Genomic DNA, 271,972 nt, shown 5'->3' with positions numbered 1-271,972 from the left:
GTATAGTATGTCATTTTTCTGACATTTTCGACGTCATAGTATAGTATGTCTTTTTTTTGGACATTTTCGACGTCATACTATAGTATGTCATTTTTTTGGACATTTTCGACGTCATGCTATAGTATGTCATTTTCTTTACATTTTCGACGTCATGCTATAGTATGTCATTTTGTTGGACATTTTCGACGTCATACTATTATAGCATGTCATTTTTTGGACATTTTTGACGTCATAGTATAGTATGTCATTTTTTGGACATTTTTGACGTCATAGTATACTATGTCATTTTTTGGACATTTTCTACGTCATGCTATAGTATGTCATGTTTTGGACATTTTCGACGTCATGCTATAGTATGTCATTTTTTTGGACATTTTCGACGTCATACTATTATAGCATGTCATTTTTTGGACATTTTTGACGTCATAGTATACTATGTCATTTTTTGGACATTTTCTACGTCATGCTATAGTATGTCATGTTTTGGACATTTTCGACGTCATAGTATAGTATGTCATTTTTTGGACATTTTCGACATCATAGTATAGTATGTCATTTTTTGACATTTTCGACGTCATAGTATAGTATGTCATTTTTTTTTGACATTTTCGACGTCATAGTATAGTATGTCTTTTTTTTGACATTTTCGACGTCATAGTATAGAATGTCATTTTTTGGACATTTTTGACGTCATAGTATACTATGTCATTTTTTGGACATTTTCTACGTCATGCTATAGTATGTCATGTTTTGGACATTTTCGACGTCATGCTATAGTATGTCATTTTTTTGGACATTTTCGACGTCATACTATTATAGCATGTCATTTTTTGGACATTTTTGACGTCATAGTATACTATGTCATTTTTTGGACATTTTCTACGTCATGCTATAGTATGTCATGTTTTGGACATTTTCGACGTCATAGTATAGTATGTCATTTTTTGGACATTTTCGACATCATAGTATAGTATGTCATTTTTTTGACATTTTCGACGTCATAGTATAGTATGTCATTTTTTTTTACATTTTCGACGTCATAGTATAGTATGTCTTTTTTTGACATTTTCGACGTCATAGTATAGAATGTCATTTTTTGGACATTTTCAACGTCATAGTATAGTATGTCATTTTTTGGACATTTTCGACATCATAGTATAGTATGTCATTTTTTTGGACATTTTCGACGTCATAGTATAGTATGTCATTTTTTGGACATTTTCAACGTCATAGTATAGTATGTCATTTTTTTGGACATTTTCGACGTCATAGTATAGTATGTCATGTTTGGACATTTTCGACGTCATAGTATAGTATGTCATTTTTTTGGATATTTTCGACGTCATAGTATAGTATGTCATTTTTTGTATATTTTCGACGTCATAGTACAGTATGTTATTTTTTGGACATTTTCGACGTCATAGTATAGTGTGTCATTTCTTAGACATTTTCGACATCATAGTATAGTATGTCATTTCTTAGACATTTTCGACATCATAGTATAGTATGTCATTTTATGGACATTTTCGACGTCATACTATTATAGCATGTCATTTTTTGGACATTTTTGACGTCATAATATAGTATGTCATTTTTTGGACATTTTTGACGTCATAGTATACTATGTCATTTTTTGGACATTTTCTACGTCATGCTATAGTATGTCATGTTTTGGACATTTTCGACGTCATAGTATAGTATGTCATTTTTTGGACATTTTCGACATCATAGTATAGTATGTCATTTTTCTGACATTTTCGACGTCATAGTATAGTATGTCTTTTTTTTGGACATTTTCGACGTCATACAATAGTATGTCATTTTTTTGGACATTTTCGACGTCATGCTATAGTATGTCATTTTCTTTACATTTTCGACGTCATGCTATAGTATGTCATTTTTTGGACATTTTCGACGTCATACTATTATAGCATGTCATTTTTTGGACATTTTTGACGTCATAGTATAGTATGTCATTTTTTGGACATTTTCGAAGTCATAGTATAGTATGTCATTTTTTGGACATTTTCTACGTCATACTATAGTATGTCATTTTATGGACATTTTCTACGTCATACTATAGTATGTCATTTTATGGACATTTTCGACGTCATAGTATAGTATGTCATTTTTTTGACATTTTCGACGTCATAGTATAGTATGTCATTTTTTTGACATTTTCGACGTCATAGTATAGAATGTCATTTTTTGGACATTTTCGACGTCATAGTATAGTATGTCATGTTTTGGACATTTTCGACGTCATAGTATAGTATGTCATTTTTTGGACATTTTCGACGTCATGCTATAGTATGTTATTTTTTTGGACATTTTCGACGTCATAGTATAGTATGTCATGTTTTGGACATTTTCGACGTCATAGTATAGTATGTCATGTTTTGTACATTTTCGACGTCATAGTATAGTATGTCATTTTTTGGATATTTTCTACGTCATAGTACAGTATGTCATTTTTTGGATATTTTCGACGTCATAGTACAGTATGTCATTTTTTTGGACATTTTCGACGTCATACTATTATAGCATGTCATTTTTTGGACATTTTCGACGTCATAGTATAGTATGTTATTTTTTTGGACATTTTCGACGTCATAGTATAGTATGTCATTTCTTAGACATTTTCGACATCATAGTATAGTATGTCATTTTTTGGACATTTTCGACGTCATAGTATAGTATGTCATTTTATGGACATTTTCGACGTCATAGTATAGTATGTCATGTTTTGGACATTTTCGACGTCATAGTATAGTATGTCATGTTTTGGACATTTTCGACGTCATAGTATAGTATGTCATGTTTTGGACATTTTCGACGTCATACTATTATAGCATGTCATTTTTTGGACATTTTCGACGTCATAGTATAGTATGTTATTTTTTTGGACATTTTCGACGTCATAGTATAGTATGTCTTTTTTTTGACATTTTCGACGTCATAGTATAGAATGTCATTTTTTGGACATTTTCGACGTCATAGTATAGTATGTCATTTTTTTGGACATTTTCGACGTCATAGTATAGTATGTCATGTTTTGGACATTTTCGACGTCATAGTATAGTATGTCATGTTTTGGACATTTTCGACGTCATAGTATAGTATGTCATTTTTTGGATATTTTCGACGTCATAGTATAGTATGTCATTTTTTGTATATTTTCGACGTCATAGTACAGTATGTCATTTTTTGGATATTTTCGACGTCATAGTATAGTATGTCATGTTTTGGACATGTTCGACGTCATGCTATAGTATGTCATTTTTTTGGACATTTTCGACGTCATACTATTATAGCATGTCATTTTTTGGACATTTTCGACGTCATAGTATAGTATGTTATTTTTTTGGACATTTTCGACGTCATAGTATAGTATGTCATTTCTTAGACATTTTCGACATCATAGTATAGTATGTCATTTCTTAGACATTTTCGACATCATAGTATAGTATGTCATTTTATGGACATTTTCGACGTCATACTATTATAGCATGTCATTTTTTGGACATTTTTGACGTCATAATATAGTATGTCATTTTTTGGACATTTTTGACGTCATAGTATACTATGTCATGTTTTGGACATGTTCGACGTCATGCTATAGTATGTCATTTTTTTGGACATTTTCGACGTCATACTATTATAGCATGTCATTTTTTGGACATTTTCGACGTCATAGTATAGTATGTTATTTTTTTGGACATTTTCGACGTCATAGTATAGTGTGTCATTTCTTAGACATTTTCGACATCATAGTATAGTATGTCATTTCTTAGACATTTTCGACATCATAGTATAGTATGTCATTTTATGGACATTTTCGACGTCATACTATTATAGCATGTCATTTTTTGGACATTTTTGACGTCATAATATAGTATGTCATTTTTTGGACATTTTTGACGTCATAGTATACTATGTCATTTTTTGGACATTTTCTACGTCATGCTATAGTATGTCATGTTTTGGACATTTTCGACGTCATAGTATAGTATGTCATTTTTTGGACATTTTCGACATCATAGTATAGTATGTCATTTTTCTGACATTTTCGACGTCATAGTATAGTATGTCTTTTTTTTGGACATTTTCGACGTCATACAATAGTATGTCATTTTTTTGGACATTTTCGACGTCATGCTATAGTATGTCATTTTCTTTACATTTTCGACGTCATGCTATAGTATGTCATTTTTTGGACATTTTCGACGTCATACTATTATAGCATGTCATTTTTTGGACATTTTTGACGTCATAGTATAGTATGTCATTTTTTGGACATTTTCGAAGTCATAGTATAGTATGTCATTTTTTGGACATTTTCTACGTCATACTATAGTATGTCATTTTATGGACATTTTCTACGTCATACTATAGTATGTCATTTTATGGACATTTTCGACGTCATAGTATAGTATGTCATTTTTTTGACATTTTCGACGTCATAGTATAGTATGTCATTTTTTGACATTTTCGACGTCATAGTATAGAATGTCATTTTTTGGACATTTTCAACGTCATAGTATAGTATGTCATGTTTTGGACATTTTCGACGTCATAGTATAGTATGTCATTTTTTTGGACATTTTCGACGTCATGCTATTGTATGTTATTTTTTTGGACATTTTCGACGTCATAGTATAGTATGTCATGTTTTGGACATTTTCGACGTCATAGTATAGTATGTCATGTTTTGGACATTTTCGACGTCATAGTATAGTATGTCATTTTTTGGATATTTTCTACGTCATAGTACAGTATGTCATTTTTTGGATATTTTCGACGTCATAGTACAGTATGTCATTTTTTTGGACATTTTCGACGTCATACTATTATAGCATGTCATTTTTTGGACATTTTCGACGTCATAGTATAGTATGTTATTTTTTTGGACATTTTCGACGTCATAGTATAGTATGTCATTTCTTAGACATTTTCGACATCATAGTATAGTATGTCATTTTTTGGACATTTTCGACGTCATAGTATAGTATGTCATTTTATGGACATTTTCGACGTCATAGTATAGTATGTCATTTCTTAGACATTTTCGACATCATAGTATAGTATGTCATTTTTCTGACATTTTCGACGTCATAGTATAGTATGTCATTTTTCTGACATTTTCGACGTCATACTATAGCATGTCATTTTTTGGACATTTTTGACGTCATAGTATACTATGTCATTTTTTGGACATTTTCTACGTCATAGTATAGTATGTCATGTTTTGGACATTTTCGACATCATGCTATAGTATGTCATTTTTTTGGACATTTTCGACGTCATACAATAGTATAGCATGTATAGCATGTATAGCAATAGTATAGCAAATAGCATGTCATTTTTTGGACATTTTTGACGTCATAGTATAGTATGTCATTTATAGGACATTTTCGACGTCATAGTATAGTATGTCATTTTTTTGACATTTTCGACGTCATAGTATAGTATGTCATTTTTTTGACATTTTCGACGTCATAGTATAGTATGTCATTTTTTTGATATTTTCGACGTCATAGTATAGTATGTCATTTTTTTGGACATTTTCGACGTCATGCTATAGTATGTCATTTTTTTTACATTTTCGACGTCATGCTATAGTATGTCATTTTTTGGACATTTTCGACGTCATAGTATACAAAACTGACACATGCTGTACTATGATGTCAAAAATGACACATGCTCTACTATGACATCAAAAACCGACAAAAGTGAGACAGCTACACTATGACGTCAAAAAAGGACAAAATTAACACATGCTATCCTATGACGTCAAAAACCGACAAAATTGACACATGCTACACTATGACGTCAAAACTGTACAACAGTGACACAAAATGACACTTAGTAGTATACTATGACGTCAAATAACGACAAAAATGACACATGCTATACTATGACGTCAAAAACCGACAAAAATGACATGCTATACTATGACGTCAAAAATCTACAGAAATGGAGCCTTGGCGAAAATTCAAACTGGGAGACTCGACCAGCTTCACCACATCATCTAATCACTACGCCCGACCGCAGCCAATCCGGACCGGAGCTTCACGCCGCTCCAGCCAATCGTCGTCCAAAGACGCCTTCAAAAGTCCAAGCTACCCTGGGGTCTTCCTGCTCGTCAGCCGTGCTTCGACCCACCTCCTCCCCTTCTCCACCTTCACCATGAGGGTCGTCCTCCAGGATCCCTTGTGCTCTTCCTCTCCAAGCTCCGCTCCACCACCAGTTTCGGTCCCGGGGGGAAGACTATCCCGAGCTCGCCGAGCAGACCGCCTGCTCACGGCGATCCTCGGCTCACGGTCTTCTGCCGGGTCCGAGCGCCAAAGAAATTGTACCATTAAATCTTTTTAACTGCTATTTTCTTCTCTGTGTGAGTCTCTCCAGATTGAAATGACACATGCTATACTATGACGTCAAAACTCTACAAAAATGACACATGCTATACTATGACGTCAAAAATGTACAAAAATGACACATGCTATACTATGACGTCAAAAATCTACAAAAATGACACATGCTATACTATGACATCAAAAACGACACATGCTATACTATGACGTCAAAAACGACACATGCTATACTATGACGTCAAAAATCTACAAAAATGACACATGCTATACTATGACGTCAAAAAACGACAAAAATGACACATGCTATACTATGACGTCAAAAACGACAAAAATGACACATGCTATACTATGACGTCAAAAACGACACATGTATGACGTCAAAAATGTACAAAAATGACACTTGCTATACTATGACATCAAAAATCTACAAAAATAACACATGCTATACTATGGCGTCAAAAAACGACAAAAATGACACATGCTATACTATGACGTCAAAAATGTACAAAATGACACATGCTATACTATGACGTCAAAAATGACACATGCTATACTATGACATCAAAAATCTACAAAAATGACACATGCTATACTATGACGTCAAAAACGACACATGTATGACGTCAAAAATCTACAAAAATGACACATGCTATACTATGACGTCAAAAACGACACATGTATGACGTCAAAAATGTACAAAAATGACACATGCTACACTATGACATCAAAAATCTACAAAAATAACACATGCTATACTATGACGTCAAAAACGACAAAAATGACACATGCTATACTATGACGTCAAAAATCTACAAAAATGACACATGCTCTACTATGGCGTCAAAAATCTATAAAAATGACACATGCTACACTATGACGTCAAAAACGACAAAAATGACACATGCTACACTATGACGACAAAAATGACACATTCTATACTATGGCGTCAAAAATGTACAACAGTGACACATGCTATACTATGACGTCAAAAACGACAAAAATGACACATGCTATACTATGACGTCAAAAACGACAAAAATGACACATGCTATACTATGACGACAAAAATGACACATTCTATACTATGGCGTCAAAAATGTACAACAGTGACACAAAATGACACATGCTAACTATGGCGTCAAAAAACGACAAAAATCACATGCTATACTATGGCGTCAAAAAACGACAAAAACGACACATGCTATACTATGACGTCAAAAACGACACATGTATGATGTCAAAAATGTACAAAAATGACACATGCTACACTATGACATCAAAAATCTACAAAAATGACACATGCTATACTATGACGTCAAAAACCGACAAAATTGACACATGCTCTACTATGGCGTCAAAAATGTACAACAGTGACACAAAATAACACTTAATAGTATACTATGACATCAAATCACGATAAAATTGACACATGCTATACTATGACGTCAAAAAACGACAAAAATGACACATGCTATACTATGACATCAAAAATCTACAAAAAAGACACATGCTATACTATGACGTCAAAAAACGACAAAAATCACATGCTATACTATGACGTCAAAAAACGACAAAAATGACACATGCTATACTATGACGTCAAAAACCGACAAAATTGACACATGCTATACTATGGCGTCAAAAATGTACAAAATGACACATGCTATACTATGGCGTCAAAAAACGACAAAAATGACACATACTATACTATGACGTCAAAAAACGACAAAAATGACACATGCTATACTATGGCGTCAAAAATGTACAAAAATGACACTTGCTTTACTATGGCGTCAAAAATGTACAAAAATGACATATGCTATACTATGGCGTCAAAAAACGACAAAAATGACACATGCTATACTATGACGTCAAAAAACGACAAAAATGACACATGCTATACTATGGCGTCAAAAAACGACAAAAATGACACATGCTATACTATGACGTCAAAAAACGACAAAAATGACACATGCTATACTATGACGTCAAAAACCGACAAAATTGACACATGCTATACTATGGCGTCAAAAATGTACAAAAATGACACTTGCTATACTATGGCGTCAAAAATGTACAAAAATGACACATGCTATACTATGGCGTCAAAAATGTACAAAAATGACACATGCTATACTATGACATCAAAAATCTACAAAAATAACACTTGCTATACTATGGCGTCAAAAATCTACAAAAATGACACATGCTATACTATGACGTCAAAAAACGACAAAAATGACACATGCTCTACTATGACATCAAAAATCTACAAAAATAACACGTGCTATACTATGACGTCAAAAAACGACAAAAATGACACATGCTCTACTATGACGTCAAAAAACGACAAAAATGACACATGCTCTACTATGACATCAAAAATCTACAAAAATAACACATGCTATACTATGACGTCAAAAAACGACAAAAATGACACATGCTATACTATGACATCAAAAATCTACAAAAATAACACATGCTATACTATGACGTCAAAAAACGACAAAAATGACACATGCTATACTATGACATCAAAAATCTACAAAAATAACACATGCTATACTATGACGTCAAAAAACGACAAAAATGACACATGCTCTACTATGGCGTCAAAAATGTACAAAAATGACACATGCTATACTATGACATCAAAAATGTACAAAAATAACACTTGCTATACTATGGCGTCAAAAATGTACAAAAATGACACTTGCTATACTATGACGTCAAAAATCTACAAAAATGACACATGCTATACTATGGCGTCAAAAAACGACAAAAATGACACATGCTATACTATGACGTCAAAAAACGACAAAAATGACACATGCTATACTATGACGTCAAAAACGACACATGTATGACGTCAAAAATGTACAAAAATGACACATGCTACACTATGACATCAAAAATCTACAAAAATAACACATGCTATACTATGACGTCAAAAAACGACAAAAATGACACATGCTATACTATGACGTCAAAAACGACAAAAATGACACATGCTATACTATGACGTCAAAAATGTACAAAATGACACATGCTATACTATGACGTCAAAAATGACACATGCTATACTATGACGTCAAAAATCTACAAAAATGACACATGCTATACTATGACGTCAAAAACGACACATGTATGACGTCAAAAATGTACAAAAATGACACATGCTACACTATGGCGTCAAAAATGTACAAAAATGACACATGCTATACTATGGCGTCAAAAATGTACAAAAATGACACATGCTATACTATGACGTCAAAAACCGACAAAAATGACACATGCTATACTATGGCGTCAAAAATGTACAAAAATGACACATGCTATACTATGACGTCAAAAACCGACAAAAATGACACATGCTATACTATGGCGTCAAAAATGTACAAAAATGACACATGCTATACTATGACGTCAAAAACGACAAAAATGACACATGCTATACTATGACGTCAAAAACGACACATGTATGACGTCAAAAATGTACAAAAATGACACATGCTACACTATGACATCAAAAATCTACAAAAATAACACATGCTATACTATGACGTCAAAAAACGACAAAAATGACACATGCTATACTATGACGTCAAAAACGACAAAAATGACACATGCTATACTATGACGTCAAAAACGACAAAAATGACACATGCTACACTATGACATCAAAAATCTACAAAAATAACACATGCTATACTATGACGTCAAAAATGTACAAAATGACACATGCTATACTATGACGTCAAAAATGACACATGCTATACTATGACGTCAAAAATCTACAAAAATGACACATGCTATACTATGACGTCAAAAAACGACAAAAATGACACATGCTATACTATGACGTCAAAAATGTACAAAATGACACATGCTATACTATGACGTCAAAAATGACACATGCTATACTATGACGTCAAAAATCTACAAAAATGACACATGCTATACTATGACGTCAAAAACGACACATGTATGACGTCAAAAATGTACAAAAATGACACATGCTACACTATGACATCAAAAATCTACAAAAATAACACATGCTATACTATGACGTCAAAAATCTACAAAAATGACACATGCTATACTATGACGTCAAAAACGACACATGTATGACGTCAAAAATGTACAAAATGACACATGCTATACTATGACGTCAAAAATGACACATGCTATACTATGACGTCAAAAATCTACAAAAATGACACATGCTATACTATGACGTCAAAAAACGACAAAAATGACACATGCTATACTATGACGTCAAAAATGTACAAAATGACACATGCTATACTATGACGTCAAAAATGACACATGCTATACTATGACGTCAAAAATCTACAAAAATGACACATGCTATACTATGACGTCAAAAACGACACATGTATGACGTCAAAAATGTACAAAAATGACACATGCTACACTATGACATCAAAAATCTACAAAAATAACACATGCTATACTATGACGTCAAAAACGACAAAAATGACACATGCTATACTATGACGTCAAAAATGTACAAAAATGACACATGCTACACTATGACATCAAAAATCTACAAAAATAACACATGCTATACTATGACGTCAAAAAACGACAAAAATGACACATGCTATACTATGACGTCAAAAACGGCAAAAATGACACATGCTATACTATGACGTCAAAAATCTACAAAAATGACACATGCTATACTATGACGTCAAAAATCTACAAAAATGACACATGCTATACTATGACGTCAAAAATGACACATGCTATACTATGACGTCAAAAATGTACAAAAATGACACATGCTACACTATGACATCAAAAATCTACAAAAATAACACATGCTATACTATGACGTCAAAAATCTACAAAAATGACACATGCTATACTATGACGTCAAAAACGACAAAAATGACACATGCTATACTATGACGTCAAAAATGTACAAAAATGACACATGCTACACTATGACATCAAAAAACGACAAAAATGACATATGCTATACTATGACGTCAAAAATGTACAAAAATGACACATGCTATACTATGACATCAAAAATCTACAAAAATAACACATGCTATACTATGACGTCAAAAACGACAAAAATGACACATGCTATACTATGACGTCAAAAATGTACAAAAATGACACATGCTACACTATGACATCAAAAATCTACAAAAATAACACATGCTATACTATGACGTCAAAAAACGACAAAAATGACACATGCTATACTATGACGTCAAAAATCTACAAAAATGACACATGCTATACTATGACGTCAAAAATGACACATGCTATACTATGACGTCAAAAATCTACAAAAATGACACATGCTCTACTATGACGTCAAAAACGACACATGTATGACGTCAAAAATGTACAAAAATGACACATGCTACACTATGACATCAAAAATCTACAAAAATAACACATGCTATACTATGACGTCAAAAACGACAAAAATGACACATGCTACACTATGACGTCAAAAACGACAAAAATGACACATGCTATACTATGACATCAAAAATCTACAAAAATAACACATGCTATACTATGACGTCAAAAATGTACAAAAATGACACATGCTATACTATGACATCAAAAATCTACAAAAATGACACATGCTCTACTATGACGTCAAAAACGACACATGTATGACGTCAAAAATGTACAAAAATGACACATGCTACACTATGACATCAAAAATCTACAAAAATAACACATGCTATACTATGACGTCAAAAACGACAAAAATGACACATGCTATACTATGACGTCAAAAATGTACAAAAATGACACATGCTACACTATGACGTCAAAAATCTACAAAAATGACACATGCTATACTATGACGTCAAAAACGACAAAAATGACACATGCTACACTATGACGTCAAAAATCTACAAAAATGACACATGCTATACTATGGTGTCAAAAATGACACATGCTATACTATGACGTCAAAAATCTACAAAAATGACACATGCTACACTATGACATCAAAAATCTACAAAAATAACACATGCTATACTATGGCGTCAAAAATGACACATGCTATACTATGACGTCAAAAATCTACAAAAATGACACATGCTACACTATGACATCAAAAATCTACAAAAATGACACATGCTATACTATGACGTCAAAAATCTACAAAAATGACACATGCTATACTATGACGTCAGAAATGACACATGCTATACTATGACGTCAAAAATCTACAAAAATGACACATGCTATACTATGACGTCAAAAATCTACAAAAATGACACATGCTACACTATGACATCAAAAATCTACAAAAATAACACATGCTATACTATGGCGTCAAAAATGACACATGCTATACTATGACGTCAAAAATCTACAAAAATGACACATGCTCTACTATGACGTCAAAAACGACACATGTATGACGTCAAAAATGTACAAAAATGACACATGCTACACTATGACATCAAAAATCTACAAAAATAACACATGCTATACTATGACGTCAAAAACGACAAAAATGACACATGCTCTACTATGGCGTCAAAAATCTATAAAAATGACACATGCTATACTATGACGTCAAAAATGACACATGCTCTACTATGGCGTCAAAAATCTATAAAAATGACACATGCTATACTATGACGTCAAAAATGACACATGCTATACTATGACGTCAAAAACGACACATGTATGACGTCAAAAATGTACAAAAATGACACATGCTACACTATGACATCAAAAATGACACATGCTATACTATGACGTCAAAAATGACACATGCTATACTATGACGTCAAAAATCTACAAAAATGACACATGCTATACTATGACGTCAAAAAACGACAAAAATGACACATGCTATACTATGACGTCAAAAATGTACAAAATGACACATGCTATACTATGACGTCAAAAATGACACATGCTACACTATGACATCAAAAATCTACAAAAATAACACATGCTATACTATGACGTCAAAAATGTACAAAAATTACACATGCTACACTATGACATCAAAAATCTACAAAAATAACACATGCTATACTATGACGTCAAAAAACGACAAAAATGACACATGCTATACTATGACGTCAAAAATCTACAAAAATGACACATGCTATACTATGACGTCAAAAACGACACATGTATGACGTCAAAAATGTACAAAAATGACACATGCTACACTATGACATCAAAAATCTACAAAAATAACACATGCTATACTATGACGTCAAAAAACGACAAAAATGACACATGCTATACTATGACGTCAAAAACGACAAAAATGACACATGCTATACTATGACGTCAAAAACGACAAAAATGACACATGCTACACTATGACATCAAAAATCTACAAAAATAACACATGCTATACTATGACGTCAAAAATGTACAAAATGACACATGCTATACTATGACGTCAAAAATGACACATGCTATACTATGACGTCAAAAATCTACAAAAATGACACATGCTATACTATGACGTCAAAAAACGACAAAAATGACATATGCTATACTATGACATCAAAAATCTACAAAAATAACACATGCTATACTATGACGTCAAAAACGACAAAAATGACACATGCTATAACGTCAAAAATGTACAAAAATGACACATGCTACACTATGACATCAAAAATCTACAAAAATAACACATGCTATACTATGACGTCAAAAAACGACAAAAATGACACATGCTATACTATGACGTCAAAAATCTACAAAAATGACACATGCTATACTATGACGTCAAAAATGACACATGCTATACTATGACGTCAAAAATCTACAAAAATAACACATGCTATACTATGACGTCAAAAACGACAAAAATGACACATGCGATACTATGACGTCAAAAATGTACAAAAATGACACATGCTACACTATGACATCAAAAATCTACAAAAATAACACATGCTACACTATGACATCAAAAATCTACAAAAATAACACATGCTATACTATGACGTCAAAAAACGTCAAAAATGACACATGCTATACTATGACGTCAAAAATCTACAAAAATGACACATGCTATACTATGGCGTCAAAAATGACACATGCTATACTATGACGTCAAAAATCTACAAAAATGACACATGCTATACTATGACGTCAAAAATGACACATGCTATACTATGACGTCAAAAATCTACAAAAATGACACATGCTCTACTATGACGTCAAAAACGACACATGTATGACGTCAAAAATGTACAAAAATGACACATGCTACACTATGACATCAAAAATCTACAAAAATAACACATGCTATACTATGACGTCAAAAACGGCAAAAATGACACATGCTCTACTATGGCGTCAAAAATCTATAAAAATGACACATGCTATACTATGACGTCAAAAACGACACATGTATGACGTCAAAAATGTACAAAAATGACACATGCTACACTATGACATCAAAAATCTACAAAAATAACACATGCTATACTATGACGTCAAAAACGACAAAAATGACACATGCTATACTATGACGTCAAAAATGTACAAAAATGACACATGCTACACTATGACATCAAAAATCTACAAAAATAACACATGCTATACTATGACGTCAAAAAACGACAAAAATGACACATGCTATACTATGGCGTCAAAAATGACACATGCTATACTATGACGTCAAAAATCTACAAAAATGACACATGCTATACTATGACGTCAAAAATGACACATGCTATACTATGACGTCAAAAATCTACAAAAATGACACATGCTCTACTATGACGTCAAAAACGACACATGCTATACTATGACGTCAAAAATGTACAAAAATGACACATGCTACACTATGACATCAAAAATCTACAAAAATAACACATGCTATACTATGACGTCAAAAACGACAAAAATGACACATGCTCTACTATGGCGTCAAAAATCTATAAAAATGACACATGCTACACTATGACGTCAAAAACGACAAAAATGACACATGCTACACTATGACGTCAAAAACGACAAAAATGACACATGCTACACTATGACGTCAAAAACGACAAAAATGACACATGCTACACTATGACGACAAAAATGACACATGCTACACTATGACGTCAAAAACGACAAAAATGACACATGCTATAGACGTCAAAAACGACAAAAATGACACATGCTACACTATGACATCAAAAATCTACAAAAATAACACATGCTATACTATGACGTCAAAAATGTACAAAATGACACATGCTATACTATGACTTCAAAAATGACACATGCTATACTATCACGTCAAAAATCTACAAAAATGACACATGCTATACTATGACGTCAAAAAACGACAAAAATGACACATGCTATACTATGACGTCAAAAATGTACAAAATGACACATGCTATACTATGACGTCAAAAATGACACATGCTATACTATGACGTCAAAAATCTACAAAAATGACACATGCTATACTATGACGTCAAAAACGACACATGTATGACGTCAAAAATGTACAAAAATGACACAAGCTACACTATGACATCAAAAATCTACAAAAATAACACATGCTATACTATGACGTCAAAAACGACAAAAATGACACATGCTATACTATGACGTCAAAAATGTACAAAAATGACACATGCTACACTATGACATCAAAAATCTACAAAAATAACACATGCTATACTATGACGTCAAAAAACGACAAAAATGACACATGCTATACTATGACGTCAAAAATCTACAAAAATGACACATGCTATACTATGACGTCAAAAACGACACATGTATGACGTCAAAAATGTACAAAATGACACATGCTATACTATGACGTCAAAAATGACACATGCTATACTATGACGTCAAAAATCTACAAAAATGACACATGCTATACTATGACGTCAAAAAACGACAAAAATGACACATGCTATACTATGACGTCAAAAATGTACAAAATGACACATGCTATACTATGACGTCAAAAATGACACATGCTATACTATGACGTCAAAAATCTACAAAAATGACACATGCTATACTATGACGTCAAAAACGACACATGTATGACGTCAAAAATGTACAAAAATGACACATGCTATACTATGGCGTCAAAAACGACAAAAATGACACATGCTATACTATGACGTCAAAAATGTACAAAAATGACACATGCTACACTATGACATCAAAAATCTACAAAAATAACACATGCTATACTATGACGTCAAAAACGACAAAAATGACACATGCTATACTATGACGTCAAAAATGTACAAAAATGACACATGCTACACTATGACATCAAAAATCTACAAAAATAACACATGCTATACTATGACGTCAAAAAACGACAAAAATGACACATGCTATACTATGACGTCAAAAACGACACATGTATGACGTCAAAAATGTACAAAAATGACACATGCAACACTATGACATCAAAAATCTACAAAAATAACACATGCTATACTATGACGTCAAAAACGACAAAAATGACACATGCTATACTATGACGTCAAAAATGTACAAAAATGACACATGCTACACTATGACATCAAAAATCTACAAAAATAACACATGCTATACCATGACGTCAAAAAACGACAAAAATGACACATGCTATACTATGACGTCAAAAACGACAAAAATGACACATGCTATACTATGACGTCAAAAATCTACAAAAATGACACATGCTATACTATGACGTCAAAAATCTACAAAAATGACACATGCTATACTATGACGTCAAAAACGACACATGTATGACGTCAAAAATGTACAAAAATGACACATGCTATACTATGACGTCAAAAATCTACAAAAATAACACATGCTATACTATGACGTCAAAAACGACAAAAATGACACATGCTATACTATGACGTCAAAAATGTACAAAAATGACACATGCTACACTATGACATCAAAAATCTACAAAAATAACACATGCTATACTATGACGTCAAAAAACGACAAAAATGACACATGCTATACTATGACGTCAAAAACGACAAAAATGACACATGCTATACTATGACGTCAAAAATCTACAAAAATGACACATGCTATACTATGACGTCAAAAATCTACAAAAATGACACATGCTATACTATGACGTCAAAAATGACACATGCTATACTATGACGTCAAAAATCTACAAAAATGACACATGCTATACTATGACGTCAAAAACGACAAAAATGACACATGCTATACTATGACGTCAAAAATGTACAAAAATGACACATGCTACACTATGACATCAAAAAACGACAAAAATGACATATGCTATACTATGACGTCAAAAATGTACAAAAATGACACATGCTATACTATGACGTCAAAAAACGACAAAAATGACATATGCTATACTATGACATCAAAAATCTACAAAAATAACACATGCTATACTATGACGTCAAAAACGACAAAAATGACACATGCTATACTATGACGTCAAAAATGTACAAAAATGACACATGCTACACTATGACATCAAAAATCTACAAAAATAACACATGCTATACTATGACGTCAAAAAACGACAAAAATGACACATGCTATACTATGGCGTCAAAAATGACACATGCTATACTATGACGTCAAAAAACGACAAAAATGACACATGCTATACTATGGCGTCAAAAATGACACATGCTATACTATGACGTCAAAAATCTACAAAAATGACACATGCTATACTATGACGTCAAAAATGACACATGCTATACTATGACGTCAAAAATCTACAAAAATGACACATGCTCTACTATGACGTCAAAAACGACACATGTATGACGTCAAAAATGTACAAAAATGACACATGCTACACTATGACATCAAAAATCTACAAAAATAACACATGCTATACTATGACGTCAAAAACGACAAAAATGACACATGCTCTACTATGGCGTCAAAAATCTATAAAAATGACACATGCTACACTATGACGTCAAAAACGACAAAAATGACACATGCTACACTATGACGTCAAAAACGACAAAAATGACACATGCTATACTATGACGTCAAAAACGACACATGTATGACGTCAAAAATGTACAAAAATGACACATGCTACACTATGACATCAAAAATCTACAAAAATAACACATGCTATACTATGACGTCAAAAACGACAAAAATGACACATGCTATACTATGACGTCAAAAATGTACAAAAATGACACATGCTACACTATGACGTCAAAAATCTACAAAAATGACACATGCTATACTATGACCTCAAAAACGACAAAAATGACACATGCTACACTATGACGTCAAAAATCTACAAAAATGACACATGCTATACTATGACGTCAAAAATGTACAAAAATGACACATGCTACACTATGACATCAAAAATCTACAAAAATGACACATGCTATACTATGACGTCAAAAAACGACAAAAATGACACATGCTATACTATGACGTCAAAAATCTACAAAAATGACACATGCTATACTATGACGTCAAAAACGACAAAAATGACACATGCTATACTATGACGTCAAAAATCTACAAAAATGACACATGCTATACTATGACGTCAAAAATCTACAAAAATGACACATGCTATACTATGACGTCAAAAAACGACAAAAATAACACATGCTATACTATGACGTCAAAAACGACAAAAATGACACATGCTATACTATGACGTCAAAAATGTACAAAAATGACACATGCTACACTATGACATCAAAAATCTACAAAAATAACACATGCTATACTATGGCGTCAAAAATGACACATGCTATACTATGACGTCAAAAATCTACAAAAATGACACATGCTATACTATGACGTCAAAAATGACACATGCTATACTATGACGTCAAAAATCTACAAAAATGACACATGCTCTACTATGACGTCAAAAACGACACATGTATGACGTCAAAAATGTACAAAAATGACACATGCTACACTATGACATCAAAAATCTACAAAAATAACACATGCTATACTATGACGTCAAAAACGACAAAAATGACACATGCTCTACTATGGCGTCAAAAATCTATAAAAATGACACATGCTACACTATGACGTCAAAAATGTACAAAAATGACACATGCTATACTATGACATCAAAAATCTACAAAAATAACACTTGCTATACTATGGCGTCAAAAATCTACAAAAATGACACATGCTATACTATGACGTCAAAAAACGACAAAAATGACACATGCTATACTATGACATCAAAAATCTACAAAAATAACACTTGCTATACTATGGCGTCAAAAATCTACAAAAATGACACATGCTATACTATGACGTCAAAAAACGACAAAAATGACACATGCTCTACTATGACATCAAAAATCTACAAAAATAACACATGCTATTCTATGACGTCAAAAAACGACAAAAATGACACATGCTATACTATGACATCAAAAATCTACAAAAATAACACATGCTATACTATGACGTCAAAAAACGACAAAAATGACACATGCTATACTATGACATCAAAAATCTACAAAAATAACACATGCTATACTATGACGTCAAAAAACGACAAAAATGACACATGCTCTACTATGGCGTCAAAAATGTACAAAATGACACATGCTATACTATGGCGTCAAAAATGTACAAAAATGACACATGCTATACTATGACATCAAAAATGTACAAAAATAACACTTGCTATACTATGGCGTCAAAAATGTACAAAAATGACACTTGCTATACTATGACGTCAAAAATCTACAAAAATGACACATGCTATACTATGGCGTCAAAAAACGACAAAAATGACACATGCTATACTATGACGTCAAAAACGACAAAAATGACACATGCTATACTATGACGTCAAAAATGTACAAAATGACACATGCTATACTATGACGTCAAAAATGACACATGCTATACTATGACGTCAAAAATCTACAAAAATGACACATGCTATACTATGACGTCAAAAACGACACATGTATGACGTCAAAAATGTACAAAAATGACACATGCTACACTATGGCGTCAAAAATGTACAAAAATGACACATGCTATACTATGGCGTCAAAAATGTACAAAAATGACACATGCTATACTATGACGTCAAAAACCGACAAAAATGACACATGCTATACTATGGCTTCAAAAATGTACAAAAATGACACATGCTATACTATGACGTCAAAAACGACAAAAATGACACATGCTATACTATGACGTCAAAAACGACACATGTATGACGTCAAAAATGTACAAAAATGACACATGCTACACTATGACATCAAAAATCTACAAAAATAACACATGCTATACTATGACGTCAAAAAACGACAAAAATGACACATGCTATACTATGACGTCAAAAACGACAAAAATGACACATGCTATACTATGACGTCAAAAACGACAAAAATGACACATGCTACACTATGACATCAAAAATCTACAAAAATAACACATGCTATACTATGACGTCAAAAATGTACAAAATGACACATGCTATACTATGACGTCAAAAATGACACATGCTATACTATGACGTCAAAAATCTACAAAAATGACACATGCTATACTATGACGTCAAAAATGTACAAAATGACACATGCTATACTATGACGTCAAAAATGACACATGCTATACTATGACGTCAAAAATCTACAAAAATGACACATGCTATACTATGACGTCAAAAACGACACATGTATGACGTCAAAAATGTACAAAAATGACACATGCTACACTATGACATCAAAAATGACACATGCTATACTATGACGTCAAAAATGACACATGCTATACTATGACGTCAAAAATGACACATGCTATACTATGACGTCAAAAATGTACAAAAATGACACATGCTATACTATGACGTCAAAAATCTACAAAAATGACACATGCTATACTATGACGTCAAAAAACGACAAAAATGACACATGCTATACTATGACGTCAAAAATGTACAAAATGACACATGCTATACTATGACGTCAAAAATGACACATGCTACACTATGACATCAAAAATCTACAAAAATAACACATGCTATACTATGACGTCAAAAACGACAAAAATGACACATGCTATACTATGACGTCAAAAATGTACAAAAATGACACATGCTACACTATGACATCAAAAATCTACAAAAATAACACATGCTATACTATGACGTCAAAAAACGAAAAAAATGACACATGCTATACTATGACGTCAAAAATCTACAAAAATGACACATGCTATACTATGACGTCAAAAACGACACATGTATGACGTCAAAAATGTACAAAAATGACACATGCTACACTATGACATCAAAAATCTACAAAAATAACACATGCTATACTATGACGTCAAAAACGACAAAAATGACACATGCTATACTATGACGTCAAAAATGTACAAAAATGACACATGCTACACTATGACATCAAAAATCTACAAAAATAACACATGCTATACTATGACGTCAAAAAACGACAAAAATGACACATGCTATACTATGACGTCAAAAACGACAAAAATGACACATGCTATACTATGACGTCAAAAATCTACAAAAATGACACATGCTATACTATGACGTCAAAAATCTACAAAAATGACACATGCTATACTATGACGTCAAAAAACGACAAAAATGACATATGCTATACTATGACATCAAAAATCTACAAAAATAACACATGCTATACTATGACGTCAAAAACGACAAAAATGACACATGCTACACTATGACATCAAAAATCTACAAAAATAACACATGCTATACTATGACGTCAAAAATGTACAAAAATGACACATGCTACACTATGACATCAAAAATCTACAAAAATAACACATGCTATACTATGACGTCAAAAAACGACAAAAATGACACATGCTATACTATGACGTCAAAAATCTACAAAAATGACACTTGCTATACTATGGCGTCAAAAATGACACATGCTATACTATGACGTCAAAAATCTACAAAAATGACACATGCTATACTATGACGTCAAAAATGACACATGCTATACTATGACGTCAAAAATCTACAAAAATGACACATGCTCTACTATGACGTCAAAAACGACACATGTATGACGTCAAAAATGTACAAAAATGACACATGCTACACTATGACATCAAAAATCTACAAAAATAACACATGCTATACTATGACGTCAAAAACGACAAAAATGACACATGCTATACTATGACGTCAAAAATGTACAAAAATGACACATGCTACACTATGACATCAAAAATCTACAAAAATAACACATGCTATACTATGACGTCAAAAAACGACAAAAATGACACATGCTATACTATGACGTCAAAAACGACAAAAATGACATGCTATACTATGACGTCAAAAATCTACAAAAATGACACATGCTATACTATGACGTCAAAAATCTACAAAAATGACACATGCTATACTATGACGTCAAAAATGACACATGCTATACTATGACGTCAAAAATCTACAAAAATGACACATGCTATACTATGACGTCAAAAAACGACAAAAATAACACATGCTATACTATGACGTCAAAAACGACAAAAATGACACATGCTATACTATGACGTCAAAAAACGACAAAAATAACACATGCTATACTATGACGTCAAAAACGTCAAAAATGACACATGCTATACTATGACGTCAAAAATCTACAAAAATGACACATGCTATACTATGACGTCAAAAATGTACAAAAATGACACATGCTACACTATGACATCAAAAATCTACAAAAATAACACATGCTATACTATGACGTCAAAAAACGACAAAAATGACACATGCTATACTATGGCGTCAAAAATGACACATGCTATACTATGACGTCAAAAATCTACAAAAATGACACATGCTATACTATGACGTCAAAAACGACAAAAATGACACATGCTACACTATGACGACAAAAATGACACATGCTACACTATGACGTCAAAAACGACAAAAATGACACATGCTATACTATGACGTCAAAAACTGACAAAAATGACACATGCTACACTATGACGACAAAAATGACACATTCTATACTATGGCGTCAAAAATGTACAACAGTGACACATGCTATACTATGACGTCAAAAATGACACATGCTACACTATGACGTCAAAAACTGACAAAAATGACACATGCTACACTATGACGACAAAAATGACACATGCTACACTATGACGTCAAAAACGACAAAAATGACACATGCTATACTATGACGTCAAAAACTGACAAAAATGACACATTCTACACTATGACGTCAAAAAACGACAAAAATCACATGCTATACTATGACGTCAAAAAACGACAAAAATGACACATGCTATACTATGGCGTCAAAAATGTACAAAATGACACATGCTATACTATGGCGTCAAAAATCTACAAAAATAACACATGCTATACTATGACGTCAAAAACCGACAAAATTGACACATGCTATACTATGGCGTCAAAAATGTACAAAATGACACATGCTATACTATGGCGTCAAAAAATGACAAAAATGACACATGCTATACTATGGCGTCAAAAATGTACAAAAATGACACTTGCTATACTATGGCGTCAAAAATGTACAAAAATGACACATGCTATACTATGGCGTCAAAAAACGACAAAAATGACACATGCTATACTATGACGTCAAAAAACGACAAAAATGACACATGCTATACTATGGCGTCAAAAAACGACAAAAATGACACATGCTATACTATGGCGTCAAAAAACGACAAAAATGACACATGCTATACTATGACGTCAAAAATCTACAAAAATGACACATGCTATACTATGACGTCAAAAATGTACAAAAATGACACATGCTACACTATGGCGTCAAAAATGTACAAAAATGACACATGCTATACTATGACGTCAAAAACGACACATGTATGACGTCAAAAATGTACAAAAATGACACATGCTATACTATGACGTCAAAAATCTACAAAAATGACACATGCTATACTATGACGTCAAAAACGACACATGTATGACGTCAAAAATGTACAAAAATGACACATGCTACACTATGGCGTCAAAAATGTACAAAAATGACACATGCTATACTATGGCGTCAAAAATGTACAAAAATGACACATGCTATACTATGGCGTCAAAAATGTACAAAATTGACACATGCTATACTATGACGTCAAAAACGACACATGTATGACGTCAAAAATGTACAAAAATGACACATGCTACACTATGACATCAAAAATCTACAAAAATAACACATGCTATACTATGACGTCAAAAAACGACAAAAATGACACATGCTATACTATGACGTCAAAAACGACAAAAATGACACATGCTACACTATGACATCAAAATCTACAAAAATAACACATGCTATACTATGACGTCAAAAACGACACATGTATGACGTCAAAAATGTACAAAAATGACACATGCTACACTATGGCGTCAAAAATGTACAAAAATGACACATGCTATACTATGACGTCAAAAATGTACAAAATGACACATGCTATACTATGACGTCAAAAATCTACAAAAATGACACATGCTATACTATGACGTCAAAAATGACACATGCTATACTATGACGTCAAAAATCTACAAAAATGACACATGCTACACTATGACATCAAAAATCTACAAAAATAACACATGCTATACTATGACGTCAAAAACGACAAAAATGACACATGCTACACTATGACATCAAAAATCTACAAAAATAACACATGCTATACTATGACGTCAAAAATGTACAAAATGACACATGCTATACTATGACGTCAAAAATGACACATGCTATACTATGACGTCAAAAAACGACAAAAATGACACATGCTATACTATGACGTCAAAAATGTACAAAATGACACATGCTATACTATGACGTCAAAAATGACACATGCTATACTATGACGTCAAAAATCTACAAAAATGACACATGCTATACTATGACGTCAAAAACGACACATGTATGACGTCAAAAATGTACAAAAATAACACATGCTATACTATGACGTCAAAAAACGACAAAAATGACACATGCTATACTATGACGTCAAAAATGTACAAAAATGACACATGCTACACTATGACATCAAAAATCTACAAAAATAACACATGCTATACTATGACGTCAAAAAACGACAAAAATGACACATGCTATACTATGACGTCAAAAACGACAAAAATGACACATGCTATACTATGACGTCAAAAATCTACAAAAATGACACATGCTATACTATGACGTCAAAAATCTACAAAAATGACACATGCTATACTATGACGTCAAAAAACGACAAAAATGACATATGCTATACTATGACATCAAAAATCTACAAAAATAACACATGCTATACTATGACGTCAAAAACGACAAAAATGACACATGCTACACTATGACATCAAAAATCTACAAAAATAACACATGCTATACTATGACGTCAAAAATGTACAAAAATGACACATGCTACACTATGACATCAAAAATCTACAAAAATAACACATGCTATACTATGACGTCAAAAAACGACAAAAATGACACATGCTATACTATGACGTCAAAAATCTACAAAAATGACACTTGCTATACTATGGCGTCAAAAATGACACATGCTATACTATGACGTCAAAAATCTACAAAAATGACACATGCTATACTATGACGTCAAAAATGACACATGCTATACTATGACGTCAAAAATCTACAAAAATGACACATGCTCTACTATGACGTCAAAAACGACACATGTATGACGTCAAAAATGTACAAAAATGACACATGCTACACTATGACATCAAAAATCTACAAAAATAACACATGCTATACTATGACGTCAAAAACGACAAAAATGACACATGCTATACTATGACGTCAAAAATGTACAAAAATGACACATGCTACACTATGACATCAAAAATCTACAAAAATAACACATGCTATACTATGACGTCAAAAAACGACAAAAATGACACATGCTATACTATGGCGTCAAAAAACGACAAAAATGACACATGCTATACTATGGCGTCAAAAAACGACAAAAATGACACATGCTATACTATGACGTCAAAAATCTACAAAAATGACACATGCTATACTATGACGTCAAAAATGTACAAAAATGACACATGCTACACTATGGCGTCAAAAATGTACAAAAATGACACATGCTATACTATGACGTCAAAAACGACACATGTATGACGTCAAAAATGTACAAAAATGACACATGCTACACTATGACATCAAAAATCTACAAAAATAACACATGCTATACTATGACGTCAAAAACGACAAAAATGACACATGCTATACTATGACGTCAAAAATGTACAAAAATGACACATGCTACACTATGACATCAAAAATCTACAAAAATGACACATGCTATACTATGACGTCAAAAAACGACAAAAATGACACATGCTATACTATGGCGTCAAAAAACGACAAAAATGACACATGCTATACTATGGCGTCAAAAAACGACAAAAATGACACATGCTATACTATGACGTCAAAAATCTACAAAAATGACACATGCTATACTATGACGTCAAAAATGTACAAAAATGACACATGCTACACTATGGCGTCAAAAATGTACAAAAATGACACATGCTATACTATGACGTCAAAAACGACACATGTATGACGTCAAAAATGTACAAAAATGACACATGCTATACTATGACGTCAAAAATCTACAAAAATGACACATGCTATACTATGACGTCAAAAACGACACATGTATGACGTCAAAAATGTACAAAAATGACACATGCTACACTATGGCGTCAAAAATGTACAAAAATGACACATGCTATACTATGGCGTCAAAAATGTACAAAAATGACACATGCTATACTATGGCGTCAAAAATGTACAAAATTGACACATGCTATACTATGACGTCAAAAACGACACATGTATGACGTCAAAAATGTACAAAAATGACACATGCTACACTATGACATCAAAAATCTACAAAAATAACACATGCTATACTATGACGTCAAAAAACGACAAAAATGACACATGCTATACTATGACGTCAAAAACGACAAAAATGACACATGCTACACTATGACATCAAAAATCTACAAAAATAACACATGCTATACTATGACGTCAAAAACGACACATGTATGACGTCAAAAATGTACAAAAATGACACATGCTACACTATGACATCAAAAATCTACAAAAATAACACATGCTATACTATGACGTCAAAAACGACAAAAATGACACATGCTATACTATGACGTCAAAAATGTACAAAAATAACACATGCTATACTATGACGTCAAAAATGTACAAAAATGACACATGCTACACTATGACATCAAAAATCTACAAAAATAACACATGCTATACTATGACGTCAAAAAACGACAAAAATGACACATGCTATACTATGACGTCAAAAATCTACAAAAATGACACTTGCTATACTATGGCGTCAAAAATGACACATGCTATACTATGACATCAAAAATCTACAAAAATAACACATGCTATACTATGACGTCAAAAAACGACAAAAATGACACATGCTACACTATGACATCAAAAATCTACAAAAATAACACATGCTATACTATGACGTCAAAAAACGACAAAAATGACACATGCTATACTATGACGTCAAAAATCTACAAAAATAACACATGCTATACTATGACGTCAAAAAACGACAAAATTGACACATGCTATACTATGACGTCAAAAATCTACAAAAATGACACTTGCTATACTATGACGTCAAAAATCTACAAAAATGACACATGCTATACTATGACGTCAAAAATGACACATGCTATACTATGACGTCAAAAATCTACAAAAATGACACATGCTCTACTATGACGTCAAAAACGACACATGTATGACGTCAAAAATGTACAAAAATGACACATGCTACACTATGACATCAAAAATCTACAAAAATAACACATGCTATACTATGACGTCAAAAACGACAAAAATGACACATGCTATACTATGACGTCAAAAATGTACAAAAATGACACATGCTACACTATGACATCAAAAATCTACAAAAATAACACATGCTATACTATGACGTCAAAAAACGACAAAAATGACACATGCTATACTATGGCGTCAAAAAACGACAAAAATGACACATGCTATACTATGGCGTCAAAAAACGACAAAAATGACACATGCTATACTATGACGTCAAAAATCTACAAAAATGACACATGCTATACTATGACGTCAAAAATGTACAAAAATGACACATGCTACACTATGGCGTCAAAAATGTACAAAAATGACACATGCTATACTATGACGTCAAAAACGACACATGTATGACGTCAAAAATGTACAAAAATGACACATGCTACACTATGACATCAAAAATCTACAAAAATAACACATGCTATACTATGACGTCAAAAACGACAAAAATGACACATGCTATACTATGACGTCAAAAATGTACAAAAATGACACATGCTACACTATGACATCAAAAATCTACAAAAATGACACATGCTATACTATGACGTCAAAAAACGACAAAAATGACACATGCTATACTATGGCGTCAAAAAACGACAAAAATGACACATGCTATACTATGGCGTCAAAAAACGACAAAAATGACACATGCTATACTATGACGTCAAAAATCTACAAAAATGACACATGCTATACTATGACGTCAAAAATGTACAAAAATGACACATGCTACACTATGGCGTCAAAAATGTACAAAAATGACACATGCTATACTATGACGTCAAAAACGACACATGTATGACGTCAAAAATGTACAAAAATGACACATGCTATACTATGACGTCAAAAATCTACAAAAATGACACATGCTATACTATGACGTCAAAAACGACACATGTATGACGTCAAAAATGTACAAAAATGACACATGCTACACTATGGCGTCAAAAATGTACAAAAATGACACATGCTATACTATGGCGTCAAAAATGTACAAAAATGACACATGCTATACTATGGCGTCAAAAATGTACAAAATTGACACATGCTATACTATGACGTCAAAAACGACACATGTATGACGTCAAAAATGTACAAAAATGACACATGCTACACTATGACATCAAAAATCTACAAAAATAACACATGCTATACTATGACGTCAAAAAACGACAAAAATGACACATGCTATACTATGACGTCAAAAACGACAAAAATGACACATGCTACACTATGACATCAAAAATCTACAAAAATAACACATGCTATACTATGACGTCAAAAACGACACATGTATGACGTCAAAAATGTACAAAAATGACACATGCTACACTATGGCGTCAAAAATGTACAAAAATGACACATGCTATACTATGACGTCAAAAATGTACAAAATGACACATGCTATACTATGACGTCAAAAATCTACAAAAATGACACATGCTATACTATGACGTCAAAAATGACACATGCTATACTATGACGTCAAAAATCTACAAAAATGACACATGCTACACTATGACATCAAAAATCTACAAAAATAACACATGCTATACTATGACGTCAAAAAACGACAAAAATGACACATGCTATACTATGACGTCAAAAACGACAAAAATGACACATGCTACACTATGACATCAAAAATCTACAAAAATAACACATGCTATACTATGACGTCAAAAATGTACAAAATGACACATGCTATACTATGACGTCAAAAATGACACATGCTATACTATGACGTCAAAAAACGACAAAAATGACACATGCTATACTATGACGTCAAAAATGTACAAAATGACACATGCTATACTATGACGTCAAAAATGACACATGCTATACTATGACGTCAAAAATCTACAAAAATGACACATGCTATACTATGACGTCAAAAACGACACATGTATGACGTCAAAAATGTACAAAAATAACACATGCTATACTATGACGTCAAAAAACGACAAAAATGACACATGCTATACTATGACGTCAAAAATGTACAAAAATGACACATGCTACACTATGACATCAAAAATCTACAAAAATAACACATGCTATACTATGACGTCAAAAAACGACAAAAATGACACATGCTATACTATGACGTCAAAAACGACAAAAATGACACATGCTATACTATGACGTCAAAAATCTACAAAAATGACACATGCTATACTATGACGTCAAAAATCTACAAAAATGACACATGCTATACTATGACGTCAAAAAACGACAAAAATGACATATGCTATACTATGACATCAAAAATCTACAAAAATAACACATGCTATACTATGACGTCAAAAACGACAAAAATGACACATGCTACACTATGACATCAAAAATCTACAAAAATAACACATGCTATACTATGACGTCAAAAATGTACAAAAATGACACATGCTACACTATGACATCAAAAATCTACAAAAATAACACATGCTATACTATGACGTCAAAAAACGACAAAAATGACACATGCTATACTATGACGTCAAAAATCTACAAAAATGACACTTGCTATACTATGGCGTCAAAAATGACACATGCTATACTATGACGTCAAAAATCTACAAAAATGACACATGCTATACTATGACGTCAAAAATGACACATGCTATACTATGACGTCAAAAATCTACAAAAATGACACATGCTCTACTATGACGTCAAAAACGACACATGTATGACGTCAAAAATGTACAAAAATGACACATGCTACACTATGACATCAAAAATCTACAAAAATAACACATGCTATACTATGACGTCAAAAACGACAAAAATGACACATGCTATACTATGACGTCAAAAATGTACAAAAATGACACATGCTACACTATGACATCAAAAATCTACAAAAATAACACATGCTATACTATGACGTCAAAAAACGACAAAAATGACACATGCTATACTATGACGTCAAAAACGACAAAAATGACACATGCTATACTATGACGTCAAAAATCTACAAAAATGACACATGCTATACTATGACGTCAAAAATCTACAAAAATGACACATGCTATACTATGACGTCAAAAATGACACATGCTATACTATGACGTCAAAAATCTACAAAAATGACACATGCTATACTATGACGTCAAAAAACGACAAAAATAACACATGCTATACTATGACGTCAAAAACGACAAAAATGACACATGCTATACTATGACGTCAAAAATGTACAAAAATGACACATGCTACACTATGACATCAAAAATCTACAAAAATAACACATGCTATACTATGACGTCAAAAAACGACAAAAATGACACATGCTATACTATGGCGTCAAAAATGACACATGCTATACTATGACGTCAAAAATCTACAAAAATGACACATGCTATACTATGACGTCAAAAATGACACATGCTATACTATGACGTCAAAAATCTACAAAAATGACACATGCTCTACTATGACGTCAAAAACGACACATGTATGACGTCAAAAATGTACAAAAATGACACATGCTACACTATGACATCAAAAATCTACAAAAATAACACATGCTATACTATGACGTCAAAAACGACAAAAATGACACATGCTCTACTATGGCGTCAAAAATCTATAAAAATGACACATGCTACACTATGACGTCAAAAACGACAAAAATGACACATGCTACACTATGACGTCAAAAACGACAAAAATGACACATGCTACACTATGACGTCAAAAACGACAAAAATGACACATGCTACACTATGACGACAAAAATGACACATGCTACACTATGACGTCAAAAACGACAAAAATGACACATGCTACACTATGACGACAAAAATGACACATTCTATACTATGGCGTCAAAAATGTACAACAGTGACACATGCTATACTATGACGTCAAAAATGACACATGCTACACTATGACGTCAAAAATGACACATGCTACACTATGACGTCAAAAACTGACAAAAATGACACATGCTACACTATGACGACAAAAATGACACATGCTACACTATGACGTCAAAAACGACAAAAATGACACATGCTATACTATGACGTCAAAAACTGACAAAAATGACACATGCTACACTATGACGTCAAAAAACGACAAAAATCACATGCTATACTATGACGTCAAAAAACGACAAAAATGACACATGCTATACTATGGCGTCAAAAATGTACAAAATGACACATGCTATACTATGGCGTCAAAAATCTACAAAAATAACACATGCTATACTATGACGTCAAAAACCGACAAAATTGACACATGCTATACTATGGCGTCAAAAATGTACAAAATGACACATGCTATACTATGGCGTCAAAAAATGACAAAAATGACACATGCTATACTATGGCGTCAAAAATGTACAAAAATGACACTTGCTATACTATGGCGTCAAAAATGTACAAAAATGACACATGCTATACTATGGCGTCAAAAAACGACAAAAATGACACATGCTATACTATGACGTCAAAAAACGACAAAAATGACACATGCTATACTATGGCGTCAAAAAACGACAAAAATGACACATGCTATACTATGACGTCAAAAATCTACAAAAATGACACATGCTATACTATGACGTCAAAAATGTACAAAAATGACACATGCTATACTATGACGTCAAAAATCTACAAAAATGACACATGCTATACTATGACGTCAAAAACGACACATGTATGACGTCAAAAATGTACAAAAATGACACATGCTACACTATGGCGTCAAAAATGTACAAAAATGACACATGCTATACTATGGCGTCAAAAATGTACAAAAATGACACATGCTATACTATGGCGTCAAAAATGTACAAAATTGACACATGCTATACTATGACGTCAAAAACGACACATGTATGACGTCAAAAATGTACAAAAATGACACATGCTACACTATGACATCAAAAATCTACAAAAATAACACATGCTATACTATGACGTCAAAAAACGACAAAAATGACACATGCTATACTATGACGTCAAAAACGACAAAAATGACACATGCTACACTATGACATCAAAAATCTACAAAAATAACACATGCTATACTATGACGTCAAAAACGACACATGTATGACGTCAAAAATGTACAAAAATGACACATGCTACACTATGGCGTCAAAAATGTACAAAAATGACACATGCTATACTATGACGTCAAAAATGTACAAAATGACACATGCTATACTATGACGTCAAAAATCTACAAAAATGACACATGCTATACTATGACGTCAAAAATGACACATGCTATACTATGACGTCAAAAATCTACAAAAATGACACATGCTACACTATGACATCAAAAATCTACAAAAATAACACATGCTATACTATGACGTCAAAAACGACAAAAATGACACATGCTACACTATGACATCAAAAATCTACAAAAATAACACATGCTATACTATGACGTCAAAAATGTACAAAATGACACATGCTATACTATGACGTCAAAAATGACACATGCTATACTATGACGTCAAAAAACGACAAAAATGACACATGCTATACTATGACGTCAAAAATGTACAAAATGACACATGCTATACTATGACGTCAAAAATGACACATGCTATACTATGACGTCAAAAATCTACAAAAATGACACATGCTATACTATGACGTCAAAAACGACACATGTATGACGTCAAAAATGTACAAAAATGACACATGCTACACTATGACATCAAAAATCTACAAAAATAACACATGCTATACTATGACGTCAAAAACGACAAAAATGACACATGCTATACTATGACGTCAAAAATGTACAAAAATGACACATGCTATACTATGACGTGAAAAACGACAAAAATGACACATGCTCTACTATGGCGTCAAAAATCTATAAAAATGACACATGCTACACTATGACGTCAAAAATGTACAAAAATGACACATGCTACACTATGACATCAAAAATCTACAAAAATAACACATGCTATACTATGACGTCAAAAACGACAAAAATGACACATGCTACACTATGACGTCAAAAACTGACAAAAATGACACATGCTACACTATGACGACAAAAATGACACATTCTATACTATGGCGTCAAAAATGTACAACAGTGACACATGCTATACTATGACGTCAAAAATGACACATGCTACACTATGACGTCAAAAACGACAGAAATGACACATGCTACACTATGACGACAAAAATGACACATGCTACACTATGACGTCAAAAACGACAAAAATGACACATGCTACACTATGACGTGAAAAACTGACAAAAATGACACATGCTACACTATGACGTCAAAAACGACAAAAATGACACATGCTATACTATGACGTCAAAAACTGACAAAAATGACACATGCTATACTATGGCGTCAAAAACTGACAAAAATGACACATGCTATACTATGACGTCAAAAATGACACATGCTATACTATGGCGTCAAAAATGTACAAAATGACACATGCTATACTATGGCGTCAAAAACTGACAAAAATGACACATGCTATACTATGACGTCAAAAATGACACATGCTATACTATGACGTCAAAAACTGACAAAAATGACACATGCTACACTATGACGACAAAAATGACACATGCTACACTATGACGTCAAAAACGACAAAAATGACACATGCTATACTATGACGTCAAAAACTGACAAAAATGACACATGCTACACTATGACGACAAAAATGACACATTCTATACTATGGCGTCAAAAATGTACAACAGTGACACATGCTATACTATGACGTCAAAAATGACACATGCTACACTATGACGTCAAAAACGACAGAAATGACACATGCTACACTATGACGACAAAAATGACACATGCTACACTATGACGTCAAAAACGACAAAAATGACACATGCTACACTATGACGTGAAAAACTGACAAAAATGACACATGCTACACTATGACGTCAAAAACGACAAAAATGACACATGCTATACTATGACGTCAAAAACTGACAAAAATGACACATGCTATACTATGGCGTCAAAAACTGACAAAAATGACACATGCTATACTATGACGTCAAAAATGACACATGCTATACTATGGCGTCAAAAATGTACAAAATGACACATGCTATACTATGGCGTCAAAAACTGACAAAAATGACACATGCTATACTATGACGTCAAAAATGACACATGCTATACTATGACGTCAAAAACTGACAAAAATGACACATGCTACACTATGACGACAAAAATGACACATGCTACACTATGACGTCAAAAACGACAAAAATGACACATGCTATACTATGACGTCAAAAACTGACAAAAATGACACATGCTACACTATGACGACAAAAATGACACATTCTATACTATGACGTCAAAAAACGACAAAAATCACATGCTATACTATGACGTCAAAAAACGACAAAAATGACACATGCTATACTATGGCGTCAAAAATGTACAAAATGACACATGCTATACTATGGCGTCAAAAAACGACAAAAATGACACATGCTATACTATGGCGTCAAAAATGTACAAAAATGACACTTGCTATACTATGGCGTCAAAAATGTACAAAAATGACACATGCTATACTATGGCGTCAAAAAACGACAAAAATGACACATGCTATACTATGACGTCAAAAACGACACATGTATGACGTCAAAAATGTACAAAAATGACACTTGCTATACTATGGCGTCAAAAATGTACAAAAATGACACATGCTATACTATGACGTCAAAAACCGACAAAAATGACACATGCTATACTATGACATCAAAAATCTACAAAAATAACACATGCTATACTATGACGTCAAAAAATGACAAAAATGACACATGCTGTACTATGGCGTCAAAAATGTACAAAAATGACACATGCTATACTATGACGTCAAAAAATGACAAAAATAACACATGCTATACTATGACGTCAAAAAATGACAAAAATGACACATGCTCTACTATGGCGTCAAAAATCTATAAAAATGACACATGCTATACTATGACGTCAAAAACTGACAAAAATGACACATGCTACACTATGACGACAAAAATGACACATGCTATACTATGACGTCAAAAACGACAAAAATGACACATGCTACACTATGACATCAAAAATGTACAAAAATGACACATGCTACACTATGACGTCAAAAACTGACAAAAATGACACATGCTACACTATGACGACAAAAATGACACATGCTACACTATGACGTCAAAAACGACAAAAATGACACATGCTATACTATGACGTCAAAAACTGACAAAAATGACACATGCTACACTATGACGACAAAAATGACACATGCTACACTATGACGTCAAAAACGACAAAAATGACACATGCTATACTATGACGTCAAAAACTGACAAAAATGACACATGCTACACTATGACGACAAAAATGACACATTCTATACTATGACGTCAAAAAACGACAAAAATGACACATGCTATACTTTGGCGTCAAAAATGTACAAAATGACACATGCTATACTATGGCGTCAAAAAACGACAAAAATGACACATGCTATACTATGGCGTCAGAAATGTACAAAAATGACACTTGCTATACTATGGCGTCAAAAATGTACAAAAATGACACATGCTATACTATGGCGTCAAAAAACGACAAAAATGACACATGCTATACTATGACGTCAAAAACGACACATGTATGACGTCAAAAATGTACAAAAATGACACTTGCTATACTATGGCGTCAAAAATGTACAAAAATGACACATGCTATACTATGACGTCAAAAACCGACAAAAATGACACATGCTATACTATGGCGTCAAAAATGTACAAAATAACACATGCTATACTATGACATCAAAAATCTACAAAAATAACACATGCTATACTATGACGTCAAAAAACGACAAAAATGACACATGCTATACTATGGCGTCAAAAATGTACAAAATGACACATGCTATACTATGGCGTCAAAAAACGACAAAAATGACACATGCTATACTATGGCGTCAGAAATGTACAAAAATGACACATGCTATACTATGGCGTCAAAAATCTATAAAAATGACACATGCTATACTATGACGTCAAAAACGACAAAAATGACACATGCTATACTATGACGTGAAAAATCTACAAAAATGACACATGCTATACTATGACGTGAAAAATGTACAAAAATGACACATGCTATACTATGACGTCAAAAACGACACATGTATGACGTCAAAAATGTACAAAAATAACACATGCTATACTATGACATCAAAAATGTAAAAAAAAGACACATGCTATACTATGGCGTCAAAAATACATTAGTTGCAAATAAACAAATGATTAAATTTATTTTCACAGTAATAAAATAAACATTTTACTGGCTAAAATAACAGCATTCCTTTAATGAACACTTGATTATTTGCAGCAAAGGATTGAAGCATGTCTGCTCAGATTATCATCTCTGCGTTGGGCTGATCTGGTGATTTATTGTGTTCTTTTGGATTAACATTCAATAATTTCATTATCAAAAGGAGTTCAATTGTTTTGTAGGCTAAAACTGTTGCGCTTGGAGTTTTGGGTCAAACTTATTTTGAAGGTTTTTTCCCATCTTGTTTTGTATAGTTTTGGTGTAATTACAGTTCTGAACTTGTTGTTCTTTTAGTAAATGACCTTTTTTTGAGTCTCCAGTTACCGATTAGTCGATTACAAAATTTGTTATTTCAATAACCAATGAATCACAATTAATTCAATTGATTGTTTCAGCCCTAGTTTAAAGTCTACTACATGAAACGCCAGAGTGACCAGAGTTCCCTCATCAGTGCTTCCCCTCCCCCACCTGTTGCCTACCCTAAATATAAAGTGTCATTAGAGGACAAAAAAAGGGAAGGACTCCTTATTGAATCGTTGTACCAGTAACTATTTAAGGTTTTCCAGTAAAAACGCTGAGTGGGTCCAGGTGTTACCTTACAGCCACAAGCCGCCAGCGCCGGCGCCAGCACCAGGCTCACTTTGTCCCCCACGCCTCCCGTCGAGTGTTTGTCCACCATCAGCCTCTTCCAGTCGTCCGGCCACCTCATCACCTCCCCAGATGCCATCATCCCCCGGGTCAGCGTGCGAATCTCCGCGGCCACCATCCCTCGCTGCCAGATCGCCATCAGCATGGCCCCTTAAGGCAGAGGCAGAAATGAAAGCCGCTCGGCTTCAGTTTGGCTCTGAATCGAGCCGTTCCTACCGATCTGGCAGTCCTGCATCCGTCTGGTTGTTACAGACTCGATGAAGAATTTGATCTCCTCATCGGTCAGCTGACCTCCGTCCCTCTTCTTCCTGATCAGATCTACGATGGACGGCATGGCGACCTGGAGAAACACGAATATTCAGCTAGAATATTTACGCTTGGATGTGTTTATTGAGGCAACACCAACTTTTTATTGAGTTTTAATTGGGGCTGAATGATCAAAGAATGACATTATAACATAATAAAAACCTTGAAAAATTTAATTTTACACTATTCCCTAATATTACAAAGTAGATGAGCTAAAATAATGTTTTCCATTTGTCAGATTGTAGTATTGTTTTGAAGTGAAGTTTATTAGTATAGTACATGTCAGCAACACGACAATTTAAATTGTTTTACATGATGAAAACATAGATAAAGAGAAGTTATAATCCAGAATTAATATATTTTCTAGTTATATTGGATCAAATTCAGCTCTAAATAAATGGTGTTTTTAGCCTTGATTTAAAGGAACTCAGTGTTTTGGTTGTTTTGCAGTTTTCTGGTCGTTTGTTTCAAATTAGAGGAGCATAAAAACTGAAAGCTTATTCTCCATTTTTGGTCATTTATTTAATCTCTTTTGGTGATTAAATAAATTATTTTTTAACTGAATTGAATAGAAAAAATACTTAAATTTAGTTGGTACTACTACATAAAAAACAACCTAGTTTTTGTGTCTAAAATGCAGATTTGCCTAGTTTGAGGCTCTTTAACTCAAAAATGAATAAACTTTATCATTTAAGTGCTTGTTAAAAAGTCACACAGACGTTGTTGTTGCACAACCCGCCCTCTCTCTCTCTACTTCCTCTTCTGAGAGGGGAGATGTGCTACCAGCTCTCCGTCTAACGGGTTAATTGAGTTTCCTAAATCTGCCGGGATTTACCCTGTCCAGAACTGAAGTAAACTCTGTTTAAGCTGGCATCGAGAAACAATTCGCCTGGTTTTCTGACGGCCTACATCCAGGTGTCCCACCCTTCTTCCCTCTGTGAATTAGCCAGACTGAGCAGCCTGCAGCCAACTAGTTTCACAGAGCACACCTGTTAACGGTCGCTCCTTCTCTATTTTACAACTTGCATTTGTTATTGAACCAGGTAGGTTTTAGTGACTCAGCGAGTCCCAAGGATGATGTTTTAAATATGGGCTACCAGCAACCTAAAAACATTTTTCACTTCTTCCTCTCCAGAATCAAACATCATAGCTATTTTACAACCATCAAAGAACTTTAAGGTGACTCATTAACTGAATGTCCACAACATCTTTTAGATTTTCTTTATGCTAAATATTTTATTAGTAAGGCATTTTTGCAAGGGTCAGTACAGCTTAATTCAGTAGCAGAAATAATCAAATAAGTAAAATCAGTCATCTAGTCTATCTTTCCCTACTGCTGACACTGAGAACTAAAAAAGGGAACCTTTGAGAGAGACGGACGGAGTTTGGCGTTTCGAACCCCAGACCTGGCTTGATGATGATGAAGATGTTGCAGCAGGAGGAAGATGTTGATCGACGAAGGCAGGATCTCTGTAGGTCTGATGAGTTTCTTCTCCGCATGGATGGTGAGGTCACACAGGACTTGGTGCTGGCAGGAAGAGTCTGAAGCTCCTTTCATCTTGTCTCACAATCTTCCGGGTCCGTTGAGATGTAGACGCGCTGACCTCATGGAAGGAAGGCACCAGTTCTTCTTCTTTGTTCTTTGTCTTTCCCTTTATCTTCTTCTTTGTCTTTGGGGTCTGAACCCAGCCGATGAGAGAAGTGCGATTTGAAGCCACAGGTTGTAGGGCTGACGGGTTGGTCCCCATGGCCGGACAGTCTTCGGCTCCGTGGCCCCGGCTCTTCTTCAGCTGCAGAGTTCTTTGTCCATCTGGATCTCGGCTCGAAGCTGCCTGGAGGATCCAACCAAAGGTTCCTCTTTTGGTGCGTTTGCATTGGCTAGCACTGATGCTGTGTTTATTTCATTGACTGTCTGATCAGACAGATGATCTCATATCCATCACTGTCTTACAGACATTATGTCCTGCTGTCTGTGCTAATGTCTCAGGGTTGCTCAACCTCCTACATCCATTACCTGCACAACCTTTTCTTTGAAAAGTTTAAGTTGTTCAACAATCTGTTTCTAAATAAAGCGTTGATCATCTCTGCTCTCCTGTTAGTTCCCCTTTTTCTCTTAACCTTTCACCTTTCACCTACCATCTACCTCCAACACATCAGTGATGTTTAATTGCAGTTACACCTTTTTACACCATTTCAAGTTCAATGTCAAAATCACATTTATAAATTATTTAGCTTCTCTGATTTAGCATTCATTTATAATTTTATGATAACCATAACTTATTAGTTACTCTTATTATAATCTTAATTTGAGTTATTACAGATGTTTCCTGAGAATATAATCCATGATTCTAATTATTTGATACCAAAGTTTTTTACTTATTTTACTTGTATTTCCACAAATGTAAGTGTAAGTATTCTTACAAGTAAACCAATATTAATATAAGTATTTTACTTTGAATCATATCTAATTACTCAAAATGTTTAGACTTTATTCTTTAAAACTTTCATGCTTTGAAATAAGGAATAGTCTCAACTGTTTTTATAAATCTTCCTCTTTTTCCAGGAAACCTGCTCCTCCTGTTCCATGTCTCTCTCTGTCTGACTATAATTTCTTATGATTAGATAGAAAAAAGAAATACAATTAAAGCAAAGTTTGCAGGAAACAAAAACAACACACACAACCAGATTGATCTTATTGAAGTTTAAGTCTACTGTTGGGTCTTGATGTCACTTGTGTGATAAATTTTAAAGGTAACTTTATGTATTGTTACTGTTAAACTAAATTCTCCAGCATGGAGAAGTGGGATGATCTCGGGTTTTCTTGACAACGATAAATCATTTAACTGAAAATCTGCTACAAATAAGCAGATTTTCTGCCAGTTTATTGTCTCCTCAGCAGTAACAACTTTTTATTTTACGACTAATCTTCAGCATCATTAACCAACCAATAAAATCTGCTTTAAATTGAGAAATAAATTATTTAAATGTAGCTCTTAGCTGGTCATAAAAGTCAGTGAGTGAGGCGTCGCGCAGCAGATGGATCCTACCTGTTCTGCAGTCGAAGTGGCGTTGACCTGTTGGCAGAATGACCCACCTGCAGGTCGGGGCGCCGTCAGCCAATCAGACAGCAGGGGGAGGAGCCAATCGGTTTACAGGAAACTCCTGGGTCAAGTTGAAGTTCATGTTGTGGTTATCTCGGTTTTGTTTGCAGACTGTCGTGTACCTTCATGTCAGGATATGCAGTTTGGAGAAATACCAAACTAACTCGCTTTAAAAACAACGAATAACAAGAAGTTCATACAGAAAACTTCATTAATCTGACCAGAATATTTAAGATTTTACAGAAAACTTCATTAATCTGACCAGAATATTTAAGATTTTACAGAAAACTTCATTAATCTGACCAGAATATTTAAAATATTACTGCAACTCTGATAATTAATACCATCAGGAGTTTCTTGTTCTGTTTTATTCAACTTTTCTGTCCCAGGATTTTCTTAAGTATATACAGAAGAAGAAAGAAAAGTAAAATTAATCCATAATTTTAAAGGTAAAAGGCAATTTTACTTTTTAAAGCACATTTTCAGCAACAAGGCAATACAAAGTGCTTTACAAGAGTTAAAAGAAAATGCAAACAAAATAAACCAAAGGAAAGAAAAAGAATCTAATGTTGATCTAAACTGGGTGCTCCTGTTCAGGGTTGGTAGAAAAGTATCCTCTGGTCTGATTCCTTTTCTAGGTTGCAACTATAGGAGTCTCTCTGCATAATAATCTAAAAATATATCTAGTATAATATTGGTCTAAATAGTGAGTACAGTTTCTAAAAATATAAGCTAAAGAGTGACTAAACTAGAGTCTCTGGATTCCAAGTTTGTTCTAATTCCTTTCTGGGTTAAAAGTGAGTACTCCACAGTTTCTAACAAAATAAAATAAGAAAGAGGAAAGGACACATTAGAGCAAATGGCAACATTCAGACAAAACACAGGTATGAGTGAAGGGGGTGACATCAGGGGCCATGAAACTACGTTGCTCAGAAGTCTGATAAGATGTTATTATCAAGGCATGTCCTTGGGAGCGCTCAGCTCCACAGCTGCATGGATAACAGGAGGTGGGAAGGAGCGTTATGTTTACATATCTTCAAGGAGATTGGAGACATGCAGCCCTTCCAAATTCAGATACAGAATGTGTTAGGTCGGGTTGATTATGAATTTCAATCTTCCCTAAAGTCTCTCCGATACATCTCAGTTCCCAATTATCCAAATTAGTTTGGTCGTTCCACTGAGCCGAAACTAGCAACTTCTCCCAGAACGATTCCATCCTGTTAGTGAGTTTTGAGTCCTCAGCAAGACTCGGATCTAACTCTGTCCCCACTCTGTCCACTAGTTCAACCAAATCCGTCACAAATCTGTCGATAAGCCAGCCAAGCTCCAAACAGCAGAAATCCTGTTATCATGAATAAATCCAGGGTGAATCCCGCTGGGTGTGTCCCTGCAGGGCAAGAGGCTCTCCTGTGCCCAGTCTTCTCATCGAGAAAATTTGAGCAATTGCATTGCTGAACTGCTTTCAACAAATAAAAATGAAAAAGCAATCAATAAAAAAAGAGGTAAAATTATGAAAAAATTGTCCTGCTTCAGAAATGATTTACCATGACCAGCAGAGTTAGTCTAAAGTAATTATTTAACTTAATGTAGGGAAGTTGTGCTGGCTTTAATGAGCCTATAATAACCTTCCTAAAGAAAAGAAACTGATTATTGATTGATTATTTGGGTCAGTTTCCTCTGTAAAGTCGGACCTTTTAATTGTTTTCAGGAATTTGCATCAAACAAATAGAAAAATAACTTTTTTACTTCATTTTTGAAATAGTTTCAACATTTGTATGACATTTTTGTCTATCACCCCATATTTTATCAGAAAAGTATAAATTATAAATATAGATTTTATTTTAATATAATAATTCAAGAATATGCAAAAGAAAATGCTCAGTTTGCATGAAATTACTGCTAGTAACTAAAGGTTAAATAAAGTATATAAATCCATGAAAAATGCCACTAACAACTAGATAATCTATTAGCATTAGCATCCGTCACCAGAATTCACGCTTATTGGGTCTTATTTTGAAAGAATCAGACAGGAAGCCAGCGCTCAGTTTGTAATAAATGACGGTTTATTATAAAGATTACAATCTGTCAAAGAGCTCATCAGCTGTCATTGTATGCTCTCCGGAGCTTAGAAAAGAGAAAAACTGCACGTACACGCACGCCACTCACTCCAGAAGAAACCACAGACATACTGTAAAAAGAGGAAGCTAGAGAGGAAGAGGAGGAGGAGGAGGAAGGATTTACACGCAGGTTCAGAGAGTCGGGATCTCAGCCGGTCAGCAGGAAGCAGAAGAGTTTTCCTGATCGTTATTCCGTCTTTTTCCAGATTTGTCCTGGTTTTCATAACTAGCTGCTGATCTGTTAGCGATCCCTGTTTTAGTTTAGCCTCACTCTGCAGCGCCCCCTGCTGTGAAAATCTCCAAAATAACCAGTTATAAACAACTCATAAAAGCACATATACTGTAGTATAGATGAGCGGAAACCAGGAAACTTTATAATTCATGAATTAAAACGGATTAACATGGTGGATAATAAAAATAAACTGAAGCAGTTTCAGTTTTGCCTCAATTTGTTCAGGTTTTCAGCTTCACGTCTCAGATTGGATATATTGTTGGTTTTTTAAAGTCACTTTTTATACATAATTTTTGGTTCATTTTAGCTTTCAAACTATTAACTAGATCATAATTAATTCACTAATTCATATTTATATTTTGTTTGGTAAAAGCAAAATTAAAAGTATTTTCCACCTCATTCTGCAACAGAAATATTAAATTATGTTTTTCCACAAACAAAAATATATATATATATTTCCTCGCCTTAATTATTAGCTGAAAATGAATTTATCAGCGCCCTCTAGTGGCTGAAAGTTGTAAAAACGATTTGAAAACAATGTTTTGCATTTATGGGTTTCCTGTTTTAGTATTGGATTTAAACTTTAAAAAACTTTACAACATTTTGACGCGTTTCCTGTCATGTTTCTGAATCACAGCGAGGCTGAAAAACAATTTAAATTAAATATTTATTGGTGTTTTGTAACGTTCTAATTTTTACCTGCTGGACCAGAACTTGACCTCTGACCTGTCCAGTGTTTTTTTTCACCAACAGCTACTCTAACAGATATTATAAAGGCTTTACTCTAATATAATATTTTGCTAATAGACTGTACATTCTGCATTTCAGGGGTTTCTATAAAATATTGGCTTTGTACAACTTTGGGATCATGATTGTAGCTCGGCAGAAGGACTGAGACGTGTTGTCATGGTAACAGGCACTGAGCATTGATTGTGATTCGGGGGGGTTGATCCATATGGGGGGTGAGGGTTACAAGAAGTTTTAACTGGGGCCTCGGTTCCCACCAAACTGGTTCCAGTTCAGATTCAAAGACTAAAACCTGCAGGATGTTCCTGGACTTCCTGATGTGTAAAATCTGAGACGCTCACTGAAAACTTTCCAACATAGTGCTGCGTTCACAATTATCGTCTGTTTTCACTGGATTTACAAGCTTTCGCCTGTTTGGGAAAAGATTTTAAAAGATATTAATTCCACGCATCCTTAAAAAGTCTTAAATTAATTTAGAGTAAAGAAAGTTGATCTTAAATTTTATTGTGTCTTTACCATTTAATTTTGTATGTAGTTTTGTTTTATATTTTGTTCTTGATGGACTTCTCTATCTAGCAAACGTTTGAGTTGCGCACAAAGATCTTCAGCGGTTTAGCTAAGATACTCTTGGTAGCAAGCTAGCTAGCAATTTTTGGGTCCATCATTAGTAGTTTGCTGGATGTTTGTTTTTGCTACTGGCTCATTTTAAGTATGATATATTTATTCCCTACATTCGTTGTTTTTTCTGTCTTAAATTTTATTCAAGTTGGCATTTAAAAAGGTCTTAAAAAGTCTTAAATTAGATTTCCTGACACCAGCAGATAACCTGTGTTTTATGGAACATAACAACTGACAGCTCATTATTCGTGCATCTATTGTTGATTTATACCAACAATATTCTGGTGGCACACGGGTGTAATTACACTGCAAACCTCATAATATAGGGAATTAATGATTTGTGTGGGGAAATATTGCCTTGAAGCCATTTTACTGGCTTAGTTTTGGATTTTTACTATATCAAAATCTAAATATTTTGCTAGTTTTATACTAAAATAGGATTTCAGTAAATAAAACATATTTAACGGTTATGATATAATAGCTATCTAAGCTAGGGGCTAATAATACAGTTTAATTTGGTATGGTTTTATTTAATTTGCTTCAGCTAAAAGATTGAATATATTAACTTAAAATTAGGGCAGCACTAAAGAAACGGCTAGGATTTACTTAATATTTGGAGATTGGCAATCAATTGATACTTAAACAAGAAACCAATCATATCCACTGATCTTAGATCCAGTTGATATATTTAATGATTTTTCAGACAAAAGACATTTTTGCATCGGCTTTTTTTTGGCCAGGCTTTTTTAAAAATTGGTTATCGGCCAGAAACTGCAGTCGGTGCACCATTATTTAAAATAAGTTGGAATTTGTCATAATTTGTGGGTGTTACATTTAAATACTAATGGTCCAAATTATAATTTTTTTATTTAATTTTCCACTTTCTAACAAAAAAAATGCTCAAAAAATAAACCAAATTTCAGAAAAATTATCTTTTTTCTCATGATGGCCCCAGAAGCTGTTCAACATTTTAGTAGTTTTGGTTTTCTTGGTCGTTTCAATGGATGTGTGGATGACCTGAATCAGGAGATGAGCTTAAAGGAACTACCACTGGGGCCAGTTTGGTGTTTTTAGAAAGACGTACTGTTTCTTTAAGAGCTCCTGTTAATCAGGATGGGCCATAAAGTGCAACAAGCATTAATTAGCTAAACATCAGGAACTGAACGACATGTGAAACTAATTAATTTATTAGCTTTATTACAGCAGCTCAGATGTTTCGATGTGAACTGGATCAGAACTTTTAAAACCAGTAATTTAACATTTCACTGCAGCTTTGTGCTGGAATAAGACACTATATATTCGTACTTATATATGTTTTATATACACAATATAATTTATTTAACTATAGCTCTGAACTATTAAATATTCCTTTGGAAGTTGAGTGTATTGGAACGTTTTCAGTGTGGTTCATCAAAGTCTGATAATATATAAATCTAACTGCTGTAAACATGTAGCTGTTTTTTAACTAAGTTCTAGTTAAATTTTCCTCTTTATTGGCACAAAAACTGACCCTGTTCAGGGTTATAAAAACTTACAAACATCTGGATGCGACGGTGTTCCCGTTTGCCTGTTTTTATGTTTGGATTCAACTCCACTTATGGCAGGGAAAGCATCCCGTATATGGCAGGGGAGGAAACTCCTTTTATGGCCTGTTCCCGTGCGACCTTGGTCAGGGCGTTGTGATGGTTTAGTTCCTGGCTGGGATGGGAAGATGCATGAGGAGGAGGAAGGTAGAGTCTGTACAGATGGCTTTGAGCAGATAGCACCGTGTACAGTTAGCCCTCAGAAAGCAGGTAAAACCCTGAAACACACCAACGCCACCACGTCACACTCATCGACAAATCATCATGAACCCCAGAGCCTCCGCCGGGAATTCAACTCATTGTCAAATCATAACTACACATCTGTTTCCAGACGACTAAAAGCTCTGCACGGCATCACCATTATTATTATTGTCATTATTATTACTTATTGATTAATTCTAAATGATCCATTAACATGTGAATTCATGTTTGAAGTAACACAAAACTTTATGAGTGATATTTGAGGGGGGAAAATCACAACAGCCAAAAATAAAATGTCCCAGAACTTTCTGGATCATTTAGATAAACCGGCATGGATTGGCTCATTGATCGGCTCATTGATCAGAACTCTGAGTCCAACTGCAACTTTTACTAAAAACATAAGAAAAGAAACATGTTTATTGTGATTAAACTGATAAAATTCTAACAGCCAAAAGTTAATCTTTATTTGCCTGTTTTGATTGTTTTCTGTTATTCAACATGTTTTGATATGTTTTGATTTTGGTTTAAAGTTTCCATAAAAACAAGTTTGTAAGCCTGAAATTTCCTCAAATTTAAGATTCAAAATGTGTTTTATTTTTTAAGGCAGCAACTAACAATTATTTTCTTAGTTGATTATACTGACAATCAATTAATCATCAGAATAATTGATTATTCTGATGATTAATCGGTTATTCATTTGGCTGAATATCATTGACGTTTACCGATTAATCGTCAAAATAAAGCGATTAATCAGGAAAAAAATACACATTCTTCAGATTATCCACTGAAGCCTTTTTATATAATATTAGAATAAATTATTACATTTCTTTTTTAAAATAAGAAAATAAAGAGTTTATTGCCTAAAATGCAGTAACATAGCTTTACTTTAGTGAATTTGAACCAAACTTCTACTGATGAGTTTTAGTTGAATTTATATTTTTGTGCAGTTTTAGCTTAATTATTGCTGTGAACATGGATTTTCACCAATTGGCCTTTTTGTTTGAGTTTATATTTTCCAGTTAATCAGTTACTAAATTAGTTGCTGATTATTTCTATAATAAATTAATCCAGTTAATTGGTTCAGCCCAAATATTTTAGTTTTAGTGGGAAAAGTGTGGAAAGTTGCTAATGTTTGAATTAAAGAACCACAAACTGGACAAATCTGTATTTTAACCAACTAAAATCAGGATTTTTTCTCCAATTCCTCTGAAATATAATCATGTTTATATTTGTTGTTTATTTTGGATATTTAAAATGTCTTCCAGTGTTAAATGTTCATCACAACTTAATGTTGTTCTTGCATTTTTATGCCATTATTGTCATATTAGTAAAACATGATTATTGATTATGGCAATAACGTCTGGGACAATTTATCGTCTGGGTCGGATCTGTGTTGATCGGACTTTCATGAAAAGATCGGTTAGATGTTGCAATGAGACAAAAACATTGAATTTGGGTCACAGTGTGGACGTGAATTGTTTGCTATGTGAGTTGCAGGTCAGAGGTCAGAGCTGCTGATTAAAGAGCTGATGAGCCGAAATGTTTCTGCGATCTGGCATCAATGAAACCGGGGCGGTTCTGTAATGGCTGAGATAGTGGATTAAAGAGATGGCCCGGGGTCTGACTTGAGGTCAGGGGTCGTGAGGTCAGAGTTCTGGACGCCTAGAGGTGACTGGTTGGAGGCGATGGGTCAAGTGGAGCTGTCCAGTAACTGTCTGAGGGCCCTCTCGATGTTGATGCGGTGGCCCAGTCTGGTGACGCCCAGCTCCACGTAGTCCTCCTTGGTGAGCGCCGGCAGGTGGGAGCCTTCGATCTCGTGCTCCTGGAAGCGCTGGCGGTGTTCGGCCAGGCCCATGCTCTCCAGCCAGTCGCCCACGTCGTACTTATTCCACAGGTTGAGGGGCCGCTGCCTCCAGGGCCGCAGGGCCAGCAGGGGCCCGCTGAGGACCGGGGAGGGGCAGGGCGAGGCGTGAGGCGAGGGCGAAGGCGAGCGGGACCTGGTTCGTGCGCTGGCGCTCCTCATGACGAAACGGACCTCCTTTGGTTCCGACGGCAGGCTGAGACTTGAAGACTTGAGGATGGTCAGACCTCGACCAGAGCTCAGGTCGGGCCGCTCGGAGCAAGGCGCCGGCGAGGAGCCCAGGCCCATGGACCGGTCTGAGGGGGAGGGAGACGGGGACGGACTTCGGCGGGTGACGGGGTAACGACTTCCTGGGCGGACCGTGTAGCTGGCGCCGTATCCTCGCTGGGAGATGGTGTGAAGTTCACCGAGGCTGGAGAACAACCTGCAGGACATCAAACAGGAAGTCACTCAAACAGTTTCCTTATTGGACCATCGGTGACCTTATTGGACCATCGATGACCTTAATGGCCTACTGGTGTCCAAGAAGGATTCCAACTGGTGTGATTATTCTTACTCATGCTTGTAAACTTGTTGCTTCAGAACTGAAGAAACCTTTCAGAGAAATAGTAAAACTTCTTCAGCGTGTTGTTGAAGAATATAAAAAGTGAAGTTATTCAGTGTTTAGTATTGATGTAAAGCTTGATTTACCCTCTGAACCGACTACACTTCTATAAACCCATTTAGGAATACGGTACCAGGCAGTTGAACGTACCTTGCGCCCCCTACAGGAGACCTGCGGCCCGGGTCCAGTGGACTTGGTTCTTCCCCCAGAGAGTGGCTGTCTTTGTTGAGCAGCTGTAGCCGATTGGCCAGGTCCAGTCCCGACCCAGCCCGGCCGCTCAGCTCCAGGGCGGACGCCGACCGGGCCGTCAGGTCCACCGCCGACCCGGAGCTCTGTCCTCCCAGTGCCGCCGGTCGGCCGCCGCCTTCATCAGGGCTGAACCCGCGCCGCTCGTCGTCTCCGCCCCCCCACAGCTTGGACCGCCTCTGGAACAGGTAGCGAGGCTGCCGGCTGCCGCCGCTGGTGGGGGAGGAGCAGAGCGGGGAGGAGGGGGAGGAGGAGGCGGCGGAGGGGAGGAGCTCGCTGTCGGACGACTGCTTTAGCAGCGGGTCGCGCAGCACGGAGCGGCCGCGGCCGATCGGCGACCGCAGGCGGGGCTTCAGAGCCGATGGGGAGGTAGCGGAGGGGGAGGGGGCGGGGTGAGCAGCAGGGGGGGAGGAGGGAGAGGTCGGGGCGGGGGGGGACGCCAGCGTGATGGACGGCGGGAGCGAACTGGGGGACAAGGAGCTGTCATGGAGACGCTCGTCGCCTCCTTCCTCCTCGTCTCCTCGCTTCACCAGGGACTCCGGGCCGCTCTCCCCTCCCCCCTCTCCTCCTCGCCGTGGCAACAGGGACAGGGAGGTGGGGGGAGGCGGGGCAGGGGAGCTGGCAAAGGCGGGGGGCGGAGTCACCAGGCCGATCCTGCGCAGCTCCTCCCTGGTTTCCTCGTCGCTAGAGGACAGCAGGGCAGGTGGGAGCGTCACGGTGTAAGCCCCGCCCTCTTCCTCCGAGCTGCCAACCGTGAGGCTTCGCCGCCGGTCGATCAGCGCCGAGTGGCTCTCATTGGCCAGTGCCGGCAGAGGGGAGGGTCTCCATCGTTCGGGGGAGGGAGCGGCGGGTGACGTCACCCCCCCCTCCGTCTCGGGTCGCTCCACCTGTCCGTCGGGGAACAGCGGCGGCGTGATTCGCTTGTGCCTCAGCTCGGGGCTGGTCTGAGGCGTCGAGTGTTTGGTCCGCTGCTCCGGACTCGTCTGAGGAGAGGTGCGCTTGGATCGAGGCTCGGGGCTGCCCTGTGGGGTGGTGAACGGCGTGCGTTTGTGTCTGGTCTCTGGACTGGCAGCCGGGGTGGGGACGGGCGTGGTGGAGGCGGAGGAGTGTTTGATTCGAGGCTCGGGACTCGGCGTTCGGGCGGTGAGCGCTCGCTCTCTCGCGGCGAGAGCCAGTGCGAGTGGAGACGATGGATCTGAGGAAACAAAACACGGGGAAACGTTTAATCAGGACTGGATTTGAATATCACATATTGGTGAGAAAGCAGAGCTGGATTGTTTTCTGAGCTCCATTTTGTCTGCATCCTGTAATCTGTTTCAGTTGGCCTTTATATTTATGGAGTGCATCAAGGCAGTGTCCTCGGTCCCATTCTGTTTTTGTTTTGTTTTTTATTTGAAGCTCTTCTATGAATCGATGGCAGAGCCACTAAGGAGAACTCCACCTGGTGAAGAACTTGACCATATTTACTATATTAACTAATATAAGTTAAAATTACAAAACCTAAGTAGCAACATTTTTTATGGGTCTTTAAGGATTTTTTGCCTTTGCAAATTGAGTACAGATGTAGTTATATGTTTTCCTGTTGGAGGCGCTATTGTAAAGCAGTTTTGCTGTTTCTTCACTAGCAATAGAAAACATTTTTCCAAACTCGGTTTAAAATATTTTTTACATTGAAAGAACACAAGATCTTACGAAGTGCTTTTGATTCAGTTTCTAGTTCAAATATCTTAGTTTGTTCTTATTTCAAATGTACAAACTAAAGTAAACAACGGACAATACTTGGAGAGGTTTTGCGTTTTTACAGTGCAGTATTTGAACATACGCTAAACCAACATTTCCACGGAAATGCAGTTTTAGGGAACCATCAATGTTTTTTGTAATTATTTTTAATCGAGTTACACAACAAAAATCAAAAATGTTTATCGCTAATCGTTTGAAGAATTCTTATGGCCTGTACTCCATGATTAGCGCCACCTACAGGTCTGGTCGAGTAAAACAAGCATTTTATGTTTTCTGTGTTTCTGTGGGGATGAAAACATTTCTGGAAACGCTTCCATGTGGACAGAGTCTAACGCCGCTCAGCATTAAACGTTAAGGACATGTTTTAAATTTAAAAAGAAATAATAAAAAAATTTTTATTTCTTAATACATATATATGTTTTCCTCAAATCCCTCACACTAAAACTATACGGTCAATCATGGACTGAAACAAGTAGAGCAGGTGTCAAACTCATGGCCTGGGGGCCAAAACCGGCCCACCATAGTTTTTTTTTGTGGCCCTTTAGACTCATAAGTAGAACTTTGAAATTACATCAGTCAAATCAAAGTAGTTTTGATCTGCTGCCAAATGTCAGTTCCTCCAGTTTTTCTGCAAAATCAACAGATTGTTGCAGGTTTTTTTGTTTTATTGTGCATAATTGTGTTGGGAGTTTATTGCAAATTTTCCACAAAAATTGGTAAAAACCTTTGTGTTTAAGTGATGCTAACTCCCACCTGCAAGTGGTGGTACTTCTTACTTTAACGCCGCTGCTGCCTCGCCTTAACTGATGTCAAGTTATAGACTGTGACCGATAAGCGGAAATATCATAAATATTTCTACATTAACTCCACAAAACTGATTACAAAAATGACAAAAACTATGAAATCCTGGAGGAAGTGATAAATGTGAAAAGATGTTAAATATTATTTAATTTACTTATCAAATGCAGAGACTTCTAACATTCTATACCACCGGCCCTTTAAGAACATTCATGACCTTGACGTGACCCAAAATGAAAATGTGTTTGACCTAGAGGTTTCCCCGTCAGAGGGTGGAGGAAGGTGTGCGGAGTCGGTGATGGCGACAGGACCGGCGCCGGAGGCGGAAGCTCGCCCAGGTCGTCCATGGAGTGGCTCTGGGTCAGGAGGGGCGGAGCCTGGCTGTCTGACCCCGCCCCCTCCACCGACAGGAAGAGAGAGGAGCGGCGACCCTGAACCCGGGCGCGCTCGGACAGAACCTGCTGCTGGTACAGCTCGGCTCGGCTCGGGCTCATCAGTCCACCGCCGTCGGGTTTGAACGGATCGTCTTTGATCCCAAGACCTGAAAGGAAAGAAACTGGACTGATTCTGAACAGAGAGGCGGCGCAAACATTTCAGTTTCCTGCTCGGAGGTTTGACCTTTAGGCGACCTCAGGATTCAGAGATGAAGATGTTTAAAGTGATGAGGAAGGACAGAATCACCAAACGTTCACAGTTTGAACAATTTAATGACCACAGAGCAACAGAAAGTATTAGCAGGATACATTTAAGCCAGATTAGAAAACGGCCTATTTAAAACATGTTAGCATAACGGCTCGTTGCATTTTCTGTTCGAACGCCTCACTAAAGTACTCTCACATTTTATCGCATTACAGCCGTAAACTCTGCCGGATTTATGCAACAATTTCTAACCATAAAGAAAAAATAAGCATTATTTTCAGGGATTCCTTCAGAAAACCTGCTTAGCCTGGTGCTAGGGGGCGCTAGAGCACCACCGTGTTTCCAATTAATAACCGGTTAATCCAAATAATAAGCAGATCAGCCCTTCGCTGTTTAGATGCTAAAGGTATTTTTTAGCTGCAGGTGATTCGCTTGCTACAAATGATGCGTTCGCTAAAGGAATGCTGTTATTGCACTTTAGGCAATAAAATGTTTATTTTCTTACATTAAATAAAATTGAGTTGCATATTTTCTCATCTTTTAATGTATTTTTAATATGATATAAAAAGGTTTAAGTGGTTAAATGAAAAATGAGCAGATTGATCCGTGGGAATCATGGTTTTGTTTCTTAACGTCTTCCTGTTGGTTTATCTCTTTAAGAGTTTGTGGGTGTGAATACTTTAGCCAGGCGCCGTGACCTCTGAAGGTCGCGTTTTCTACTCTGGATGACGAACAACACACTGAAGTCAGACAGATGATGACGGGCGATGCTAACCCTGCTCCTCAACAGGAAGTTGTTTCAACAGAGGAGACTTCCTCCTCTGGGGCTTGTTGGGCGCGGCTTGATGTCCCACGTTGGCGTACGGGTTTTCTATCGGTCGTCCCCGGCGACGGGAGAGCGGCGAGTGTCCGAGGGCGGGGCTGGTGCTGTGGATGGACAGTGTGGAGGTCTGCGTGGCGGTGTGGAGCGCGGCGCCGGCGGCGTGTCCGTCGGGCTGCGGCGGTGGTGGCGGCGTGTCCTGCAGGATGATCATGGACCGCGCTTTGCGCTGGCGCTCGGCGTGGGCGTGGCTCCTGGCGTCTGACAGCTCCTGCAGCCGCGGCTCCGCCCCCGGCTTGAAGCTGGAGCGAGTCAGGCCCTCGCCTCGGGCCGGCGGAGGCGGCGGCAGGAAGGACGGCGGCGGGCCGGAGTCGAAGAGGTACAGAGCGGAGGGGGACGGCGGCGGGGGCGGCGCCGTCTGAGGAGGCGGCGGGATGGAGCCGTCCGTCAGAGACGAGCTGCGAGGGAAACGGCTCTCGTGGATCAGAGCCGAGATTCTGTCGTCGTCCGGGGTGCCTGTCGATGTAACCATGGAAACGGGAGCATAAACAGCTGGGAACCGCAGAGAGTGAATTTTCCCCTCCCCCTCCAAATCTAACAAAAATTGTGTCACAAGTTTATGCAGCAAAAAAAAGAATTGTGCTTCTTCAATGTTAGAGATATTTATGAAAATGTTTCCAGAGGTCATGAAAGGTCAACATCAATGTCTTCAAAAGAAAAGCAGCACAATTTAAATTTATTGCTGCTCAAACGTAGATTCGTTGATTGATGCCAAAAAATTTTACATTTTGAAAAAAAAATGAGCAGGGATGTAAGGGTGGTGGTTGACCTCTGACCTCTGGAAACAGTTTTATTAATATCTTTTGAAATAATGGCAGCACAAATTAACATTTTTGCGGAACAAACGTTTGTAGGGCTGTTGTAAACGAATATTTTAGTAATCGAGTAATCTATCGATTATCCCTACGATTAATCGCATAATCAGATAAAAAAAGATAAAATAAAATATTGGTAAATCTAACAGCAGTATTAATATCGCATATCAATATCAGTCCAATTTTTCACATTTGAGCTTCCCTAACAATTACTTCTCTGTAGTCTAGAAAATTAACTTGTAACAATAATAGCTCAGTTTCTAAGTTAACCTGAAGAAAAGTTATACAAAGATTTTAAATTATATTCAGTGTAATAATAAAGAGGCAGGCTATTATTAAAAAATGTTTATACTCCAGGTTTTCGTTCATGTTTTTATCTTCAGTCAGTTTAATAGATGAACTCTCACCTTGCCCAGACATTAATAGCGTTTGTGTTCATGTTAGCGACGGGATTTGACACCTGCATTCGTCACACACAGAAACATCTACCAGGTAAGTAACGTCACGATGCTCTTTGCCACCCACTTGTTGCACCCGGAATGATATGAAATTTATTTTCGGGTATTTTGATGAAAGCTACGCATCTAAAGCACAGCCGCCCCCAGTCTATCCAGTCTATCTATTCAGTCTATCCGCTCACCTTTATAAATAATCCCACCGTTCGCTGAGCCAGCGGCTCCGGGAGGAGAAAAGCTGCCGTACTCCAAGCATCGCTCCCGTCATTTTAAGGATGTTTATTGGTCCCCCAAAAAACGGCAAAAACCCAGACATTATCATGAATCAGTAAAATCCTCCCAGGCTAAACTTAAAAATTGGATGTTATGCTGCTAACTCTTAGCTTTCATCCAGAACTCAGGCGGAAGTGAGAGTGCAAATAAAGTCCCGGCTGGAACACGGTGCCTAAATAATAAAACATAATATAACGAGACTTCGAGGAAGATAAATTTTCCTCGAGGAATTTTAATAATCGAGGGACTCAAATCACTCGATGAATCGTTTCAGTCCTAAACGTTTGACACCATTTTTGGAGAAGGCGGGGAAACGCCACTCAGAGGCGGAGAGTTGACGGGTCTCACCGAAGCTCTTTGTTCTGGACATCCCTCTGGGCAGCGGCATGGTGCTCTTCTCCGGGGCGGAGGGCGGGACCAGACCCTGGCGCTCAAACAGAGACTGCAAACACAACACGCTCTTTAGCTCCCCCACAGGAGAAAACTGGAACTGCTGAATTCACACAGCACGTCTTGATGCTTAAGTCACATATTTAGCTGAAATCAGATTTTTTTGCATGGTTTTTCTCATTGATATATATTACTGGGTTGGACATCACTGATTAGCCGCTGTAGCTAATAACCAACCAGATTTATCCCAGAAAAGTGCGGTGGTAGAGGTGCGATGGCAGTCCTCCAGCAGCCTGCTGTGTTTTTGAGTTAAAAAATGTTTAAAGTTGAAGAAGAAATGATTAATAATATCAAAACCCTAACCATAAAATCTTAAAAAACGCAAACTTGAAAAAAAATAAACAAAAAGTCAAAAAACATTTATCCTTTATCCTGATTTGTCACTTTATTTGCTGACGTTGTTAGCATGTAGATCAGTAAAGACAGAAAGTATTTGGTTTCAGTGAATAATAAAATCTTTAATAAAGTTTAGGCTGGCAGGACCTAAGTATAGCCTGGTGGCCCGCCAGGCTGATAAAACACTGAGGGAATCCCTGAACCAAGGTTATTCGCTCTTTGTTAAAAATACCAAAAGGAGAAAATTATTTTTATTTCTGCGTAGTTCGTTTTATGTCAGTCATGGGAGGTTAAATAGTTCATGATTTTTGTTTGTTTTGGTGTTAGAATCGTTCATCTACACGTAGAGTCGCTAATGGTTTTCCGCTCATCTTACGTTGATCTCTGCCTGCGTGATGCGTCGGCTCGTCGGCCGCTGCTTGACCGTCGCCGCCCTGAAGTCGTCGGTGGGGCGGGCCCTCAGAACCACTTCCTGTTGACCTCCGGCCAGCATCTCATCTAGTTTCTCTGCAGGAGGAGAAAAAGAGCAACAAATTGGAGGACAAACACAAAAAACCCGACGAATGCAACAGAGACGCCACCACAGAGCGACTTATCGGGGCCGCAGAAACAAACATGGCCGACGGCGACTTCCCTATTGTTAAACCGTGAAGTGATTTTCTCAAACGAAAATCTGTTTGAATTTCAGTTCTGACATAATTAGAGCTGTCACAATAAATCATGATAAATTACATTCACTTCTGATTATTAATATTTTTTGAAGGACAATTTTGTTCAGAGAAATTTCATAAACCATTTTATTTATGGTTTTAGTGATTTTATTTATTTAGTGTCCAGACTTACATTTTCTTTGAGAATTAAACTTGCATTATTCTAAACTTCAGCATTGTTGGACCATCTGGTCTGTTGTGGTACTGCAGGTGTGACCTTTGCCCTCTGGCCGTTGTTGCTGGTTCTGTGGTTTTAGCAGTTGAATTTAGATGCATTCAGATGCATTTTTAAAATCTTAATTCTCAGTTTCTGTGCTGCATTTGAGGTCTGATGAAGCACACAGATGTCAGCTGTGCTTTAAAGTAATTTATTTTCCACTACAGTGAGAGAGAGCAACAAATTAAGTGGATAACAGGAAGGTTGGATGGAGCTTTTTGCTTAAGAGTTGTATGGAAAATACTTGATTTAAATTCTGCAGTTTTCTGCAGAATGTATTAATTTTTTGAGCAGAACTGCTTACTTTTTAAATATTATGACAAATGCATCATTGATCCTAAGAAAAAAATGTAATTTTGTTGTAACTTATTTAAAAAGGGGGCAGGAAGGATCTCCTGTAGCAGTCTGTGTTACAGCGAATTTGAAGGAGCCTCTGTTTTTCAATGGTGTAATTGCATTGTATTTATTTTCCTTATTTTGCTTTTATTTGGTGCCAACAGAAAGTTCACAAACACCCAGGAATATTTACTAAAATAAAGACAAAAAATGGGGAACGGCATGTTTTATTAAAATAATGTTTAATTTATTGCCGAACAGCTAAAAAAAAAAAACTGCAGTTCTCAATATATGTGTCAGAACCGTCGGGTCGGTTCTGAATGATTCCTCAGAAATGTTTGGCTGCGGCTCTGAAACGTCACAAACACCAATCAGAGATGCACAGCGTAGCTCCACCTCCAGGTGTTTAAATCTCAGGCTCTGATTGGCTGAGAGGAGGAGAACGCTGTGCATCCCGAACATTAAGACACAGAACCTGACTAGAACCACACTGAGTACCACACAAGTGACTCACCGTAACGGCGCCTCCTGGCTGCAGACAGAGCAAACGCCAGCAATAAAAAACATCAGACTGATCAGTGTGTTTTTAACTCTGAGATGGTTTTTAAACTCTGGTTTAAATAAACGCTGTTTGTTTTTAACTCTGAGTTTCTTACCGATCTCCTCCAGGTCGGCCGTCATGGACTTGGACCGCAGCGTCAGCGACGTGCTTGGGGCTCGCTTCGGAGGGGGCGGGGCTACGAGGTAGGAAACAGGAAGTTACCATGACTTGGTTCAACAAAGCCGGACTTTAACTGTCCCTTAAGTCCAAACGGGTTTTATGTCCTGACAGAAGTTACTGTTAGTTAGATATTTTATTTAGTTTTAAGGTAGCTTTATTTTAAGGTGGAGAGCCAACAGATTGAATTACCGTATTCTCTGGACTATGAGTTGCTTTTTTTTGACTCTTTCCCTGTCTGTGTTTAAAACCCATATAAAAACTTGTTTTTCATTATTTGGCTTTCAACCCATTTTTATTACTTTTAACTGTGAAACTGTCACTTTATAGTGTTTTTGATTCATTATTGTGTGCTTGGCTTTGTGACTTTTTTTGTTTTTTATTAGTGTGCACTGCAAAAATATAAAATCACACAAAGTATTTTTGTCTTGATCTCAGTACAATATCTTACTACACTTGAAAAAAGATAAAACCAACTTACAAGCAGCTTTTCAGTAAGTTTTAAGTTAACATTTCAAAAATATTAATTCCATTGGCAAATTTGTCATAAAAAATAGTTGCCAATGGAACTAGAACTATTTGTCAATATTCAACAATTGTTCACTTCAAAGTTCTCATGTTTTGCAGAAAAGTTACTCAACTATTTTTAAGGGCTAGACAAAAAAACTCTTGGTAAGAATTTGAGTTTTTGCAGTGCGCTTGCAAACGAACCACCCCACCAGCCAATCAGAGTATTCCTTTCATTTGTGTTTTCTACAGTAAAATCCTGAAATATTACCTCAGATAAACAATGTAAGTTTACCTAAATGCTCCCAGCCTGAAGAATTGAAGCATTTTTTTTAATCTTACTGTTTATTTTGTAGTTTCTGATAATTATTCTGATTTGCTGGCTGTGAGAGATTTAAAAATACACATTGATAGTTATTGTTGGTTCAGAAAATGGCAACAAATGAAGTCATGGAAAAGTGACAAGTTGTTGGATAAATCATGTTGGCTTCATCTTAATATCTGAACTGTACCTTTAAGACGAACCTCTGATGTCAAAGTCAGTCACATTAATTTTATGCAGGAGGTTATAAAAGCAAAACTCTGCTGTGTGACCTTAATAACTTCAGGAATTACAGCTTTAATCTGTTTCTGCAGCATAAAACCACCTGCATTTACAAACATTTTACAGAACAAGTGAACGTTGTTGCTGAAAAGCGACGCATCAGCAGCTGCACCTTTCTTCCTGATCAGGTTTGTTTCTGACTTCCTGGAAACCGAGACGACCTTCATCAGCAGGCGACTTCCTCCCTGTCGGATCAGAGAGACGACCTGGCGGTGACCCACCTTCACCACGTCACTGCCGTTCACCTTCACATAGCAGAGGTCAGAGGTCAATCTCAGGAACGGTTTAAATTCGACTGGGGGATCAGCAACCTCTCACCTCTATCAGGAAGTCTCCGGTCCTTAGCCCCGCCCTCCAGGCCACGCCCCCCTGATCCACCGACTCCAGGTACTGCAGAGCAGGAAACGCCGGCGTGGGAGCAAACTCCTCAATGGGCGTCTCAGCTGGATAAAGGTCAAAGGTCAATGAAAACTTTACTTTAGTTACTTTTGTAACTTCAACATTAACTCTATTGTAGAGGAGTTTAATCAACAGCTTTCCAGCATTGACTGGAAACCAGTGCTGCCATGTGATCACGGCTCTGTGGCTGTTATGCAACAACACAACGAGGAGTTTTCCTCTCTAGGTTTCAGATTAAAATATCTGTGTTGGTTTCTCCATCCAAACACCCACCACTCCTCCGTTTCTACCTTTAGCTCCTCGCAGGACGAAGCCGAATCCTTCGCTTTCTCTCTTCTGCAGCACGGCCGTCTTCTCCTCGATCACATAGTCACTGGAACCAGATGCAGATTGGAGAAAACAACTGAGATTATTTGGTAATTCAGATTACTGTCCTGTAAATAAATGATTGCCTCAACTTCGAAGGTCACTTTACAATTTGTTCTTCCATTTTAATTTCAGATGTATTTATAGCCATATAAATATTGACTAGTAAATATTTATATGGTTATGTGGAGCATTTAAAAGCAGGCAGTATCTTTCCTGTTGGAGGGATCGATGCTAACGATCAGAAACCATTTATACTTAAGATTTATACCTCTGGTTTTCTGAGGAAGCTGTCCTGCTGTGTTTAGACTAAAGTTGATTTGAACTTTAGGTTCTGACCAGAACAATAATCATCAGTAAGATGGAAATCAGTGAACACACTGACTGCTCAGAAATACTCCACAGAACCGCAAAGACTCAAAGCAGGCTTTGACCGAGGGTCAAATGTGTGTTAGGTCTGAGTTGGAAAAGACTAACTAGTCAATATTTATGTTTGATGAAAACATGCAGTTCCTGAATCTCACCTGTAGGAGGTGTAATTGTCGTAGGAGCCCACGGTGTAGTGTCTGAAGAGCCGCTTCGTTCGGTCCTCTCTCGTCTCTGAAACACAGACATTACATGTTGGAAGCTGCTGGGAAGGAGATGGGGGCCAGCAGAGGTCAGGGGTCATCGGGTCGTTACCCAGTCGCGGGTCGTATTGTCTCATCTGGACTTCCTCCACGCAGTCGGCAGGAAACCAGCCGGTTCTGCCCTTCACCGTTCCCTCCCAGAAGCCTCCTTCACCGATCGACAGCACTGCAGACACAAACCGGGTGAGAACCGGCCCAGACAATAACTGAGTGACTTTACTTTAGTATTTACTTGTTGAAAACTTATGACTTTCACTGCGCTACATTTCAAAGACAAATATTAACGGCGTAGAGTTTTTGTAGCGGAGTGGTTCTACATGTCAGGTGGTTTCAGCAAGTTACAAAGTTCTGTAGAAACACTCAAAGTATAATTTATACTTTTGAATACTTAAAGTACTTTAACTTCAGTAAAGTTTTGACTCAGCAAAATTTATTTGTGGTAAAAAAGACTAAACAATGAGTATCAATAAATAGTTCCCAAAATTCTGAACAGGAATTGCTGTGCACCACGGAACTGCCATCTTGGTAGGTAAGCGCAGCGTAAAGCATAGCTGAACCATCATGGCTTCCAGACCAACAAAAAGGAAATGTATATCGGGAAATGAAGTTATCCCGATCAATGATAAAATTATTGTTTTGAGATTGTTTACTGTTGCTAAGACAGTCGGTTACAGTTCCTACCAAGATGGCCGTCAGCTACAAAGTTCCTGGAAGTGTTTTGTACTCAAGTACGAGAGTTGAGCACTTTGTCTCCCACTGACCTTTGACCCGCTCGCCCCTGTGCAGCTGGATTTCTCCAGACCCCTGGGGGACGTGGGACCGTGTGGCGATGAAGGTGCGCCCTGGCACGGCGCTGTAGAGCCTCCTCTTCCTCATCTGTGGCGTGTGGGGGGGTGAAGAGGGGGGACTGGTCTCCGCGTGGCCCCCCCCACCGGGGCTGCGGGGCGACACACCAGTGAGAGGCGGTGGCCGGACCGCAGCGTGGTGCGGGTGCAGCGGGGCGTACCTGAGGCGGCGCGGGTGGCGTCTCAGGGAGTGCGTGTGCGAGTCGTGATGCGTCTCCAGGCTCTGGAGGGAGGGGCCGGGCGAGGAGGCGGGGCTTTCCAGGGCGTTGTCGCTGGCAGAGCGAATCAGAGAGCGAGGAGACGACAGGCCGTTCCCGGCAGGGGTTCTGGTGGCGCCGACCCGGCGGCGCTTGGTATAGGACGGGGTTTCTCTGAAGGGAACTACTTGGACACATGAAGACACACAGAGTTCACCTCAGCAGCGGCGCCAGCAGGAAAAACGCCACAGACATTTCATTTTAGATTTTATAAGTAATTATATTTCATATTCGAATTACTTACAATATCACAGTTAATTATATATGTTTTAGCAATTTTATATTGCTTATCATTTGTATTTACTAAAATTAAACTATTCTATGCTATTCTTTTTTTATGTGATGCAAGATTTAATTTTTACAATAAAAAAATATGATTAAAAGTATGTATGCATGTGTGTATATACATATAAATACAGTATATATAAAAATCAGAGTGAATAATTAAGAATATTCATTTAAAATGTTTGGGTTCTCAAATGAAACCAAGTGTAGAGCAGCTGAAAAACCTTCATCATATTAAAACAGCATTAGGCCACTGCAGGTATATTAATAAAATAAAAGAAAAACTTTTATAAAGGAGTAAATTTCCGCCAAAAATTTTGAGAATAATTTGAAATTTTCTACAAAAAACAAAGCAAATCTTAAACTTTTCAAACTCAGAAATTCCCTCATTTTTGCTATAAAATTCTCAAAATTTCAGTTTTTGACAGAAACATACTCTTCTTATTTAGCTTTTTCCTACCTACAAAGTCCCTAACGCGCCGCCATATTGGATTAGATTCTGTTTCACAGCCATAAAAAGGACCAATTCAAACTGTTAATTTTTTTTAAAGCCCAGAATCTGATAAAACTTTTAAACATTTTGTTGCCATTTAGTTCTGCTGAGATGTTAGAAATGTGAAATTAAACCAGAAAGTTTCTTTAAGCAATAATTAATCTGCGTCTGGGTGTTTTTTCCAGCCTGACTGAATTGTGTTTAAACTCACCAACATCAGAAGTTTTGTGGATCTTGATTATTTCAGCCAAATCAAAGTTCCCCGCGATGATCGCCACCTGAACACAGACCAGAGGATTAACAATTAGTGAAGAGATTACATGTTTATTAAAAATAAATCAATTTGGTTTGTCTTTTAGCTAAAATTGATCATTATTAGCCAAGCATTATTTTATCAGTTTGCTTCTATATTTATCTTATCTGCCTGGTTGGGTTTCCTCTTATTCACAGATTTATAAATATATATTTTGTTTTTTTGGAGGGGGTGTAAATTCTGAGAGAAAGAAAGATTTGGGTCGCTTTTATTGAAAAATATATTTTTTTTTAAATAAAAGTTAAAATATACAGTATATATATATTATATTCATTTTCCAATAAAAGTGATTTATGTATGTTTTTCCAAAAATAATGACCTAAACACATATAAATATATGAATCTATATTTTCTGTTTAGTTTTCACCTGAAAGGCCGTCTGGTTGTTGTAGTTCTTTATGTCCTTGTTGGCTCCTCTGAACAGCAGAACCCGGGCGCAGCTGTCCTGCAGAACCGACACCAGACATGTCAATGCGGCCAAGTGACCGGGTCACACACATACCGGCGTGTGTGTGTGTGTTACCTGGTTGTACAAGGCACACAGGTGCAGCGCCGTGTTTCCTGAGGCATTCTGGGAACTCATGTCGGCACCGTAGAACAGCAGGTGCTCCAAGTGCTGCACGTTGCCATAGCGACACGCCTGAACACCAAAAAAAAAAAAACACGCCCACACACAGGGAATCAGAACTGAACAGAACCAGTCATCAGTGGAGCAATGGTGTGTGTGGGTGTGTATGTGTCACCTGGTGGATTTCCTGCCACCCGTTCTCATCAGTGATCCCTGTAACCATGGCAACGAAAACACTTTCAGCGACAAAGTGCTGTTTTTTGTTTTTTTTTTACAGATAAATCATCACTGATAGTGTTTAAGCAGCACAGAGGTCATTCCCTCACACACACACACACACACACACACACACACACACACACACACACACACACAGACACACACACACACCCGCACACTCACCGATGGTGGCGTGGTCCTGCAGCAGCAGCTCGCAGCAGTAGGGGGCGCCGCCCACCATGGCAGAGTGGTAGAGCGGAGTCAGGCCTCTGCTGTCCTTGTAGTCTGGCGACGCGCCGAGGTCCAGCAGCGTCTATGGAGTCAAAGCGTGGGGTCAGAAGTCGGGTCGGGACTGGGCCGGGGGCCGGGCGGGCGGGCGGACTCACCGTCAGGGCGGCGCTGTTCCTGCACAGAACGGCCCGGTGTAGAGCCGTGATGCCATCTCTGGTTCTGAAGTCCAGGTGGGCCCCGCCGCTGCGCAGAACCTTGATGAGCTCACAGCTGTCCTCCAGCTGGACAGCCAGGGTCAAAGGGCATTCTGGGGGGGCGGGGAGAGTGTCGCTGTTAGCAATCAGAACCGAGTCGACCCAACACCGACACAGATCAGAGTTAAACGGCTCAAACAGAAAAAAGCTGAGAATCCAGAGAATTTCTAACATTTTCTAACAAATTTCAAAGTTTGTGTTTAATAATCAAACTAAAATCATAAAATAAAAAAAACTGTATGGAGACAAGTTTTTTTATATTTACATGTAAACATGAATCAGAATAAAAAATTAAGAAAGATTCATTTAGAAAGTGTTAATGTAATGAACTGAAACCAAAGCCTCCAAAAAGTCAGAGAATCAGTTCAGAGACTGAACTGTTCAAATAAGGAATCGGTTCAGTGAATCTGATTTCCGTTCTATTTAAAGCTTTATTTATAACAAGGCGGTGGACAGACAGTCCGGCTCACCTCCGCTGTCCGAGTCGTGGAAGTTCGGGTCCAGGCCTTTCTCCAACCATTTGGCCACTTTCTCTGCATTCTTCTGGTGAACATGTTCCATGAATCGCTTCAGATTGGCCTGAAACATCAAAACATTCGGTTTGAACAGTCACCATGGCAACAAACGCAGCCAGAAGTCACTGTCCGAGCCGTTTGCTACCTTAGTGTGAAGCTTTGCCAGCTGTTTGTCATCAACGTAGCTCTGAGTGTAAACTCGTCTCTTATAGCGAAACTGAAACAGAGAGAGCACAGATCATGAAACCAGAGTTATTTAACGGATCCTCGTTAAGCAGCAGAACCAGACGTGTTAACGAGGTCAACGAGACAAACACAGGAGCTGCTAAGGAAACTGATGCTCAGAGAAACACAACGAGGAGAACTGGGAACTGAACTGAGTTTTTTCCCCAGAGGTTCACTGAATTGTTTGAGACGCTAATGAAAAATTTCTGACATTTTAAATCTGAGAACAATCGAAACGCTGCTTTCAAGCAGAAACGTTTGACCCCAGAAAGTATTGGTAGTTTTAGCTTCACCATAATTCCCCGTTTGAATTTTTTGTTATTTTGTTGTGTTGTTTTCTTTTAAAATTACAATTTTATTCTCGTTATATTATGACTTTATTTTATTAATTGAAAAAAAAATCTTAGCTTGATTCTAACGTTGTGTCGTAGAGTTTACATGAATTCAAAGTGCAAATAAACAGAATCTGTAAAACAAAATGGCTGCCCTGTGGGTGATGAACTATGGAGACCCAGTGAATGCATTGGTGGGAAAAAAAAATCCTGATTTTCCAAAAATTAAATCTTCAAAAACAAAAAATTTGATTGATCGCCGAGTCACAGGAAATATGTTACATCTTTAAAACCAGCTGTTCTTTAGCAGTAAATGAGTCTGAATGAGGCAAAAATCTAGTAAATATTCAGAAAGTTGTAACAATTACAAAAATACATTTGCTTAATTGAAACACACCAATTAAAAAATAAAAAATCATGTTTTTTGTTAAAGTTTTTGCTTTAGGATTATTTGGTTTTTCAGCCGAAGCAAAATGCTTTTTTCACGTCACAACAACAGATGGATTTTACTACTGGTGAAAACGTAGAAGAAGACAACAGGAAGTGGTCGTCTTCCTGATTTGTAGGTTTTTTGTTGTTTTCTCTCAATGTGCAGCTGCACATTTCACACAGTTTATAAAACCTTGTAATTGTAACGCATTGAGTTCATAGCGCTTCAATAAAATGGCCGACTACAATTTCCCTAAAACACCACATTAGATTCTCCCAAGTATAAGGAGCTTGTCGCTGAATAAGCCCGACGTCTCTTCAATCAATCAACCAGTCATCAATCAATCAATCAATCAAGGTTATTTGTGTATCACATTTCAGGAACAAGGCGTTTCAAAGTGTTTTACATCATAAAAACACAAAAATAATGTCATAAAAATAACATACAGTTGACAATTGGGGAAACCACATTATTACATTTTGATGAGTGCTATCATTAATACATGTGGAATATTTTGGTCAATGTTTAACTTATTATGGTTCAAAAGCAAATCAAAACTTGGTTTAACTCTTGATTTAAATTCTGATTAGATGAATTATATTTGAATCTGTGGCTGCTTTTATTTTAGTGACTTATCACATGAACAAGCTTCTTCGCGTGTGATTTAATTTAATTTCACATTTAAGGGAAACGTTGGTGATGGTAAGTCTGGTTTACCTCCAGATACGGGATGGGAGTGATGTTGGGCAGAGGATACTCCTTCAGCAGGCGCTCCTCGTCCAGAAACTTTCCGGCTCGGCCGTTGAACGCCGGCTGGAAGAGACCATAGTTCAAAACATCCGACAGAGACTGAGTCAACGTCACCAGAACCCTCTGCTTACTGGTCCAAACTGGTAACTCTGGGTCCAACCGCAAACACTTCTGAGAGAGCCGGAGCCAGAGAGACAGACAGACAGGGGGGGACGGACAGAGAAAGAGACAGGACGGACACACAGACAGGTTTGTGTTGTGTTTCATGATCCACGCTTCGGTCCGCGCTGGCGCCCTGTGCGCGCGTTACCGTCTGCTGCAGGTCCGGGATCCCGATTCGGACCACGACGCTGTTTCCAGAGGGCGGGTCCTCCCCGTCGTCGTCCCTGGCGACAGCAGAGCCTGTTGGGTTGCCGTTAGTAACCGCCTGTTGCCGCGGGCGATCATGTTTGGTGTCAGCGGTCGGACTCAGAGGCATGTGGCTGGAGGTCAGAGGAAAAACTTTATTTATTTATTTACAGTTTGAAATGAACATGTCACATGTTGACAAAAAATATAAATGAAAAGGTATTGGAATTTTAAAGACCAAACTAAAAAAAAATTAAATAAATACCATAAATACAAATTAACAAAATCAGGTGAAATAAACATTTTTCCAAATAAGTTTTGGAAAAATGGAAAAACAAAAACTCTTTGCTGAATTTCTGGTTAAAATATGTTTGTTTCTTATTTAGTGGGTAAGGAATCTAGACATTTTCCTCAAAAGTAGAAAGTAGTGTAGTAAAAATACTCCTAAAAGTAAATTTTTTCCAAAAAGTTACTCAAGTAAATGTAACCAATTACTGCCCAACTCTGACTAAACCATAAGAAACTAAACAATCAACCATCCTTCTACATCTTTAAACACAAATTAGAAAATTTGCAAATGTAAATATAATAATACATAAAAAGATATCTTTCAGAAATTATAAAGCAATTTACTGACTCAATATATTTGATAGTTTGTTTTAAAAGTGACAGTTGATTTACTCTCTTTGGTTTCTTCAGACAGATTTGTTCCATAAAACAGAAATACAACTTTCCATTTGTTTACTTCTGAAAAAAAAATCCAATCATCTCAAATGATTAACACAAAATATTTTAATAGTCTACCAAGTTGTGAAATTTCATTAATTTTAAGTAAAAACTTTACCTAAAATAACTTGCCTAATATTAAAATGTTTCATTTATTTCATCAACCAGGGTAAAAAAAAGCCCTGTTGTGAAGCCGTTCTGATTCCAACATAAATTAATGATGAATCACAATAAAATAGTTTTATATTCAATATGTGGAGACAGACATGACTCTGAAATCCTCCCACAGATATTTTGCACCTCATCTGGTCCAAGGCGGCAGGAACCTCCAGTCTGACCTCCGGACGTCGCATCACTTCCTGTTTTTCACACAGTTACAGTTTAAGCGGCGTCGCTTAAACTGGCCAGAAACATTTCCATTTATACGAGTTTAAATAACCTGACTAGGGCAGAAACAATTAATCTGATGAAATGATCAATCGTTAACTGGAATATACCGACTGTAAAAAATAAAATTTCCTGACAGAACAATACACTCAGAGCAAAAACTGAGCCTAAAATATTTAAATTTTACATATAAGATGAAAAAAAATCTTCTTGTCTATTAATATAGACAGGCAGTTTCATTAATATAGGCAGTTTTAATTTCTATTAAAAAAAAGCTTTTGATAGTTTGCTATCAAAATTAGCTTCAAAACTAAAAACAGGACTTTTTATCTAAATATTTAGTTTGCTAGCTAAATCATTCTCTTCCAAACTAAATAATTTTCTTCCAAATATTCAGTTGATAGTAAAAATTTTTACCCAAAAGTATATACTTAGATTTCTAGCTAAAAATATTTAGTTTGAAAACTATTTAGGTCTCAATGAAATATTCAACTTCAAACTAAATATTTAGCTTCAAAAATACATATTTAGCTTTATAGCTAAATAATTAGCTTCCAAATTAGCTAAATATTTAGTTTGAAAACTACACTTTCACTAGCTAAATCATTAGCCTCTACACAAAATATTTAACCTGTTAGCTAAATATTTTGCTTGCTTATTAAAATTTTGTTTGAAACTGTGACATTCATAAATGAATCAATAACATGGTTTAAAAAATGCTGATGTTCAAAAATGAGTTGCCTTTTTTTTTAAAATCATGTAACAAGCTGAATAACTGCAAAATTGTTGCTGTTAATTTTTTGCAGTGCAAACAGCACTCCATAGCTTCCAGATGATCCTGATGAAATAAATGCTGAGCAGGGAACTCAGATTGATGCAGAAGTTGGAGCTACCCTTCAGCTACTTTGTAATTTGCTAATAAAAGCTAATTTGCTGCAGGTTTCCTTTGACGACAGAGTTTGGAGCCGCTGCAGTCGATGATGTTCCAACGAAAACATCCCGTCTTTTAATTATCGTTTTCTATTAATCTCCACTGCTGGTAATTGCTAGCTTGCGCGGCGGCGATGCCGGCGGAGTCAGAAGTTTGTTTGGGGCTCCATCACAGCCGGGGATGAAAGCGAGGCAGACGGGGAGGCGAGGCGCGAGTTGTGAGTTGTCATAGAAACTGGATTAGCAGGGAATCCTGTGCTAACCTCTCTGTCACCATATGTGTGTGTCTGTGTGTGTATGTGTTAAAAACTCCTGATCTACATGCTCACTGTTGCCATGGCAACACGGTTGAACAATTTCTCAGTACCTGCTGACTCGCTCTCTCTCTCTCTGTCGACCCACTAAACTGCCTTCTTGTCACAGCAGGATCAGCCAGATGTGAACAAATTCATCAGCAGTTATCAATTTCCAATATCAGATCAATATCAAAGGTTCTTAACAATGTGAATAAAGTTTTTAAGCAATTTGTTTTGGCTGCATTTACCCAGAATGCCCTGCGACGTAGTCCACTTCCTGCTTTAAGTCAGAGTAAAAACTTTTCAGCGCAACGAATCGTCCCAGTGAGGCAGCCATGTTTACAGATGAAGGCCATTAATGGATCGTATCCAGGGGCGAAGCAATAATTATGAGTGAAGGGGGACGTGTCCCCCCTCATATCTGAAAAATATTTGTTTTGACCTCACCACATTTACAGTAAAATATTACCACCTTCAGCACTATTTTTATTACTTTGTCAAAGAATCCATTCCTGATACAACAGTAAAACTTCACTTCAGGTCTTTTACCTTTCAGTACACAAATAACTTCATCAAATAAAGGGACAAGTTAGGAAAAAAAAAAAAAAAGTTGGAAACTTTGTGGACAGAAGGGAAATGCTGTCATTTACATTGTGACAGAGTCCTAGCTAGCACAGATGTCACACCTTCTGTTATAGTGTCACCTACCTGAGACTGATGTGAGCGCATATATCTATGTGAACAAAGAACAATATGTGTCCTGTAGCTCTATGTCTGTGCTTGCAACTAAATGAGTCTCACTACCGGTCAGGCCTTTTTCATCCAATTATATCAAAAAATGGCACTAAGCATTGTCAAACAAACCAAACCCTTTAAAAAACCTGTTCCCATACTCGCCTGTGGGGGCGCTGCACCAAGAACTATTGAAGGAAACGACACAAAACCATCAAAACGACACTAAGCGCAACATCAGATTTGAGCAGTTTTACGATTTCCCTTTCGTCTTTGATAAAAAACTACGATCCATTTTTCCCTCTAGCGCTGGACTAGTACATTTGTTTTGGTTGTATTTATCCAGAATGCCCTGCGCTGTAGTTCACTTCCTGCCGATGACCGCTAGGCGTTCACATATGCATTCAAACCGCGCCGGAGTTCACTTCAACCGAACCGAGACTGAGACTCACTAGTTCACTTTTTTCAGAGTCGTTGCTCTTGTGGACGTTGGATTTAGTTTTTTACATTCTCCTTTAGTAACTTTTCATTTTAAGATTAAAATAAGTGATGAAAGTTGGATGAAATAATCTTCCTCTGGAGTTCTTTCAGCTCTTCAATCAGCTTTAATCCTTATAGAAAAGAACAATAAACAGTGTGTAGCTGAGACTTGGAACTGTTTCTATTTGAGTTTTATCCCTTTAATAAATAATAAATCTGAAAACAAGGAATCTTTTCTTAACTCTTATCAAATGAAGAGAAATCTCTGCATCCAGTTTTCTTTAAACTCTGTGAGATTGACCTTTACCCGAAACGAAGTGGTCTTTTCTGGGTCGTTTATCTCCACGCCCCGTTTTGTGAACTTCTTCCCAACATCCTCAGGAAACCGAGTCGTGCAGTTTGGGGATCAGAAGACAGAGTTTGCATTTTCCTGAGATGAAATATCAGCCGGCTCCGTGACCCCGGCAGCTCTTTAACTCATAATGATGATTGAAATTTGCAATAAAAGCCAAATCCCCAAACACATTTCAAGATGATTTTCAAAGCCTGCAGAAATGAGGCGAGGGGAACCGAGCAGCTAACTGGAGTCACTAATGACCTCAACATCATTTCTTTCATCCCAACAGCTTCTGACATAAAGATGTCAATACTGCACTGGTTTTACCTAAAAATATAAAAATCTCAGCTTTTTAGAAAGTTTTTGTAAAACTAAATGACTAGTACTTGTAACCACTTGTAACATTTTTTCTCTTAATGTCAGTTTCTGATTAAATTTGATAAAAGCTAATCCTAAACTTCTAGAAACGCATTTCAGATATCAGAACAGATAAACTGGAAGAATGAAAGGAGTTGGTTAAGGACAACAAAACAAGCGGGGATGAACTCCAATCAGATTATTTGTGATTAATCAATTATAAAAATAATCATCAGCTAATTTAGTAACCGATTAGTCGTGAATTGAAGTATACAGACTCAAAAAAAGTACATTTTCTGAAAGAATGAGGCATTCAGAGCAGTAACTAAGGCAAAGCTGTACAAAACATTTACATTTAAAATAAAAAAGAACATCTTTGTACGTAAATATGTTCAACCCAGAACTCTTGGAGTGATAGTTTTAGCTTCACCTGGTTCGAATTCTGCAAAAAAAAAAAAAAAAAAATCACATTTTGCTTTCCAATTATCATTCAATTATTCCAGAAATAACCAACAGATCAGCAGAAAGGCCTGAGCTTTTCACAGGTTGATGCTAGAAGGATTTTTAGCTGCAGATGCAACAAATGATCAAGTGTTCACTAAAGGAAAGCCGTTTAGACAATAAAACATAAATTTGAATGTGTTTATTAACATATTAATGTTTCAAAAAAAGGTGTAAGTGGTTAAGCAGAATGTAGCAAACTTTTTATGTGATTAATCAATTAATTGTCAAAATAACTGATTACTAAAATAATCCCTAGCTGCAGCTGTGTCTATATGCATGATGTTGTAGATGTTGTTATTACACTGTGGGGGGGAAATCAGCTGAAATAAGTTGTTAAATTGCCAAAAATAATGCAATTTATGATCACAACTTTATAATAATTCTTGGATATTAAGTTTACGAAAGTGTACAATCAATTCCTCCAATTTTAGCCTTTCTTTAAAATAGAAAGACATAAATTATGTTTTCTTCAAATATAAAAGTCTGCAGTTTCAGATATTCAATAGGAGGGATTTCTAATTTTGATCCTCATGACGTAAATTTGAGGTGATCATCAACTATTGGTTAAAAAAAAAAAAAGACGATAAAAGCTTTTTGTTTTGCAAAATGTTTTGGTTCTGCAGTGAAAACATCCTTTGGAGTTTCTGCCATCTGATTGGCTGGTTAACATTCATGTAAATTAACAAAAATAATCCATCTGTTGCTTATTCTGACGATAAATCGATTAATTGTATATTTAAAAAAATGTAACATTCAAAAGATATTTCATTTAGCCACTTAAACATTTTTATACAACGTTAGAAATACATTAAAATATGCAAAAAATTAAAATCCTTTATGAAATAAGAGAAACATTTTGTTGCCTAAAATGCAATAACAGCATTCCTTTAGTAAATATGAACAAAGTGAAGCAAAACACCACTGGAGAAGTTTTGGTTAAACATAGATACAGACAAAAGTGTTGGTTTTTTTTTTATCTTAAATTCAAAATGTATATATTTTTGTACAGATTTAGCATATGCTGACTTTTTTTTAGCAATTTGCCTTTTTTGAGTTTATACTCCAGTTAATGATTAATCATTTAGTAAATTTGTTTGCGTTAATCACGATTAATCTGATTAATTGTTTCAGCAGAAAGTTTCTCCTTTCAGATATTCCAGCTGTCAGTTCTGGTGTTCATTTCAGTTTCCCTACGATAAACACTGGAAGAGGAAGCCATTCCAAAGCTTTGTTCTGCTGTTTTTGTTCTGAAGTATCACAGAACCCGTGTTTACGTCCATTCTGTCCACCTCCAGCCTCAACAATTTTCTCTTTAATCATTTCAGAGCTGAAGGGTTTGATTTTCAGCCTCCACTTCTCAAAGTGCTTCACATCCTCCAATCAGTGGCTGTGAATCATCTGCTGGCATTTATAAAACCCTTCCTCCTCCTCCTCCTCGGATGCTCGATCGGACCTGCAGCGGTCCAGTCAGGCATCACTGCAGCTCAGACAGATGATGGTTCCTTTTGTTTAGACAGCAGCCCCCTGACTGCCCACTGTCCAACAGAAAGCATTTGTTGTTTCCTCTTTGTGTTTATCTTCACCTGTTTTCACCATGTTGAACTGAGTCACTGCTGACTCAAAACAAATCAACACAAACAGGTGAATAAAAACAAAAGCATCCAATGAAATCCAGTTTTTCACTGGCAGCTTCACCTGAAAGGAGCTTTGTGACAGCTGTTCAAACAGAGATCTGAGTCAGACTCCTGCTCACCAGAAAGGTGAACCAACGATTAATTCAGATTATGCTTCATCTGGTAGCATAATCGTATCTGGTAGCAACTTTATGTATCTCTGTGGATCAGGAGAACCCAGAAAAACCTTAAAGCCTCCGGATGGAGAGCTGAAAATAAAAGGAAATTAGATTTAAGATGGGAAATAACAGCCAGAATCTGTGATTAGCTAATCATCAATAGCCTCTAGAAAAACATCAGCAATTATCTTAGAATAGCAACCGCCTCTGTAATGGTGCAGCATATTACTGTAGAAATTTTTCAAACGTGAAAACAAGCATAAAAGTTTGTTTGCTCACCATTCAAATCTTATGTGACTGACATTTTTCATACCTGAGCCTTTTAAAGCCATTATTAGCATCAAATGTTCATTTTCACAACTTGTATAAGGTTTATACCACATCTGTTTTTGACTATTGGTCGTCATGTTCATACAACATATTATTACTTTAATGTCACATTAAAGTAATAATATGTTGCATTTCACAGGCTTAATGATTAGCATTAGCTTCAGCTAATATTTTATATGGTTAGCGGTTTGGCAATTAATATTCTTGTTTAGCCGATTAGTGGTTAGTGAACCAACTATTTGGTTAGCTGTAATATCTACTGCTTGTTTTAGTACAAACAGATATTCTCCATTACAACTTTGGCAGCCATTTTGAAAAATGGCCACCATGAAAAGAAGATTAAGAAAATATGTATAATATGTATGATTTTACACCAAACACATTCATCTAATTGCTTACGTTAGTGCAAACAGAAATTCTCCATTATGACCATAATGGCTGCCAGATAAGGGAAACAAGATCAAGATCATCTTCAAATATGGCCACCATCTTTTTACAAATATTGTCAGAGTAACATTTGTTGTTTCTGTCCACTTGAGGTAAAGTTTAAAACTTTTTGACAAAAAGGATCTAGAGTCAGCACACAGGTTCAGTAATTACAGCTGGAAGCTAGCAACCTGAACCTTCAGAGCCACATAAAGACGGTTACAAAGTCGGCCTTCTATTACATTAAGAGTTTTCTGTTGCTGCATCAACCTTTCAGACCTCTCAGGTCTTCCGGTTCCAGAACCAGAATCAAACATGGAGAAGCAGCATTCAGCTTCTATGCACCACAAATCTAGAACTAACTTCCAGAAAACTACAAAAGTGCTGAAACACTGAGTTCCTTCAAATCTAGACTAAAACCCTGGTTAGAGCTGCCTTTGATTAGAGGTAACTAGAACATTTATAAACATATTTGCTGATGATTTTTTATGATGTCTTGACAAAATGTAATGTTTAATTCTTGTTTCAAAGCTCCGTGAACTGCCTTGTTGTTGAAATGTGCTTTACAAATAAACTTGATGCAAATGATTTTAAAAACGTGATGCAAATATTTAACGGCATCACGTAAAAGCTCTCTTTTTTATTGCAATGGTAAAATCTAAATTAATGGGAGAAATTCTAGTATGTTTTGTTACATTTTTATAGATATTTTGTGGAAATTGTATTTGTAGCTTTTTGTTTTCAGGACTGAATGATGTAAATCCTCAGAGCTGCTGAATTTTAACCAACAGAAGCTGAAAGAGGAAGAAGCGCAGCTTCTCTTCTCCTGTTTCTTCTATTTTCTGCTCTCATTAGCTCTTCTATTCAAGCCCTTTCCTGCAGGCTTCAGACCCAGTCGATGGTTTCAGCGTTTTATGCAGAAGCTGCAGCTTCTTTCATCCTTATTCCTGCTGCTGTAACTGTGAATGGGTCCTCCAGGTACCACTCAGTGGGAGCAGAAGCACAGCGGTTCTTTCCCTGCACTCATCTCTGCAGAGCGCTTCGTTACATAATGTCTCCTCAGACCTTCACCGTTCTTTCGGGAGAGAGCGGATCCAGGAATTTTCAGAGCTTCAGATGGTCGTTCTGGGAATGAAAGGTGAAATTCTTTGAGGATTAGATCAGCGGGAGGCTCGGTCCTGAAATAACTCGGGGTCGCCATTGATCATTTCCAGCTTTTGTCCTGGGCAGAGCCGCTGTCCTCCCACACAGCCTGAACAATGCAGCAGCTACGCTCTACAGCTGGATGTGGCTCTGCGGGGCTGAGAGGATGTTTTAACTGTCTGTCACACAGTTTGGAGGAATAAAAGTCAAAAATATGATAGCAGATCACTTCCTTTTGTTTTATAATAATTCAAACCTCAAGTTCCTGTCTATATCCTGCTGCCAAAATCCCAAATTTGTCTTAAAATTGTACATATCAGCCAGAAGAATCCTCCAAATGAGGAAACAAGCATAAAAGTTACTGGTTTTCAAAATGGCTGCTTTTTTAAAGCAACTATTGACATGAAATGTTACTTTCACAACTTTTCATGTTATGTCACATCATATGTTTTTAACTTTGGTCATCATATTCAGACAACTTTAGAGTAATAATATGTACCATTTCAAAGACTGAGCAACAGTAGTCTTAATGGTTAGAGTTAGCTTCAGCTAACTATTTGGTTAGCTGTGCCAACTACTAGTAATATCTACTGTTTATTTTAGTGCAAACAGATATTCTCCATTACAACCATGGTGGCCATTTTTTAAAAATGGCTGCTCATATCTTCTTCAGAGGTTTCAAGCATGGAAACACCCTTAATTCATAAGCAACCTAATAAAACGTGTTATAAATAAGTTCCAGTAAATTCAAGCTTTCCAAACCCAGAACTAAATAATCGTCATTTGTCTTCGATCATTCGTTGCACACAATTCAACGTTGGTGTTTGATAAAAGAGAAATCCACCTCCAACTGTTTTCACAGGGTCATAAAACATGACTGGGAGGGCTGACTGTTTCTGTACAGTAAGCGAACCCTTGTAAAGACATTTCCTCTAAGAAGTGTAAGGATTTCTGCCAAGAATAAATGTGAGAAGAAATGTCCCTCCACGTTGCTCTTGTATAATTCAGAGACAGAATGTTCCTCTTCAGTGTGAAGAGAGTCTGTGTTTCCAGCTGACAATCATCACAGTCTGGCAGTTTCACACGTCAAGCAATCAGAATAAAAAAAATAAAAAAAGAATCGGCTTCACAACCTCAAATGCAAATGATGGGTTTTACAGGCTCAGAGTGAACGAGACAAACCCCTTCAGTCTGTGAGCTGCATCTATATTTTCTAGGAGTCTGATTGGCATTAAAGAAACCTTAAAGAAACAATTCAATGTGTGGAATATTCCCAATTTTTGACCTAATATGCTTCCTTGAAAAGGTTAGGATGAGTCTATGGTCTATACAAAACATGTCCATCACATTATCTCCATAAAATAATTATTAAATAATGAGATTTTATTCTGCTCACTTTAGAATGAGTTGTTTTAGGGCCTCCAGTCACTTTAAATCCAATAATTTTCTACTGGCCACGCCCACCAACTGAACGTTTACACTCAGACTTGAAAATAGCTGCAAACTGATGCTTAATTATACAACCGTACATTTTTGAAAAGCAGTAGTGGAGCCTCCTGCACAAACAACAAGAATGTAGCAAGTAGTTTCTGGATGGTAAGTCGACAACAAAACACTTCGTTTTTTCCAGCAGCCATTGTACAGTGCACACTGTGATAAAACCAGCTGACCAAACGTGCTAACGGGCGGAACTCTGCTGGGGTTGCTAAGTAACGGACTGGGCTTTGCTGGAGTTGCTAGGTAACAGGGAAGCGCCTGCTGATCTGAAACATTACATTCAAAAGGCTTTTGAAATGGCTCAATTTTTAGACACTAAAAAACCTCAATTTGTTGTCAAAAATCAGCAATAACAGAAGTACAACACGTACAAAATGTGAATTCTACATAATACGTCTAAAAACATGGTTTTTAGAGCATCATAATAATCGGGGCGTCGTTAAGATTGTTGAAGGGGGAAAATTGGTATGTGAACTAAGTATCACTGATAACAGTTTATATATTTAACTTTTGGTACCTGGAACAAGGATGTGGAAAAACAAACAAGAAAATGTTTTACTCCAGAAACGTATTTCAAAGACTAACCTTTAACAAATGTTAAAGGTTAACAAATGTTAACCTTTAACATTTGTTAACCTTTGCTGGAGTAGCATTTGTAGCTAATGCTACTCCAGAACCTCCTATTTTACTAAGACATAAATAGATAAAGTACATTTTTCTTTGCTTCTTAAAATATGGAAAATACAAGAGAACTTGCCACTCTTGATCAATATTCCTCAGAAATTAATGGCTACAAGGTCATAGTTACTGGCACTAAAGCACGCCATAATTACAGCTGGAGCAATAATTAAGTTTAAAACTGGAACATGACAAACAAAACCAGAACCCAAACATATTCCATCTGCATGCCTGCTCTAACAGAGCTTTCAAATGGGTGAATTATCTCCTCAGCATCTCATTAAGCTCTCTGGAGGCCTGCTAATGCATCAATTATTTGGTAAGGGGGGCTGAAGCAGGTGAACATCAAAAACATGACAAACACCGCAGAGGAATGAGATCGGACACCACTGATCTGGAGCATACAGGAATCTCTCTCTGTACGCTCAGATGCTGAGAAACGTCTAAGAGCTTTCTCCTATTACTGTTAGCAGGACACCAATACTTGTAGCACTGCTCATTTTCTGCTCTAAATAAATGTAAAAGTTCAGTTTGGAGGATTTTCTTTTACTTTTAAATGTTCAATGTGAGATTTTTCAGGTATAAAACATAATTTTATAGTTTTTTTTTTACTGATCTTTACCAGGATTATTAAGTAGCAGCTGTACCTTTTAATCAGTTTACCACAGAAACACTGTGAGTTAACTGCTTTAAGTTGGTGAAGATGAAAGTTTTGTTGTAGTTTGAGCACAGAGAAGGCTATGAAGTATGTTTTACTCTGATAGGTTCATTTCAATGCCGTTTATGACCTAAATGATCCCAGGATAGAGTCATACAGCTCTGGCATAGTTGGCGTTTTTATGCCACTGAAAAGGATTTTCTATTCAGGTGTTTCAAGGTCTGTAACACCGTACCGAACTACGATGAGATGACTAACGCTGCAATTTTATGGTTTTAATAAGCTGAAATGTTTGAAAGCTGCCACATTTATTTACAAGGACAAACAACTACACAATGGTGACTAAATTTAACAATGAAAAGGTAAATAAAAGGAACTAAATTCAAACTAAAAACAAACAAACCAGAAGCTCTGGCTCAAAGAGAAGAGTCTACAGAAACAATTAATTACCAATTTGGGAGAAGGGCACAATTAACCTTAATTAAAAACCTAACAAACAAACAGTAATTGATGAGCTTCCATTTTAGAGCCTCTTGATACCCTGAATTTAGTCCTGTGGAGGAAATTCATGGTCCCTATTATTTGCAAAAGAGGTAAATCAGACTGAATTCTAGCACTTAAGACACAATTAGAATATAGCAATCAAGATTTTCTCCATTTCAAACTGTTGTTTTTTTTACACATATTGAAACAACTGAACAAATATTTGTGATACAGTGAGTAACTACCATGTCTGAGTTTTCTGTGGATCTAAATCTGAAGATATTAAGCATATTTTTAACGTCCACCTAAAGACCTCGGTTTCTGTTCGGTTGAAGTGAACTCAGTTCGAATTCATATGTGAATGCCAAGCGGACTGGCGGCCGCTCCAAAAGCAGGAAATGGACTACAGCGCAGGGCATTCTGGGTAAACACAACTAAAACAAATTTGCTAACCTAGCGCTAGCAGAAGAAATGGGTCCTGGTCTTTTACTGAAGACAAAAGAGAAATAAAATCTGATGCCACTCCATTTTTGTTTACATTTCATGAAGAAGGAAGTTGCACTTAGAGGTTTTTTTTCATTTTCTTCATTGGTTCTTGTTGCAGCGCCCCCACAGGCGAGGAGGGAAACAGGTTGTTCAATTAGTTTGGATTGCTTAGATATAGTACAGTGTGAAAGAAAACAGCAGCAGCAGAAAATGGAACAAATTTAGCAATTTTGGTCCCCAATCAAACCAAATCTACAGGACTATCAGGTGTGAAAACATCCTAAATGACTTGAAGTTGGAAGTTCAATGCCTTATACACAACCTATGAATGGAAAACTAATTATTTGCTGGATTGTTGTGGAAATAGTTTAGACTGCAGCTGGTTTGAGGCATTTAAAGTATGCTGAGGTGAGCTTAATCTTCATCAGTGCAGACAGAATGTCTGCATTGCGTAGCATGACATTATGTAATCTTATTATTCGTCCTTGCTGTGACATTTGAGAAGCTCTTGTGGTAATTTTTCAGTAGTGGTGAATACTTGACAAAGCTTCTGATCAAACTGTTAATGCTACTGTGTCACAAGAACAGAGAGATGCTGGTGATGCATAATTTACTTAAAGCTGCAAATCTTCCTGCTCTACTGAAGCAAGATATGCAACAGTGTGATAAAAGTATAAAATTTACCCTAACAGTTTAAAGTTTATTCTGTTAAAATACCCGCTTTTAAAATAAATTTAAAAAATCATTTTATATCTTTTAGGAGAAATAATAAACAGATTCTTCAGAGCATGTAGATGAAAACCAGTAAGATCCACTCACCTATTGTCAGCAGTCCCATCAAACTTTTCCACAGGACTTTACCAATTTCCACTGATCTCTTCTGGCTTGTTGCGGTTCTCAGATTCTGCCAGGTGTTTCGTTTGGTTCTGGTCCAGTCTGATGATCCAGTTTCCAGCTTCTATTGCCTCTACGTTTTGTTATAAGTGTGGGCGTCGGAAATCTTGAGTTGATGAAGTTAAAATTTCATGAATACTTCTTTAATACTAGATGAAGGAGTTCCTGTGGATGTTGTTGTTCCTCTTGGAGAATAAGGCTTTGGTAACCTTCAAGAGTTTTCTTCTGTATAATAGTTGAGAAGTAACAGGTCTCAGGGTTTCAGATTGTTTTCAGAGAGCTGCCCTGCCCATCCTGTAGAAAGGGAGGAAGAGTGGGAGGATGTGGGTGGGAAGTAATGGAGAGGAAAGCGAGGATATAGAGGAAGGGAGGAGAGGAAGAAGAATTGAAGGGTTAGAATATGAAGGGTCAGTTCAACTGCTAAAAATCTGTTTTTAACAAGTTTTCAAGCTGAGCAGAACTACTTTACTAAATCCTACAGTAGTGCAGGTTTACAATGGGCTTTACTGAAATGTTAGAGTATATATACACATAATTTTAATTATTAAAGCACCAAAGGGAGGTTATAAATTCCCATAAAGAGATGACATGGCCATGCAGTGACAGATGCACAGTAAGACACACAACAAAGAGGTATGACAGAAACAAAAGAAAGAAGAAAGATTTAAAAATGCAACAATTTGTCTCTAAAGACTCAAAACTGCCAAAAGATAAACAATAAAAAACATGAAAAGATCCAGAACAAAAGAGACACAATGGCAATCAAGAGATTCAGACAAATTAACATGGATGGATGGTTGCTTCAAAGAGACAAATAACCACAGAACTACACCAAAACCTATCTGCTAATGGGATCGAGATTATATCCATACACACAATAGGTTTGGTTTTGCAATTAAACATATTGACACACACTTTAACAGATTAAAAAAAAAAGTTTACTTTTAGTTTTATAGATGGACTGTTGTATAGATGGATGAATATTTGAAATCATTAGTGGCTGTCAAGTTAGATAGATTATTCATGTTTGGATGTAGATAAAATGCATGAATTTATTTATTATTGTGCTTAAACATTTTTCTGCTAATGAGACTAGAGATTGAAATTAGGTAGCTGGCTATAATCTTATGTATTTACATGGAACTGTTCTTTAATATAGATTGTCCCATTTTTAAAAACAAACTTGAACTTGCTTGGATGAATGGTAAAAAATAAAGTACATCCAAGTAGCAAAATAGATTTCACAATGTCATTATTAATTAAGAAGTTGCTAAACATTGTAACTATGGCTGCACAAAATGTGAAAATATTGTGATGATTTCCATTGCGATATCTGCCTGTTTTCTTCTTTCCTTTCTTCCTAATCTGTGCTTCCATCACTCCATGACCTTCAGCATTTTGGGTAATGTCATTTCTGTCTGATGTCTGCAACTGCCTAAATATTACACTAGCATGAAAAATACTTATAACATCTAGAATATATTAGTCGTCAATTATTGCACTGAAAAACGTCCTTTGTTATTTAAACTTTGAACAAGTTGATATTGTGATGATGATATATAAGCTAAAACAATCCCAAAACACTAAATATTATGTAAAACCATAATACTTTCTTTTTACCATAATTGTAAATAAGGATGTTTGAAAGTATATTTTAAGCTATTTATGGACAAATGAATGTTGTATTGTGCTTCTAGTTACTTCAGGAACTAAATAAAAAATTGTGAACACATTAGAGTATTCTGGAAACTCCAGAGTTTTTATAAAATCAGTTTGAAAAGAAATCCCAGAAAAATAGAATAATTATTAAGTTGCCAAATTTTCTGATTTTAACGGCTTCATGAGAAATTTTCAGTCACAACAACTTTTACAAATTGGGGCTTTCAATCTGTACTGTGAGGATTGTTTTTTCAGTCGGTGAAATTTAAAAACTTGTTGCTTGGAATCTGCTAATTAGTGACAAACTTCTATAAGGCTGTTATACAGCAGATACAGCTAGAGATATTTATGTCCACTTATGTTGAAGAGTAAATTATGTTTATCTCGTCTTTATCTCTTTTAAGACCATGGAGAAATACAACATTACATATTTACTTCTTATATTACATGAAAGTATTTAACTTTTGATATTTTCAAAACTTTTATGAGAACACAGTATAGAGAAAGGAAATAATAACTGCCTTTGGGAAAGCCTCTTAGCTTATGTTAGCATACTGGCAGGCAGTTGGTTAGTCGCTAATTGCTAACAGCATGCTAACCAGCTGGTCTGTGTGGGTCTGGTTATGAAAGTAAAATGTTTCCACAGCAGCGCAGACAGCAGGAGGACATATTGGAGACAAGAAAACAACTGAAGAAAAAGAACCTACTTGACAATGATTAGAAGTAGTTCCTGTGACTCACACTTCCTATTTCCTGTCTCGGTTGCCAAGGAAACGGATGTTTGGCAGGAAAATCTGGGAAGCTGTACAGCACTGATAACAGATACACTTTGTGAGGGCCCTCACTGTCTAAAACCTGAGTTTGAATCAATAAAAAGCCCTGTGATGAGATGAGGATCTGCTATTGCATATGAAATTACAAGGTCCCCACGACAGGGTTATACAAGTACACACACACGCCAACACACACACTGTTGATGTTTCTAAAATTTTTAATATCTAAATATGACGTCAAATATAATACAAATAATACATGATATACAATGCAAATGAGCAACAGGGTTCCAGATGTGGCTAGCACCGTTAGCCTTCAGAGTTTTCTTCAGATTATTTTAGGCAGCGTTTTTTTCTGCTTCCCAACCTCTTCACTGGAAACCGCCTCCCTCTAACCATTGCCAAGCCTGAACAGGCCATTCTTATATACTCATAAACCAAAAGAACAAACTTCACTCAAAGATGTTGATACAGTAATGACTGGAGTGATCCAAGCCAAGGCTTTCGTTTTTATTGTAACAAAGGCTGACGGCTATTTCTGAAAGACGCCAAGCAAGCCTCTATGTGTGCAACGTCATAAATAATCACAAACAAGCAGAGTATATCAGTTGGCAAAGAAAATCCTGGCTGAGCTACTCCACATTCCTAAGGCCATAAATCTGGAGGTCCAAAAACAACAATTAATTTAGTAAATAGGGTTTCAGTAGATGAGAAATAAAGTAAAAGCATCATCTAAACGAATGAGCAAAAATGTATAGTTTCATCGAACTGTTTCAACTGCAGTGGAAACTTTTCTGTCTTTGTCTCTAACGAGCTAATATGATCAGATTATTAAGTGATCAGACAGTGAAGTTTATTTTCAAATCTAGTGGCGCGGCTCAATTAAAATTTTAAACAAGTTCAAGTAAGGCTTCTTTTTAAAGCAATTCTAAGTCTGTTTACTTTGTTTATTTAGTGTAGCAGATGAACTAAGACAGAAATTCCTGCAATGACTAAAACATATTTTAAGGCCAATTAAAGAAACCTACCATTTATTCTTTTGTTGTGAAAACAACTGTCTGTCTTATAAACTTGGTCTGTGCAAAGATTAGTCTGAATTTATTAATATACAAATAAACACCAGTAATAATAATACAAAATCAATCCAATATTGATGATAAGTAGCACACAATAATCATGATAGTACATTTTAATATCTTTACATGCTAACAGTAAACTGGGCAACAATGGCGTCCAGGGGAAATTTCTGCTTACCAAAAAGAAAAGTCTGTTTCATATTTGCCAAAAACAAATAAAAAATATTTGTTATTTGCCAAATAAAAGTGTAACTTTTTGCCACAAAAGTGTAACATTTTAGAAAGTCTGGCGTAAAACTAACAGCATTTCAGAAAAAGAAAGAACCCACATTGAAACACATTGGTGGTGGTGTGATGCTATGGGCCACTTTGGGACCAGAACAATTTGCAGTAATGAATGGAATCATGTAAGTCATGTAATGGAGTCATGCCCAGTTATTACGCGTAGGGGTTAATTACTTTTTCCACATAGAGACTGGTTGCTCCTGGCAGCTTATTGTTCCCTTTATTAAATTAAATAATATAAAAATGGCTTTCTGTGTTCATTTTGGTATTAAAATTAGTTGGAACAATTATTTGAAATAATTAAGTTCTTTCAAATACCAGAAAAAGAAACTGGATCAGGGAGCTATCAGTCAGACCAAAGAGGCAACCATGGTTCATCACATAAAAATACTTTATTATACAACATTTTGTGTAAAAATGTTTCGCAAAAGTGACTAAAGTAATTTTAAGTTTTGTTAAACCAACAGTCTGTCTCAGCAGTTTGGAAACAGTTAGCTTCTGTTGTGGCTAAATTCTTTCTCTGTGTCTGAGCCAAATGACTGCAGCTGCTTTAACGTCACAATCTAGATACAAAATGTGCTCTCAGTAAATTTTTTCCAAACTAAGTTGTAGGGAAAATAACTTAAGATGGGTGGTAGTGCTTGGCTTTTTAAAAATCTACAAATGCTAAATCTAAGACAATTAAACAGATGAAATATTGATTAAAAGTTTCTTTTCATTTCACTGACTGTATTCATGCATGAAAATGAAACCTGGATTCTTGAGTGTCTCATTCGCAGCAGGAACAAACCTGTGCAGCTGCCGTCAGAACACCAAACATGCATTTCATTGTTACGTGTGAACAGGATGTGTCTCTGTGCTGCCTTGTCCATCACCATGGAAACCAATGGCAGGAGCAGATAATATTTGCTGTATTCTCCCCCATGATAGACACTCTGTCTCGTCAAGTTTCTCACACACAGCCGAGAAGACAGAAACTAAGGAAAATCTGCTCGATTTCCTCAACAATCATGGCGGTGGTGAACGGCGACCCAAACGGTGCGACTTCACAACAATCGAGAACAAACCGACAAACCCGAGTTTACAGGAACGAGGTGTTCTGAAACACAACGCCGATCTCAGTTCATTCCTACAGACAGATACAGTCAATCGCACTAACATTTTCATCCAGATGAATAAACCATCTGCTAACTTCACCTTGACTTTTACATAAAAGAGTTTCCTGGTGGTTTACGCTCAAGGACCAGATTCACTGCATGACTCAGAAATTAGCTGAATTACATCAGAACAGATTGAAACGAGGAACAAATTAACCAACTAACTGACTAAAGTGAGAATAAAACATGCTGACAGAAATCCTTTTGAGGAAAATATAATATTTATATAAAACATGCTAATTTTGACGCGCTAAAAGCCAAAATTGCTCTGAGCATAAAATCTCAAAACAAAGAGGATTTTTTTTTTTTTTTTTGCAATGTGTCAAAAAAAAGAAAAGATTTCTCATAACTAATTGCCTGTAAAAATTATTCAACCTTTTGGATGTTTTACTCTTTAGTTGCTTTTACAAATCAGTCATGATCAACTACTTGACAATTAAAATAGAAAGTCTCTTTGTTTACAAAGTGAAAATTGATTTCTACAATATAATGACAGTTAAATAAAAATATGAAACATAAAATAAGTCACTAAATAGAAAGTCATTCTCTTTAAAGTGATCTGTGTCTCCAGTGATGTTTTTTGGAGAAAATTAATTTTCCAGCAAGACAACGACTGGAAACATGAAGCTACACAGAAATGGTTTAGAGGCTCTGGTGTGGCCTATTCAAAGCCCAGACCTGCTCACAGCTGAATACTAAATACTGACTTTACATTCACTTCACAAATATTTATGCAACCACTTATTTCAGGTGGAATGTTATTGGACTGTCAGACTTCATTTTCACATTAAAGGTTTTTTTTGTACAATTTTTTGTCAAAAAAGTTAAATTTTGATCATCCTGATCGATTTGTAAAACGTCCAAGAGTGTGAATATTTGTTATAGGCCTGTTACATCATGTTGTGCATTTTTTGGATACACAAAACACTCAAAACAACCAGTTTGCCAAAGTGTAATGTCTTCAGACTTTAGAGAATAAATTGTTGCTGTCCAGAAGGAGGTTGATATTGTAATCAAGTAAAAGTAGCGATACTTAAACTTAAAAAAAAAATGTAGCCGTACAAAAAATTGATCAAATAAGAGTAGAAAAGTATTTGGTAAAAAAAAAAAAAAGTCTACTAAAGTACTGAGTAACTATTCAAATTATAAATCATTTAATATTTTAAAAATTACATCAGACGGTCAAAAATATAAAGTTGAGTGGCAATGTTGGTATTTTAAGGACAAAAATGACAATAAGTAACAAAAGCTAGCAAAATCAGGCATAAATAAATTTTCCTAATCCATTTCTTTCAATAGAAAACTTATGAAACTTTAACAGAAGCTGCAGTTGTGTCTGTCTGGTGAATTTCTGGTTAAAACATGTTTTTCATTCAGTGGGTAGAAAACCAAGAAACTACTTAAGTAAGGAATACTTCAAAATAAAGTTACTCGAGTAAAAATACTCCTAAAAGTAATTGTTTTCCAAATAGTTACTCAAGTAGATGTAACTGAGTAAATGTAGGCAGTTACTATCCAACTCTGTTGCTGTCAAACCATAAGCAAGAGTTATAAAACCATTTCTAAATAACCTGAAGTTCATCTAGGATCATTCAGTTAAATCAATGCTTCTGTGTTTGGGTTCAGTTTCTGTTCAATAAATAATAAAGTGGAATTATTCACCCAAGGCTGGAGTTGCTTTAAATCACAGTAAATGCTCAGTTTGACTGTTTTTGATGCATTTTTTTTGTATAAGTCGTAAATTAAATGCCTAAAAAAATCAGTTTTTGAGATGCATAATGTGTTCAAAAATGTTATTTTGAAGCTAGCAGACATCGTTTTAACCCATCGGTTATGAAGCTATGTTTTAGGTTCTGAGATGTTTGTTTATTTAATTTAGTTTTAATGTTTGCCGTTTGTATAAGCGATGAAAGACGACGCAGACAGCATGAACTAGTTTCAGAGCCTTCACAAACTCCCACAGCTCATCGTCTTCCTACAGAATCTAAATTTACATTCCTCCACTTAACATCCAAGTAATGTTTCAAATAAGCATGAAACATTACTCATGGGTCATAAATATCCTGAACTGCCACCAGCTCCTCCCTTATCTGAAATTGTGTGAATCTCCACAGTATTAGAGATTCAAGTTCAGTAAAAAAAAAAAAAAAGGCAGATTTGATGCCACATCGTTACATCATTGAAATTTCTCTTCCAGCAAGTTTTCCCAAAGATTTGCTGAGGACAAAATCACCAGCTGAATTTATTTACACAGTTTTAATCAAGCTGTTTTGTGAAGTGAATGAAATCCTGACCAGATGTCTGATTGCATCAAATTGGGGTTCACAGTTTTCAAAGCAAAATATTAACATTATCTAAAAATATTAAAGACCAGACAGTCTTGCTATCAAACTATGTGAGGATTAGCATCAAAATAGTGGAAAAATTAAGAAATTAAAGCTGTTAGTTTTTATACATTTGGTCTCCTGTATGAAAATATAGTCAGTTTTTCTGTTTGTTTTGGTATTTTGCTGTAAATTCAATCTAAGATAATAAAAAAATGCAATTAAAAGAATAAAGTTGTAAAATACGATAATATTGTCATACAAAAAATAAAGTCATAAAACTGGGAGCATAATATTGACTTACTGTAATTCTTGTATTATTTTGACTATTCTTGTCATATTGTGACTTTATACTCATGTCAACTTTATTCTTGCATTATTTTGACCTTATTCTCAAAATATTATGACTTTATTCTCATTATCAGAACTTCATTCTTATTATTTCAAATTTTTCTTAGTAATACTTCTCTAATACTTTGTCATACTGGTGACATCACGTAAGGTTCAACTTTTTTCCTGTTTACTTTTAATCAAATTTAGTTTTCAATCCTATTAACTTTTATTTTGTAGACTTGCAGAAAATGATTCCAGGAAAACTGGTGACAATTAACAAACATTAACGGATAAAGATGAGCAGGAAAAATCACATTTCATTAATAAAGTCTCTTGGTGATCATTTTAGGAGTCACTGAAGTTAAACTAACTTAAATACACTGCTGGGATGTTTTAGCCTTTTATTGGCTTTACAAATCAACAAAAATGGTTTATTTGGCCAAAAAACAACTTTTAATGCCAAGGGAAAAATGATTTCTACAATTAAATAAAAATATTCATATGATATAAGTGAACTTCTGCATTTATGCAGCCAGCATTTAATCTTGATCTTTAGTTCAGCTCTGGTTGATTCATGTTGGTTGAAATGTTTGTATTGTTAGTTCTCCATTTTAAGCTTTAATTAATTGCTAAAATGTTGTTTTTTTAGTAACTGACCCATTTTTCACAGATTAGAGATGGAAGCTCCAATCTCTGGCCAACTGATGATCTCCGGTTATCCAAAGCAATGAAATGGCCATTTTATTCAGTGTTTGTTTTTCGTCATTTCAGAATCATATTTGGAGAAGTTGGAGTTAAATTTAAATCAGCTGAAAGATTAAAAGTTCAAAAAATTACCAGAAAGACAGAAATTTCTGTTCTGGTTAGAGACAAAATATGGAACCTGGAAAAAAGAAAAATGGCAAAGATGGAAAGATGGGTAAAGCGACGGATAGACGGATGGGTGGATGGATGGATTATTGGTTGGATGAATAAAAAATGGATGGATGGATGGATGGATGGATGGATGGATGGATGGATGGATGGATGGATGGATGGATGGATGGATGGATGGTTTTTTGGGGTAAAACATGTTAATCTTTCTTGGAGCCTCTGAGTTTCTCAACACTGGAATCGGATCTTGCATGTGAAATTGGAGCGACCCAGTTCTGGCCCATCACCAGTTTAGAGCCCAGGACAGAACAGAACCAGCGTCAATCTGGACCCAGAACAACTTCAGATGAAAAATTCATCCCACCAAACAAAACTTCAACTTCGGTAACAATTCTGATTCCAGACGAAACCTCGATCTTTGGCAGCAAGTTTCCAAACTCAACACGAGCAAATTGCCCTCCAGGGCAACAACGGGGGCAACTTCCTGTTCCTGTTTGCTTCTGTTTTATCTGAAGGGGGGCAGATTGCTCCTGTAGATGTCAGTCTGAGATTACAGCCTACACACTCACTGCTGAGGTTATGTAACACACACACACGCACGCACACGGGACAGTGAAGTGATGCTGGAGGAAACAGGAAGAAGAAATAAGAAGGAGAAAAATCAAAAAGAGAAGAAGAAAAAGAAATAATGAAATAAATGATTGGGGAGGAAAACTGGAAAAATGAATGAGGATGGAGGGAAAGGAGAAATGAAGCCCAGAGAGTTTGGATGGAGAACAACAGAAAAAGGTGAAAAGAAACAAAAACTGAAATAAATGAAACAAAAATGAAGAGATGGAGAAAGAAAACTCGCAGACAAGAATAATGAAAATGGAAAAACGTTCAGAAAATGTAGTTTTAAAGTTAGAGAGCGACAGCAGGTGAGTGGCGTACACGCACCTACACGCCCACACACACACACGCACGCGCACACACACAGTGTGAGCGGAAAACATGCAGAAAGCTGCAGAGACTCACCCTGAAGATCAGCGACTAGCTCTCCATGATGGAAAAACTGAACATAAAAAAACAAAACGAGAGATGGAGAGAAGAACCGAGGAGGAGGAGGAGAGAAAGAGGTGATGGAGGATGGAGAAAAGAAGAGGAAGAGGAGGTGGAGTATCCGGAGACGTGGAGGGAGAGAGGAGAAGAAGAAGAAGAAGTGGGAGAGGCAGGACGAGTGGAGGGCTGCTAGGTTCAGCCCACACACTGCCAGCATGACACACACTCTCTGTGGTTCTGCGAGTGTGTGTGCGTGTGTGTGTGTGTGTGCACGTCGTCTCCCACTCCAATGCGTGGGTTAGAAAACACACCTCTCTCTTTCTCTCCCTCTTTTTTTCGCTGTAAGCTGAAGAGAGAGAGAGAGAGAGAGGAGCGGAGGAGCAGTCCCATCACCATGGCAACGGTGCAACTGGGATTCAGGTTCCAGCCAGCATCAGCACCAGAAACACCGGCGCCGGCATCACCATCATCATGAACCTGATCCGAAGATTTATTCGTCCAAAACTCAAAACAAAACGCTTCGGATTCAAAGATTCTTTCAGCTTCCACCAATCGGATCGCACGTGGCCGGAGTCACGTGACTCAGGGGTGTTTTCCACATGTCAACCCCCCCACAACCCCCGTTCTTTCTGCGCTGCAGTGATGAGGCGCCGTACTGTACAACACCTCCATTCATGCCGCTGCCTGCAGCAGCTACAGTGTTCAGACTGAAGGAGCAAAAATTCATCAAAAAGTTAATCTATTCCAGACACTCAGCTCAAAAATCAAGTTGGTACATATATTTATTACACCAAATAAAAACACAAAATCTCAGGAAATCAGAACATCACATAAAACCAATAAAAAATATTTTTAAGGCTGAAATGTTGCCTGAAAAAGTTAAGTGGAAGGAAAAACTGGTAGAAAACAGATAAGAGAACACAGACCCATTTTCAAGGTAAGTTTTCAAACTTTCCACAGTTTACAGACAAAAACAACACAAAAGAACTGAAAAAGGCTGATCAATTCTTTATTTTATATATACATATAGATATTTAATATTAATAAGACATTATTAATAGCTAATAATCAATTTATATATATAATTTATTATATATTTATATTTTATATTTATTAGATATAAAATTATATATATAGATATCTACCTATATATATATATATAATAGATAGATAGATAGATAGATAGATAGATAGATAGATAGATAGATAGATAGATAGATAGATAGATAGATAGATAGATAGATAGATAGATAGATAGATAGATACTGTATATATCTATATATAAATTATTGATTATTAGCTATTAATAATGTCTTGTGAGAGTATTCTACAAAGTTTTATGTTTTGAGATGTTTCTCATACACCCTAAACGTCCAACTGGTCTGAGAACAAAACACTAATTTAACAAAAAATTCCCCAATTTCAATAATTTTGTTTAATATATAAAATGATTAATAAGTCACTGAGCCATTAGGGATAATAAATATTAATAATCCAAACAAATCATGTGAAAGTAAATAACCTTCCTGCTTAAATTAAATGTTAAAAACACAAAATACACAAAAAGTAAAAGAAAATCTCTAAAAAATTTTCTGTTTCGCACTGCAGTACTTTATAACCACTTCATCTAATTTATAATGCAACAAAGCAGGAAATTTATCTTTAATACTGGTTTAAATATCAAAAACATTTCTGTATTTTTACCACAGGAATCTTTATTACTGCTTCACAGAAATCTATTTGGACTTTTAGAGCTAAACTGAAATCTGGAAGTTTGTTTCCGACTGAAATCAGGCTAATAATTAATGGAAATGTTTTGGTGCAGTAGCTAAGAAACGCAAAATATAACCAAAGTAAAAGTTAATGAGGTTTAGAGGCTGAAAAGCAAAACGTTGGACAGAATCCAACTGCAACTGACAGAGAGAGAGAAAAGGAAAGGAGGGAAAACCAGACAGGCGAAAGAAAAACAGTCAAAGATTGAAAGAATGACAAAGAAAAGGACCTAAAAAAATAGAAACAAAGAGAAAGACCAGATGGAAAATCAGAAAGAAAGAAACAGAAAAAGAAAACATCAAAAGAAGTACAAAAAGACAAGAAAACAGAAAGAAAAACAGACAAAAAACTGTCAAAGATGGAAAGAATGACAAAGAAAAAGATAGAAAGAACAGGTGGAAAAGCAGAGAGAAAAAAGGAAGGCAGAAAAAAAGAACAGAAAAAAAGAAAGAAAAATGGACAGAAAAACCAGCCGACAAATGTAAAGACAGAAAGAAAGGAAACCAGACAGAAAAAGAGAAAGAAAAAAGGAAAGAAAGAACGCAGAAAAAAACAGATGGAGAGACAGACAAGAAAAGCAGAAAGAAAGAAAAACAGACAGAAAACTGGACAGAAAGAAAGAAAGTCAAGAAGAAAAAAGAAAAAGACAGAAAGAACTGAGTTTATAGCATTTTGTCTGTGATCAGATATCAGTGATAGATAATATTTGATCAGAGGTTCAATCATAACTCCATGTTGGTAAATAAACTTTGATTTCTGTGCTGGCTGCTGTGATGCCTGTCTGAAACGACAGTTTCTGGATAAAGTGAAGGAAACAGACATCCAGTCAGGCGATCGCTCTGCTGCCGAAGGATCAGACGTTTTGGTGACTCAGCAGTTAAACCTGTAATCTTCAGCTTCCCTCCTCTACTTCTGCCAATATCTTGTGTAGACGAGAACCGACTTAAAATCTGCTTTTGGTGAATAAAGAGCGGGAGCAGATGGAGTTTAAATGTTCTGAATGGGTTCGTCATCCGGTCACATAAGGACGCTCCGCAGCCTCTGCTGCTTCAGACTGCAGCATATTTCTGTGGGATAACATTCCCAATGTGTCAGATTACAGACTGTAATAATGCAGCGAGCCGGCCAAAAACACAACGAGCCACGGTCCAATCACAGCTCAGCCAGGAGTACAACCTGATGATGTCATCGAGGAGGTGGAGCCTGTTTACCGGTCGATTAATCAATTAATTGTATAAAGAAATATCACATTCTACAGATTTTCCTTTCACCACTTAAAAACCTTTTCACACAATATTTGAAATATATTAAATGATTGTAGTAAAGAAAGGATTTGATTCCTTTTTTAAATCAGAAAATAAACATTTTATTGTTTAAATGTACTTTAATTGAACCGGACAAAACTAAAACTAAGTCATACTTACAGAGAGGTGTTTTTATCTTAAATTCAAAATGTATAAATATTTTGTACAGTTTTGGATCAAATTACTGCTCTGAATATTTTATTTTTTTGAGTCTGTATACACCAGCTAAATAATTGATTAGTAAATCAGTTGACAACTATTTCAATAATCAATTAATTACGGTTAATCCAATTAATCGTTTCAGCCCTAATGCAGATCAACACAAATTAGTGCAGAAATTGAGGGAAATTATATGTAATTTTTAATACTTATGAAGATCTGAAAAGTGTGGTGTGCATTTTATAGCCACCTCATGTTATAAACTTATAACTCAATCATCTTCGAACATCTAGAGACAGAACGTTTCATCTCTTCTTCTCTGCAACAGTCTCTAAGGGATGCAAGTCCAGACTTTGACTGGGCCATTTGATAAACCGTCCCATCCAGTCTCTGGTTCTTTGTTCAGGGTGGTTGTCTCCATCCCTGTCTCAGGTTTTCTCCAGTTCCAACAGGTTTTCTTCCAGAATTGTCCTGGATTTAGCTCCATATCCAAAGTTTCACATGTAGCCCAAAAAGTTGCATTTTTGTATCCCTGTGACAATAAAAAAAAATCTTCCATACGTTTACTATGTCCAGGTTTTTCCAACTCAAATACTATTTAAGGACCTTATGAATGTAATTTAAGACACATCTCCAAAGAAATCCAGCCAATTTGGGAATGTTTGGTCTCGGTTTGGCTGAAGTAAATTTTGGCGCGGTTTGAATCCATATGCTAATGAAAGAGAACCAGCGACCCCTCCAAAAGCAGAAGGTGAAGTATACCACAAGGCATTCTGGGTAAATACAATCAAATCAGACATGCTAACCAGTGCTAGCTGGAGAAACGGCTTGCAGTCTTTTACCAAAGACAAAAGAGAAATCCTACAACTGGGAAAATCCGATGACACTACACCTTTATTTGCATTTCGTAAAGGAGGAAGTTACGCTGAGTGTCTTTTTCAGTGGTTCTTGGTGTAGCGCCCTCACAGGTGAGGAGGGGAATATGTTTTCCAAAAGGTTTGGCTGGTTTAACTCAGTGCAGTATGAAAGAGAACCGACTGAAAATGTAACAAATGTTGCTACTTTGTTCCCCAATCAAACCAAATATACATGTGGATTTACAGTAAAGGAGACTGGATACAAATGCAAGCCACACTTCTGAGATTTTTATTTCTAAATAAAAATGGCAACTGTGTACTATTTGAGTTTTATTTCACAATTATCCACTACTTTGTGTTGGTGCATAACAAGAAATCTCAAAATAAAATAAAATTCAGAGGTTATAATGTGGCAAGGCGGAAGGGGTGTGAAAACTTCTGGCTTTTTATACATGCAGTTTTTTCCAGTTGAAACTTTTTCCACCATGTAGGATGGAAAGCTTTGATGATTGTGGAATTACAGCGCCCCCTGTTGGATTGAAGGTAATCAAACAATAACATTTAATTAGTCAATTTAGATTGTGATTAATCCAAAAACCTACACAGATTTTAGTTTGCGTTTACTTTCATACAAAAAACGTCCATTAAAAGCTTCACTTTTAATTATATTTAACCAAATAGTCTATCTATCTGGTTAAATATTCATTTATTGCAGTTCTAGTTTGACTCCGCATCACTTGTTCATGATTTTATGGCACAACAAATCCCCAGCAGGAAGGAAATCATTTTAAATTTCTATTCAGTAGAAATCAAACTGAATATTTATAAACATGACACAAACTGTAAAAAAAAAAAACAGAATGATTTCAGAAACGTTTATTTAGAAAAAGAAATCAGGACATTATATGAATGTTTCCTCCTAGTTTTTACAGATCAGCACACACAAAACTGACATTTTACTGAAACTCTTGGATACTTTGTTCACTGTAATCTGATTACAATGTAACTGTGATGCTTTAAGCCTCTTTTTGTCCCTGCAGTATCAGGTCGATGTACGCTCCGGTCACCAGATGGTCCGCTGAGACACCCAGCTGCTCCATCAGCTCCACAGCCACCTGGGAAACAGGAAGCAAAGCAGGTTTTCATCCTCTGGAAACAGGAAGTGTTGCAGCAAAAATGTGCTGAGATTCATCTAATATTTATTTAAAAAATCTAAATCTCACTCTGGAGATGATTCTGCATGAATAGCAGGAAAGAGAAATAAAAGCAAGACAAATATCTGAACACATTTATAGAAAAGTAAAAATAATTAAATATTTTAGTAATGCTAAAAAATTGGCATATTTTTCATTTAAACACTTAAGCGTTTATACAACATTAGAAATATATTCTACAAATGGTAGAAAACGGTTAGTAGAAAGAAATGTCTTGTTATAAGTAAAACAATCTGCCAATGTTTAGGTACTGACGTGTTTTAATTTCTTTTTAAACAAAAATGTAAAAACATCTAAAATGGCTCCAAATGTAAAAACCCAAATGTTTTGCTCCATTTACCTGCTGTCCTTCATCGACGCTTTGCTGCGGCCGCATCACCACCTGATAAACAGACACATTCCTCCATCAGCAGGTTCACATTCCCATGGCTCTGGGTCGATCTGCACACCTGTCTGAGGCGCACCTGTTCATCTCTGACGCACAGCGTAGTCGCTCAGCACCGCCTCTCACTGTCTCTGCTATAGTTACCGTGGAAACGCTCGCAACGCTTTGATGAAAAAAGGCTTTTCTGATCCAGTAGCAAAATTAGTAGAGTACGCAAAAATTGTACTCAAGTAAGAGAAGCGCTACTTCAACATATTTTTACTCAAGTAAAAGAAATTACTCAAGTAAGAGTAAAAAAGTATTTGGTAAAAAGTATTGAAGAACTGATCAAATTATCAATCATTTAACATTTAAAAAGTACAACATCAGATGGACCAAAATACGAAGTGGAAATGTTGGTATTTTAAGGACAACAGTAATAACAATTCATATGAGCAACAAAAAATAAAATCAGGCAAAATAAATTTTTTCCAAATCAGTTTCTTTCAGTAAAAAACTTATGAAACTTTAACAAAAACTGCAGATGGTTATAAACTTTCTGGTTAAAACATGTTTTACATTCAGCGAAGCCAGAAATTTTACTCAATTACAAGTATTATCATAATAAAATTATTCAAGTAAAAGTGAAAGTACAGCGTAGTAAAAATAATCCTAAATTAACACTTTTCAAAAAAATCACACAAGTAAATGTAATTGAGTAAATGTAACTAGTTACTACCGAACTCTGTTCAGTAGTTTGATTCTTGCAGCTTGAAAACTGATTGGACGGTTTTACTGAGTCGTTGTGTTTTAAATCAGAAGAGTGTGTGTGTGTGTGTGTGTGTGTGTGTGTGTGTGTGTGTGTGTGTGTGTGTGTGTGTGTGTGCGCGTGTGTGTGTGTGTGTGTGTGCTGACCTCCAGCTCCATGAAGTGTCCCAGTCCCTCCACTGTGTCCAGGTGGACTCTTGTCTGACCAATCAGGAACAGCCGCCGCTCCTTCCGGACTTCACCTTTAACTTCGAGCGCTTCCGACAACACAACCTGCAGAGCACATCGTTACCGCCATCATCATCATCATCATCACCATGTTTACGCTGTAAGGGGGCGGAGCTTCACCTTCAGGCTCGGCGGGTCGCTGGTCGGGCTGATGGAGTAGCGAGATAGTTTGGGTCCATCGGTGTCTGGACGCTCGTAGAAGATCAGCTGACCTGATCCGTTCTGAAACAAACAAACTCAGCATTTTTCTCTCTCTTTACACTGCAAAAACTCAAATTCTGACCAAGTATTTTGGTCTTGTTTCTAGACTTCTTTTAGGTCTTGCAAAACTAACTTGCAAATAGCTTTTTAGAACTAAATAATTTCTTATGATGAAAACGTACTAGTTCCACACTGGTCTATAAATCTTACCTAATTTATACACCAAAAATACTTGAAATTATAACTCTTAAATATCATTAAGGAATTATTGACCTAAAACAAGCTCTTATATCTTGCTGAAAAGTTGATTCTAAGTTACTTTTGTCTTATTTCAAGTTTACTAAGATATTTGAACAGAAACTAAACCAAACACAGTAAGATTTTGTGTTTTTGCAGTGTACAGAGCAGTATTTCAGTATTGATCTGTAATTTCCTCCCATTTTTCTTCTAACCTGTTTTAAAACCAGTCTGGGTGCACTGCAGAGATAAACAGATTTTTACCAAGCTACTCTGGTTCTGCTCGTACCATCAAATCCCGCAGCTTCAGTCGTCCTCGGCTGCAGTTGAAGAAAGTATCGTGCTGGTGTATTATCGTGCCCTCTGATTGGCTGAGCTGGGCGGCCATCTTGGCAAACTCTTCTGGGTCGCTCACTTTGGCCTTGATCTCCACGTTGGACAGCATGGCTCTACTGAGCATGTGCAGAACAGACAGAAAATGAAACCTCAGACTCATGCTTATTGCTAACCTGATTCAGAAACGCACCAGTTAATTTTGTCTTTGTCCAGGAGTTTGTAATTGTTAAAAACAATTATTCCATATTTCTCATATGGAAGAATAAGAAGCAATTATTTTATCTTACAACTTGTTGAGCAAATATTCATTAATAATTCATTTAGTGGAGAAAACCAAAATGTTATTGACATTTCAGAAATCTATCAAAACAAAAAACAACTAATATTTGAGTCCGCAGTAATTACAAAACAACTGTATTGTGTCTAAATAAATATCAGCCAAAATCAGGTCAGGAGGGGTAACAACTCCAGGCATTGTGTCTTTCCTTTAAAATGTAGATTTTCTGGGTTTTTAAAACACATTTTCTATGAGATCGAAGCATCTTAAACTGTTTGTTAATTATTTGTATATATATATTCTCAGTAGTATTCCAGAAAGATAAAGAATATTTTTTTTAAATTAGCTAATTTAAGTAAAATTTTGTTGTAATGGAAAAGGAAGAAGTGTAAATGCTACCATCTGCTGGTCTTGAATGAGATTAGGTCGGAACTTGTATACAGTTTTTTTTGACATCTAATTTTCTGATTCTGATACAGCAAAATGTTCAGTCTTGTCTTTCAACACATAAGAAAAAAAATTGCTCAAGGTAGTAAAATACAAATCAAAGAGTCAATTAGTTTTTCAGCTTTGATGCATTAACAAAAAGGGAAAAAAAACATTCAATAAAAAATAATTATAGCATTTATTAGCTAATTGTCTATCAAAGAAAAATTGGCCAATTTTCTGGTCTATTGATTGGTTCATTCTCTATCATTTTAACCAATTCATTCTGAAGCAAGGATGCAGCAATAACTACAACATGCAGAAGTAATGCCAAATTTATCTACATGCATTCGGAGACCATTTTAAGTAAATATCAAACTGCCTTTGCCTGTTGTGACGTCACCCACACAACTGTAAATACCATCATAATTCTACATCCAGTTTGTGCTTTACTTATTTAATTCTGACCAGATTTACTTCGTAACTCAACATAAATATTAAATTTTTACACTGTAAGTACATGTAAATCTGGTCTTTTCAAGTTTATTTCTCCTTTAACGGAACTTCTAATTACAAGACTGTAATTTGTTTCATAGTTTTAGCCTGAAAAATAAAATGTTAAAGCTAAAGTCAATAATTATACATTTATAATATTAAGTAACTAATCTACGATAGATTTATTCATATATCGCACAGGTAGCTGATGAAATAAGAAAGCCAGATTTTCTCACTAAAATACAGCGAAACGTCGAATTTAAAACAAAGATGGCGACCTAACGGTTAGTTTGACGGAGTTATAAAGCAACAGAGAGCACAAAAAGGTTAAATAAACGATGATTTAATGAAAAGGATAGTTTGTTATAAGGTTTTATTCACATTTAGTGTTCCTACCTGCATGTGCTTCCGCAGCTGCTTTCTAGCGTCTAATTAACGCTTGATTTTACCGCGGGATGCTGCCTCCTCCGGCTCGGAGCAGCGGCGCAGACCCGAGATCAGCTCCCTGAGAAACGGAAGGCAGAGGCGAGGCTCCAGAGACGAGACCAAACTGACCGGAGAACAGCGCTGAGGGTGTGACTCGAAATGCGTCAGTCTGCGTCACTTCCTGGAACGGATCGAGTAAAGATAAAAAATACTAAGATGTCTCACTCCTCAAATATTTACAAGCGCTTTTTCTAAAATAAAATGATCAAATTAGGCTCATTAGTTTGGTGTATAAAGTTAATTATTTTTGATTTTATTTGATATTATAAAGTTGTTGATACATATTTTAATCATATTTGTCTCCATCAAAATTAACTAATCCTCCTTATTCCATATAATAATAGGTCTTTTTGTCATCTCGGTAAAATAATTTGAAAACTGCTCTTTGAATTTATGTAGCTACTCATTGTCTAATATTAAATTTAGTTTGATGATCTGGAACATGAAGTTGTGGCATTTTTTAAAAATATATGTGAATTGACACATTTTTTTAGGAACTATATCAACAAGTACTCAAAAATTGTAGAAATCATGGAAAAACTTTTATATTTTTCATCCCTCATACTAGAAAGTGAAACTCATCTATTACATACTGCAAACTTATGGCACACAAAATGAACTATCTAATTTATTTACCCATAAATCCATGTGTCAGAAAATTTGAATATTATTTTGCTATAGTCTATTCATACAAAGTTGAGTGAAAGGGGAAAAGTGTGGTCAAGTCCAAAGTCAACAATCATCCTTACATAATATTTACATGTTGTTTTTTTGAGAAATTGAATTTTGAATTTCTATTTACAGAAACATGACTCTGTTTCAAACTGTCCCAGTCTCTGCTCTTTGGGACCAGAGTGTTTTTTGTTGTTTTGCTCCTCTTAGTAACATGATCTGTGAAGCCTTTTTAACATTCACGAGTCTAATGCGTCATCAGGCACCTTTGCGACCTTTCACCTTTGTTCAACAATTTCCCTGTCAGTATCATTTATTTACTTCTAAAACCAAACCAGAGAATTTGGGCCACTGGAAAAAATAATGGAATTTGAACTCTTTTTTTTTTCTCAGAACTCTGACTTTTTTCTTATAATTGCCAAAAAAAATTCAGAATTCAGAATTTTTTTCTCAGAATTTAAACTTTTTGTCTCTGAATTCTGACCTTTTTTCCCCTCAGAATTATTTTGTCTCTGGTTTTTAGCTATTTTCTCTGAGTTCATTTTCTCAGAATTGATTTTCTTGCAGTGTTCTTTTTATTCTCAACATTCCGAGTTTTTTTCTTAGAATTCTGACTTTTTTTCAGAATTTTGATTTCAAAATTTTTACCTTTGATCTCAGAAGATTAAAGTCAGAATTTTAAGAAAAAAATCTGAATTCTTGTTTTTCTGGAGCCCAATCTTCTTGCATAGAGCTGTAACAAGTGCCAGAAGACAAAACACACAATACGTTGACTAACACAGCTGCTATTCTTCAAATAACCACTAGATGATGGTAAATTCCAACTAGAAAAATGAACAAATTGATGCTAAAAACATATTTTAAACATTTAAAACTTCCTTTAGCAGCTTAAGTAAAGCCACTGCCTCTAACCAGCTGCTTTCATCTATTTTCTGCCACTGACTGTGTTTCTGTTTTTGCACGTTTACCTCCACAGCTGTCTATGCCAACACACACTGCTGAAACATGACCACATTTAGCCCAGTGGCTCATCAATATAACCCACAGTGTGTGTGCTTGTGTGTGTGTGCTGCCTTACATTACTGGGCAACTGGACAGCATCATGATGAAGAGAAACAGGAGCGAGAGAGAAGGGGTTGGGTTGGAGCAAAAACAAATCTGGACAGCAGTTTGATGGAAAGCAGCTCTGAAACGGAACTGAAGATGATTGTTTGGATTAATTTTGCTGCAGTAGTCTTAAGTAAACAGGAAATAAGAGTCATGAGAAGCTAGTGGGAGCGTCAAAGTCCTGAGGATTCAGGTTGCCGTCTCAGGATGACCGTCACTTATTCCAGTAAAGTAGCCAACGCCACCTTCCTGAGTTTCCACCGGCTGCTGCTGCGCTGGAAGGGGAGCATCTACAAGCTGCTGTACCGGGAGTTCATCCTGTTTGCTCTGCTCTACACCGTCCTCAGCCTCGTTTACAGGTCACACACTTCAAAAAACTAATTACACACTTTAAATAGACGAAATAAACTGTCATAAAAGCATAAAAGTAATATTGTGTTTGCATTGTAGCTGCGTCCGTGTTTAACAAGCTTTAGTTAGGGTCCAAAAGTCTCTGTCAAGTTTATTTTGTGGGTCAGATGCTGAAATGTAAAGAAATCTAGAAAAAGTATGAAAATTTCTTGATCCTGTGAAATATCTGGATCATCCTCTGCTGATTGGCTGCAGTATCTCATGCGTTCAAATATTTTACAAAAGAGCTAAACAAATGATCAAAAACGTACTGGTATTCATGAAACTGGTTTAAATTTCTTCATGTCACAATTTGAGTTTTCTGAAAAGTGTGGCATGCATTTGTATTAATGAATAATTACAAAGATTTTGACGCATTAAAAATCTTAATTAATGCAATTAGTTGTTGTTTTTTTAATATACAAAAAGTTCAGGAACTTCTGTATTCATACGTTTCTGGTACGCCAGTAAGTCTGTCGCACAAGTGACATCCACTAGCAGCTGCTTCACTCGGGGCTCATTTTTGCTTCTAAAATCGATCTGATTGGGCGCTCAAAAAAACTATTATTGTGTTCAAGTTGTGCTGACAGAAGTTAGCCTATTGGTGAACCTATTCGGGTCTAAAATAGCATCTCAATGCTAAACATGTAGCAGCAGCACTGACGTCCCCAATGCTAATATTAGCATCCACATTTCTAAAGGAGTTCCGTGAAAGTTCAGAGGTTCCTAAAACACTTTGCACCAATGTGATTTCTAAATATAACAGATTAAACATATTACATGTATTTGATCTTGAGCTCATGTCTATTTATTCAATAATTTAGCAGAAAAATTTGTTTTTTAATTGGAAATGTAGCTAATTTGTGTCAATACATCTTTTGCGATTAATAACAGGCATTGCAATTAATTTGATTAAAAATTTTAATCAAGTGCCTCCACTAATTTGCATTGAAGTCTCTTTTCTGTCTCTTCTATGTTGTTGCATGTCTGTATTATTGACCAATTCATCAACATAGGAGCTTTTCCATCAAGTATTTAATGCCCTGAAAATGACTGAGATTTTATTAGGAAGTGAGAACTTCAAAATCTTCAGATTATTTTGTATTTAAAAAGAGTTTCTCTACAATAAATCAAATAGTTTGCTAAATTTGGTCAGCTACTGAAGAAAAACTGGCAGCACAAACATCCTGCAACAAAACTGTCTTCCTTTGTCTCAGTTATTGTTGTTTTCGCTTTAATTCAACAAACGTTTCTGTTTTTTCCATGATGGCGTCTTCTCCGTCCTGCAGACTCGTCCTCTCAGAGCAGCAGAAGAGATTATTTGAGAAACTTTCCATTTACTGCGACAGATACGCCGAGCAGATCCCCGTCACCTTCGTCCTGGGTATACGTTTGCTTCCCAAAATTAATTTTATAGGGAGTTTTATTAATATGATATTGTATATGTGTTTATAATGTTTGCATTTTCCATCCAGATAGCACTTTTAAAATAAATGAGTTTTTCTTTCTTTCTAAATATTGACAAATATAAGCTATATTTTTGGCTTTCTATGGGTTTTTATGTCCTTTATTAATTTGGTCATTATTATTTTGTATATATGGATTAAATGGGGAAGTAGAAACATCGTGAGTAAATTTTAAGTTAGTAAGACTATTATAAATATTTCTGCTCAAATACGGACATCAATTTCATCTGAGTTGTTGGACATCTTGTTCCGCAAGAATGAAAAAATGGGCACTTTGGCGTAAGAAGCACAAATGTCTGAAATTTACCAGCATGTTTTGTGCTTCCAGAGAAAGCAGAGCCGTGCAGAGACTGATGGGGTTTTGATTGCCTCATTAGCAGAGTACCAATGGAAACAGATCATTAAAGAACACAGAAAACTAAAAGCAGGATTAGTTTTTCCTCGATTTTGTTCAAACTCACTCACTCTGGCACTGTGGATGTAACATGGATGCTTTAACTTTAAATAAGTTAAAGTTTCTCTTAGGTGGTTGCTATAAATTAATAAAAACATGATTAGTATTCTTCCTACTTTAATTTTTTTTTTAATGTGTTCTACTTTTGAGACAGGATGAGGAATCTGAGTATTCTTTGAATTTTTTAGGTTTTTATGTCACTTTGGTGGTAAATCGATGGTGGAATCAGTTCGTTAATCTTCCCTGGACAGACAGACTCATGTTCCTCATCTCCAGGTAAGTAAAGGTGAGCTCACACCACCAACCATGTTTAGTCCTCTTTGATAAATGTCCAGTTCGTTTGTCTATGAGTCTGATTCATTTCGTGAGGCGTGGATGCAAAATTTAACCAAATAAGCTAATTCTGGTCGGTCTACATGCCTCGGTCTGGGCTCAATTCTGGCTTCACTGCAACCAATCGAACCAATGGACGCATTGGCTCGAATGCAAACATTGCAAATTTGTCTGGGTAAATAAAACCAAAACAAACACAAGAAACCAGCGCTAACGGGAGAAATGGCTCCTGGTGTTTTACCAAAAACAAAAGAGAAATCCTCCAACTGCTAACATCTGACGCCGCTCTTTTGTTGTATCCATTTTGTGTAGAAGGAAGTTGCGCTCAGTGTTTTCAGAGGTTTTCAAATCGTTTCCTTCAGCAGTTATTTCACTTCATCGTGTTTGTTTTCTCTGCTTCCTTTAGTTGTGTTCACGGTAAAGATGAATACGGACGCCTTCTCCGACGGACGCTGGTTCGCTACATCAACCTGACATCGCTGCTCATCTTCCGCTCCGTCAGTACGGCCGTCTGCAAGCGATTCCCAACCATCGATCATGTGGTTGAGGCAGGTGTGAAGCAATTTGTTTGGATTATTAATGTTTGAGTCCAAACTCAAAATGGTGAATGACAGATGAAGGGTTGCATCTTTCCTGGTTCTGTCTGTTCCTGATGAGGCATTTGAGATCGGCTCGTTAATGAGCAATTAGAGCAGGACTGTGAGCAACAGATTCAATTAAGAGTTAAAATCTCAGAGGCTCCACAACACAAAGAAAATTCAAATGAGTCGGTTGATTTTACAATAATTACGTTTCGAATCAGAGGTTGATTCTCTTTTCAAAACATCAACATCCAAAGGAGAAAGTTTGGTTAATGCGTCCTTTCATCGGCAGGTTTCATGACTCCTGAGGAGAGGAAGGTGTTTGAGAACGTCCGTTCTCCTCACCTGAAGTACTGGATACCTGTTGTCTGGTTCTCCAACCTGGCATCTAAAGCCCGGCAGGAAGGACGCATCCAAGACAGCATCGACCTGCAGAATATTCTGAACGTGAGATTAACTCTGTCAGAGCGTCGGTTGAGCTTTTGATATCTTTTAATCGCCAATGCCTTAAGGCCATATCCACATAAATATTGATATATAAAGCCAATAGTTCAAAATCCCCAGAAGTTTGTTAAAATTTGACATATATAAAAAGTGAGAAACATCCAAAAATGACCGTTTGATCCAAAATGGCCGACTTTCTGTTAGGTTTAGGGCATACCTCCAAGAGATTTCTTGTCTTGTTTCAAAGGATTCTGCCTATGTACCAAATATCAGCTTTCTATCTCACGCTAGGGGGCGCTGTAGAGCTGTGCCCATTTTTAATTACACAAAGTTATTAAAATGTCACTCAGGGGACAAATTTGGCCAAAACTTTATGAGTTTTAAGCTTCCAGAATGTCACTTCTATTCTGTCAAGAATAATATTTAAAAACATTTGGATTAAAATAGGTTTTGCCTGCGTGTTCTTCATAACAATAATGCTAAATACAATCAATAATTATTTGAATAATTATTTGATGTCTTTTGATCCAATTATTAGTGTGATTTGCAAAAGTAAAACTAGAAAACAGAAATGAATTTACATCTGTTTAAGAGAATCATTCTTGCTAAATCTGCTAGAAACCACAGAACCCAGTACATACACAGATCCATAAAAAAATAATTGGTATAAAGTATTTAATTGTAAATTTTATAATCCTTTAAACTTGCTAAATTCCTAAATAATTCAGCTAAAACTATAAATAAGTGGCTCGAACATGTTACAAAAAAAGCATCTTTTCACTAACGTCTGAAATCAAAAGAAATAAAATGCGTATGAATAATAACTTTCCAATTTGCCCAAATTTACTCTACAAAAAGTACCAACATGCAGAATTAAACGTTTAATGAGTTCTTTGTTTTAAAATAGATATTGATGATTTACCGGGATTTTAAAAACTCTTTCAACATTACATTTGAAAACATTATTTTTGAGATAAAAAGCTCTACTGCAATCACAAACCCATTTATATCCCACGTAGCGACCACAGAAACCAGCAATGTGGGTATAATATGACACTGGGTTTGCTCCAGAGAGACGGATGACGGCGTTTTTCCATTTACTGTATCAGCTTACAAAAATCTGAGGTCTGTAGCTGGTGACAAACAGCTGCTTCCTGTCTGTGCTCAGGAGATGAATCTGTTCAGGACGTGGTGTGCGACTCTTTTCGGCTATGACTGGGTCGGCGTCCCGCTGGTTTATACGCAGGTCAGTCCTGAAAAACGGATGCAGCTCGTGTAATCTCATCAGGGGTAATCACTGTAACCAAATCAGAGCTCTGGGTGGGATGCACTGTTTGTGAAATCCGTCTTTCTGTCTTCAGGTCGTCACTCTTGCTGTCTACACCTTCTTCTTCGCCTGTCTAATTGGTCGGCAGTTCCTCGACCCTACTCAGGGTCACCCCGGCCACGACCTCGACCTTTACGTCCCCATCTTCACCCTGCTGCAGTTTTTTTTCTACTGTGGCTGGCTTAAGGTTTGATAACAATTCCTTAACTACAGGTTGTAAAAATAACCTTGAATCTATAAAGGTAAAGTAAGTGAAAAGTTTTAAAACTAAGAAAACAGAATTAAAATATGCAAGATTTGCTAATCATGCTAAGAAAGTAGTCAGGGTTAGCGCAAAAATTAGTGCGCTAACTCTAAAACACTAATTGTAAACATTTCTTCTGCTAATGCTAACATACTCTAAAATCATATTTAATGAAAGTTAATGTTAAAGAGCAAAATTAAATGACACATGTCCTCAAAGAGGCTCAAATTTTTCATTACATGCCTACCCAAGTTGTTTTCGCTTCAGAAAGTTAGCTTAGCTTACAGCATACTAGTGTAATTGTGCCCACTACTGCTGTACATTAATCTGCACAATAATGTAAAGCTGTTGTGTTGAGATATTTGGCAAATGTCAAAAAAAAGTTTAAATGACCAGATGCTATGGCCTAGGCTTTCATACCTACTTTAATCTAAAGTAAATAGATTAAAAAAGAGATGAAACTAGCCTTGATCTGTCAGTTTTCAGCACCAGAGAAGCCAGAAAACAACCAGAAAAAGTTTGTTATAAGTCTGAATCAAGTGATATTTGTATTTTCTCAGGTAGCAGAGCAACTGATTAACCCATTTGGAGAAGATGATGATGACTTCGAGGCCAACTGGATCATCGACAGAAACCTTCAGGTCAGCAACTTAAAAATAAAATCTTAATAATATCTTAATTATTTTCTGCCCAGTAGGTGGCAAAAGATGGCGGCATTTGTTTTTATTTTACTAATAATGTCTATCAGGGAGAAAGCAATTGGAAGCAGGCTTGATTATTAGCTAATGATGTCGGTGGGTTATTATGGGATGTTAACGGCTCAGAACAATATGTTTATGTTCGCTGTAGCTTTATAATAATGACCACATTAATGTTTCTTCAATTTAACGCTGTATTAAATTACTTTGCCTCATGTAAGAACAAAATAAACGTGACTTACCGCCGACAATTTCTCGCTGCTAAGCTAACGGCTACGTTACAAGACACTTCCTGCTAAGAATATCAAAATAAAAGCGCTTCCAGTTCAGTTCATTCAGATTTCTTTACTTTCTGGAACAATTTGTCTCGTTCATGTTGTAATTTAGAGAATACCAAAATTCAAAATTAATTAACCAAATTTTTTGTTATTCAGCATAAATGCAAATTTTTATTGATGAATCTCAAATCTGACCAGTTTCCCAATATTAATCAACCTTTAGCTGTTTTTTTAAAGGTAAATAAGTTACTAAAATAGAAAAAAATATCTATCAGTAAATATTAAAAGGTATTTATTAAATGTTCATGCAATAATCTAGGCTTTAGAACAAATGGTAGGTTTTGATTGGTAACTAAAGAGCTAAATTGGGGACAGAAAGTTTGTTAAAAAGAACAAAAAGTAAAATGAAAAATTATTTTGAAACGGCAAAAAAAGTTTTAAACTAAAACATAAAAGTTTTGTAACTGAACAAAATTATGCTGAAAATAAAGATTTGAATCTGGAAAAAAAGGATATGACATTTTAAAAAAATTTTCAAAACTAATTTTCAGACTCAAGTTTTATTTCAGTTAAAATTTTTGTCTTTATGGCCCTAATTTAGCTCCATAGTAACCTACTAAGCAACTTAACATCTCAACATTGTCTACAAGACTTAAATGGGAGTTACTTTACTACTACATCCCAGTTTAGTTCTGGTATATTTTCAAACTTTAATCAGTTTTGGGCACAATATTTAAATTAACTCTAAACTAAAAATACATAACAATAGCTATTTATAATAGGACAAACCCATGTTTACAAAGTTATCAAAATAAATTAGATAACTTGGCATTGTCTCTGGATTACTACTTGTTTTGTTTTTTTCATTTTCTTTTTACTTTCTTTGGAAACTTTTGTAACATGCTTTTTTCTGAAATTAATTTTAGAAACTAAACAGAATTTTATTTAATCTGGAACATAAAAACATATGTGCATTGTGAATAATCTTCAGACTTCCTGAAAAGGAGGAAAACGTTTGGTTCAGCTTTGGCTCACCTGTTCCTCCAGGTGTCTCTGCTGGCGGTGGACGAAATGCACATGAACCTTCCTCACATGACCAAAGACGTTTACTGGAACGACAGCGACGCTCGTCCGCCGTACACTCTGGCTGCTGCAGATTACTGCATCCCCTCTTTCCTCGGCTCCACCACCGACATGGGGTCAAATTGACCAACATAACCCTTCGTTCATTATGTTTATACGTTGATTTGGAGAATAAGTGAGTTTATTTTCATCATTTTAACAAGGTTTATATGCATAATTTTTGCAGACTTTCTGACATCCTGCAGCTTGATGAATGTGAGGTTTCAGACTGTCGACCGCAGCAGCAGGAGCCTCTGCTGACTCGACGACAAGAGTCGGTAAAGCTACGCCTTATATTTTATAATATTTTACATCTTCTTAATTATTTTATCCTAATATTAGGAGTGTAGAGAAAATATAAGAACAGGAATGTGACTAAATGTGTGTTTTTCTAATACATTTAAGGCTTAATGGAAAAAAAACAAGCTACAAAAAGAAAAAAACAGAAGAAAATACAATCTTTTATAAATGTAATAAATTTGGGCAGCCTCACATTTATACCCAATTAAATGATAAATAAAATAAAAAATTGGTGGCTAACATCTAGAGAGCATAAATAAACCATCATTAATATTTAGTTTATGATTCTTTAGATTTAAAAACAAGATCGTGTTGGATCTGGAATAATGTACAAAACAATCTAACTACTTTTTTGTTGTTGTTTACTTAAAGCACCAATGCTTTGTTGTTAAGCAGGTAAAAGAACTTCTTCTTTGGTTCTAAAGTCCTTTTGACTCAACAATTTTGGTCCAAAAAAGTTTTAATACCCCTGATCTATGCTTTTCCTTTGCCTACCAAGATGGCGGTTCAGTGGTGAGGATCACTTCCTGTTGAGACTTGTGGGAACTGAAGAATTTCATGTGATTATTGTTTTATTGTTTTCAGGTTCTGGGTCGAGTCCGACGCTTGCTCAGTGTTCAGGAACCTCCTGACCTCCGACATCCTCGACCCATCTTCAAGCGGCACAGCAGCGACGCAACTAGCAGCTTCTTCCTGGACTTCAGGTATCGGCGCCTTAAACACAATCCGGTAGTAATATTCAGATGTTTTTCATGGTTTTAATTTTTCTGGTAAAATTCTGTCAGGGGGAACGCAGGCTCGGCGGACATGGTTCCACCCTGTTCCTTAGCCATCCCTCCATCGTCTCTGGACACCCTGTCCACCTTAAGGGAGGTCAACAGCAACCCGCCGTCACCTGAGAGTTCATCCTCAGTTGTTTTCCCACGGCTGGTTGTCAGCCCGCCATTGTTCTCTGATGCCTGTCACAATGGGGACTCTTTTGGGAAACATCAGAACGGTCTGGATCACTCCCCAACTGAGGAACAACCAAACGTGGAAACTACAAGGTGACCATTGATTCAACTGCTTAGACATCTTCTGGTAATTTCACCAAAGTCTGGCTAATCAAGAAAATCTCACGAATACAACATGAAGTAGGTGAAAAGATTTTGAAAATAAGTGTTTCCTGCCCTCCTCTAAAGAAATCCAAAAACAGGTCAGATGATTGACATCCGTCTGAAGAGGAAAGCCATTACGAAATCCTTCAGACTTTAGGGAACCACAGTAACCGAGTTTTCATTGACCACATAATTACGCCATTTGATATTAAAAAATGTTTCACTTAAGTAAACGTATTTGAGTAAGTTTAGCTAATTACTACCCAACTCTGGAAGGTTTAAATACTTTTTAAAAAAAATACTTGTAGCTCTTGTGTGTTTTATTGCTCCAACTCTTTCTCTCTTCAGTATTTCTAGGACCGACTCCATTTGTTGTTCCCCAACTCAACTTGGACCGAAGGAGTTCCGCTGGACGACGGTCACCGTGAAGAACCGGCCGCCAACCAGGCCGCGGGGCCGGCAGTTCTCCCTGCAGTTCTCCCGGCAGAGCTCCAAGGCGTCGATCCGCAGCCTGCCGAGTCCCAAAGGCCTGGGGCGCCGGAGAAGAGGCCTGGGTCGGCATCAGTCCCGCAGATCGCCCAGTCCGACTGCCAACACGCTCCAACTGCCAGAACCGGATTACGACGGCGAGTTCCAGGGAACAGTGGGGAACGAGGACGATGAGGAGGAAACGGACCAGAACGACGAGTTCAAAGACGCAAAATCTCAGCCGTAAAGTTTGGATTAGAAGAGAGAAAATGGAGAATATTTCGTTCTTTGAAAAATACTGACCTCATTAGGAGAATTTGAGGAAAGGAAAAGAGTATTAAAATACAAGAGATGGCAGAAGTGCAACATTGATGGATGCAAGCCGCCATCAAAAACTGGAGAAGAAGAAGAAAACGAAGACAGCTGGATTCTGGTTGTTTGAGGTGCTAAACGTGGTTTTGATCCAAATCCTGAGCTAAAAACACAGACCTGGCAACTTCCAACAGTTTATTTCAGAGTCAGGAGTTTGAGTTTGGTTGGCCAGTTTGTTGTTATAGGCGGATCTACTGCATTTCTTGCCAATTTTTCTAATTGGGTCTTGATGGTACAAAGGGGTAGTGGAGCCATTTTAGATAGAAAAGAAAGGAGTACATTTCCACCAAAAAAAAATTTTTCTAGAAAAATTTAATTTCAAATTCAAGAAATCTGGATTTTTCTAGAAAGGTTCTCAGGTTAATCTAAAAACGTCCGAGTTTTTTCTCAAACTTTCAACTTTTCAAGATTTTTTTTAGAAACATTCTGAGGTTAATCACAAACGTTGACTTTTTTTCTTGCAAATTTTCAACTTTTCAAACTCCTAAATTTCCATGTTTTTTCTAGAAATGTAAACGTTTTTTACTGGACATTTACTCCTTTTTTTAATCTAAAATGCCCAATGATGGGTTATATTGAAGTTGCACTAAAATTAAATAAAAACACAAAAGTAAACAAGCCAAATGTATTAGAAATTGGTGATCAACACAAAATGAACAAAGCATAAAAGTAAACAATAAAAGAAAAGACAAGCAGGTTTATGGTTTTTAATCTAAATACACATTAGATGACAAGATGGAAGCTAAATTAGCCGCCAACAGCCCAAAATGTCATCCACATGGTCGCCATCTAGTGGTCAAAGGCAAGACTGCAGTCCTCATTATTGTGACTGAGTGGAAAGGGGAGCAAACCTCACAGCTGTAGTGTGAATATAGGTTGTTAAGGAAACTTTAACATAAAAGATAAATGTCCAGATTTATCTTAAAAATAAAACTTCAGCCTGTTTCATGAAGAGGCACAGAAAAAGTTATTATCTCCTCGTGCCAGAGGAAGTACTCATCATTCGGTGGGGTGTCTGGCATGGGCAAGCCCGATCCGGTCCAGTCCTCTGTCGAAGATGCTGTAGTACTCAGTCAGAAATACATCTCCCAGAATCCACAGCGGGCCTTCAGGGGAAATGATGTCAATGGCCTCGAAGCCGCTGAAACACAGATCCTTGTTGCCATACGCCTCCTGACGGCCGCAGGCCAACAAGGAAGAGGATAAAAACTGATGTTCATGACAAATTATCACTTTGTTAAACATGTGATGTTGGAGGCTTAACTTTTTCATTTTACTAAACTCTTGCTTTACGCAGCTTTACGAATTTATTCTGCTTCCATGAAGAAGTACTAAGTGGATTTTTATTCGTTTTTCATAACAGAATAAAGTTGAAATGTTGAGAACAAAATGGAAATAATATCTTTAATAAAAGGCAGAATGTTTAAACTGCAGTTCTTTCCAAACAAGATGTTTCTTTTCTAAAAATATAATTTCTCTGTTCATTTGCACGTAGTAGTTTCAGTTTTTGCTTTTTAAGTTAAACGGTTTTTTCTCTAACAGTTTATTTTCTCATAATGTTGAGCTTTTTCAATATTTTTTACTCATAATTTAAACTTTTTCAATATTTTTTTCCTTATAATTTTAACTTTTAATTTTCTCATTTTAAATTTTTCTCATAATTTTGACTTTTTTCACATATTTTTGTTGTAGTTTTCTCCTTTCTCATAATTTTGTCTTTTTATTAAAATTGTAACTTTTTTCTCATTAAATTTTTTAAAACTCCAACTTTCCTCTCATAATTTTGACATTTTCCCCCATAATTAAATTTTTATGTTGCTTTTTTTCCTTTTTTAATTTTAAACTCTTTCTCATAATTCAAACTTTCTCTTCTAAATCGTACTGTTTCTGTGTTTTTGTCACTCTTAAATGTTTCTAATCATAGAACATATTTTAAGAATTTGAATAAAAACAAAAGACAATTTTCAAAAGCTAATTTTATTTATTAAGGGAAAAACTGTTCAATCCAATTTTTGTCAACAAAGAAAAGCTTGGCAAAAATTGCTTTGTTCTTTTAATTTAATTTGAAAATTGCATTTTATGTCTACTCTTCTTATCTCTGCTTGATATTAACGTCAAAATTTGACAAAAAAGCAAGCAGGAGAAATCATTAAGGTTTAAACACCCAAATAAACATTTAAACAAGCAAACGTCATCAGCAAAGAACATGACAACCAACAACAAGCTGAAGTTTCCGTCAGCAGAGCAGACGGCGCCCTTACCCTCCTAACATAATGCTCTGCTGTCAGCGTGTATTCCTTCCCACCCAGGATGAATGTGACTTGAGGCAAACTGGACAATCGGGCACAATCGATGAGAAACTGAAACAAACAAAACATTTAGCTAAGTTAAATCCATCTTAGAATCTGTGAAAATTTTTTAAAAAAAAATTTGCAAAATGGGTGAAAATTTCATTGTGTAGATGAGAAAAGCTGGAAAAGAAAAGCCTCAAAATATCTGAAACTGTGTTGACCCAAGGGGTTGAATTCAAAGGCATGCCACACTTTCCAGATTTTAATTTGTAAAAATAACCAAAGATCCCAATAGAAAATTTGGAATGAAAAACTTGGAATTTTCTGGGTTTCAAAAGTCAAAAATATATTTGATTTTTGAAACTTAAAAAATTTCAAAGTTGAAAATTTTAGAACTTCTTGGCGACCAAGAAAAAATATTTTTCTTGCAAATTTGGGGGGGGGGTTAGAAAATTTCAAATTACTCTGAAAATTTCAGGGGTTTTTTCTCACAAATATTTGAAATTTCCACATGTCTTCTGGAAAATTTCTGAGATTAATCTGAAAATTTCAAACTTTCTTCATGCAAATTTTTGACTTTTGATACTCAAATTTTAAAGTTGGTTCGGGAAAATATTTTGAGATCAATCTTTAACTTTCTGAGTTTTTTTGTTAATACAGCGTCGTATTATGCCCACGCTGGGTTTCAAGAGCCCCACCTCTCCGACATTTGTGGGCGTGGCTCCAAGCAGCTGCTGCAGACTCAGGATCTCATTGGTCGGTCCCCCAATTAGGGAGGTTCCAGTATCAACGATGGCATGACATCCACGGCTACAGAAGGAGCTCACGCCTTGCACCGCCACGCTGAAACAAGACGGCCATGTTTATTTTCTGCAGCACTTACATTCTTTACTGACACCTAGTGGTAGCAGAGCGTAATGCAGCTTAATTTACCTTTCCATCTTAATCTGCCAGTATCCTTTTGCGGTGACAGGCAGCCAGTTGATTGGTCTGTTGTACATCGCTTCATCTATTCCTCCCAGCAGCAGTTCTCCTTCTGGATTGCTGGTCCTCGTTCTCCTGCAGAAACAGAGAAAAGTTTCAATAAATACGATAAATCGCAAATAAAAACAAAACAAGTGCTTAAAAAAACACCCAGTAGTTAGTTTTATCAATGTTCATGTTTTTTTGGTGTCTGGAAATTGAGTCGTTTCATAAACCTTCGCAATATTAAGTCACAATCTATGGGCACTGCATCGTTACCTAGCAACCCCAGCAGAGTTCCGCCCGTTACCTAGCAACCCAAAGGGAGATCCAGCATATTTGATCAGCTTGTTTAACCGCTGTACAGAGACTGCTGGAAAAAACAAGTGCTTTGTTGTTGACTTACCTTCCAAAAACCACTTTCTGTATTGTTGTTGGGTGTGCAGGAGGCACCACTTCTGCTTTTCAAAGACGTATGGTTGTATAATTGTGCACCAGTTTGCAGATATTTTCACTTAGAAGTGTAAATGTTGAGTTGGGAGGTACTAAGCATCTTTATCTAAAACTGATTTTATGCAAAAATGTAATGATTGTTTTATTTGGCTCATGCATCCTAACTTGTTCATAGTAGGTGACCTTTAAGCCCTGTCATGGTCTTAAAGGTTCCTGGTGTCAAACATACCATAAACCAGAACTCAAGGTAAGACCAATCAAATTATGTACATGTAAATTAATAGAGATTTGTCTAGGAAACCCTTCAATCACTACCTTATTGGTAAGGAAAGCCATCTTCAACCAACCACCCAACGAGCCTTTTGAGGATCTAAGCAGGTGTAAATGTACCTGCTGAGGTAGAAGGAGAATACCGGCTGGTCCACTATCTTCTGCGCCAGCATGTTGTCAAAGACGGGATTTCCCATGATCTCTGCCAATGATTGGTAGGCCAGTCCCAGAACGCCATCAAACTTTGCCGTCACAAAAGCAGAACCTGGTTCGTACACGGATTCGCCAAACTCTTGGTTCAAGATGGTCATTTCCCCGATCTGGAACAAATCACATCCGGAAGAAATGCAGAAAGTTACTCTCCAGGTTGAACAAACATCTCCGCAGGTCAAAACGGACACCTGACCTGCACTGTGTCTCTACCCATTACTCCCATCAGGTGTCCCGATCCGTAGTGGATCCCAAATATCCGTCCGTCATGGTGGAAAGTTGTGGATTCGAAGGCCTTGAAACGTCGGTGCAATGCTGCAAACAGACAGGAATGCTCTCAGACAGGACGCTACAGTGACACACAGACCTTGAACTTCTTATCAGTTTGCAGCAAACTACACCAAAGTCATGCCGTCCTGACCAGAATACATCCCACTAATATTAGAAGATATCCTGGTACAGATTCTTTGGTAGACTGTTGTCTACCAAAGAAGCTCCACGGTGTGTTTCTGATGGCGTACCACAGGCCTGGCTGACGCAGTACGATGACGGGACCCAGAGGTCAGCCGATCCGGTGTCAAAAATCACAGAGAAGTTCTGCGGCGGAGTCCCCACGCTGATTTCACCGTAATACTGAGCCTAGGACACAAAACACCAGAGTTTACTAAGTAAAACCACTGCTACTATGCTAATACTTTGTTTAGCTAATGCTAAAGTGCTACACCAGCACAGTATTTAGCATATGCTAATGCTAAAGTGCTACACCAACATGTTATTTAGTGGAAGCTAATGCTAAAGCAATACATCAACACGGTATTTAGCTTAAGCTAATGCTAAATTGCTACAGCAACATAGCATTTGGTGGAAGCCAACACTAAAGCAATACATCAACATGATACTTAGTTAAGTAAATGCTAACGCAACATGGTATTTAGTGAAAACTAATGTTAAAGCGCAATACCAACAACAGTATTCAGCAGAAGCTAATGCTAACGTGCTACAACAACGCGGTATGTAGCTGGTTCCAACTTTTAATAAAGTTTTTAAATTTAAGCTTTTAATCAAACAATACTTTATTGCCAAACTGTGCAGTTTGAATGCTAAGCACTTAATTGAAATTCAAGCATTTTCAAAAATTTCAAGAAACCCTGCAACAAAGACAATGCTTTGGAGTGAACATCATTTAGTCCTGGACTTTGACTAGGCCATTGTAACGCATGGATAAGCTTTCATTAGGTGTATTGAATTTAGTTTAGCATTGTCGGTTTTCAGGTTCAGAAATATCTCTTTGTTTTGGTCTGTAACATAAAAACTCTAAGCAGTTGCTTCACTTACGTCCATGAAGTTGTAGATCTTCTCACTGGAGCGTCTGAGTCGGAGGGACGGCGTTCCGGGTGGGAAGCACTGAGCGTAGCGGCGGTTAAACATGTCCGGCCTGTGGTCCTTCAAGAAGTTCTCCAGCAGACCCTGAGTTCTCAGCTGAGCACGGATGGAGGGAACCCGCCTCAAGGGAACCCTGAGGTGATAAAACTTTGACTAGATCAGGGGTTCCCAAACCAAAAATATGTAAAGAAACATCAACTTTCTAATGTTTTTTATTCACTATTCAATAATTATTACATCATTTAGCACAAGTGTTGCCTTGTATTATCTGATTTTAGTGGCTCTGTCGCCATGTTATCAGTTAATATTATGACTTTACTACCAAATAATAAATGTTTTCATCAAGATCTCCTTTTTTGATTACAAGAAAATATATTTTATATTAATCAAATGAAATTGTGTTTTATTCATACAGTTCTTATGGCTTTTGTAGCAGAGTTGGTCTTTTTTGTTGTAAACTTTTACATTTATTGCTTACTCAGCTAGCTTGAGAAGCAAAGCAGTTTGATGAATGAATCAGAAATAAAATTTAAATCAATTATTTTATCTTATAATTTATATTGGGGGGGAAAAAGATTGAATAAGATAAAACAAAAAGTATGATAAAATTTTACAGAATTCAATATTTTTTTTAATCAGTGACCCCCTCATCGCCTCCTGAAGCCCCGCAGGGTACTGCGCCCCCCACTTTGAACAACACTGGATCTGATCACTAAAATCTGCATTTTCTGTATAAAATAAAATAAAATAAAGAGATCCCAACACCTTTAGTTTTAGATATTTTAGGGGGAAGTATTAATCTTGATTCACCTCATTTGTAAACTTGTGGCTGAATAAGAAGCTGTTGTTGGTCCTACCTGACCATGGCTGAGCCCGTCCATGTGGACAGCAGCAGGAGCAGCAGCCTCAGCATGTCGGTCCGGGTCGCAGTGACAGACTGATGGGCAGCAGAGGTCCTAAAGGTTTATCAGAGCTACTAGCTGCTCTGATTGGATGTCACAGAACAAGCTGAGCTCCTCCTTCAAACTGAACTCAATCCAGCTAAATATTTCAACACCAAACTTCACTCAGAGATAAAACATCTTTCTTGATCAAAATTAAAAGGTTAAGCAACACTGGCGCTTGTTTTAGGCACCGCTAGCTAAAAAGTTAGCTAAAAGCACTAATCATAAACATTAGTTCTGCTAATGCTAAAGCGCTACACTAACATTGTATTTTGTGGAAACTAATGCTAAAGTAGGAGACTAAACTCTGCCAGCTGAAGGAGGAACAGCTTATCCTGCTCTCTCTGGTCCTCACTGATAACTCTGGCAGCCAGTTATCTTTAAAGTCACAGATTTTATAGTTATATTTACATTATCGACATCATAACTGGATTACTTCAAATCTAAGGACTGGGGGGTTTGCTTACTTTTATTTTTACCTTACATTTCTTTACCTCCAAGTTGAACCAGGACAAAATGCCTCCAGCCGACCCCACGGACATTAGCAGTATTATACAACGACTTCAGTCTATAGAAATGAAGATTCAACAGCTGGAGGTGAACTTTGAAATCAACGCTAACTGTGGAAATGAAACAACTCTTCCTCAAATCAACGGAGAGGTCGTACGCCTCGCACCAAGCAGCTCACCCTGGAACGCTCTGGGTGCCAAGCCGAAACAAACGTCTCACACCGCAGATCTGATGAGGCGACTGACAGGGAGAACCCCTCACCTGGACGAATCAGCGTGGCCGGCTCTGAGCCGAAACCCACCTTCAACCTCAGCACCTGCTCCACCAAAGAAAAACAAACAAGCAGCTGCAACCAAAACGGTTCCACCGACCCGCTCCCAAGGACAGAGCGACCAGCCCGGGCCTCAAAACATTCTGCCTCTGGGAATCCCACTGAAAAACAGATTTTCTGTATTACAGCCTGAGCCTCTGAGTGAAACCTCGCCTTCAAACATCAACAATGAGGCAAGTCCATCACATCCACCCCCCAAAGCTCCAAAGGACAAAGCAACCACCAGGAAAACGAAAGGTATGCCAAGAGTGCTTATTGTTGGAGATGAGGCAGTAAATGGAATCAGTCACGTTTGTAATCCCAAGAAAACGAGAGTGATTTCTTTTCCTGGTGAAAATAAATCTTTTGAGTATCTTGGTATTGAGGTTAAAGGCCACAAACGAACTTTGACACTAACTTTATACAAAACTCCAACAAACGTGAAAAATTTCTTTACTGACTTGAATGAGCTTCTATCTCTTATATGTATTGATTATGATTGTTTAATAATTGTTGGTGATTTCAACATTCATGTTGACAACCCCCAAGACAGAGGGGCAAAAAAGCTCGCTAATATTTTAGAGACTTTTGGTCTAACACAACAAGCAACACACACTCAAGGACACACACTGGACCTGGTTATCAGTAAGGCTGTGAATATTTCCAATGTCTCTGTAACTGATGTCGCCTGTCGCATCACTTCCTGTTATCTTTGAAAGTTCTTTATCTTTTAACCCACTTGGACAAACAGCAACCATCACAAAACGTTCTCTCACTGACAACACAGCAGAAACTTTTCATCAAATCTACTCTTCTTCCTCACCCTTAATCTGTAATGACGTAGATAAGTTGGTGAAAGACTTTCAGTCTAAAGTCTCAGATATTATTGACTCCATTGCCCCAATTAAAGTGAAGGTTGGGTCTGGTAGGAAGAAATCTCCATGGAGAAAACCTATCCAGAAAAATAATTTAGCCAGAGCTAAATGTGTTAACGAATCACTTTCAAAATTAGAAAAGATGCTAAAGCGCTAACTTGCCTCTCCTACTGGCGCATTAGCAGAAATGATCAGCGATGTACATCCACATGGATTTAGGAGAATTTCAGAAAACGGCAGATGCATCCAAAAATTAAATTTGATTTTCCACAAAGTGGAGGTCGACAACATCTCTGGATACGAGTTCTGATTGGACGATTAAATGGTTGAATGTTGAACTTCTTTTGCCTGATAATAAACTGCCAGCCATAACAATTTCTGTCTTTTTTCGTCAGTTAATTTAAAAACATCAAGTAAATCTTTAAGGGACTAGCAGATTAAACTAATCTGTCTCCATTTAAAAAAATTACTTTGCAAAGTAGCAAAAATTAATGAGGGAAAAATGGATCCAGCAGCAACATGTATGGTTCAAACAAGGACAAGCGAAGGAAAATGTACATTTGTGTTTAAGGTGGCAAAATTTGAGTTTTTGATTTGTTTTGGACGATGAAAAAACAATTTTCCTTCAGTAAAACCGGACCGTGTGGTCCTGTTGGTTTTGTAACATTATATTTAAACTTTGAGGTCTTGGTCACTCTGACCTGAAGAGGAATATTGTTGCATCACAGAGAAAACTTCCTGAAGCCTCTGAAACTGGAGTTATGATGGAGAAGAAAACATCATGCTGCACAGATTTTGGTTTGATTGTTTTAAGCACAACAGAAAATAACAGCGCCTTTATTTTTTTAAAAGATTTTTAGTAATCTAGATGTATTTCAAGAATTACTTGAGGTCTAAAGTTCAGGTTTCATTGTGTAAACTGGACCAAACTGCTGGCCTGCAAGTTAAAATTAACTTCTAAATGTTCAGCTGGAATATTTGTTTAGAAACTTTATCAGCTGGACCTATTAGATGTTTAATAGCTGTTACAGTCTATTACACAAGTAAAATAACTCAGAACCTGAAACGATTATTGGAAACTAAGATTTTAGGTCTGTGAAATAAGACAAAGTACTAAAAACAAAGAAAGGGAAAGAAAAGGATGATTTACAGTCAAAAAATGTTTAAAGCCTAAAGCTGAAATTTTGACAAACATTTCAGGAAATGTGCAGCAGATTTTTTAAAACTTACATTTGTGGAAATCAGAATTTAGACACAAAAATAAAAACATCCATTCATTTTTTTGCATTTATTAGTGATGCCCATTCAAATAAATTAGAATATCATCAAAACAAATTAATTCAGAAATGTCTTATCATCTACACCACTGACGAAAACTGACAATTAAGGACGCAAGCAATTAAATTGCCGATTAACTGCGTATTAGATTGAAATTAGTTCCGTTAGATTAACTAATAAAGTCCGCTTAGACCTTCTTTCATTGTTGTAGGTTGGCCGCCATCCAGTAGAGGGCGCCGCTGATCATTCCTACGCGATACAAAATTAAAGATGGCGGCGCAGTTAATCCAGAACGGAAATAAAAATGGTCGAGTCCGGTGGTATGTAAAAGTAACTTAATGCGGTTCTATTAGAAATATAGACACTCATAAAGCTCCTTACATTTCCATATTTTACTTTTCTGCACAGTAACTGAAGAGGTTCCCGTTTTGTTATATTTTATAAATGTCTTAAGTTTAATAATGTCCATTGAGTCAGTATTTAATGCAGCTGACAAAATAATGTTAAAATTAAATGTTTTTTTAAATTCAGTATATTATAAAACATTTAGCTCTTTCTGTCATGGGAAGACATTCATACGAGAAAAGTGAGGTTTTTAAGAAAATGGCCACTTAAAATTGATCGTTAGTCCATAACACAGGAAGATTTGGACACAAAATGTCACTGCTAAGGACCTGGCCACTTAGAGTGCTGCAAACAGAAAGTTGAGTGGAAGGACAAAAAGTAGACATGCAAGTTTAATATTTTAACCATCAACGCGCTGCACCAAAAACATTTCACTCACAAGAGGCAGAAACTTGAGCTTTCGTTTTTATTTTAGTAAACAAAAACAACATCCAAACTTCCTTATCTAAATGTTTGACAGCAAATTGTAGCCAGATATCTGCGGCGCTGCGATGCTAACGGGAAAAAAGAAACCGTCTGGATTACACAGAGGTGATAAATAAATCTCATCCGTCTCCTGTTTGTCGTCTGAATCCTGGTTCAGCAGGGGTGATGGTCGGGGACTCTCTTCCTGCGGGAACAGTCAAAGTAAATTCAGGTGAGGTGAATAAATGGGAGGAAACCGTCTGCAGATTAGTGAGAGTCTCACCTGGGAGCAGCTTTGATGATGTTGTCGACTCTGAGGATCATCTCCGCCGCCTCGGAGGCGCTCAGCAGCATCTGGCGCTTCACCTGGAACGACTCGGTGATTCCCAGAGTCACCATGTCGCCTATCGAGCCTTCGGACATGTCTGCCGCAAAACCAGGAGGCTCACACAAAAACTCAAGGACTTTTCAAGGTAAGATGTCAAACTTTTCCAGCACAATACAAATAAGCTAAAAAAATAAGCGTTTATTACTGTTATTAATTTTTTGTGGTAATATTTCACATATTAGAGCAAGGAAAAGTAAACTAAATTAAATGTTATGTTCTGACTGGTTCAAGATCAAAACACTAATTTAACAAAAACAACCCCCAATTTTAACATTTCAGATATAAAATATAAGATTATCAATAAGTCATAGTTTAAATTATGTCACTGAAAAGAGGAAAAGACAATGTAAATAATAAATATATTTATTTAAAACATTCATATATTTGGTCATACTGTATTAAATCCCATCAGTTTATATTTAAACAAAACAATGTTGTATTGACCAGTATCAGGTTATCAGGTTAGTTTTCTGGCTTTTTCTTAAATAAAAAAAATAAGGGAATTATTCCAAATATAATTTTACAAAAACATAAATAAACAAGCAAACTAACGTTGATTTTTAATTATTTTGAATCGATTTAAAGCTTCCAGGAGTCGAAATTTTGATTTTCTATAAACTTTATTTTTTTCTGCACCTTTAATAAAGAATAATAAACATTTATTAAATTGAAGCAACTTAAATAAATCTTGTTGAACTTACTGCTGAAATTAAATAATTAAACAAAATAAAAAGAAAGTTAGCAAACAAATATTCGATGGTGTTTTTGACAGAAAAATAGAAACAAGCTGCTGGTTCTCTCACCCAGTCCATATGTGGTTTTGTTCTCTTGGTGTGCAGCTCTCAGTTGAGCCACCAGGTCGGCGCTGTCGTATCCGGCGTTGTCTGCGATGATGGTCGGCAGCTAAAGAAGAAAACAGGAAAAAAAGGGAAAGATGTTCAGTTTGTGCAAGTTTTGATGTTAATTTTTAAGAGAACCAAACGCACCATCCTGAGCGCTTTGGCGAATGACTCCATGGCAACCGCTTCCTTTCCTGGCGTCCTATTGGCCAAATCGCTCACCACCTTCGCCATCAGCATCTCAGAGCAGCCTGAAGGGGGCGACAACGAGGGTATGAGGGCAATGAGTGACAGAAGCTCCTCAGTTTCGACTGAATCCCTCGAATTTTAATAAAATCTCATCAAAAAAAGTCCAGATTTTCCTCCAGAAGTTTGAATATATCCAGGAATCTGGACTAATCCTTCAAAAAGCTTAAAATACACAGGATTAATTTTTTAAAAATTTGCCATTGGGTTTCCATAGTTACTACTGGTGCCATCTTGTTTGACAAGCGTGTTTTACAGCTTCTATTTATTTACACTTTGAATTCAGGTATGACAGAATGTTAGAGCCAGGATACTTTTTTTATTACAAGAATAAAGTTATATGACAATATAGTCAAAATAATACAATAAGCAAAATTCTAGTATGTGGCACTAATTATCCATCATACAACTCAGAGAAAAGGTGATTGAAACAAAGATCTATTAAAATTGGAAATCCGTTTTAATCTGAGGTTTTATTTTTAAAAGGCATCTGGGATTTTGTCACTGTACCTCCTCCGTAGACGGTGCGCGGCTCCTTCACAGTCTGAGCCAAAACGCAGAGGGCGTCGTGCAGCGAGCGCTCCGCCTCGTCCAGGATCTGCTGCGTCGCTCCACGCAGGACGACGGTGCAAGCCTCACCTGGGAGGAGGGCCGGGTCAAAGGTTAAACTCTCACTGACTGATATCTACAGCGAAGGTGTCACAAAACGGTAGCTTCAATCTGCATTAAGGTGGTCAAATAACGTCACTGTATGGAACAACAAAAGTGCCCTAAAACATGAAAACCATTTTAATTTTAGGTTTTACGACAGGAATCCCAAAAAAGTCTCCACATAAATTAGTAAAATTTTAAAAACGGCACTAACTGCGTTTAATAATTATATTTAAATCTGAAATATTTATTACGGTTACTTGTCATGCATTTATCATTAAATGTACAATCCAAAAATGTTATTTATACAACAAAAATACGTAAAAATGTAATACTTACTCCAATAGAAACATAATGCTTCAATAAAAATAAACTTTTACTAAGACTAAAGTCTCAAACCACGAATCCAAGTGAAGTTGGAAGATATTTACTTTCTCCAATCAAATGTTTTTTTCTCCCCTGAAAGAGAAATCGTTTCCTTTCTGAAGAGGATTCGTATGTTCGTACCCATGGCAACCCCAGAGAAGTGGAGGAGCATGTCCTCGCCGATCATCACCTCCTCGATCAGCTTGCAGTGACCGAGCTTCACCATCTCCGGGTGGTCGAAGGTGGAGGTGATCTCGCCGCCTGCGGACACGGATCCATCAGAACCGGAGCTCAAAATCCGCCCGGTAACCGCAAATAAATCCATTTACGAACCGTCTGACATGACGGATAATCAGAGGTGAGGATGAAACGTACCTGTGACGAGAGCGAGGCGCTCGACGCCGGCGAAGTCGGCGTGCTCGATGGCCATGACTCCAGCCTGAGCGAACAGCTGCTCTGGGTAGTTATAGATCAGCTGCCTGTGGCAAGAACAGCAACATTAAGTATTTACACCCCTGGCTCTCATGTAAGTGGTTTAGAAATACAAACTTCTGTTATTTTATTAGGACCAATACTGGCTGCTGGACCATAAAACTGCGCAAACTAAATTCAGTAATGGGAAATCACCACTTTTGATAACGATTGTGAACCAGGATTACGTCATTTTCACTTTATTGAAATCAGCGCATTTCCCAAAACTGCAATGGCGACTTTTCTTGCATCAGGCAAGTCGACATTAGCAGAATATTAAAGTTCAGCGCAAATTTGTAATGGAAAGCTACCAGCTGAGTATCTACTGACCAAAAAATGTGCAAACTGGAATAAAGAAACATTGCTTCATGGAAACAGGCGAATTTAGAAAAAACAAACAACAAAAGCTGATTTTTTCAAGCTGAAGATTTTTTGTGTTAGAATGAGGTGGTTTTTCTGTTAAACTGCGATTTAAACAGGTTTTTAAATTCAAAACAACATAAACGTGAAACGACATGCTGCAGTACCTTTGACCTCTATCGCCACCCTGAGCGTTTTTACCTGTTGATGAAGCAGTTGATGCCGTGCTTCAGGATTCGGTCGACTTTCTCCTTCATCTTCTGCTTCTCGGCTAGCTCGATCTCCGCAACCTTCGCCGTGGAGTCAACGCGAACTCTGGAGCCGAAGATCTGCCCGACGTCAGAGCAGAACAACAAATTAGTTCTGATAGATGGAGCGACTAATAACACCCACTTAGACTTTTAGTAGTGTAGTTTGGCCTCCAGCCAGCAGAGGACGCCACAGATCATCCATTAGCGGAGCCAGTTGATACAAAAACAAAGATGGTGGACCCATACCAGAATGGGAAAGAGAAACGGCCAGACAGAGTTCGTTGTGGGGTGTGAAACGAACTTTATGCGGTTCTGTTTTGAAATGTAAACACTTGACAAACTCTAAGCTTGTGAGGCGTAGCGTCAACCTCTCAACCAAACTCAATCATTTTAATTTGCATGATTTATCCTTTTTCTCTTTCTACCAAAAAATTGGATAATAAAAGTCTTTAGTCTGATGTTTTAATCTCAAACTTTTTTTAAAGGACAACTTTGTTTACAGATACTTTATGATTCATTTTATTTGTTGTTTCTGGTCCCAGTGTTAAAATGTTCATTAGAATGTAAAATTTATCGATCTTTGAGAATGTGTTCCTGCGTTATTGTATTACTGGAAAATGGTCTCAAAACCACAATATTATCGCAATAACTTCTGGGACGATTTATCGTCCAGAATAATTTACTATCATGGCAGGCCTACCAGTATTTAACAGCTGACAAAAATATTGATAAAATATAATATACTTTTTAAAAATTCAGCATATCATGACAAATGTTGCCCTTTATGTTAGGAGGACGGTCAGCTTTCTAGAGAAACTGCAGGTTTTTAAGAAAATGGTCGCTTATCAATCGTTAGTCGATACATAAAACCAATCAACTTTAGACCAACTCAAATCGATAATTTTTATCCCTATTGGATATTAATGAGATTGTCTTAGAAAAACAGAGTCTTTAGTCAGAGGTTTCTTCAAATTCGCTGCAACACAGACTGCAGCAGCCACCACCATCTACAAAAACTAAATTTTGAATTAAAATGAGTTGAAACAGGGTTTAATTTGCGTTTAGGATCAGTAAAGTATTTCTGAACTGAATGTTTTAATTGACTTTAGATGTTGTGCGGCGCTGATCTGGAGCGTTTTCTACCTTGATCTTGTCGGTGTCCATGCCGGTGTTGGCGATCAGAATCTTGACGTTCTCCATCCTCTTCGGTTGGTTCACCCCGATCTTCTTGTCCAACAGGAAACCTAAACGGGTTCACCGAAACGTCACAACGAGCCAATCGTACAGCAGAGCCCCCTCCGTCCGCCTGACGTGAGCCTCACCTTCGTCCAGGTAAGAGTCGGTGAGGCTTCCTCCCAGCTTCTTGATGACGTGGATCGCCTCCAGGTTGCCGGAGCCTTTCAGCCTCATGACGGCGTTCACCGCCAGCTTGGAGAAGTGGTCTTTGTGGTGCGTCAGCAGCTTGGACGACAGAGTGGTGCGGGCGATGTTCAGCAGGTCCTCCTGGAAGCGGTCCGGGTCGTTGCTGTGGAGACCAAACAGGACGATCATGGGAAATTTGTTTCATGAGCTACAGGGGTTAAATTAAGTTTGAAGACAACGCTAAATCTATCATGTATTATTGTTGTGAATTTTTTATGGTAGTACAGGGTTTCTGCAGGTCTGACCAACTCAAATTTAAGACTTTAAGACCTTTTCTAAGACCACCATGAATAGAATTTAAAGACATTTTAAAAATTTGATCAGAATTTGAGACTTTTTAAGACCATTATGAAAGAAATTTAACACTTTGCAAGCTTTTTAAGACTTTGACATGTAAAATGTTTAAATTTAAATGTTTTAAATGTTTAAAGACCATTATGAATAGAATTTAAGACTCTTAAAGACCTTTTAAGGTTTTTATCTGAATTTAAGATGTTTAAGACAATTATGAATTGAGTTTAAGATCTATATATCCAGAGAAATGTACAAACTTCGTCCAACCAACTGGTGATAAATTTGCACTAATCCATGATTCATGCAAAAAAAAAAAAAAAAAAAGCAAGCTAGCTACCAATGTATGTTAGCATCTAGTTAGCGGTAGCCTCAACAGGCTTGAGTGACGGAACGAAGTGAAAATATCTGAGTGTGACTCAAATTTTTTCTTGACAGAAATGTCGCAAGAAAAAATAAAAATAAAAATGGAGTGCAAGATTAGACAATGCAAAATTGTGTTTTTCGTCATTAGTGGAATATTTTTATTCAACTGGAAATAAAGTTTTGACTCAAACATATGCAGAAATCAGTTTCCAAACCTTGAAAACACCTGATTGAAATTCAAGCATTCTCAAGGATTTCCAGCGCCTGTGGATGTTTTCTGACCTGTGGTCGGCAGCAGCCTCCCTCAGAGCCTCCCTGGCCGCCTGAGTCGCCTTCCTCCAGCCGGAGATGATGGTCTGAGGGTGGAGCTTCCTGGCAATCAGAAGCTCTGCCTCCTGAACCAGGAAGAGGAAGATTAAGTGGAAGGAAAATCTCAGCTGCCTCCCAGTAGTACTGTATTTACCCTCAGCAGCTCGGCGGCGAGCACAGTGACCGAGGTCGTCCCGTCTCCGACTTCATCGTCCTGAACCTTCGACATGTCTGCAGAGAAATTACAACAGTTTGGCTCAACGTTTCAGGCGCCGCCTCATACAAACAAACAGCTTTTAAAGTTAAAATGTAACCAGCTGGTTAAGTGAAACAATTTCCCAGGTCAGAAGGTCAATAGCAAGTTTTTCATTTAACTCAAAAACAACTTTTATAGTGAAAATAAAAAACTAAGCATGAAGGAGAGAAAAACAGGGGGTGAGTGAAGAGATGGATGGATGGACGAGCATAATGATAGACGGATGGATGTACAGTTGGATGGATGAACAAGCAAACGGATGGTTGGATGGATGGCAGGATGAACAATCATTAACAGAACCAGATGTAAAAGACGAACGAACGAATTAAAAGAATGGAAACAACTTTCAGACGACAGGAAGTGGAATAAAGTTCGGAAACCAAAATAATTTTCACGACACTTAAACAATCAGAAGCTGCTTAACATCAGAAATTCAGAGAAACCCGTTTCTTTAGGAGCAACGTTCGGTTTCCACCCACCAACAAGAACCTTGGCAGCTGGGTTGTCGACGCCGATGGCCTTCAAGATGGTCGCTCCGTCGTTGGTTACCGTCACCATGCCGCCTTTTGCTCCACTGAGCAAAATCTTATCCTGCAAAACAATCAACGCACGTTATTCACCACAGAAAACCGATGGCATATTTATGAATAATAGCTCCAGGTTTTTTAGGCGACTCACCATTCCCTTCGGCCCCAGAGTGCTCTTCACCAGATCGCCAATGGCGATGGCGCCAATGAAAGACGACTGCAGATAAAAAAAAAAACCAAAACAACCAATAAATTATCATTTCACCCATTTATTTAAATGCCAGAGAGTAAAATGATGCTCCAAAATAAACATTTGCTCAAAAAAACCCACCAGTCGTGCAGTTTCTGCTTTTTCTTCATCGGCTCCGTGTTTGAAGATGCTGACCGGGGCCATGGATAGGGACGCCTGAGGAAGAGGAGGCTTTGAATTAACAAATTCACCGCTGATCTTCTTCAGCTCAACATGTAAATTATTTCAGTTTATCAAACGTTATGTGTGAAAACAATAATGTTTAATATAAACACAACAATTCATCAACTGATAACTCAAACTGGTAAATTTTCACCAAATGATGCTACATGTTATTTTTCCTGTTAGAATGAAATTTTGGCCAATAAAAGAAACAATTACCTTATTAACATAACTTTGGGGGGGAAAAATTACTATTTTACCTCTTGGTTATATTGTTAATTTATGACGGATATCTATAAGAAAAATTTACTGTTAATGTTTTCTTTAAATATATAGAAAACTTGAAATAACAAACAAAACCTGTTTAAAATGATGACAAATAAAAATGATTAACATATAAAAGGGACTTTCATACATCATCATGATGACATTGAATAAGCTGATGTTTTGCTGTATTTGAACAATGGAGTAGTTTTCTGAGTTACGTAGCTAATTTTCTCTTTATCTGAATAAGTTTATATGCATTTCTGCTCCTTTTCATTTATGGTTTCTTGTTGTTACATAAACTATTCATATTTATTTAATCGAATTAATGAAATACAAATAAATTGGGATAAAATGCAGTGAAAAACTATTTTTTGATCCTTTAGGGGGCTGCAATTATAGACACGAGGTGTGGCCACAACTTTTATTTTCTGAGTCCATGTGAACGCAACGGCAGCAGCTTAGCCCCGCCCCTCTGGAAACCGCTAGAAGCTTTAACATTAATTAAAAAAAATAACACAAAAGCATAAAACATCATGAACACACAACACCACTAATAAATTATAATAAATTGAGTTGTTTTTATCTCTCTGTCAGCTCATGCTAATCAAGGTCCAGTTCTTTATTCCTGACAGATTTATTTCGCTCATTTGTTCCTGAATGAGCCACAAAAGAGCAGCGCTGAGCTAACTAGCATGCTATAGGCCAACAGGGAAGAACATAACCAACCACACTGAAAATAAGACTAACATATGAACTTAGAGCAATATGTTCGCAGATGTAAACCCGACAGCTTTGCCGCAGTTGAGTGACTATAAAACTTAAAACACAGCCGTTAGCTTTTAGCCGCTAGCGCAACCACACCGCCCCATGTGCCTGCTCTTCACCGGTTTAGCACATCCTGCTAAATTACCGTTCAATTACCTCAAAAACTACGGAAAACAACTCCGGGACCGATTAAAAATCTGCTTAGCGGGCCGTCACTGTGAAAACTCTCATCTTAAGATCTGAAATGAGTTTAAATAAGAAGAAAACTCACCATGTCTGTAATTCAAGGGTGGAAGCAAAGCACGCACACCGAGGAAGGGCTGGACGTGACCGTGACGCAAAGACGTATCTGCGTGATGGTGCGTTCAAGGTACATAACGGAAAAAATCCATCGTACAGCTAATTAGAATTAACATACCTTTTGTGATATTACATGAAATTTAAGAAGATCTTCATACCTTTAAAGATGTTTAAATACTTAGAGTTGACCTACAAATTAAGATACATTTTAATATTATGGAAAAACACTAAACGTCACTGGGATCCACAGGCCTTTTTTCCTAAAACAAACCCGATCAAATTTCCCTTTAACTTCAGTGTGTTGCTAAATTCTCAGTGATTAGGCTAAATAGTTTCAGATCTTGTAGTTCCAGCATGAGGAAACTGAAAATAAGTGACAGTGATGATGAATAAAAGTGGTACGTGTATAAAGTCTTGTGGTAATTTAATTTGAATCCAATCATATTCTTTTTGAGATAATTTAAACATGAGAAGTTTAATTTTTTACATATGTAAATTGCAGAGTACCGACAAATTGTAATGAAGTAAGAGTAGCAATACTTCAACATATTTTTACTCAAGGTATCCGTCCAAGAAATTACTCGAGTAAAAAAGTATGTGGTAAAAAGTTAACTCAAGTACTGAGTATCTGATCAAATTATCATTTAATATTACAAAATCACATAAACACAGACAGTGTAGAAAAAATTACTCAAGTAAATGTAACTAGTTACTTCCCAACTCTGATAAATTGCCAAAATCCAAAAGTGAGTCCAATTCTCCATGGTGGAAAACCACATTTGGTGTTTCCTCTCATCCACTCAAAGGAGCTAAATGATTGAGACACAAGTGAGCTGAAAATGTCACATTTATTTCCTCATGTGGTATTTTAACTTCTGATTTTGCATCATATCTTCCTGCGCCTCCTGCCGTTGTGGCAGGAAGACTGGACCGGGAGGCAGTAGATGTGCATGGGAAACTTCCTGAAGTAGCTGCTCACCCAGGGTCTGCAGGAAATCACAGGAAACTCACTTCATGTAAGTGACTTTTATGAAAATGTATAAAAATTGAAAGCATTGTTGATGCGTGTTCAGCGCTGTGTCTGTAACTACTTGGCCACGCGCTGGCTCAGACTCAGGAAACACAGATTCTGCCACAGTAGTTTGTTTTCCTGCTGACGGATGAATTGAGCTTCCTGCTGCTGCGCAACGTCCAAACGCTGAGACTCCCGCAGCTCTCCTTCAATGTGGGTCAGCTGGGAAACAGCAGCAAGAAAATAAATAAATCCACTCCGTGTAGGTCACCAGATTTCAATATTGGGTTATTATCTACCAAATAAAGGAAAATCAGAATAAATAATTAAAGATAAAACATCAAATGAATATCAAAATCTAATCTCATAATTTTATTCTCACATCATTTCAACTTTATTCTAGTAATATTATGATGTTGTTCTCAAAGTATTTTATTCAATAGAATATTTATTCTCAAATATTTTTATTTGAAAGTGAAAATATGAAATTTAAGAGAACAAAGTTATTCTCAATTTTATGACATTTTACTAGTTACTTTTATGGTTGTATTTGTAATTATTGTTTAAAAAATACAGATCTATCCTGTAAATAAATCTTGGATCTCAATGAGAAAATCTAAAGGTCAAATAAAAAATTAAATATTTATTTAATCTCATATCAAATATTTCCATTTTATTGACATTTACAGTAAATAATTTTCATTCTGACAGTTAAGATTTTTTGTAATTTTTTACGATTAAAACAGAAAAACTTTGTTGATCGCAATTGATTTGTAAAGACAATAAATGGCTAAAATGTTTAAGGGGTGAATACTTTTTAGTGTTTTTAAAGGTTTCAAATGGAGAATTGGTTTGAAATATCCAAATGTTATGATGTTACAATATACAGCATTGTGCAAAAGTTCTGGGTCATGTCTTGACTGTTTATTTATTCCTTCACAGCAGCCTGAAATAAAGTTTTCATCCTTCACTTGTCCAGATTTTCTCTGTCGGCTGAAGGAAAAAGGACAGAAAATCAACAGTTTCCATAAACATCACCTCCTCTAACAGAGTCCTGTTCTTCTCCAGCTTCCTTGGCTGATCATAAACAGCCAGAGGAACAGAGTTGGACCGAAGCCGAACGTCTCGTCTCTCTGTCCTGGTCACACCTGGTTTACCTGTTCCACCTGTCTGCTGCTGCCGATGGGCGATCAAAGGCAGGAAGCCAGTGCTATCAGACCAGGAGAGAAAGAGAGAGAGAGTGATGAGTTCATATTTCACCTCATCGTGTTGTCATCTTGTTGAACAGCATGTGTGTGTGTTGACTGACACTGCTAATAAAACCCAAACACACACAACCGAGTCCTCTCCAGATGTAAACATCAGCAGGAAACAAAAATACATTTTAAAATATTGAATCTGATGGAGCCTGATGCAGAAAAACCTGCAGCATCCTGAGTGTTTTTCTGACATATTTTGACCTTCCAGGACACATAAAGACAGTTACAAAGTCAACCTTCTATCACCTGAAGAACATTTCTGGGATTAAAGGACTAATGTCCCAAGATCTAGAAAAATTGTCTTTAGAGTTTCCTAACTTATCAGTCAAAATATCAAGCTAAGCCTGTTTTGAGTAAAAGGTCACTGGGGATTTGTGGCCCTACTTACTACACCATTAAAATAAAAGTAAAACATTGGTTTTGTCCCTACAATTTTCTATTTTGGATATAAATTTATCATTAAAAATTTTATAGAAAGAGTAACACAAAAAGTATCCATCTGTACCTGTACTGTTTAAACCGTTCCTAAGTTGATCCGAGGGCCACTCGAAACTACTCAACGGACCGCAAATGGCCCCTGGGCCACACATTGGACACCCCTGCTTTAAATCAAGACTAAAAACCATATTTGATATGTATTGATGATTTAAATGAAGGAATTTGACAAAATGTCACGTTCATTTCTTGCTTCATAATTGGTAACTATATTATATTTTATATTATGTGTAAAGCAATTTGAACTGCCTCGTAAAAGCAAATAAAGTTGACTTAAATGGGTCTTTAACGTCAACTTTAACTATGTAGAAAAATTCAAGTAGCATAAACTAACATTAAAAACAGAAATTTTTTTTTTGAGAATTAAAATTTGACAAGTAAAATTTAAAAAAACTGTCAAAACCCTCACTTTTATTTCCACATCAGATGCATTTAAATCAGCTAGGTTGGAGCAGAGACACTCACTCTAATGCAGAGTTTTGTAGTAACTAGTTACTTTAACTTGAGTAACTTTTGTGAAAAAATTACTTCTAGGAGTGTTTTTACTACGCTGTGCTTTGAGTAGTTTTAATATGAAGTATTTCTATTCTTACATGAGTATAATAAAACCCTCTACTCTGATGCACAATAAAACCCAGTTCTCCTAACAGTTTGCCCCAAAATGTCCTACGAAGCAAATATAAAGGTTGATTTGGTCCCCAAAAACAGAAAAACAAACCGAACACGTTTCTGTTTCAGATTTGTTTTCAGATCCATCTGATCAGGGTAATGTATCCCACAGCCGAGATCCGCCGCAGAGTATCACAAACACACACGCTTATCAAATTCATCCGACCCGACCGAGTTTCCGTCGCCGCTTCAGACGGCGGTAGTTCTGCAACACGCCGTTACAAAATCTACCTTCCATTTTCAACGCTTTCTCTCCGTAAACCAGCCGTACAATCCCACAAAACCTCGCTGTGAGACGGTCGGGCGGTCCGATTCGTTTACCTGTGCTCTCTGCTTTCAGATTCCTCCTGGATCTGAGAGAGATGTCTGGCTCCCATCCTGCCCTGAAACAACAAAAACAAGAAACAAACACAAAGGATACAGTGTCAGTTAATTACAGACGGAGACCTGGAGGAGGAGAGAGACTGTTTCACCAGACAACGTTACCGCGGTGACAAGAGACATCTGCCCATCAGTATGGGGGCTGATAGACGATACCAAACACACACACACACACACACACGCACACACACACACACACACACACACACACACACACACACACACACACAAAGACAGCCGAGTGGAGATTAGTTACCTTTATCCTCTTAGGAACGTTACACCTGGTTTTGTCTTCTTTTATGAGGTTTTACTTCACGGCTGGAGCTGAATTACGGTTCTCCACAAACAAATTAATATATAAAAACACAACATTTCTGCAAGCAGAGGCGATGGCAATCAAGAATTTAACAAGATGTGTATTTTTTTATAAAATAAGAATTAATATTTCTGACAAAAAAAAAACACTACTAACTAGAGATTTTGTTTGGCCCTGACCAGATGTCAAGAACGGTACAAATTTGGGCAACAAAAACAAAAATCACATAAAGACCCCAAAACTTGGAAATTGTCTGAAGCCCTTTTTATGTTTTATTGATATACATATTTCATAAAAATGATGTTTTTTGTTGAGCAGGTAAAACAAATAAAATTAAAAAAAAAAACCTGTAGTTTCAATTTGCCAATTTTGATGCCAAAAAGTTCGGACACCGCGATTAAATTAATGTTTGTGCAAACATTAATTTAATCTGAAATAATTAGAAATTAGCGATTAGTACTTAGAAACTAATATCCGTACGTCTGAATTATTAAATTAAATCATAAATATCAGTCATCAATCCAAACATCGCCCATATTTTAATTGGTAATTTTACACAGCAATATTATGACAACAAATATTAACAATAATGAACTGAATATTAAACTAGAAAGTGTGCATTTCCTATGAAAATGCAAGTGTGAACATAGTTAGGTTTGCTGGTACTTACAGGGTCCATTTCTGGTCACGTCCTGTTTCCGTCCAGTAACTCAGCCTTCCTCTCTTCAGACGAGGCGTTTCGCTCTGAGACCTCAGGAGTTTGTGCTGTTCGTCCTCCACCTGAATTAGTCATCAGTCTGCTAGTGAGTAATCAGCTCAGGTAGATGACATCATTAAGAAGGGAAATACTTAATGTGATAAATATTACATTTACAGAAATAATTTTACCCTACACTCCCAGTATGATGGCGTCTTATTTTGATAAAGGAATACTAATAAATTTAATTTATCTTGCAGCATACAGATCTTTAGGTAATTAAGGCCTCATCTTGGATAAAAACAGGTTTTTTGTTGAGACTTCTTTAAAATAAACAAATAAATCAACCTATCAAAAATCTGAGTGGACACAAACATCTAAAGAAATATAAAAATAACAGTAATTACATTATGCTGATTATTTTAATAAGCTATAAGAATAATGAAACAACAAATTTCAAGACCAAAACTCCAAATATGTACGACTGACGGCTAGGAAGGTAACTTCTATAAAAATATTAAATTGATTAAAGGTGACCTATAACTCTGAAAAATGAGCCTTTTCAAAAACTTCCAAAATGTAACATCACAAATCTGTAGGCACTTTCCGTTACCTAGCAACCCCAGCCAGCCAGCCCGTTACCTAGCAACCCCAAACCATTCCAACAGTTTGGTCAGCTAGTTTTACCGCTTTATGTACTTTACAAGTGTTTAAATAAAGAAGTGTTAAACCGTCTTTTATATCCAGCTTATTCTTCACTCCTCTTAGTTGTAAAAATCTTCTGGTTTCTAAAGTCTAAATTAGTTGCAGTTCTGTCAGTAGAGTCAATGTAAAAAGTGAGAAGTCTAAATGGTAAAAAAAAGCTCTCAAACTCTAAAACATCATGCAAAAATGTTAAAAAATTAAAACAACCATGCAAGAACATTTAAAAATATTTTTATTAAAGCAGTTGGGATTCACTCAGCTCATAGAAAAGATTAAGTTAAACACTTTTACATCCATAAATAACTCACGACGTCACTATATCTTTCTTTCAGGTAACCACAGCATTTTTGTATTATTTAGACTCAATCCCATTTCATCCAGTCCACCCAATTGCAAAACTGTGTTGTTGTTTTTTCACATTATCAGAATATTGTAAAAGTTTTGCGCACTTTTGTAATGGAAATAAAGTTGGTGTTTTCTTCGAAAGGTTTTGTGTTGTTTCCTTCAGTAGTTATTGGTGCAGCGCCCCCACAGGCGAGGAGGGAAACAGGTTTTTCAGAGGGTGTGATTTGTTTGACAGTGCAGAGTGAAAGTGAACTGCAGCAGCTGAAAATATAACAAATGTTGCAATCTTGTCACCAATCAAACCAGGTGTGAAAACACACTAAATTTTGTCTCAAATGTCAGTAAAACTTTGCCATAGGTCAAATTATTTCAATCAAGAGGCTTTCAGAAACTAACATCTAACATAAACAGAACAAAACATCCGAGACACCGGCCCAGTAAGACCAGAACCGCCACCACCAACCCAGGTTTACATCAAAATAATCCACAGAATCTGGGTGAGTGAACATTTACAGGCCTGGATATGAAATGGGATTGGGTTTCAGAAGTCCATGTTTGTATTTAATAATTTATAAAGTTGGCATTGTAATTTCAGATTTTTGTTAAAAATATATATTAGTATTTGTGTACTATTTTAGTCTCACAACAACAGAAACATCAACTAATTGAAATATTTTAAATACTTAACAGATTTAAGACATTCGTTTCTTTAAGTAGCCAACAGAAGTGTAAACTACTAACCAGGCATTTCTAATCTCATTTCTAATCCCCTCAGCAAAGATTTCTTCATCTACAAATACAGGCTTTACATAAACAAAGGAAAAACTTTCAAGTGCTTCACTGGGGAAAAAGATACAAAAAGCAGGTTTTTTAATTTATTTTGTTTTAAATTTTTCTGAGTCGAGATCAACAAAGCGAGAAGTGTCCAAAACAGATTTAAAGTGACAAGTTACGTAATCTGAAGAATTGCCTTCCTTTCACAATAAAATGCATTTGCAATTTATAAAAAACAACATTACAACAGTGCAGTAAAAGTTTTCAGGGTGTTTTTGTCAGTACAAGCAGAGATCTGCTAAATGAGATCATTTGTTTTAATTAATTTTCAGGAAGAAGCTAATGTTTATGTCTTTATGCAGCGTCTGTAGAAGTGGAAGTAATAATCTGTAAAGAGCGCCCCCGCGAAGTGGTGGTCAGTACTGCAGTTTGCTTGACCCTGGAGAAACATGCAACAGTTAAAAATAGTTCCATGGTTTAAATAAATGTTTATATAAATTATCCAGGGGATCTTAATGCTTGGAATAAAATTAAAATTTGTCAAATATAGTTAGCTGCTGTTTAAATTAAATGAATGTGCTTAATATTCTGATTCTCTTATAAACTTGTAGATAGCTAGCTATTTGTGATTTGAAATAGAAATAATTTGTTTCTTACAGCTACTGAGGACCGGAAGTGATATGAGCTGTAATGAAGGCGAGCCACATGAAGAGGCCACTCATGTTCCCCCTGCAGAAACAGACAAATTAATCAAATAAGTGAATTATTTTTCAACTCTATCCACTGCATGAAGAATTTTTCAGTTTCTTTTTAATGAAATGTCTGTCAGGACTGTGGGGTTTTTGGGTTTGGTTTTGTTTATCTCTCTTTTTTATGTTCTTCTTAATTTATCTTTTCTGCCATGGTCTACCTCCATCCTTCCTCTGATTCTAGTCAGGTTTATTTCTATGTCTAGTCCTTTTAGTTATTCTAGTTTCTGTGTTCTTAGTTCTTGGTATTAGATCAGTCTTAATTCTTTTACGGTTTCTCCTTATGTCTTTGTCTCTTCCTAGTTTATAAAGTTTTCTCTAGTCTCGGTGTTTCTTCAGTGTTAAGAGTTACTGTATCTCCCGCTCTCTTGTGTTCCCCTGTGCATCTTCCTAGCTTCTCCTCTCCCCTTAGCTGACTCCTGCTCTAACTATTCTCATCTGTTATCAATTAGCTCATCTGCCCTGGTCCATGGTTCTCACTCACTACTGCATTTTTGTAAGCCTCATCATTTTTTAAATTAAATCTTCATCTCCACTTACGAGTTCAGCCTTTTGCTTTTTGGTCTACAACTACCAATAACATGACAAAGTATGAATTTTCTAATTTTCTGTTATTTATTAACCTATTTATAACTGAACAACCTGGACCAAATACATAAAAATCTTTCAGAGAGGGTAAAATCAATTTCTAAAAGGTTTTTTCTATGATTATTAACCGTTTGTACACATGTTTTCCTATTTTTGGTGTAATATTAAAGCTTATTTATACAGAATTGCAATAAAAACTAAAAAATGTACCTGTGTATTTGATGGGTACCTATGTTCAGAGTCATCGACTTCTTTCATTACCGTAGAACAAGGGGTGGACTCATCTACAGCACATAGATGAACCACCAACAATTCATCAGAACTGAAACATAATAAATAACAACATTTCACACAATTAAACAATCTTCAAAGAAAGTAACTTAGTTTATTGTTAACCAGAAATTAGTTAGCAATACACTAACTGATGATGTCCAGCTTAGATAATTTATTATTTAAAACTTTATTCAAAGCAGCTTAGTTTACTATTGGCCAGGGAGCAAAAAAAAGCTACTGCTAGTAAACAACAAAAATATGGTGCTAACTGCTATTAGTTAGCCAATAATAATATAATTATTATTATATTAATAATTAAAATAGTAAGACGTTACATACTGTATAGGGCCTAAATATGAGGGGAGCAATTTTGTCATTATACAGTAAATTTTACCTTGAAATATTGTTCAGACATAGAAATCCAGTATGCTGTCAGCTAGGGAGCAAAAAGACTTCTGCTAGCTAACAGCAACAGTATGATGCTAACTAGCTAACTGTAATTTTGAGTAGTTTCGACAATTTTGGGCAAAATGTTTAATAAACTTCAACTTCATAGAAAGCAGCCACAGTAAAGGCCACAGATCTGATCTGATACCAGGTTTAAAATGATTTATTAGGGGTATTTTTTTATCCTTTGGCAGCAAATTAATAGCAGCTAATTTTACCTTAAGCTACGAAGCAATTATTAGAAATCTGTTGATGCTGACATGTTAATGGCAGCTGAAGTGTGAAAAGGTTTCAAGGGTAAGACTACTTTTGCAATATTCTTAAATCTGTCAAGGAAAAAGTTGAGTTCTTACATGAGAGACGAGGAGTTTCTGCAAAATATTTATGTAAAATGTAGAAATTTGTTTTATTTCCTGTGTTTTGATTCCATCAGTCCTTACTTCATAAGCAGCGTGACTCTCATGTTGACAGGGACAAACTGGCTGATAGGAACTCTAAAAACGTATCTCTCAGGCCTAAATAAAACAAAACAGACAGAAATGTTACTACAGCTAGTCCAAAGAAGCAAATTAAGATTAAATGTTGATTTATCGTTTAATGTTTTATTAATCTACCTACCCACATTCATCCCTCATGCAGTATTTGCCGTCAATCACCTGGTGGTTCTCTTTAATCATGAACGTATGAATGGTTGTGTTTCGCCCTGATGGAGAGGAAATAGTCCATCAATCACATAAAACACAAACATTAAAGCTTATGTTTGCAAAATGATATTGTTCATGGCGTATGAATACTTTTGCAAGCTTCTTTTATTTTGAAAACATGTTTAAATTTAGTTGTCCTTTAAATTAGTGATATGTAATACTCACAGTCTCCAGTAGCTTTCAGGTGATTAATTATTTCTTTTCCTGCTCCTGTTGAACAAAAACACCAGCCTGATTCTGCTCTTTCATGATGCTGTTCATCTGAATAACTCATGCGGTTCTTCTGCGCTGCTGTTACCTGTTATTGTTACGTTTCTGGCTGGATCAGAGGTCGGCCTGATGGAGAAAGTGCTGCCCACTGGAGCCGAAGGGCAGCAGAACACCTCATCGCAGAACAGCAGGTCACAGAAGCTCACGTCAGGAGGCCAGGAACCACGAGGCGTTGTTTTTGAGACACGAATTGTTGCTGAGACTGGAAGTGCAACTTCCTGTTAGCATGTTCACTTTATTTTCTTGCTTTATTTAATAATAGTTTGGGTTTTTTTATTTTAGACCCGTTGCAGCATGACATCATGCGCGCCAGATCCCGCCCCCATCTCTCTGCTGGAGGCTCAAAAAAGCTGCTGGCTGACAATAATTAGCATTGGTTTCAGCTGTCAAGTTGTCAAAATAACACGTTAAATCTTAAATATAAGCTTGGTATATAAAATAAAAAGGGACACAGTGTTTGCTACTAATTGCCAACAGTAGGACAGCTAGATAACAAGGTCAGAAAAAAAGTTTTCATTAAGAAAAAAATAGCAAGGGAGAAGGAAGTAGTACAGTTATGCTAGCTTGACTATGACAACCTTAACATGTAGATCTGCTGTGGGATTAAATGTGTTTCAGTTCAGTTAAAAAATAAAGAAGGCGATCTAAACACCCACTCTGGCAGATCATCAGTAGAGCAGGTGTTTAAATTAGGTAATCAACCAACGCAGTTAGCTTAGCTACTAGCAGAGGTAGCTAATCTGCCACAATGATCACTCATTAATAATCTCAAAATAAACATCAGGCCTGAAAACATAAAACTGTAACGGACTGAATGTTCTGATCTTTGTGTGGGAAATGTTTGAGTGTTTCTGGTGTTAAATCCTGAAACATAAAGTGGCGTTGTCAACGTGTAGCATAGCCGACACAGAGAGAAGAAAAAAGGTGGCTTTATTTTATTCTTCAACGGTTTTCTGTGTTATTTTTCCCTTTGCTGTCAAACTGCACTAAATTAATAATACCGTCATCTCCAGGTTTTATTAACGGGATAATTCTACCACAGCAGAGCAGCGATGGATGGTAAGAATCGTCCTTCTGCCCTCCAGCATTGTGCGCATGCGTGAAACTTCCAGATATAAACAATAACATGCAACAAATCTATAGTTTTATATTTTCTAATAACTAATTTATTTAGTTTTAATTAATGTGTTAACTATTAGCCATTATTAGTTAAATAATGTTTAGTTTTTATTACTTATCGTAGTACGTTTTTATTTCTCATACATTTTGCCTCCTCTGGAGTACCGTAAATTGTCAACAGCTGACATAAACAGTTCTAAAAACTAATGAATATATTCATAAATATAAAAAAGGAGATTAGTGATAGATATTTATTTCCGTTAACGAAAATGTTTCCTCAATTTCAGTTTTGTTAGTTTTATTTAACTACAATAACCTTTTTGCAGACATAAATATGGGCAATGAAGGACTACTAGCAATAATAATATTTGCAATGGTAAGTGTGAACAACAATAAGAAAGTCTAAGCAATAATATTCATGAACGTCGCTTGTAAAAAAAGAAACAAGTTTTGATTTTCTTCTACATCTAAATGTTTGAGATCAATAAATACTTTTAAATATTTCCAGACTGATTTAAGTGTGGCGTTGTAGCGAGAACAGTACCTGTTGTAGGTGATTCTTCTAGTTGGTTCGACGTAGGCGATACAGTGCTGGTGCTAAAGGAAAAAAATAAAATAAAATAAAATAAAGGCAACCACACAACAACAGTATCTGTATGGGAATTGTAAGCTTAAACTTCCTTAATGGAGCAGGAGGATGAATATTATCAAGAGTTATTAATCATCTAAATGTTTTTTTTAGAAATATATTGATGGCTACCTGTTGCTGGGAAGGATCTCAATGTCTACCGCCTTCAGAGTTACCAGGTAGAGAACTGAAACGGAGATTATACTGCACCCAAAAACACACAAAAATCATTTTTACTTATATTTAATTTTTATAGAAAGACAGTCAGTAGCATAACTTTCCTCACCAGATAGCCATAGTGATCAGGAAGGTAAAGACGCTGGCCAGGAAGATTTTATTCTGAAGAAGGTGAACGAGTTTCTGACACCAGACGTTTTTCTGAGTGGTTGCGGTTCTACCCGGGTCTGGGGTTGGTGGCACTGACCCGCTAATGTTGACCTGAGCTTTACTGCTGGAGAACACACAAGAACTTCACCATCTATACACCAGCAAATGTTAAAAACCTTAGTAAATTATTTATTTCAAAAAGTGAAATGCATTAATTAAATGCTAAATAGATTCCTTAAACATGAAGTGACATATCATTCTGTTAGTTCTGTGTGGAGCTAAATTGGGCCCAAAATGTTTTAAAAATTTAACAAAACAAAAAAAAAAAACTGAAAAAAAATTAACAAATAAAAATATTAAATCAAAAGCAATTGAAAAAAATCCAAATAGAAAAAAATTAACTTGAAAAAGATTTGAAACTGAAAAAAAACTTGTAGCATAAAATCAGAGTGGTGGCTGAACTGTGATTCATTACCAAATACGGACTTGGCATGTTCATAAATTAAGAGCTATCTGCATCAAATGAATCTATTCCTGCTCACCGCTCAGAAATTACTCTCATAATGTCCCTTGTCGCTGATTCGCATGAATCTATTTCGCTTTGCTTCAGTGTTTCTGCTAGCTGTAAATCCGATAGATCACTTTGCAGGTATTCCCTGAATGATCTGACCTGGACCTTCCCAACGCTCATAAAGGGCTAGCAGGGGGTTTTCTCTCTCTTTTATTTTAATATAAGAGCATCTTCTCCGTTCCGAAACGTTTCATTAACGGTTCCGTCCGTTCCTTTTCCATATTTTCCGTTACGTTAACAAACGTTGCCGAACGAACCGTTGCTGCTGCTCGGTGCACTTGCCTTCCCGCTCTCTCTCTCTCTCGCGCGCGCGCGCTTCCTTTACCGGAAGTGAAGCTCTTCATTTTCCGAGGGTCAAGCTTTTACTATCGCGCACACCCCCCTGAATGAAGGTTTGAGGCTTTACTGATGAACAGTGAGGTTTATTGGAAATAAATTCTTAGTTTTACCGTAAGAGCAGTATGTACACACACACACACACACACACACACTACAAAACCACGCACTGACAACCGTAACGTTTTTAACTAAAAATATCAGCCATAATCTAAAACCTACACCTTAGTTTCTGTATATATAATAAAACAAATTCACAGTTTTAACCGATCAATGTTAGAAGCAGCCTAATATACAAAGTAAACATACCTTGCGTCTCCATCTAGGGGGCCGCTAAACTGATCCATTTTATCAATACTGTTCCAACTTGTCTTTAGTTCTGTTATCGTTAAGCTACTGTTCTAAAATACACAGCGGAAGTTAACGTGTCAAAATAAAAGCATCAAACCAAAAACCGGAAGTTAACCATAGAGTATTAACAGTATTCATGTCTATGGTATTGACCCTTTGCAACGTTACTCAACCATGACTGACGTCCGAAGTGGGGGACGGGAGAACTGAACAGAGCGACTGAAATTGTTTCCCAAAGTTGTTTTTGCCAGTTTATTCATGGCTTCTATTTGTTCCCGTCGAGCTAATTGGTCTTTGAACGTAGCACACCCGGTTGGGGCTCATAGACGGCGAATTTGACAAAAGTTGGAAACAGCTTAGCTGTTAGAAACCTACTCATGCCTCCTCCCTCCTGAGGTGTTGATCAAATTACCCACTTTGCCTGAATTATGCCACATGATTTATGTCACAGGCATAAAAGGCGTCTCCCCTCTACACCGGAGCAGCATCAACGTACAAAAACCAGATGCTAACCAGACTTTTTCATACATGCTAGGCTACATGACGTTGCGGCATTGTCTCCATGGTTACCAATAGTCAGACTCTTACCTTGTCCTTAATGTAATATTTAATATCTTTCTAATTATATTTACTTAAGTATATCGACGTTAGTATTCTTACCTTGTAAAAAGTGTTCGCTGTAAATCCGTGATTACACCGAGAGCTGTAATTATGATTGACGGCTGCTATCCATCGCCGCCGTATCTTTCCTCGTTAAAATTATAAAATAAAATGACTAGTTTGATTTGCATCCTTGTCCGTTTGTGCAGCCGACCGCGCCGCATCGTATGACCATTTTAAAGTGAAATCAACTAAATATAAGCGATATTAGGTCACAGAAGTCTGTCTTTAGACTAGCTTTAAAGGAGCGCATTGGTTGTTTTGATGTCCGTCATGGCGGAGTGGGCGGAGTTCAGGAGAGCGTGACGTCACGTGCAAATAAAACTAAGTAAAGGCCATAAGGCAGGTATGCCCAAAGTCCGGCCCGAGGGCCAATCACGGCCCGCGGTCAGATTTCATACGGCCCGCAGCTTCGGTTTTATAATGTATTATTTATGGCCCGCCTGCACTGTCAAACAGAATAAATAAATCATAAAACTTGAAACTGTAATTCCTCCTTTCACCAAATGGTGGCAGCATCACTTTAATACTATCAGTCTGCCTCCGTGCAGCGAACCGCTCTCCACTCATTTCTGCCATGGCCACTGCAAAGAAAAGTTGACAGTGAGGGCCGCCGCTTTCAAGAGAGATGGGAATTATAATACTTCTTCACTGAAAATCAAGGCAATTGTGCTTGTCTAATTTGTAATGAGACGGTTGCCTTGTTTAAGGATTTCAACGTAAAGAGACACTACCAGACTAAACATGCTAACACATACAACAAGCTAACAGGAAGTGACCGTGCTGAAAAACTGAAGCAACGCCAAGCTGGACTGGCATCACAACAGCGATTCTTCACGCGGGCCTGTGAGTCAAAAGAAAATACCACCAAAGAAAGCTACGATGTTAATGTTAATAGCTAAACATGGCAAACCTTTTACTGAAGGTACATTTATCAAAACTGTGTTATGAAAATGGTGGAGAACATTTGCCCTGAGAAGAAGCAAGAATTTGCGAATGTTTGCCTGGCAGTAACAGTGTGGCACTGAGAGTTGAGGACATAAAACTGAGTATTTTGAACGGTAAAATCTGTCACTATCAGCAGTGAAAAGCCAAAAAACATTTATGCACGTGGATTTATGGCACTTAATTTTATTAAACTCTTGAGTGAGATTTGGTTATTACTGTTGATGTTATGAACCTGTAGATGTGACAAACTATTACTTTCTGAAAGATATTGTAAATGACGAGCAAAATTCACTTGTTTTAAGATTTAATAATAACAGACAACTTTGCATTACTTATAACTCCTGTTTAAAATGTTCTTGAGGCAAAGATATTTTTAAACTCATGTAAATTTAAGGTATTTCATACAGTTTGTTCAATGTTATCTGACTCTCCAGATATGAAAGAAAAGCAGAATTTGGGTTTTTAGAGTTGTTCTCATCTGCCTGAGTGGCTTATATTTGGTTATTTTGTCATTTGAAAAATAAAGATAATTGTGACAATGAAAATTGTTTTATAACGGTGTGTATCTGCATGAAACTTTTGTAGTTAAAAAATGTCCGAACAAACTATTGGCCCCCGGGCATCTTCACTTTATCAAATCTGGCCCTCTTTGCAAAAAGTTTGGACACCCCTGCCATAAGGTAAAAATGTGATACAGCAAATAGGAAGCTTAGTTTGGGGTTATTTACTAAGATCTTAAACTGAAAACAAAATTAAAAATAAAAAAAATCTGGACAAAATTAAAATTTGAAACTGATATACAATAAATCAAATTTGAAATGGAAAAGAATAAGATTTGAAACTGAAAAAATATGCATCTGAAAAAAATAAAATAAATTGAAACAGAAGTAGGTTAAGATTGGAAACAGATTTTTTTTAAAAAACTTAATTGAAAAAATAAGATTTGAAACTGAAAAAAAATTGTAATTGAACATTTTTTTAACTTTAATCTAAATAAAAAACAGATTTGAAATAAAAAACATTTGAAACAGAATTAAATAGATTGTAAACTGAAAAAAATAAAATAATTTATAAAAAGATGTGAAACTGAAAAAATGCTATTTTCCCCCTCAGTTTCAACCCAGTGGCGCAAAAGGTGGCTATGCAGTGTATGCAACGCATAGGGGCGCTGCACTAGAGGGGGCGCAAAAACGATGTGGGGAATTTATTTTTTATCTAGTCAGCATTTGATGTACTTAACAGCTGTTTGTGTATGAAATGATCAATAACAGAGGAACAGCACTGATTAGGCGCCCCCCTCCCATACAGGCAGCTTGGGCAGCGGTTGAGGCGCGTTTTGTTTTCTTTTAAATTTGTAGTAATGCCTCAACAACAGGGAGCTAAAGATGGGGCGCAGAAAAAACTCCGGGGCCCAAAACAGAAAACGGAAGAGGGGGAAGGATAAAGATGTTGGAGAGACGAAGAAAAGCTTTTCAAAGTGGTTGAAAGACAGAAGATAAGAAATGTCCGTGTATCAACAAGAGACTTGTAAATATTCAGGTTAGCTTAAGCTAGCCTACAATGATGATGTTCGCATCCACCTCAAAAATATGTAGTTGCGGCCCTGTTTCAACCTTTGACCCCGAGGAATCATGACAGCTTTTGGCAGGTGGTTAAAAAATCCCAGGTGTTGCATTCAGGAACAGTGGGAACATTGAAAATGTCTTTAAAACATTACCAATGTTCTCTGATTATGAGATTGTTTTTTAAAAAACAACATGTTTCACCGATATAAGCTGCTTTCCCAACACATAAGCAGCAATTTTTCATGATACAAATATTTTTTTCATGAAAAAAATATGATCCTGACAAATTTACATAGCATTTTCAGTCAGTATTGTGTATTTCCCATGCTGTTAAAGTAGGTCTGAAGTTGGTTCTAGTAATTACTATTCAGATAAGTAATGGTGACGTCTGCTGCAGCTCCAGTTATAGATGGGGTTATCTACTGATATGCAACTGCTGGTTCTGCTTCCAGACATATAGATTATGGTATGTGGTTAGGATAAGAAAACCTCTAAATTATCAGAAGGAAGGTGAAAAGGTGAAAATAATTTCACCTTTTCACCTACAATACTTGACTAAAGCACTCAGTCAGGCTAACAGTCCATAGCAGCATCTAATGAAAGGAAGCATGGCAAAGCGGATCAGGATCAATGTTTTTGTCTAATTTAGATAGAAATCTAAATTAGATGGTTGAAAAGCTGCAGGAGAATCCAGAAAACCTGTCCTTGAACTGCAACGTCCTTCAGTTTCTCTGCAGCCTCGGTTATGCAATAGAGTCATTTTATCAGTTTTTCCACGCTGCTTCACGGTTACAAGTAATCTGACTCTGGACTTAGAACCACAGCTGATCAGAAGTGGACCAAAAAAATACATAAAGTTTTTTATGACTTTGATTTTATTAATTTGCGCCAGTAAAATGTAAACTGTTCAAAGACAGATCAAATATCCAGGTTCAACCTGATTCTGGATCAGGAAGCAGCTCTGTTACTTTGGCATCACCATGTTTTCTGCTGTAATGGTAGATGTGTTATTGAATGGAAAGCCGAAAGTCTCAAAACCCAACATGTTAAGATGTGAAAATTGTAATAACACTGAATTGTGCATTAAATAAATGATTCTATTTGTTAATTTATATAAATGTAAATTATTATGTTTTCCATAAACTACATATTACGATCAATCACAACTTTTAAAAAAGTTGCTTGAAAATATAAAACTTTTATGTATCATTTTGATACACATTTAGACTGGTGTACACACTTAAGCTATTGCACTAATAGCTTAGCTAACATTTTGTTTAGCGGTTTTGCTAACTTTTAAAACATTTAGCAAACTTAACTTCCCCTAAATTTAATTTTCAGGATAAATTCCAGCACACTAATTTACTTGGCTGTTTTGCAAACTTTCAGTTGGGTAAAGTTTGACATCTGTGTTGAAGTTTTATTGAAGTTCTATTCATGCTTTTATTTTGAAGTCTGTCTATGTTACAGTTCTGTTTCCTCTCCTCACGTTCTCTTATTTAAAAAAAACTTTATTAAGCAAGTGGCAAGTGTACAACATACAAATAAATTGATTGCTGTAGAACTAAAGCTTGTGTTTTATACTTCCTGAAACGCAGGTTGTACAGATAGATGTACAACAACACATTTGGCTCAATAGGGGGCGATGTAACACATGTCGTGTCATTTACACATGGTGGGTATCAACATAGCTGAACTAAATGCTTTAACAATAAATTCTGCTAATTATGTTAGTATAGCGCTTTAGCGTTAGCAAGACTATTGTTTATGACTAGCAGCTCTAATTTTTTATTTAGCAGCGCTAACCACAATTTAGACCCTTCAAACATATTGAAAAAAAATCTAATGTAATGTTAAAAGAATAAATTACATTGCATAAATTTTTAGCGTTAACGTTTGTAGGACTACCATTTGAGATTAGCACTTTAGTGTTAGCGCCACTAACTTTTTAGTTAGCAGCGCTCACTAAAGTATAATTTTTAATTTAATTCCCTAAAGGAATTCTATCATTAAGTTATAAATTCAGACATCTAAAATTAAAAGGTGAAGGCTAATCTAGGATGATCTTTTCTTGGCCCAGTCAAAGGTGTCAGCAGGATCCCGTTGATAACTGCCTGTAATCTCGTTCATCTTGTTATTAAACCCCACCCTTAGGATACTTTCTCCTCTCCAGCTACAGATGTAAAGATTAGATAAATGAAGATGAGTACCTGGTGGAGCGCAGACTGCCTGTTAGGCTCTTCAGCTTTGCTAGTCTGCGGTTCCAAACTTCTAGTTCTTGGATACGAGTTTCCAGGTTGTCCGTAAGCTTCGTCAACTGCTGTACAGCTCCCACGTTCTCCATGAAGATCTGCTCCTGTAATGGGAAGAAAGTGATGTTAAGGCTGGATCTGCCAACATGTTGTGAATTTTCTTTATCATTAGTTGTTAAAGGTGACATATTATGCTTCTTAGGATGGCTCTCTTGGCTATATAAAACATGTTTATGAATTTTATTTGCACAAAATAATTGTTATATAATTAGATTTTGGTCAGTTCGGAATGAGCTGTTTTAGGGCGTCTTGTCTCTTTAAATCCAAATAAGCTGCTGCTAGCAACTCAACATTTATGATTGCGCGTGAAAACAGCTGCAAACAGATGCGCAATTATACAACTGCACATCTTTGAAAAGCAGAAGTGAAGCCTCCTGCACAACCAACAAGAATATAGCAAGTGGTTTATGGATGGTAAGTAAACAACTAAACACTTGTATCTTCCAGCAGCCATTGTATAGCACACACAGCGGTAAAAAAAGCTGACCAAACATGCTGGAACTCAGGAACTCTGCCGGGTTGCTAGGTAACGGCGCAATGTGACTTAACAATTAGGAGGGTTTTAAAACGGCTCATTTTCCAGACACCAAAAATCAAACACACATTGCCAAAACAATGGCTGAACTGTTTTTAGAGATCCAAATGGAAGTGTAAAAATGCGCAAAAAGTGAATTTTACATAATAGGTCCCCTTTAAGAATTGCACATTTGAATACAGATGATAAATGTAAAGATACCTTATCAACCATGAGGAAATTTTGTATCACTTCTCCATCTGAGCAGACGACGTCACCGACGTCCATGACCGCCGATGGAAGCAGCTCCTGTACCTCCTGAGCGATCACTCCTGAAATGTCACATGATTTTAATAAATATGAAATATTTAACCCTTTAGAAGCCACAGTGTACCAGTTCTAGCTGTGAATACCATCACCTGTCTGATGGGTGTGATCTATTCCCATGTTGGAGGCAAACTCTGGTGTGTAGTCAAATTCAACTATCCTCATCTGATTGATTCTCTTAAGCAGTTGCTCAGAATCAACCTAAAAGACAAAATTATTTCACTGAACGCACAGAAACTCTGTGGGAACTGAAGAAGCCCGGCTTGTTTTGTCCTACCTCCTGTACGTTCTGCTTGGCTCGGTTGTCAGACGGTTGCATGATGGCACCCATCACTTTAGCATTTCCACACACCACCAGGGCTTCATCTGGGGAGTCGGTGTTGATACCGACCCGACCGTGACAGACCGCGGCGTCCGGCGCTGACCCATGCTGCCACAAGGTGTCGCTGTCCGTCTCAAACTGGCCTGGATTGGACGCCTTGAGGCGTTGGACAACATCAGTTTAATTCAACAGTCACAGGTAAGGCTGGGTGATAAGTGAACTTCATAGATTAACAGAATTTTTGGATTTTGAGGATTTAGTTGTAGGAAAATCTGGATTTTTTCACATTATTGCACTCTTTGGGCTTCCATAGTTCAGAGAGCACGCCCAGGGCGGCCATCTTGTTTTGCAGCTTATATCTTTTTACACTTTGAGTTCAACTCAACTCTATGAAGGAATATTAGGACCACGCTACCATTTTTTATTTTCAATTATAAGAATAAAGTCATAATATTACCAGAATAAAGTTGTAATATCTTCATTTTTTGTTTAAACTAGGTTTTTCTTGTAGCTTTTAGAGACTTTTCTGGTAAAGTTGCATCTTTATTCTGCTAATACTATGACTATATTCTCGTAATTAAACAGAAATTCTTATAGCGTGACCTTGACACTTATGTACAATTCACAGGAGGGATAATTGAAATAAAAGCCATTTTCTGTAAATTCTTCTTATTTGCAATTACTGTTTCAAAACAAAGCAAGAAAAAAAACTAATAACATTGGAAATTTGACCTGGTATGAAAATAATCTGAGATTTTATTTTTAAGCCATATCTCTCAGCCCTACTTGCAGGATTGATTATTTAAATATTGGTATACAGAAAGTGGTTTTACCCTAACAATGATCTTCTCTGACACCACGCCAGTCAGAAGAAAAGTCTCGTCTTTGACGGCAGCATAAAGGCCAACCACCATCTGAAAGTACCTGCACACATTCACACAGTTAGTATTTATTTCCACTACCGCTCATTGTTTCCTGAGTGTGCCTGCTGTCATACCTCTGATCAGGGTTGGGTTTGCCTTTCTTCCTCATGTTGTTGGCCGTTGTCTCGCTAAAGTGCAGTCGACCAAGAGTTACTGTGGTTATTTTGCCACTAGGTAAACTCACCCTGGATGATGACAGAGACATGTTTTAACACATAATTTTTTAAGGTTTTCTGCTTTTAATTCTACAGAAATTGTATTCAAAAAGTCAAGACACAGAGAGATGTATATAAAAAGAAGCTCTACACTCATCAAGCTATTGCTATCTTGGTTAGCCTGCTAGCCGCTATAAAATTTTAGCTCAAATGAAGCTAAAATTTGAAAATGGCTTTTTATAATTTACTATTTTTATTTAAAACTAGTCCTGCTAGTTTTAACACTTTGGCTTCCAAAACAGCTAGCTGTTATGCTAGGTAGAGTACATTTACTTTTGCAATTTAAAGAAAACATGAAGACCAGGTTGAAGTTTTAATTATTTGTACACCAAACAGAGGACATGTTTGGGATAAACCAAATGCAGCATTCAAGAAATAGAACCTCAATTCGACCGTTTAGCTATTTTACCATTTAGTTAGCAAAACAGCCAGCTGCTATGCTAGCTATAATTAGCATAACTGTTATAATTACTCTAGATGAGTCACAACTCAGATTTTATAGCAGAAAGTGAGAAGAAGGACAAACTTTTCACAGGTTAAAGACTACAAATGTGTAGCTGTGAATGTGAAAAGTAAACATTTACTCTTCAGATTGGCTGATTGGCTTATGAAGATTAATGTAGTTTGAATCCAAACCTGACGGGGTGGAAGGGCTTCTTGCTGCGGTCAGGTTGAGACTGCTCTATTGTCACCTCATGGCTGGGTGTTTCAAGCTACAAAAAATACAGTTTTGATTTGTATTTCTGAGTACTGGAAGGAGACAGTGTAATTTCTTGAAAAAAAGATGCTGTGAACCTTAATCCCAAACACTTTAATCTGGAAGTGGTCGATTTTCTGCAGACCGCTGGGTGTTCTGACATAATGCGGCTCTGCAGCCACACCGATGTGAACTGTGACCTGGAAGTGATTCTTCTTCTGGCACACAAAGGCTTCATCAGCTGGAGAATAGTTAAAGCCTTTATCTGTATCAATATGGTACTCAGGAGGCGCCCTAAAAGAGACAAAATAACAAATCATCTGTTGATTTGGTGCAACTTCCACCACATTATGGGTTGCCATTTGTATAGTTAAGTTACTCAACCAAAAATTAACAGCAATAACTTGGATTATTTAGCCTACAATGAGAGAAAAAATGGGTGTTCATTTTTCATAAGTCATAATGTTACTCATTCATTCATTTATAAATGTAAGTTTCACACTATATATTTAGTTAACTATATATAGTTGGAGCTATAAGTAAACATTTAGTTCCAACTACATAGTAGCTTACAACCTCCATAAATACTAAGTGAGCAGGCAAACTATTTAGCTTTAAGCTAAATATTTAGCTAACAAAAATTTTAGCTAACTAAATATTTAGCTCCAACTTCTGTATTTAGTTAGCAAACTAACTATGTAGCTCCAAACTAAATAATTATATCTTAAAGGTGAAGATTTAGGTAGTGAACTAAATATTTAACTCCAACCTAAATATTTAGTTTGCAAACTAAGTATTTAGCTCCATAAATAGTTAGTGAGCACGCTAACTAGCTCCACACTAAATATTTAGCTCTGAGCTAGCTAAATATTTAGCTTACCAACAAAATATTTAGCGCCAAACTAAATACTTAGTTAGCAAGCTATATATATCAGAAACTAAATATTTAGTTATCTCTGAGCTAGCTAAATATTTAAACAAACCTAATTTTGCTTCCAGCATTTAGCTTGTTACCTAAAATATTTAGTTGGTAGATAAATATTTAACTTTCTAACTAAATATTTAGTTTGTAGCTAAATAATTAGCTACAATTTTTGACTGAGTAACTTCATGCCCCTCATGTCCTCAACCAATCCTAATTAGACCCTCTGGTTTTACTTACAGTGTTTGGTAGCTGGTGTTGCATAAAGTGCTCCAGTGTTCCCGCCTGTAGTGTTCCCATCTGAGCAACTGGGAGGAACTCTGACCCGGTCCAACTAAAGTATTTTCAGCGCCAGTGTTATGAGTCCCGTCCCTTTCACAACTGGCAGCATCAACTGCTGCAAATGATTCCTCAGACTCAGATCTCCTTCTCTTTTTACTGTCCTGGGAACTGATGAAAAATTAAATACAATTTTGTAAAGATTTAAACTCACAATAATGCCCCGTTTAAATGCAAAATATGAGCCAGTTTAGTTTTACCTTTACATTTACTATCTAAGTTTTATTAAAGCGCTGTAGAGTCAAACTAAAAATAAATCCATCAATAAAAAGAGACAACAGATCAACAATCTGATAAGAAGTAATATATTATGTAAAAGATCAAACCAATTACACGTCTTGGATTGAACTCTAATCATGAAATAGTCAAATTTTATCCACTGAACGTCATCAAGTTCATCAAAAGTCGCCTAAACTGAACCATGCTGACATCTAATCCAGGATTATAACAGGACACTGTTGTTTTAATCCAGTTTTTAACTGAGGGTGTGGCGTTCCTGTTGGTAAACCATTCACCTCCTCATCTGTGATGAGTCACTGTAACTCATCTTAGTCTAATCTAATGACAAAATTTTACAACACTGCGGAATTTTTTTAACCTAGAATACTATCATAAACAGTGGGCTGATGACAACCTACTTTACTTTCAACTCGACTGAATGCCCTTCATAGATAAACTCAAATCAAACAAGACTTAAAAAAGCAGAGTGTGAACTTGTTGCAATGATTTGCACAAAATTATACTTAGATAATGAGATTTTAGCCTGCTCAGTTCTTTCAGAATGAGCTGGTTTTGGGCGTCTTGTCACTTTAAATCAAAATAAGCTGCTGCTTTACTCAACGTTTACACTCGCACGTGAAAATGGCTGCAAGCAGATACACAATTATACAACCGTACATTTTTGAAAAGCAGAAGTAGAGCCTCCTGCACAACCAACAAGAACCCAGCAAGTTGTTTCTGGTTGGTAAGTCAACAACAAAACTCTTGCCTTTTCCAGCAGCCATTGTACAGCGCATACAGCGAGAACACCAGCCAATCAAACAGTTTTAAAGGGGATCTTGAGTATTCCCCCACAAATCCACACACAGCCATATTTAAAAACCAAAGGTTTGCTTACCAGGTATGCGATGTGGAGACTGAACCCAACACACAGTGCGAAGATGACACAGGGAGGTTTTGGACCAGACCTTGGTCAGTCATGGCGGAGATGTAGGTACTAGTTGGAGGTAAGGGTGGGGAAGGAGGTGTGGGTGGAGTGTAACCTTGCAAAATACTTCCTGAATTCAAGTAGTGTTCAGGTGGGTGGTTGGTGTCCTGATGAACCGGTAGAATATGCGGATCAGGTGGAGTCCTAGACTTTACACAAGAGTCTGTGAGGCCCAAACCACAGAGCTGGTTGTGGGTCAGAAAGTCAGAGTGGGGTGTGCCGCCGCCATCTTTTAACCGACAGGAAGTGGGTTGAATGAGTCGGTCAGAGTCGAGGGGAGTTGAGCCTCGATTCTTAAAGTGGCAGTACGTTGCTGGTTGAAACGCCTCTGGACGGTTGGACCAACAGGACCGTTCATATCCGAGATCTGCCAACAGGAGAAAACACAACATGCATGAAAAATATAAAAACAACAAAAGCCTTTATAACATGTAGATTAATGTATAACTGTGTATTTTTATACTATTCTAACAATTTTTCTGATGATTAATCAATTAATCAGATAAAAAATTGGCACATTCTGTATGTTTCATTTAACCACTTAAGTGTATTTAATAAAACATAAAGAAATAAACAATAAACTTAAAATAAGAAAATAAACATTTTATTACCTAAAATTAATAAATTAATCTGTTGATTATTGTTTCTATTCAGTGATTAATAACTGGATAGAAAAAGGTGCTTAAAGGGAGAGTTTTTACTTGAGTAATGGACATTTACAGATTTATATATTTTTTTTCTTAAATGTAAACTGTATAGGTTTTTATGCAGTTTTGGATTAATTACTACTCTGAATGCGTTGCTCTTTCGCCAAATTAAATTTATTTTGAGTTTTTATACTGATCCAGTCTGCCTCATTCAAAAGGCGGACTGGACCAGTACAAAAACACAAAACCTTACAAAACATTTTTGGTTCAGTTTCTAGTGCAGATGTCTTAGTACATTTGAAATAAGCCAATACTAACTTAAAAGTAACTTTCCAGCAAGATATAGGAACTTGTTTTAAGTAAATAATTCCTTCATATTGATATTGAAAAAGTGAAATTATTTTTTTTAATCAATATTAAGAAATTATTTACTTAGAACAAGCTCCTATATCTTGCTGAAAAGTTACTTAAAAGTTAGTTTTGTCTTATTTCATGCATACTTAGACATCTGCACTAGAAATTAGACCAAAAATTGCTTAAGATTTTGCGTTTTTGCAGTGTGTTGAAAACTACCTGGTATCTGTGGAGGAGAACAGGCCTCCGAGTCAGGAGGAGACTCAGGAAGCATGCTGGAAAATAAAACAAAAACAACCGGGTATCAGTAATCGTTGTTCCGTCCTACACGGAGCCGTCTCCGTCAGCAATCTTCACTTATCTGACAACCAACTGGGTCAGTGTTAAATTATGGATGTTACATAACAGAGTTTGTGCTCAGATACGACACTGAAGCAGAAAGTTTCCCACATTAAAACTAATTCTCATTGTACTGTAGCTACAACAGGCTGATTCTCACCAAGTAAAAACTAACCAAGAACATGGCTGCAAGAATTTCTGAGTATTCTTGGTTACCAAATAACTCAGTGAACACAATAATTAAACTATTTTGTAATCTATAGTCTTATTTACAGTTAATCCTTTAAGTGTTTTATTGGTGCCTGAATGAGCCTTGAGCATTTCTTTAAATGATTAAATGATCTTTCTCGGAAACTTACAAGTTGCTGGGGTCCATGTCGTTGCTGAGGTATTGCTCCAGGATGCTGGTGTCGACAGCAACAGAGCTGTCCAACACACTACTGACGTCCTGACCTGAAAAAGTGCACAATATGGTGGATCAGGACTCACACAGAGTGAAAGGAAACTAATATACATAACTCTATGATCACAGTTGGTAATTACTGTCACATAATTAGATTTTGTTTCGTCATTCTTCTCAATAAAATCAATTAGGGATTCACCAATATGAACATTTGGGCCAATAATAATAAAGGATATTACATATATTTCCATACTCCTTCAACAACACCACTGACATGCTGACAATCCTGCACTGGATCACTATCACCAACCATGTTTCATAAATATTTTTATTGCATTAGAAAAGGCTGATAGAAATGGTAAAATTTGAAAAAACTTCCTTGGTTTCATAAAGAAAGTGGTTTTTGGTTAAAGCGCTAAAAGGGAGATGGAAACACAAAGCAGTGAACCGTCTCATCCACTGTAGGATCTGTGCCTTACCAGAGGTAAGTCCTGGTTTATTCGCTCCAATCCAGCAGTTGGAAACACATCTAATTCACATTTTCTCTTTTGCAACATTACAAAAGTTGACTTCGAACTTTTGTCAAAAAAGCCCAAAGACCAGAAACACTAAATGCTAAACGGTGGAAACAAACAGCGGTTATTGATATTGGCTCAGTTTTGCTACATGAACAGATGCAGATACGTTAATATGTTGAGTGCTGACATAATATATGGTGCATTTATAAAAGAACCCGTTCAATCTCCTCCAAACTTTATTGGGGACCACCTACCAGGACTTTCCTAAACCTTCCAGGATCCTCAGACCTCTTCTTCTTTCTCTCCAAGCATGCCATTATTTATATACACAACCACTATGAGGAATTAAGACACTCCTTCATTACCTTGTGCGACATTATGAATAATCTGTTAAACCTTCTGGAATACCCACAAAACCTGAGCTAGACATTATCTGACCTCCACTATTTTAACTTCTACAAAATCACATTTTGACCTACCTGTTTACCTCCCAAGAGTCTGCTAACCCAACCTACAGAACCAGATCAACACAATGAAGATGGTTGCCACAGCTTTCTTTTGGTGACCAACATCTGCAGCATCCAGCGATCTGATACATATTCAGTCTAACTTCTTTTGCCAGACTTAACAAGAGTCTAAAACCTTCCAATGTTTGCTATACCAGTCCTGGAGAGGTACTATCCTGCAATGTTTAGAGGAATCCCTTCTCCAACACACCTGAGTCAAATGAATGTCTTGTTATTAGGTCGATACTTATGAGGAGGGATGCAGGATAGTATCTCTCAAGGAGTAGACTTGGAAACTCCTGGTATAAAACATCTCAATTACAATTTTAGTTCATTTCCATAAAGAACCAAGACTGTTTATCGCTACCCTGTTAGACAGACCCTCGAATGTCTTTGGAAATTCTTAAGAAACAAATAAACTTCTTAAAAAAAAACCCAAGAGTTTTCTTAACGTGCTGGAAACCCGTTTTAGTCTAAGGAGTCAAAGTCTCTCCAAACTAATTTAAAATCTTAAAACCAGTCCCACACACTCTTTGAGATCACATCACCTTTACAATGACCAACACAAGCTTCCTGAAGATTTCATGAACCTTTTAAGAGCGTAAAAAGTAGGAAGACCTGATTTTCCTATAAGATCACCAACCGAGCATTAAGAGTCACCTGCACATCTCTCAAACCTCTTCTAAACCACCTCTCTCTTTGGCACTTAATGATATGTTGCATCTTTGAGATGTTTGAACCAACCTTACTTAAATTGAAAGGTCATTGGCAGACTAAGTTCTGCTTACAATTTTAACCATATTCAGTGCAGTTTTCGTTACACCTCAAAAGCCTCAAAAATGTTACGAGAGAAACTAAATCGGGCTACCTCAAAGGTAGAAACACCTCACATGCCACAACTATAAAAGTCTATTAGTATTACGTAAAAAAATACTTAGATGGTTCACCTCAACTTACAAATCTTATTAGTGCCTGAAAACTTTCTGAATAACAGTCTAAATTCTTCAAGCACATGTCAAACACTTCTCGTCATAGATGTCAGAACCTCTTGACACAATGGAGATACTCGCTTTCTCCAAGAACAAAGATGCCAAACTCCAGTCCTCGGGAACAAGTGTCCCGCAACCTTTGAAAGTGTCTCAAATCCAAAGCAACTGACCTAATTATAGGATTCAGGTGTGTTGATACAAAGGCACTGGTCCTTAACTAGAGTTTGACATCAGTGTCCTTAAACCTTACTTTAGACTAAAAAAGATGAAGAATTACTTTACATCTGCCTTCAATAAACCTTCAGTACAAACTGAGAACTGGCCGTCACTCTTCCTGGACACCTCCTCAAAGATACACCAACTTATCAAAATACCAGAACATTCTTCAAATATCCCTGGACTTTCCATGTTGCCAACATAAGTAGGTTCAAAGTATTTGTGATCTCTCGAGCATGAACTTTTTCAACCAAACTTCAAGAGGACCTGCTTGTCCATGAAAAACAAAACCACATCTGTCTGGAGAATGCTTGAACTATGGAACGCTTCTTGAACCAATCTTGGATGCTCATGTTTAGCAATAACTGGGACATCCTTGAAGTTCTTTAAAACCTTGTTTTGCAGTTGACTGATATTTCCAGGTATGCTGTGAAGATATGTGGAACGTCTCACCGCTGAAGAATTGTTGCAGTGCTTCGTTCTCTCCAAGAACCTGGAGCGGTGGCCCACTGGCTCCAGGCTCCATGCTGCCATGCATGGGGCGCTGCTGTGCTGGAACGAGGAGGAGTCAGGAGGATCTCCACCTGCAGCTACTGCTGACCATGAGATTGAGAATATTACAATGCATTAAGCAGGTAAGTATTGGGGCTAGATTTGATTTTTCCATTAGGATCCATCACAATTAGATAATGATCCAAAGTTCAAGGTTAAAGCCTTTTGTTAAATGTAAAGAAGGTTTAGCTCATAAATGGTATACCTTCCATCCTTATCTTGGTTTACAACAATCACCCAATGACAACCCTTTCACTTACATACTGCCTACAACATACAGTAGATTATTCATCTATGTTGTAGATGAATAATGGTTTGTCTAGTTTAGGTCTGCAACCTCTGTCGCTGTGGACCGTAAGAGTATGGGCCAAAGTGTAAAAGCGTTAGCCAAAGGTATTAGGCAATACCTTTGACTAAGAAGAATAACAACCATACATTCACCTCTCCAAAAGATTGTCAACAATGTTACTTTCCATCTAAATCGATCCAATGTCCAGAGAACTAAAGACTTTCTGATGGATAGGATTTGGGATTATTTTTTTGACTGGCACATAGAAATGAACAAACTGTTGTACTGAACTCCAGAGATGCTGCAGAGGAGCAAGAATGTTGATGTGTCTAGTTTTGTCCTTAATCACCCTAAGAAAGCTGGCAAAGAAATTGTACTATACCAAGAACGAATAAATGGACTTTAAGATTCAACTCTTAAAAATAAACCCAAAACAAGCGATGGAAGCTGTAGAGCTGTGGTTGCTGAATAGACATTGCTGGTGGGATTGTTTTAGTTCAAATTAAAAGAATCTTTAGGTGGCCATAGTCAGGTAAGGCTTTCCTACCATCATGGTTCCAGTGCTGAAAGCCAAGCCTGATCATAGCATTTTAAAATAAGGATTGGTGAAGAACAATTATAACAAAGACTAAATCAACTGTTTGATTTCCCCCAATATCTTTTCTTCAGAACTCAAAATAAATAGTTCGGTGCAATGCTCAAATTTGGCTCTGGCATATGGGGTTTATCAAATTTTCCCTCCTGGAACCCTTTTGTCATGATCCATGAGTCTTTGAGTTTTCTTTTGAGTTTGTTTCCTGTTGGTTTATTATTGCTGTTTAGGTTGAGTTCATTTCTCTCTGTTAGCTATTGTTATTGGGGTTTTCCATGTGGCAGTGGATGAAGTTATTTATAAAACTGCCAAATTTAAGACCCCAATGAACGTCATTTAACACAAGTTATGAAAAATCTGACTGTTTTAGAACTTTTTCCAACTTTAAACTTAAATTTGACACTTTTTATGACGCAATGGATAAGAAGCAGTTTAATAAATCAAGTTTGCATGAAATAAAAATATTTTTAAAAAAGGCTTAATGATGCAGACATGTTAAATGATTGTGATGCTAGCAACGTTAGCTTGTTTGTTAGCCCTTTTAACATGAGATTGTTATTAAGTCATTTGTTAGATATCTGTTATATTCCTGAGGTCTCTAGATTATTTTTCTGTTTTAAACAGAGAGCAGATTTTTTCCCATAAAGACAAATAAAAAAACAGCTTATCGGTAAATATCAACACTAGCAATCATTAGCATCAAATTTGCTTTGCTGAATCCTGTTAGTTCTTACTGTAGGTCACAGTAATCTTAACTTCAAGTATTTAAAAAAAATTAATTTAATTATACTTTAAAACTATAAAAACTTTTTACTACAATATTGTCAGGGGTAAAAGATACCCAGAAGATTGCCTTTAAGATTGATTTCAGAAATATGTTTGTTTCCTTGATAAAGTTATTTTAATAAATTGGTCGTAACATTTAGTCACTAAGCATACACCAGTTCTCGTTTTGACTTGAACTCTTAAACGTTTTGGTTGCATCTCAGTGTCATAACTTTTAACTTAGCTCTAAAAAAATACATATTTTAATAGCATGTTTTTATTTTCAGCTCTGGACATCACATTCTTCTGTTCAAACACCACAGAAAATTAAACGTAACCTCATAACCTACTGAACACACCCCTCTGTAAACTTCCAGTGCAGAGTTCAAATTGCCAGTTGGTCAAGCTGAGTATTACGACTTTTAATATATTTTAAACTTTTGAATCAACAGCTTCCTTTACAGTTTGTTAAAACTTTCCCATTGGCAGCAAACAGCAAGATCAGACCATGGAGAACATTAATGTGGTTCCTAAAAGTTACATTACATCAAAATTAGATGTTGCTTAAACTGCAGAAGGAGTTCAAAGACCACTGACCTACTCCTAAAATCTTAGTTTTAATGTAACTAGTTAATTTTCTTTGCACTGTCCTCCAACTTCCAACCTATGAATATTCATGATATTTACAGTTAATGATATAATTATTTATTAAAACTAAAGGAATCGCTGTGATCTTTGTTTCAGCTGTAATGGTTCACCATAAGGCAGATAAAACCATCTTGTTTAAACAGAAACCATCTCAACATGTTTGCTCCAACACACCTGGTTTGTCTCCAAAATGGCTGCCAGCCAGTCGGACAGCGGCGAAATTTATCCAACCCGCTCGTCTTCAGGTACCATCCATGTGTGAGGGCGAATTCAGCTCCAGAATCGAAGTTTCTACCAATACACCAAATGTCAAAACTCTTCTTGTGAGGTTCTAGCCGGGAGAGTCACTTCTTTTAGCTATTTTTTAAAAATCGGTTTGTGGTGCCTGTCTGTGGACCGCCTGTGTCTGTCAGGTGGACTTTGAGCTTTAAACAAGAAAATGTAAAAGGTGTTTCCTCATCTGACGCAGTCATAAAACAGCCAGTCACCTTCCTGTAACACTAATTTACCTCCATTAGGCTGTATTTCAGTGCAAGTAAATCACTTATTGTACTTTTTTAGCTGAAAAGAAACATGCAAAACCTGTAAAAACATTGTTTTCTCAAATTAATATTTGATATATTTGAAGTGGGAGAATTCTGTGACAAAGTATTTAGCAAAACTTAATTCCACATTCATCAAAGGTGAGTTGAGTTCCCAAACAATTTACTCACAAGTAGAACTACTTCAACATAGTTTTACTCAAATAAAAGTAAAAAGTAAAAAATGGCCACCCAAGAAATTATTCAAGTAAGACTAAAAAGCATTTGGTAAAAAGTATTCAGTAACTGATCAAATTATCAAAATTACGTATTCAGATTTTACCAAAATATAAAGAACCAAAATGACAATAACTTGTGTATGTAACAAAAAAAATAACAAAATCAAAGAAAGATCTTTATAAATAAATTTTCTCTCAAAACTAATGAAACTTTAAGGAAAACTGCAGGTGTGTGTCTGTGTGTGGAAAATTTGTAATTAAAGCATGTTTGTTTTGTATTCTGTGAGTAGAAAATCCAGAAATTTTACTCAAGAGTAGCGATACATCAAGTAAAAGTAAAAAGTACGCTGTAGTAAAAATTTGTCTAAAAGTATATTTTCTCAAAAATGTTGGTCAAATTTACTTAACTGAATTGATTTTATTCCTACAGAAAAGTCCTAAAGTCCCATAGAATCAGGAAATCATAAAATGTCAGACCATGAATTCAATGGAGTAGGGGTTGGTGGAACACACACCTCCAAATTGTGCAGCATGACTCACAAAAAAACAAGTTTGAGTGTAAAAATTAAACATCCTGGAATCCAACATTGTTGTCTAAAGAAAGAATCCCCACATCTTCCACTCAAGTCAATGCATTCACTCATCTACACATGATGAAGAGACTTGCTGAAGTACAAATAAATCAACAGAATGGGAAGAAATTTTTTTTACATAAATTTAAATATGGCATTTTATAACTACAGATGGACTAATTTAATGGGTTTCGGTGAAAGGAGAAAAAACAATCTTTTACTTGGCTTACTGAAAAACGTTTGGAGGAAAGTGTGTCATTTAAATTGAATTCTACTGTAATTCCATGTTTGCCCACTAGATGGCGATGTAACATAATCTTTAATTTTTGGATCTTTTAACCCATAACAGGTGACCCATCTGGAAAAAACGAGTAAAAAAATATAAAACAATTAAGTGAAATAATACACTTCAATTTACCCAATTAAATAAATAATTATGGATATGTAATAAACCCAAAAAACAGTTTATACTACACATAAATCAAAGTCTAAGATCCATTTTGGTTCAATTGCGTTGCAATGAGTGCACCTCATCAGCAGCTACGTGAGTCAGACTCTGTGGTTTGTTGTGAATAATTGTGCGATTGTTTTAGAAATAACCCAGAATGACTCATATCAGTTGAGTTTGAACGACTGGAACATAAAATTAGCAGCTTAACACTAAAAATCCACCCAAACTTTCAAACAGATTTAAGAAAAAAAAAAAAAAACTGAGGCTGGTGGTGGACAGGTGGAGAGAGAACCAAAGAAGACGTAAATAATCCAAGAGAGATAAAACATTAAATTAAAGACAAAGTAGAAATTGAGCTCAATTCAAACATACTTTATTTAATCAAATGTTGTTGATCTCCAGTAGCAGTCAGTCTTGCAACGGCTCTTGAGGTCTCTAATTGAAGACTGTTGCTGTTTGTTGCTAACAGCTTAATTTAACATGTCCTGAATTCACCCTGAGTTGTTGGCAAGCACTGCTAATCCAGCTCATTTGCTTCCTCTTTAAATCTGTCTGGTTGAATGTTTAGTCAGTCAGGCAGAAAGATGTTGGAGTAGGGGATACGACCCGTGCCCATTATGATTGATAGGAGCGGTGGTTTGAACTTCTTCCTTCTCTTTCTGCTGACAAAAATCCTTGAAGCTTCGCTTTCAACTCATCTGGCAGAACTGGAAATAGTAAGTCCAGGGGTGTCACATTGACCCCTCGAGATCAAATTAATCAAAAACCTTAAAGAACATTTAATATTTGGTAAGTTTTCAAACATTAAACTTCTCAGTGTTAAAAAAAATCCACTTTTAGGTTTTATTTAGTGATTCATCCACATCAGTCAGTGAGTCTGACTGACAAGCTGCTGTGACTCATTCTAGCTAGATAAAGGTTTATGTTAATTCAGTTACTTATTCAGCAGCAATCATGGAGTCACTGTTCCACATCAGTACATCCTGAAATGTGTCTAAAAACTCAAAAAGGTAGAGGATGACTGAGCCAATTTTATACTTCACCAGGGGTGATCAGAAAGATTTAGTCATCAGTTGTTCTAAAGAAGTCCGATAAGGAGATGTGACTAAAATGGGGGGAACTTTGACGCAGCTTGAAACGTCAAGGCTGCGATTATCAACGTGTTACAAGTGATTTACTGCAGAACATCAACCTGCAGCTCCCAGGCATTAAGACAAGTCACCAGAGACGTTAGAATAACTGTTTGGTCAGCAGTAATGTCCATCCACCAGCCTGTATTCGGTCTCCATGGTAACCATCTGTTTAAATGGCTGATGAGTGATTGTTGCTTCCATGTTTTGTTTGCCATTAGGAGAATCCAGTCGGGTTCGGACAGCGTAGCATTGGAGCATCATTAAAAATGTATTTATTTCATTTCTTCTAATAGTGAAACTCGTATTATATCAATTAAGTACAAAGAATGAGATATTTTAAGAATTTACTTTAAGGGTCAGCCGATATGAAAGTTTGGAATCATAGCAATATCTAGTATTAATATTGCTGTTATGGCTAATAACCATAACAGCAGTGGTTACAGCAATAATATTAATATTAACAATGTTAATATTGATATTGTATTGTTTAATATTAATATTGTAATAACCAATATTATAAATATTGTCCTACCTTTTCAACATCAGGAAATAATGACCACAAGGCTGACATTGCATCTCTGCTTCAGGCCTTGTTCACATAGCCGGATATCTGGGAAAACGATACATTTTTATGCGTTTTAAACATGAAACCTCAGTTTAACATCACTAAAAACGATTATCTCTAAAAACTCCGAACAAAGCGGAAAGTTTAGAAAACGCACTATTACTTCTTTTTACAATATATTGAAGTAATGCTATTACTCAAGTACAGTTTTTGGCTAATCTAGTTATGGTAGAGGTAGCTGCATTAGCTTAGCACTTTAGCTAACCTAATCGCTAAGCAGCTAACCAAATTACTTAGTCAAAGCACGTATTTTCTCTGAACAGAACATATTTCTGGTCATATTAAAAAATAATATTAATGCGTCAATAAAACTGTAGCATAACCTAGCTAAAATGCTAACTTACCGAAACGGTTTTCTTCGACACAATGAGCGCTGAGTTACATTGGAGAGCTTATTTCTTCCCTCAAAACAAATATTTTGACTTTTTATTTAGGACATTATACCAATTTGTTCCTAATATGTCTCTCACATAGAATCTGCAGCAGCCGGACAACGTAGTTTTGCCATTAGCTGTGAACTCTGACGTTAATACGTGACACTACGGACGTATGAGCATTCAGGGAGGCCCCGAATTTAGAGTGAAAAAAGATTAGGCGAAGTTACTAAAGAAACCAAATTGGTTTATATTAAATGTAAACTTGTTTGCTAATGCTAATAAGGATAATAACAGACTCAACTATACATTTTGCAGATTTATTTACGTCACAAACTGTAACTTCAAGCTAAACTTTACAAACTACACTCCCACAAACACTCAGAGTACTTTACAAAGATTTACAAGAGGACAAGAAGAACATTTGAAGGGAAGAACCATTTTACATTTGCAGGAAACATTTAATTTGTTTATATTTTAAGTGCTGATTACAGGAAAAAGTGCAGCAGCAAACTTTTAACAGCACACATTCATAGTCATGCTTTGTGATTATTCTTTTTTTTTTATATATATTCATTTGATTGTTGCTGTGGTGACACATTAAAAAAGGGCGGAGCATAAGCTTAAACCCCGCCCTCTTATTTCATACTGGTTTGTTTTAATTTTTACAAGTGAAAGCGTTAGATATTGAAAGTACAACACTGAAGACGTGTTTTTACCAGAAACATACAGAAAAACATATGAAGACAAATTCTTTTACCAAAGTTATTGAATTTTGTTGTTACAATTAGAAAAACTGTGGGGCAATTTTTGAGGGAGGCGGAAACCATGATCCAAAATAATTTCTATCTACTTGTGTATTTAGATTGTCTGTAAAATTCAAAATAAAATTGGATGATATCAAAGAAAAACCTGCCCATATAACATTTAGGGTGAAATACACAGAAAAAGCTGAGATATAAACTAAATGAACACGATAACGAAGGAAAACTGAGAGGAAATCCAACATAAATACAAAGATAAGAATACTATAACCTGTTCAAACCCTGTAATTTATGCAATGTGTCAATAACAATATTTCAAATAGTCGTATTGCAATCGGAAGGTCATGAGTTCAATTCCCGGTCCCTCTGGTCACGTTTCTGTAATTACCTTGTGGTTACAAATAAATGGAGATTTTATGTGTTTTTTCCAGTTATAACCACTGATATTTGATGCAGACTCATCGTAATGTTACTGAATTTATCCACGCAAGTTTGTTTCAAATGAAATAACTTCTTTGTATTTTCTGATTCCCACCTGAAAAATACAGCAAAAAGGTTATGAAAATGTGATTCACCCCAAATAATAAAAAGAACTTTACTTACCAAAATACCAGCCAGTAAGTGCGGAAATAATTTGTTCATACTGGGAAAATTGCAGTTTGACAGTGAATTTATCTCTTTTTAATATATATTTTAGCAGCTCTACTGTTCAAAATATAGTTTTAAAAATCCACTTTTAATTGATTAATACTTTGTCAAAATTAATTTTTAAATGCCCAATTGTACGGAAAATTCCCACAGCTGGATTATTTTAATACTACTTAAATAAAGTAAAAGATTAGAACAAATCTTGTTTTGCAACATTTTATTCTTCAGTTAAATGAAAAGTGTGAAGTCTGAATTTCAGATAAAAAAAACTAAACTTTTCATGAAATATTTGCATTAAATTTACTCAAACTAGCAGCAAATTATTTTTTTTCATCTATTTTCATCATATTTTCAGACTACGTCCTTAAATCGCCACAACTATGGAGCACTTTACTGAAAATAAGAAATGATTTTTGTAAGTTTAATGTTTTATTTGATTATAAAGCAAAATTATGGTTATAAATCAAAGTTACTATGTTAACTAAAGCAGGTTTCACTTAAACTTCTCAGCTGTTTTTTTGATGCTGGATTAAAAATATATTGAAATACATAAAGTAGCTTTGATTTAAAAGCCAAAAAAGTTGATTTATTCAAAAGCAGATGACTCTAAAATTTCCATTAAATCACCACAAGAAGCAAAGATTAAAATTATTCCTCTAAAAATATATAACGTCGGACCATTTTTAAAAAAATAAATAAAGGAAGTAGAAAATGTTTCTCCTGCCCAAAGATTTAGCAGGAGAGGTGAGAAAATCTGAAGGTATTTTAGGTCACATTTATGTGAAACAGTGTTCACAATCACCACTTCACACGACAAACATGAAAAAGACAAGCGTTAAAAAACAACTGTAATATACATACAACAAAAACCTTGAAAAAACAGATTTCTCACAGTCTACGTAAAGGAAGATTGTCACAGTAGCGCCTATTTACAACACAAAAACAGATTATTTTTATACTTGTGACCTGAAAATGAGGCCAGAATGAGCTTAAAGATATAAACATTTCAGACTGAATGGACGGATGATTCTGCAGCTGGTTTTCTCCCCCAGGTTGACGAAATTCTCACGCAGGCTGCAGTTTTCACACTCGCTCGCAGAAACACGAGACGTTAGCGGCAACATTTGGTGGCGCGTTGCTGCAAAACCATGTTTTAAAAATGAAACCCTTCGTGATGTCTGCGACTCTCCTCTGAAACAAATGGTCTGGTCAAAACAGGAAAAAAATAGAAAAATAAGTTCAGGCTTCTCTTCTTCAGCTGCTGCTACATTTGCTGGACTTGTAGGTTTGATCTCACCTGACAACGGCTGGAAAAGCAGAGCAAAAATTCATGAAATCTGGTCCTTTAAAGTCATTTCTGGACACATTTTATGTGATTACCACATAAAAACACCAAAAAAAAAAAAAAACGACAATAAAACCTGAAAAATGTGCTTATATTCTCAGAAATCACGTCAATCAACTACTGAGACTCACTTTCACATATTTTTCTCACATTTAAATGCTTCAGATTCTCAGGATTTCATTTATCGGGAGAAGAATCACGCAAACCAACAGTGTTAGTGATGATATGCAATAAATGGAGAAAATACTACGCCATGTTAGGGCCATTATAGGAAAAAAATTTATGCCAAAAAATAAAAAAAAATGAAAAAGTTGAAATTTTGTGATAAAAAAAAAAAACTAAAATTTTTAGATTAACGTCAGAAATTTTCTACAAAAAACAGAAAATTCTGAGTTTGAAAAGTTGAACATCTGTACGAAAAAAACAAATTTTGAGATGAATTTTTTTTTAAAATCTTGAAAAAAAAATTTGGAGTTTTCTGAGTTTCAAACGTTGAAAATTTCTGACTTTTCAAATTCAGAAACTTTCCAGAATTTGTATATATTTTTACTTTTGAAACTCAAAAAGAGAATCTCGAGTTTCAAAAGCAAAAAATATATACAAATTCATTAATAACCGTCGTCATAGAAATCTGTCTCACTAAAACATGCAGGATTGTCCACCAAAGGCTGAAGTTCCCTTACTTTGATGCCCTGAAACCTTAAGGATAATCCAAATAAGCTGCTGCTGGCCACGCCCCCAACTCACTGTTTACACTCACACATCAAAATAGCTGCAAACAGATGCACAACTATACAACCGTACATCTTTAAAAAGCAGAAGTGGAGCCTCCTGCACAAACAAACAAAAATGCAGCAAATAGTTTCTGGATGGTAACTCAACAACAAAACTCTAGTCTTTTCCAGCAGCCATTGTACAGCGCATAAGCGGAACCCTAGGTGACCAGGTTGGAGCTCTGCCTGGGCTGCTAGGCAACAGGCTAGTTGCTAGGTAACGGCATAGTGCCAGTAGAATGTGAGTTAATATTAGGGAGGTTTTTGAAATGGCTCATTTTCCACACACCAAAAACATTAACTTACTGTTTTTTTAAGTGCTTTACCTGCTTTTAGAAGCAGTTCAAACCCAAATCGAAGTGTAAATGTGAATTTTGATCAACAGCTCCCCGTTAAAATGAGGCAGATTTTGAAGGTTCTGTTAGAATGAAGCAGAACCTTTGGGATCGATATTCAAGCTTTTGTCAGGTGAGACCAACAAACGCTACACGTGTGAGTTTCCTGTCCGTTTAGCGACGTTGGGCGGCCGACAGCGACGGTTGCGTCTTGCTCCTCTGCTCCTCCTCTTCCTTCACACCTTCCACAACCACCAGCGCTTGAGTCGAGTCACACGACTGCTTCTCCGCGTCCTCGTCGTACGTTGAATCCAGCGGCCGTCCTCCGGTCACGCCCCTTCTCTGTAACTTTGTCGCCACTGCGCCCCTGCAGGCGCGAGCCGCCAGCGCCGCCAGCTCTCCCCTGGCGAGCGGGTTGAAGAGGAGATAGAGAAGCGGGTTTACGCAAGCCGGAAGCGGCGTCACGAGCAGCAGGACTCCCTTCGCCGCCTCCGGCCCGGCGGCGGGGAGCCGCAGGAGGGAGGAGAAGGAGAGGAAGGCGACGGGGAGGTAGAGCAGGCAGTCGGAGAAGAGCAGCCAGGCGACGTGACGAGTCAACGGCGCGTCGTCGTCGGAGTTTGGTGGAGCTTTGCTGGCGCGGCAGTAGAGGCGAGTGTAGGAGAGCGTCATGACGAGGAAACAGAGCGAGTCGAAGAGCACCAAGGAGACCGCGAAGGCCAGGGTGGAGGAAGAGGAGGATGACGAAGGCAGCGGCAAACAGAAGGAGGAGCTGCTGTGACCGGCCATCAGCGGAGGCAGAGTGATGACGAAGCCGAGCAGGAAGCAGAGGAAGATCGACAAACGGATGAAGAGCGTCGACGAAGAACGACCTGCGGGAACAAGAGTTAAAACATGGCTCAGTTTTAAAATATGTTTCTGCATTTTTAGAAATAAAATGTCAAATAATTCAATCCTCATAATTCAATGCACTCGAAACATGATGCTACATATCTTTTATGCTTTGTATTCTAGTTTGTGTTTGATCACTGTAAAGCACTACACATTAGTTCTGCTAATGCTAACGCTAATATTATATTCAACCAAGTCCATACCCACCGTGTGTTAAAAACAAAACATGTTACAACATAATAATATATCTACAACGATTATTTAGGGCCATTGTGTACAGAAAAAAGGAGTAAATTTCCACCAAAAACTCAAAGAGCTCCAAAAGACAAAAACTTGCTATAACTCCAACGTTTTGCGACTAATTTTAAGTTTCAAAGGTCAAACATTTTCAGCTTTTTCAAGAATTTTTTTTTTACATTAATCTCAAAATTTTAGTTTTTTCTTGCAAAATTTTGACTTTTCAAACAGAAATTTCCAAGTTTTTTCTCCAAGTTGTCCAAGATTAATCTAAAAAATTACTCATTTTTTTAAATCTACAATGGCTCTTATTCGTAGTTTTACATTAAAATGTGTTACATCACTCTTACCTGCACACTTTTCACTGACGGTGTCAGATTTGAAGTTATGGAGTTTCGCTAACTTTGTTTTTGATTTTGCCTAATTGACCACTTCTACCATTAGTCAGAAAACATGGAGGGCATCAATATATTTTTCAAAATGTTTCCTGTTCTGCAGCAATGCATTCTGGGTGCAGAATAACCATTGGATAATGAAAACTTCAGGCCAGACGTCAAACCTTATTCAATTGTAAGTTTATAAAACCGCCATGTGAATTAGGATTGGTGACAGAATATTGGTTCTAAGGTTACATGGTGACAAAATGTTTGTTGACGTTTCTCTCACCGCTGCTCCTGTCAGTTTTGCTGCTCTGTGTTGCACCTGCAGCAGACAGACATCGCTCCAGAGCCGCGACGGTCAGCAGGAAGAGGGCGGTCTGAGATGCAAACACACACAGGAAGCCGCTGAGGCGACACAGGAAGCTGCTCTCCCACTTCACCCCGAACCTGCAACAGAACAGACATTAAAACCAAGGAGGAGGAAGTTAGTCAGATAATAACTGTATTCAAACCTCCAGAAGCTGCCAAACGTCCAGGCGTCCACCGCCGCCAGCCAGCCGCTCCACACTCCCATCAGGCCGTTCACCAGAGCCAGCAGGCCAACCAGGAGCTTGGGGGGCGTGACGACGCTGGCTGGAGAGAAGAAGACCGACAGGACGACGAGTCCGTTGCTGACCAATGAGATTGCAGCGATGAGCCAGACGCCGCCTCGGATCATCCAGCTGCCGAGAAGGCGGAGACACGGCCGGAACGGACCTGAGAGAGATCCAAAGATTAGCTCATTTAAAGCTGCGGTATGTCACTTTCATAAAAAATAGTTTTTACATATTAGTTTAAACTGATGCAGGATGATATGCATCAACCAATCAGAGCCAGGAGGTAGGTCTTAGTGCTGTCAATCACCCTTGGGCTCTGCTACATTGCAGCTAGATTAGCCTGTTATCAATGCTAAGGCTAGTTAGCATCGCCGCTGATGACTGTGGATAAACAGTTTTCCTGTAATGGTGATCTATTTCTCTGCCATTAAGCAGCCAGTACATTAAATTGATTGACAGCGCTAAGCCCCTCCTCCTGGCTCTGGTTGTATTTAGTGCATCTCTTTAGAAACCTATAGCAGCTCATCTGCATAATATTAAACTGTAACAACATAATGTTAAATAAGTAAAAAAGATTCTTTACAGAAGTTACAGACTGTGGCTTTAATTACAGTTTACACCCAATTATAAACTGATTTTTTTTTATGCAGTTTGTTATCCAACTCACATCTCTGTTTTCCCAGCCAGCCCTGAACACATCACCTACTCTCTCCCTGATTGGTTGACTGACTCCACTGCTAATAAAATTAGTAACTGTGGCTATAGTCTGTTGTTGGACCCCAGGACTCTGGAGTTAAGGCTCCAGGAGTTTGGATCAGTCTTCTGCCCTGCTGTCCAAAAATATCACCCTGTGTGGTTATATTTGCCTAATATTTCCTCATTTGGACACAAATTGGACTCTCATCTTGAGTCCAAGAATCTCTCTGTCCAAAACTTCCAGTTTAAGGTTCTTTAAAATTTAAGGTACCACTCATGACAAGGTCCGATTGGTCGTACAAAATCAGCCAATGGACAAATAGTATGCAAATGAGATGTGGTAACGTCATTAAGTAACTGGAAAAAGACAAAAACACTATGTATATATATTGTGTGTGTTTGTAACTTGAAACAAGTTGAAAAAAGTAAAGAGACATTTTGTTACCTGGAGTTGGGCTGCAGTGAACAGAGTGTTGAGATTTGGGTTCGTCTTCAAACTCCATCAGAAAATCGTCCCAGTCCTGGTCCACTGCACACAAACAAACGTGAAGAAAAATGCTGTTTGTAAAATAAGTAAATTACTTATTAAATGTGTTTTTGTGCTGGATAATTTTATTAAAATCAAATTTCCAAAAACAATGAAGTGAGGTCAATCAATGCTCTGTTCTAGGGCCACTTTTATTGAGAGCCTTTGTACTCAAATATATTTAATGTGTCCTATGCTCTTCAGGATGTATAAATTAAATTGATCAGTATTTTTTAGTTTGATTTATTTATTTTTGATCCATTTCAGCTTCATAGTCACAGTTACGAGGGCGAGTTAGGTCCACTGTAGACAGAAAAAAATAGAAGTACATTTCAGCCATAAAACAAAAACAGAAAGAAATTTGTAGAAAATATGGAAATTTCAGAGTTTGAAAAGTCAAAAACTTTCTAGAAAAATCACATAAATTGTGAAACTAATCTCAGAAATTTTTCAGGAAAAAAAATTGGTAAGTTTTGAGTTTCAAAACTCAGAAATCTTGGTTGAAAATTTAACAAAAATGTTTTACTTTTGAAACTTTGAAGGGTTGTTTTCTTAGAAATTTTCTGATTAAGCTCAAAAGTTCCAAGTTTCTTATGGAAATGTATAACTTTTAGCGCTCAGAATTTTTTTTGTTTTTTTATAGAAAAATCTCAAAAAAAAATTAAACTTAATCTCTGAAATTTTCCAGATTTATTTTTGGAAAGTTCTGCGTTTCAAAGGTCAAAGATTTTTGTTGAACATTTGTCAAAAAACATTTTGACTTTTGAAACTCAAAAAATGTCTGTTTTTTCCTAGAACGTTTCTGAGATTAGGTTCAAAAGTACAGAATTTTTCTTGCAAATTTAATCTAATATATTTTCCAGAAAAAAATGCAGAAAGTTTTGAGTTTCAAAAGTTGCAAATTTACTCATTTTTTTCTATCTACAACGGCCTTGATACGGCGTCGTACTCAGTTGTGTCTGTTTTGTGTTTTAAAAAATATATATTTTCACGTTACTGTCTCCCCTTTAATGTTTTCTTTTGGTTCTTTGCATCAGGAACTTTGAGGTGTTTCTTGTGGCGTTTACCTTGACTGGAAAGGAAAGGAGCGTCTCTCGCTGTAGAGTCTGCTGCCTCTTCCCTTTCCCAGGATAATCCCCCTTCTCCTCTCATCTCACAGGAGATGAAGGCACAGCACTGGAAGGCGTAGGGAAGCTCCATCACCCTGAGCACACACTTACAACTCTTAGCATTTATTCCTAGAAATTGCAGAGTAGACAGACAAAACAGGCTAATCAGAATCTAGGGACCCCACCTGACTTGTGGCAGGTCTTCTCGGGGTATTAACTCCATCAGCTGATCGTTTCCCACCAGCCGAATGTGAGTTAAACTCTGCAGACCAGTAAGAGGCAGAGAGGACAGCTGATTGGACGACAGGTCACTGCAGAAACAGAAAATGGTCCAGTTGTTCACCAAAGTATTTCCATCATCAGTAATCTGATTTTACTGCTAAATGCTATTAACAAGAGCAGTTTAACCTCCTGAGAGGGCCTGAGGCAAAATCTTCTGATTTATTAAGGATCTAAATGCATCATAGGGGTTTGTAAAAAGAGTCTCTGGTGTTGCAGAAAAACTCACAGTTTGGAGAGAGACGTCAGAGCAAAGAATGAGTTTGGCTTCACAGATGACAACCGGTTCCAGGATAAATCTCTACAAAAGGAAAGAGATAAAATATCAGCATCAATATCACACAAAGCTAACTGAATGAGGATTTATGGTTGGAACAGTTCAACAGGTGTTTGTCCTTCCCCCTGTCACAACTCAAACTCTTTCAGCTTTCTCCTAGTTTCTTTAAAATGTGATTTAAAATCAGTTGTATCTCCATTCAGGCTGCATGAAGTGAGCAGTACACAGCATCCACATGTCCTTCTGAAAAGCATACGTCTGTCCCAGGGTTGCATCATACAACTTCTCCAAGGCCACACGTTTTCTGGGGCTGCTGATTGCAACTTTAGTGGGTTGGGGTAACATCTACATCTCTTGTATCATCAGCATCATTTTTGCCTCTTGTCACTGATGGTATCCTCTTCAGCGGACACATCATCATCATCAGAACTGTCTTCTTCAGCTGCATTGTCAATATATATTTACTCCATTATCTTCAGAGTCTGTTTCTCACATCTCCATCAGACCAGCCTTCATGATCAACCACTGCCCTCAGAGCCTTCCTTCCTACAGTCTACTTATGCTGCTTCTTTAGACTTCACCTACTCCTCAAGTCTTCAAGGTGTTGGTCACTGTTTGAGTCTTCAGAGTGCTGGTAACTCCTTCAGTCCTCTTGAGCCGTGGCCACCCCCTGAGTTTTCAAAGCCCCAGTCGTTATGCCAGTTTTCTAAATGCTGGTCAATCTCTTGAGTCTTCAGAGCCCCAGTCAAGTCTTCAAGGTGTTCGAGTCACTCCTTGAATTTTTAGAGTCACTCCTCAAGTAATTAGAGCTGTGGTCACTCCTCAAGTGTTCAAGATGGCGGTCGCCCGAGGAGTGACCGCCATCTTGAACACTCCTCAAGTCCTCAGACCCATGACCACTCCTTCAGTTTTCAGTCTGTTCTGAGTGCTGGTCACTCCTCAAATCCTCAGACCTGCAGCCACTTCTTGAGTTTTTAAAGTCTGGGTCACTCTATACGTCTCCTGAGTGCTGGTCACCTGTTTCTAGTCTTTAAAGCCTCGGTCACTCCTTGCCTCTCAGCAGCCATACTTCCAATCTTCAGATCCCTGACAACTCCTCTAGTCTCCATTGCCCTGCTTTGCCCATCCTGACTCAGTCTACAACTACCACACCTTTAATCCCTTTTTTGGCAGAATGATTTGAGAATGCCCCACCTCTCCAGCCTCTTCATGAGCTCTCTCGCGTTTGTTTTTGGTTTGTTTCATTCAATACATTTAAAATTTCATTTGAAATGTTTTACAGGTATGGTGGCTGCAGAAATCTGCTTCATATTTCCTCCCCTCTGTTAACTGCCTCCATACTGATGTTTTATTTTCAGAGTATTTTATCAATTTAAAAACATTCTATTCTATAATTTGTTGCTTATTTGCATTGCTTTTCCTGAGCTGGAGAGCCTTGAATTCATTTAAGACAGACAGAGCACCAGCAGCAGTAGTTCCTCTACTCCATCACTGACTTCATGACAGCTGCTCCAACGACAAGCGGACCACCTTGATCAGCGCTTCCATTTGGAAGTACTTAAAGAGGTTTAAGTTAAGTTCATGGGTCAGGATCTGAAGACTAATTAGATCTTCACAGTGTGTGTTCTTACAGCGAGCGAAGGGTCATCAGGCCGGTGAAAGTGTTCTCCCTCAGCTCCTCTATCTCGTTATGGTGGAGATCACTGCAACACAAAGATCCGCCACAGTGTTTCCATTGCATCACTTTACATTTTTCTACTTTAAAGCATGTTCTTGGCTTCTGATTGGTCTTAAACAGACAACACTACTGCTAACTGCGCCCATGATGCACAGCTGAATGTGTTTTACTGGTTGCTAAGGTAACCAGAGACTTGATAAATGTGCTTTACAGGCCTCAGAGGTTGACAAAAGTTGTTCCTTTTGCCAAGATAAGAGAGATAAACGCCTTCATTAAAAGGAAATGAAGATAAACCTCACATCTTCTGGATGCTTTCACAGCCAGTGAAGCTCGGAAGAGTCTGGATCTTGTTATAGGAGAGGTCGCTGCAGACACAAACACAGTTTTTGCTATCAGCAGCTGTCAGGGACGTCCAACAGTCCTTAAACGCAGCAGCTTGCTGCATATTAAGGTATTCTTCAACAGGATCAGCTAAACGATGAGTGTTGGGACTATAAAGGACTGGTTGGGATGGAGATGATGAGAAGACTCACAGCAGCTGAAGGTTTGGAAGCTGCTCACACATCGAACTGGGAAGAGACGTGATCCGAGCTCCAGTGATCGTCCTAAAAGCCCAAAAGGAAATGTGTTACATCTGTTTGAGAGAGCAGGAGCTGCAGCTTTAAAGTTCTGTTCCTCAATAAACCAAATCAGCATTTTAAACCTAAAAACACAATTTATAAATGAAACATGCTGCAGTTCAAGATCCCATCTGGTCTTATTGACCAGCAGGTCTCCACACATACTGGACTGCAGCTCTTCTAACGTAAAACATGTTTTTAAGGATTTATCATCGAACTTTGGCTGCTTTTTCACTTTATCTCAGTCCTATTCTCAACTAGTCATGACAAAGTCTTGCAATCATCATCAATAGCATGAAACGATTAACTTTAGAATTACGACACTCAGCATGTCGGAGTAGTTCTGTTACATTGCATCTGATTTTATTCATATTTTTTGGTTGAGGTTCTTTTTTGAACAATTATCCCCTCTTGTTTTAGAGGCTGGGCAGCTGGAAGGGTTTTTGCGTTTACTTTTTAGTTTCGGACAGTTCGGATTAGCCTGATTAGTGTCTGAAAAAGTCAAACAGAAGCTGAACTTTGACCCCAAATCCCAGAGGAGTTTACAATGGGGCTTCATGGATGCAGGGCAGGACAGTTCAAACCAGGTTTTCCATTCGTCTTAATGAGCAAAGATCATGTCCCCTACTCTAACATCTCTCTGCTAGACTTTCTAACCAAACAGCCAGACGGATATTTGGTTATTTGGAGTGGCAAAAGCAAATGAGGTGGATTAGCAGAGTTTGCCAACAACTGATGGTATTATCTCTGCTGCCCGGATATTCAGCAACAGTCTTCAGTCAGAGGCTTCGACAGATTGGCTGAAACGCTGACTGCTACCAGAAACCCTTCCTGTCCACAGAATCAACATCCAAAGCGATTCTTTGCTTGAATGACACAAATTATGATGTCAAATTACATTTTTCTTTGGGATAAATCAAGTATTTTTGAAAAACACCAATTGTTGGTGACATCAACTAATATGTACAGTAACAATTTATATATTTAACATTTTAAAAATCTTAATTTATGTTGGGGAATCAAATTGGAAATCAGGAACCGTGTTCTTTAACGAGTATTTTTATAAATACTTTCTTCTGAAAATACTCAGAAAACATTTTGAGTCTTTACCACTAATGATTTTCAGTCCAGTCTGATCTGCAGAAATGTTTTAATTCAGCCACATTTAAGGGTTTTCCGTAATGACAGGTGAAGTGTATTCTAATAAAAGATATTTTCATTTTGTTCTATTTATTCAATTCACTCAAAACTTTTAGGTGTGACAAAAAATAAAAATAAATCTGTGAAGGACTAACACTTTTTTAGTCGATTTTCTTTTTTTTACAGTTTGCTGTTGATTAGACAAAATGATTTATAACAACATTCTGGGATCATTTAATGGAACTGGGTCAGACTGAAGGTCATTTTAAAGGCAGACAGTGGAAAATCAAGGGATGGTTTGTTTGGTTGCCGTTTGCATTTCCACCTACTGGTTACAGCTGAACACATACCACCTTCAGAAATGAGTCTAGACGGAAAAATACAAGAAAATAAACTCTGCAAACGTGTTTATTATCACGTGGAAATTTGGCTTAGCAATGGGAGGACAAAAGGGCTTTTTAATTTCAGGCTGAGCTGTAGAAATAATAAAGCTACAGCCTGCCAGAAGGATAATAACTGTAGTTTTTAATAACAACAGTTTGATATGGGGTTCAGCTCTGAAAAAACACAGTCAAGAGGGCTACAACAGCAAACAGATATGAAACATTCCTCTGTGAGGGTGTGTGCGCGTCTTACAGGCTCTCCAGACCCTTGGTTCCCGACAGATCTGGAAACTCTGCGAGTTCTGCCGCACCGTTCAGAGATCTGAGAGAAAACCGGGCAGAGTTCAAGCTGAGAGAAGCGGATTTAAGTTTAGGAAACAGAAAATGTTCTGACCGCCGTTCAGTTTGAGCGTTACATTCTTTGTGTAATTAGCACCTGATTTAATGAGGCTCAAGCTAAATACCGAGTCACCCTAAGCTGCCCTTTACTTTTCATCTGTGAATGAAAGGAAAATAATGTTCGATGGGATCCTCTGGCAAAGAGAAATTCAATATAGACTTTAAAAAAATTATTGATGAATAGAAGAAGAAAACACTTCGATCACAAAACTATTATCAACCTGGTTTCTATTGTTATGGCCAGTAGAGCGCAGAGTGGGTTAGTAACTAATTACATTTACTCAATTACATTTACTGAAACTACTTTTAGAAAAAAAAAACACTTTTACAAGTATATTTACTACACTGTACTTTTACTTGAGTAATGTTATTATGAAGTATTTCTATTCTTGAGTGAAGTTTCTGGATTTGAATGAAAAACAAAACAAAAATTCACCCGACACAAACACACACCTTCAGCTTTTGTTAAAGTTTCATAAGCTTTTTATTGAAAGAAACCGATATGGAAAAAAATTATTGTTATTTTTTGTTACTTGTATGATTTATTGTCATCTTCGTCCTTAAAATACCAAAATTTCCTCTTAACTTTACACTTTTAAATATTAAATTATTGATAATTTTATCAGTTACTAAGTACTTGAGTAGACTTTTAACTAAATACTTTTTCACTCTTGAGTAAAATATGTTGAAGTACTGCTTCTCTTCCCGACTCTAGTCGGTTGCAACTGCTGCAAAGCCAAAAGAAATGTCCCTCGTTCAGTTAAACACAAAGCCACATGTTTCACTTAATGTCCTATTTTGGGCTAAAGTTGCTGAATACGAGGGACAGAAAAAATTCATTTAAATCCCCCAAAGGTCAAAATTCTGACTTGGAAAGTCAAACTGAAAATCCAATATGGCCGCCGTTTGTGTATAATGTAACAAAATGAATTTATCTCGTTTCTCTGCTCTATTTTGGAGGGAGGCAAAACAGTTTTCTGTAGAAACATTTAAAATCTAAAGTTTCCTAACACTATTATAGATACTTTAGTTTAGAAAAAGAGCTATGCTAAAACAAAACATAGCCTCAGATTAACACCACCTGATGTGCTAGCAGCTAATGGCTGCTAGCTCCCAGTCACTGCGCTAATATTGAGCTAATCCAGCAGAATTTGGACAAACATCTTAGATAATTGTCACATTTATTTATTGTTTTTGGAGGACAGATCTGGGAATGATGTCTCACCAGACTTTAAGCTGCTCCAGTCACACCTGAAAAGTTTAGCTCTTTGTTTTGGTCACTGACAAGGCTAACTACAGTTAGCAACACACTCACACAATGACACTCCTCTGCAAATGCGTTCCTTGAAAATGTGGACTGCTATGTGTGACTTATTTGGTTTATTATTAAAAGCAAATTCAATCTTGAAGTTTTTAACTGATTAGGGTGAGTGTGTGTTTTCCTCACAGCGTCCGAAGCTCTGGAAGGTTCTGGAAGGCCGACCGTCCCACAGACTGAATTGGATTGTCATAAAACAACCTGTCAAATAAAAACACATTTTTATTATAGATGAAAAAAGGAGGAAATTTCTCTCAAAAATTCTGGAATGTTGAGATTAATGTCAGAAATTTCCTTAAAAACAAGAAAATTTCTGAGTTTCAAAAGTCAAAAATTTTGAAAAAGAAAAAAAAAGCTCAGAAATGTTGAGACTAATCGCAGAAATATTCTACAAAAAAATTAGAAAGTTCTGAGTTTTAAAAGTTGAATATATGTGAGAAAAAAAAACTCAGAAATTTTGAGATTAATCTAAAAAAAAAAATTCCTAGAAAAAACAAGGAAATTTCTGAGCTCCAAAGGTCAAACATTTGAAAGAAAAAGCTCGGAAATGTTGAGATTAATCAGAAATTTTCTAGCAAAACTTGGACATTTCTGGGAATTTTCTTAGTTTCCAAAGTCAAATTTTCTGAGATTAATCTTAAAAATTCTGACTTTGACATTTTTTGGATCTCAGAAATTTAAAGCTTTTTTCTATAAAATTTCTGAGCTTAATCTCAAAATTCATGATGTTTTTTGCAAAAGTTTACTAAACAAATTCAGAAAAAGAGGGTTTGTGGTACAATTTTTTTATAAATCCAGGCATAAAAGAAAAATTAGAGATGCCTAAATATGAATTTGGGCTGATATCAATATCCATTATTAATATAAACCAATGACTAAAGGAATGTTAAGAGTTTTCTGGGTCGTTGGTACCTACAAGGAGATCAGAGACGGGTTCCCAGTGAAGGCCTGCTCTGGGATGGACTGGATGTTGTTGCTGTGGAAACCTCTGAAAACAGAGACAAGAGAAATTATATTTTATATTTATCCTTTCTTTCCTGAATAGATTCATGATTTTTTTAAATAATTGAACTTTTGCACACAATGTTTTCTAGCCAGAAAGTTCAGACTTACAGCTCTTTGAGGTGGCTGAGTGAGTGGATGGCTGTAGGAAACTCAACCAGGCTGTTGTAGTTTAAATCCCTGATAAAAAAGACAAAGAATATTTACAAGACAATTATTTCTGCTGTTAGGACACTCGCTTTATGTGTGTAAGGTTCATTATGATAAATAAAACTGATATAATGTTGTTTCCAAATGTTCTAGAAATCATCTCAATGCTAACAAGCAGCAGCAACACAGACGTCCCCAAAGCTAACGTAAGCAACACACAACCACATTATATGCCTTACTTTATCAACAACCAAATGAACAAAAAAAAGGAATAATTTCAGCTACATCTTTTTTATAGCCTATTAATAACAGAACCAATAATGTTGCCTCTAAAGTGAAAAACTCAGGAACTGGCAACACCTCAGATAATTTCCACCACCTGTTTTAAATTTAGACGGGTCATCTTTATGCAAAAGTCTAAATCTCTTGGAACATGTTTTCATGTTCTGAACATACTTGAACAACAATATTATGACATTTCTATCATCTTGAAGGGGGTTGGGAATTGTGTAACATCCCAATGTTGGGTTCCTGGTACTCTGGCCTTGTAAATTTTTGTTGGACTGTGTTTGTGTTCTGCTACAACAAGAGTCCGATTCTCCTGAGAGAGACAATAAAGGCCAATCTTATCTCATCTTATCATTATCTTGTTTTATTGCCTCTTTATTATCTACTACATGCTGGTCCTACCAAATCTCCAACAGAGTCGTAAGTTATTGACCTCTAAAACAACAAAAGGCTGAATTGTGAATTGAAACTTATTGTACCTTTATAATAGAGGTAAATTAGGACAGTATGTACCACGTCAAGCTATTAGAGAAAATCAGGAACAGTTTCTTCAACATTTCCATTTGAGTCAACACTGCAAATTCAACATCTTGACTGATTTTATGAGAATCTTCTAGACAACGGACACAACATCAACTTGTAACCAATGTAGGTTGGAAATACTCTATATGGGAATGATGGAGTGAAAAACCAACATCTCCACTTAAAATGTCAGATTTACATATTCATAATAAAACAAGAATTTCACATATATACAGGAACTGTCACACTTGAAATCTATAAATAATCTTGGTTATGATTATTGCAATAAAAGACCTTGTGTTGAATGGAGTTAGCATGTCAGACCAAAAATGGAAAATATCTATTTAATTGATACCTATATCATCATTTCTGCACTGCAGATTGTGTTTCTAGCTGAGATTGTCGGCTTTACCGAAGTCTAGAAAGAAACTTCATCTCTAAGGCTGTTTTCACACCGGATTGTCCCATAGATTTGGTTCAATTTGGGATCAAAATGGCAACATTTTCAGCTGCTGTGGTTCTCGTTCTCACTGCTCTGAGGTAAAACAAACATTTCCCCTCCTAACCTGTGGGGGTGCTACGCCAAGAACCACTGAAGGAAACGACATAGACACTGAGCGCAACTTCAGATTTTTACTATTGCACTTGTAGACTGAAAAACAAAAGTAGTAAATTAAAATCGATTAACTCAGAAATTTTTAGATTAATCTCAGAAATTTTCTAGAAAAATTTCCAAATGGCAAACTTTGCGAGAAAAGAAAAAAACTCGACTTTTGGTCTGCCTACAAACTTCAGCCTTGGCTTGGTTGAAGTCTGGTGAGGTTTGAATGTGAATAGCAACCAGACCAGAGACCGCTCCAGAAGCCAGAAGTGGACTACAGTGCAGGGCATTCTGGCTAAATACAACCATAAGAAACCCATTAGCCTGGCGCTAGCGGGAGAAATGACTCATGATCTTTGGACAAAATCTGACTCCGCTCCATTTTAGTTTCCATTTCGTGACAAAGGAAGTTCCACTCAGTGTTTTCTGCAGAGGTTTTCATGTCGTTTCATTCAGTGGTTCTTGGGGCAGCACCCCCACAGGCGAGGAGGGGTACAGGTTTTTCATAGGGTTTGGTTGGTTTGACTCAGTGCAGCATGAAAGAGAATCAAAGCAGCTGGAAATGAAACACAAGTTGCAATTTGGTCCAAAATTGAACCAAATCCACTGCACTGTCAGACTGAAAAACAGCCTAAATGTTGTGATAGAAACTTTGCGAACAAAGGCTCTACTTAAATTATCATTATCTGTAAACTTTATCTTTACATTGTTATAAGAGCTTCATCATTGTGTCTTTCTGCAATGTGGATGTTGCATTTATCTTGAAATTGATACAAGAATCTTCATCTTCTTCTATAAATTAAACATCCCAGGAGGTTGGTCTCTGAAACAATGATCAGTTTTTGACTTTGAAAAGCCTCTTGTGTTTTCCGTTTCCCCGTTAATTAAGGTAAGAACAAACTCTTCATCGGGAAAAACAGATGACTGTTGCCTCAAATATGAAATGACCATCTTTACGATGCATTTGGGTGGAGATTTTAGGCTTGGAAAAAATTTCATGTGAACGTTTTGTTTTTCCAGCTTCATGTTTTGCTTTAATCTTTTTTGTTTTGTCTTTTAACTTTATTAAAGAAGCATTTAACTGTCCCTCCTTCCTCCTCTCTTCTCTTTCATCACCAGTAGATACTAGAGCATTCCTCGAGTCCACATGTGGCTTCAATTAGGTCCTCTCATCCATCTCTGGGATGCAGGTGGCTGCTCCACAGACACACACAGCTACTCACAAGCTCCCACATTGTGAAAATACCATTAAATTGAAATCGTTTCAATCTGGGTCTGAGCATGAGAGTCCATGTGTGTGTTCAGAGGATCACTGCTAACAACAATAGTCGAGCTGCGTTCTTTCCAGAGATCTTTTTATGGAGTTTGGAAGGTTGTGATTGTTGACAATTTAGAGATCCACAAACCGTTTGAAGATGCAGGTTTTCATCACGTTTTATAGTGAGCGGATTAATTTTAACCAAAACTGAATCAAGTGCAGGTGGAGCAGTAATGTGTTTATCGCCGCCTGGTTTTATTTCCATTTTCATACCTTGCTGCTTATTTCAACAGGAAGGCGTCGTAGTGAATGGAAAAAATAAGTAATCACATTTTGTGAGGGTAATTTTTGCGATTTAGTACTATATATATTTGGAAGAGAATTTGGATCATTTCAAAAATTAGTCCAGAAAAACAGAATCAGACAACAACTGGGAGCTGTTTGTGAAGTGAAAGTGAAAATTAACAGCAATTATTTGGGTTGTTCCGCTTCTAATATTTAGGTTTTATTTTCACAATATTATTCAATTATAAAGCTAAATTTATGCCTAATTAGCAGGCTATTTAGTTAGCTTCAAACTAAATATTTAGCTTAGAATTAACTATTTTGTTTGAAGCTAAATATCTAGTTAGCATAATTAATTAGCACCAAAATAAACATTTAGCTTCCAGCTAAATATTTAGCTAATATTCAAATTCACTTGCTGATAACAGGAAAAGCACTACCAAAATAAAAGTTTTGTCTTGTAAACTTTTGTCTAAACTCCTGCTGGTTTTACTGATTCGCTTCAATTGTTGTTCTTGTTGCATGTTTGTAATTTTCTTTTCTCTCAAAATGTAGATTGTGAGCTAACAATGTAGCTTGCTTGATAAATATCTAGTTAGCTGGTAAACTAAATATTTGGTTTGGCACTAAATATTTTTTTTGTCTATTAAATATTTATCTTGCTAACTAAATATTTGGTTTGGACCTAAATGTTGTGCTTGTAAATGACATATTTAGCTCTCTAGTTAAATATGTAGTTAGCCAACTAGAGCTAAATATTTTGTAAATTAAATATTTAGCTTTCTAACTAAATTAGCTTTCTAACTAAACTGATAACTACATATTTACCTTGTAGATAATTTTTTAAGGCAGCTGGCTGAACTATTAAGAGGAATCATAATAAAGGGATCTGAATAAAAATGCACACTTTTCAGATTTATGATTTGTAGAAAAATGTGAAAATAATGCATAATTTTCCTTCCATGTTACAATTATTCACTAGTTTCTGTGGAATAAAATCCCAGTAAAACACACTGAATGCTGCGTCTGTCATGTGATGACTTTGATTTTAGTTTGGGCTTCAGTTTTTCCTTCCCAGATTCTTGAATAAATTAGTTTATTCTTGATTTGCTGCTTCCTGAGAGACGTCTGCGTTTGGTTTCTCCTCTCAGCTGAAATCAGCCTGAGCTGAACCAACACGGCTGAATTAATTAATCCCCGTTTCCGTTTGCTTCTCCCCGTTTGTGTTTGTTGTTTTGGGTGAGCATCAGAGTGTGCCGCGGTTTATTATTGCTGATTGTACAGGTATACGGCCTCCTGACTCGCACATAAACACATGCGGCCCGTGTGTGCATAATTAAGATTAGCATAGTGGCCGGGCCACACACAGCGCACATTTCTGCTCAAGTATTTCCAGAGCAGCGTTTAAACCTGAACAACGTATGTACACACACACACATTCCTCGGACGACGCATAAATACACTAAATCACACTCGTTTACATCCTGGCTCCTCAGTTATTTTCTGTAAATACGCCTTACAATAAGTAATTATGTGATTTGGGAAAGAAAAACACATGGCTGGTGATATAAATCTGTGAATTATTCGTCTGATTTACTGATTTATTTTTGTTTTTCATCATCAAGGCCGTTGCTGTTCTATGTTTGATGACAACAAGAAGCCAACTGGGCAATAAATTCACTTTTACAGTAAAAATACCGGATTTACAACGATGTGGGCTGGACACGGTTTTGGTGGCCTTTCCAGAAAGAACAAAATATTTTAATAATGCAAATTTATTAGTACAAACTGTTTTATTGTTGGTTAAATATGGTAACTAGCCAAAAACTCAACATTTTCACAAAAATATCAGTTATAATGTCATAATTTTCAAATTCTTGAATATTGTTTATCTTCATAAAAATCATGAAACTGTTCATTAGTTTTGACCATTTCATGCAACAGCCCACTCACTAAAAGATATTCATTTAATGCAAAATGTAAAGCCGAGATGTGAACAAATAACTTTTCTTTTGATTAGGATTTGAATCGCAGTTCTGGTGAAATTATAATATTTGAGGAGATGTAAGGAAACTTTTAAAATCCTAAACAAAAAAGAACAAAACCAGACATTTAATCTAATTTACACTCCATTATATTGTAAACAAATTATTATATACTTTTCACCTATTTTTTTTTTAATTCAGACATTTCTTCTGTTCCTGATTGTAAATACTGAATTTTTCATTCACTTTTTCTTCTCCTTTTACCTTTTTTCTGGAATTAATGTCAATGTTTGTATTTTTAAATCCTGATTTTCAAATTTGGGATAATGCTGAATTCTACCACAGCATATTAGGCCCAATATGGCCACGGAGGAGTCAATTTCAGAAAAAAACCCCAGAAACATTTCTAAGTTAATAACATACAGTCACAAGAAAAAAACACTTATGTAAATTTTTAAGAAAAACTAAATATATTTTCCATGATTAAAGGCATAAAAAGGTATTCTGACATTGCAATGTTCTGTATTATAGCAACATCTTCAATCTTTTATTTATAATTTGGTAAATATCTAATCTTTCCATTAAGATTCAAGAGATTTTTCTGACAAAATCTGAGAATGTTTTACCTTTAATATCATAAATGAATGCCTTGAATCAGAGAAAACATTTTCTTGCAAATGAATCACATTTTGGACTTTTTACTTGAGAATATATAAAATAAATTTTAAAAATTGCTGCAATTTAGTCAGATATCTGTGTTTTAGTCTTTCACTGTCGGAAAGTTATCAGAAAATTAAAGTAACTCCTAATTTAGAACAATACTAGCAGAGTTAGCTCTTCACGCTGATGTTTTCTGACCAGTTCAAAGTGAATCTGTTCAGAAAGGCTCCCTGGGTCGGACATGAACCTGGAGAAAACGTTGTTTCAGAACAAAAACCTGCCTCCATGACCCCGACTTAACCTTTCTGCTGGAACTCGTCATCAGAAACAAAACGCACAGACAGAAACTCACAGCGTCTCCAGACTGTGGAGTCCGTGGAAGCAGCTGTTGCCCATGGAAACAATCCTATTGTTGTTGAGATGCCTGCAGAGAGAGCGAGAGAAACTGATGGACTAATGAAGCGGACAAAGAGTGTGTATGTGTCTTTTTAAAAGGGGCCCTGAGGCCTCTCAAGAAGGCTTTTTTTTCCTTTTGGTAATTTAATGCAAATTAGCTTCAAGCCGATTGGACAAAAGGAATGACAGCGGACTTCAATGACGCCGCTCTGAATGCCATCGCACGGACACAAACGGGGAGTTTGCATGTTATTAAAGAGCTAACATGGACAGAGCAGATCAACAACAACACATAACACAGATATTTCTACTTGACTTACATCAAACTAGATTAAAATAAAAAATTAATGAAATACTGAATAGTTTAAGGTTTTACATGCCTCTATCAGGATAACATTAAAAATGTAGTCATAGATTATATAGATTTTTACAAGAAGTAAAATATTTCAGCCATTTTTTTTGCATTTTGCAAAAATTAGTGCATTAAAGTAGTATTGCAAAAATAAAACATACTTTAATATGAGAAATGTGCCATTATGCTCTAAAAAATCATGGGGCAAACATTTGTCCAGTCACTGACATTCCTCAGTCACATGGTGCTGCATCAACGCATATTCTTAAAAAGTTGAATGAAAGGAAAATTACTAAATGCAAGTGATGCTAAATCGGAATTTATGCTAAACTTGCTAGCATATCCTCTGTTTTGGCCTGGGTTCCACTTTAGCATTAGCTAAAAATGCAAGTTATCCTAAAAAATGTAAACTGCTTTGCATAACTAACATAAATTTCATTTTGCTTTAGAATAAAACTTAAGCTATGATAGACTTTCTAGCACAATTTTCTTTATAACTAAACTATGAATAAATTTTTCATGTTTTGGACGTCATACATTTTGTTTTAGCATACAACATTAATTATTAAAATCTTGCTAACAGAGCTTCATTTATAGCAAAACATTTTATTTAGCATAAAACGTAAGTTATGACAAACTTGCTAACATAACTTCTCTTTGGCATAAGTTCCATCTTAGCTTTAGCTAACGCTAACATGCAGATTAAAACAAAACAGAGATTCTGTTATAAGACAACTTCTATTTAGCATACATCATATGCAAAAATGGAAACTGTATTCTGTTTTATGATAAAACAGAATTTATGATAAATTTGCTAGTATAGCTCAATTTATGCTAAAATTTTGTTTTAGCATAAAGTGCAAGTTATGAACAACTTTTTAGCACAATCGACTGACAAAAATGTTGTATTGGCATAAAACTCGAGTTATGACGACCCTGCTAATGTAACTTCCTTTAACAAACATTTTGTTTTAGTATGAAATGCAAGTTATGATAAATTTGCTAGCATAGCTTTGTTGTAGCATTGTAGTTTTTGCATTTTGCCCTTCTGGGCCACCATTAAAATGCACACGATTAATTTAGGAGAAAATGTAACTCCATATTTAACATGAAAGAAAAACAGAAGATGTATTGCAATGGTCCAGTATTAGTCTGAAAGCAGCTGCTTCAGACGCAACCAGAGGCTGCAAAATAAAGCGAAAATGTTCCATTTTTATTCTCTTTCTGTACGTACAGCACCACTAGGCGACCCAGCTTGCTGAACGCGTGGTCGGGGATGTGGGCGATGTGATTGAGGGCGAGCGTCATGGCCTGCAGGGTCGGCAGCTCTCCGAGAGCCTTCACTGGCACCTCCGTCAGAGCGTTGTCATCCAGCCAGAGGTGACGAAGCGAGCGCAGACCGAAGAAACAGCCAGGCGGAACGCCGGAGATGTGATTCGCATCCAGCCGGCTACAAAAAACACAAACACAACGCAAAACGAATTAGGAAACTTCTTCTTTTGTTCCTGATGAGTCTTTATGAAAGTGTCTGAGTAGTTTTATGTTGTTGTGTTTCCTGTGATTATCATAATATCGCAGATAAACTTTTCTTTTCATGTCCAAAGTCAAACAAGAGGCGTCATTTAAAGTGGCGTCACAAATAAACAGAAAACCTTTTTAAGCCCTGCTAGAAGAGGTCTGTGTTCACGAAATAAAAAGCTTTGCTAAATCTGAAGTAGTTTAAGAGGAAAATTAAGCATCGAGTGTTTGACCAGGACAGGAATGATCGGCAGCCGGTTCGAGAGCCTCTTAACCAGCCAGCAGCCTCTCCGGTCCAACTAAAGCACTTTAAATAGCCCACACTTACTACTCAGAGTGTTCAAGGAGAAATGTATTCAGCAGGAACACAAACGAAAACATATGTTTACAAACTCCAAATAATTATCTTCAGCTCTTTCCTTCCTTTAGAGACTTTTCTAATTGATTTGTAGCATCATTGCTGGAAAAGGCAAAGAAATTCGGAATATTTGCGATTTCTTTCTTTTTCAATAGAAATTGTGAAAATTTGACGTATCTATTTAGTTTTGAATTTTTTTTATATTTTAGCTAATGTTTAAACAACATCTGAAAAATAAAATTTATTTAGCCTGAAAGAATAATCTTCTTTTCAGAGAGGCTGACAGGTGCAAATACGCAGCAAAGTGCAAAACATGCCTCAAACCTGAAAAATGGAAAGAAAACACAAAAACCCCAAATGAAACAGAACACTGCAAAAATCCCTGCAACCTGCGTATTAGTGCCATTGTAAATAAAAAATAGTAACACTTTCACCAAAAAATTCTAAAAATTGTTGAGCTCAATCTTAAAAATTGTCTACAAAAAACTTGAATTGTCAAAATTTTTTAACATTTTCTAGGGAAAAAAATTATTTTAAGAATCTCAGAAATCGTTGAGAAATAAACATACAAGGTTTTGAGGTTCAAAAGTTAAAAATTTTCAACATTTAGAAATCTCCAAGTTTTTTCAGAGGTCAAAAATATTTTACTTTTGGAAATGTTTTGAGTTTCAAAAGGTTTTTCTACTAAATTTCTGAGATTAATCTATGAAATTTCTGAATTTGTTTGGGTGGAAATTTACTCTTTTTTTTTCTTTCTACAATGTATTACTCCGTTGTAATATATGGCAAAACATTTTTGGTTTTTTCCTTTACATTTCATTTATTTACAGGAAAAAGCTAAATAAGCTCTACCTTTAGCTACTGTAAGAAAGAGTACATTTAATTTTATTTTTAAAATGTCTTGTTGTTTAAAGCACAGCTCTTTGTTGCTAGTGGGGTTAAGAATTCAAAAGCAAGTGTTTAAATTTAGGTGAAGGTGCTGCAGCTTTAATTTTATAAATAGTAATGTCAGTGAATGGATTGTGGTTAAGATTTATGTACTTTTCTTTATTAATCTGGTTCTGTCTCTTAGGTTTATATAAACCCAGCAGGGCTTTCATTAGGCCGTCCTGCAGAAACATGTGGAGTGCTTTGTGTCTGTCTGAGTGTCCATCCTAACAATGACTCCTCTGTTCGGCCACAAAGAGACGAGAAGGATGAGACTTCACATAATCGTCCATCAGATAAATTAGAGACCTTAGTCCTAAAGACATCTCCATTCTTAAACCCCTTATTTGAACACACACGGCTACAGTTTCAGTATAATTACTGTGCATCATCAGGCTGAGAGTACACACTGTCTGCACTGCATACGTTATCGCATGTGTGTGTGTGTGTGGGATCCTTTCCAACAGAGTAAAATGAGACAGGATGTGTGTGTGTGTGTCTGAGTGCAACTGGCGACCACTAGGGGGCATCAAAGATGTCGGCTTCCCAAAATATTTCAGACATACATTTCATAAATTAATTAAAATAAAAGGAACAGGATAAAGATAAGACAAATATTTACCAAGTTTCCAATTCGTACATATTTCCATTGGTTGCTTGGCTGAAGTCACAAACTGCAACAACAGTTCTTCAAAGCGCAGGTTCGTAATGAGTAGCGGTTAGCATTAGCCGAGATGCTAGCGGTATTTTTAGCTCCTAACTTTTTGGCACGTCGAAGCATCAGTTTGGTGTATTCCGCTCAGTCCTTTATCACCTCTCCTAAGTTTGGATCGTTTTAACAGGGCTGGGTGTCCTTAGGATTCCCCGGGAGCCCGGTCACTATGGCGGCCATCACGATGACGCTCAAACCGGAAGCGACTCACCGACTCAACCTTTTCCGTTTGCTCGTTTCGAGAACCAAAGAGTCAAATCTGTGAAATTTACTGAATTTTTTATTTATTTATTTTTGGTAATTTACGTTTTAGACTCAGTTGGAAAGTGACATTCGTTTTTTGTCTCATTAATTGTGATTTTGCTGCCAGAATATTTTCTATAAAAATTTAGAGTTGCCTTGATAAACAACGTCGCTCACTGTGACGTCACAGCTAGCTAATGGCTAGTTTGTTATGCAAATGAAACAGTATTATACAGTCTGTTAAGTTTAACACTTTTAAGATTAATAGTAAACTTAAAACAAAAATACATTTCCATATATTCAGATATTACTAATAGTATAAATTATAGGGGAAACAAGGTTTATATATAAAAATACAAAATTATGGCTAACAGTATTTTTAACTCATTGTTTTGAACTTGAATCAGTATTTCTTTTTGAATCAATGATTTTTAGTTTTATAATATCTACAAAGCACTGTAAAATTATTCTTAATTTTGACTTTTTATTATCTGTGTGAACCTAAATGCCTTGGTTGTCAATTTGCTGCTGTTACATCTGAATTTTCTCATTACGGGATAATTTGATTATTTTAAAATGAAACATTTATTTAGGAATACATGTTTAACTTATTACTATAATATAAGTTTCAAAAACATTCAATTTCCCTTTCGGATCAATAAAGTACTTTTGAATTTGCATTTCTATTCTTTCTATTCTATTCCATCTTTCAGATTAATCTGCGATGTAATCTCAGAAAACACTGAAAAGTGTTTTTGATTTTATTTTATACATAGTTAATTTATTATATGCTAAACCAGGTCTTTGAATCTCTTAATAGAAGAATCTAGTGGCAAATTTTTATATTTGTTAACCATTTTTATCTGGTAATTTAAATATCTTTTTTCCCAAGCAACATCTCAGTATGACATAGCATAGCGTGGCATCGCATGCTTCTTTTCAAACAGAACTGATTCTTGTACTCATTACTTGTTTCATAGTTTTTAAAAACCTGTTTGAAAATAAATAAATAGAATATAAAAAGTATAGCGTAGCATAGGATAGCATACCAATCCGACCCGAGGCATAAACATGAAAAAGTTTCCAGGAAATAAAATCTCTTAATTAAACCATCACATGGCATAATGTACAAACTTGTTATCAAAGAAAAAACATAATGTATTGGCACCTGACTCACTTTTTAAAGGATTAAGTTTGAATTTATCTTACAGAGACTGAAGATTGTGAAGGTTGGTGAGTGCTTCAGCAGGAACTGATCTCAGCTGGTTGTTCTGTAGCATTCTGTAAAAGTGAAATAATATCATATTATTGGACTTGTAAATATTTGCAGTAATCAGAAGAGTTGAAACATCTGGGAGCTTACAGCACTTTGAGGTTGTAGAGGCCGCTGAACGCTCCTCTGGGGATGAAGGACAGATCATTTCCTGCCAAACGTCTGAGAGACAAAAAGACATTCTGATGACTTGGGTTTGATATTCTATAAATTTTCATCATTTTATGTCATAAAGAGAAGATCAATGGAGACTTATTATTAAGAGAGACTGAAGCTTCAGGGCTTAAATACAAAATATTGAAAAACCAAAAGAATCACTGGATGATCAAGATGATGGAGGTTTACATCAGAACATCCAACCAATGAACCACCCATCCATCCATCCATCCATCTATTAATTCATCCAACCAACCATCCATCTACTGGTTCATCCATCCATTCATTCAACCGCCCAGTTATTCATCCATCCATCGATGTAAATGCAACATATTTACTGCAGTAACCTGCATCTTTTGCTTTCCTTTCACTATTCTGCCCCAGTTTGTGCTGGTTTGCAGTTTGTGGTTGGAAAGTGTGAAAATGTGAAACAGTTCAAGGGTATAAATACTTAAGCAAGGCACCACATCGTTAGGAGCTCTGACTTTGAGCCAGGTTCTAATTTCTGTGTTTGCAAAGTTTGCAAGAATCTCTCGGCGAGTCTCGACTTCCAAGCCCTGCGGAGTAAAAACCCGGCGGGAAAACGAATCCTCCAGGTCTGTTTGTTTTCCAGAGGCCGCGCAGAGTTCAGCCTCCCTGCGTGCCTGCGGTGTCCTATCGCCGCCGTGACGTTTCTGACGCCGCGGCGACAAATATCACACACACACAGCTGGCAGCGGAGCAGAACAGCGGCCAGAGTCATGTTCAGGTCTCGGTGAGGTCAGGCCGTCTCTCCCAGCTGCCTCGCTGCTTTTTAATTTAGTCCGGTCGGGAAAAACGTTCGTACGCGACGCGGCGCTGCTGGGAGGTGAGGAGAGATGAGATTACATATCGCATCCTCCAAGATATTCGAGCTGCTCGCCCGCTCAGACACCCAAACTTCAGACATAATCCATCTCAGTCCGCCAGGCACTGACCACACATCAGATCTGATCACACAACATAACACAAAGTGTGCAGAATTACAAACAAAACTCATGTTTACCACTGCTATCCAGATAACATCTGATCCAAACCTCTGTTTTATAGCTGACCGATTGTTTTTAGTAAATTATGGATCACTGCAGTAGCTAAAAAAAGATTTTTAATCCAGAAATCTAACTGAGTAAAAATAGACAGAAAATAACCTGAAATAGAGAGAAAATTACAGCATAACAAGCGTACAACACATTACAGAGACAAAAATAAACACAAACACATAAACTGAGGAACAGAAAGAGTCGCATGGTGAAACTGGCATCAAATAAGAACAACCAACCACCAACACATGGAAATACATGAAAAAAAAACACAGAGACTGAAAACAAATTACAACTAAAAATGGTCATAAAAAAGGTTCATTCTGACCAAATAAAACCACAACAAATGAGTAGAAAACAGAGGATTAGAGCCATACGAAGAAAAGATTTACAAGGATAAAGTCAGAATAATATGATGGTAAACTAAACAAATTACAGGAATAAAGTCCTCATACCATAAGAAAAATCATAATACTTTGAGAATAAATAAATAATAATAATATGAGGAAAAATTCATAATATTTCTAGAATAAAGTCAAATTATTCTGACTTTATTGCAGAAAATATGACTAAATAATACATATACTGCTAAAATAATCCATTAAACAGTTTCAAAAGAATAAAAAATCTGGTTCTGTTGGACGTTTCTGGACATTAGAGGGAAGTTTTTCTTCTCCACTGTCACCACTTGCTTGTTAATGCTGCAAGTCAATGACTTGATTAAATCTACTGAGTTTCTTTAGGTCAGGGGTGTCCAAACTGCGGCCCGGGGGCCATTTGCAGCCCTCAGAACAATTTTAGGAGGCCGTTGATCACATTTCAAAAACAGCTTAAATTTGGTTTGCCAGGCAGTTGGATGCAGATTCACATTTAAAAACAACATTAGGTGCAAAATCTTAAAATGGAATTATATATGGTGAAACACAAAGTTTTCATCCAGGTTTTTGCTTTGAATGTAATTTATTTTAATAAAGAAATAAACCAAAAACATCCAAAATAAGACAAATTGAGCCATATCTGGTTTTTGTTACTTAAAATGCACAAAGAAAATAGAAAAAGATGATCAACCTGAAAAATTTAATGATACATTTAAGGTTTGCTGTTTTTTGTTTGATTTGGAAAACCTGCAAGAGCATTTTTATGTTTGAAATCTAAAATAATTTTTATTGTTGAGCAGGTAAAATAAAAAAAAATATATATTTTCTATTATAATTTAAAAAAAAAGAGAAAAACAAGTAGTATCAACATGACATTTGTGGTCAAAAGGTTTAGACTCTTCTGTCTTAAATTGACAAGTTTTTTAAATATTTTGAATAATTAACAGAACTTAATGCACTAATTGGTAAATATAATCAGTCAGAATGGATTTATGATTGGATGGAAGCAACCTGAGATGATAAAAAATAAATTTAGACACCACATTTGGCCGAAAAAACATGAAAAATTGGAATAGAAATGTAACAGAATGACTTTAGGCAAGTTAAACTTGCTTAAATTATACATTTTCATATTAAAATTTCTATTAATTACAGATAAAGTGGGATTATTTTTGCAGGCAGTGAATCTTTGTTAAATTTACTCACAGTTCCTCCAAGAAGTGCAGGTTGGACAAAGCTCCACTGGTCATCACAGTCAGATTATTCATACTGAGATCACTGCAGAAAAACAAAACAGGATTATTAAACTAGTTTTACACCTCATTGTTAAAAACTGCTGGAAATGAATGATTTATATTCAAAACATCATGAAATCTAAACAAATAAGCCTGAATTTAAGGTTAAAATTATGCTAAAAACTGTGTGAAAGTAAACAAAAACATAAATCAGACGTATAAACAGAGCAAATGAGTCATGAATTATTAAAGCTGGCTGTGTTGAAACACTGAGGCCATTCAGCCAACGTCACGTGCAAAAACACTTCGGCCCCACAACCGACACCGCTGGTAACTTTTCCATCTTTGTGAGGACCGTCGGCTTGGCCTGGAGCCAGAAAAATAAATAAATTTAAAAAATACGGCTCCTTCAAAGAGTCGACACACACCTGAGTGAGAAACAAGACGGGAGCAGAAATGACTGGAAACACGGAGAGAAAACAGGAAGGAGAGCAGGAACCAATGAACATGGAGGAGAGAGACAACAAAACCTGGTTTATTCTCACACAAAGGTCGTATTTTCCACCTGTTTCAGCTTCGCATCGTTGGGAATCGATATACGACTTGGCTGAAAAACGAACCACGATATAAACATTTCATATCAGTCAATATCAATAATTATTGACTTGGTTTTTTTTCACAGAAATGCTTGTTACCCAGCAGGATGTTGCTAGGCAACTAAAGAGTGAGTGGGTTAGTTGAAGACACAAACCTAGCTTAGCTGGCAAAAGCCTTTCCTCTGCCTACATCCCCCAGAATGCTGTGCGGTTCTGAATCCCAGTTCAGTGAATACTCCATTTTTTATCAGACATTTATCCACTGATATTGATGACGTGTCTATTGTGATATGTATTGTTATTGATTTATTGTCCAGCCCTAACACTATATAGACAAATACAAGCATTGATGTTTATAAGTTATATTATCTAAAATGTCAATTTACCTGCATTAAATCTGATGTGAGAAATATAAAATAAAGTGATTTAAAAAACAGTTTAGACGAGACGCCATGCAACACACTGCAATATGAAGATCACAATAATGTCAGAACCAATAAATAAAACGACCCAACAGGAGCTCAAAGCTATACAGATGCAGAATAATAATTGATACAGAAGGAAAAGTGTTACGAAATCTACAATGGGGGCCTTTCTTCCTGTTGGAGCCCAGGGCCCTTGTTACTAAAGCTTCGCCTCTGCTGCCAATGAAACCAGAATTACACACATGAAATGCTCTGCATGTCAGGAATCTGATGTGACTTCACCTTTATTGACTGGTAAACAGCAGAAAGAAATGAACGTTTTGCTTTTCAGAGTCAAAACAGGCTGACATCAGCGGGATTTCCGCTCCACGCTGTTGTTGTTTGTGTGCAGCCGTGACGCTCTTCCTCCTTTCTTCCCCTTATCTGACTCGTCTTTTCTCTGCTCTGTCTGATAAAATCTGCAGGTAGCGTCTCTCTGCTGAGGAGGGCTGTGGTCTGAAAGGCCGTCTCTGTCTGAAACGCTGGGCGGGCGTGTCTTCGTGTTGAATATGCTGGTTGTTAAGGAGCTTTCTCAACACTCCATAAAGCCTGTTAATGTGTGCGAGCTTTACAACACCGTCCGCAGGTAGACCGCTGGCACACAGAGAGGGTTTGTTTGGCTCTAACAGAGCTACGGCTGATTGGATTTTACTGCTGCTCAAAACAACACGCTGTGCATTAAAGCAGATTTTATTCATCCATTCATTAGCCTGTACTCATAAATTCGTGGTTATGTCGACTGTGAGGGCAGGTTTTCAGAGTAAGTTGTTCATTAAGCCAGAATGAAAGCTCTGTGATTTAGATGTGCTCACATGCTGGATTTGGACATAAATATTTACAGTTATTACCCAAAAATTACACAAATACTGATTTAAAATGAAAATGATCCAAGATTATGAATTGAACATGAGTTTCTCTAGACATATTTAGCTTGTTGAAAGTTACAAAACTGATGCTTTTTATTTTAACAACACAGTTTATGAAAAAAAAAAACTAACTTTAGTGATGAACATCAATTGATTCTGAAAAGTGTGGCATGGTTTTGCATTCACTCTTCTTTACTCAGAAACTAAACATTTAGCTCGCTTAATATCAAGTTGGGAGCTAAATGTTTAATGTAACAAAATATATAGCTTGCTAAAAAAATATTTAGTTTGAAGCTAACTGCTTAGCTTCAAACTAAATGTTTAGCTCACTAGCTAAATATTTTATGTGAAGTTAAATATTTAGCTTGTTTAATTGTTTAACCTAACTATTTAGCTTTCTAAATAAATATTAGACATCAAACTACAGTAACTATTTAGTTTGTTTTCTAAACATTACTTTGAAGCTAAATATTTAGCTTCCTAAACTGTTTAACTTGAAGATAAATGTTTAGCTAGGTCACTAAGTATTTTTAACTAAATACTTGGCTTTCTAACTAAACATTTATTTTGAAGCTTAGTAAGCTAAATACTTAGCTTGCTAACAAAACATTTAGTTCAGAGCTTAATATTTAGTTGTTTAAATAATTAGACTGCAAGGTGAATATTTACGTTAAAACTAAATATTTAGCCTGTAAAGTAGATCTTTAGTTTGAAACTGAGGTATTATTAAATCAATGAGTGACACAGTGAAATTATGACTAAAAATAGTGTAGCAAACCGTACTAACCCGTACCGTACACCTCAGTATAAACGTAACTGAGGCGTGAAATGTCTGAACATTTGCCATGAAGATTCACTTACAAGTAAATAGATTTATGAAAGACTAACAAAAGGTTAATTAAGTTGACTAAATAAGTCTGAAAAATGCCATTAGAATGTTACACAAACTATTGTTTAGTCTATATGTCTGGCCGTTAGAGGAGATCATAATTCAGATACTTTTCGGTCCAGATGGGAACTTAAAGTCGCCTAATAGCTCAAATATCGTCTGTTTACGTTCTGAATCCTGAACTGCCGCCACAGAGACGCCACTGATTCCTTTCAGTCGTGACATGAGGGACTGAGAACGCCGCAACAATGACGACACGGCGATGGTGGTAGTTCACAAGAACAACCTGATTGCCTGCTGGGAAAAAAGGTTATGTCATATGACTTCATACGGAGGGAACAACGGCCCAATGGTTCTGGTTTTCATGACATCTTACAGGTTGGTCAGCATTTTGATTCTGCTTGTGACAAGAAGAACAAATCCGTTATTTTCATGTGTCAGACAAAATCTGGTTAATCTGAACTTTAATAATCAAATATTAATCAAGACGCTTTTACTTTTAAAAACTCTTGACTTATAGAGAGAAATTCTGAGTATTTTAAACAAATATTGCTGGACGATAAATTGCCCCAGAATTTATCGCGTTAAACAATAATATTGTTGTTTTGAGATCTCAAAGATCAATGAACTCTAAATTTGAATAAACATTTAACACAGGAACTAGAAGAAATTTTAAATATCCAAAATAAAACAAAAAAACGACAGAAACAACAAATAAAATAAATTATAAAATCTCTAAACAAAATTATCCTTTGAAATGAAGGATCTAGTTGAGATCAATTCAAAAGACTGAAGACTTTCATCATCTAATTTGTGGTAAAAACTGGATAGAAAAATGATAAAGTGAGTGATTAATGAAGGAAAAATAAACCTGTTTTTTACAGTTAAAGCTACATTAAAATATTTAATAACCTTTCATTTAGGCTTTTGCGATTATTTGTCCCTGTTTTGATGATTAGTTCAACAAAGATTTCACCATGATTATAAACAAAGCTGCCATTTTGTAATCTGGTGTCTCCTGATGGATCCTGAGGCATTTATTAACTTTTTTTAATCTTTTGAGTCTCAGTTTGAGCAACAGATCCAAGTCCGGAACCTTAAGATGTTTTTGATGATTACAATTTTTGAAGAAGCTTTAAATCCTTGTGTGTTTTTGCCTTTTGATTGTGAGGCTGTTGGCCTTTTTGCGTCTCCTCAGGCTCAAACTGATGGATATCAAATGATTATTCAAATGTCGCAGGCAGCAGAAAGACAACTTTGGAGAAAGAAAGAAAGAAAGAAAGAAGAAAAAGAGGCGTAGTGGGATAGTGAGGCCTCTTTCTGTTTTTGTCCTCTTTCGTTTCTTCTTTCAGTGTTTTGGGAGGCGGGTCAGCGGGGGGCCCCCTGGGGCAACAAAACATGTGGGGGTTTGTTCATCCCCTGGTTAGTCAGATCAGTGTGAAGAAGACAAACAGCAGCTCTGTCAGGTCCATTTCTCTGAAGGAAACCCAAAGCTCCTCAGGTCTGAGGACTCATTTAGGAATCGGATCATCTTTAGGTGCGTCTGGTCCGGGATTTAAGGAGGTCTGGAGAAGCGAGACAGATGCCACCAACAGACACGGGGGAAGTGACGGGTGTGTCCCGTAAGCCCGAAACCACGAAAAAGAAAAAAAAATCTCATAAACAAGGGAACATGAACGGGGTTGTTCAAAGTACTGAGCCATCCAGGCGAGTTAACCCTGAAAGCAGACCGCAACATGCTGAAAGAAGACCGATATGAATTTAATATCTGCATCCTCCTGAGTCAGTCAGCATCCAGCTTCAGAGAGATCAGGCCTGAAATATTTGGCTCTTCATCAAAATACTGGCATATTTTGACATTCAGAGACACATAAAGACAATTACAAAGTTGGGCTTCCATCACTTGAACAACATCTGGAGAAGCTCATCCATGTGTTTATCATCAGTCGCACTGATTCCTGCATCAGTGTCTTCACTTCAAGAAGTCAATCAGGCAACAGCTTTAGCACCACAGCACATTAAACATCTGCTGTTGTCATAGCAACTCTCCAACCCCCCCAGCTCTTCTGGTTCTGCTCTGCATCCAGAACCAGAACCAAACAAGGAGAAGCAGCATTCAGCTTCTATGCACCACAAATCTGGAACAAACTCCCAGAAAACTGTAAAACAGCTGAAACACTGAGTTCCTTTAAATCCAGACTAAACCCCCCGGTCAGAGTTAGTGGAACATTAACCAACATTTTGATTTGTAAACACTTGGAAAAATATAATGTTTCAAACGATGATTTTTCATTTTTATGTAAATCACTTTGAACTGCCTTGTTGCTGAAATACAAATAAAATTTCATTTGATTTTAGTGATTTTGATGATGGCATTTCAAGAAATACGTTTTCTGTTTTATGTTCTCATCTTATTTGTTTTTATCACTTTGAACTGGTTTGTTGCTGAAATAAGCTGGAAAAATAAACTTAATAAAATGTGATCAATGCTGGTTCTTGCTACAAAAACCATAAAATATTGACATAAAATGTTTTATGTCAACATAATCTGATTTTTTGTTGACATAAAGTCAGATTGGTGTTGTGTTTCTTCAGTGTACAAACAGGATGAGTTTTTTCTAACAAAAATAAACCTTATCTTTGTTGCTGCTCTGTCCTGCTGTGATTATGATTAATCTTCACCCTGATTATAAACAAAGCTGCCATTTAGTATCAGATTTATGTCACATTGCTCCTCAGGTATTTATTATTCTTACTTTTTAATGTTTTACACTTTTTAGGTTACAAATCAAAGTTGTGGACGTTAAAAATATCTAAGTTTGATCATTTTTCCTTTTAAAATAATGAAAAGCACTAACACATTCTGCAGGAGAAAGATTAAAATATTTACAAACAATCATAAACAAGCGAAGCCAGACGTGAGCCGCTCCGCAAGCCTGGCTAAAAAGTGTCTTCAAAATAAAATAGACTCGCATCTCGTCCTTGTTGAGCACAACCTTTAGCTATTTTAAAAAATAACAATAATAAAAAAACCCGTTGACCCAAAACGTTTTTGAAATTTTATATTTTTCTCGTGTTATCCTTTCATCTGCCTTGGATTTACGACGATACAGAAAGATGAATTTGAACGTTTTGTTAAAATATTGAGTATGTAGTTCATTTAAAAATAAAATAAATAAAATATGTCTCATTTTTAATTAAAAAAATTAGAAATTTTTTGTTCAGAAGTGTAAACTATTTTTGCATTTGGTGCCAAAAGTGTCTCAACAATAAACTAAACAGACATTTTTAAGAAACTAGTAAAGTAGTCTGATCGAAGACCGCACAAAGTCATTCAGAGGGCCGCAAACGGCCCACACACCCCACTTTGACCACCCTTCCTGTTTTACTTCCAGCTTTTTTCCCCTCATGTGAAAAACATTCTTATCCAATGACGCTCCTTGTCGAAGGATTCATTTGATGGATTTCTGAGTGATGGAGGAGAAACGTTTTCCTCCTGTCCCGTTGCTACGGTAACAGCAGAAACAGGAAGTGGTTTTATCCAGGTGATCTGACATGTTTCATTATTTATCAAACAAAAACATTTCTTCCTTTAAATGTTTTACATTTTTCTATGGAAAGTTTCACAAATAATAATTTGTACAACCTGTCACGATGACAAATTTTATTTGACGATTTGTTGTCCCAGAAATTATTGCAATTAACGATAATATTGTTGTTTTGAGACCATTTTCAACCAATACAAAGGATAATAAAACAAGTTCAGCCACTCAGAGACTGAAACCTAAACATGGTACATAACACTGGAACTGGAAGACATTTAAAATATTGAAAAATAAAAACAAAACAACCAAAAACATTAAAGAAAAAGGAAATGATATCCACAAATACCATAAATCAAATAGATTATGTTCTCAATATAAACAGAGTTGCCCTTCAAAAAATATTAGTGATCAGAACAGAAATTATTATAATGTGATTAATTGTTAATTGCATTAAACTCAATTAATCAGATAAAAAATTGGGCAAATTCTACAGATTTTTCTTTAACTGCTAAAGACATTTACAGAATATTTATAATACATTAAAATATGCAAAAATAATTCAAGTCCCATTTTAAATCAGAAATGAACATTTTAGAGCTTAAAGCCAATAAAATAGTATTTATTTAGGGAAAGTGAATCCATTTAAACTAAAACTATCCCAACTGAGGAGTTTGGAATAAAACATACTTTCAAAGGTTTCGTCATTAATCCAAAGTGTGTAATAAATGTTTAATTTGTACAGTTTTGGCTTAATTAACTAAATTAGTTGACAATTATTTCATAAACCAATTAATCACAATTAATCTTTTAAACTGTAAACACAGAATTAAAAACATGTTCTATTCGCTCCAGTCAGCAATTAATCGATTACTAAATTAGTTGGTGATTTATCACAATTAATCCAACTAATTATTTCAGCCTTAAACACAACACTGAAAACAAAAACTTAAATTCATGCCATTCCCAGCTTTGCAAACCTTTGTATGTTAGTAAATTTGCCACATTTGATCTCATATCTCCAATAATCAGTGGACTGACTCTCCCGCTTCCAGAAGGTTTGTCAGCTTGACCTCTCTCATGACCTCTGAAGAAGATGGATCTTCCCGTCTGTGATGTCACGCTGCAGCTACCTGTGTGAGTGTTTGCTGGACCGTAGAAAACATTCAAGACGTTTCGGCTCGTGTTGTGGAAAAGCACGAACCTAAAGTGAGGTAGCCGCGTCTGAATGGTCCGACCTCAGGAAGTCCAACATGGCTGCCAAAGGGGGCGTGGCAGCAGAATCCTTCCTATGCACATGGGTTCATTCATCACAGCGAGGCTAAATGCATTCCTGTCAGTCAGAGGGGAGAAAGGAGACTCGCAGGCCCATTCACGCTTCAGGCAGCGCTGCTTAGGCATGCAGCTAGAGCGCACACATAAAGGCGTTGACAGATGGCAGCATTCACTCTGATGGCGGTCAGACAGGCAGAAGGCTGGAGGCTGTTAGCTGTGACGTCTGATATCGGTTACTCTTTACTGAGAAGGTTGTAAAAGTTCGGGTTGAAATGCAGAAGCTCTGCTCTTCCAGCTGGTTGGTTTGCTGATTACTAGACAGCTGAAAGAAATTGGTTGATTCGACATAAAGTCGTGATCAGAGGTGCCCCTGTGACGCCAACGATGCATTTTCACGTCTTCAAACACATTTAGGTATCAGAAAAAGACAACTTGTTTATCAGAAAACAGGAGTTTGTTTGTCAAAACAAATAGATTATTGAAAACTTGTTTCCTTTTTTGTTAAAATTATTAATTTAGCTTGACTGCGCACACTTCTTGGAAAGCAAAAACCATCCAAATTAAGAGAGCACATGTGTGTTTCACACCGGGTAGTCAGTTCGATTTGGGACAAAAACATTTGTTACATTTTCAGCTGCTGTGGTTCTCTTTCTCTCTTCAAACCAACCAAATCCTTTGAAAAACCTGTTCCCCTCCTCGCCTGTGGGGGCGCTGCACCAAGAACTATTGAAGGAAACGACACAAAAACCTCTGAAGAAAACACTGAGTGCAACTTCCTTCCTCTTCTTTCCACAAAAGTGGAGTAGGGTCAGAAGTCAACGGTTTAAGGATTTCTCTTGTTTTTAGTAAAGGGTCATGACACGTTTCTTCTGCTAGCGCTAGGCTAGCATGTTTGTTTTGGTTGCATTTACCCAGAATGCCCTACTTCCTATAGTCCACTTCCTGCTTTTGGAGAGGTCTTGGCATCCACACAAGCATTGGAACCGAACCAGAGTTCTCTTCAACCAGACCGAATTTTGTAGGCGGAGCAGAGTTTAATGTTTTGGTCCGATTAGCGTTCACACCTCCACAAACAAACCAAACAAACCGAATTTTCTAGGCAGATGGACTGGAGTTCGATTAGGAATACTACTCAAGTCATTCATTAAATTTAAAGAGCTCAACAAGATTTTGAGCTTCAATTTTCACCAGCTCATATTTAGCACAATCACGGTTGCCAGGCAACAGGACAAACGCTGAGAGGCAACAAATCTGAAGGAGTTGAGTTATATCGAACGTGTGATTCGATAACTGAACCTAAGGAAGCTGAACCTGCATACAGATCTAGGGTAAGAAAAAAGGCTTCTAAATTCTGCAGACCCCACACATGTTGGACACAACCTGCTTAGTGTTTTACTTACTTCAGGTCAGTTCATCAGGTGCTTTCTGATGAACACCTTACAGACGGAGTTATTAGCTATTCTGGTGTTTAACAAAATAAGCTAATCAGCATGATCCCGGCCTGATGTTGGTTTTCCTTTGACGTATCGCAGGAGAAAAAGTTGATGGAAGTGGCAAAATTCAAAATAATTTCCTCAATTTTGCAACAAACTTTTTTCACTTGCTTAGAGGTGGTGTAGAGTCAAAACATTTAACAAGTTCTGACGGAGCGAACTTTCCCATCCACTGGTGGGTCGGTGACCAGAGGCATGAAACTCTGGAAGATTTTTAAGTCCAAACTTTAAACATTGAGGAAAACCATCTATTTTTTAAAAATGTGTCCATGCTAGTTTACAACTTCTACTTCCTGTTTATGTCGTGTTAACATCTGACAAAATCGCGCTTTGCCTGTTGATTTGCGCCAAACCAATAGATGGAAACACCAGGCTTTCCATTTTTGCGACATTTTAAAAGATCAATTCACATTTTCTTTGTTTTTTTTCTTCACTCAAAATTAATATGATAATTGAATGGATATATAGCTACTGTTTTTTTAGCATAACGAAACTCAACTAATTATTAAAGTTACTTTTAAATATATATACACATAACCTGCATCTTAACTCGAGTCGAGCAAATCTCAATCTCGTTGTAATCTGTTGATGACAGTGACAAATAAATCTTATCTTATCTTAAATACTTTTAGACGGGATAACCTGTTAAAGGTGACAAGCTTGTGTTATTACCTGTGTTAAATCATCAAGTTACTGCAAAAAGCTGCTGGTTTGTACATTTTATCAACAAACTTAATCTGCATGAATACGTTTAGTCGCAACTTCACATGCAGACAAGTTCAGATTTATTTTATTTTATATCAGTTTGAATTCTACAATAACCAGCACAGAGCAGATTTAAAAGTCTAATTTATGCAGTAAAAACAGGCGTTCCTCTTGGACAACTTTACGGCTGGTTGGAATGCATACTTTAAAAATTGAGCTTTGTGCTCTCAAAGGAACTCCTTGATGTTTTTGTTGCATTCAGCTCCTGATTGCAGCTCTAATAAAGACCCCAAAAGCCTTTGATCGACTGTCGGTGCGTGTTTTTGTGCGTCCATCTGCCCTCCACAGACAAACCCAGAGGAGCACACACACGCAGACACACACACACGCAGACACACACACACGCAGACACACACACACGCAGACACACACACACGCAGACACACACACACACGGCTGCGCTGAATAGAAGTGAGTTTTCTTTAATGAGAGTGAAATTTAAATCCAAGACATTGTTCGGTTTTCGGGCAGCAGCCAAGAAAAGCAGGTTCCCCTTCCTCACAAACACACCACTCAGTGACGTAATGCTTCACCGGAGCGCAGACATGTGTTGTATCAAAGCCAGTCACCTGCTGGGAGGCGAAATACATTTCAATTAGTTTTATTGTTTGGCCTCTACAAGAATTTACACTCAACTAGAAACAATAAAAGTTCACTGCAGTTGTTAAACGACCGCACCAAAACCTGGAAGCTCTTTCAGAACCCCAGAGATCCCATGCAGACATCTGACACCTCCGAAACCGCTTTCAGGAAACCCAAAGCCCGACACTTAAACAGCGCTCAGGTCCTCAGACGTCTTTCACAACCGCGAGAACTTATTTACGCCAGTTTAACCCCATTCACCCCCCAATTTCCCTCAATGGGACGTTTATTTAACACCTAGAACTTTTTAGAAACTCTTGGATACAATCAGAGCTCTTCAAAGAAAAGAAGAAAATCCTTGGAAACTTTCCAAAAGCCATAAAACAAGTTGCGCTCGGATTCATTCAAATCATTGAACTTCTGAAAAGCTTGACCTTAAGCAATTCCAGAAGTGAACCCGTTACAGAAACAGTTAAATCTTAAAATACTCAAGTAATTTATTGAACAGTTGCTAAACTTTCAAGTAAAAAACAATTACCTACCTACAGATTTCTAAAACCTGTAAATTTACATTGAAAACAATCCAACCATCTAAATTTAGTTAAAAATACAAAATCCTGAAACATTTTGAAATATGTGAATCCCAAACATTTTACAAAACTTTCCAGAGCATGTTTTATGTTCTCCAGATGATATTTGAAGTGTTTTTTTCCCTCATTTCTGCTTAATTAGTTATTTAATTAGATTTTCATATAATGACTTCAGTAAATTCTTGTAGATTTGTTTTTCCCCATGCGGTTCTGATAACTAAGAGCTGCTGGACCGTGATGTTTGGCATTAGAGTCTATCAAGGTTCTTTGGAAATTTTATGTTTGAAGGTCCAGTTTAGGACCCAAACTGCAACATTTCTTACATTTTCAGCTGCTGTGGTTCTTTCTCACAACCAGCCAAACCCTTTGAAAAACCTGTTCCCCTCCTCGCCTGTGGGGGCGCTGCACCAAGAACCACTGAAGGAAACAACAGAAAAACCTCTGAAGACGAAATGCAAACAAAAATGGAGAGGTGCCAGATTTTAGCGATTGCAGAATTTCTCTTTTGACTTTGGTAAAAGATAACAAGACATTTCTCCTGCTTGTGCTAGACTCAAATGTTTGGTTTAGTTGTATTTACCCAGAATGCCCTGCGCTGTGGTCCACTTCCTGCTTTTGGAGCGGTCTCCGGTCCGCTTGGTATTCACATATGCATTCGAACCGCACCAGAGTTCACTTCAACTGAACTGAAGCCGAGGTTTGTAGGTGGACCAGAATTTGATTTTTTGGTCCAATTACATATTCACAACTCCCCAAACAAACCGAACGTTTAGAAATTTCTGAAATTTGTCAAACTCTAAAAATTTCCAAAAGCTGAATCTTTTTTACTTTTAGAGCTCAGACATTTCCAAGCTTTTTCTATAAAAATTTATCAGATTAATCTAAAGATTTCTGAGTTTTTTTCATATACTTGCTGCTCAAAGGGATAATGGCAGACAAGTAACTTACAGTTTATCTGCCGTCTTCAGTGGCTAAGCTAACTACCCTTAGCATTCACAACATGCCGTGCTAGCTGCAGCAAAGCAGAAAGCAATTGTGATTGACAGCGTTAAGACCCGCCTCCTGGCTCTGATTGGTCACAGCATGATGACAGTTTCAACAAAAATGTAAAAAACATTTTTTATAAAAGTTACAAACTGCAGCTTTAATTGGAAACTTATTTTGATGTTAAATTAAAATTCTTACAAGAAATTTATCACGATAAATGATAAACAATATGATAATGCCAGCAATGGGTAGTAACTAATTACATTACTTTTTGGGGGAAATAATAATAATAATAATACTTTTAGGATTATTTTTCTTCTCTGTACTTTTTACTTTAACTTGAGTAACTTTATTGTGAAGTATTGCTACTCTCATTTGAGAGACATTTCTACATTTTCTACCCACTGTGAGTAAGACCTGGAGTTTTTGTTAAAATTTTGTTAAAGTTTTATATTGAAAGAAATGTGTAAAAAAATTTAATTTAGCCTTTTACCTTAATTTTTAACTTTATATTTTGCCCCATTTGATGAGGTAATTTTTAAATATTAAGTGATTTTATCAGTTACTCAGTATTTGAGAAGACTTTACCAGTTGAGTAATTTTTTGGACGGATACTTTTTACTTTTACTTGAGTAAAACTATGTTGAAGTTGTTCTGCTTTTACTTGAGTGTAACTTTTGGGTTCTCTGCTCACCTGTGCAGGTGAAATGTGGAAATAAAACCCAGAACCTCTTGACGAGGAAACATCAGAGCAGAGTTGGGTATTAGTTACATTTACTCAGTTACATTTACTTGAGTAACGTTTTGTAAAAAATGTACTTTTACAAGTTTTTTTTTACTACACTGCTTTTTACTCTTACTATAGTAAGATTTCTGGATTTTCTACCCACTGAATGAAAAACAAAGATGTTTTAACCAGAAATTCACCAGACAGACAGACACTTGCAGTTTTTGTTAAAATTCCATTTTTTTATTAAACTAATTTGGAAAAATTTTACTTTTGTCTAATTTTTTTGGTGTTATTTATATGAATTATTGTCATTTTTGTCCTTAAAATACCAAAATTTCTACTTAACTTTATATTTTTGTCTGTCTTGTGATTTTTAAATATTAAATGATTCATAATTTGAGCAGTTACTCAGTACAAGAGTAAACTTTTTACCAAATACTTTTTTACTCTAACTTGAGTAATTTCTTGGTTCCAGAGCTGGCCCAATGCATATGCGAGTAAAGCAGATGCTTAGGACCTCCACGCCTCCAGGGGACCCACAAGAGCACCGAGCCAGCATAATAATTTCTTTAACAACTTTAATTTATACAAACTAGATACTATTACACATGGAAAAATTATTTCTATTTTATTCTTGTAGTTGGTATACAATTAATAGGTTAAACTCTTCCTGCTGTCGTTCCACTGCCTAGTGGAGAAATTTAAGATATTAAACTTCTTAACTTGTTTACCGTAAATTCCTTGTTTTTCTGTTAATGTTACTTTCAAGTAGTTAAAATAATGTAGCAAATCTAAAAAGGATGTGTAAATTAGTTTAGATCAAAACCTTAAAATTTTTTCTATTTATTAAAAATAATTTTGCTTATTTTATGAGTATCAATAAAAAATAGAAAACAATTTAATCAATTCTGATCAATAAAATAAGGATTTAGGCCACTCTTTCTTTCTAGGATTAAAGATTTACTTTAATCCTAATTAAAGTAAATCTTTAATTAGGATTTACTTCTAATTAATTTATTAAATTAATTAGAAGTAAATCCTTTGTATTAGAACCAATATTTTCTATTATAAGAAGATTTTACTTGTTTGTGATAATTTTGTCCTAATTAAAGATGGAGAGTTCAGGTATATTAGATATATTAGATACCCCCAGTTCAGGTATATTAGATACCTGAACTGGGGGCCCAAATTTGTATCTTCCTTGAACTGAAGTCAGGGGCCACACACAATCAGCCCGAGGTCCGCATATGGCCCCTGGGCCCCACTTTGGACACCCCTCAAATTATGCTAAAGCTAGCCGGTATGTTACATACATATAGGTAGAGTAGCGTAGGAATGACAAAACATCTGGTGGTGAAATGTTGATATGGGGGGCCTCAAATGAAAATATGCTCAGGGCCCCAAAAGTGCTTGGACCGGCCCTGCTTGGATCGCTACTTTTTACTTTTACTTGAGTAGAAATGTGTTAAAGTAGTGCTGTTCCTCCTTCATTATATTTTTGGGTGCTCTACCACCTCTGCATCAGAGTAAATTAACATTTTTTTTGCCGCCAACGCTACCTGACATGCGCAGAACAGACAGGTGTTCTGATTCCCACCGCGACCGTAACATGTGTGCACTCTCACACAACAAACAAAAATAATAATCATGAAGAAACAATAACTTACAGGTAGGATGTGAACACGCTCAGGTTGCTCGGTATCTCCCGGAGCCCCAGGTCCGAGCAGTCCACCCGGTGCAGCAGCCCGTCCCCCTCGCACCGACAGCGGCCAGGGCAGGTGGCGTGTCCCGCTGCTCTGGAGCTCTCCTCTCGGGAATCACCGGAGCTGTTCCCCGCTGCTGCCGCTTTCTGCATCCTCACCCCGGCCTCGGAGCTCCACAACCCGACCGACAGGACCGCAAGCACCGCTAACAAAGCCCCGAACTCCCGCATGTCCCGCAACGGGTGGAAGTTTCTTGCCCGCGGCAGAAGTGGGTGAATAAGGGGAGAGAAGTTGCGGGAATTTCTTGGTAGTTCCTCTGATGAGGGAAAGCAGGTTGTGGGAGCTGGAAGTTTGCAGCTTGGTGTGTTTCCAGGCTGAACGCGTGGAAATGCGGAGTGTGTGTGAGTCCCTCCACTCAGCACAGCGGCGAGAAAAACCCCGTCCACTTATATATACACCCAGCCCCTGCGATCACAGGGGGGCCACTCCGCTTAAAACAGCCAGATCTGGGATTCATCCCGTCAGCTGCATGATTTAAACTGGAGGGAAAATATTTTTTTTAATCTGATTTTGACATTTAAGTGGGGAAAACGCTTCTTTACGGGTTTTCTATGAAACATTAAATCTTTGGAATCAAATGTGCAAAATTAGCTTTAAACTGGAAGTGTTGCATATTCCGCTAACTTTATGTTTACATGTTTGGTAAACATTTTAAAACACTAGCACCTTAATATAGGCCTTTAAAATAAGTTTCCCGAACCACATATTTATCTTATTTATGACATTTTATTAATGTTTTCTTTTTCTTAACCTTGTGTTGTTTGTTTTATGGAACAGAACAGATATTGGCTAAATACCGGATTTGACAAATTTCCTTTAACAAAATAATAATTTTTTGAACAAATTTGGTAAACATTTTAAATACACTAACAATAATTTTAGTATTTTCCTAATGCTAATTTTGCTAATGGAAAATTACCAAAATTATTGGTTAATTAGCAAATTTCCAATTAGCAAAATGTGCTAATGGGTTTTCATCATGGATGGATGGATGGATGGATAGATGGATGGATGGATGGATGGATGGATGGATGGATGGATGGATGGATGGATGGATGGATGGATGGATGGATGGATGGATGGATGGATAGATGGATGGATGGATGGATGGATGGATGGATGGATGGATGGATGGATGGATGGATGGATGGATGGATGGATGGATGGATGGATGGATGGATGGATGGATTTGAATCTTTAACTTCTTTCTCACCAGGTGATTCTGCAGTAAAACATTTCCCACAGCATGATGCTGCCATTTTTCCGTCCAGATGTGACTCTGGTCTTTATGTCCAAATTTCTATTTTAGTTTCATCAAACTGTCAGACATGACTTGATAAATTCAGGACTTTCTCCTCAAAATTAAAAACTGTAACTTTCCTGGATTTACTTTACTTTATTATTTATTATTTATGTGTTTTTTTTTATTGCAGATGTTTTTCTTTTGTCTTCTTGAACTTTTTTGTCCATCTCATATCTGCTGATAAGAGAACTGCTGGTCATGGAGCATGGAGGTGGCAGCATCATGCTGTGGTGATGCTTGGCACGGGGAAGCTGGTTGATGGAGTTAAAAACCGGAAGACTTGTTCAATATGCAGCCAGAAATATTATGGGATGGTTTAGATCAGAGCATGTTCATGGGTTAGAATGGCCTAGTCAAAGTCCAAACCTAAATCTATCACGGAATCTATGGAAAATCTCTAGATACCCACAGCTGGGAAGCCAACGACATACAGATTCAAAGGGCCAGATTTATAAATGTACGCCACACTTTTCAGATTTTTTCATTACTTTAATCCATCGTAGAATTTTAAAAATATATATATGTTTTGCATTTTCTGTCTTCCTGTTGTTCTTTTCCATATTTTGTTCCATTTTATTTAACAATTATTTTCAATTAGTCTCTTTTCTGTCATTTTTCTGCTTTCTTTTTGTATCTTTTCATTTTTCAAAGTTTTTATTGCTCATATTTATATATATATATAAACATCTGAGGTGTAATTTCTTATCATTTTGTACATTTTTTTATTCTTTAAAATAATTTAAATATTTATTTCAACTGTTTTCCTTGTTTTCTTATACGGTTACCTCCATGCAGTTTTTGTATTATTTAAACTTACGGCAGGTTTTCATGTTCTCATTTCTGTCCATTTGGAATTCTTCTACTTAATTTATGCAACCGTAAGCAAAATTAGCCTGTAATATCACTATTTTAATTATTAATTTGTAAGTAATTGTCAGATTAAGGTCCTGACATATACTGATATGTATAAACAACCAAAATCTGACTTCAGGAGTTTATTTTTAGGTTTGTTGAAGGACCACGTGTCAGAAATCTGACAGACTGAAGTTAATGATTAATGCAGCTCACTTCCTGTGTCAGTACATTTTATGGAAATCAGACAGAGAGGCTTTCTACGTTACAAATATGTGCAGAGAGGCGGGGGGCAGGAATAGGTGAGATATGAAGATGTTATCAAACCCTCAGAGGCAGTGATGATGCAACATGAGGCGACCTGAGGAAAAACACGACCAGCTTCAGCGTCCATTTAAAGAAACAGTCAACCATAAAATCCCTGTTTGTTGTAGTTTTTTGTGTCGGACATGTTGTAGATCTTTAGCTGAAGTGGAAAATCATTTACTGAAGTTAAAACTCACCTGAATGAAAAGGAGTAAAGAATGAGTTGAGGTTTAAAAGTAAAAGCAACATTTTTTGTTAAATAATTCAGATTAGCTGCTGTGTAAAACTAAACCACTTAGTTTTTATCAACATTTAAATGCTGCTTTAAGGGAAAGCTTTACAACTTTCTAGAAATAAATTATAAAAAAAATCATTTTTCTTACTCTAGTAGGCGAAAATGCTTTATTAAAATCAAAATCACTCAATCATCATTAAAATGACTGTAATTTATATTTTATCAATATTTGTGAATTTTTACTGTTTAAGTTTCAGATTCATTGGTTTTTTTTGGTGAAACACTGACCTCTAGTGGTTGAGCTGCAACATTGCAATAAATTTCCAAGTTTTTGTTTATCTCGAGTTTGCAGGACTGAAATTCTCATTTTCGATGTAAGTTTCACGCAGAAAACTTGTTTATACAATAAACAGCAGCTTATTATTTAATTTCTGACGTTAAAAATACATGACAAGTACAGGGCGGTGAATCAGGAGATTATTGGAGGAAAATTAACCTAATGTTTCCAAAAAGTTTAGAGAGTAATCTATTTTTTACCCCCATTTAAATCACTTTATAAAACAGATACAATTCTATTCTATATGAGATTTGAGCATTTCTATGACTATTTATCATTAAAAAATAGCCATTTCATTTAAGTGAAAATACTTAAATGTCGAACACCTGGTTTACGTGCACAGGTACGAAATGGAAACTCATGTTTACGAAGCAGCGAATGGACCCTGAGCTTCTCCGATGTTTTCCCCCTTCAGCCTGTTGTCAACGTGAGAAACTCCAGCAGCTCTGACGGCCCGTATCACGTGATACAGCAGAGAGTAGGTTAAATGAAGATGTCTCACTCGGCTGCCACTTCTAAACTCGGGATCCAGTGATTTTCTTTTAATCACACTTTTAAAATCACCATTTACTTACTGTATGAGCTTTATGATGTAGCTTTGAGTTGTATAATAATTAATCATCGCAAAATGATTGTTATAAATTTTGATTTACTTTTTTGAACATGATCAAAATGCTAAAAAACAATCATGCTTTTTTTTAAGTGCAAAGATAAATCACAGAAACCGTAGCTAATTGGCCATCAGACCAATTTAATTTTTACATTAATAATTTTACTTTAACAATGAGTTAAAATTATTTCTAACTTTTAATGCCCAGTGCTATGTACTTAAGTGTTTTCCTTTTATGATTTTGCTTGATGTACATAAGTGTTCTGTTTGTAATTTTGCTTGATTCCTATAAAGTGTCTTTTAGTTTTTAATAAAGTGCTATACAAATAAAATGTATTAATATTGTTTTTATTGTAATTATCATTGCTAATTAGCTTTAGTTGTATTAAAAAACATCTGTAACCCTTAACTCTGTAGCTTTAAGTGGCTCTTTAGCTCTCTAAATATATTGTGAAATGAAATATTGCCCTTTTTTGTTTGTTTGTTTCTGTGGCCCCTTGGGGAAAAAACCCACCACCACGCCCCGTGTAAATTTGTCTTAGAAACGCCACTAATCGAAGAGACCAGCATTCAAATCTTCTCACAGTGACTCATCGTGTTGTAAATTGGCGATCTTGGTTAAAGCTAGCCGGCTAGCTGCTAATTCAGACTGACGCCATTAGTTAGAGGAAAGAAGGCGTAAGAATCAAGAAGAACGATCCGGTTCCGATTTTAGACCCGTTCTCCTTTCAGCTGCGGACTGATACCGTTAAAAGTTCGGGTCGTGTGAGCTGTCAGGGAGCTGTTCTGATGATTTTAGCCTCTTTTTTAAAGTCGGAAGTCGGTGCACGGTTCGGACTGAGTTAGCATTGTTAGCAGCTCGGAAACAACCGTCTGTTTTTCTGAAGGAAAACTCGAGGATTTTTTTTTTTTTTTTTTTGGAATAAAGTGACACCATGGCAACAGCGGGGGCGGCCGGAACCAGCGGCAGAACCTACTCCTTTAAAGTGGTCCTACTGGGGGAAGGCTGCGTGGGGAAGACGTCGCTGGTGCTGAGATACTGCGAGAACAAATTCAACGACAAACACATCACAACCCTGCAGGTAAGACGGTCCGGGAGGAACCGAACCGAACCGGGCTGCTGATGAGCCCCAGCCGCCTAGTGTGGGTTCTGGCTGGAGAGCGGAGGGTCAGTCAGGTGTTTGTGAGGGTTGTTTACGTTCATTCAGACCAGGGAACGGATCCGGTTTCACTTCCAGTCCGGATCAGAGTGTTGGATCCAATTCCACAGCAGGTCCGGGCGGAGAGGGGAAAGTCCGGTCTCACTTCTCTCCCATAAAAATAATACTTATGGCCTCCTCACATGTCCAACTGCTGGAAAGATTTGTATAACATCTACATTTCCACTGGCACAGCGGCGTGATCATAACAGAACAATTCATAAACCCAGTTAAATTTATTATTAAAAGGAGGTTAGAAAGAAAAGCATGGGGCGACAGTGGAGAGGAAAAACGCCACTTTAACAGGAGGAAACTTAAAAGAATCAGACCGAATGTTGGATAAATACACAGAAATAAACAGAAGCGCTGAGACGGCAGTTTTTCCTGTTAGTGGAAAGTGAGAAGCAACTTTAGCTAACAGCTAAATAAATTAGCTCTGAGACATTTCTTTGAAGGACAATGTTGTTTACAGAAACTTCATAATTCATTTCATTTGTTGTTTTGTTTTTTTATTTTGGATATTTAAAATGTCTTCCAGTTTCAGAGTTAAACTTTCATTCAAATTTTAAAGCTTGTTGATTTTTGAGAATGTGTTCTTGCATAATTACACAATTAAAATGGCCTCAAAGCAACAATATGTGAAGCGGAGCTGAAACTCTGACTCTTCATCCTCAGAGTTTAGCTGCTGCTCAGGGTTTTGAAACTTAAACTTTTCTGCAGGTTTTAGGGGAAAACAAAAAAGAAAATGTTACAAAAATGAAAGCTTCTCGACATGTTTGAACGTCTCGGATGAAACAATCCTGAAATGTGAACCTTAAGGAAGGAAAATAAATCACTGTAGGTTCAGTCTGCAAACAGACGGGACGTTTTTCTGAAGCTGGTCGGACGTTCAGCCACCTTAAACATGCAAGGGGAGATGAAATGGTATAGTTTAGATCAAAACATTCCCTTGGAATGGCCTAGTCAAAGTTCAGACTTAAATCCAGTTGAGAGGATTGCAAAACTTTAAAACAGAATTTTACAGATGGGTTGCGGCGCTTTGCTCACATCAAACCCTAACAAAATACGTCGAGGTTTGACGACGAAACATGACGTTTCCTCTTAGACAATTATGATGCGTAACCATGGTAACAAGGTATTGGTTTTACAACCAATTAGTATGATATGGACTTAAAGTTTCATCACAATATTTAGCGATAACGATCAAAGTGTAGTTTATTACGTCTTATTAATGTAGCCGTTTGACTATGAATGGATGAATTCACTTCATCAGAAAATATTTTAAAACATCGTTAATTGGAATTTATCTTAACGATAAATCGGAATTCTTATTGTGATAAATGATACGATAAATGACGCCCAACGCTACTGACTAGCATCTCAAAAGCTCAAATAGAACCTGAACTTTGACCCCAGATTGTTTCTTCCATGAATCATAGTGAACAATAACTCCAACACCTTTCTTACCAAAGAGAATAAAGTCACAATATTAACTTTATTCTTGTAATTTATGTACTGGATTTTATTCTCATATTATTTAAGTATTTTTGAATTTAATTGAGAAAAAAAATTAAAAAATAATTGAATTTAATAACAATTATTTAGAATAATTTTGGAAGTTCCTGCTAAGCTTTAAGGTCAATATTAGTAAATATTGACCTTAAAGCTAGTGATCGTTGCTTATCCTCCATCCTCGCTGACATTTCTCCTTTTTATTTATTGAATTTTCTCTTGTTGGACACAAACATCCTGACGTTCAGTCACACAGTCACAGTTCAAACCTGCAGCATGTGTGACGTTAAAATCCAGAAATGAACCAAACGGTTCAGGGTGAGACAAAGAAAATAAAACTCCAATTCAATGATACTTTATTGATCCCAAAGGGAAATAAAATAAGTAAATAACTAAGTAAATAAACAATTAATTAAATAGTGAATAATTTATTAAATAAATAAGTAAATAAAAATGTAATAAGTAAATTAAAAAAATTAATAAATAAGTAAATAAAAAATTAAAAATAAATTGTAATAAATTAAAAATGTAACAAATAAGTAAATAAAAAATGTAATGAATAAATATAAATGAAAAATTAAATATAACTAAATAAACAAGTTTAACTAAATTATTATATAAATAAATATAAAAAATAATTTAATGTAAGTAAAAAAAATAAGAAAATAAAAGTAAATTAATAAATAAATGGCCCAGATGATCCAAAGCAGTGGAAATGTTGAACAGAACTCGTTGAACTGCATTGTGGGAGTTGCAGTCCGCCTCCCATCAGGTCAGCAGGGTGGAGGAGGGGTCCGCCGCAGTCACACGGCGCCGCCGCAGCGCCTCACATGAGCCGCATCCCTGCTGCACGCAGGAGAACGATTAACTGAGCCGCTCTGATCCTGACGGAGAGCTGCAGATCACAGGATCAGGGGAAAAGTTGGAGAAACTTCCAACACACTTTATTTTTTTTTGTTTTTTCCCTCCTTCGTTTGAACGTTGGGTCGTTCTCAGGACGAGCTCTGCATCGATGAAACGCCACGCTGAGTCATGGGATGTTTTTCTGGCTCCGTTCGGCTGCTGCTCAGTTTAACGTGAGAAACCTGCAGATATAGGCAATAAAAAACAGTCAGGATCAATAAAAGCAGCTGCTGCAGAGAAGCTTCACACTGAGATCATCCAGGTCTGAGGAATAATCTGGTCAAGTTTCGCTGGAATCAGAGATTTAAATTCAGAACGGCGACAATTCAAAAGGCGGAAGTTTGTGGAAGAATCTAAATATGTTTTTGGTATTTAAAATAAAATTGAAAATTATCATAATGAAGCTGATTTATTTTTAAAAAATTGTCTTGTCACAATAAGCAATAAGTCAATTAATCACATGATAAATTAAAACAATAATAATTAAAATTTGCGTGATTTATCGGTTTTCTCTTTTAACCGAAAACTGGATGAGAAAAGTCTTCAGTCTGTTTAGAGAGATTTTATAACTCATTTTATTTGTTTTGTTTATTTATCTTGGATATTTAAAATGTCTTCCAGTTCCATTGTTAAATATTAGTTATAATTTAAAGTTGATTGATCTTTTAGAATGTGTTTCTGCATTATTATTCTGTCAAAACTTAGAAATGACCTCAAAATAAAATATTATCGTTTATGGCAGTAAATTGTGGGATGATTCATGGACCTGACGCTGATAAACAGGAAACAGCAACATGTTTGGATCTGAAGCTCAGATTAAATCTGGACGATCCACCTGTTCCCCACCTGAGGGCTTTGAGTTTCAGTTTCCTGACAGATACGAGTTGAGCAATCTGAGGCAACTTCACACAGCAACACAAGCTGAACATTTCAACACAGACGTTGGTCAATCTGCAACTTTCTTCCTGTTCACTTTTCTTCAAAATTGTTAAAATGCTGGAGTGACGTTAGTGGTAACTAGTGGTGGACCGATCCACTTTTTCACCTCCGGTACCGATATCTGAGCTTTAACATCGGCTGATACAGAAACAGAAATGTTTCCTTTTTTTAAGCACAGTCATAAATCTGCTGAATTAACCATTTATTTAATAACTGTTCAACAGAACAGTACATTTCATTACACCAATTTCTTCACAAACGTGAATTTGTTCAGTCAGTGAAATTAGGAGTAAAACAGCCAATATAAATAATAAACTGATAAAAATTATGTAAAAAAAAATAAACTTCAACAAGCCTTTTTTTCCAAATAGTTCAGAAATTGCAATTAGGAATTCTAAATATAATGTAGAATAAATAGTAAAGTATAGAATTAGACTGGATAGATCACCATTGTCACCAATGCCCGATATACATTTTTTTCAATATTGGTACCGATACAGATAATATTGGATCAGTGTGTCTCTATTTATCATAATAATTTCCTGAAGTTCTGGTCCATTTCTCGTGACAGAACCGGTGGAACCGGGTCAGGTTTGTACGTTGTTTTTATTGGATTTTTTGTTTTTTTTCCACCATTGCTCTCATTGTGATGTCAGCACGCCTGGGGCGGCCATCTTGTTTTTCAAGTAGATTTTACAGCTTCTTTTATTTGGACTTTGATTCCGATCAACTTTACGATGGAATATTAGAGTCAAGATTATTTTTTTAAATTATGACAATAAAGTCATAATATTACAAGAATACAGCCGTCATATTAGGAGAATAAGGTTGTCATTTTATAAATCCACTCAAAAAATAACAAAATATTAAAACGGGGACTGTTGTGGAGTTACACTTTGGTATAAATTTTACTAATTTTTTAACACATTATCAGTAAATTATTTTCAGTGTTCGGGTTTTTAATCAGTCGTACAAAACATTTGATCCTATTTTGAAGAAAGAACCACAAACTGAACTGGTTGCATCATATCCTGTTAAATAACATTTTTTGTCTCATTATTTTAAGACATTTTTTCTGGTAAATTTGTGTCTTTTTTTCTGCTAATATAAGGAACAAATATTTTGTCTGTTATCAGCAGTAAAAACGGTATTTATATCAGTCTTCATTTAAAAACAGTTGCTGTGTTTAGAAACGTTTCAATACATCAACTAAAGCAGATTTGGCGAACTCTTCTATCTTCCACAGTTTTATTCTGTGGAAAATAGAATAAAACTTGTAAGAGATAATGTTGTATCTAACATTTTATGCAAGTAGATTTTAATCTAAAAGTTGTAGTTTTGTCCTAATTTATTTTGAATTGTGGTTGGGAGGCCACATAAAATCAGTCTGATGGCAGCAAATGGCCCTCTGCCCCTACTTTGAGAACCATTGCTCTAAATCAAACAATTCTCCTTAAAATAAACATAGAAGCTGATTATTTTCTACATAAAAACAAACTTAAATAATTGAATTGCACTTCATCAAGTATCATAGTTTACTAATAAAGTTTAAGCATTTTCATTTCTAACAGATAAATTTAGCTGGAACTGGACGAATTAAGCGACCAGAAACGGCTCAAAGCGGAGGAAGTGTTGCCTCTCCTCTTCATTAATGTTTAATGGAGTGATTATTAACTCCTCCTCCTCTTCCTCTGCAGGCGTCCTTCCTCACAAAGAAGCTCAACATCACAGGGAAGCGGGTCAACCTGGCCATTTGGGTGAGACGCTCTCTGATGCTGCTCATGATGCGTTCAAGTACCAAACTGAAACCTGTGTTTTTGTGTGTGTGCAGGACACGGCGGGTCAGGAGCGTTTCCACGCGTTGGGTCCAATCTACTACAGAGACTCCAATGGAGCCATTCTAGTCTACGACATCACAGACGAAGACTCCTTCCAGAAGGTAAAACCGCTGCGTTCAGAACTGAGAACTGCTTCCAGAAACTGAACTGATTCCTTATTTTTGAACAGAATCATGACTCTCAAGACTCCACAGTTTTGCTAATTAGGGAATATCTTTTCCTGACTCTCTTCAGTGTCAGGAACTGGTTCAAAATAAGAAATCAGTTCATGTTAGAAACGTTTTCAACATGTCGACTGTTCAGAATGTTGAATCTCTGAAAAATAAGGAATCCGTTTGGATTTCTTATGTTGGAATAGTTCTTGATACTAAATGATTCCTTATGTTAAACTGATTCCTTATTTTGAACCAGGTCCTGACTTTGAACTGATTCCTTGAACTGATTCCTGATATTGAACTGATTCCTTAGATTCCAGACTCAATTTGTTCAGGTCCTGATCAGAAGTTTTTCATAATTCCTGAAAGTCTTCCTGAATTATTATTATTATTATTATTATTTAAATTTTTTTTACGTCTGATTCAGTTTCTGTCTGGTACCTGATGTTTATTTCTTTAAACATCTGGACTCTGACCTACAGAACATTTACAGACACAATATGGATGTTGTTTTTTTTAGCTTGATTTGTTATAAAACCTGAACAATAACAGTTGAAGTTATCAACAAAATGTTTCTTAAACAGCTGTTGACTAAAATCCACAAGTAAATAAGATGATTAATCTGGAAAATAATCATAAACAGTCACGCTTTAGTTGAAAGTGAGAAATTATTCAGCATGAAGATAGAAACGTGACATTTGTGTCATGAGAGTTTATCTTCACTTTTATTTAAATTGTGGAGTCAGGGCGCCCTCTGCTGGACGCTTTGGGAATCATCTCAGGTTTAAACTTAAAACAAGCCAGATTTAGAAAACTTTAATTAAACATGCTAACAACACCAAGGCTAGAGATTCACCTGAACCCTAAGGAAAGTTGTTTTTAAGTAAAAACTGTAACAATATGTCATATTTAACGGGTTTAGCAGAACTAATCAGTGTTTTGTTGTTGTTGCAGGTGAAGAACTGGGTGAAAGAGCTGAGAAAAATGTTGGGAAACGAGATTTGTTTATGTATAGTAGGTGAGTTAACAAAGTTACTGCAAAAGTTAAATTAAAGACAATTTATCTATAGAAAACCTCAGTATTTACCAACAGAAAATGTCCATGAACACAAATCAGTCTCAGTGATTTTCTTCGATTTTGTGTTTATTGAGTTTATTGCATCACTAATTGTTGTTCAGGGGGGAAAAGAAAAAAGAAGTTATCCAGAAATGAGGATTTCAGTTTCAGTTTCATTTTCTGGCTCCATCTTTGGGATTTCACGCCAAACAGAAACTTTGGGGGTTTTGTTGTGTTGCTGCCGTTGTCATGGCGACCGCAGCTTAAATTGTGGCCGTCATGTGTTCAGACCAGGTTAAATCTGCGGTTTGGAAACGGGATTCAGTTTTTAACATTTTTAAAATGATCATTTCACATCTTTAAATTGTGGCGTGTTTTTTTGGATTCTGGACCTTTGAGGTTTTTCTCCACCAACTTTAAAGTTTACAGACAAAAATGGTAATTGTTTTTCTTTATAAAACCAATGAAGCTCAGTCAGAGTGAAAGTTTTCAAGTCTTACTACAGATGATCAGTTTTATTTATGTCTGGACTTTAAGTAGGCCATTCTAACCCATAAATCTGGCTTCATTTTAACCATCTATTGGATATCAGGCTCCATGTTTAGAAACTTTAATTAAACATGCTAGCATGTTTAAAACCTTTTTAGGTTTTATGTGCACCTAAAAAGAATTAAATTAAACATTTTAGGATAAAGGAGAATAAATGTTTTATTTTTAAGTTCTATTTTTTGTCGTTTAAACCAGAAGTTTGCTGGTTTTTATCTAGAACTCCTATTTTTATAAAGCCAGAACTTCTCTGACATTTTGCAGAAACATAAACATGTTATTTCTGCGCCTGTCTAGCAAAACAAATTTTGCTGGATGATAAATTGTCCCAATAATTACTGCGATAAATGATAATATTGTTTGTATTTCAACTGACATATTAATAATGGCATAATAATGCAAGTTTGCCCCTTTAAAGACAAATAAACTTTAATTTGGTACAGAACACACACCAACCAAAAACAATAAGTAAAATGGAAATAAAGAATACACACAACCGAAACTATGAATAAAATGGATTATGATGTTTCTGTAAATAAAATTATCAGACTGAAGAATTTTGTCATCCAGGTTTTTTTCTCCAAGAAAAAAATAATAAATTAGTCAAATGGAAACGAATAATCTCATTTTAATTTATCATGCGATTAATTGTTTTATTGCTTGTTGCTGCAGTGTTTTAAATTCTTTGTGTCTCTGCAGGTAATAAAATAGATTTGGACAAAGACAGACACGTGTCAGTGGAAGATGCTGAGAGGTGAGGAGAACTGGAGGAAATCAGACGCTTTTCCCGCCGCAGGCAGACAGACAGATGGCACCAATGAGACTCCTCTGCTGACCTCTGACCTCTTGTTTCTGTTGTAGCTATGCAGAGTCAGTGGGAGCCAAACACTACCACACATCAGCCAAGCTAAATAAAGGCATAGAGGAGCTGTTCCTGGATCTGTGTAAACGTGAGTCTGACCCACAATCTGATGTTTCAGTTATTTATTTTATTTAGTTCAAAAAAGTGTTTAAAAACAAGAAAATAAGAAATCAGTAGGACAATACTGATTACACAATAATTATCTTACTACTTCCTTTACACACACACACACACACACACACACTGCCTGCAGACATGAAACCAACACACACATTTATCCATTTATGTTTGTTTCAGAATTTAATTGTGCAAGAAAACAAAAAAAGTTTTTATATAGCAACTGTCATAGACTGCACAAATAAATAAATTATTATATTTAAATAAGTATAAATAATATAGTACAAACACAGAAATAACTGGGATGTTTTTTAATCCACAATAATTCAGTCTTGCAAGTTTGTATCAACCATAAAGTTCCTTGCGTTGAAAATTTAAAATAATTTAAAAGCTTAAAATTTATCATTTTAAAAAAATGACAATTTATAATTTAAAGAAAACAAAAAGTGTATCAGTTAATTTAAAAATAAATTTTTGAATTTTCTTTTAATCCAAAAGTAAAATATAATTTCCCAAAATTTTATTTTTGATTTATTGATAAAATCGATTTATAGTCCAGCACCAGCTGAAAACTGTGCAGGTAATTTTTTCTAATTTTTTTCTGTTTTTCCATCAGGCATGATGGAGACAGCTCAGGCGGAGGAGAGAGCGAAGGGAAACGGAGCCAGCCAATCAGCATCAAACAGGCGGGGCGTACAGATAGTCGACGACGAGCCGCAGGCCACGCCGGCCGGAGGATGCTGCTCCTCTGGCTAACACACACACACACACGCACACACACACACACACACACACACACACACACACACACTGCCTGCAGACATAAAACCAACACACACATTTATCCGTCTGCCTGCCATCCAGTTCGTCCGCTTGAAAATAAACTCCGCCTCTGCTGCTGAGGATCATGGGAAATCATATTTAAGTTCTTGGTCTGTGTTCGCTCCAGAATAAAATTTATCCGAGTGTGCTTCTGTCGCACGTTGATCTTTGTAACCCGTCTCTCTGTGTGACATTAAACATGGCGGCTAATGGTTTCTTTCTTTCTGTTTTGGAGTGAAGCTGCTGTTTTGATTAACCTTCAGTGGTGCGATGGCTCCACCTGCTGGACGGAGGTGGAAGAGTTTTCTTTTAATCGGTTTGTTGGCGAGGAAAACCTGCAAAAATAAAGCAGCTGGATTTCTTCACATAACGAGAAAGAAAAAGCTCTGAACTTGCCCTGTAATCAAACTAGAAACGGCCAATAAAAATGTTTCTAAGGGCTCCAGTTAGAGCTGCACTCATCTAAATAAATCCATGTTTAATCAGGAAGTGAACTGGAAACGTAACACCAGGATTTATCGTTTTATTAAATTTCATACACTCTGTAAAAAACTGATTTCTGCTCTCCTGTTCCTCCTCTGTTCTGATTTGTAACTTTGAAAGATGTGACAGAAAATCAAACATAGATGGAAATAATGATCAGATGTCAGATATTTTAATGAGTGATAAAAGATGTAAAGACAAAAAGTAAACCATCTCCAGCTACATATGTTTGCATTTTTCTTGCATCGGTGTTATATGTCTGATTTATTTTGTGTAACTAAAAGTTTATTGTTGAAATAAAACTCTAAAACGTTTATTTCTATCCAAATCAAAATCAGAGCTTCAGCTTTTACGTTCAGATTCTGCCCTAAAAGTTACATCTTATTTCTCCAGGATTCAAAATATTTTCCACATTTAAACGGAAATATGAACGACGACGTATTGTTAATGTGCCATTATTGTTATTATTACTATTATTATTGATTATCGGAGGAATCTCCCTCGCTTGGCTCTGCTCCTCTTCATCACTTTGGATTTTTCTTTCCTCCCTGAACAGAGAAGTGAAACTGTGCATGTTTGATTCATGTAAACTGCTTTGTTTGTCTCACTTTTAAACTAAATAAAGTAAGTTATTTTACAGTGATGGGAATCTGAGTGTTTGTGCTTCAAAACTTCCTGAATAAAAATCAATAATTTTAAAGCTAGAACCAGTTTGAGTTGATCTGAGCAGGAAGTGATGAGCCTCAGCTGCCTACTTCCTGTGTGAAGGAGGAACAGAAATCCTCCCATCATGATGGAGCTCAAGTTTATTTGTCAGCAACAAAGCAGGTCAAAGTGCTTTGCATCATAAAAACATAACAGTTATGAAACAAGCGGTAAATGTTACATTTTATCAAGTGGCATCAAAAATAATCAAGCAATTACTCATCAGATACGTTGATCAATGTTCCAGTTATTATAAATCAAAGGCAACTGTAAGCACTTTTTACTTTTGATTTAAAGAAATTCAGGTCAGTTTTCCAGGAAGTTTGTTCCGGATCATTGGAGTATATGTTCTCTTTACGAGAAAGTAATATTCTCATAAATAGAACACTAACTTGTGCTATCTTGTATAAATGGAGGAGTAGAGAGTGTACCTTGCTAAATGAAGAAAATTAGTTAATTACATTGTAATTATTCTCCGCTTGAGCTGCAGAGACGGGATCGTTTCAATCAGTCATCCCAGAGCATCTGCACTTGTCTCATCCTGCGTTACAACAAGCTACAAAATGGAGCTGGAAGATGTTTAATGAAACCTGGGAAAAGTTGAACTGTTTACTCAAACGGTGCTGAATAGCACCAGTTTGTTTCAGGCTGTGTTTTTACTTAACTTATATTAGACATTTTTAACTCTAGTAAGATATCGTTCGGTTCATTCGGTTTTATTTTGTTGCTCTAATTATTTTCAGATTATTTCCAACAACAAAATCTAAAACTTGTTTTAAAAACATCACTGTGTTTAGTCAAAGCTCATAAATGCCCATGGCTGTTTTTGAGTAAAAAAAAAAAGGTCAATGTATGTTTTGCTAGCCATAAAAACATGGCTAAAGAAAAAATACTTGTAAGCAACATTTTCTATTAAAAGAAAAATAAATTTGTCAGTGGAAATCTTAAGAAGTGCAGAAAGTGTTTATCTGTTTCAGCTAAAGACCATTGAACTAAATTATTCCAATTATAATAATATTCCTTTATTTAATCAGGTAAACCCCGTTGAGATCTAGATCTCATTTTCAAGAGGGACCTGAAACAAACTTCAAATTAAACAGAGTTAGGGAGTATCTAATTACATTTACTCAATTACATTTACGTAATTTTAAAAAAAAAATTACTTTTAGGAGTATTTCACTACGCTTCACCCTTTATTTAAAATGCATTATAAAATTTCATAAGTTTTTTTATTTAAAGAAACTGATTCAGAATTATTTTTCTTTTACTTGATTTTTTACATTTTCTGTTACTTGTATGAATTATTGTCAATTAAAGTACCAAAATTTCCAATTAACTTTATTTTTTGGTCCGTCGGATTATTAAATTTTTAAATATTAGATCATTTGATCAGTTACTCAGTATTTATATATATATTTTTTTACTTTTACTTGAGTAATTTCTTGCACAGTTACTTTTTGCTTTCATATGCTGAAGTAGTTCTACTCTTACTTGATTAAAATTTTAGGGTACTCTGCCCACCTTTGACATTAAACAATCCCCCTAATTAAAATAATTAACTTTTTAAGTACTTACGTATAATTTTCGTGAATAAAAACTCCTATTTTAAAACAGACCAAGCAACACTTTCATGTCTTTTTGTTGCTTTCTGGGACTGAAAATGACGCAAGAAAGAAAAAGTTGCTCCTTCTAAACTGCCGTTGGCCTCATTTTGTTAGTTCCCGACACTCGGAGCTCATCCTGTCGGGAATTTTCCACTCCTTTTCCCGGAGAACCTCTGTAGCTGCAGCAGCTCCCGGAAGTGACGATGCTAAGCTCCGGATAGGTGAACGGAAGCCCCGCCCCCTCCTTATATAAACTAAATTCGGACTTGTTGCTCCTGGGTTTTTCATCGCTCCTGCTTGCTCGCGGTTCTCCAGAACTCCCAAGTTCTCAGTTGAAGAAAGTTCATTTTCGGTGCCGTTTTTAGCCGCAGCCATGGCCCAGATAAACAGCTGCCTCAAGCGGACCTTCATCGTTTTCAACTTGTTCTTCGCGGTAAGTTGGGATGTTTTAAGAAGATCCAGAACCTTTCAGAATTTAAAGTGCGCAGTTCAAGCTGTAGTGGGTTAGCGCCATTTGTTCTAATTTAACAAATGCCAATAACCAGCTTAACCATTTAAAAACTGTCATATTTAGAGTTTGTGACTAAACAAAGTGTATTCGATGCTAATAATTTATTTAAAAAGTAATATATGGTCCTCACCTTTAATTTATTCATGTGGTGATAACTGAAGTTTCAGTTTCGTATATAAATTAGGACCTTAAATAGGTTCTGGTTCAAAATGTAAATGGTAATCTGATTACTATACACTGAATACAGATTCCTTTTACAGTTTGTAATTTAACGCTTTTTAAAAAATTAAAGTTGAATTTTTTGTCATTTTTGTCCACTCTGACTCAGACCCAGCATTAAAAACAAAATTTTAACTGTTAATATGGCTGCTAAATGTTCTTATAAAACAACCAAAATAAAGATAAAAAGCACAAGCTGCTCAAACAGAACAAAAGATGTTAAACTAGACTTTAAAAATGTTTTGAGTAGATGAAACTTTTCATAAATGAAACTTCCCATGACTGTACAGTCACCCATTTCTGTATTGCATTATTATTTTTCAGTAAGAAAATGAATAGTTCACTGCCATAAACAATTTGAATGCATTTGCCCTTTTTTGTTTTCATAAAACCTGCCGATCACTTCTTCACTGTAAAATATTTCAACTGTATTTTGTTTCTTTTTGTTTTGTACTAAAGCGGCTAAATTCTAGTCAATTATTTTTAAAAAGCGTGAAATAAACTTAACTTTAATTTTTAAATTTTCCCATTTATTAGATAAACAACCGAGCATTGCGTGTGTTTTAATTCCACTTCCTCATGAGATAAAATATTTCATATATTAAAACAATAGAAGTTTTATAACTGTTTAGACTTGAGCTAAGATGGTTCCTGTTCCTGTTTTGTTTTTTAAACATACAGAAGTTACTTATTTTTTTAGGTTTGTTTATAAAATCTGCTGGTTTTATCTGCACTCGGGTTTCCTGCTGACACCAATGTTTGCTCAGGGCAGGACATATTCAGGCGTCTGCCGCACACTTCAGTTTTGCATTTAAACCTGCTTTTCTTGTTCAGGGAAATAATTACATGCTTTGTAAGGTAAGCTGTAGAGTTGCCAGTTGGATATTTCAAAGCATTTTAGTTTCTAAACTAACACAAATCAGCTAAAAAAAAAAAAAAACACCTTTATAGTGATATTTAGCATGTTTATTTGTATTTACGTCAGAGTTTGTGAGCTTAAGAAGGATGTTGAGGTGGGGAATATGGTTTTATGAGGGAATAAGTTTGATCCAGAGAAAATCATAAAAGAAAATCATCAATTTATATGTTTCATTTTTTTCACACCACAAGTTTAAATATGTTATTATTTTTAAATCCAAGTCACTGAGAAGGTACGTTTATTTTTGGCATCTACAGCATCTTGGATCATCTCCAGTTATCAATATGATTGATAAATCTGGAGGAAAATATCCCACACTGACTCTGGATCATTAAAGCAACAGTTTGTGGTCTGAAAAATGATGATTATCATCTAAACGTATTTAAAACTAGTTATTTCTAAAGCCATTTTCCATCCTAGCTTCAATACTTAGATTACCTTTGTTCTGTAAAATCTTTATTCTGTTTATGAAATTTCAGCTTTAGGACATTTAAAAACTGATTTTATGTAGCTTTCACACCAAAACTGAATCTGTGGTTTAAAGAGTTTTAAAATTAATCTTTGTCTAAAATTAACTAAATGTTTCTTCTAGCTTGTCGGAGCAATCATCCTCTGCCTCGCTGTGGTCTCCCAAGTCCTCACCAGCGGTGAAGATGGTGATGTAAGCGCTCACACTTTGTTTACTTAGCTGGAAAAACTCAATTTGAGCTAAAAATCTAAACATATGACTGCAGATGGAGAATCGGACCACTGGGCTCGTCTGCCTGTACATCATGGGGGCCGTCACCATGCTGCTCGGCCTGCTGGGAGCCTACGGCGCTTACAAGGAGCACAAGATCTCTCTGATTGTGGTGAGTGCATTTTCAGATGAAATGGAACGTTGCAAGTTTGGAGTTTCCAGTGATCTCATCTGAGATATTGCATCATGCAGAGATCTTTATTTTGAAACAGAGGTCATGTGTTTGTGTGACACTTTTTTACTGAAATTATTTGCGCAATCTGTGTAAGTCAGCTTAATAACTTTAAAAGGACCAGGATGTATTCATTTGGTTCTCAGGTTAGGTGTTGTTGTGTAATTCTGGTTTGAATTGTTTGTTTTCCTTCTGCAGTTCCTGGTCTGCATGGTCATTGGGTCTTTGGTGATGATCCGATCAGGAATCCCAGCAGCCATTATTCGTCCTGAGGTAAAATCTCTTCTCCTCCAGCCAGAGCTCCTAACTGGATCGTCACGTTGGTGGAAATAATATTTATGATTTGCGCTCTGGTGTTAGAATAGCTAACTTTTTATTTCGGCAATGCTTATTAAAAACTCAAATTTGTTTTTATCCAGGTATAATTGTGGCGAAGTAGTTGTTTCCAGACCTAACTTAATTAGAAATAATAAAAAAATCACATTTGTAAAGATTTCTGTCATAAAATAGAGAAAGTTAGAACAAGTTTTTTTTTTATTTACCATTTTTTGTTAACTTAAAACTTTTAGCTAAGTTAGCTTCTTTTTTAGCTTCTGATGATATTGTGTAGTTGTGGTGCTTTAGCATTAGCATCGCTAACTTTTTAGTTAGTGATCCCCACCACCACAAAATCTAATTTGGTTTTATTTAAGTTTAGATGTGCATAAATTGTTGCTTTCAGACCTATTTTAATTAGAACAATGTGACACAATGTAACCGTGGCAACAAAGTGTTGCCACGGTTGCCATGTGATTGTAAAGACTTTGCTATTATAAATTTGTGTCTGATTGAGCTGCATTGTGTTGTTTCTGCCTCTGAATGAATCTCTGCTGGTTTGCAGGTGGAGGGATTCCTGGTGGAAAAGTTCAGGACTCTTCTGCCTCTCGACACGGCGACGATCCGAGAGAAGCACTTGGTCGACAGCCTGCAGACTCATGTGAGGCTCATTCCTCTTTCACATAGAAGAACTAAAGGTGTTTAAGATATTTTAATGGAAGGGTGAGGATGGAAATGGTGCATAAACAAGCTTCAGAGACGTCTGACACTTTCAAGCTTTTTTGTGTGTTGTTTAAATGTTTCCATTCTCCTCTTTTCTCATTTCTGAGTAACTCTGAAACCCACCAGAAAACCACACTGCACATCTAACATCAAAGACTTCACATGTTTTTAAAGTATTCTAGAAACCTCATCCAAATGACCTACTTCAGTCTGAGTTCCCACCTGTTCCTCAAGCCAACCGTTCAGGGTTTGCGTGATTAACAGAACAGGAGACAAAATGGCTCCTGTTGTTTACCTTTCAGTCGTTATAAAACTTTGTTCTACCTTTCTGCTTTCTGTTTTGCTGAAGGGTGATTCAGAGTCTGGTCACACCCACATTCACTTCGACTGAAAAGAAACCAGAACCAAAAGTTTGATCTGTCTTACTCTCTCTACCTAAGAAGAAAAAAAAGTGTTTTCTCAAGCTTAATTCATTTGTATTTAAATCATTTCATGCCAATCTTAGCAAAAAGTAATTTTTTAGTTGATTCATAAAGATCCAACTTTGTGGAACCAAGAATTCCACAAAAGAAAGATAAAAATATTTTATTTATTTTTGTCATTAGGAAGGAAACTTTTCACATTTTCAGAATATTTTTTTTGATTAGGAGAACTGACAGCGTACAGACCTTAAGGTTATGATAAAAAATCTTTAGTAGCATTTTCCACATAATATCAACATGTATCCATCCACTTTATTGTAAAGAAATGTCTCTTTATTTATTTTAAAATGTAAAAATAGAAACAAAATGATGATTCTTTAAACATGAGAACACATTTTCTTTGGATATTCATCAAAATCGATAAGCAGTCTTTTGTGAAAACATGCAGCATTTGTGTCTCTAAAAAAGTTTTATTTGTTTGGACTGAGGCCAGCATGACTCTTTAAATTATAAATAATTACATTTTTTCTCTACTTTAAAACAGCACAATCTTCAGAGATGTGAACATCAACCATCAAACATGGCTGACATCTATACTTTTAACCACAACCGGAAGGTTTTACAGTCAGGCGTTCACTCAGAGTACTATGACATACTTCCTGCAGGAATGTTTTTTATCCTCTTGTGGTAAAAGGTTGACGTGAAACTAACAAAAGCTACACTCAGCTCCTGCTGATATGCATTGAGTAACTGATTATTATTGGTTCAAGCAGCTCAGCCAATGGCAATCTGATTTTAATCAGACGAGCGTGCAAAGGCAAGTTTAGAAGAAAAGTTTGCAAAAACTGATAAAGAAAATGGAAGCCGTATTTAGTTTGGTGCTGCTGTGCATCCAGGAAGCCTCCATTTCAAATCCTCTGATGTTATTTTAGCTTTTGTAGATGCTAATCTGCTGCTCTCAGTTTTACAAACACTTTGTTGCCACGGTTACACATTAAAACTGTACAAAAGTTACAAAAAACAAAACAAAAAAAAGATGCTGGTGGCAGAAAAATCTGTGTTGGTTATAATCTGGATTATTTTAGTAATTGATTATTCTGACCATTAATCAGATAAAGAATTGACACACTCATTTAACCAGTTAAGGCTCTTTTTCTTTTTTACAATATCAGGAATGTATTAAAAGATGCAAATAAAAAAAATATTAAATTCCCTTTTTGAATAAGCAAATAAATATTTTATTGCTCAAAATGCAATATGTCAACCCTTTAGTGAATCAGAACAAGGTGGAGAGTTTTTTTGTTTGTTTTTTTACAATCAAAGGTGTTTTTATCTTAAATGCAAAATATATTTTTATCTTTGCACAGTTTAGGCCTAATTACTGCTTTGAGTGTTGGGTTTTTTCATCAAATGGCCTTTTTTTAAGTTAATGATTAATCAATTACTAGATTAGTTGATTATTTCAATTATTGATTAATTGTGACAAATCCGATTAATTGTTTCAGCAATAATCTGTATCATTCCAAGCACCTCACATGTCCTGCACGGCGGCGGAGGAATGATGGTTTGTTTTGACACTCCTTCTTCTTCTGTGGTTTCAGTTGCACTGCTGCGGCCTGTTCAGCTACACAGACTGGAACGAAGACATCCCGTCCTCCTGCGATTGCCCCTCCATCGAGGATGAGGAACCATTTACATGCAAGCTGGTCCCTGGCATGAACCGCTATCCTGTGAGTGTCCGCGCTCACATTTGATCTGATTCACATTTCTATTCGACCTGGAGCCACTCATGACTTGGTGTTTACGTCTCTTCCAGTTTGTGAGGCAAAGCAGGTCCATCTACAGTAAGGTGAGTAAACTGGAGCTGATTGACCAACCTAAAGGTGAAACGGGTCAGATAAAGTAACTGCTGCTTCTCCTTTCCACCGGCAGCCATGTGTCCCCATCGTGATGTATTACGTCCTGCTGGTGGCTGACATCTCACTGGGGGTCATCTTCACTCTGGCTGCTCTGGCTGTGAGTTCACCCTTTGTCTCTTTATTAACAAAAAATACACAAAACATCCTTTTAGGGAGCATTCACACCAACCCTGTTTGGTCTGCTTTAATCCAACACTAGCTCGTTAGCCTACAAAGTTTGGTTTGTTTGGGTGTTAAAAAATCCTAAAGTGGCAGTATTATGTGTTTTCCAGAACAATCAAATAACTGTTAACCTACAGTTGTTTTAGAAATTCTACATATATAAAATTTGACTTATGAAAGCTAACATCCTAATTTAACACTTTGAAATTGGGGCTCTGTCTCTTTAAGAAGCTCAAATTCCTTCTGAAACTCCGCCTTCAGGAAGTCATCACAACATGGCTCCTCTATTAACACTTTAGCATTTTTACCAGCATTGCTCTGAGAAGTAGCCCATATAATAAGCTCAGCAGTTCTCCCAGTTGTTTGCTAATTGGTGCTGGCTAGTCTGAAGGAGTTGAGTGGGGGAGGAGCTGCGCCTTGAAGGCGGGGATTGGTCCAACCAGGCGTTTTGCACACTTGACTTGACTCTGCTCTGGTGCAGATCAAGAAAGTTTGGTTGAAGTGAAATCTGGCACGATTCAAATGAATATGTGAACGCCAAGCAGACTGGAGACCGCTCCAAAAACAGGAAGTGGACTGCAGGTCGGGGCATTCTGGGTAAATGCGACCAAAACGAATGCACTAATTTATCGCTAGCAAGAGAAATGACTCGTGTTTAGCCAAGAACAAAAGAGAAATCTTCCAACCGCTGAAATCTGATGCCACTCCATTTTTGTTTGGATTAGATTACATGAAGAAGAAACTTGCGCTCAATGTCTTCTTGAGAGGTTTTCAAGTTGCTTCCTGTAGTGATTCTTGCTGCAGCTCCCCCACAGGTGAGGAGGGGAACAGGTTTTTCAAAAATCTAAAAATGTAACAAATGTTGCACTTTTTGACCACCAGACCATCAGGTGTGAAATCACCCTAAAAGTCATTTTAAATCTCACAAACTACATCTTTACAACATGATCCCTTACAAATAAGTTAAGCAATCACAAATAGCTCTTAGACTTAAGAAAATAAACATTAAACACATAATTTTAAGTAGCAGATATTGTTTAAACTAAACTGTTTAGAGATATGTTCCAGTCTTCTTTTGAGTCAACTCATTAATGTAAATAAATAATCATTAGCGTCTCATCTGAAGGTTAAATTCCTCTCATAGAGACCAGAAATGTAAGCAAACCGTCCCGGCTGATAAAACCTGTCCCCTGCCTGCAGTTACTCCCATGCTCAAGGTCTTTGAAATGTTTCACTTTAAAGGAAATCTTCGAGATCTATGACGCATCAGGACAGAACAGGTCCTAACAGATCCTACCAGGTCCCTCAGGATTGTTTTTCTAACACACTGTTCAGTGTTGGCGCCAGGTTCACCAGAAGGAACCTAAATGGATTAAACAAGAGTTAATTTGGAGTAAATAAACTCTCAGATGTACATTTAAGGTCAGAAATATTGCCCCCATGATGAAATCACACACAAATGATGCAATTTTATTATACAAAATTATAATTTTGCATGTTTTTGTACTTCCATTTTGTCTCTACTGCTTTGAAAAACAGTCAAGATGCTTTAAAAACCCCACCAAGATGTTTCTTTGGTAATAAACGGACATTTTTGGAGTCTGAAAATGAGTCCTTTCAAAATTCCCCAGATAAGAATTCACATTGGTTGTGCCGTCACCTAGCAACCTAAGTAGAGTTCCAGGATGTTGAGTCACTGGGTGGGGGTGGGGGGACAGCAGCTTCTTTGGATTTAAAGTGACAGAGGCCCTAAAACAGCTAAACGTAGGCAGGACTGAACAAACTAAAATCTCATTAACTAAGAATAATTTTGTGCAAAAAATATAACCAACATGATTTGTATAGGCCATAGACATATCCTAACTTGTTTAATTAAGCATAACAGGTGAGTAAATAAACTCACAAATGTTGCCCTATGATAAAATCATGCAATATTTCCATGTATATGACCATAATAAAAACATTTCATACTTCGTCTTCCTCCTCATGGTTCAGGTTCTGGGCATGATTCTGTCCTCCATCATGATCCACCAGCTGCGTCATCCCAACAGAACCCCCGTCGTCCTCAACGTTCCCACCATCTTCATTCCAGGACCACCAAAGTACCACGAGCTGCAAAACGAACTCCCCCCTCCCTACTAAAGGAGCACTGCCACATTTCTGTTGTGCTTCAGGATGTTTTTCTTCTTCTTCTGCCGTTTCTCTGACTGCTTCCAAAGTGCCTTTCATTCCTCCAACAAGGGAGAAACTCTCCAGAGATTACTCTGCACCAGCTTTGAAAGTTTTATTTTTAAACCATATTTTACATTTTTTCAATGTTTGGTTTTAATTATCTGGGAGAGTTTTAAGAAAAATAAGATATTTACTTTCATCTGTTTCTAAATCATCATGCAAAAAATATTTTAACAAGTTTGGTTTACTATTAAGTACTAAAAGTTAGGAGAAAGCCATAAAACATTTTCATCATCAGAGTTCTAACCTAATTTAGTTTTTATATATTAAACCTCTAGATATGCAGCTTTATGTTTGTTTAACCAAAAGCAACTTCCTTGCACACTTAATGCCTTCTAAAGGAGCTGTTTAAATTTTATTTTTAATAAAGCTTAAAAATTGACAATGAATGTTTACAAACAGGAGTTTGTTTCTGCTTGTTAATCTTTTTACGGTAGACAGATTTTTGTTTGGGCTTAAAGGGAAATAAAACTATAAAATAAAGCAATGTTTGTGGTGTTTACTGATTAAAAAAAAATCGTCGGACTACCCTAAAGCAATTTGCAGCTCTGAAGCATAAATGGTTGTAAAAACAAAAAGTTCTCAAAAAACATGGAGTCAAAAATTTGCAAGAAAAAAAAATCCAATTTTGAGATTAATCTCAGAAATTTTCTAGAAAAAACAAGAACCTTCCTGAGTTCTAAAAGTAAAAAAAAATCAATATATTTTTAGCTTAATCTCAGAAATCTTTGAAAGTTTTAAACTTTTAAAACTCATAAATTTCTTTTCTTGGAAATCTAAACATTTCTTAGCGTTATCTAGCAAATTCTCAACTTTGTTGAGAATTGTCATTGTTTTTCTAGAAAATTTCTAAGATTAATCTAAAAATGTCAGTTTATTCTGGCAAAAAGATTTTCCTTTTGGAGATCAGAAATGTAAATTTTTTCTCTAGAAAATTTTTTAAATCTCAAAATTACTGACTTTTTTTCCTTGCAATTTTTCAACATTTAGAGCTGAGAAATTTTCATTTTTTTTTCTATGAAATTTATTTTTACTCAAGAAAATTTTCAACTTTTCATGTTAAGAACTGTCACTGTTTTTCTAGAAAATTTCTGAGATTAATCTCAAAGCTTCTGAGTTTTATCTAGCATTTTTTTTAACCTTTGAAGTTCAGAAATTCAAATTTTTTGTAGAAAAATTATCCCTCTATGGCATGGTGTTGCCCTCAGGCAACAAACCACATAGCTGTACCTCACATTGCTCCTTTATTTTATTTTTTGGGGGGCATGATTTTTGACATATTTTTGTCCAAAAAATAGTTCTTTTATGAATATAGTTTTTGTTTGATTTGTATTTCATTTCTCATAATCAGTGTAGACAATCTTGGTGTTCTAGACCAATGTTACCCTGAGGCAACAAACCCAAATCTGGTTCCAGGAGGTGTCAGAGTCCGATTTTATGATTGACATGTAATTAGGGACCACCAAGCTCCCAAAGAATGCAGGAAAATATTTCTTCCCCACAAAAATAAAAAGTCATGCCATAGAGGGTTATTAGATTAATCTTAAAATTTATGAGTCGTGTGTGTTATCAGTGGTTACGGTTAATAGAGCATGCAGCAGTGAGTGTGTGAGCAGATAAAAAATGATAAAGGACACAAAATCACACAAATATTTGAATATTTTTGTACAAATTTAAATAATTCAAATGCCTGATCTCAAGTCTTTTTAATGATATGCATGTTCATGTGGGAAGTTTCCACAGCTGTTTGACCAAAATCCCATGATCTCTGTGTGTACGCGGGTCAAACTTTTCCGTATGTGACATCCAAACTAGACGTTGGGGTTGTTCTCGTTGGTTTTTCAAATCGGGAACAGGGAAATGGCAAATTCTGGTTTCAAATGTTCTCCAACATCCAGAGGAAGAAGCAGCCTGTTTTGGGATTAATAAATAAATCTGGGTCTGTTTCTTTAACCAAAGTATGAGTTGTTGCTATTAGGTAAACATGCTAAACATCTAAACTATAAGATAATGAGTGCTATTAAAGTTTGGCAAAAATGGTTTTATAACGCTAACATTTTTAAGAAAAATATTAAAACGGCTGAAAACCAGTGATTTATTTACTTAAAGCGCCATCTAGTGGACAGAAGACTCAAAAGAGCGCTAAGAGGCCTTTTCTGAACCAAACATTACTGAAAAAAATTTAAATATTGTATGTAAAAGCTCAGGTATTTTAAAGAAAAACATTGTTATGGTATGTCATAATCATGAGCTACATTAAACAATTTTGTTCTTGCTGAAATGGGTTTTCATATAAACTATATTCTGTTAAATCTGTGTTTAAAGTGTTTTATATGATTAAGCACCAGAATGCCAGAGAAACCTACGAAAAATACAGTTATCCAAGCACTGTTACCTTGTATAAGGTACAAGGTAAACTCACTCGTTTACCTTGTATAAGATGAGAGCAAAGACCTGCGGAGTTACATGTTGTTTACACCCAAAAACAGAAATGCAAAAATATTCGCCAGACAGACTGTGAGAACTGACTTCTCCTTATCTGCACTTTCTTATAACTGCAACTCGCTCGGACAACATAAACTTAATTAATTCTTCACTAAAACAATTATTACTAATTGTTAAAAATAGACATACTTCTAATACATTTTAAGCTCATTGAAGAGAAACGAACTTAACTGCTGGTTTTCTGCAGATGGATAAATATTAAAAGTTTTTCAAGATATTAAAAATTATTTTAGGTGTCTGGTTTGCAGTTCTTCCGCCATCAACCTTGACTTTCCATAGTAAAATCTTTAACTGTAGCAAACAAAGAAATCTTTGGAATATTTAAGCATGCAAGGTTGGTTTTAGCCCTTACCAACATTCATATTTTCCCCCAATAAATAACTCGTATAACTTTGAAAATGCTGATTTCTACCCTTTAATGTTATTCTGGTCGCCAAATCTTAGGGTAATTTTTTTGTGTCACACCACCGGCAGCCATTTTGTTTTTCTAATTTCGACGACAGCAGGAAGAAAACAATATCTGTTCTTATAATTATATCTTAGTTTACAGATAAAACTAAAAACTAAAATGTTTTGTCAATTGATAATGCATGTTTATGAAATATAACGCTTTTTAACAAACAAGTATGTTTTTAAAGACAGGCTCAGTGGTAGAACGAAGGAGGCGCGAGCTCATTTTAGCACTTAAGCTAGCATAGCTGTAAAGGTAAGTTGAGTTCGAAATTTACATTTAAATTTATATTTTTTTAAATTTCTTGGTGAAAAATGTCTTGCCTGTAAGTGAGTGCATGTAAACACAATATATTTTATCGGGGTTATAAATGGCTAGTGGATAACCGTTACTGTAGTCAAAAAGAAGTATTTATCGATTTCCTTTAATGATTAAAATATTTCCAACACCAGAAAATTATGCTGTTATTGAAGATTTCTCCTCCCCTTCCTTCTGTCTCCCCTCTCCCATCGCCAGCCTCCACCTGAGCGTCATCTTTCCTCATTATCTCCCAGACACGGATGGAAATAACCCGTCTCAGTTCGGAGCCGCCACCGCCTCCACCACTACCTCAGACCGGCTGTTCCCCCGTCGCTCAGGCCGCTGCAGGACACTGCAGGGCGGGGAACGAGCGGTAGGAGCCCCGGCGGCGGTGCTGCGACGGCTGCTTTCAGCGTAAGCAAGCCTCTTCTGCTGTCCTTGATGTTCCTTGACAGCGCTAAGAGGAGCTTCAGAGAGGCAATTTGTTTGAATCTGACCCACAGAAAGGCAGCATGAACCGCAGCAGACGAAGAGGAGAAGGAGGCTTCACCATGTTTTTCTCGCTGTGTTTAATTTGGACACAGCTGCTGATCCCAGGTAAGCGTCTGCTGGCTGCATGCTGCCTCAGACGTCAAAAAACAACAACAACACAGAATCAACCCAACATTTTGCTAAATAAATGTGTCATTTCCACAATCTTCTTAAAAATAACCAAAAATGCCACCGCTATATGTAGATCTGACTCTAAATCAATCATATATCTATGCAGTTTTCTTAAAATGTGTTTTATAATGGGCATTTATTTATATATCGCAAATAGACTGTATTTGCTGTGTGTAAAAGCAATATAAAATATTCTAAATAATTGTAATATTTGTAAATAAATTGTTTCCCTACTATAATCCATAATATTCGAAATCTAACTGTTTTTGTTGTGTTAATGCATACCAGATGTGTCAGTTAAAGTGTAGCTTTAAAAAAGGAGAATGAAATGTAGTATTTTTAGCTTGGAGAGATATTTGAGTCAGCTGCAGAAGATGCCAGCATCTCCACTGCGTCTTCAGGGGCTGTTCAGTGATGCAGTTCCTGTGTGAACGCCTTAAATCTGAATATAGGTCAAAGGACCTTCATACTGAGTCCTCATAAAAACCATAATTTACACTGAAAGCAGCTTTTATTTACATGAGCGATGAGAACATTAATCTCAAAGGATGCATTAATTCAAATCTAGAAAAATATTGTACATTCCCATTACATCTGGGAATAGTTGTAGTCCGTTTGTAATAAAAGGCTTCTGAATATTTTAAAGGTGAATAAAAAAGAAAAACAAAATAATATGCAAACCTGATTCTTACAGACATAAAAGATCAGTGGTGGTGCCCAAGTTGTTGTTTATTTGAGTCAAAATTGACTCAATCTTTGGAAAATTAATGGGTAAAAAGATTATCTTAAACTGATGCAAAAACTCCAATGAATTTAGTTGTTTTGTAATCTCTGGTAAAAAAGTTTTATTTTTGTTTGAATCCATGAGTTTTTAAAGGTTTCAGAGAGCTGGATGTTGTCTGTTTCTGGAAAAAATAGTATTAATATAAGCTGAGAACCATGTGGAATACAAGAACTAATTCTTTAATTTGTGGACAGGAAATCAATTGTATACTTGAACTAGTCAGATCATTTTTGCTGGATTCAACTGGTTATGTACAGTACCCTCAAAAGATTGTATTATTTTTGTAAAAATGAAACACAGAATATAATTTACCTTCTGTTTATCTATGTTTCAGATGGGTGGTAATGTCAATCTTTGGTTAGATTTTTCTGAAGATCTGTAGATTTGTTTTTAAAACCAAATGTGTTGTAGTAGTAGTATATTTACCAAAATTATCTCATTTGATATTATTTTAGCCAAATCTTATATGAAAAGTAAAATATCGTCTGTAAACTTTACTCTGTAAAAACGTTTTTATGACAGAACTAAACTTTTTTTCTGTTTTTAATGGTGGTACACCAGGATATTATAATGAAAGTTTGATTCAATATGTGCAGCTCTATATTAAGTTACAATAAATTTGACATTTTGAATGATTAGATTTATTGCTAGTCAATTAACTGACACTGATTCACTTAAAAAGGTGGAACATTTCCTGAAAATCTAATGGAAATACAAAAAAGTAACTTTTTGACCCAAGAATTCCAGCTTTAAGATGCCTTAATTTGTAACAAATGTTGATTATTTTGGTCTGCCTAGGAAGGCATTTTCTCCTCTTTAAATAAAATTTTTAGAATGTTGCCAACATATTTAGCTAAATATCTAAATTTATATAAACAAAACAAAACACAGATTTATCTAATGAGGTTTGTGTTGATGTCAAGTAATGAAAAAGATGAAAAGGAATAGTAATTAAAGTCTTCAATCAATATAATAATTAGGTCTTGATGGTGTGACATAATATCAGTCGATATTGATAATTGATAATTAGTTTTTTGTCTTAAATATCTGAAATACTACCAAACTAGTGGAGTAACGTTTCCTGTTTCATCCAGTTTTCACCCCGCCATCTTGTTTTTATTTTTATTTTTAAGCAGTTATGAGGCTAAGCCTGAAACTGATGCTGCACAAGTTACTCAACTGGTTGTTGCTAGGTAACCAAGGTTGGGGGAACTTGAAACTGCTTATTACCCAGCAGGTTGTTGCTAGGCAACCGAAGAGCAAGTGAGTTAATTGGTTCCATGAACCTAACCTATCTTAGTTGGCTAAACCCTTCCCTCTGCCTACATCTCCCAGAATGCTGGATCGGAGTCCAGTGAATATTCACTATTTTAAATATTCAACTCATGTATTTTTGTATTGTTATTGATCACAAAATATATTATTAATTTATTATTCAGGCCTAGTAAGAGTATCAATAGCTAATCTCACAAGGAGCACTAGTTCTTCCTCAGTAGTGTTGTATTCTAATAAATATATAAAATATGTAATTTTCTTTTGTATATTTCATTCATAATGATGTTAAAATGTCTTATATTTGAGGTATAAAACCTGCAGAAACCCAGCAAGGTTACTGAAAACTGTCTGAAATGCTCAGTCCTTCATTCTCATCTTGATCTTTGAGATAAGTTTTTTTGTTTTTTTCTTGTCAGGCGTTTTCCGTCGTTGGTTTTGGTCAACTGATGATGACTAATTCCTGCTGTAATTCCCTCCTGTAGGCTCTCACTGTGTCTCCGGTTTTAATCGGGGTCTTAAGGTTCGCTCTGCTTCAGGAGGAAAACAGCTGACTTGTTTTATCCTGTGGTATAGCCTTGGTTCTGGCTGTTTATTTCATTTCTGTTGTCTTCATCACAGTGGGTTTGCTTCTGGAGCGATTTAGCTGATTAGATGGAGAACATTTGATTAGTCTGTCGTGGTCAGCAGGTCGCTCTGACAGAGAAACTGGGAGTCAAATTCTGGTTCTTGTGATTGATGATTCAGCTGTGAGGCAGCAGCTGTGATGCTAATTACATGAGAGGAGCGGACTGAGCTTCCAGCATTTTCTACACAAAAACACTCAACCAGTCTGCTCGTTCTCTGCATTTGTACTAATATCGGAAAGCAGATGACTTATTTCAGCTGTGTGACAATAACAAAAGGAGAAATTCAATATATAATCTCAAAGGAAAAGGAAATGCCTCACTCTACTTGTCTCGTAATTCACTTCCAGCCTGAACAGAGGCATGATGGCTGCTGTCCAATCAGAGCTTACCTCAGCATCCTGCATAGCAACCAGGACGCTGTCGTTAGGTAGGAAAGAAGTGAGGAGGGGATGGAGAACGCTGAGTCAGGTTCACAGCATCTCTGAGGAGTTAAATGCAGATTTCAGCTGTTTTTTCAGCCAGAAAAGGTGAAAGATATAGAATTTATTTGGCTTTAATGTAATTGCTGACATTTTGAACCCAAGCTATTTATTTCCTGCCCCCTCTGTTTTATTTAATTTGTTGCTATCCATTCATTTCTGCTTGTCAGGCTTTTACATAATCCAAAAATTGATTTTTAGGAAAGAAAAGTCTGCTGTCAGAGGAAATGTGACAATTTGGACAAATGTGTGGGTCCGTTTGTGTATATATCACAATATTTACCAATGTCATCGCTAGATTTTCTAATATCACTCAGCCCTACTCTATTGATTTTGATGCAAATGAGAAAATGGCATCAATTATATTGAGATATTGATTGTTTTAATAACTAGTTTTTGCTGTATGAATTGCATATATGATGATGGCTGCCAAATCTGTTGGTAATGAAAGCTTTGGTCTTCAACTTTAAAACTATAACCGATCCTTCTGTCACTGTGTTTACACTTCATAAACGATGTAGAGTAGAACAGCTGCAGCCGTAACAAATATAATCACTTCAAAGTTAGAGAAAGTTTGCAACATTCAAATATTTGTAATATTTAAAGCTTAGAAGCCCAACACAAACCACACACACACAAATATAATATATGTAATTGCACAGTTACCATGAAGAAGAAGACAACAGGAAGTAGAACCTTGGAAGAAGACTCTGAGCTCTACTTCCTTTTTCACAAAATATTAGCAAAAATGGAGTGGTGTCAGATTAGGGTTAGGGTTAGGGATTTGAGCAGTTCTAGTTTTAGGAGTAGCAGTTCTCGCTGCATTTCTATTGACCATATAATTGCGCAAATTGGAATTACAAAGATAAAATTGCTTAATGAAAACGGGCCAATTTCAATAAAAAGTTTTTGCACTAATATTAGGTGTTTCCTTAGCTGTATTGAAATTGGTTCATTTTGCAAAACTGCAATGGAAACTCTTGTTTTCTAATCACATCTTGTGACAATACGGTCAAGATTGTACGTGAGCATCAATACCTGCCAGAAAAACTTCCTGGATCATAAATGTGCTTATAGTTTTTATTTTCTTTCTCACTCAGTGTAAATAAAGCTCCTGAATGAATTATTCAGGGCTCGTCTTCCTGGCGGTTGGTTGGGATTTCCTCCATGCTGCCCACAGATCTGAGCGCAGAGGCAGATGTGCTGCGTTCTGCTGTCTCGGCCTCTCTGTGAGCCGAGTGTGATGCGTTCGAGGTCGACGTGTTTAACAGCAAAAAGACACAGAATGCTGTTGGTAGCCAGTGGTTTAAAAATAAACAGTGAAAGGATGTTTCTGCTTCATCCTCCTCCTCCAGTTTTTGTAGTCAGGATTAGAGATGAAACCGTTACTGGTTTTACGTTTTAAATACATTTATTAACCCAAAACGTGCTTAATTATGGATTGAATGAGAAATAATTCAACAAATCAACAGGTAGAGTTAATTTACTGTTATTTAGCTTTCACAAATATAACAAGATGCTGTGGTTCCGAAGATTCCTCAAATTTTCTGAATGTTATTTTTTGACAATGCTCAAGTTGGACAAAAAACCCCCCTAAAACACTGAGGATTTATTTTGTAATTACAGTTTTCTAACTGAAAAGTTTTTTTCGTTTTATTTTAAAAATGCTTTCTACTATAATTAATTATTTAGTTTTACTGCATGTTTATTGGCCTTTTTTACCTGTTGTTTAAATTAAATGTAATATTTAGTTTTGTTAAACTTATGTTTTATTTGTTTAACTTCTGCCACCATGTGTTTCATATGGTTTTTCTGTGTTTTTGTTTATTTTTTATTTTATGGTTTTTGTTTTATAATTTTTTAATCCCAGTTTTACAACTTTCATCAGGATTTAAAAAAATTAGTTTTTTTGAATTTGTATGTTCATTTTCATCATCAGACCATCTGCATTCATCTTCATTTTATTCTTTTTTCAATTCTTTGTCTTCTTTAACTCTGTATTTTTATGTTTTTAATTTTTCATTTCTTCCTGTTATAACATTTTGTTTCTGTGGATTAAAGCTGCCCTATAAATAAACACTGATTGATTTATTGATTGATTGATTGATTGATTGATTGATTGATTGAATGTCTGCTATCATCTTTCTCTCAGAGTATTTCGCTGGCGGTCCGTTCCCGACTCACCGTCCGGGTCGGCACACTCTGATCACTCAGAGAGATGCGAATGAGCTGCCGGAGTCTCGTTCCCACCTCCATCTCCATCGCCACCACCACCAGCACCAGAACCAGAACCAGAACCAGAACCAGTACCGGTTGGCCCGGCCCGAGTCTCGGCTTCAACACAAACTCGGCGCCCGGCAGAGCTTGGACCTGCTGGAGCAGCTGCATCAGGATGTGGAGCCGGACCACTTCGGCTGGCGTGTTGTACCTGGGGAATATGTGGTTACCATGGTGAGTGCTTTGTAAGCCTGTTGCAGTGATCAGTTCATAAATTGATCTCATGATAAATTAAATGAGCTCCATATTTTCCATTTTCTTTATGGTTTCAGTTATGTGTGTTTTTATTTCAGATTTAGTCATGTTTTATATTTAATCTTTAGAGTATCTTTCAGTTCCAGTGTAGCGTGTTCTTTACAAAATTAAACTGTATTGATCTCTGAGAGGACCTTCCTTATTATGCCATTACCAGCAGATTACTTGAAAATGATCTCAAAACAATATTATCATTTATCACAATAATTTATCGTCCAGCAAAATTGGCTGTTGCTTTTTTTTTTTTTTGGTTCAAGCCAGGGCTGAACAATGAATCAATAACAATGCGTATCGTGATCAATATCAAGAGATAATAGGTCTGATAGAACGGTCAATAGGTTCCCTGAACTCTGATCCAGAACCGCAAAGCATTCTGGGGGATGTAGGCAGAGGAAAGGCTTTAGTTAACTAAGCTAGGTTGGTGGAATCAACCAACTCACTCACTCTTTGGTTGCCTAGCAACATCCTGCTGGGTAACAAGCATTTTCAAGCTCCCCCACCCCAGCTTTGGTTACCTAGCAACAACCAGTTGAGTAACTTGCGCAGCAGCAGTTTAAAGTTTCACTGCTGTGCCTGATAGAAACAGGTATTTATTGTGTCGTTTATTTTTTATCGTGATAAATTTCTCAGAAGAATTTTGATTTATCGACATGATAAATTACAATTATTGATGTTTAAAAAAACTGTCTATCATCAGGATTGTTAGTTTTACTATTTTCTCAATAATAACGTCAGTAAATATCAATGAATTTCAAAATACAATGAAATGCGGTTAGTTTTGTAAATTAATGATAAAAAAATCACATTTCTTAATGTAATTTGAAGATGTTGTAAGATGTGTATTACAAATATGAATAACGTCTAAGACCAGTTTTTGTTTGTGTGGCTACGAGTGCCATACAGCTAATAGTTTTTATCGTGATTTTTGTCATAATAACAGTACCACTTAAGATCCATATCACTCAACCCTATTGAAATAAAAGTCACTTTTTGATCATATTTTATGTGATTTGTAATTTATGTTTTTAGAAAACAAAGCAAGCTCCACTGTTAACCAGATTACTGAAGCACCTGAAATCTGTAGCTGTCTTCTCATTGGTTGGTTGGTTTTTAAGGTGGTGATGTCGTCTTAGAAACATGTTAGAGAAGGTCAGGGGTCAGAAAGCAGACAGCAAATGATTGATCACATGCTGCAGAGTTCTCTATGTATGGAGCTGCAGTCTCTGTTGCCATAGCAACGCTAATAGCGAGCGAGCAGACCCAGTTCCCTTCACAATGGGCGGTTGTGTAACTCTTAGATAAACAGCAGTGACCTTCAGAGACAGACAGAGACACGGGGGACGCGTCTGGGAGATGCAGGTGTTGAGGCAGGTGTTTCTCGCCACATTTGTCCTGCTATTGTTCCAGTTACCGAACGCCGAGTCGGTCCGACTGCAGCTCACATGCTCTCACGAGCCTTTCTGCTGAATGTCAGAATTCTGCAGATTTTCCCAAATGTTTTCTGAAGGAATCAGATGTTTGTTTTGGACGATTTTTACTCAACAAGCCCCTACAAACTTGGTTTGGCATTTTGACTTTTTGTTCAATCTTAAATCTGGATTCTCCTTCACTTGAGGCAAAAACATGGGGCTGATTTTTTTCATTCTGAAATTGTGTATTTTGGTGATTGTAGCCTGACTTTACCTGACTTCATCTGTTAAAGTGGAAATAATTTTTGCACACTTTGCAGGGATGTACTTGAGAACAGAAGGAAGTCTACAATCAACTATTTTCAATCATATTTACAATCAACTTGCTGTAAGGCACTGTTGCCTTGCAAGAAGGTCCTGGGTTCGATTCCCGGCCCGGGGTCTTTCTGCACGGAGTTTGCATGTTCTCCCTGTGCATGCATGGGTTCTCTCCAGCTTCCTTCCACAGTCCAAAAACATGACTGTCAGGTTAATTGGTGACCCCGCGTCTCGCCCGGAACACTAGCTGGAGATAGGCACCAGCACCCTTCCCAACCCCACTAGGGACAAGGGTGAGGAAAAAATACTGCAAATATTTCTAAAGTAGCACCACAAAATTAGCAGGTTTTACTGCAAAATCCTGGAAGGACTGATTAAATAAACACAGAGATTCCCTAAAGTTGGATTCAGTCTTATGTCTAAGACATACGATTTTTATTCAAAAAATCAATCTGTCAATCTTAAACATAAGACATACGGAGCAGAATAAGATTATTCATGCTATGGAGCTTTATTCTAAATAACCAGTTTATTGTTTTTTTCTTACCTTTTCTTTGCTTTTACAAATCAGTCAAGATCCACAAATTTGGCTTTTGTACAAAAATTTTTGCTAAAAAAGTATTTTACAAAGACATTTATTTGTCAGTATGTTCACAACATACTGACAAATTTATGACACATGAAATTAGTAATTGTTCAAATGTTCACCTCCCTTTAAAGTCACTGACTTAAGTCAACAGAGGCCCTGCCTATTAGTGCTCCTTCACTACCAAAACACAAAATTTTACCAAGTATTTTTGGTCTAGTTTATACTACAAATGTCTTATTGCACTTGAAATATGATACAGCTAACCTACTAGAAACTTTTCAGTGAGATATGAGCTTTTAAAAGTCAATATTTCCTTAAAATTTATTTTAAAAGTTCTAGTTCTACTGGCAGATTTTTTCACTTATGGGAAAAATATCTTGTTATGAATGAAATAATCCACCAGTGGAATATTAAGGAAATATTAACTGAAAACAAGCTTTTACATATCACTGAAAACTTCCTTGTAAGTTAGATTTGTCTTATTTCCAGTGTAATAAGATATTTGTAATTAAAACTAGACCAAAAACATTTGGTAAGATTGAGTGTTTTTGTTGTTAGGAGTGATGAACTTTGCATGATTTACTGTCCAGTTGTTGTTGAGTAGAAAAACATTTTTGGCTAATCTAAGGCTGGAACATTAATGACTGTCTGAGTCATGACCTTCTCTTTAACAGATCTATGAACAACTAAACCATCAAACTCAGATTTCCATTTGCTGTTTTTCAAGCATCTTTTCTCCATAAACCTGAATAAAATGTCTGGCTCTCTGCAGAATAGATGCATTTATAAGCTACAGGGTATTAGCATAACCACCGCCAGCAGATCCACAGTCTGCAGACAGAATAGTCGGAGGTGTCATGGCCGCAGATGCATCGTGGGAGTGGCGACAATCTGCAGAAACCTCCTGTGGAATCTCAAAGACAGATGGGAATGCTGGCAGTCCGCAGACGGCAGTGTCTCTGTTTTTAATGTTCAGTTAGGAAAATAAAAGCTGCTCTTTGCACAGATTGAGACTTTCTGTGTAGTCACATGACCCGGGGTCCCTGCAAGCTGTCTCTCTGAAAAGCATCCTCTAATGCGCTTAGACGTTTCCCTTCAAGCATTCAAGCTGAGAGAGACCCTGACATGCGGTCAGCAGGTCATCTGCTCATTCAGCTCTTAAAAAGAGCACAGAATGCATTCATAAATACGATTATTCTCATTTAAATCTCCTTAATTGGTCCCTCTAACGCAGCAGTTTGCAAAACAATTACAGTAATGTGATGTAACAGGATGTAAGGGAGAGAAACTTCAGATGGTATCCTGTTACCTTCCATCACATTCCTCCAAGACACCATGTGACCTTTGCTTCTCACAGCATGCTCCGTTGTCAAGGCAACAACGCTGTGAGTCGGCACATTTGTGTTCAAGCATTTAAAGCATTTACTGATGTTTATAGTTTTTATTTTTATTTTAAATAAATGTTCTATTTGCTTACACCATCTTTTCTTCTAGTCACATAATTTAAGCAGAATTTCAGAACCGTTTGAATAGAAAAAAATCTAATTAAAAATTGTAATTTCTCTTTGAGATCAATAAAATATTTTTGAATTAAATAAAAAACTTGCATCTCTAGATGACATAAAAGAAAACCAGGTTTTAGATAAAAATAGAATAATTTATTCATATCTGGAAGTTCGTCCATTGATGCATGTTACTGGATTAGACATCACCTATTAGCTGCTCTAGCTAGCGTCGCGCACCTGCAGGCGCCATTACTACACATTGAGTCATGCCACAAAACCAGACTGTTCCAATGAGCAGCAATCTGTCAGAACATTTTTAATTTCTTATCCAATTTCTATAGAATAAGGCAGTTAATTGTGATTAATTAACTACAGACAATTTGTTTTATCTTGATTTGAAATTTGTAACAAAATCGCACAGCATTCTGGGAGATGTAGGCAGAGGAAAGGCATTAGCCAACTGAGCTATGTTGGTGGAATGAACTAAGTCACCGCAGTTTCAAGTTCCCCCCCAATTTTGGTTGCCTAGCAACAACATGTTGAGTAAGTTGCACTGCAGCAGTTTAAGGTTTCGACTCATAATTGCTTAAAAATAAAAAAATAACATTGCAGAGTGAAAACTGGATAAAACAGGAAACGTTATTTCACTAGTTTGTTAGTATTTCAGATATTTAAAACAAAAAAAAACTAATCGATAGTTATTGATATTGACTGATATCAAACAATTGTATTGTGCTATTTTTTCAGCCATATTATCCAGCTCTACCTTCATTTAAAAAAACTCAAATTTTTGTTGTTTATTTTGAAAATAAAATATTTTCATATTAGTATTTTTATATTTTATCCACAGTTTACCTCTAGAGGAGCTAAAGCAGTCGTTATCCGTTAAAAAGTTGTTTGAATCAGCTTCTCTGTCCTGGAGGCTTTAAAATGTCGTATTGATTGCTAATTGCTGACTAATTGATTGAACCCTCTCCACATCCCTAAGTGCACTTTGACCCCTGGCCCTGTCCCCGTTCCAGCCGGGCTGTTGGCTAATTACAGCCTATAACTGCTAAAGTGTGTGTGGCTTAGACAAAAATAGTACCTGATCCCAACAGGAAGCACAGTGGGATAATGGCATTACCCGGGCGACGGCCAATCAGGTGGAGGGTTGAGCTGTGTCAAGCTCTAAGCCAATCAGAGATCAGGGAATGAGTAGATCAGGAAATGGAGCGAAAAGTCCCCGGTCGCTAAGTGACAGGCGGCTCGCCTCCTTTCATTCAGAGAAAAGCTTCGCGTGGTCAGCTTGGTAAGGTTGTTGACATTGTTTATCTTACTTTATTTTAGCTTTTACCTCATTGTTTTTAGCTTTTTAATGTAAAGGCGTTTTATTATTTGTCTGTTTGTTGAAGAGTTTAAATGACTCCGGGGCGGTTTTCTGCTTACACAGAAATCCGTGGATTATTGCTGCCTGGAGATTTTACAGAGAAAATCTCAGAACAGAAAAACTTTAGATTTTAAAGATCAGTTCAAACAGAAACCCAGGTGTAAACTGATTATTATTTAAAAATATTTGTAATATTATTGGAGGATTTCTCTGGGTTAGGCTGTTTTTCTTTGAGTGTAACCAGCCGCAGTCTGATAACATCGGCTCTGTGAGCTGCAGGTTTTGTTCCTCATATTGAATTAAGTGGCAGCAGAACATGTTGTTATTTTAGCCATTAGCAAACAGCCACCCACTCTCCCACACACTCACACACACGCACACAATAAGACACACTGGGATGTTGAAGCAGCCGGTGGGCTTCAGGTTGGTGGACAGAAAGCTGCAGAGGTCAGACCTCTTGTTTGTTTTCCTCTAATCTCATTTTAAAAAGCAACCTGATATTCTCTGAGTATGTTCTGCTTTTATTCACTTAGAGGAAACAATAAATATCAGCTCAGTGGGTTTATGGATAAGTTCAGGACAAATAATAAAGCAGAGTTGATCTGCATCACTTTTGGATCATTTAATATCACAAAGGACTGTTTGGAGTGGAATAATTGTTACATTTTTGGTGCTAATTGAATATTTATCCAGTTGGACAGAATCTCAGGACAGCAGATGCTCAAACTGGACACTAATGATTTCTAAAAGCAGAGTTGGGTAGTAATTAGCTACAATTAGTAACTTGCTAAATGTAGCTAATTTAATACATTTAACTAGTAACTAAATATGACTAGTTAGTAGCTAACTAAATTTAGCTAGTTACTAAATGTAGCTAGAATGTAGCGTCCGAGTGTTTTGTTCTCGGACCAGTCGGGTGTTTAGGGTGCAAGAGAAACGTTTCAAAATTTTATTTTAGTTTACCTTGCCCCTGCTGTAAAATGTAGATACTATCATAAGATATTGTTGATAAAAGTGATTAATTATATTATATAAAAGTGAACCGAAATTGTCTTTAATTAGTTCATTTGTATTGTTTTTATCTCCATTTTCAAACATTACCTTGAAAATGTTTGAATTTTTCTGTGGGAAAAGTTTGCAAACAGTGTGTTAATGGATTCCTCTGAATATTTGAGCAGGTATGAAGCTAATTAATCATAGCTGTTAGCTCTAAAAGGGAAAGAAAAGTAGTATCCAAAGTTCCAGCCTGTATTTAATTTGTTTTCTTTGTTTCAGTACTTGGCTGTGGGAGTGAGGAGGCTGAACATCAGTCACCTCCTGTGGTTCCGGGACGGCGTAGCGGCGTCGCTCGGCATCGCTCCTCAACACGTTCACATCAACAAGCTGAACGTAAGTCTCCCCCTCGTCCCAGTCCGTTTCATCTCCGTATTTCACTCACTTCCTGTTGGACGGACGCTCCTTACAGGCCAGAAACGGCATCGAGCTCTTCGTCTCCTCTGAGAGGAGGGACATCTTTGAGCTCCGCCCTGCGAAGGAGATCGTCCAATCACTGAACCGTAGTGTCCTTCATCACCATCTGGCCGACTTCGGCATCACGGCGGTCAAACCGGAGGTAAATGTGTAAAATCCCAGAATCCTCTGCTCTTTTTTGGCGATGTTCCGACGTTCCGACATGTTTGCTTTCCTTCCAGTGCTGCAGAAACATCCCAGACTCTTCCCCTTCGTCTCCGAAGAAAAACGTCCTGCAGGACGATCAGAGGGATCACGCACGGAGCAGAGATGGCCTCTACAACGTTGTCCTCTTCTTCACCTTCTTCCTCATCATCACCACCTGCCTAATGGTAAACCACACACACATTCATAGAGGAAGAACTTTCCTCTGCAAACCCAACTCAGTCTGTTGATAAACTACATGATAAAAAGTCACATTTTTCCACTCTTAGACTTTGATTATGTTGAATATCAGTAAATAAATCAACTTATTTGGTCCCCAAATGGAGTAAAAAACCTTCAGATTATGTTATGGTAGATAAAAAAATGTAAAAAATCTGATTAATAAGGTATGAATTTACCACCACTAGGCTTCAGTATCACTTCCTGTTCTTACCCATTCCTGTACCTCTGTTTCTTTAAAAATATAAATAAATATAGTATAAAAAGTTGTATAGCATTCAGAGATTTTTTTTTACAATATTGCTTATAGATCAGATTATCAGAAAAGATTAAAAGTGCTGAGCAAAATAGATATATTTCCTGGTCTTTTCCTGCTGACTACTGTCTCTTGTTTGTGACAGAGTTATATGTCCAGATGAAGATGTTTTGTTTTTTGTTTTTAATTCGGAGAATTAAGTCATAATATTAAGAAAATAATGTTGCAATGTTATGAGAATAAAGTCATAATTTTATGAAAACTCCTACAAGAAACTGTTAAAATGAAGAATGTTGAGCATCATCTGAAATTATTTTTCAGTTTTACAAATAAAGAAATAATCTTTTTTCTCCAATTTCTTGCTTATTTATGTAACATTTAATAATCATGTTTTTGATATATTCCAATTTTTTTTTCATTTCATGAATATATATCTATTTTTATACTTATTCTTTTTACTTCTACATGCCTAATTTCAACACTTATTGTCTTATTCCCCATTTTAACATTTCTTTTTTATCTTTTATGAATTCTTGTAAGTTTTATTTAAGTGTCATTTTGTTACTTAATGCCTACCAGAACTTTGACACAATCATCTCAATGTCCTGCAACTCACATAAAATAAAATTAACATTAATATTGTGCTAAAAACTGATCAATGCTAAGAAAATAAAAAATAAATATTTAAATAGATTTAAATGATAATTTAGTAAATAATAATAACCTGAGTTTTAAGGAGTAAATCCATTTTAAGTAAAATACATATATTTTCCATTCCTTCCTTTGTAGTTTGGCACTTGGACCACATGGGGGCGCCCCAACACACAGAGAAACCTCAAACACTTCCTTCTGTTTCCAGCAGGATCTCATCTGATTGCTTTTATCTATTCAATGAAATGTTGCCAACAACTTAAAATCAAATGAAAAAATGGGAGTTAAATAGAGATTTAAAGTTAGTTTATATTAAAAATGTAAACCTTTCTGTGCTTGAAGTCGTCACAAATGTCTCTAACTGTCAATACAAACAAAAAATGTTTCGAAATCAGCCCAAACTACAAGGAAATAAATTTGCACACACAGTTAATACATTTTATTTATTCGTATTAGAAATGCAACCATTACAGATATTTATTTTTCTAGCTTTAATTAAAGTAAACTAAACACTTATTGAGTTAGTAAAATAATAAAACAAAGTATATCTATGTTTCATGTTTTATACTAAAAATATAAAATTGACAAGATTTGATTAAAAACATTTTAATATAAGAGCACTAGAATGTTACAAAAATACTTTGCACATTATTCCTTATTAGTATTCACAGCTTAATTTATGTTTGATTATATTAATATTTATACATTTAGTCTGTTTTGTCTATTTTTATGTATTTCTTGTTGAAAATATGTTCAGAAATAAATTTAATTGGATAATTGTGGTAAAATAATAATAATAATCAGCACTGAATATAATCAATAAATGAAAGTAGGCAAATATTTATTATTAAATAAAAAACGACCTTCAAATAATTCATTAATACAGAAAAAGCTAAATTAGTAAAAAAAAAAAAAAAATTTAACTTTTAATTATCCTTGTTTATATTTTCTTAAACATTTTTGGAATATTTATGAAAATAGATTTTTTCCTCTTTACTCTAAACTGGAGAAAGTTTAGTCTGATGGGACGATCAGACTTTAATCAGGTTATTTTTTCCTCAGGTTTTGTACCGAATGAAGCAGAAAGTTCCCGTTACTGAGAAGCAGCTCAAAGCTCCGCCCCCCGACCACGTCGTGAGTTTGACCCTCCCCCCCGACCCTCACAAGAGGTCAAAGGGCACCAAGGTCTGGTACATCAAATTTTTTATTTTGCTGATTTTGTGGAATGTTTCTGTTGCGGTAATGATGGCTGTTTTATTTCAGGTTGTGACGTCAGAAAGTATGGTCCAATCTGAGCTCCCGCCAGCTGTAGCCACGCCCATTCACCAGCAGCAGCCAATCAGAGCCTGCCGCCGCCTCGCTCCTCCTGTCGTCCCTCTGCCCAGGTGAGCCGACCAAAGGAAGATTGTGGCCTCGTAAATTATCAGTAATAATAAACAAGCTGCACTTAACAGTTACACGATGTTTGTTCCTGTTTATCAATTTTTAAGATTTTTTTATTTTTTTTCTTGAAAAATATTTCCTATACTCAGGAATTGTAATATTGCTATAAAAATACAGTATTTGAAACTTATTTTATATGTTTCAGCTAATGTTTTGCCGCGTGTGGATCGATGATGATGCATTAGGGTTATAAAAAGTATAAAAAGTTTCAAATTTAGTAGAACATCCCCCGACCACATACATTTTTAGATTACGCTAGTTTGCAAGAAAAAAAATCATACATTTTGAGATCAATCTAATAAATTTTGTGAGAAGAAACAAGAAAATGTTTGACCTTGAAAAGTCTAAAATTTGCAAGGAAAAAATCTTAGAAATTTTGAGATTAAAGTCAGAGTTTCTAGAGAAAACGAGCAAATTTCTGAGCTCCAAAAGTAAAAATTTGGGGGGAAAAAACCCTCAACTTTTGCAAATCAGAAATTTCCATAAATTTATGAGTTATTTGGCAGAAATTCACACTTGTGTTTTTTTCTCTAATGGCTTTGATGCACAGTCAAAGCATGAGTTTGTCTTTGTTTTTGTCTTGTAGTTTGTCCTGACCGCCATTTTTCTGTTGTTTTTTTTCTGTAGCCCTGTGCCAATCATCAACACCGACAGCCACACCCCGCCAACTAGTGTTCCCTCGGTAACGAGTGCTAACGAGCTGAAACCTTGCCCCTCCCCCTTCAGGATGAAACCGGCTGCAGGCCTGCAGGAGAGGTGAGCGCACAGGAAGTGTTTAATAAAGTTAAAAACTAAAATAAATCCAAAATATTCTTTTAATCTGAGATCTTATTCTCCCCTAAATCAATTTATTTTAATTCATCATCATTTACCAACTGCTTAACCAGTCAACTGAAATAAAAACTATATTAAATCTCTTAATTTGACCTTTTCAGATCTGCTTTATGGTTTATATTGAGACACATGATGGAGCAAAAACAATTGGGCTCATTTATGGAACAAAATAATTAGAAAACAGGAAGAAATGTGGAAACGTTCATAATGTTTGGAGGGGAAAACCATCTTAATGAGCCACCAGAACAATACGCTGTGTGTGTTTAGAGAACAGTGACCTCTGACCTCTGATTGCTGAAGCAGTCAGGTGTTCGGTTCTGTACGTGCTGCAGAAGAGGCAACATGAAGAATTGTCTTTTTCATTTTTATCCCCATTAACTCAATTTTTAACAGTTTCACAGAAAACAACAAAAGAATAAATAGTTTTTGTTTGGGTGTTGTTTTTAGGTACTTTTTATAGGCTGGAGAACCAAAAGAGATCGTCTCTGTTTGGACATTTTTCCGTGGATTTAATATTTTATCTCGATAATATTCTGATAACAAAGATTATTATAATTAATCTATTTATTACAAATTTTTATTACTCATTTTTAGCTAAGTGTAAGAAGTACAAATACTGTTTATAAAAACATTCTGTTACAAGAATACAGTTGTAGAAATATGAAAATAAAGTCATATGACAGTAAAGCCAGAGTAATGCAAGAATAAAGTAATATTGGGGGAATAAAGTAGTAGTTTTATAAAAACTCCAACATAAAAAAAACTAAAAATATAATCATTCAACTAATTAATATGCCATTAGAAGCCATTTGAAACTTGCATAAATGACACTTTTTATGCAAGTTTTAGTGGAACTTTGCACTAAACCCATTCAAATAAATTGTCTAGAAATAACTTGGAAATTTCTGCATAGCAAAATTTGCTAGAGAAACCCAGAATATTTTAAATGAATCTCTTAAATTTTCTAGAGAAAACATGGAATATCTTGAGCTTTAGAAGTCAAAAACTGGGAAAAAATAACTGAAATTTTAGAAAAATCTCTAAAATTTTCTAGAAAAAACGTGGAAATTTCTGAGCTTGAAAATGTCTAATATTTCCCAGAAAATAATCAGAAATTGTGAGGTTAAACTTAGAGATTTCCTAGAAAAAACAAGGACATTTCTGAACTCAAAAGTCAAAAATCTGTGAGGAAAAACAAGAATAAAGTAGTATTTGGAGATTAAAGTAGTAGTTTTATGAAAACTACAACACAAATAGTTACCAAAGTTTTGTTCAAACGTCCTAATTCATGTTGCTTTGATGAAATGTTATATTGAAGGAAAATACTTTCTGAGCAGATAATTTTCCCAGCATCAGTTTGAATCTGAGGCTACAAACCTTAAAAAAATTCTTCTCAACATGTTATTTCTGGAAACTGGACTGTAAAGTTTTAATTCAGCATTAATCTTATCGTTCAGAAGTGACCAGAGTTCATATCTGTACTGCTTTATCGTTTTTAATAGCTGGATGAAACGCAGATATTAGCCTCTCAAGGAGTTACTTTGACTGAGTCTTGCAGGTTTGAGTCGTTTTTTCATGCTGGGTGTTTTCAGAAGAGAGGCGACTCATTTCCTCCATGTTGGGCCTCATTAACCTTCACCTTCCTGAAGTCTTCCTCAATTTGAAGCAGCAATTTCAGGAATTTTTCTTTCCGCTCAGCTTATGACTGAGACATTTATGATATTATTAGCATCTTTGGAAATTTTCCGCTAAACTTAGCGAAGAGGAGCAGATCTAGTTTTGGATTATTTTGGTTTAGTTTAATCGTCTCCTCCTCAGTTACTTTCTGTTTCCTTTCAATAATGATTCACTTCAATCTCTGATGCAAGTACTTTTTAAAATAAATGCATGTCTAATGCTGAAACTTACTGTGGTTAGTAAGCAGGGCTGGATAATACAGCTTAAATATAACATCTCAAATTTATTCATGTCAGATCCAATTTTAGACTTTTTTTCCCTCACTTTCTTTGCTAAATAAGAATTTACAAGTGACAGAAAATATTTCCAAAAGCGGTTTTTAGTTAATTATGCAACAGTTTTAGGACGAGACTGTGGGAATTTTTGTTTAATAATGCGAATAAAGTTATAATATTTGCAGGAAAAAGACACAATTTTTACCTTAAAATTAAAAGAAAAAGTTGTCTGAATATTTTATTTAGGGTTTTTTTGTGTTAGTTTTCATATTACTACTCTATTCCCCAAAAAGTACAACTTTATTTTTTTGATTTTCATTTAAAAAAATCTTAGCCAGATATAGTTTGGCTACATAACAAAATTGGTAAAAATCTGCTTTATTTTGTTTGAGTCGAAACATTTCAGATAAAAGCAAAAGCAAGTGAAGTATCTTCTTTTGGATTTTGAGTTTTAAAACTGTTGCATCATTGCTTCATACTATAAACTACCATGAAGCCACATATTGTAAAAGATTTTAATCTCTAATCTGAAAGTGCGTCGGTTTCCTGAGTATTAATGACCTTTTCCGCTCCCATCATATCAACAATACGAGGCGTGTTTTTAAATAAGGATGCTCGGCTTATGTAAGGCTCATTGTTTAAATGCTTTCATTCTTCTGCTCGGCTCCGAAGGAGAATCATGATGTTCTTCTGGACTTCAGTTAGCAGGGCTTCCTTCAACCATTCAACTTCTGATTTTAAATCCTGGGGAACTAATTGTGCTTTAAAGCAGAAAAAAATTAGATTTTCTCCATATGTAAAATTCTAAATAGTTGATTAAAATGAAGAAGTACGTTTGATGAGCAGCAGAACATCGTTTATTGTTACTGTCATCATATTTATCAAATGTATTAGTTTTATACGTAAAACAGTTCATGACTTACAGAGAAATTTAACAAGAAAAGCTCCAAAATTCACCTTTTAGATCAAATCAAATTTTATTTCTATTGCAAATTTCAGCAGCAAGGCATTTCAAAGTGCTTTACTTCATAAAAACACAAACACAGCTTGAGATGGCAATTAAAATTTAACATTTTCAGTTAAATAGAGAGACAGGCAAGAATATTACAAAAGTAAATATGTCAGGTACAAAAACTAAATGTTGAACTTTTTCTTCAGATTAGCTTTTTTCATTTTAATCCCATTCATCATTAGTTTAGATTAGATTAAATACTTTTTTCTTTCAAAATTCAAACAAGGTCAGGTGTATGCAATAAGATTATTAGAGAAGAACAGCAGAAATATGTAACTGTATCAATTTTAGACACTAAATCTTTATTTCAGTGACTTCTTTAGTGTCAGAATTATTCAATTGTTTGAACAGAGATCTTTCTAAAAGCGCACATTTCTAAATCTGGAGGTAAAACATCTAAAATACCTGGACTGTTGAGGTTTATTGCATATTAAAGGTTCAGAGGCCCTGAATGTTTCTGGAGACGCTGCAGGAAGCTTAGTTTGTGAGCTTAAAGTTAAACCTACTGTTGCTACTCAGACGCTGCATTTCCATCTGCTGTATCTTTAGCAGCGCTTTAAAACCTGTCTGCGGCTCATTTCCTGATGCTAAGTAGGTTCACATCTGTAAAGAAAATATCTTTATTGACGCTTCGGCTCGGTGCTGAGCTCTTTATTTAATCTGCTGCTCCGGTCTCTTCCTCTGAGAAGCAACGAACCTTTAACGCCGGACGCCATTTTGTTCTGGTTGTTTGATTGGATGGGCGGGGGGAGCAGGGAGAACACTTGGTGTTTCTTAAGGTAACAAAAGGAAGGAAGATTTGAGGCTCAGGAGTGAGAACAGGATGTTTTTCTGGTGTCTGTCAGCGTGTGTGTTGTCCACCCTGGATGCCAGCCAATCAGCAATCAAACAAATTGGAAGCAACGGCATCCTGGAGGGGAAACCGGCCAACACGTAGCCAGACAAAGACCGGGTCAGCCCACTCATGTTAACCCACCAAAGCATTCTGTTGTATTTTACATAATTTGTTTTTTTACAGCAAAAAAAGCTGCTAAAACCAGAGGAGGTCAGTGTCAGGTGCTCATCATAAATAATACATTTCTGGACAAACGTGGTTCCACTTATTATAAAAGCTTAGATATAAAGAGATGGGTACTTTGTGTTGTTCTCAACATTTTCAGTAATACTTTTAACTTAGTTACAAATAAAAAGTCTCCATCTGCATCAAACACCTGTGCTGGTCGGGCAAAATTGCTATCATTCTTGAATTGTAGTTGAGGGACACATAAAGTCAGTCCAAGGGCCACAAATGGCCCCTTTGGCACTTTTGACATCCCTGGTTTAAACGCTGCGAGTTCAGCCAGTATTAAATTCGATAGCCAGACAATTACAACATCTGAGGCAGACGGGCAGGGAAAAAGAAAATGCCTAATGATGCTACATGCTAGCTTCGCTAATCCTACATGCTGTGACACCGATGTTTGAAAGTAATGGAAAAATATCAGGAAAGCAGCGGGAACTGCAGCAGTGACGTGATAAACTTCCCAGTCAACATAAGCTAACGCTATCTGTGTAAATATTAGCTTCACAGACACGTGACATTTTTAAGTTATATTTGTTTTCCTGGGGCCTTTCACACACACTGCCGGGTCTTTATAAAAACAAATTTCTCTGCCACATTAAAAAAAACAAAAAACAAAAACGTACATACAGTATCGGTTACAGAAAAGTTTTCAGCACAAATTCGCCACTGAGTGTTGTTGTAAACCAAACCCATAGGGGGCAGTGCAGCACAAAGCTAAAACCTGTCAGCCAATCAGAGTCCTTCAAAACAACCACAACTTCCTGTTAGGAATAAAACGCGGTGCCAGGAGATTCAATGGTGTGGACAGATATATAGAATAGAATAGAATAGAATAGAATTACTTTATTCATCCCAGCAGGGAAATTATTTTGCAGTTACAGCATAGAGACAAGACACACAACAACCACCACTGAGTAGCAATTGTAGACAAAATAAAAATAAAATATAACATGCTGTCAATATAAAAAGCAACTTAGAGCAGTCCTTGCAAAGATTCAAAAAATACAGATACAGTATGTATATGTAAATATATGTACAGCAAGTATAAGTATAAGTATAATAAGTTGAGCTAGTTTTAAATTATTAGAATATGACGTTACTAAAACACAAGACTACATATTGACTGAGAATCATGTCAAAAAAACAAGTATGTGGATATACTGGTGCTTTATTTGTCACAGACTGTAACGTGTGGGAATTGTCTTTAATGTCTGTCAGTGGGGTTTTCGTGTGGATGAAAGGCCAAAACGCATAAAAATTTATTCAGTTTTCCAGATATCTGACTATGTGTGGACTGAGTATTTTTATGGAGCTTGAAGCTTATCTAGACAGAGCTTAAGAGTCGTAATTTCCTTGGCCTGATGTTCTCATGAACACAAATATTAAGCTTTAACCTCACTGACATGAAAGAACCTCCATCTGTCATCAGTTTTATCAAGTTTCCTTTTGAGCCACAAATCCTAAAAGTCTTAAACTTCCAATAAAACTCAGGAAGGAAGCGAGAGACTTTCCACTCCTGACACTAATCTATGTGTCCTCTCCCATCCTTCCTGCGCAGACGAGGCTCTAATGTGTCCCTGGTGCTGGACATGTCGGCTCTCGGATCGGTGGAACCCCTCAATGTTTCCGTGGTAACCCCCAGAGAGGCGGCGGCCCGAGAGTACCTGCTGTCGGCCGGACGACCGCTGACACGGCAACAGCTTCGTGACGTCGTCAGCAACACGCACAAGCTGCACGTCGAGTTTGCTGTGAGTCCGTTTAAACGGTTTATTACTCCACAGAAACACATTTTAGATGTGCTGATGAAGACTACACAATGTTTGTACTTACTTAGACGTTTTAGAAGAGACTTTTGTCTTCACTGAAGGATAAGTTATTTAAATTTCTTTAAACCTTTTCCATGTCAGGACGAGTGCTGAAAAGCATGAACACAATCGCTTTAAAAGGGAATTATTAAGGAAAATTCTCAGCTTACATGTTTTTATACTTCAAGTTGGACCTCAACTGCTTCTAGAAACAGTCCAAGCACTTAAAAAAACCCAGTTAATGTTTGTTGGTGTCTGGAAAAAGAGACGCTTCAAAACTTCCCAATTGTCAAGTCGCATTGACAAGACGCCCTAAAACAGCTCATTCTGAACTGAGCAGACTAAAATCTAATTATTTAAGAATTATTTTGTGCAAAAAATGTAATGAACATGTCTTGTATTGCCCATAGATCTATTCTAACCTGTTCAAGGAAGCTTAATAGATCACCTTTAGTTCTTACAAAGTAAATAAAAGTCCAGAAAATGGCACAAAAAAAAATCTGGAATCTTTTCAGATTCAGAAAACTAAAGAACAAACATGTTTATGAATCTTTTAGAGATGGAAAACTTTGTTCAGTCAGAATATATTTAGTTATCCGTTCACTCAGGAATCTGATCAAAGTAAAGAAATGTTTAAAGATTTTGTTCAAACATAGAAAAATGATCAGGAATCTGTTCAATGATGGGAATCTGATTACAATTTAGAACCTGTTTAGAACTGCAATCTGTTCGTTTTATGGAAATCTGTGTGAGGAATTAGGAATATATTCAGATTGTGGAATAGGAATTTGTTCATAGCAAGTTACTAGTTCAACATCTGGAGTCTGTTCAGCTTTGGTGTCTAGAATTTGATCTGGTAAAGGGATCTGTGTGACAATTTAGCCACAATCCAAAGAACAATTAACCAAAACCCAGAAAGTAGAGCTGCTTAAAGAGGAAAAGAGTCATCTTGTGCAGACATGGAAATTTCTTGAGGCCCTTTTTTCACAGATTTTCTGTGTTTGGGCTTTTTCAATTTTGTGGTTTTCCACCTCAGATGCATAAAAACTACTCCAGCTTTCCTTCCTAATCAGACCAGTTTGTACGAACCAGAAGATATGATTCCAGAGGCCATCAGATTCAGATTGTCTCATCGTAAACATGATCGATCACTGTCTATGATGTTCAGTTTATCTTGAGGGTAACGTGTGTTGTGTCACTAACGCCCGTCTTTCCTCCCATCTCAGGAAATCCCGATGAATTTTATCGACCCTAAGGAGCTGGATATCCCAAACCATGGCACTAAGAACAGATATAAGACCATTCTGCCCAGTAAGTCCTCCATGTTGCTAAGAAGCAGCAACTCTTCCAAAACATCTCATTGCCTCTTGAACCAAGATGTTGTCAAAGGTTAACATCCCAAAGACGGGGAATATTTCACCCTTCCTCTTCCAATAATTTTACTCTGAGCACAGTCCGTTCTCACAGTCGGATGCTTATTCTGATTAAAATGTTACATAATGAACAATTTCTGGATTGTGCACTCATGTTTTGTAGCGTGGGAGGTGAGATTATCAAAAACAGAAGTGTTCCTTCCTGCAGCCAACCAGGAGAAAGGAATGTTCACCTAAAGCTGCTGTCAATCAAACCTCTTCCTGTGCTCCACTTAACTGTTTTCTTTGCAAAGTGTTCATTGTGCTGTGCAGGGCTGTGGTCAGTCCTAACAGGTCTGCCGATCTGCTTTGATGGATCTGTCAAATCCAGAGTAATCCGTGCTAATCAATCCTAAGCACTTCATCTGGGTCAGGAGTTCAGGGTTTAAAGGAGGCGTTTCCTAATTACGGCTTCGATATTCCACTGTAACATTTAAACTTTAAACACCTTTACTGGTCACTAATTATGTAAAATCAACACGATAAATCAGTTGAACTGAGACAGCAGCATGCTGATCTAGTTTTCAGCTTCGCTTACATTTAGAGTTCCTCAAGGCAGAGATCTAAAGAGGAGCAGTAAAAGCAAATCAGGTGGATTAGCAGTGCCTGTTAGCAACCGGTGGACATGTTACTGTAGAGTATCACCTCTGCTTGTTGGTATTGAGATGCTAGCAGCAATCTTCAGTCAGAGGCCTTTTCAGATTTGTTGCAAGACTGACTGCTTCTGGAGATCCTTCCTGCCCACAGAATTACCATCCAAAATGACTCTTTGAAGTTACTTTCATGATACAAATTCTGACAGAAAATTTTGATAAATAAAGTATTTTTTTATTGAACTGGAATGAAAACTAAATATTTCTTGCAGCTTCACAAACACAAAGCCCCAGTGGTGGTTTCATGTTTAGGTTTATGTTTTACTTCAGGATTCTGGGCTCATAATGATCCGGCCTCAGTGATATGGAAGAACTTCCACATCCTGAGACTCTACACTAATGCTGACTCTGGATTTTGTAGCAGTTGGACCAAAAAGAAGTCAATCCACACCTCTGCTATGTAGTGTTCAAATTCCCAGACTGAGTCTTTATCAGGGATTAAATAAAACATATCAGTTTAAGCTTTAAAACAAGTGAAGTCTAAAATCTTTCACTTCATCGTCCTCTTTCTTTTCCTCACCTCTTCTTCTTCTTGTGTCTTAGATCCTCACTCCAGAGTGATCCTGAAGTCAAAGAGCTGCAATGATCTACTGAGTTCCTACATCAATGCCAACTACATAAGGGTGAGTAGCAGCTGTCATCCACAAAATTTCAGCCAGTTGGTATAAAGTTTTAATGAACTTTTGGCTGTATTTATTTATCTAATTATGTATTTTGTTGATTTTTTTACAACCCTTAAGCTCTTTGGACATGACCATGAATAATTATGTGGCACTTTTTGCACTTCGTGTCCATTTGCAAACAATTTTTGGTGACAAAAATGTTGAATTTTACAGACTTTATCTGAAGTACAGATTTTTAAAACTCAATTTTGTAATTGATTTGGAAATATTAATTGTAGATCTGAAGATTTATTGAGAGGAAAAAAGGAACCATCTAGTAGCAGCATGTAGCTTACAGTTAGAAACTAGAGATCAGGTCAGAAATCTGGGTTTGAACCTTCAGAGACACACAAAGACAGTTACAAAGACAGACTTTTACCACCTAAAAACATTTCCTGGATTAAAGGACTTATGTCTCAGAAAGACCCACAGAAACTCATCCATGCATTTTTTTTAGTCACATTCATTACTGCAACAGTCTTCACAGGTCTGCCTAAAAAAATCCGAACTCTGCTGCTGGCGTTCTGACTAAAACACTCTGTAGCTGACAGAACAAACTTTTCCTGTTAATTTATAAATCACTGAATGATGTAACACCACAACACATTAAAGATCTACATTCCTAAAACCAAACATGGAGAAGCAGCATTCAGGTTCTATGCACCACAAATCTGGAACAAACTCCCAGAAAACCACAAAACAGCTGAAACACTGAGTTCCATTAAATCATCACTAAAACCCATATGTTTGGGTTGCTTTTGATTAATTATGACTGGAAAATTGATTCATTTTGGTCTGGATTTCATCTTTTTATTATTGTCATTTATTGTGCCACTGCATTATAATGTTTCTTGCTTTTTGTTTCATGTTTTTATCATATAAACGTGTGTTACTAATAACTAATGTACTTTTACCAAACAGAACAAACTACGAGAATCTGAATATTTGCATCGAGCTTTAGGTTGTTGTGTCTGCATATCTGGGATGTTTTGTCTGTTTTTCTCCATCAGTTGAGAAGGAAAATGAAAACCCAAAACGTGAAGGACTCTGTCATTAACCTGGAATGTCTGCAGCGTTTCTTTGTTCTTCTGGATTCCTCGTGTTGAAACGTTGTGAAAGTGAACTCCCGCTGAAGTCTGTAATGTCGCTCTCAGACTCTCACACAATGGAGCTCCTTCCTGTCAGGAAACTCTGCAGAAACAGTTTAAACTGTCACACTTGAACTCTTTGTCCTACTGTACATAATATCTCTGAAGCTGACTGGGAGGAAACATTCCCCAGGGTGGGCTCAAAAACATGAGGCACTTTGTTTTTATGTGAATAAATGTATAAAAAAAAGTAAGATTTCAGAGTAAAACTGCGGTGGCTCTTTTTTTAGGGTTACCTAGGCGACAGCAGGGCCTTCATCGCCACTCAGGGCCCCATGGTGAACACGGTGAATGACTTCTGGCAGATGGTGTGGCAGGAGGAGTCGCCCGTCATCGTCATGATCACCAAGCTGAAGGAGAAGAACGAGGTAACCCGAACAAGAGCACAATCCCTTCATCATCCATCCATTTAGTTCACTACCAAACAATGAAAAAGTGATCATTTTTTAATCAGATACAAAATACCAAGAAGGTTTTGTTTTTCATATTTTCAGTTTTAGCCTTGAACCCGAAATAAAATATGCAAAAAGAACAGTTTGATTTCAACATTTCACATCACCCAGAAATTGTTCTGTGTGCAAAAGTAAAGGTAGTCTAATGACACCAGATGTTATATTGGACACAATTAATATAAAATAGTGTAAACATGATCGTATTTAGGCTCTTAAAGCATTTGAAGATAAAGTTGGGACGTAAACAGTATTCAGATGAAAAAAATAGAATAAAGAGCAACTTAAATTATATTTATCGTGCACAACCGCACTAAATAGTATTAATACCAAACTATGTTTTCCTGTGCATCAGAGTTCACTGCAGGTACCAACTCGAGACATTCAAAAAGCAGGTTTTATTCTTAATTCAAATCTTTTTGCTGAAATCCAATTTATTTTATTTTTTTTACATGGTTGTTCATAGCAATCAGACTTCTGTGTAAACTATGGGACCCCAAAGCGACCCAAATATGCAGAGGAATGTAGACGCCACACAGCAGTGCTCTGTTTATGGGAGACACTGTTTATATCTGAATTACTGCGTCTGGCTTCTTCTGGTGCAGAACTATTCAAAACGATGTACAGGGCTGATCTGTAAATCGGATCTGAGCGCGCTCTGTGTGTCTGCAGAAGTGTGTCCTGTACTGGCCGGAGAAGAGGGGGATCTACGGGAAGGTGGAGGTTCTGGTGAACGGCATCAGGGAGTGTGAGCACTACGCAACCCGCAGCCTCACGCTAAAGGTAGGCCCTCCTTTCCCCTGCAGAGTGATGATGAACCCGGCTTAAGGTTCAGTTCTGACCTCTCCTGTGTCTCTGAGCAGTGCGGGAATCAAACCCGCGTCCTGCAGCATTACTGGTACACATCGTGGCCCGATCACAAAACCCCGGACTCGGCGCTGCCGCTGCTGCAGCTCATGGCTGATGTTGAGGCTGAGAGACGCACCGCCGCCTGCGTGGGGCCCGTCATCGTTCACTGCAGGTACCAACTCAAGTTTCGCACTCACAGCCGATAAAATGTCTGAATACACTCAACCTGTGTGTTCCTGTGTTTGCAGTGCTGGGATTGGCCGGACGGGATGCTTTATCGCCACGACGACAGGCTGCCGGCAGCTGCAGGTGGAGGGGGTGGTGGACGTGCTAAACATCACCTGCCAGCTCCGAGCCGACAGGTAAAAACAGCTTAAAGCTCTGAGAGACGTTAGAAAGCTCCTTATCTGAGTCACTGGTTGCAGTTACACTGCAAAAACAAGTATTTTCTCTAGTTTCAAGTACAAATATATCTTAGTATGCTTGAAATAAGACAAACTAACTTACAAGTAACTTTTTGTTAAATGTAGGAACTTGTTTAGAGTAAATAATTTCTTAATATTGATTAAAAAAACATTCTAGTTTCACTGGCAGATTGTTTAACTTATAACCTGGGAAAAAATATCTTGTGAAATAATCTGTCAATTGAACTAGAACTTTTCACTTTTCAAAAAAATTATTCACTCAAAACAAGCTCCTATATCTTGGAGAAAAGTTACTTGTAAGTTAGTTTTGTTTTATTTCTAGTGAATATTTGCACTAAAAACTAGACAAAATTCTCAGTAAGATTTTGTGGTTTTGCCATGAGACTGATGTGAACGGATATATCTGAGCTCAGCAGAATAAGCACTGTTAGGGTGAAACTCAAAGAGTTGTTTGAGTGTTTATATTTAAAAACAGAACCACATAAAGTGCATTTAGCATCTCAAACTGAAATCCGTTTTGTATGGACCCGCCATCTTTGTTTCTGTATCAACTGATTCTGCCTCAAAATGACCATCAGCCCCCTCTGCTGGATAGCAGCCAAACTACAACACTAAAAGAAGGTCTAAGCGAATCTAATAAGCCAGTAATTGGCAGTTGATTTTTTGCAGCCCTAAAGTAAACAATAATTTGTCAGTTACGCATCTATAACTCAAACCATACGTATTCTATTCTATGTAATTTACACTTATGATTTAGATTTTCTTTTATCTTATTTATCTTGAAGTTTTTAAGCTTCATTTTCAGCTCATAGAAGCACTTCAAACACTTTGTCAGTAACTTACCTGTATTGTTTATTTCTGCTTCAAATAACAAATTTTATATGTACTAGATTCATTAATAATTGCCTTAATTGAGAGTGATTTAAAAAAAAAATCAACCCGTAAAGTTGTGATATTAAGTGTGATGCAGTCCAAAAAAATAAGGAAAAAGAAAAGCATAAAGTAATATAAAGTCAGTCTTGCTTTAATGTAGCATTTTAGGTTAATTAAATAAATAGTAACCAGTGTTTTGTGTTCCATCTTGTGCAGAGGAGGTATGATCCAAACAGGTGAGCAGTACGAGTTTGTGCATCACGCCCTGAGTCTGTTCGAGGCGCGACTGTCGGCTGAATCCGGCCAGTGAGCTCCGACCTCGGCTGCTAACGGAAACGTCTTATGAGCTTTGGAAGTTCTCTGCCACCAGCGGGAGACTCTGAGACGCTGAAGGGTGATTATAGTGAGCAGAGACTGGAGAAGAAAAGAGGGGAAGGTAAACGTCAACACTCGAGATGCACCCCTTCTTCTTTTTTTCTTTTTTTTTTGGCGATCAGTGGCACTCGATGGACTTCTGTCGCCCAGCCGACTTGGGATGGTTTTTAAAGAAACTGACTCGACACGTCTCTCTGTGTCTACTAGGATTTTAAATTCTTTTGTAATGTGATGTTCTTCTCAGAAATCTATTGGAAAATGACTGTTACCTGGTTTAGTTTTAGCTGCTGTGGAAATATATATCCCTGTTTGTGCAATTTACTCTGGAATTTCATCACATGGAAAACGTCTTGTTTAACAACAGGGTTTACATCAAGAAATGTTTTACATTCTTGCCGTCTTTAATCATGTTTACGTTCATTCCCTTTTAAAAATCCAAGTGGGAAATCCACAGAATATTATCCAAAACACATTTTATGATAATCAGTAAGTTGCCCGACAATCCAAACCATCATTAAACCATCTGAAAATATAGAAGTGAATGAGTTAAAATGTACCTTGTTTAAGAGTTTTTCTGTTTAAATGACTAAATTCATTTTTCAGTCATGTTTTAGTTGTTTTTTTATGACAAACTGACAAAAAATGGTGAGTCAGCCAGATGGAAAAAGCTACCTATAAAAATCTAAGTAGCTTTTTTGTGTCTGTCATTTGTAACTGCAAACTTTGTACCAGTTTGCTGGATGAAATTTGTATTACAGGTCTTAAAAACAATTCATTATGGTTTTAAAAAGTATTCAAAAGCCTGAAATTATAGTTGGTGAAACATGCAGAAAGCCTGAAAATCCACACAGTTACTACATTTAATAATATTTTCAAAATTACTGATATTTACTGGCTCTCTTGTGGCTCCAACAATGGAGAAAAAGTAAAAATAATGTTTCCATAATGTCAGTTTTGTTTTTATAACATCATTAATTGGAACGTTGTGAGACAATAAATCAAAATTATTATCATGATGAGGGATTTTTACAATAAATGATTAAAATACAATAAATGCTTCTAGTGAAGAATTCAACTGCAGTAGCAATCATTCAACCAATGGGGGCAGCACTGAGACAGTTTTATGCAAAATATTCCAGAAGAAAGCAAATTTACACAAAAAAGGTCAAAATTTGAACAAAGTCATAAAGTTAAAACCCTAAGTAACCAATTTGGACAATTTAACATAAAAAATAAGTTTATTTGAGGGTTAGTTACACTAATTTAAATAAAATACAAAATAACCCATTTATCTCAGCCTTCCCTGCAATATCGTCTACTTTCAACAAGTGGATTTTAACGCAACTTTTACAGCAGGACTTATTGACGTCTGCTCATATAAAAAAAGGAACTGAGTCGAATATATTATTTATAGAGTTAACTGAAAATGTTGTCTGGTGCTAACCAAGGACTTAAACCAGTTTAGTACTGGAAACGGCTTATTGTGTAACATGTGAACCAAACCGCATTCAAATTAGTTTTTGTCAGTTAGTTATAATAATAATAATAATCCAGTTTAATCTACTGGTTGTGAGCGCCTACATGGAGCTTTTTTCTGCCATAAAATAAATGTTTAAAGCTCCCAGTTGGATAATAAGCTTCTGCTGCAAAGAAAGCAATTAATTGATTTTAGCTTTAGTAGCTCCGTGTTGTATGCTTTAACGTTGAAGCAAATAGTTGCTGTAGATGACACGCCTTTCTGATGCAATATTTAGTTAAAACAATCACTAATAATGTTTGTAAAATATTTACTTTTTTACTCTGCAATAAATGCAGTCTGAGAGCCAGAGCTGCATTGGTTAAAAATAAAATAAACAATAAAATGTTTGAAAGGAGGGAGATGTTTAACGAAACAAAATGTATAGATCTCATAAAAAGGTTTGGTTTTGTTTTCATCCAATTTTCAGACATATAATGAGAATATAAATTATTATTATTAGAAAATGGCCGCTTTGCTTTAGTTTTTTTATCAGCTGGTTTTATCCCAGTCATGTTTATTCATCAGAAACATCAGATTTGATTTGTAATAAATCCAGAAAAAAGTAAAATAAAATCCACCTTCATAAAAAAACATTAAATATATATATTTTGATCAACTTTTCCTTGTTTAATTCTTGAAAATGTTACCTTTAAGAAGTTAAAGCTGTGCTCTCTAGACTTGTTGTTGGCAGCATTAGCAAAAAAATACTGTTAAAAAAATATAGTTTAATAAAAATCTTTACACTCCAACAGTGATGGTAACCCCGCTTTATACCAAAAAATGTGAAATAATCTGAAGCAGTGGTGCAGGATTCTCATCAGTGTGCTGTTGTACATTTTATGTGATACATTATTTTGCTGCGTCAATGTAATATGTTTATTTTTACATGTTTTTAACCTTATTTCTTAACTTTTTTTAATCTACAAACCTAATTTTCTTTGATTAGGTTGGCAAGAGCCAAGTGGAAACCCATATTTATCAAAGTGAGGAGAGAAAAAAATCACATTAAAGCAAATAAATATGATCCAAAGTGTTTCAGTCAAGAAATTACTAAAAAAAAAAGACTATCTAATTGTGCATTTTAGGGCACATTGTGATGTTTTGTGTTTGTTTCCAGTGTTTCATGGAGCTTAGATTTCTAATGTAATGCCAGTAACGAAGAACATGAGCTACTCTAGCGTCTGATTGGCTCTCTGTGTGAACGGGACCACCTGTACAGTACCTGTACATATAAGTGCTTTTAAACTTGTGTGTGGAGTTGAATTTCAATCCATTTGCCACAAACACAAGTGTCTTGCTGCTAAAACTGGGATTGTTGGGACCGAATTGGATAGACCACAAAGAAGAAAAAAACTTTTAAAGACTTTTTTTATGTACAGATATATTTTTATTTACTTCTTTCATTATGACACAATCATGGGACATGAAACTTTGGACTACAAAACCCAGCCTGCCTCCTGGGAACACCATCACTCTCTCTTTTCACTTCGGGCTCATTCAGTGATCGGATGGAAATTCAGACGTTGGAGTAACCGCCCTGACCGAAGTGAGAGTGAGTTCATCTCAGCGCCCCCTACAGGAGCTGGTACAACAACACACACTGCCTCTGACGTAGTATTGTGTCTGTATACTAGGGTGTGGTACATGTTGTGTATTTGAGGTTAAAGGGACCCTAAATGGTTTGAGTTGGAAGAGAGAATCAATATCGTTAGAAATTAAAGCGACTGTGAACGTAAATGTGAACGAGTTAGCATATTTTTAAAATTTTAAGTCAACTTTTCCCAAACTACAGTCGGATTATCGCAACAAAAACAAACATTTAGGTTCTAGGTTTTATAAATAAAGGAAAGACATTTTCCAAAAGTACTAAAATGGCACCATGTGCTTAATTTGTTGGCCTTTTCACAAATTAGCCTCCTGTGGTGTCCATGTTTGACAATGATGAGCAGTTAAATTTGTTTTATTTTTTTTTTTTTACAATTTTTTTAATCTGTTCTGTTTTTGGTATGACCAAATTATTTGGACTAAGACCTAAAAAGTCAACAGAAATTTTATTATGAAGCTGTGAAATGGAAAATAAAATATAACTAAACTGGCTTTTCTGTTCTAATTTAGAAATGAAATTAAATCAGATAAAAAAAACAAAAATGACAGCAAAAAAAAAGCCAAACCAAACCTGGAAACTAGCATAGAAATCAAAAGCCGTCGAAGGAAACTCTTGTTGGAAACAGTAGGTTTGATCTGGTTTGAACCGGTTTGAGCTAGCTTCTTTTTAGCTAGCATTGGCTAACTTAAGAACTGATTTGATCATGCATAAATCAGTAATTGTGCCCAAATGCACCACTCTTTCATAATAAATCTAGCTTCTAAAACATTCTCTATAGTGGTTTTGAGCATCTAAAAAAAAATGTAATCACTTTTAAAGATAATTGCGAATGACACTGCAGCTAGTTAAAATGGTGTGAGCTAATCCTGAGTAAAAGCTACTTAGAACATATTTCTAAGTTAAGTGGGTTATAATTTTGTGGTTCACTGTTATCTTTATGACAAATAAATTTGATTTCTACCAGTCAGATAATTTAGGGTCCTTTTCAACTGTTTTTACACAACGACTCATCAGTCTGAGTACACTTGATGTTGATTAGTGCACAACGGTCTAACTAGGTAATATACGTATAAAACATGACTTATAATGTACTACAAGCTAACTTGAATGTTGTTAATAGTCCAGAACATTAGCCACTGAGTAGTGGTGTAACCGTATCTACTCTACCCTCATATATATCGTTACCTGTAATCTGTGCAATAAATACGCTGAAGAGAAAAACTGTGGTGTCTTCACAACACAAAGGCTTCAACAACAAGACTCCACTCCTGCCGGTTTTATTTTTATTATTTTTTTATTGCTGACTTTACTTTAGAGCAAAGATGTTCAAAGTGAGGAGTGAGGGCCTTTTCTGGGCCCTGGGTTCATTCTGTGCGACTCTCTCGATCACAGTTAGAGAATAAATTATGACAAAACTACGACTTTTAAGTTAAAATTTACTCAGATGCAACACAAAGTGATCATCTTTTCCAAGCTTTCTTGTTTTCTTCTGTTGCCATGGTCACCAGGACCACATATTGCCAAATTCACCAAATCTGCTTTTAATAGATGTATTAAAACTTTGCTAAACACAGCGAGTGTTTTTAAATGAAGATGTAGATCCTGTTTTTATTGGAGAGAACAGCCAAATATTTTCTCTAATTGAGCCCAAAATAGAAAAAAACTAAAACCTTTTTATTTAACAAGTAAAAACATTGAACGTTTTGGACCTAAGATTAATTTCCGACAAAAAAATTGGATTATTTGTTTTTTATTTGTAAAATAGTTTATGCTCAGTTGAATTGATAAAATAAAATGAAATTTTTTGTGATTTTAGTTTTCAAAATGATTTTTTTTTGGCCCACGAGACAAAAAGTTTGGACATTAGACATTATTGGGTCGTTGTAATTTGGTAAATTGCTTCTTTAGCTTTGCTGGTTGGCATTTTGTGAAGCAGCGCAGCTTTTATTCCTAGAAACAGCAGAGAAAGAGGGCAGCAGGAAGGAAGGAAAGAGGTGTGGATGTCTAAACGTAGCTCAAACCAGCTGAAACAAAAAGAGTTTGGCCTTTAACCTGCAACAATGGTTAACAAGAGTTTACTCCAACATTTGTGACTTAAATTAAGTGTCAGCTTGCAGCCAACACATTTATGACTCATTGAGTTGTAACAATGAGAGCTGTGCTGATATATTTAAAATATGCTCTGAGTTGAATGTTTCTGTAATGAAACAATCTCAGGATAATGTTCAAAGGAAATGAGCTGAGTGTTGCAAGAATAAAAGTATTTTTACTTTACTGGTTGAATCAAAACAGAAACTTTGAGTGAAAATCGTTTAGCTTACCAGAGGTGGTAGGATTGTTTTTGCAATAAATGCTGCAGATTTTAGCCAAAATGTCTTATTCTCATTAAAAATATTTTACACATTTTGTCCCACTACACCATGTTCCAAATTAATGGTCAATGAAATGATGGTCAGTATAATTTTCAAGTCATGAACTATCACAGTGTAAATCAAATTTTACTGAACAAAGCTCCCCATGAGAACAGTAGTTTTTTTCAAAAATGAAAACTCAAAATGCGAAATGTTCCAAATTATTATGCACAGCAGATTTTTTAAGGATTTTATGGATTATAAAGAATTGCCAACGGTCATTCTTTGAATGTACAGCATCACATGTACTAAAATCAAAAGCTATTTCAATCAAAAACATCTTAACAGACCGAGTTACATGTCAACATAGGAGCCCTTCTTTGATATCACCTGCTTGAATTTCTTTGCAGGATGTCAGAATATCTTCCCAGAGCTGCTGTTTTGATATGAACTGCATTCCACCCTCAGACCTTCTGCTTGAGGAAACTCCAAAGGTTTTTCAAAGATGAGTTTATCTGTACAAACCCATCTTTGTTCTGAATCAGCCACAAATCTCTTCACAGTACGATAACGCTTCAGTGTTTGTTAAATATCTAATGTTTTCATACCTTGTCATACGGCACTACACTATCTGATGATTTTCGTCAGCAGAGATCCTTCCTCTTTCCCATATTGCTTGAATCCTGTGGCCTGCTTAACAATGTGGAACATCCTTCTTCAGTAGATTTCCTTTAATTGAGCTCAGCAGACAAACTCATCAACCAGCTTTCTGAAATTACTTATAGTGATTCAAAGAGTCCTGACACACAATACCATCTATACATTTAATAGCACAACAAAACATTTTATCTTTATGACACTTAAATCCAATTTGCATAATAATTTTACATTTAAATAAAGGAATAAAACAGAAAAAAACCTTATTTGTAAGCAGTCAACAACAAATTTTTCACCTTTATGTCTGAGAAATGCTAAACTTTATGGATTTTAAACAAAGTCAACCAAATTCTGGAGAATGAGAGCAGGACGATCTGACGCTGCAGGCAGAGTGTAACGATAATGTTAACAAGCAGCCCGAACCCGAATTACTTGTATTTTGTATAAAAATTATATCATTTATTGTTATTTTTATGTAGAGCTACAACTAACAATTATTTTATTTCTGCATCAATTATATTGATGACTACTCAATAAATCAGACAAACAAATATTTCACTGCCTTTTGTATGTATAATGTATAAAAATTTTTTGAGTCTGTATATTCTAGATAACGATTAATAAATTAATAAATTAGTGGAAAATAATTTCAATAATCACAATCAGATTAATCATTATTAATCGATTACTAAATTGGTTGACAATATTTCAATAATCATGACTAATCTGATGAATCCTAATTAATCTATTCATAAA

The 271,972-nt window shown here is 36.3% G+C and overlaps 10 protein-coding genes across 13 annotated transcripts; 4 read left to right on the top strand and 6 right to left on the bottom strand.

The window, feature by feature from the left end:
- Positions 1-38,143: 38,143 nt before the first annotated feature.
- On the bottom strand, positions 38,144-41,728 carry LOC102217214 (thymidine phosphorylase-like). The gene is made up of 4 exons (XM_005813615.2): positions 41,698-41,728; positions 38,561-38,684; positions 38,292-38,494; positions 38,144-38,176 (listed from the first exon to the last, which is right to left on the bottom strand). The coding sequence occupies exons 2-4, from the start codon at positions 38,676-38,678 to the stop codon at positions 38,144-38,146; spliced, it is 354 nt and encodes a 117-aa protein (XP_005813672.2). The 5' UTR covers positions 38,679-38,684; positions 41,698-41,728.
- A 2,064-nt stretch (positions 41,729-43,792) lies between these two features.
- On the bottom strand, positions 43,793-89,639 carry LOC102216969 (SH3 and multiple ankyrin repeat domains protein 3-like). The gene is made up of 26 exons (XM_014474350.2): positions 89,531-89,639; positions 79,959-80,327; positions 66,860-67,031; positions 66,517-66,720; positions 64,958-65,029; positions 64,768-64,876; positions 64,199-64,350; positions 63,996-64,125; positions 63,769-63,806; positions 63,549-63,665; positions 63,393-63,470; positions 62,924-62,990; positions 61,594-62,058; positions 60,885-60,998; positions 60,728-60,803; positions 60,128-60,210; positions 59,757-59,881; positions 59,551-59,683; positions 58,266-58,346; positions 58,124-58,141; positions 56,723-56,853; positions 55,909-56,002; positions 53,913-54,473; positions 52,749-53,039; positions 49,865-51,155; positions 43,793-49,534 (listed from the first exon to the last, which is right to left on the bottom strand). Exons 3-26 carry the CDS (start codon positions 67,025-67,027, stop codon positions 48,940-48,942), a joined length of 5,193 nt encoding a protein of 1,730 aa, XP_014329836.2. The 5' UTR covers positions 67,028-67,031; positions 79,959-80,327; positions 89,531-89,639; the 3' UTR covers positions 43,793-48,939.
- A 10,772-nt stretch (positions 89,640-100,411) lies between these two features.
- On the top strand, positions 100,412-109,913 carry best3 (bestrophin 3). Its single transcript, XM_005813614.2, has 13 exons — positions 100,412-100,817; positions 102,138-102,232; positions 102,957-103,044; positions 103,508-103,653; positions 103,975-104,129; positions 105,295-105,372; positions 105,488-105,640; positions 106,258-106,338; positions 107,721-107,872; positions 107,983-108,073; positions 108,681-108,799; positions 108,881-109,141; positions 109,541-109,913. Exons 1-13 carry the CDS (start codon positions 100,666-100,668, stop codon positions 109,905-109,907), a joined length of 1,938 nt encoding a protein of 645 aa, XP_005813671.1. The 5' UTR covers positions 100,412-100,665; the 3' UTR covers positions 109,908-109,913.
- An 812-nt stretch (positions 109,914-110,725) lies between these two features.
- Positions 110,726-116,638, bottom strand: LOC102238257 (cathepsin E-like). Its single transcript, XM_014474347.2, has 9 exons — positions 116,460-116,638; positions 115,555-115,735; positions 114,741-114,858; positions 114,416-114,534; positions 114,130-114,329; positions 113,257-113,382; positions 113,022-113,166; positions 112,294-112,392; positions 110,726-111,205 (listed from the first exon to the last, which is right to left on the bottom strand). Exons 1-9 carry the CDS (start codon positions 116,513-116,515, stop codon positions 111,032-111,034), a joined length of 1,218 nt encoding a protein of 405 aa, XP_014329833.1. The 5' UTR covers positions 116,516-116,638; the 3' UTR covers positions 110,726-111,031.
- Positions 116,639-120,316: 3,678 nt separating this feature from the next.
- Positions 120,317-128,873, bottom strand: cct2 (chaperonin containing TCP1 subunit 2). The gene is made up of 16 exons (XM_005813609.3): positions 128,788-128,873; positions 127,404-127,478; positions 127,224-127,289; positions 127,025-127,136; positions 126,444-126,520; positions 126,263-126,375; positions 125,224-125,426; positions 125,045-125,145; positions 123,852-123,979; positions 123,195-123,298; positions 122,961-123,080; positions 122,313-122,441; positions 121,704-121,807; positions 121,521-121,620; positions 120,613-120,754; positions 120,317-120,534 (listed from the first exon to the last, which is right to left on the bottom strand). The coding sequence occupies exons 1-16, from the start codon at positions 128,788-128,790 to the stop codon at positions 120,504-120,506; spliced, it is 1,608 nt and encodes a 535-aa protein (XP_005813666.1). The 5' UTR covers positions 128,791-128,873; the 3' UTR covers positions 120,317-120,503.
- A 6,065-nt stretch (positions 128,874-134,938) lies between these two features.
- Positions 134,939-160,019, bottom strand: myrfl (myelin regulatory factor-like). 3 transcript variants are annotated; one of them, XM_023350604.1, is made up of 24 exons: positions 159,776-160,019; positions 157,209-157,351; positions 154,483-154,576; positions 154,004-154,059; positions 152,694-153,150; positions 151,478-151,687; positions 150,414-150,609; positions 150,255-150,331; positions 149,478-149,588; positions 149,314-149,404; positions 148,436-148,636; positions 148,251-148,359; positions 148,054-148,163; positions 147,216-147,361; positions 140,534-140,698; positions 140,380-140,451; positions 140,164-140,216; positions 138,529-138,702; positions 138,396-138,440; positions 138,145-138,229; positions 137,967-138,041; positions 137,017-137,128; positions 136,127-136,198; positions 134,939-135,908 (listed from the first exon to the last, which is right to left on the bottom strand). In XM_023350604.1, the coding sequence occupies exons 2-24, from the start codon at positions 157,291-157,293 to the stop codon at positions 135,816-135,818; spliced, it is 2,889 nt and encodes a 962-aa protein (XP_023206372.1). In that variant the 5' UTR covers positions 157,294-157,351; positions 159,776-160,019; the 3' UTR covers positions 134,939-135,815. The 3 variants fall into 3 exon arrangements, with proteins under 3 accessions (XP_023206372.1, XP_014329835.1, XP_023206373.1); XM_014474349.2 differs by having other exon boundaries at positions 157,209-157,348; XM_023350605.1 differs by having other exon boundaries at positions 140,534-140,695; positions 157,209-157,348.
- Positions 160,020-167,132: 7,113 nt separating this feature from the next.
- lgr5 (leucine rich repeat containing G protein-coupled receptor 5) lies at positions 167,133-208,240 on the bottom strand. The gene is made up of 20 exons (XM_023349890.1): positions 207,710-208,240; positions 193,235-193,306; positions 190,528-190,599; positions 190,374-190,445; positions 186,641-186,856; positions 185,011-185,082; positions 179,021-179,089; positions 178,824-178,895; positions 178,037-178,108; positions 176,444-176,512; positions 174,581-174,652; positions 174,347-174,412; positions 174,001-174,072; positions 172,322-172,393; positions 171,999-172,124; positions 171,772-171,908; positions 170,624-170,707; positions 169,399-169,642; positions 169,173-169,333; positions 167,133-168,250 (listed from the first exon to the last, which is right to left on the bottom strand). Exons 1-20 carry the CDS (start codon positions 207,973-207,975, stop codon positions 167,556-167,558), a joined length of 2,781 nt encoding a protein of 926 aa, XP_023205658.1. The 5' UTR covers positions 207,976-208,240; the 3' UTR covers positions 167,133-167,555.
- A 3,816-nt stretch (positions 208,241-212,056) lies between these two features.
- rab21 (RAB21, member RAS oncogene family) lies at positions 212,057-222,524 on the top strand. The gene is made up of 7 exons (XM_005812258.2): positions 212,057-212,530; positions 217,699-217,758; positions 217,833-217,940; positions 218,949-219,012; positions 220,297-220,351; positions 220,459-220,547; positions 221,193-222,524. Exons 1-7 carry the CDS (start codon positions 212,384-212,386, stop codon positions 221,330-221,332), a joined length of 663 nt encoding a protein of 220 aa, XP_005812315.1. The 5' UTR covers positions 212,057-212,383; the 3' UTR covers positions 221,333-222,524.
- A 1,930-nt stretch (positions 222,525-224,454) lies between these two features.
- On the top strand, positions 224,455-233,006 carry LOC102230060 (tetraspanin-8-like). Its single transcript, XM_005812257.2, has 9 exons — positions 224,455-224,623; positions 226,432-226,500; positions 226,574-226,690; positions 226,949-227,023; positions 227,631-227,726; positions 229,812-229,940; positions 230,027-230,059; positions 230,143-230,226; positions 232,287-233,006. The coding sequence occupies exons 1-9, from the start codon at positions 224,564-224,566 to the stop codon at positions 232,431-232,433; spliced, it is 810 nt and encodes a 269-aa protein (XP_005812314.1). The 5' UTR covers positions 224,455-224,563; the 3' UTR covers positions 232,434-233,006.
- Positions 233,007-235,952: 2,946 nt separating this feature from the next.
- Positions 235,953-265,775, top strand: ptprr (protein tyrosine phosphatase, receptor type R). 2 transcript variants are annotated; one of them, XM_023350583.1, is made up of 17 exons: positions 235,953-236,193; positions 236,283-236,376; positions 241,759-242,057; positions 248,604-248,717; positions 248,794-248,940; positions 249,020-249,169; positions 251,191-251,313; positions 251,392-251,513; positions 252,199-252,327; positions 257,991-258,180; positions 259,464-259,548; positions 260,846-260,925; positions 262,343-262,480; positions 263,234-263,344; positions 263,425-263,582; positions 263,659-263,772; positions 264,925-265,775. In XM_023350583.1, exons 2-17 carry the CDS (start codon positions 236,292-236,294, stop codon positions 265,016-265,018), a joined length of 2,139 nt encoding a protein of 712 aa, XP_023206351.1. In that variant the 5' UTR covers positions 235,953-236,193; positions 236,283-236,291; the 3' UTR covers positions 265,019-265,775. The 2 variants fall into 2 exon arrangements, with proteins under 2 accessions (XP_023206351.1, XP_005812313.3); XM_005812256.3 differs by having other exon boundaries at positions 235,954-236,376.
- The last annotated feature ends 6,197 nt before the right edge of the window (positions 265,776-271,972 follow it).

The sequence above is a fragment of the Xiphophorus maculatus genome, chromosome 17 (genome assembly GCF_002775205.1).
Source record: "Xiphophorus maculatus strain JP 163 A chromosome 17, X_maculatus-5.0-male, whole genome shotgun sequence".
Classification (NCBI taxonomy): Eukaryota; Metazoa; Chordata; class Actinopteri; order Cyprinodontiformes; family Poeciliidae; genus Xiphophorus; species Xiphophorus maculatus.
This window is presented reverse-complemented; position numbering and strand designations above follow the sequence as displayed.

What these genes read in the sequence shown, in the direction of transcription:
- LOC102217214 (XM_005813615.2), bottom strand. Translation starts at nt 38,678, where the DNA reads ATGCCGTCCATCGTAGATCTGATCAGGAAGAAGAGGGACGGAGGTCAG. An exon ending in GATGCAGGACTGCCAGATCG is followed by an intron (nt 38,495 to 38,560) that starts GTAGGAACGGCT and finishes CTCTGCCTTAAG; the next exon opens with GGGCCATGCTGATGGCGATC. An exon ending in TGGCGGCTTGTGGCTGTAAG is followed by an intron (nt 38,177 to 38,291) that starts GTAACACCTGGA and finishes CTTTATATTTAG; the next exon opens with GGTAGGCAACAGGTGGGGGA.
- LOC102216969 (XM_014474350.2), bottom strand. Translation starts at nt 67,027, where the DNA reads ATGCCTCTGAGTCCGACCGCTGACACCAAACATGATCGCCCGCGGCAA. An exon ending in CTCCCATCCCGTATCTGGAG is followed by an intron (nt 65,030 to 66,516) that starts GTAAACCAGACT and finishes TCTCTGTTTCAG; the next exon opens with TTTCGCTATAAGAGACGAGT. An exon ending in GTCCAGAACAAAGAGCTTCG is followed by an intron (nt 54,474 to 55,908) that starts GTGAGACCCGTC and finishes TTACATCGACAG; the next exon opens with GCACCCCGGACGACGACAGA.
- best3 (XM_005813614.2), top strand. Translation starts at nt 100,666, where the DNA reads ATGACCGTCACTTATTCCAGTAAAGTAGCCAACGCCACCTTCCTGAGT. An exon ending in CCCCGTCACCTTCGTCCTGG is followed by an intron (nt 102,233 to 102,956) that starts GTATACGTTTGC and finishes TGAATTTTTTAG; the next exon opens with GTTTTTATGTCACTTTGGTG. An exon ending in AGCTTCTTCCTGGACTTCAG is followed by an intron (nt 108,800 to 108,880) that starts GTATCGGCGCCT and finishes AAATTCTGTCAG; the next exon opens with GGGGAACGCAGGCTCGGCGG.
- LOC102238257 (XM_014474347.2), bottom strand. Translation starts at nt 116,515, where the DNA reads ATGCTGAGGCTGCTGCTCCTGCTGCTGTCCACATGGACGGGCTCAGCC. An exon ending in TGGGTAGAGACACAGTGCAG is followed by an intron (nt 114,330 to 114,415) that starts GTCAGGTGTCCG and finishes GATTTGTTCCAG; the next exon opens with ATCGGGGAAATGACCATCTT. An exon ending in CAGAGCATTATGTTAGGAGG is followed by an intron (nt 111,206 to 112,293) that starts GTAAGGGCGCCG and finishes TGCGGCCGTCAG; the next exon opens with GAGGCGTATGGCAACAAGGA.
- cct2 (XM_005813609.3), bottom strand. An exon ending in ATCAACTGCTTCATCAACAG is followed by an intron (nt 123,299 to 123,851) that starts GTAAAAACGCTC and finishes TTCTTGCCACAG; the next exon opens with GCAGCTGATCTATAACTACC. An exon ending in CTTCTCTGGGGTTGCCATGG is followed by an intron (nt 122,442 to 122,960) that starts GTACGAACATAC and finishes CCCTCCTCCCAG; the next exon opens with GTGAGGCTTGCACCGTCGTC.
- myrfl (XM_023350604.1), bottom strand. Translation starts at nt 157,293, where the DNA reads ATGCATGGCAGCATGGAGCCTGGAGCCAGTGGGCCACCGCTCCAGGTT. An exon ending in AACACCAGCTACCAAACACT is followed by an intron (nt 150,610 to 151,477) that starts GTAAGTAAAACC and finishes TGTCTCTTTTAG; the next exon opens with GGCGCCTCCTGAGTACCATA. An exon ending in ATTTCCTCATGGTTGATAAG is followed by an intron (nt 147,362 to 148,053) that starts GTATCTTTACAT and finishes TTCCCATTACAG; the next exon opens with GAGCAGATCTTCATGGAGAA.
- lgr5 (XM_023349890.1), bottom strand. Translation starts at nt 207,975, where the DNA reads ATGCGGGAGTTCGGGGCTTTGTTAGCGGTGCTTGCGGTCCTGTCGGTC. An exon ending in CTTCCAGAGCTTCGGACGCT is followed by an intron (nt 176,513 to 178,036) that starts GTGAGGAAAACA and finishes GTTTTCTCTCAG; the next exon opens with ATCTCTGAACGGTGCGGCAG. An exon ending in TGTGAAAGCATCCAGAAGAT is followed by an intron (nt 174,073 to 174,346) that starts GTGAGGTTTATC and finishes TTTGTGTTGCAG; the next exon opens with TGATCTCCACCATAACGAGA.
- rab21 (XM_005812258.2), top strand. Translation starts at nt 212,384, where the DNA reads ATGGCAACAGCGGGGGCGGCCGGAACCAGCGGCAGAACCTACTCCTTT. An exon ending in AACACATCACAACCCTGCAG is followed by an intron (nt 212,531 to 217,698) that starts GTAAGACGGTCC and finishes CTTCCTCTGCAG; the next exon opens with GCGTCCTTCCTCACAAAGAA. An exon ending in GGGTCAACCTGGCCATTTGG is followed by an intron (nt 217,759 to 217,832) that starts GTGAGACGCTCT and finishes GTGTGTGTGCAG; the next exon opens with GACACGGCGGGTCAGGAGCG.
- LOC102230060 (XM_005812257.2), top strand. Translation starts at nt 224,564, where the DNA reads ATGGCCCAGATAAACAGCTGCCTCAAGCGGACCTTCATCGTTTTCAAC. An exon ending in CAGCCATTATTCGTCCTGAG is followed by an intron (nt 227,024 to 227,630) that starts GTAAAATCTCTT and finishes GCTGGTTTGCAG; the next exon opens with GTGGAGGGATTCCTGGTGGA. An exon ending in TCGACAGCCTGCAGACTCAT is followed by an intron (nt 227,727 to 229,811) that starts GTGAGGCTCATT and finishes CTGTGGTTTCAG; the next exon opens with TTGCACTGCTGCGGCCTGTT.
- ptprr (XM_023350583.1), top strand. Translation starts at nt 236,292, where the DNA reads ATGAACCGCAGCAGACGAAGAGGAGAAGGAGGCTTCACCATGTTTTTC. An exon ending in TCATCACCACCTGCCTAATG is followed by an intron (nt 249,170 to 251,190) that starts GTAAACCACACA and finishes TTTTTTCCTCAG; the next exon opens with GTTTTGTACCGAATGAAGCA. An exon ending in CCCGCAGCCTCACGCTAAAG is followed by an intron (nt 263,345 to 263,424) that starts GTAGGCCCTCCT and finishes GTCTCTGAGCAG; the next exon opens with TGCGGGAATCAAACCCGCGT.